General features: G+C 40.9%; 6 protein-coding genes and 2 long non-coding RNA genes across 15 annotated transcripts; 5 read left to right on the top strand and 3 right to left on the bottom strand.

Moving 5' to 3' along the window:
* Positions 1–2,067: 2,067 nt before the first annotated feature.
* Positions 2,068–5,158, top strand: LOC133479793 (uncharacterized). The gene is made up of 4 exons (XM_061777200.1): positions 2,068–2,418; positions 3,412–3,456; positions 3,608–3,667; positions 4,313–5,158. The coding sequence occupies exons 1-4, from the start codon at positions 2,172–2,174 to the stop codon at positions 4,567–4,569; spliced, it is 609 nt and encodes a 202-aa protein (XP_061633184.1). The 5' UTR covers positions 2,068–2,171; the 3' UTR covers positions 4,570–5,158.
* A 14,361-nt stretch (positions 5,159–19,519) lies between these two features.
* On the top strand, positions 19,520–24,151 carry dnajc28 (DnaJ (Hsp40) homolog, subfamily C, member 28). 3 transcript variants are annotated; one of them, XM_061775484.1, is made up of 2 exons: positions 19,520–19,840; positions 21,588–24,151. In XM_061775484.1, exon 2 carries the CDS (start codon positions 21,602–21,604, stop codon positions 22,733–22,735), a length of 1,134 nt encoding a protein of 377 aa, XP_061631468.1. In that variant the 5' UTR covers positions 19,520–19,840; positions 21,588–21,601; the 3' UTR covers positions 22,736–24,151. The 3 variants fall into 3 exon arrangements, with proteins under 3 accessions (XP_061631468.1, XP_061631467.1, XP_061631469.1); XM_061775483.1 differs by having other exon boundaries at positions 19,522–19,968; XM_061775485.1 differs by lacking the exon at positions 19,520–19,840 and adding an exon at positions 19,994–21,345.
* A 91-nt stretch (positions 24,152–24,242) lies between these two features.
* LOC133479050 (uncharacterized) lies at positions 24,243–82,512 on the bottom strand. The gene is made up of 7 exons (XR_009788818.1): positions 82,387–82,512; positions 76,132–76,200; positions 66,450–66,572; positions 66,281–66,356; positions 33,762–33,958; positions 29,717–29,941; positions 24,243–24,789 (listed from the first exon to the last, which is right to left on the bottom strand). It is a non-coding gene; the product is annotated as an uncharacterized LOC133479050 (long non-coding RNA).
* Positions 53,274–82,838, top strand: rspo1 (R-spondin 1). Of its 3 annotated transcripts, XM_061775491.1 has the most exons (7): positions 53,274–53,654; positions 66,173–66,387; positions 66,470–66,600; positions 70,642–70,842; positions 74,805–74,948; positions 76,167–76,379; positions 82,210–82,838. In XM_061775491.1, exons 3-7 carry the CDS (start codon positions 66,504–66,506, stop codon positions 82,353–82,355), a joined length of 801 nt encoding a protein of 266 aa, XP_061631475.1. In that variant the 5' UTR covers positions 53,274–53,654; positions 66,173–66,387; positions 66,470–66,503; the 3' UTR covers positions 82,356–82,838. The 3 variants fall into 3 exon arrangements, with proteins under 3 accessions (XP_061631475.1, XP_061631473.1, XP_061631474.1); XM_061775489.1 differs by having other exon boundaries at positions 53,275–53,654; positions 66,173–66,600; XM_061775490.1 differs by lacking the exon at positions 53,274–53,654 and adding an exon at positions 64,888–64,911 and having other exon boundaries at positions 66,173–66,600.
* Positions 82,839–90,016: 7,178 nt separating this feature from the next.
* fhl3a (four and a half LIM domains 3a) lies at positions 90,017–140,735 on the bottom strand. Of its 2 annotated transcripts, XM_061775487.1 has the most exons (7): positions 140,537–140,735; positions 115,923–116,043; positions 102,469–102,657; positions 99,879–100,053; positions 98,638–98,807; positions 97,967–98,153; positions 90,017–93,256 (listed from the first exon to the last, which is right to left on the bottom strand). In XM_061775487.1, the coding sequence occupies exons 3-7, from the start codon at positions 102,622–102,624 to the stop codon at positions 93,105–93,107; spliced, it is 840 nt and encodes a 279-aa protein (XP_061631471.1). In that variant the 5' UTR covers positions 102,625–102,657; positions 115,923–116,043; positions 140,537–140,735; the 3' UTR covers positions 90,017–93,104. The 2 variants fall into 2 exon arrangements, with proteins under 2 accessions (XP_061631471.1, XP_061631470.1); XM_061775486.1 differs by lacking the exon at positions 115,923–116,043 and having other exon boundaries at positions 140,537–140,732.
* On the top strand, positions 128,090–136,055 carry LOC133479051 (uncharacterized). 3 transcript variants are annotated; one of them, XR_009788821.1, is made up of 5 exons: positions 128,090–128,592; positions 133,803–133,923; positions 134,291–134,340; positions 134,664–134,723; positions 134,796–136,055. It is a non-coding gene; the product is annotated as an uncharacterized LOC133479051 (long non-coding RNA). The 3 variants fall into 3 exon arrangements; XR_009788819.1 differs by having other exon boundaries at positions 134,291–134,723; XR_009788820.1 differs by lacking the exons at positions 128,090–128,592; positions 133,803–133,923 and having other exon boundaries at positions 134,080–134,340.
* A 9,771-nt stretch (positions 140,736–150,506) lies between the features above and the next one.
* On the top strand, positions 150,507–155,519 carry utp11 (UTP11 small subunit processome component). The gene is made up of 8 exons (XM_061777766.1): positions 150,507–150,705; positions 151,738–151,799; positions 151,883–151,985; positions 152,062–152,184; positions 152,450–152,543; positions 154,039–154,169; positions 154,236–154,346; positions 155,302–155,519. The coding sequence occupies exons 1-8, from the start codon at positions 150,646–150,648 to the stop codon at positions 155,383–155,385; spliced, it is 768 nt and encodes a 255-aa protein (XP_061633750.1). The 5' UTR covers positions 150,507–150,645; the 3' UTR covers positions 155,386–155,519.
* Positions 155,520–189,391: 33,872 nt separating this feature from the next.
* pou3f1 (POU class 3 homeobox 1) lies at positions 189,392–192,292 on the bottom strand. Its single transcript, XM_061776592.1, has one exon. It carries the CDS (start codon positions 192,216–192,218, stop codon positions 191,022–191,024), a length of 1,197 nt encoding a protein of 398 aa, XP_061632576.1. The 5' UTR covers positions 192,219–192,292; the 3' UTR covers positions 189,392–191,021.
* Positions 192,293–241,510: the final 49,218 nt, after the last annotated feature.

Raw genomic sequence — 241,510 nt, 5'->3', positions numbered from 1 at the left:
CTGAGTTTCCGCGGAAACAAGGCGAGGTGGCCCGAGTTGGAAGGGATGAATGGGCAAAGAACAGCCGGGAGAAGCGTCTCTACAGTCACCATTCGACTTTGGGCAATAACGCTTGCAGAAGAAATGAAAATCGAACATTTTCAAGGAGGTCCGTCTTGGTGCTTTCGTTTTATGAAACGGCGCCATCTATCCATCCGGGCAAGGACTACCGTGGCGCAGCAACGTCCGGAGGATTACAAGGAAAAGCTGGCCATCTTCCGCTCCTACTGCAGTAAAAAGATTACAAACAAACACATCCAGCCCAACCACATCGCCAACATGGACGAGGTGCGGCTCACTTTCGCTCACTTTCGATATGCCGGTGAACCACACTGTAGAGAAGAAGGGGACCACCACGGTAGCGACACGAACAACGGGGCACGAGAAGTCGGCTTTTCCTGTTGTGCTTGGTTGCCATGGTAATGGACAGAAACTGCCACCTATGGTGATTTTTAAGAGGAAGACGCTGCCTAAAGAAAAGTTTCCAGCCGAAGTCATCGTTAAGGCCAATCAAAAGGGCTGGATGGAGGAGGAGAAAATGAGAGTGGCTGAGTGAGGTGTACGTAAAGAGACCAGTTGTTTTTTTCCACGCGTCACCATCCCTGTTTTGCTCTGTGACTCCATGCGCGCCCATCTCACAGCCGCTGTGAAAAACCAAGTGCAACTAAGACTGGGAGGCAACGCCGGGCGAGTTACGCCACCATATGTAAAATCATTGCCGAACACCCCCCCGGCAACGAGACAGACTCCGACAATGACGAGAGGGAACCTGGCGTGTTTGTTGGAGAACTTGCCCAGCTGTTCATTTCGGATACAGAACATGAGGATTTGTGGATGAGGATTGATAAAAAAATAACGTGAGTACATTATTATTAAGTACAACCGAACTCAGTTTTGCTCCAGCTGCCTTTTTAAAAACATTGTTTTAGCGTGCAAGCATGCTACCGTATGTTTTAAGCTAGCGTTTGTTTTACCATGCCCGCGTCCAATAATACGTTGCACCTTATGTATGTGTTAAATACAGAAATAGACCCCGTAACTGAGACTGCGCCTTTTAATACAGTGCGCCCAATGGTCGTGAAAATACGGTCTATTATCCTCTTTGAGCGTCTGTAATTTCCAGTGTTCAATAAAGTTTGGGACAAAGTAAGGAAAATCCTTTTCAACAACGTTTTTTAAAAAATTTTTTTTTAATGTATTTAAAAAAATACATTACAGTTACGGATGGATTTTCTGTTTGGATGGAACAGTCACACTTGTTTTAATCAAGTGAAATATATATATATAAATAAAAAATAAAATCAACTGTATTTGCTTGTGGTCAATGCAACCCTGAAGTACCGTCTTAAAAAATGTTTTCTTCTTCTGAAATGAAGGTTATGATGTATTATTGTTTGGATTAAAACTATCACACTTTTTAAAAATGTAAGGAATTATTATTATGATTATTTTTATTAATATCAATATGAAACAAATTGGCGGCACGGTGACCGACCGGTTTGAGCGTCTGCCTCACAGTTCTGAGGACCCGGGTTCAATCCCCGGCCCCGACTGTGTGGAGTTTGCATGTTCTCCCCGTGCCTGCGTGGGTTTTACAGAACCCGGAAAATGCAAAAAGCTAGGGAAATCTACTTTATGCCAGGAAACACAATGTATTTAACATAATCGCTTCAAATGAACAGGAGTCAATATTATATTACGTATACGGCAATATTTGTTATTCGACAATGTTATTAAATGACAGCCAATATTGTGGAGTATGTTGTTATTCAAACCGAGGACCCTATGACTTTCGTCATCGGTGCAGCGTTCACGATAGCTCGTAAATGTGTCAATCCGACCCCAACCCTCAAGTTAATCCTTTGCGCTTTGTTCAAAACTTCAGTATATTTGTACCCATAAATCAGATTATTAGGAATTTACTTTGTATTTCTCACTCAAAAAATATGTGTGTGTGTGTGTGTGAGTGAGAGAGAGACAGAGACAGAGACAGAGACTCGTGCTTACGTAACGCCTATTTCCGAGGGGTAAAAAACGCCCTTTGTTCGAAAGTGAAAGTACGACCGGACTGACTGCGGTTCATTCACAGACATCGCCCTCTCGTTTTTTCCTCACCAAATCCACGCTAGAAGATGCCCACCAAAAAGATGGTGATCGCGAACTTGCTGGAAAACTTGTCCAAGAAGAACTATGACAAGTTCTGCATGGCTCTGGTGGACCGCCGCGGGGAGCGAAAGGTGGCGCTCGGAAAGGTGGAAGACAAGAACTTCCTGGAGGTCACTAACGTGGTGGTGTCCACCTTCACCGAGGACGGAGCTCCGGCCGTGACATCCGAACTCCTGACCCTCATCGGGTGCTTGGAGGAGGCAAAAGAGCTCGGTAGGTGACCAGCGTACGTGTACCTGCTCACATCTGGCCCGATGCGTTTGAATACATCAGGCCACAGATGTGTACACGCACACACACGGTGTTTTAAAAAATGTTTATCAACATTTAAAAAAATAGATATTTGGTATTTTTTTTGTAATACATGTGTATTTGTCTAATAATATGTTGTACATTTTAATATCGTGTAGTAGTGGTGTAATTATTATTTAAAAAAACATGCTAAAACAATAAATTAAAACAAGATCATTTTATTATCCATCCTTCCATCCGTCCATTTTATTATTTTCTTCTAATATTTTTCATAGTTTTGGGTTCTCTTCTAATATTTTGCATTTTGTTGTATATTGTAACATATGTGTATTTTTCCTCTTATATATTATTTTTCTCAATATTTTATTAGTGATGCACATTTTTTTCCTGCAATGTTCATATTTTTACCATAATTAAATTTTTGTTTTTTGTTAATATTTTATTTACAAATAGGTCTGTATTATTTTGTAATATTATTATTTAATATTTGTTTATTTTCCCTTTCTTTTTTTCCCTAATATTCTTCATTTTGTTATAATTTAGTAGTGGTGTAAGATTTTAAAAATATCTTTTTAGTAAATATATGCAATATACATGTTTTTACGGTATAACTATATTTTCCCAAGTTTTTGTTTTTCGTCTAATACTTTAGTTATGTACGTCTATTATTTTATATTGTTTCTCTTTTTTTGTCGTAATATTTTGGATTTGTTTTTAGTAATATATGTGTGTTATTAGTCTCAAATGTTTTTCGATTATTTTTTTGAATAATTTTTATTCTGTTGATCCTGTTGATTTTTTTGGACATGAGTTTCTATTCGTCTAAAATGTGTGTATTTTTGTAATATTCAAAAATAACATTTTGTGATATTTTCCGCATTATTGCTTTTGCACTTTTGCCACTCCCATAGAAAATCATTGATGTGTTTTTTTCTTTTCATCTTGTTTTGGCAGATACCCTAATTGCCCAACTGCCCTCGAAGCCATCGTCTGGCAAAAGTGAGTCTTGGTTTACTTTTGTATTTAATTTCTTTTGTTTGCTCGACATTTTTTTTTGCTAGCGACAGTCTTCTTAAGAGTTAACAAAAGAATAACAACTGAAATTATACAATAGAAGCCTCTGAACTTGAACTGTTATTTTTTTTTACAGCGGCAGCCGCATCAGCAGGACGCCAAGCTGGAGGTGCAGATGACACTCCACATTCCAAAGGTAACTATCAGGATATCAATGGTTATTTTGTTTTATTTAACAATAGTCCTGTATTAATTTATTCGAATATTTACATAATGGTTTTCCTACTATTTTATTTTTATTTTTCAGTATTTTTTTTCCAAATAATCTGCCATTTTTTTTCCTTTCATTGTGTGTGTGTGTGTATGTGCACACTCACACACACACACACACACACACCTATATATCTATATATATATATATATATATATATATATATATATATATATATATTAGAAGATTTATATTACATTCTGATATATTGTATATTTTGTCTAAGTTATTTTATTATTTTTCTTCTATTTTATTTATCGAATACTTTAGTGTGTGTGTAGTTTATGCAAAAACTGGTAAAAACTAATACAGATACAACATGCATTTTCAAAAAAATCTTGCACCAAACAACTTTTATTATTGTTTTTTATATATTTATGTAGTATTTTTGTCATAATACTTTTCTCATATGTTTTGATATTAGTATTATTCTGTCTAATATTAGTGTCTTTTTTCTTTTATTTCTGTATTTCCCCCCCAATATTTCTATTACAATTGTTTATTGTTGTGTTTTTGACGTGCAAGTGTACCTATTGTTTTGACAGACGTTCCTAACGTTTTGTCTCTCAGAGGTGCATTTCGTGGATAAACACAGGCTGGAGCTGATCGTGCGCGTTGGCAACATTAATCGCATTCTGGACGTCCTGCTGGATAAGAAGGTTATCCAGGACGAGGTCTACGATGAAATCAGAGAAATGCCGGGCAACGAGAACAAGATGAGGAATATCTACAGGCTGGCTCTCAAGTCCGGCGTCGCCGCTAAAGACGTCTTCCTCGACACCCTCATAGAGTACGAGCCATACCTCGTAGCCGACCTCAAGCACTAGGAGCAAACATCCGATGGTGACATATTTCTCTCATCATATATTTGCTCTTTCTGGTGTACCCCTTCGGAATGAATTTATATAATCCCGCCCCCTCATTGAGTTTCTCCGCCCACGACTTGGCAGCTAGCCTGGGCTACGGCTCTGCCAGTTTCAAGCAAATTTGTTGTTGGGCACACGGCTTCTGCTAAGCGGGGCATCCTCGATTGCCTAGGGAAGTCGTCAATGTGGCTTGTTGATGAAGTGCTGCCTCCGCAAGTGAAAATACAAACAAGGCTTTTACAATCTTTTAGGGGTCTCACAGTTGGCACTCGCTTTTAATTAGACAAGGCTGTCCCATCAAAACAGACTCATTTCAGCAAGGCTCGAGAGATGGCACAAGCATTTTCACTTACGGAGGCAGCACTTTATACAGTCCAATGTGATTTTCAAATTACTTGAATTTTGTATCAGTTTTTCATCTATTTTAAAGTTTTGTGGGTCAAGATAATGTGGGAATGTGTTTTGTAAATTGTTCTTTAATTTCACTTGTTGGTTTCATTTGTATTGGAATTTTTAAAAACGATTTTATTAAACATTTTTAATTTCTGTCGTTTGGGCTGCTGTGTTGAATTAACCTTCCATTGAAAAGTGCGGCTGGACTGTGATGGCCACTTGGTGTCGCTGGTGCTCTTTTAAAAAAAAATCGTAAATACTGGCTATTTATGGAGTAGAAGTGTTTTTCCAATATTTACTGTAATGGTGCCTTTCCTTCTGCGTTAGTGTAGGTTAGTGATTGATTACTTTGCTATTTTGTTGTAAACCAATGACTCCCTGTGGTCACTTGGCTCATAATATTTGGAAAATAAAATTGTGATATTAGAAAAAAAAGGCTGAAATTTTATGAGAAACAAATCGAAAAAAAAAACCAGTTACAAAAACATTGTATTTTCTAAGAATAAGGTTGTATTTTTTTTTAAACACGCAAAAAAAGTTGTAATTTCCGAGAAATATTTAGAATTTTCCAATCATGAACCGGATGGAGGTCACCAACGAGCTGGGGTCCACCTTCACCCAGGCCGGCGAGCCGACGACCCTGGTCTCTGGATTAAAAAAATGTGTCGAAGGATCTGTAAACTGTCTTGTTTCCTGTCACGATATGTAATCGTACGGCATTTGACTGGACCCAAAAGCAGAATGGTTTATTTAGGAGTAGCTCAAGCTTTATATTTCCGATGCGAGAGGGTAAACCGAAGGAGCAAGGAACTGACAGGAGGCGAGAGCGTGGGCAGGTGGATGAGCTTGACGGCGTGGTCGGAGCGGGCAGCGAAGCAGGAGAAATGGGAGGAATACTGGAAGCGGAGAAGAACACAAGAGAGTAAGTACTAGTGCAGATAGCCAGGCAATCAATTTACAAACAGGAGGAGTGGTCTCGAGAGCCCGCCTGTGTACCACGAACAAGTGGGAATACTCTGGCGCTGGATCCCTGGATCAGGCAGGGTTAAATACAGGCAGTGATGAGTGCTGGTTGGGAACAGGTGCGTGGGCGAGCAGGAGAGAATTACTCGAGAGAGAGAGAGAGAGAGAGGCCCATCAGAAAGACAAGCATTTACCACATCAGGGATTTCAAAAAGCACCACAGTTCCCTCGATGACTAGTCCAGCTTTGACCGCAAACAGGCTCAGGACAAAGGTGCTCAGGGCCTCTTGGATGGCTGTAGGATCATCGTCATCATAAATCTGTAAAATATGTGCAAATTAAACCTTTTATGGATATTTCTGCAGGATGTGAACAACAGCATGTCAGTCAGACCATTACAGACATCACATTAAAAAGATATGGTTCACCCATTCGTGGCACAGTTTTGGTAACTTTTAAAAGATTGCTGCCTTTGTCTCAGTCACAACCTTTTGTGGATATAAAATGAGTGTGTGTATCTATATTAGGGCTGGGAAGGAAACAAGGAGAGAGAAGGGAAAAAAAATAGAATAACTCTGCTAGATCGACTTCAAAAATAGGTTGACAGAATATCTGCCTGGAAGCTCCACTGGAACCAAAAGAGTTGCAGCCACTGAAAATCAGACACTGCTTTTGAACTGTGGTTCAACAGAATTGTTTTTTAAAACTCACGAAACAGGCATGGAAAAAGATGATGGTACCCTTAGAAAAGATTGGAAAAAAAAGACCAAACGGACATGTTCAAACAAGGTGTGTCCTGTAATTAGCATTATGGGTGTCATTAAACTTGTTATCAGTCAGTCAGCCTATTTTCAGGTTGACAATCACTCGTGACAAGGTGTGTACCACACTAAACTTGGACCAGAGGACGTGAAGGGGAGCGTTGTTTTAGGAGATTAGAAAGAAAGTTCTAAACGAGAATGTTAAAGGTAAAGGCTATAAGACTATCCCCAAGTAGCTTGATGTTCCTGTGCCTCCCTGGATGTGGCCGCAGGAGGAAAATTTATGATAAACTGGAGAGACGGATAATATGAATGGTAACAAAAGAGCCAAGAACGACCTCCAAAGAAATTAAAGGTGAAGTCCAAGATCATGGTACATTAATGTCAGAACGCACCATCTGTCGTCGTTTGAGCCAAAGTGGACTTCATGGGAGACGGCCAAGGAGGACACCACTGTTGAAAGTAAATCATAAAAAAGCAAGACCGGAATTTGCTAAACTGCATGTTGACAAGCCACAAAGCTTCTGGAAGAACGTCCCATGGATAGATGAAACAAAACAAACTTTTTGCCAAGGCACATCACCAGCGCTATATGTTCACAGATGCATAAGAAAACAACACTGTCCCTACTGTAAAACATGGAGGAGGCTCTGTTATGTTCTGGGGCTGCTTTCCTGCCTCTCGCACAGGGTGTCTTCAATCGGTATTCAGGTATTCTAGAGAGAAGTTAAAGCTTGGTCTCATTTGCAGGTCATGGGTCTTGCAACAGGATAACAAGCCAAAAGCCACAGCTAAAAACACCCAAGAATGGCTAAGAGCAAAACAGTGGACTATTCTGAAGTGGCCTTCTTTGAGTCCTGATCTCAATCCTATTGAACATCTGTGGAAGGAGCTGGAACATGACGTCTGGAGAAAGCGCCCTTCAAACCTGAGACAACTGCAGCACTTTGCTCATGAAAAGTGGGCCAAAGTCCAAAGTTTAAAGTTACAAAAATCAGTTGACTGCAGTGATTGCAAGGTTGTGCAACAAAATATTAAGGGTACCATCATTTTTGTACAGGCCTGTTTCATGAGTTTTTTTTTTTTTTTTTCTAGTTTTTTATAAAAATAATAATTCTGTTGAGTCACAATTAAAAAGCAATTTCTGATTTTCATGGGTTCATTTTCATATTTTTTTTGTTTATCATCACTTTCATCTGCTCACTCTTGTGGCCAGAAGCAGTTCCCCTGTCCTCCACTGCCTCTCTGGACGTAGCCCGTGCGTCCCTGTCGACCTGGGTTGCACGTTTCGGCACGCCGTCTGATATCCCCTCAGATAGAGGACACCGGTTTGTGTCAGAACTCTGGACGGCCTCGGCGGAGTCCTTGGGTGTCCGGGTACACCGCACGACTGCTCACCGCTGATTTCACTTTTTGTTTGACTTTTCGTTGTTTTAGGAACGAATGAAACTTTTGAATCTTAAATTTGTGTCGTGTGTTGACCAATGAAATGCCGCGCCACCTTGTGGTACAATATTTTAGTTTGTCTAAGATTTTGACAAGGTTCAACTCAATTGTTACACTTAAAAGAACACTGACTTTGGTAAAGTTTCATCTTTTTCACAATTTTGGACCTTTTTATGCAAAATTCACTTATCTGGTTTATCATGAAGCAATTTTGTCTAAATGTGCACATTTGTCATTAGGTCAACATTGTATGATATGGTAGTTTTCCATATGCTGTACAAATATAATGCAACAAACATTTACATTTCATGTTTTGTTATCAGTTTATTATTTATGTAAAGAACAAATATGTATTTAATTCCAAAATAATAATCTCTGGTTTTAATCTACTTTTTTATTTTTTTATTTTAGAGGACACAAAATAAAGGGCTCCTGTTGATGCATTTATTCAAAATTAAGAAAAGTAATCAAATGTAGTTAGTTATATTCCTTTGAGAAAGTAACTGAAATAGTCACACTAGTACAGTAATACATTTTAAACAGGGAAACCTGTAATTGTAAACAACTACATTTCCCAAGTCATTTGTAAAGCAAAGCAAAGCAAATGTATTTATATAGCTCATTTCATACATAAGGTAACTCAATGTGCTTTACGTGATTAAAAGCATTTTAAAAACAAAGAAAAAAACATCTTATAAACATTTAAAACAAAGATAAAACAATACATAAAATAAAATAAAAATACAATTGAAACAGCATAGAGTGCAAGAAATATCATTTAAAAGTGGAAATGCTCTAAAAAGCAGGGGGAAAAAAGAAGAGTTTTTAACCTGCACTTAAAAACATGCACACTTGGGGCTGACGTCACTTCTTCCATTTGTGTGCAGCATACTAGCTAAATGCTGCTTCACCATGTTTGCTTTGGACTCTGTGCTCCACTATTACACCCGAGTCTGTCGATCTCAGAGCCCAACTGGATTTATATTCCATTTGCATTTCATGTATTCAGGACTTAAACCGTTTAGTGATTTATTGACCAGTAGCAGAACTTTAACATCTATTCTAAAGCTGACTGGAAGACTTGAGAATTGGAGTAATATGCTCTGACCTCTTTGTTTGGGTCTGCATTCAGAATGAGCTGCAGCTGTGTAATACTCTTATAGAGAGATAACAACAATAAGTAGATGGAGCTTGGATCTTTTCTACCCATGTACAATAAAAGCAACCTTTGCTCCCTTGTGGTTTGTGTTTTTATTAAGCCTCACACGTCAGTCTTCACTAGTCCAGCGATGCTCCAATATGGCAACCAAAAAGTTGTCGATCTTGGAAGCGCTGGAAAACCTGTCCAAGAAGAACTATGACAGGTTCTGCATGGTTCTGTTGGATCGGCGCGGTGAGCGTAAAGTGGCCTTCAGCAGGGTAGAGGACCAGAGCCGGGTGGAGGTCACCAACGTGCTGGTGTCCACCTTCACACAGGCCGGCGCTCCCACCATGGTCTCCCAGATCCTGCGGCTCATCGGGTGCTTTGACGAGGCGGAAAAGCTGGGTATGGACGTCAAATGTGTCGAGGGATCTGTAAACGGTCCTATTTACTTTCGCTTTGGAGTGCATGACCTCGTTGAACAGAGCGTGTTTACTCTTCTTTTTCCCGTTGCCAGTCTTAGTTTAAGTCCTCACTCAAATCGTTCATGTTTCATTCGACTTTGCTGAGATGGTCCATTAACCGAGGCATATAAATATATAAAGGCGCGCCCCCTGAAAAACAATGTCAATTTTTTAGAAATCATTTGAGTAGCAACATATTTACGCAAGAATTTTACTTAAGTAAACACATTTAGAGGGTAATGAAATCACACCAGGCTACAAGTTTGTTTTTTTATAAACCAAAATGTAAAATCTTGTAAATCCCAGGGCCAAGAGAAGGTGGCACCCTACTGGGGGAAGACGTACGCCCCTGCATTTTCATCCACATATACAAACTTTGTCGTTATGCATAATATTAAATGTTGTTGTTGCGCTTAACTTAAACTGAAACACAACTGTTACACAACACATTGGAATGGTTATTAGTTTTTTTTTTTAAAGAATCATTTGTTGCCAATTTCAGATTAATAGGCCTGTAAAAAAACAGATTTTCAATGATTTGTGGTGTAACTATTTAAAATCAAATAAACACTTCTCTCTCTCTCTCTCACACACACACACACACACACACACGTCATTAAAGAAAGTGAGATTATTCTCAGAATCAGAATCAGAATCATCTTTATTTGCCAGGTATGTCCAAAACACACAAGGAATTTGTCTCCGGTAGTTGGAGCCGCTCTAGTACAACAGACAGTCAATTTACAGAACACTTTGGAGACATAAAGACATTGACAAAAAACAACAACAAACAACAATTGTGCAAAAAGATGCAGAGTCCTCAGTTCGAATGGCTAATATCGCAATAGTCCGGTGCAATGACCATTGTGCAAAGGGCACTGAGACTTCAAGGAGTGTATGCGTTTTAAAGTGACGAGTAGTGCGATAATCTGGGACAATGGTTGTGCAAATGTTACAGATACTCCTCAATCAGTGTGCAAATGGAGCAGATGCTACTCTGGCATGAGTGGCCACTATATGCAAATAGTGCAGCATGGCGAGACAACTACAGCGAGTGCACGAGTAATACATAATTGGCCCCACAGAAATGTGACAACGAACTCAAGTCAAAAAATTGCCAGCTTGTTGTAATGGAATTATAGGTTAGCTGTTTAAGAAGTTGATTGCAAGAGGGAAGAAGCTGTTGGAATGTCTACTAGTTCTAGTTTGCATTGATCGGTAGCGCCTACCTGAGGGAAGGAGCTGGAAGAGCTGGTGACCGGGGTGGGGAGGGTCCGAGAGGATTTTGCATGCCCTTGTCTTAGTTCTGGCAGCGTGCAAGTCCTCAAGGGTGGGTAGGGGGGTACCGACCTGTGGCAGGCCATGCTTTCTCAGAACCCGCAGGAAATACATCCTCTGCTGGGCCTTTTTGAGGACGGAGTTGATGTTGGTCGCCCACTTCAGGTCCTGGGAGATTGTAATTCCCAGGAACTTGAAGGTCTCGACGGTTGACACAAGGCAGCTGGACAACGTGAGGGGCAGCTGTGGCGAAGGATGCCTCCTGAAGTCCACGATCATCTCTACAGTCTTGAGCGTGTTCAGCTCCAGGTTGTGTCGGCCGCACCACAGCTCCAGCCGCTCCGCTTCCTGTCGATATGCAGACTCGTCACCGTCCTTGATGAGGCCGATGACAGTGGTGTCATCTGCAAACTTCAGAAGTTTGACAGTCAGGTTCTCTGAGGTGAAGTCGTTCGTGTAGAGAGAGAAGAGCAGCGGAGAGAGGACACAACCTTGGGGCGCCCCGGTGCTGATGCTGCGTGTGGATGAGGTGGCCTCCCCCAGCCTGACCTGCTGTGTCCTGCCCGTCAGAAAGCTGTAAATCCACTGGCAGATGGCAGGTGAGACGCTGAGCTGGAGAAGCTTGGATGAAAGGAGTTCAGGGATGATGGTGTTGAACGCTGAGCTGAAGTCCACGAACAGGATCCTCGCGTAGGTCCCTGCACTGTCGAGGTGTTCTAGGATGAAGTGCAGTCCCATGTTGACTGCATCATCCGCAGATCTGTTCGCTTGGTAGGCAAACTGCAGGGGGTCCAGCAGGGGACCTGTGACACTCTTGAGGTGGTCCAGCACGAGACGTTCAAAGGACTTCATGACCACAGATGTCAAAGCGACAGGCCTGTAGTCATTCAGACCTGAGATTGCAGGTTTCTTGGGGACTGGGATGATGGTGGAGCGTTTGAAACAGGATGGAACTTCGCACATTTCCAGTGATCTGTTGAAGATCTGAGTGAAGACTGGCGCGAGCTGGTCCGCGCAGACTTTGAGGCAGGATGGGGACACGTGGTCCGGGCCTGCCTCTTTGTTAATCTTTTGTTGTTTGAAGATGCGTCTCACATCCTGAAGATGCGTCTCACATCCTAGCGAGCGATTATCGTGTGTTGTGGGCTGTGTTAAGAGTAACCTTTCCTCCTCTATCTGCTCCGACAATTGAAAAAAGACAATTGGGTCAGATTTGAGCATTTTCCCTTCATTCTGATCAAAGTCTGCATAGGCAGAATGATCAAATGTCGGTTAAAAAAAAAATGCAAATGTTTATCCTATGGTGTGAGGTGTGTTAAGAGTCATTATTCCTCCTGGTTTGTTCAGATGATGGTCAAGTGGATGATCGTGAATATTCACCTGCATACACACGTCCCAATGATAATTGGGGCTAATTTTTGCATTTTTCAATTTATCTTACCTTTCACTCAAAATCGGCAAATGACTGATTATCAGATGCCCCTAAAATATTATCCTTATCTTGCGGTGCGGGATGTGTCAAGAGTGATTGTTTTGTTCCAGATGGCTTGGAAAAACGGTCGGAGCCAAGCAGGATACACACTTGCCAATGATAATCGAGACTAATTTGTGCATTTTTCCGTTCCTTCAAGTCAGCAAAGGCACGATTATCGGATGTCTCTATATGACGATCCTGAGCGATTATCCTTTGGTGTGGAATGTGTTAATAGTGAGTTTTCCTCCCCGGTTTTGATCAGCAAAGGGTTATGGCTGACAATTGTAAATGTTCAACCTGTTCGGTATTAATGATCGCAAATCTATCGATCAAAGGTTTGATTGTCGGACGTCACTAAAAGATTGTCCTGAGCGATTATCCTATGGTGTTCGCTCAGGATCATCCTTTTGTTTTTTTGTTTTTTTAGTTTTTTTAAATACGCTTCACACACCTCACACCAAAAGAAAATCCCTCAGGATCATGTTTTTGAAATCACTCTTAACACATCCAACACCAAAGAACAATCGCTCAGAATTATATTGTAAAAAAACAAATAATAACTGTTAAGACAACTCAGACCACAGAACAATCGCTCATGATAATTTTTTATTTTAAATCACTCCCAACACAGCTCACATCAAAGGATAATTGCTCAGGATAATCTTTGAAAGAAAAAAAAAACACTCTTAACACATTCCAAACCACAAGCTCCTAATATATTTTTTAAGAAACACCCCCAACACACCCCACACAACAGGATAGTCGTTCAGGATAATCTTTTACGGACAAATAATCAGGTAATCCTTACCTTTGCTGATTTCGATCGCTAAGAAGAGAAAATGCTCACATTTGGCCCGATCGTTGGTATGTGCGTACCCCGCTTAAATGATCCTGTTTTTGCAGATTCCCAAATTGCCCACATTGACAGACAGTCCTCAAATGCAACGCCTGACCAACGTGAGTCTTAATGAATTAATTTCGTTTTTCTTTTTGTTTGCGATGTTGCTATGTATCCTCTTAAAATGATTGTGTTCAACTCAAATTCCACAACACACCATAGTTCGCTGAGATCATCCTGAATGGGAAAATACAAATGAAGTTGCATCGTTTTTGACTTTACACTTGTTTCCACAGTAGCAGCATGTCCATCTGAAGTTGTCGCTCTCACCAAAAATAGTCCAAATGTTCGCTTTCAGGGTCTCCAAGGTAAGAAAATCAAATGTTCGAGTAGTAGTGAGTTAGCAGTGAGTCTTGGGTGTTAAACTCCACACTGTGGTCACAGCCCCTTAAACAGAGGCGGCTTCCCTGCAACTAGTACAGGAAAACTACGATCACTGCATAGAGTTCTAGGCAGTACTCGAGCAGCAGAATTTTGGACCAGCAGGAAGGTCTTCAGAAGGATCAAATTGGTCTTCTACTGCAATAGCAGTACTTGTTGTCTGCAGCTACTATATGGGAGAATTATTTCTTGTCGGAGTTCTAGGCAGTACTCTCGCAGGAGCAATTTGCTCCAGTAAGGGGCCTTCAGAAGGATCGACTTGTAGCTGTCTGCAGCCAGTACAGAAGAACTAGGAGTCACATGTCATAGTTCCAATCAGTACTCGAGCAGCAGCATTTTGGACCAGCTGGAGGGTCTTTAGATTAAGGATGTCGTTGATCTTATTCTGTGCGGGGTTGTTGCCGATGTTGTAAATGCAGCTGCATTGTGTCCAATGCTAAACATGTGCCACTGCTAAATCTGCTCAATCTTCCTGTTTTCGCAGCTGTCCGAATCGACAGTCGTTGAATGCAACTCCTGACCAACGTGAGTCTTTTCTTTTTCTTTTTGTTTGCTATTTTGCTAAGTATCCGCTTCAAATGAAGCGGTCTTCAACTCGCATGTGTGTGAGTGAACGTCAATTGTATTTTTGACTTTGTTTCCACAGTATGCCCCGCGACTGACTGGCGACCAATCCGGGGTGTAGTCGGCCTTTCACCGGGGATGGAGGCTCCCATGGTAGCTGCACGTCCACCTGAAGTTGTTGTTCTCACCCAAGAGGGATCAAAGGTTTTTGACGGTAAATAAATCAAATGAACTAGTTGTCGCCCGAGGTGGCAAAAAGTGGTAATAAAAAAAAAAAGAAAAAAAATAGATACTTATTATTAGAATTAATATTGTACCTAAATTTCTCTATGTGTTCCAGAATGTTTCCCTACCATCTCCTCCTAAGCTTTTTATACAAATCAGGAAGCTGTTAATAGTTTATATCACAGGTGTCAAACTCAAGGCCTAGGTGCCAGATGTGGCCCGCCACATCATTTTATGTGGCCCGCGAAAGCAATCAATCGTGTGTCAACTTTGATGATTCTTGCAAAAATCTGAATTGTCATAATTAACAAATAATGTTGTGATAGTGCATGCATTTTATTTTACCAAAAACCTTTTTACAGTAACTTGAACAATGGCTGAACAAACTATTATCATTGACCTTTGATTTTTAAAACTGCTTATCCATCAATTTGTTGTGTATTTGTAAGGCGATGAAACATGTTTATGGTTTATAATGTGGCCTGTGACAAAAATGAGTTTGATGCCCCTGGTTTATATGTAGAAATAGCAAATCCAGACTTGGATTGTCCTTGTTGTACCTGACGTACCTGCCACTGTGGAGGTCTAAAAATGCCCAGATTTCCATTTGTTCTATTGGACTGTGGCGCTAAGATCCATGACATTTTACTACTCTGTAGCTGCAGACTCACCACTCAAGCTCAGGGACTGAAATTAACACTCCCTTCATACTTATATTCAAAGTCAACAACAAAAAACTAATTGCAGAACACACACAAAAAAAAATCTAATTCTTCAACATATGATAAGTATATGTGGAGATGCCTAGACAGAGACTTTTACATGACCCAAATAATTTATTTACTGTATATTCAGCCCAATTTGGGGCAATCAACAAAGTTCTCAACCAGCAGAGAAAAGGCTGCCTTTAAATTCTGACGAAATAGCGGAACAATCCACAATCTCTGTCTACCTGATTCAGAGGTGCTCATATGCTGCAAAATTAATTCCACCCGAATAAAAACATACATTTTAGATCCCTCCAAAAGAGAAACTTAATAAGAATGAGTCAAAATGATCAGTTGACGAAACATACCCAAACAGCATGAGAGAGCTCTTTGTCAGCTCTCTCATGCTGTTTGGGTAAGTTTAAACAACTGATTATTTTGACTCGGACAGAGGGTATAATTTGTGATTTCTATAACTTCATGGTATCTCAAAATTTTGAGCGTTCCAATGACAGACTTAAGGTCTGGACTTTTTTTTTTTTCCTGTCACAGGAAGATTGGCAGGAAGCATGCACTCTGGCTCATTCACACCAGGTCTATTAACACACATCTACCATTGATTCAGTTTGCATGGTTGATGGACAATGCTGATATTTGTGATTAGGGCTGTCATGATCAAATGTTTTTGGAATCGATTATCCAATAGATATTCCGTCCAGTACTTGAGTAATCGCACCCCCCCCCCCCCCCACCCCTCAATTTGTAAATGATTTATATATATATTTTAAAAAAAATTATATATATATATTTTTCTGCTGGACTAACATGGATTTTATTCTCATTTATGAGGGCTGGACTTCTATATGCATATGTTGGTACTGAGTCTATGGTATAAACTGAGTCCAAGATGTGGGATGACAAAATCAGCCTTTTCTAAACAGTTAGCATTCACGACTAGCATTAGTGCACTATTGATTACCATTTTAGGTTAAAAAAATGCTAACTACCATTCAGCTCACTCATACATCATGTTATATTTACATTACACATCTAATAGTCTCTTAAATGACTTACAGACGCTCCTCTGTAGTTTTTGGCACAGTTTATCAGTGGCTCAACACTGAATCCGTCTGCAATAAATGTCCGTGTGAAACATTGGTTCTGGCGGTGCAAACATGTTGCAGCTTTGTTTTATTTTATTAATTTATTGTTTTGTCCCAGTGGAGCTTCGAGGCAGAAATTCTGTGTCAACCTATTTTTGAAATCGCGTTTGCTAAGTTATTCGATTTTTTTCCCCCCAGCCCTATTGCTGAAGCCACAAAAAAAGAGATACTTTGCCATACAGCTATGGAGAAAGACTTCCACACGGCTTCGAGGAAATTCTGGTCCACCATCCGGTGTCTCAGGAGAGGGAAGCGGTGCACCATCAACACTGTCTATAGTGGGGAAGGGGCGCTGCTGACCTCGACTCGGGACGTTGTGAGTCGGTGGGGAGAATAGTTCGAAGACCTCCTCAATTCCACCGACATGCCTTCCCATGAGGAAGCAGAGTTTGGGTTCTCTGAGGCGGGCTCTCCTATCTCTGGGGTTGAGGTCACCGAGGTGGTTAAAAAGCTCCTTGGTGGCAAGGTCCCGGGGGCGGATGAGATTCGCCCGGAGTTCCTAAAGGCTCTGGATGTTGTGGGGCTGTCCTGGTTGACATGCCTCTGCAACATTGCGTGGACATCGGGGACAGTGCCTCTGGATTGGCAGACTGGGGTGGTGGTACCCCTTTTTAAGAAGGGGGACCGGAGGGTGTGTTCCAACTATAGGGGGATCACACTCCTCTGCTTCCCTGGTAAGGTCTATTCAGGGGTGCTGGAGAGGAGGGTTTGTCGGGAAGTCGAATCTCAGATTCAGGTAGGAGCAGTGTGGTTTTCGTCCTGGCCGTGGAACAGTGGACCAGCTCTACACCCTCGGCAGGGTCCTCGAGGGTGCATGGGAGTTCGCCCAACCAGTCTACATGTGTTTTGTGGACTTGGAGAAGGCGTTTGACCGTGTCCCTCGGGGAGTCCTGTGGGGGGTGCTTCGAGAGTATGTGGTACCGAACCCCCTGACATGGGCTGTTCGGTCCCTGTACGACCAGAGTCAGAGTTTGGTACGCATTGCCGGCAGTAAGTCGGACTCCTTTCCAGTGAGGGTTGGACTCCGCGAAAGCTGCCCTTTGTCACAGATTCTGATGATAACTTTTATGGACAGAATTTCTAGGCGCAGCCGAGGTGTAGAGGGGCGTCTCTGCTTTTTGTAGATGATGTGGTTCTGTTGGCTTCATCAAGCCGTGACCTCCAACTCTCACTAGAGCGGTTCGCAGCCGAGTGTGAGGCGGCTGGGATGAGAAGCAGGACCTCCCAATGTGAGACCATGGTCCTCAGTCGGAAAAGGGTGGCGTGTCCTCTCCAGGTCGCGGATGAGATCCTGCCCCAAGTGGAGGAGTTCAAGTATCCTGGGGTCTTGTTCACAAGTGAGGGAAGAATGAAACGGGAGAGCGACAGGCGGATTGGTGCAGCGTCTGCAGTGATGCGGACTTTGTATTGGAGCTAAGCCGAAAGGCGAAGCTCTTAATTTACCGGTCGATCTACATTCCTACCCTCACCTATGGTCACGAGCTGTGGGTTGTGACCGAAAGAACAAGATCCGGATACAAGCGGCCGAAATGAGTTTCCTCTGCAGGGTTTCTGGGCTCTCCCTTAGAGATAGGGTGAGAAGCTCGGTCATCCGGGAGGATCTCAGAGTAGAGCTGCTGCTCCTACACATCGAGAGGAGCCAGGTGAGGTGACCGGGGCACCTGATTTGGATGCCTCCCGGACGTCTCCACGGGGAGGTGTTCCGGGAACGTCCTTCTGGGAGGAGACCCCGGGGACGACCCAGGACACGCTGGAGAGACTACGTCTTTCGGCTGGCCTGAGAACGCCTCGGGATCCCCCCGGAAGAGCTGGATGAAGCGGTTGGGGAGAGGGAAGTCTGGGCGTCCCTGCTAAAGCTACTGCCCCCGCGACCCGACCTCGGATAAGCAGTAGAAAATGGATGGATGGATGGAAAATTCCATACAGGAAAATACATAGGACCTGTTTATACAGAAATCTCCAAATGAACTTGAATTGAACATAATATTTTTTGTTTGTTTTTGTTTTTCACAGCGGCATCACAGCCACCAGCAGTTAATGTTCTCACCACAGTTTCAGAGGAAGCAGCTGAAGATGACGACAATGATGAGGACAATGAGCATAACAGTGATAATGACAGCTATGATGACAGCTATGATGACAGCTATGATGACAGTGACGACACCATAGTTGAAAACGTCTTAATGTTCTGTGCAAAAGCGATGAGGAAAATATACATCCAGGCTTGCAAATTTGGCAAAGAAATTTTTTGACAGAAGAACGATCCTGACCTTGTCGATGCAAAACTGTACTGGAAGGGTAGAATAAATGGAAATGTGAATTTATGTGGGGGGCCATGCAAGGCGGTGCCAGGCCCACTGGGAGAGATTCAGTCCATCCATCCATCCATTCTCAACACCGCTTATCCTGTTCAGGGTCGCAGGGCGCTGGAGCCTATCCCAGCTGACTTTGGGCAAAAGGCGGACTGCACCCTGAACTGGTCGCCAGTCAGTCCCAGGGCACATATAGACACGGACAACCATTCACACTCACATTCACACCGTCACTGAGTGGAAACTGAACCCATGCTGCCCGTGCCAAAGTCAGGCGAGTGCCCATTTGAATAGTGTTTTTTGAATTTTTCAAATTGATGTTGTTTTACTGTAATTGTGATTTTGTATTCAATTAAATGTATATGTATTTTTTACATACAATGTTGTTTTTTGAATCAAAATTAAAATGTCTAAAATTTTTTATTTCACTTATAAAAAATAGTTTATTTCATTTTATTTGTTTTTTCCATTTAAGACAGTATTTGTTGAGTAATTAAACTTGAATATAATTTTTAATGTCTGTTTGAATTTTGTATTAAAATAAAAATGTACTTAAACTTTTGTTCTCTTTTATTAGATTTTTTTAACCATTTTAATTTAGTTCTATTTTACTTCTACATACATTTTCATTGTCCTTTTTTATTTTGAATTACATTTTGTTGTTTTTTTCATCTGACTTTTTTATTTAAAATTAAATGAATAATGTTATACACATTTTTATTGTCGTTTTTATAATAAATTACGTTTTGCGTTTTTTCCTATATATTGTGTTTTATTTTTATTCAAACTTAAATAATTGTTTACCTTTTATTTAGTTTTATTGTTAAACAGTATTCTGAATTGTTACTGCAATAAATGTATTGAAACTGTTTTATCTTCCTTAAATTTGTTTCGTTTGGGTGTTGTAAAAGTCATTCTGTTAAACCATGACGAAAAATTCGACTGGACTGCTGTATACGCTCCGGTCCACCAGATGTCCCCATTGTACTTTCCTCACCAACTACCATTGAAAAGCAAGCAAACGAAGAAGAAGTTTGCTGCAAATCAACCTCCACAGAAACGGTTGATGCCATTTTCGCCTCGTATTTGTCATTACATGTCTTTTTAAATTGTTTGCACGGAGTAAATTGACATGCCAGTGTGGGTTTTTACGTGTAGCCCTCGCTAGCATTACGACGGATTTACTGGAGGTAATTAGTTTGGCATACTTGATGACCCACCGGCTAGGTAGCTCCTAGCTAGCGGAAGTTTATCATCCGGGCATTTTTTGACGTCGATGATATAAAGGCCACATTATTTCTGTTATTTTTTACAAACAAAAAGAAAATAGTATTTAGTGGGGACATTATGAACACTTGACTTTATAAAGTTGTATGCTGTTTCTGGAGTCGATCCTTGTTTACATACCCATTTCTGAAAATGTGTGCGTGGTAGAACGAGTGGTTTTCATGCCTGCCTCACAGTTCTGGGGTTATGGGTTCGAGTCTCCAGCCTTTCTGTGCGGAGCGTGTACTTTCTTTTGCATCTGTATGCGCTTGTGTTACCTACGTATTCCAAAATCAAGCTAGCTAGCCTAATCGAAGACTGAATGCTTGTTTGTCGATATGTGTCCTGCGATTGAATGGCTGGGGACCAGTCCAGGGTGTCCTCTCTTGCTCTTGATCTTTGACACCAAGGCTGGATTTGCACCAAGGTCAAAGTTCCCAATTGCCATTAAATGTCTACACTGCATCTAATTTTGGGGACATTTGTAATCTATATCCATGTACAAGCATCACATCTCCTATGTCATACAGGCATTGCCAGAACATATAAAACAACCTGCATCCGCAGACACCCAAATTGCGTGTAAACTGCACTGGTTTCAACCTCGCACTACATGGACGTAAACAATCAGTTGACCTGGGCTTTGTCTTCCCCTCCATTTTTTTTTAAATTAGGGTAGCCTCTGCATTGCTCCACATTATGTTGCCTCTTATGTAGCGTATTAAGACAATACTGAATTGTCTATGCATCGCTGTCATTTAGATTTACAGATGTTTTTTTTTTTTTTTTTTAAATGTACTGTATTTGTCCTTCTAGAGCAGATGCGTGTGTTTTTGTCACAAATCATTGTGGCATTGACAGTGTATCCTATTGATGTGTTGATGCTCGATTTTTGATTAATTAATTTTTTTACTAATTTTGAAGAGGTCTGATTTAAATCTGAATATATTCTAATCCATGTATTTACACTGCCATGATGTATTTGACTCAACTGTACCACTTGAGCACAAAAAGATCTGGATTGTTTCATGTGTTGTGTCGGTGTGTAAACAGCCAAATGTGATGTGTGCCACAATTGTACATGGTAATAGACAGTCCCAAAAAATCAGAACTCGGCATTGAATTGGAATTGGGAACTTTGACCTGCAGTGTAACTCCAGCCTTAGTGTCACTTTCAGTTTAAATCCAGCCTTAAACCAGCCAGCCGCACACCGTACGATGTGGTTGAACAAGCCTGAACTGGACAATCGCGAACAAATTAAAGTTAGGACAGGAGACACTGAATAAAGCCCAACAATACAGTAAGCTCACCCCTCACAAGTCACCTTTTTTGTTTTTGTTTGTGTGTGTGATTAACCTATCTTCAATTATTACTCTTACTAATTAAAACTAATTACTATTCAAAGCTGGGTTTAGGGTAAACAAAAAATCTGATGTAGGCAATTAATCGAAATAGTGTCACTTGAACCATGCAGTTTAAAACCAGCCTGCTTCTTGTTCTTTGCTTGGGCCACATTATAATAGTTGCGTTTGCTCCTTCCAGGAGGGCGATGAGAAATGAATTCCCTTCTCCTGGTGCCCTGTAACTTCTCGCATCATGGCTCCTTCCTGCTGCTCCGTTCTGGCCGGTCCTGCTGGCTCAGAACCCTGAGTGCCAGACTACAGATCAGCAACAACCTTCGAGAGAGCTACCGGCTGCTGCAGCTGCCAGAAGGCGAGACCGTCAGCCCTGAACGGGCGAAGGAGTCATTCCTGCACCTGGCTAAGCTCTACCATCCGGACTCTGGCGCGCCCACTGCTGATGCGGCTCTCTTTGCCCGGGTGGAGGAGGCCTACCGCTCCGTGGTGGCACACCACAGCGAGGCTCGGCGGCAGGATGCTGCGCAGGACGAGGACAAGGACCTGTCTTCGGTTGTTGCCCCTCAACATAGACACTACCTCAGCTACCAGGGCGTGGGCTCGGGCACCCCCAGCCAACGCGAGCGCCAGTACTGCCACTTCCGTGCCGACAAGGCCGCCGAGCAAGTTCTGCACTACCGGCAGAGGGAGCACGAGAGGGCGGCGGCTGCCGACGGTGCGTTGGTAGAGCGGGACGTGCGGCAGCGCAGCAGGAGCATCAAACTCACCCAAGCGGTGGAGCGGTTGGTGGAGGACCTGATCCAGGAGTCCATGGCCCGGGGGGATTTCCGCAACTTGAGTGGCACTGGAAAGCCGCTCAACAGGTTCCAGCACAACCCCTATGCTGACCCAATGACACACAACCTCAATCGCATCCTCATGGACAACGGCTATCAACCACCCTGGGTGCTCAGGCAGCGTGACATCCGCGAGGCCGCCGCTCGTATCCGGGGCGAGTTGCTGGACGGGCGGGCCGGGCTGGGCGAGCCCCTCGGCCCGACAGAGCGTCTGCGCTGGGTTGAGCTGTGCGCCCGCGCCGAAGAAGCGCTAGCGAAGCTCAACAAGATGGTGGACAGCTACAACCTGATCGTGCCCATGCTCCAGATGCAAATGGTGCAATTCAGCCTGACGCGGGAGGTGCGGCGTGCAGAGGAGGCGGCCGGACAGCGCCGACTTGAGCAGCGACAGAGGAGGAAGGAGGAGAGGAAGAGGGTCAATGCTGCCAATGTCGCCGCCAATTCTGCAGGTGCAAGGCGAAGTCTGGTGTCATGGATACCAAGCTGGCTCAAATGAATGACACAAAACATCACTTTAATTTATTTATAAGGTTGAACTTTGATATCATGGACCAACATTCAAAACAATGTTTGACTTCCCTTTAAATGTTATTTCCAACCTGAAAAGACACTGAAACAGCCAGAATCCCAGCCTGGAAACTACAAGTACAACAATTAATGGATTAATTGACAACTATTTTGATAATTGATTAATCACTTAGAGACCTTGTTTACCTTAAAATTGTCCAAATCCCTGTAATTTTAGCCTCTCAACACTAATAGAGATGGGTACCTTTCTCTTTTGAATAGTAAAATTGATCAGATTTCTGTAATCCTCCAGGAGGGTAGATTTGATTATCTTTGTGTTGAACCAAAATAAGAGATTTGCAAAGATCTGCTTTTACTTTGGAAAACAATGATACATATTTTTGAGAATTTTCTGACATGTTACGGACAAAACCAGCAAACTGAATCATAATAAATTTGTGCATTTTCTGCACTGTCAATTTGAAATAATGTCCTGTTTTTTAACAAAGGGATGTAAATGAAAAAATGTTTTTTTAGACATTGCGCAATTGAAAAAAAATAATTGAAAGATTAATCAATTATTAACATAATTGTAAGTTGCAGCCCTACTTGAAACCAGCCCACATCGTAGAAGGACGCAGTGGTACCGTTAGAACGCTCACCCCTCCAAATCTTTATCGCATATGTTATTTCCAAAAGAGTCTAAATTCTGATGAGTATAATTATCAATTTATCAAACAATTTATCTCTCTCCCATTAAAAGTTATTTGCCACTCATGGCTTGGACACTTTCCTTACATTGTAGATGTGTTTGGTACTGTTGGAAAGCTCACCATGAAAATGTTTAATTCATGGTGATATGACTTTCCTTTCAAAAGTTTTTTTTTTTATCCACCAACCACCAAAACAGATCCATGGACTGTAAAAACAGCCTAAACCCAACTACGACACTTCCCTCAGGTCGTACCGTTGGAAAGCTCACCTTCTGAAATGTGGGGGTACAAGGTAAATTTATACCAGAATGACTTTTACTTTAGAAGTTAGTTTTACCTGTAACAGTACACCAACAACCAAAACAGATCCACAAAGTATGAAAACAGCCTAAACCCAATTTAATGATCTGCAGACAACCTAAACATCCCAGATCCCGGCCTGGACACTTCCCAACATTGTAGAAGGATGTGGTTGGTAATTTTGGAAATTCCACCTCTAAAAACAGGAGTGTAGAAGTTTAATTTATTCCGCTATGACTTTACTTTCAAAAGTTATTTCCAACCGTAACGATAGGCCCTAATCCCCAAAACAGATCCACCTTCCACTGAAACAGCCTAATTCCCAACTTGGACATTTCCCAATAACGTAGAAGGTCACAGGGGAGATTGTTGGAAAGCTCCCCCACTCAAAATTCACAACAATCTTTTAAAATTGTGTGTTTATTGTTGTTGTGTACATGCAACATTACGATGCAAATTACTACTGTGCAAATACAGACTCTCTGGGGTAACTAGACTTTAATGTCCGAGAACACAGGTGTCAAACTGGTGGCCCGGGGGCCAGATCCGGCCCGCCACATCATTTTACGTGGCCCGTGAAAGCAAATCAAAATCGCTAATTGTGTTCTGGTGTAATACCATTGAGATATTTACAAGCATTTTTTTGTTACCAATCCCCCTTTGAAAAGAAATGTAATAGTTGAAAAGCATGTTTTCATAGGCTTCTGATTTCAAAACTGGTTTTCATCAATGTGTTGTGTATACTGTAATTACACTGTATGAGGTAATGTTTCTTTAATATGGGTTCACAGTCGTAGCAGGTCTGGCTATGTACTGGTTGTTGGTATGGGCCCTGGAGTGGATGAAACTGAACATGACAGTGAAGGGAAAGATGCTGAACTTGCCGAGCACAAGGACGATGTAAAAGACGTGTTGGCGTGGTTCTTTGTAGACAGTGCAGTGGTTCTATTGAGGCAGGGATGCAGCAGGGAACTCATCTCAGTGCTGTGGATTTGAGACATTGCCACCCTCTGCTGGACACTCCCAACGACTGTAAGGTGAGCACAACATAGAATTGCCATTTTGTAACCTGGTGAAAATTTAGTTTATTTAAAATGTATAAATTTAGTATTCGAGGGCAAGATTTCTCAAATTTTTTCGGTCCAGGGACAGTGTAATCCTCACGGCTCTTAAACATGACTAACGTGTACCCTTAAATGCCATAGGAATTAAAAAGTTGCATATTATTACAATAACTGATATATTTAGATCAAATGAGTTGTAATGAGAATAAAGTTGTAGTTTTTCAAGAACAATTTTTCTATCTTTACAAGAAATATATCTTTCGAGATAAATAGTTGTAACCTTATGAGAATAAAGCTGAATTTTTCCAAGCTAAAATCTTTACATTATGAGAGGTAAAGTTTAACGAGGGAAGAAAGTCATATTTATGTGATTTAAAAAAATAAAACTTTCTAAAGTAAAAAGCAACTTTATTCATGCAGTGATGTCAGATTTATGTGACGATATGTCACAATCATATCAGAGGTTTTAATTGGGCCAAAGCTAAGGTAGGTAGGAGTAATTGGTTGCAATGGTGCGCCGGTCCCATATGTACCGTAAACATACCATTTTTTAAAAACAGGTTAAAAACTCACTCACTCACACCCACTGATTTTTTGTTTTATTTATTTTTGTTTTTAAAGGCCCTAGTTTCAGTGATCAATTTTTGCCTTACGTATCGGTGACTGGTATCCGCAGTCTTCACGAGTACCCAATACCTTGAAATAAGGCTGGTATTGGCTCGTTACTGATATCTGGTATTGGTATTCGCCCATGCGTGATTATTAAACACATGACAAATTCTGCGAAATATTCAATTCAATCAGTCAATATTACCGAATAAGAATATTGGAAAAATATGTACTCTGTTCCCTCCCACATTCCATAAACAGACATGTTATTTTCACTGAACACTCTAAATTGTCCTAAGGGGTGAATGTGAGTGAGTGTGAGTAAGTGTAAATGTTCTACTTATATGTTCCCTGTGATTGGCTGGCGACCAATCCACACTGTACCCTGCCTCTTGCCTGAAGTCAATTGGGATGGGCTCCAGGATGGACAGATGTCGGATGTTTTTGTTCTCGTGTAGTTGGTGGTGAACACGCAAGGACTACTGAACAATGTCTCATCCGAAACATGACATATATGATACGCTATTGTGCGGATAAGTGCATTCTTGCAACATTTCCAAAAGAATAATAGCATGATCCAGTGAACAGACACAAATTTACAGCGTGCTATAAAACCACATGAATACACAGTGCATCATAAATAACACAGTTTATCACATTTTCTCAGTGCCTCCTACTGAGGAGATTATTTTTCTGCAGCGGGAATTTGCTTGGAAAACATTTGAGGACACATGACAAACATATGATGTTCCAGATGTGTTTCATTGTGGCAGAGGTAGTAGAAATCCCCACACAGTTGAGGCCGGGGCTTAAGTTAAACAAGGTCAGCGTGACATGCAAATGTGCTTGTTTGCGGATAATATTTTAGCGCTTGCAGTCTCTGCTTTGAGTCAAAAAAACATGGAACACTGGTGGGCTCAGACAGGCTGGACTAAACAACGACTGACAGCTGTTGAAGGCCACTTAGTGGTGGAGGAGTTCGCAATAAAAAGAAAGCACACACTGATGGAAATAATGATTTGATCCCCTGCTGAATATGTAAGGTTGCTGACTTACTTTTTTTTTGTTTTTTGTTATGGTTATATATGAAAATATTGAAGAGATTTCAAAAGACATCAGGGACAAGATTGTAGACCTGCACACGCCTAGAACGGGTTACAAAACAATCAGCAAAAGGCCTTGTGAGAGGGTGACAACTGTTGGCGTGATTATTCCAAAGTGGAAGACATACAAAAAGTCTGTCTGGAGCTCTAAGCGAGATCTTGCCTCATGGATTGAGGATGATCATGAGAAAGTTAAGGGAGCCGCCTGAAAGTCCAAGGCAAGAACTTGTGAATGGTCTCAACGCAATTTGGACCTCAGTTACCAAGAAAACAGTTGGTAACACATGACTGTGCCGAAACAGACTTAACTGTACATCTTGCAGCATCCGCAAAGTTCCCCTGCTCAAGCAAGCACTAGTATAGGCCCACCTTAAGATTGCCAGTGAACATCTAAATTACTAAGCGAAAGCTTGGGGGAAAGTGCTGTGGTCAGATAAAAGCAAAGTTGAGCTATTCATTTCTTTTGCGCGTGAGTAAGCTGCAAAATTCAGCATGGGATCAAACAATTATTCCCTCTAATGTATCTGTTCCTAAGTAAAGAACCATCGTGGCCCAGAAAGACTGACAGCTCCCAATGTGTCCAAGTTAACTTTGCATACTACACTGCATCAAAACATTTGTGGATTACACAAGGAAAAAAACACCACAAATCAACTTTCACTATCTTAAAACTTAAAAGCGACTTTATAAAGCCATCTAAGTGTTATTTCTTTGACAGTGAAGGCGTAACTCACTGGAAAAGTATTTTTTTTCCTTTTTTCTCTCCCATCTATAAGCACTGGAAAGTGTAAAGACAGCCAGGAGCTCCTGTCTTTATTCATATCCCACACCTCATTTGTATACAGAAATACCACCACCTGTTTCAAGAAATCACTGGACAGGGAAAAAAAATATAGTGTGAGAAAAGAGTTGTGAATCATGACAAATATGACAAGATCATGTTGCAACAACCCAAATGGCGATTAATGATTGGAAGTGTGGTTTTTCTGGCAAATGTGTCAGTAATTTGTAACATACAAGTGAACCTCCAAAGTCAAATGGCAAATTTGGACTTCATGCGAAATGTCAGTAAATCTTGTGAAACTTCAGTTTATTGAGCAGCTAGTATTAATTTGTGACATTGGAAAACGTCTGGCTGTTCGACTTGTACTTATTTTTATAAGAGCAAAACCAGTTGAGGCGGCACGGTGGCCGACTGGTTAGCACATCTGCCTCACAGTTCTGAGGACCGGGGTTCAAATCCCGGCCCTGCCTTTTTGGAGTTTGCATGTTCTCGCCGTGCCTGCGTGGGTTTTCTCCCGGTACTCCGGTTTCCGACTACATCCCAAAAACATGCAGGGTAGGTTAATTGAAGACTCTAAATTGCCCCTTGGTATGAATGTGAGTGCGAATGGTTGGTTGTTTATATGTGCCCTGCGATTGGCTGGCGACCAGTTCAGGGTGTACCCTGCCCCTTGCCAAGAGATAGCTGGGATAGGCTCCAGCACGCTCTCAAACCTAGTGAAGATAAGCAGAACGGAAGATGAATGAATAATGAACATCCAATCTTTTTATCTAGTCGTTAATATTATAAAAACAGATGTGCCTATGAATATTTTCTTTCATCCTGGTCATTTAATTCTCAGGGCATTGAATCAATCACAACTGGAATGTTCGGTTCTCATCCAAACAGGCTTCGTCAGTTCATGGAACAAGGCTTAGTTAGGACACACTAGCCAGTGTTTGTGTGGAAGACTCAACTATTTATGCTCCAACTTAGAGGCATGCCCCACACCTTTGGAATGCAAAAAAGGGGGAGAGGCATTAAGCCGCCTGGCCGAGAGGCCATTGTCAGTCCACCTAAAGTTGTGAGGTGCATTCAGTTGTAAAGTGGTCGTGGAGACTATCTAACGCTCAAGGAGGCTGTGCTGGAGGCAGAATTCTTGAGTTTCTTTGGAATGGATGAAAGGACGCATTGTAAGTAGGAGATAGGTGATGTTGTAAACCCCCCCTCCTCTGTTAAGTAATGGTTTTTCCACCTTTGTGTATATGGCTTCTCACACCTCTTTTAAACCATCTGTCTTCCCTGAATATACACATTTTTGTCCTAAAAAAGTGCTGTTTCTCTTTGAGGTGCAGGTAGACAGCTGACCTAAGGAGTTTGAATGTCTGTGTTGTGCCATGCGTTTGCTCAGTGATTGCTTGGTTTCTCCAATGTATGTATCTGTGCATTCTTCGCTGCACTTGACCGCATGTGTCAGATTGCTTTTCTGCGTGTGTGGTGTCCGGTCTTTGGGGTGTACCACCCTTTGTTTCAGAGTTTTACCAGGTTTGAATTGTACGGGAATGTTGTGTTGGTTGAAAATCCTTCTGGGTTTCTCAGACAGATCTACTCCCCGGGCCCTTCAGCTACCCCTACTTCAGTGTGTGTGTTCACTGTGTTGGGTAAAATGTAGATAACAAATTTCGTGTGCATGCATGCATGTTCATGACAATAAAGGTGATTCTTATTTTTCTTCTTCTTCTTGAGGGGTTGAGGACTAAGACCAAAGTAGGTTGAGATCCTGTCAAAGGCAAGACTTTAAGGGGTCGAGACTAAGAATAAGACTAAGGTAGATTGAGACCAAGTCAAGGCAGGTCATACACTAGTCAACACCAAGACTTAGAGGAACCAAGACTTACCTACAAAATGTCCTTGTTGGCAGAAATAACACAATTAATTGTAAAACCAAGACCCACCTCTAGTACTACAACCTAATGTCACTGGTGATAAATGTGAGCATAGAGGTGTATCTAAACTTCGCTTTCTTCTGAACATTTGGAAGGTAGCTGTGTTTCTGTATAACTTCCCAACTGAACTTCCTCACCTCGTCTTTGTATACCAAGCTCCTTTGTAAGCACTTGGTTCTTCTTTTAAAGACAAAGCCTCTCTTCTCATTCCAGAGTCTACAGATGAGCTGCTGCTGTCTTTGCATGATGTTCGCTGCATCCCAATGAGCGAGCATTCGCGAGGGGTGTGGGAGTTGAATGTCAGTCACTAGCCGGTAGAGGAAGCAAGTACTCACATGCTGTACTTCCGTAGAAGTAGACTAGTAAAAGTGAAAGTATTGATTCAACTCATACTTAAGAAAAACTAAAAAAGAGCAGACTCTGACATGTAATGTAAACAGCAAGTTGAAGATCGGGTCGAGTGCAAGAGTACCTCTTTGCCAGCAATGTCGTCCGGCTGAATGGAACCAGTGTTCACCCTTTCCTCTATCTGGCAGCATCCCATCTTCAGCAACTATCTGCTGCCCTTTTGATTAGATCGGGACGACAGAGAGGCCTATTCGCATTGAGGTCTCCGTCACGGCGAGGCTGCGAACTGCCACCACTGAGGTCATGCCTCGTTAGGGGAAGCAAGGCGCTACTGTTTCCCCCGAGCGGCCTACAAAACATAAGCAGTTAACGTCGGCTGGTTTTTCCAAGGGATCCGGCCGGGCTAGTGAGGATCAAAAGCGAGACCACCTGGAACCTGTCTTGGCACCAATCGCTGCTCGCGGAGGGTCGAGGGCCTCTGGGAAAACCCACTTGTCCATTCTGTTCAGGCGACTGTTTTTGCCATCCAGACTCAGAATGTTATTTTATTTATGGATGGACAGACTGATACATCCATCGATACTTTATTCATGAAGACGGGTTAATTGACTGTTACAGTAGTCTCCACAATGAAACAACACAAGGCAAAGAAGACATGCCGAATTATTAATAAAATAATATGAGAAATATGCAAAATGTTAAACATAGCATCTATACAAATCTTTTCAAATAGAAATAAATTCTAGATCATAATTGCAGTGTGATCTACTCCGGAAAAAGATATGTAATGAGACTAACTGCAAATCCAAAGTATTGTAGCTGGTGTAGACTTCGAGGAGTTCAAACAAATGATGAAAACATTTTCAAAATGTGTGTATTTTTCATGATCGATAACATGTGCCAAACTAGTTTTCATTCACATGCTTAATAACACTTCAAAATGCTTAATCTATCATAATCGTTTTGACTTTCCTCCCTTTTCCTTCTCAATGGACTATTCCATCCTTTGACCGTGCAAGCGCTGACTTGATTCGGGAAGATCAAAACAAACTTCCTGGTGTTATTGTGAGGAAAATAAGGGGGAGTTACTCCAGTGGAACGGAGAAGAGGAGAAGGCGTGAGAAAAAGCAAAAATGTTTTAATCAAAAACTACCAAATGTTCCAACCTTTTTCACAGCGACAGAGAACAAAGAGCCAGACCCTCTTGCCAGTAGCAGTCGCGCTGCTTTCATTATCAGCTGAGGAGGATGCAGCCGAGATAAAGTGGAGAATGACACAAGTGACGTTTTTCATCACACACAAAGATGAAAGTACTTTCATCTTTGTGAATACTGTAACCTACATGCTCTCGCCCCATGGCACTGGCCCAAACGGCTGGAATTTGGGGTCACAGTGCCATCGGGAGAGAGCATGTCCGTTACAATAGTCACCGAGTATTAAAGCGGTCGGAATCGTAAACTATATTAAATGTTGATTCGTGTTCTTATCAAATACAATAAAAGAGTTCAGATGATTCACTTGTTAGGTATTAATCCTCAAGAATGATTTTCTTTTCAGTGTGTATACGTGCACTGCAATTTATGACTTTCGTCTTATTGTCTCTTTGTTATATTTTGTGTTTTACTCATTAATTTCTTTGTTGTTTTTTTTTTTGGAAACTGTTTTAAATTAGTTGTTTAAAGAAAAGTTTTAAGTACATTAGAATTTTTTATTTTATTTTATTTTATTATTTTTTTTAAGATCTCCCTGCAACATACAGTGGGTATGGAAAGTTTTCAGACACCCTTACATTTTTTACTCTTTGTTATATTGCAGCCATTTGCTAAAATCATTTAAGTTAATTTTTTTCCACATTAATGTACACACAGCACCCCATATTGACATAAAAAAAGGAATTGTTGAAACTTTTGCAGATTTATTAAAAAAGAAAAACGGAAATATCACACAGCCATAAGTATTCAGACCCTTTGCTCAGTATTTAGTAGAAGCACCCTTTTGAGCTAATACAGCCATGAGTCTTTTTGGGAAAGTTTTTCACACCTGGATTTGGGGATCATCTGCCATTACTCCTTGCAGATCCTCTCCAGTTCTGTCAGGCTTGATGATAAATGTTGGTGGGCAGCCATGTTCTAGTCTTTCCAGAGATGCTCAATTGGGTTTAAGTCAGGACTCTGGCTGGGCGATCCAAGAACAGTCACTGAGTTGTTCTGAAGCCACTCCTTCGTTATTTTAGCTGTGTGCTTAGGGTCATTGTCTTGTTGGAAGGTGAACCTTTGGCCCAGTCTGAGGTCCTGAGCACTCTGGAGAAGGTTTTCATCCAGCATATCCCTGTACTTGGCCGCATTCATCTTTCCTTTGATTGCAACCGGTCGTCCTGTCCCTGCAGCTGAAAAACACACCCACAGCATGATGTTGCCACCACCATGTTTCACTGTTGGGACTGTATTGGACAGGTGATGAGCAGTGCCAGGTTCTCTCCACACATGCCGCTTAGAATTAAGGGCAACAATTTATATTTTGGTCTCGTCAGACCAGATAATCTTATTTCTCACCATCTTGGAGTCCTTCAGGTGTTTTTTTTAGCAAGCTCCATGTGGGTTTTCATGCATCTTGCACTGAAGAGAGGCTTCCGTCGGGCTACTCTGCCATATATCCCCGACTGGTGGAGGGCTGCAGTGATGGTCGACTTTCTCGAACTTTCTCCCATCTCCCGACTGCATCGCTGGAGCTCAGCCACAGTGATCTTTGGGTTCATCTTTACCTCTCTCACTAAGGCTCTTCTCCCCCGATTGCTCAGTTTGGCCGGCTCTAGGAAGGGTTCTGATCGTCCCAAACGTCTTCCATTTCAGGATTATGGAGGCCACGGCGCTCTTAAGAACCTTAAGTGCAGGAGAATTTTTTTTTGTAACCTTGGCCAGATCTGTGCCTTGCCACAATTCTGTCTCTGAGCTCTTCAGGCAGTTCCTTCGACCTCATGATTTTCATTTGCTCTGACGTGCACTGTGAGCTGTAAGGTCTTATACAGACAGGCTTTCATAATCAAGTCCAATCAAACACAGCTGGACTCCAACGAAGGTATAGAACCATTTTAAGGATGATCAGAAGAAATGGACAGCACCCGAGTTAAATATATGAGTGTCACAGCAAAGGGTATGAATACTTATGGCTGTGTGATATTTCATTTTTTTTTTTTTTTTTTTTAATAAATCAGCAAAAATTTCAACAATTACGTTTTTTTATGTCAATATGGGGTTCTGTTTGTACATTAATGGGGCAAAAAATAAACTTAAATTATTTTAACAAATGGCTGCAACATAACAAAGAGTGAAAAATTTAAGCGTGTCTGAAAACTTTCCGTACCCACTGTATTTACAAATGCGCCAATGTTTTTGAAAGGAAACAGTCTAAAAATATTCTGCCAAGGGGTGTAACAAGAGCAAGTGAAAGTGTTGGAACATTTGGAGCCAGAATTCCTATTTCCTGGGCCAGTAGTGTATTTTGGCGCATATCAGAGTTTTGTGCAAGAGGAGGTCAATGTGGATGGAGAGAGAGTTCAACTTGTTTCTTTCTCTACTTGGCGAAACAAAAGAAGGAGATTCTATCTGAATCTGCTCTTTGTGGATAGAAAACACACCCAAAACACATGTATAAGTTACAATTGTGGTTTGGTGTTTGTTTAATGTGTTACATTGTACAAAGAGGAGTATTTCGAAAAAAGGAGACTGTTCATACTCTCTGGTTGGGAATAATGGTGATTCTTTGTTCCAAATTCACTGTAAAGCAGACCTATTATAACAATTTAAAACATTTCCCATGTGTTCTATTAACATGTCTGGGACATCCTTTCATCAAAATACCCCAAAGATCAAAACTTGGCACCCCTTATTTCTTGTCTCCAGAAAATTCCTCTAATGTGAAAACCCACCACCCACCCTATTACTATAGTTACCAGGTCCCTGAGTGGCAACCATTATCCCTGTACCGTGATCATGTGTGGTGGGGTGTAGTGCATTAAAATTGGGGAGACTGGTGGGAGTGAGGTGAGACAGTCACAGGGCAATAATGACCTGTAACCGTCACCCCCCACCCAGTGCCAGTCCCCCAGGGGGCCCTGAATGAGATGTAAATGTGTGAAGTATGTACAGTGTGTGAAGTAAGAGGCTTGACACCTGCAGGTCCGGACCGGCCCGACCGGCTGGCAGAACACGGTGAAAAGAGGGGCAGCACCACCCATGAGGGCAACACGGACACAACCAGACGCAAGAGGTGGAGGTGGAAACAGGCCCGGCATCCCCAGAAGCCCACATTGCAGATCCAGGTTAGGGGTTCAAGTGCATGCAAGTGACCCTATGGCGTGCAAAGGGGTCTAAAATGAAAAGATATGATTTGGTCAGATTGCATTACATTTACATTACAAATTACATTAAATTACATTTCTGGATAACATTCTTTCCCATCCAAACAGAATCAATCAATTATCAGACTTGCACTGACAGTAGTGAGGCAGCAGAACCAGTCAATGCAAGACCTAGTCTAAAAATCTCTGTTCTTCTAATAGCCAGCTAACTCATATTGTAGATAGAGATGAAACAGTATCATGATTAGCATTGCCATAATAGGCAGAATAATAGTTATTAAATTTTGTCTCAATTGAACCTCATTGTACTAAATACAGCCTAAGAAAATTTGATCAAATTTTCCAGTCAAACATCTTTGGAAGCATAAAGATGCTTATTCGTTTATTTTGTCATGATCACCTTGAGTGTGGTCGTTAAAACGTTGAAATCCTAGCTTGGGTGTCAATGTCAATCTAGATAATGTATATACTGTTTAAGATTATAGTGCCACCTGTTGCCTTCCAATTGATTATTTTTTTGGGTTTGTTTACCCTGGAGAAAGGAAAAGTATTATGTATTTTTTACTCACTCCTATGACAAGACAGCAGAATGTGGTTATTTTCCTACCATACTTTCTAACCTCAAGCATCTAACCAACGTGAAATCACAGAAGAAATGACTCTGTGCTTTTATGGCTTTCCATCTCAGAAATGCCGTTTCGGGCCAGCTCGCATATTTGTGTGGGAACTACCCCCGGCGGACTACTTTTCACAGCCATTTAATTTTCACGACCTATTCTAATGTAGGTGCTTTTGAGTGGTTGTGAGAAAGCTGCCAGAAGAGGAGGCAGAGGGACACGACTATGGCTGCTTTTCGGAGTGGACCAAAAGTTAGAAGACGAAGTGGTCCTGGCAAGAAGTCCTGGTTCCTGCAATTGAAAACTGGCTAATCATCGTAATTAGGCTATGTAGTGTCTATGAGGCTATGTAGACGTCAAAGTCAGTTAAAGTTATTTAACCACCACACTCATAATGATCGTGGCAAAATAAACACATCTTTATATGCTTCCAAAGAGTGAGTGACCTGATCCTCCATTTGTTTAAATGGAAAATCTGATACAATTATTTTAGGCTGTATTTACTACAATAGGGTTAAATTGACACACAATTGAATCAATATTGTTCTGCTTGTTAGGCCAGGAAAGCAAACGCATGAAATCAGACATGCTCAGATCCAAATCAGGACATGTGGATAAAAATCACATAGAATTCTAACAATGTGATGGCAGTGTAAGCAAACAGGTCAAATACAGTGGAACCTCGGGCTATGAATTTAATTTGTTCTGTGACGCCGTTCTCGAACTAAAATGTTCACAAACCGAGGTAATGGTTCCTATTGAAATGAATGCACATGTAATTTATCTGTTCCAGCCACAGAAAAACTTTATATTTACCTTATTTTGATCATTGTGTGGTTAAAAATAAAAACTGTAGTAGAGAAATAGGTGAAAATCATGTCTGATGATTAAATAACTGGGTTCGCTTGCAAGTTACAGTGCAGTGTTCGGAGCCTTCTATGGCCATGCCAAGACTGTTGGTAAACCAAATAACTATGTAACCCCAGCTATTGTTTTTTCATTGCTCATAAACCTAATTATATACGCTGTCCTTACCAGTCAGGCATCATCAAAATCAAGCACCAATTGTTATACAGGTACAGTATGTCCAATGTTTGTGCAATGGCTGATTGATTTTACATCACAATTGCTTGTTCTTCACCCTTAGACAGTTTGCATGTTGGTTACACCTGCAACTATTGTAAATGTGGTGAGACAAAACCCAAATCTGAAAGTGAGCGTAGACATTCAGTGATATTTATTGTTCCAATAATTAGTTTAATAGGACCCAAATGGTCAACAAAACACTTTCATGCTCACATGAAAAATTGGGTGACTTCAAACAAAAGGTGCTATGTATCGAAGTTGTGTATGACATCAAGATGTAAATATCTGGTACTAAAAGATGAAATGTTCAAATCTTTTGATCTCAAGCAAAAATGTTTTCACTCTACAGCATCCGACGATGGCTATCTGACTTTCTCATGATTTTTCTCTGCTTTTCTCTGTCGTTTTAAAATAGTTCAGATCAGAATCAGAATCAGAATCAGAATCATCTTTATTTGCCAAGTATGTCCAAAAAACACACAAGGAATTTGTCTCCGGTAGTTGGAGCCGCTCTAGTACGACAAGTAGTTCCTGTCCTTCGTCCACGTAGTGTTCACTTTTAAGCTGAACTGACCGCACAAGCCTTCGTTTGCAAATGAACCGAGACCACCTGTTTAAGCGATCTTGGTTCATATGTTTGGTGCATACCACGGTCCAAAGGGTTCACACTTGATGAATGATCGTGGAAATGGTACTGAAGTGTCTCGGTCCGTATGATTAATGCACACCAAAGTTCGAAGGGCTTAGAGCTTGATTTTTATCAGAGAAATCCCACCCATAGTTCACTTTCCAACGGATCAAGACCACCTCTTTTAGTGGTCTCTGACTGTATGGTTGGTGCACATAAGGGTACGAAGGATTGAAGTGGTCCTTCTCCATATGTTTGGTGCACACCAATATTTGAAGGGTCTTAAAGATGTCTTGGTTTGAAGGTTTTCTACACACCAGGATTTAAGGGTTCTCACTAGATTGTTATTCGAGAAACGGCACAAAAGAATGCGGCCTTGGTCCATGTGTTTGGTGCACACCAGGGTTTGAATTGTTGAAGTGGTATTGAAGTGGTCTCAGTCCATATGTATGGTAAACACCATCGGTTCTAGTTTTTTATTTTTATTTTTTTTTACACTTGATTTAACGATCGGAAAGTTACCATTATTGATTGATGGAGCAAAACCACCTCTTGAAGTGTCTTGGTTCATGTTCGGTGAACTCAGGGTTCGAAAGGTTGAAGTGGTCTTGGTCTGTAATGTTTGGTGCACATCACGGTTGGAAGAGTACCCACTTGATTGTTATGACAGGAATTGCACCAGAGATTGTTCGCAAATGGAGCAAGACCACCTCTCAAGCCGTCTCGGTCCATGTTTGGTGAGCCCTGGGGTTCAAAGAGTTCACACTTGTCTTGTGAACTCTTTTGATCCCTGGTTGTTTTACTGCTGCAAACCTTCCCCTCTATCAGCCTGACCTGGACCACGCCGAAGGGAACCGCGATTTGGCCAACTACAACACTCTCCATGGTGGGCCTGAGGACCTGTAAATTTCACTGGCTGCACTCAAACTCAAACCAAAGTGATCCAACGGTACTCCCTCAAACTGGGTGCAACAGAGGATTTGGCATACCCCACGACAGTCTCTGCAGGGTCCCATAAATTTGTTGGTGCTGCGGCTAGGGTAATGTTGCGTAAAACTTCGCCTAAAATCTCATCCCTGGTAGCCTATTTATGGGCTCTTTCACGCCTGAGCTACTCTCAAAAGCCTTTCATTATTTGTGCGCCATTTAGTTTGGTGTGTACAGACGTGAGATTCCTTAGGTCATACACTTTCCAGTCCTCTACAGTGTTAGGAGGCAAACAAGTGATCAACTAAACTATAGGGTGTCTAGACGTCTACTTTTGCTTTTTTTTTTTGGCTGGGATTCAAAAATGATCAATTATCTTAGTCTGTATTGTAAAAAAAAAAATCCCTATTTATTGTGGGATTACGTTCTGGATACAATATGGAGAGGCCAGATAAAACAACATTTGTTTTATAGTTTAAGCCGTAATATACCCCTCCCACTCACTGTAATCACATTGAAAAATATTTAAACACACTTTTTAAACACACTGTAAATGTTTCTATAGAATAACAAAAGAAAATTGCTGGGTGAAATAGAAAAATACACGATATAGCAGGACTACTAAAGGTAGAGGCGGATTACTGTATTCATTTAACTTTTGCTAAGCCACACCCCGAAATGGAGACCGACCAATCACAGCACAAGAAAGGACTTATACTTAAAATGGACAGCTGTGGCTCAGTTGGTAGAGCGAGTCGTCCAGTGACTGAAGGGTCCGCTGTCAAAAGTGTCCTTGGGCAAGACAATGTACCCTAAATTGCCCCAGTGGGCCTGCCATGAGCGCTATCCATGGCAGCAGCTCCTCATTGGTGTATGTATTGGTGAATGTAACTTTATAAAGCACTTTGGACAGATAAAGCGCTATATAAGTGCACTCCATTTAAATGACGTTCTCGGAGCACCTTGCAAATTGATATTCACTTACCTGCTCACATGCAGGCGGCACGGTGGCCGACTGGTTAGAGCGTCAGCCTCACAGTTCTGAGGACCCGGGTTCAATCCCCGGCCCCGCCTGTGTGGAGTTTGCATGTTCTCCCTGTGCCTGCGTGGGTTTTCTCCGGGCACTCCGGTTTCCTCCCACATCCCAAAAACATGCATTAATTGGTGACTCTAAATTGCCCGTAGGCATGACTGTGAGTGCGAATGGTTGTTTGGTTTGTATGTGCCCTGCGATTGGCTGGCAACCAGTTCAGGGTGGACCCCGCCTCCTGCCCGATGACAGCTGGGATAGGCTCCAGCACGCCCGCGACCCTAGTGAGGTGAAGCGGCTCCGAAAATGGATGGATGGATGCTCACATGCATGTAGTCAGTAGTCATGCAGTCATTTAAGCCTCCCGCAGCACTTTGGGCTCCTCCATTGTTGACCTGTGAGCAATCTGTAGACAGTTTAAGTGACTCATAAACTCTTTCTGGGAAATTCATCCAATCAAGACTTCAAAGAAGTACCTCATATTTAACAACTCACACACAAGTCAAATAAAGTCATTAATTCAATTACCATTATTTTCTATGGAGGAAAATGTTCTTACTGTACCATACTGTATATGCAAAAAATGTTGCGATTTCAAAACTTTAATTAATCTGTCCCCTGGGGCCAACTGTCGCCATCACAAAACTTTAATTAACTGTACAAGCAATGTTTCAAAGAAAATTTTTAACAGTCCTGTCATGCAAGTGTAAAGTCAAGTTGACTGCTGGTAATAAGGTTTACATTTAAAATTTTGTAATTTAAGAATTTAAATTTTGAATTTTCAGTGTTAAATTTTATTTTGTTTTTAGTTTATTTTTAAAACTCAGTATTACAAAGTTTATTTTTTTCTTAAAATCAATATGTAATTTTTTTGTTTAAAAAATGATTTATAGTATATATAATATATAATGTAGGTGAATATATGTGTATATATGTGTGTGTGTGTGTATATATATATATATATATATATATATATATATATGTGATTTGAAAATCAATTAATATGTTATTTTATAATTTTTACTTCATTTCAATATTAAGATATACTGCTACCAGTCAAAAGTTTTATTTTTATTTTTATTTTATTTTATTGAAAGTCAATTAGTTCAAGTCCAATGAATAGCCACACAGTTATGGGAACTTCCACAACAGTTGGGAAGTACTTTCTGAAGAATATTTTATTAAGATTTTAGCGATAATGCCACAAGTGTGTTCAGCTGTTGTTTCTGCCCAAGGTGGCTACGTTAATGATTCACAGGTTAACAATACATTTGTTTGTAGATTGATTCCATGATTTCTTTTGTAATTTTAATGGTTGTTCTGTGTTTTCATTTCAGATTAAGATGAGAAATTGAACTGCCTAAATTTCAATTTTAAAAAAGCTGGAAAAAATGGGGTGTTCTAAAAATGCTCACCAGTAGAGTATAAAATGTGTATATTAGATAATTTGACACTTTTTTTTAAATGTATTTTTAAAAATGTAAAAAGTTATACAGTATAAAATGTGTATTCAAAGTGTCCCTTCCGTCAGTTTTCTTAATTTTTCACTGTTGACCCAAGACAAAATTTTTGCGCAGGGGCCCCTCCATTAAGGTGCTGTAAAATGTTTAATTTTGCATTTTACGTTTAATTTGAAACATTAACAACATTAAGGTATGTACAATGTGTATTTTTCTTTTCTTTATATATATATATATATATATATATATATCCATCCATCCATCCATTTGCCGTACCGCTTATCCTCACTCGGGTCGCGGGCGGGCTGGAGCCTATCCCAGCTATCTTTGGGCGAGAGGTGGGGTACACCCTGAACTGGTCGCCAGCCAATCGCAGGGCACATAAACAAACAACCATTCACTGTCACACCTACGGGCAATTTAGAGTCTTCAATTAACCTACCACGCATGTTTTTGGGATGTGGGAGGAAACCGGAGTGCCCGGAGAAAACCCACGCAGGCACGGGGAGAACATGCAAACTCCACACACACGGGGCCGGGATTTGAACCCCGGTCCTCAGAACTGTGAGGCAGATGTGCTAACCAGTCATCCACCGTGTAGACACACACACACCATGTGTATTTTTTTATTTGTAATTTAACATTTTTTATTTATATAAAAAATGTAAATGCACATTTTTTTTTAGATCTCATAATGTCTTCATACCTTAACGCCAAGCGAATCACCATCAACCTCTCCGTGTCATAACTGATTCTTTTCTGTCTGGATCAATACTCCATGACAACGGTGCACTGGAAAAGGAAGAAATTAGGAGGGAAAGATTTTCCTGGCAATGGGACAGCTAACTGCTGGCTAATCTCTACACGCCAGCTTTAACTAACAAGAGAGGACCACGACACCACCCAGTTTTCATCCAACGTCCGTGACTCACTGGGCTGTTTATAGCCTTTTACTTCACTTCTGGCTAAGTACGTCCCTCTTCAGTTCCAAAGATACAAGACAAGAAAATACACAACAGGTGTAATCTGAGCTGGTTCTCTTGAGAATTTAGTAGGATTTTTACGAGAAAGACGTTCACAATCAAAGATGGCACTGCCCGTCCATTTGTATTTTTCTTACAGTATGTAAGTATGAGGGTAATTTTCATAGAATTTGATCAATAACGGTGAAGACATACCCCACTAAATTTTATTTTGAAAATCAGTTAATTTGACTGATATTAGTATTTGAATTATTGGCAGTAGTGATCATTGTAAATGAAATAATAGTTCCTCAGAAAAAAACGTTTTTTAAAAAATATTATTCCAAATTGTAATGCAAAAATGTCTTTACCGTTATGTGTCTTAAATGAATTTCATGATTTGCAACATGTTTTCTGACGATGCTAATTATATTTTCGGATATATCGAATTTTTATTCTATTGCTTAGTGTGCCTTTTGTGTGTAAACTAACGCAAATGCATCTGAGTGTCTTCAGAGTTCTTTTACAAACGGTCCTCTATGTCACTCAAGCTGTCTTTAGTGTTAAAGCCACTCATAGCGCCTCATTATGTTGTTGCAATACACCAGAAGGATCTGTAATCTGAAGTGCCAGCCATTTTGCATTCAAATAATCGCAGAGAGGAAAATAGATGGCGTTTTTTTTGTGTGAGCTATGTATGAATTTGTGAAACAATTACGTCTTTACCGTTAATAAAATTGTATAAAGACAAGAGTGTAATGGGTTTAATGAGTAGTTACAATCATTAATGCACTTGTATCCGCAGTGTTTGAAGGGCAATACATGAAAATTCTCCAACTCACCTGGTTGCTATGAAACTGTTTATGTCTGTGCCCTTATGCACTTTTGCCTTTGCCGTTAGGCAAGAAGTGTATTTCAGTGGTTCACCACCATTTGCTCTATCAACGGGTTGGTATGGGGTTTTTCCGCATACCACTTTAAGAAATCTTGTTGCTACCATGAAATTAGTGTATAATCTCTTGATTGTCTTTACGGCCAAAAATTTAAAATCATCAATATGTTTTTGAAAATAGGACTTCCAACATGGCTGTTTTAGCGTGGGAAACATTTACACATATAAAACCAAAGTGGAATTAGAAAAATAAATACATAAAATAAGTGCCTGTATAGTTAACATAGCTTTTGTGTTTTTAAACATGAAATCCCTTCACCTGGTGTGAGCTCAAATAGAACTTCTCTTTGTAAAAACCGTCATGAGCAAAACCGCAGATTAGTCAGTTAGTCATAAAATACAAAGTTTATTTCTGAAATACTGGATGTCGTGATGCCTTATGAATGTTTAAGCACGGGTTTGAGGTGCAAATGTATTTTAAAAAATTTGTATTTAAAGCTTCAGTGACTTTGACATGAGGTGCGAGTGGAGGACCTAACAATAAGTGCAACATTTAAAGGGCCAGCAACACGTCTTGCGGTAAGGTGATACAAAGCGTGAGCGCCAATATGGCAAACACATTGTCAGCATCCTGGGCACGTCATTTCAAAAGTGATAAATCTTGTCTTTGGAGGGGAAACGATTCCAAAGAAAAAGAAAAAATCTGCTATTCACTTGGCATTTTATGATTTTATAAGGTTGAATAATTGTGATAAAATGCTGTATGCCTGATGTTTATCACAGCGAAGCAGCTGGCTGCGAATGTAAAAATGATTGATTTTTCCTTTTGTTATTGTGCCATCAATCAGATGAACTCGCACGAAAATATTGCATACATAAGATGTACGTACATGCTAACACCCGATTTCAAAACTACCTTATCAGTAAGCACACAGGCCTACAGAATACAGAGGAGGACATAAGAACAAAACCCAATTCCAGTGAAGTTGTGACATTTTGTAGAATGGGAATCAAAACAGAATACAATGATTTGCAAATCATTTTCAACCTATTTTCATTTGAATACACGACAAAGACATGATATTGACTATGTTTGCCCCGCTGGAACCCCTGTTTCACTCATACATTTATTGCAGATGGTGTACGGGATAACGTGTAACCAATGCCATCGTTATGTTTTGCAACAATTCCATTGCGACGGTCTTGAGACAGCTCTCTGCTCTTACCCATCATGAGAAGTGTCTTGACTCACACTTTGGGAATGAGACCTTTTTGTAGGCCATCAATTAGGACTGAACCAGCTGATATTCATTTGGACTGAGAAGGGGCTGTATTGCTGTTTAATCATTGATAGATTTTTGGTGTTGTCTTGGCTTTCCATGCCTTTTTGCACCTCCCTTTTTCCCTGTGTCATTTCACATTTTTTAAAAACAACTTAATTTCTGATGTTATTTGTTCTACTGTCTTAGTATGTATGGATTACTTGGGTTGTTCCCAACATCTGGTGAAAACTTCATGTGAATAGCACCTTTGGAAATATAAAAAAAAAGAAAGAAAGAAAAATGGTGACGTGTCAAATACTTTTTTCAGCCGCTGTGTGTGTGTGTGTGTGTAAATATATATATATCCATCCATCCATCCATCCATCCATCCATCCATCCTGAGCCGCTTATCTTCACAAGGGTCGCGGGAGTGCTGGAGCCTATCCCAACTATCATCGGGCAGGAGGCGGGGTACACCCTGAACTGGTTGCCAGCCAATCGCAGGGCACACATAAACAAACAACCATTTGCACTCACGTTCACACCTGCAGATGTAGACCAGGGAAACAAAAGACTGGGAAAGTTGAGCAAGGCTCAAAAAACAGTGGCAATCCTTGAGTTAAACACTGTAATATCTGTAACTTTGAATGTGTGTGCTTCAAAAGGCAGGGCCTCGCCTGTTGAATGACATCAGAGTCAGTGAATGACGCTGTAGAGTTGGCCGCATTGACTCAGGATAGCGCTGGCTGTTAAGTGGCTAACCGTTAGCCAGTCTGCGTGTTGAATTACTCGGTGTAAATTGTGGCCACTGGCAGCTCTTCAATGAATGTGCTTATTCCGTGTTTGTTTTCTTATCGTTTGTTCAATAAAGCGATTGAAAGTGCAACTGGTAGCTGTGTTTATCCTTAACCACCTGTGGAGGAATTGGACAATCTGTTCTAACTAGCGGTGGTAGGCTATATTAAATTCGCTAACTGTTTTTACTTTTTGCTTAGGCCAGTTCTGCTTTCTAGAAGACACATTGGACTTTATCGTCTTTTTTAAGTGTGAAATGATCCTAAACTTTGGACATTCTCTGTCTTTTACGCACTCTTTCTTACTGGCTCGCGCTTATTGCTATGTGAGTTTGCAGAAATGGTCCTTGCTGAAAAATTCAGCAATATAAAAAAGTAAAAAATGTGCGATACAGTGAAACTGAAAAAAGTGAACCGTGATATGGCGAGGGATGATTGTACATTGTTGACCTCAGAGCAGTCAAAGGTGTATCTGTTGATTTGACCGTGTTATCCAGAGCCTGGATTAATCAGAGTTCATGTCAAGCATTTGTCTTCAACTGAGTGCTGGGTGATGTGAACTTGAAATAAAATCTCAATTTTTTTTTTTTTTTTTGGAGGACGCTCTCAATTCCATTTTCCCCCCACGTACCTCAGGTCAAAAGTTTCCATGATGTCGATAAATAACTTTTGCTACGTATAAATAGTCACTATGTCTGGAAATATTCAGTCAGTGATTGGCTCTTTTCTTGTCATATGGATAACTATATGAAAATGACTTTTCTGAAAAAAGTTCCTAAAAGGTTTGGAAAAGTGACTAACTTGGCAACGCTGACTGTTTTTTGTAAACTAGCTCTTCGCTGCCTGCAGCCATATCATTAGTATAAGCAGTGCACATCAGTGAGGAAGTACGAGCTTCGAATTTAGGAAGCTGCTAAAATAAATAAATAAATAAACAAATAAATAAAAAAGAAACAATGTAAAAAATGGAATTCACCAGAGATCAAGACACAGCACAGACCTAGCTACGGATCGGAACTAGGCCTCATGTTAGAATTTTAATGTTAGCATTAGGGTTAATGAGCTAACATTAACATTATTAGTACCATTATTTTACACATCATAGTGGGCCTACGCTTAACTTGGATTAAATTGACTATGGAGACAACCATCTTTATACAGAGCCTTCTCCAACACATAATTGATAATGAATCAACATGGTGATGTTGTCTTGATGTTTATAGTCATGTTTTGAGGAATGCTGAACCTCAGAATGCTAAAAGCATTCATTCTGTATCATTCTAATCAGATGTATGTATTTAGACAGTTGGACTGTGAGTTGAGTGCTGTTAAAGGCAAAGAGATAAGAGTATCCTGCATGATCGAGTTTCTGCCAGGGTTCTTTCTTGGCAGCACATTTTTGGCAGATTTGGTTTATTATGCATGCAAAATTGCTGTCTTATCCCACTTGTAGCAGATGCCTGGCCACCACATGGAGGTCTTGGCTCTCATATTGCATCGACTCAGGACATTTGATTCAGGACATTTGGTCCCAGAGGTGTATGGATGTTTAGGCGTTCAATGTTGGTACAAGACAGCTTTTTTTTTCTTCTGGAGATGAAAATGATCCAGGCACCCACTTTTGGGACAGGTGTACAACATCAGTCTTGATAGAACTGCATCGTCACTTTGCTTACTGCGCCAAGAAAACTGCTACATAAACTGTTTTCTTGGAATGTGTAGCGCACCATGTGGTCCAGATCAAATGCAGTGATGGATCATTCTTGGTACCTCACTTTAGTGGTTGTAACTGTCTGCTCTTTCGAAGAATCCTTTCTAGTTCTCAGAGGAGTTGTATCGATAGAAAAACTGTCAAGTTTTGGCTTATGTGGACTTGGTTCTATTAAGTTTATCGCCGTTAAAAGAAAAATGTTTCCTGGAGGGACAGTGTATATGATGAAAAAGGAGGGGACCCGGGACAGAGCCCTGCGGCATGCTCGTGGAAATGGGAGAGGGAACAGAAATTGATGGATCATTCTAGGTGCTTGAGATTGGTTTGAAGCCTGAAATTTTCTTGACATTTCTATTTGTCAGATTTAAAGAAAAAATGTCAGATTTAGCTTAATTGGACCTCTCTGGGTTGTCGTTGTTAAGATGAAAATGTTGCCAAGAGGGACAGTGTTGATGATGGCGCCTAACCGAGTGGTCGCCTCAGTAACATGCTCTCTAGTACCGTCTATGTTTTTGTGTTTTTAGTTAATCCTTGGAGACATCACGCGACTTACTTACGCAAGGGAAGACTTGCTAAGCATTGTAGAGTTTACTCCGGACTTTCTTTCACCAACTTTCACAAACCAGCTTAGTTTTCTTCTTTCTTTCTGCCTCAAAGTCTGCGTGGACCAGCTTCCTCAAGTCTTCACACAGATCTTCAATAGATCTCTGGAACTGTGCGAGGTACCATTTGGTTTCAAACGCTCCACCATCACCACCAACGTTGGAACCGGGAGAAGGAACAGATTTGTATGATTGAAGGCTCATGGTGCTTGAGATCTGTTTGGAGGCTGTCACTGTCTGCTCATCTCCAAATTGGAGTTGCCAGTTGTGATAGAATAATTATTGCCTTTGCCAATAAGAGGGAGAGCATTGATGACGAAGAAAAGGGGACGCAGGACAGAGCCCTGGGTGTTGGTGGGATCATTTCAGATGTTGAAACGGTCCACTCCTTCGAAGAAAGTAAAACGTCATTCCAATAACTGCAAGACTCGAGGTGGTCACTTTTTATTGTTTGTTCTTGCTGTTTTACATCCATTAATAGTTGGTATAGGGCCATTCTCCCTATGGTACATCTATGACACTACTTTATTGTTGTTTGGCTTGTTGTTGTTTTCCGTTTCATGCGTAAATAGTAAATGGGCTTTCACTTGTATAGTGCTTTTCTACCTTCAAGGTACTCAAAGTGCTGTAACACTGTCACTGGGGGTTCAGTGTCTTGCTCAAGGAAACATTGACATGGTCACAAGCGATATGGGTTGAACCTACAACATTTGGTTGGGAGCCGACCACTCTACCACCTGAGCCATATGACCCCTCATATGTGGACCTGTTGTTTCAGTACCGACCGTATCTCATGATCACACGCTCATTCACGTATTTAGATGTAGTTCAGATCACGACCACTGTAATGTTTCTTTCGCAGTACTTTATCAAATTAACTTCCATATAATGCGGGTTGTTGTCTGGTATTTGAAAAAAATACTGTTCTTCAGAATCCTTGTTCAGAATCTGGGCAGAATGCAGTGGATGGCTACGTTGTTGTTTTCATTCTGTCCCCAAAATTTTAACATTACCTCATCCATGTCGCACTATAGACGTTTTCATAACGTGCAAACAATAGGCGCAAGGGCACTTCCGAGTGGCAGAATGTGATTGACTATCGCTGACCTGAAATGAAAACGATTACAAAAACTTGTTGTGTTTAGTATAAGGGATCATATACTGTAAAACATTTCACATCTTTTCTATTTGGGAAAGTGCAACATAAATCGTTTTTCTTCTTTTTAGGAAATTAAATACGTAGACAAGTGCAACAAAACAGTGTGAATGATTATGCTATAAAAACCCAATGGCATTTGTTGTGATTACATTTGTAGTAGGCTTTTTTCGTGCTGCACTGATATTTGGCATTTCAAATGAGATAAGTTCGGCTAGAGGCTGAGCTGCACTGTGTTTGTTTACGGCAGTTACACTTCCTGTCCCTAACCTAATAGTTCCTAGTGGGAACTCAATACAGAACAGAGGCGTACAGTTTTGAACTCCTGGAACCTTCTTTCTTTGAGGTACTAACCACTGAATTACAGTGCTGCCCACAATAGTCAAAATGTCAGGGGCAGGCAATAACGTGAAAGTACAGGTTGTTCTCTGTGTCATCGCGTAACAGATTTCAATTGTGAAGGTGACGATAAAAGACCTTCCTGTGATAAGGATCAAGGAAGGTATAAACTGTACTTCCCTCACAGTTCATTATCAAAGACTTTGTATTGCATCCTGCTGGAACATAAGTCATCGTTTTACCTTGATACCTTGTCTGATTTGGCTCATTTCTCAGCACAGTTCAACTGTTGGACCGTTGATCTCATTAGTAAAGGTTTTTCTTCAAGCTCGATTTAACTTCAGGCATATTACCTTGCCTATAATTACATTCACCTTAGAGCCAAGAGCACAAATGATGACTTTAATAAAGTCCACTTTTTACACCATTTGCATGCATAAGCGGACTCGCAACTGACACGGAAAGATGCGCTTTGCCTTGGGTTTAGGGGTCCCCAGGAAGGCTTCTTGGCCTTTCTCCGTTCAGTTTGTTAACTTCACAAAAAAACAACAAATAAAAAAAACATACTGCCAAGTTCAGAACCACCACTTTGTCTTTGAATGTAATCTTTACGGTATCACATCTCTTGGTCTCTATCCATGCACTTTCTACAGCGCTGATCCAGATACAATCTTTTTGGTTGACTGTTACATCTGCGTTGATTCACCTGTGATTCAAATTTCAAATTGCAACACAAATTGTGGCCAATGGTTGTCTATTCATGAAAAGTAGTTGCAGATCCCTGTAGATTGTGTGACTGTTCAATCACGTTCGGCCGTGTCGCTTGGTGTGCGGCAGGTCTTCATTTTCAATGAAACTGTACACAGAGAAACCCACCCAAGCATAGGGAAACCCAAAACCTCACAACTGTGGATGTTAACTACTAATGTACTGTGCTGCCCTTGTCATAGTCTAATACTGACAAAGCTCTACAAATAACACATACAGCGGGATGGAAAAAGGACATATAAAGCATCCTCGTATTTCAATTGAGTGCGCTTGGCTGAGTTCACATGCGTGTCTATTTTTCTGTCAATGCACGCATCAAAATGCTTGACTGGCAGCCACAGAGATCAAGTGATATGTGCAGCCGTGCTTTAAAATGCAATTTCACTCCCCCCTCGCTTGGCAATGAGATGAGGAAAAACAAACAGGCTGTGGTGTAACTTAATTCTCAAGACAAATCAATCAGCGGGAGCGGTAGTCATTTCATGCTGCGGCCGGATAAATGTCACATTCTGAAATGGAGATGAGGTTTCAACAAAAGCTCCTCGATAATCAGTGCTGTAAATAATCCTGTTGTTGTTTTTTTGTAGTGTGGTACTTCAAGATTGTAACGCACCAAAGGTCGTAACACTTTTTAATTTAATATTTTGGGGAAAAATATACCTTTGGCATTTGAATTGTCGGCATACAGGATATCGCGTGAGATGTCAAATCTCGCGGAAGTTCATTGTAGGTCAGTGGAACTTAGGTCAGGATTAATTGCGCATGTGTTATACTTTTTCTTTGGCTTTTCGTAAGCTAACGATAGCTAAAGATTGCGTCTGTCTGTGTTTTGAAAATCATAATGAAAATCTGCATATTTTTACCAACAAAAGTTGGTTTAAACAGAAGTAAAAGTGTTCGAAGCAAGGCACACACGAACCGATTTTAATTGGGTTTCGAGACAATCAGGCCAAAGTCGAACATTTTCCCTCCGATTCCTGAATGTTTCTAAAAAATTATCCTACCCTAGTGATTTTTTGTTTTCTCCCTGATCTCCTCTGATAAGTTCATGGCTAGCTAAAATGCTTACATCAATTTTTATCATGACAGAGAATGCACATACATACATAAAAATAAATAAATACATAAAAAAAAATCACCCAATTTGTTCTTACTGCTCTTATGGTGTGCTGTATGGAGTTTGCATGTTCTCCCCGTGCCTGCGTGGGTTTTCTCCGGGCACCCCGGTTTCCTCCCACAACCCAAAAACATGCATGGTAGGTTAATTGAAGACTCTAAATTGCTCGTAGGTGTGAATGTGAGTGCGAATGGTTGTTTGCTTATATGTGCCCTGCAATTGGCTGGCAACCAGTTCAGGGTGTACCCCGCCTCCTGCCCGATGATAGCTGGGATTAGTCCATTACAACAAAACAACAAAAATGTTGTAATGTGTTTTAATGTAATGTGTTAAAATGGCACTCTATAATAATGTACTTTATAAAAACATCGAGTAATGAAATAATCAAATAGAATATAAGTCATGAAACAGTTTTGGCCACAGTTTTTGCTTCAATTCAGTGGAAATGATGCTGCTACTTCTGGTGTGTGTGAATTGGCCACCTGGGAGCAGTGTAATACAAACGGATATACACGGAGCCCATCAAAACTCCTGAGTAAGCCGCAGTAAAATTAGTTGCTCTTTGCAGAGGATAAAGTATATAGGCCATGAGTACAGGATTGTTATATTACATTGATTGTTGATTTTATATATATATATATATATATATATATTTATTTATATACACACACACAGTTTTATATATATATATATATATATACATATATATATATATAAAATCATTATCTTCAGCAGCCATTTTCTATCCATTGCAGGATGAATTCCAACTACTATGGCAGTTTGCAATTTGTTGCCAGTTTATTCCAATGTGTTTAATTATTTAATCTGTCCATCCATATCCAAAATCCATCTAAAACTTTTTGTACTTCCATGAGTATTTAATTATAAAATGAGTTTATTTCATTTTGCAAGCAGCATTGTTGTTGCATATTGACACTGTCCGATAGGGATTCATTTAAAAACTGTTTATTATTGTGGTTGTGGTCTGCACTGAATCATACTGAGAGGTGTTTCAAATAGTTTGACCTTTTTGTATAACTCACTTAAGCAGCCATACCTCTTTAAATTGTATGTCCAGGTTTATCTCATGTTTATTATTACATATGATATACTGTATATTATAGATGAAAAGCATATGACTGATTATTTTGTCTTTCTATAAATGCTGCAAATAGGGCTGTCACTTTCAAATATTTTGAGAATCAATTATTCTATCGTGCGCGTGCGAATGGTTGTTTGTTCATATGTGCCCTGCGATTGGCTGGCGACCAGTTCAGGGTGTACCCCGCCTCCAGCACGCCCGCGACCCTTGTGAGGATAAAGCGCTACAGAAAATGGTTGGTGGGATGGATGGTATTATTCTATCGATTATTTCAGCGATGAATCAAACAATGCAATAAAAAATAATTTTTTATGTATATGTACTGTAGTTAATGTTTAATAATTAAACAAAACCAAATAAACTATATATATATATATATATATATATATATATATATATCATCAAAAGGTTCAGAGAATCTGGAGAAATCCCTGCATGTAAGCGGCAAGGCCGAAAACCAACATTGAATGCCCGTGATCTTCGATCCCTCAGGAAGCACTGCATCAAAAAGCGACATCAATGTGTAAAGGATATCACCACATGGGCTCAGGAACACTTCAGAAAACCAATGTCCGTAAATACAGTGGGGCACTACATCCGTAAGTGCAACTTGAAACTCTACTATTCAAAGCAAAAGCCATTTATCAACAACACCCAGAAACGCCGCCGGCTTCTCTGGGCCCGAGCTCATCAAAGATGGACTGATGCAAAGTGGAAAAGTGTTTCGTGGTCCAACGGGTCCACATTTCAAATTGTTTTTGGAAATTGTGGACGTCGTGTCCTCCGGGCCAAAGAACCATCCTGACTGTTATGGACGCAAAGTTCAAAATCCAGCATCTGTGATGATATGGGGCTGTGTTAGTGCCAATGGCATGGGTAACTTACACCTCTGTGAAGGCACCATTAATGCTGAAAGGTACATACAGGTTTTGGAGAAAGATATGCTGCCATCCAAGCAAAGTCTTTTTCATGGACACCCCTGCTTATTTCAGCAAGACAATGCCAAACCACATTCTGCACGTTACAACAGCGTGGCTTCGTAGTAAAAGAGTGCGGGTACTAGAATGGCCTGCCTACAATCCAGAAGTGTCTCCTATTGAAAATGTGTGGCGCATTATGAAGCGTAAAATACAACAACGGAGACCCCGGACTGTTGAACAGCTGCAGCTGTACATCAAGCAAGAATGGGGAAGAATTCCACATACAAAGCTTCAACAATTAGTGTCCTCAGTTCCCAAACGTTTATTGAATGTTGTTAAAAGAAAAGGTGATGTAACACTATGGTAAACATGACCCACCTTTTCCCAATTAGCCTTTTCACCTTTGGGATGTTCCAAACAGGTGTTTGAGGAGCATTCGTCAACTTTCTCAGTCTTTTTTGCCACCTGTCCCAGCTTTTTTGGAATGTGTTGCAGCCATAAAATTCTAAATTAATGATTATTTGCTAAAAACAATAAAGTTTATCAGTTTGAACAATAAATATCTTGTATCTTTGTTATCTTTGTAGTGTTTTCAATTAAATATAGGTTGAAAATGATTTGCAAATCATTGTATTCTGTTTTTATTTATGTTTAACACAACGTCCCAACTTCATTGGAATTGGGGTTGTATAATAATGTACTTTATAAAAACGTTGAGTAATGAAATAATCAAATAGAATATAAGCAATGAGATAGTTTTGGCCACAGTTTTTGGTTCAATTCAATGGAAATTGTGCTGCTCCGTCTGGTGTCCGTGAATTGGCCACCTGGGAGCAGTATAATACAAACGGATATACACGGAGCCCGTCAAAATTCCTTAGTAAGCCGCAGTAAAATTACTTCTTTGCAGAGGATAAAGTATATAGGCCTGTGAGTACAGGATTGTTCTATTACTGTCTACCTGTGTTGCTCCACCTTTTGTGCTTAAAGGTTTCCAACACTGCGACACTGATGGCTATTTGTTAGCCTGTCTATGCCGTTTTGCATTGTTTGTTAGCATTCAGCTAAACAGACACAGCAAAGCTATGTGATCGTTTTAAATATACATGTAAGTCTCTTTGTTTTGTTTAATTTGACAGTAAACTTCAACTGGGAGTGGTATTAAACAGCTTGAAGCCTTTTTTTTTTAGAAGAAATAATCAATCGCTGCCAAACTCCTGCTTGTCGTGAAGTGAGTTGAGTTGACTTCAATGTCACCATACAGTGCTTATATTGCAGAGATTTTTGCTTGCAAGTAAAAAAAAACAAAAAAACTACGGTCACTCCAACCTCACGGCACGACTGTATTTTGAAAAGATTTGTAATATTGCATTCTTATTTAATTTTATTCATGGTAATGTGGTGAGTGGGAGGCCAGCCCCAAAGCACCCACTACCGGCTGGCTGCCAAATTATAAAGAAATTAATTCTGTGAGGGAGGATTACTCTAAATAACTTCTTTGTTTTTTATATATTTAAAAATAGATTTAACTGCAGTGCTATGGTATGCAAAATTGGATCAAATGTAATGTTTATATTAAAACAAAAATCCAAGAACCGGAGTCACATGCGGAGTCATCTGGGACGCGACTATTAAGCCTGAAATATATGTCATTAAATTAAAGAGAGTGTTTAAAGACTGTTTTGTTCAGGTTTAACAGTGGTTAGCATCTTTTTACATTTGTACAGCAGTTACAAACGTAAAATATTACTTGAATAATTGTTTTAAACCATGGATATAAATATTATTAGGCACTGTAATTCAACTTGATACACAAAGTGAAACTATTAGTAGTTAAATGACTGTGCAGGACAGTTTTTCTTTCATCTGACTGCAGAGTTTGTGGGCGAGGCTTCCACAGGTCCTGGCAGCTAGGAGAGTTGGATGCAAATATCACCTCTATCTCACGCTCTTTCACACACACTCCCTCACCCGAGTTGCAGCAGCAGTTGGAGGCAGCTGACGCTCCAACAACTTTGGATTTAAAACCCACGGGAAAGCTTCATTAAATCAACATTAAAAAATAACAAATTGAACTGAAGACGAAAGGAAAAACATCAGCCTGTCTCATTCCAATGGGAATACAATTATTTTTAATTCTCTTTTTTAATCTGACTTTTTTTTGGTCACATTTTGAAATCATTCAATTCAATTTCTATTGTGGGCAGAGTTGTATTAATTAATGGGAGTATTTTTGTCATTTTGTTTTGTTTGATTCTTTTTTGCCAAACAAGCTGTGGATTTTTAACAAAAGGAAAATTGAAAAGTGTGACGAGTGGACCCTGGTACGCAGGTGGGTTGGTCCTTATTTAATATTTAGACTTTTTGCACTTTCATGAGTATTTAATTAAGAAGTGAGTTTATTTCATTTTGCAAGCAGCATTGTTGTTGCATATTGGCACTGTCAGAGAGGGATTAATTTAACAACTATCTTAATTATTGTTGTTGTGGTGTGCACTTGATCATACTGAGAGCTGTTTCAAATAGTTTGAGCTTTTTGTATACTTCACGTAAGCAGCCATACCTCTCTCTTTTTTTTTTTTTTTTTACAGAGTTTACATTATATGTCCAGGTTTACCTAATGTTCATTATTACATGATATATTGTATATTATAGTTGAAAAGCATATGACTGATTATTTTGTCGTTCTATAAATGCTGCAAATAGGGCTGTCACTACCAAATATTTTGAGAATCAATTATTCTATTGATTATTTCATCGATTAATCAAATCCATCCATCCATCCATTTTCTGAGCCGCTTCTCCTCACCTATCCCAGCTGTCATTGGGCAGTAGGCGGGGTACACCTTGAACTGGTCGCCAGCCAATCGCAGGCCACATACAAACAAACAACCAGTCGCACTCACATTCACACCTACGGGCAATTTAGAGTTTTCAATCAACCTACCACGCATGTTTTTGGAATGTGGGAGGAAACCGGTGCAGGGACAGGGAGAACATGCAAACTCCACACAGGCGTGGCCGGGGATTGAACCCCGGTCCTCAGAACTGTGAGGCAGATGCTCTAACCAGCCCTTCACCGTGCCGCCGATTAATCAAATCATTTGAAAAACAATTATTTTGCATCAAAGTTTATTGTTTCATAATTAAACAAAACCAAATAAAGAATAATTCCGCAATATCACACGAGAAGGAGTGATATATTGATGTCAATCTTTTGAAACTGAGAGCTACTTCTTGTGTACTGATTAATAGGAAGGGCTACTAGTTTGATATACACTTGTGAGGCTGCTTCAGGTTCGACAACATGCCAATTACAGGTTATTCATACTACGGCTGCAGATAATTATTATTTCCGTAATAGATTAAACTGACTATTATTTCTTCCAGTAAATAGGCAAAAATGTTGACCATTGTTTTCCAAAGTTTGAAAATGTCTTATTTTGATTAACCACAAAGCTAATCAGTCTACCTTTATGGAGGACTACAGATATCAGAGAATAATTACTGTTGAGAGAGTGAAAACAGAGGTTTGGGACAATTGTAAGCTAAACAATGGCTGTAAACAATTCACTGATTTTCAAAATAGTTGTCCATTCAATCGATTAATGATCGATCAGTTGTCGATTAATTGATGAATTGTAACACACCTGGTTGCAAAGTCTGTGAGCAATAAACTTCATTCCCTCACAACTAAGCTTTCAAACGGAGATAAAAATGGGAGGAAAGCCGAGAGTAGCATGATAACAGTGAGCCAGAAGATTTGTTAGCTGAGTAGAAAGCTACCACGATAAGTGTACAAGACAATCTTGAGTGTCGCTGTGGTAGTTTATAGAGACGTACTGGTAAGACTCCGGAAGAGGGTTGACAGTAAGAAAAATTTATGGTGCATGTGGCTGGCATCTTAATGTGAAACGTTAAGCCGCCTCACAACAGTGGTCGTTTGGTTTGTGCATAAGCCGAGTCGGCTAGTTTGTTCCCATGTTTTCGCCCGTCCACTTGGCTCCCATTAAATTGCTAAAAGCGGTGCAAAACAGACTGAAGAGAACTGACAATAGTAGGATATCGGTTGCTAACCAAGTTAGTATACAGTACACCTTCTTGTGTCTTGTGGTCGAAACAGAGTGCAAATTTTTTAGAAGATATATTTACCTGTTATTGCTTTTTATGGGTTTTTACAGTATACATACTTACTGTCCTGCCCTCCCGTGTAGGAAAGGCGAGCCACAGTTGACTGCATTTTTCAGCTGTTTGAATGAATGCTGGGAGAACAAACACAATAGGCACATTCACGCAGAAGCTCCTGTTGGCTACAGCTCACGCTCAGACACTCACACGCAGACTTGAAGACATCACATGGCACACACCCAGGCCCCGCCTCTTAAAAGATATGGGCTGCCATTTGTAAAGCTGCTCACTCCAAAAATAGCTAATCATTTTGTCACATCTAGCTTCAAAACATGTTGAAAAAACTGGTGTGCATTTTCGAGAGTCACTTTTCTGCACATTTAGAACCATATTTGTCAACTTTTTAGTGAAATCCAAATATTAAATGTTACACCTAAATCTCAAATCTAAATGTTAAATATATATTTAAATGTTAAATATATATTTAACATATAGATATATCTAAATAAATATATATTTATATCTAAATATGATCTTAAATCTAAATGTTAAATATATATCTAAATGTTAAATATATATATATATATAAATGTAAAATATATATAAGTCTTAAATGTAAATCTAAATATACATGTTACTAAATGTTAAATATAAATATAAATGTTAAACCTATATCTAAATATAAATCTTAAATTTAAATATATATATTAAAACTAAATGTTAAATATATATTTCAATATAAAAATTAAATATAAATGTTAAATGCTAAATCTAAATGTTTTGGGTTGAACTTAATATTTTGTTAATATGGAAATCCACACTGCTAAGAAACGGAAGTACCAAAATAAAAGCTGTGTGTGTGTGTGTGTGTGTGTGTGTGTGTACTGTTAAATAACAACATAATTTTTTTTTAAGTAAAATAAAAAACATCTTATACATGGAAATTGACCGTTGGAAATATATTACTTCCTGAAATAACAAACCAGTTACGGAAACTTTATTTGAAGAATACTTTTGAGTGTTTAGTGTCACTTTTCTGAAGAAATGTCGCGTGGAAGTCGCCGGCGGGAGCCGGGGAAGCAGGGGGAAGAAAGGGAACCAACCAGAGACCGGTGCTTTCCACTGGTCTGCCCGCCTCAAAGTTCTTTCTCGCCGCCCGCTAGAGAGCGGACGTCAGCCCTGGAGGTAAATTTGGAAAAACAAGTGGCAAGGGGTGTGAGGGGAGAAAGAAAGAACTGTTGCTGCTGCTGCTGTGGTTCTTTTTTTAAAGCGCTAAGCGCCCCGCCCCCACTTCCCTCCTTGCGCCCCTGGCTCCCGCGACGTCCACGCGAATGGCTGCTTTCTTCTTCGGTTGTCCAGCGCTGAAGGTGGACGGCGGCCAATGGCAGAGGCACTGCTACCGATGCCGGTGGCTGTGTTAGCTAGCTTCCTTGCTTGAGAAAGGAGGCTGAGGTCCCAGCCAGTGAGGATTTCCAGAGGGAGAAGTGGCATCTTCCAGCTGCACCCAGCCATAACCCATTGCAGAGCTGTGGCGAAGAGGCACTTCATAAAAGTGGCACTAAACACTCAAAGTACGCGTCAAATAAAGTTTTCCTAGCTGTTTTTTTATTTCAGGTAGTGATCATCTACTGTATGTTCAAGGGTCCATTTCCCTGTATAAGATGTTTGAAGATTTATATTTAAATATACATTGAACATTTAGATATAGATTTAATATTTATATGTAGATTTAACATTTAGTGTTGAGATTTATATTTAAATCCACATTTGTGATATATATATATATAGTTAACATATATATATATATTTAACATTTATATTTAAGATTCATATTTAGATATATATTTAGCATTTAAATATATATTTAGCATTTAGATTTGAGATTTAGGTGTAACATTGAATATTTGGATTTAACTATAAATCTTGACAAATATTGTTCGAAATGTGCAGAAAAGGGACTTGAAAATTCACACCATTTTTTAAAAGACTGTTTGAAGCTAAATGTGACAAAATGTTGCTGTTATTTTCAGTGTGACCCGCTTTACCAACGGCACCCCATCCACAGACACTACGACTTGTACTACATTTAATGGTTGTGATTTTATTTAAAAAAAATGTTTTATTACGTCAAAATGTGTTTGCAACCTGTGGGAGGTGTACAAGAAATTTTTTTTTTCAATAAAAGAAAGTATATGGTCTCTATAATCATAGATTTTCATTTGTTGCTTTTCTGGTGCTCTCTGGAACATGTCCACCATGAAAAATAGGGGTTCACTCTACCCTGCTTTATCTTCTACTTACAGGTAGAGTCCAACAGACACTATAAAAGCAGTACGACATCTGTATGTGTGTACCCCATTTAAGGAGACTAGCAGTAGTCATGTTCTTGTGCTCTACGAGGTACCAGAAGGTTTCATTTGAACTCCAATGAAAGTCTCAGTCGAAAGGCCGAGGCTGTACAGTACATACAATACATGTTGAGAACATGGGAAGATGTTTCAAGCCATGCAGATGCCACATCTTCTTCCACAAGTTTTCTAAATCATGCTTCAGGTTGGCTTTCTTATGAAGTTTACAAATATCAAAATTTGATGGTACATAAACTGAAACATTGAAAACTTACCCCAGCTACACGACTTCACTTTTGTTGTACACGTTATTAGGATTCCCACATAGTTTCTAGGCAGGACACGCCGTGCTCTAGTATTACTGGCTCCAGGACATGTGCCGCTGCACTATGATTGGCTGTTATATCCCTGTAGAACACTCCCTACTGCTTCCAGATGGGAAAAGATGTGACCTAATTGTGGTGGCGTTAATACAGTATGTTTCCCATTAACCCTACACCACCCTAATCCTAACCTTAACCCATCCTAAACCATCTTAAGCCATAAACCTAGCCCTAAACCTAACCGCAGCATACATCTTTGCTTATATCTCGTACAAATGTGACACATGTTTGGAATGGTCATGTCGTTACATCTGCGTAGCCTATCGTTCCCGCGACGCAGGAGGCAATCATGTTGAAGTGGGGCGTGTCCTGGCCAGAAATTATGTGCGAATCCTAAAAATGCTTTGTGTCCACATGACAAACATCTGTGCCACAACAATTTCCTACTGAAGACGTGACAAACTTTGAAGGGAGTGTTTTGGTCGCAGAAGAACCAACATGGTTGTCTATAATAAAGATCAAAACTGATGAATGGAAGATTTGTGACTTTTGTATCTCAGGAATACAAAAAAAACAGCACACATGTCATTTTAGCAAAAACTATCACGCAAGTATAATGTGAATGTGAACTAATGTAAAACATAACACACACATCGGACACTACCTTTTGATCACAAATTATAACAAACAAATGACTCACTGGTGTAGAATGCGGCAGTCTCCAACTTAACTCAGAGCTCCTTCTTCTCCTTCTTTGAAAGACTATCTTTTAATCATAATTGACAAATCTCACACTCACACCTATGGTCAATTTAGACCAGAGTCTTCCTTTAACCCAAGAATGTTGTAGTATGGAATACCCAGAGAACAGGCAAACTCCACACAGGAGATTCGAATCCAAAAGCTCTCAACTGTGACTGTGACTACATGTACCACTGTGACTTGTGGAGTATTTACTCAGGGATAGGGTTCGTAAGTTGGAGTTAATGGGTTAGGACAGGGGTCCTCAGCCAAAGGGCCACGGACCGGTACCGGGCCACAGACTGTTTGGTACGGGCCGCACTGAGAGAGTAACCTAAACTTAACGTGAATTGGTTAGCGTTCTATAAATTCCGACTGTCTGCGAGGTAGTGAAGGTGTCTGAATGTGATTGGATGAGCGAGTCGGGGGGGGTGGGGCAAAGTGCAATGGGAAAGAAGAGCATGAAATGTGGAGGTGGAGAGCAGACGGTTGAATGAACAACTTCATTGTCTTCAAATGTTCATTGTCTCAACATAGAAGTTGTTGATAGACCAATGCTAGTCCTTTTTTCATTGTCTGAGAAGGTGCTACAATATTGTATTGATCGCCACTATCTGAAAGAGGTTTTAGTTTGAAATTCAATTACATCCACCTGTGCCTGTGTCAAAATGCTCATCTTGATCACGCGATAAGAGAACAATGTAAGCCCGCAAGCTAGAAAAATTGAATAAAAATAAATAAATAAATAAATAAATAAACACTTTTGGAGAGTTTCTTCAAACTGGGAAACAGGCCAAATAATGAGAAAGAAGAAGAACCGATAACTTCCATGATAGCGAAAGCTACATTTTAAAGACAATATCGGCAGTTCTAAATCTTACTGCTTTATTGCTAGTTGACTCCGTTCTGGGTAATCTCTCGCCACAGGCTCACAAATGAAGCCATCAAAATTGTTTGGCCACATGGAGCCAGGCATTAAAAGACCAGCCTTTGGAGTTTTTCGAAAAGCAAAAAAAAGATTACACAACTGGGACCGGAGACAAAGACAATGCAAATGTGCTCCCAGAAATTACAACAACTAAATTCAGCTCAATGGAGTAATTGTGAATTGTTTATTTAATCGACAATCTTAATCACACAGTGCCTAATATCATTTTACTGAATTTTTTTTTTTTTACTTCTTTTCGAAGAATTTTGATGGACCATCATAGGCTGGTCTGTCAAAATACAGTACAGTATGTCTTTAGGTGAAAATAGTATGCGTTACAAAACATGTTGCGGACTGCTGGATTAGTGGGTTAGGGTATAGGTGTTTAGTGGGTTAGCAGGGTGTTAGGATTAGGGGTAGTGGTTTAGGATTAGGGTGTGAGGGTTAATGTTAATGGTTTAGTATGTTAGGGTGAGGTTTCAGGTTAGGGTTAGGCTTTGGGGTTATGTTTAGGTTTAGCAGGTTAAGGTTACAATGTAGTCAAAAAGGGAAAAACAATCCCAACACAACACGACAATCCCCCTTAATTTGATACTGGCTAAAATGAGATCTAGTGAGTTTTGTGTTATTCTGCTTATTTCTGATCGAGACATTGGTCAAATTCCAAGTTTTACACATTTTGGGGCATTTGAATTTCAAGGTACTAATGTAGGGCAGCATGGTGTCCTTGTGTTTGGCATGTCTCCGTCACACTTCTAAGGTTGGGGTTTCAAATCTCAGCTCAGGCCTTCTTGAGTGCCGGTTGCAAGTTCTCGCTGTGCTGTGTGGGTTTTCCCCAGAAAACACAACTCTAAAACTCTGAGTGTGAATGCTTGTTTGTCTATATGTGCCCGGCGGTGGCTGGCTGGGGTGCACTCCGTCTTTTACCCAAAGTCAGCTGGGATAGGCTGGAATAAGGACAAGTGTTATAAAAAATGAATAGTACCACTGTGTTATTTCCTCCCCATGACATAATATACACATCAGCCACTAGGGTTCACCCACAGGTAGTCTTGGATTATTCAATAGATTCCTTTTCAGTGCTTGAATAAGGTCCCCTTCCATCCATTTTTTTTTCATTTTTCATAATCGTTGATGTTCTTTTATCGGGTTTGCAAGATAATTCGGGTTGGAAATGTCCAGAATGTCCTTTGTCAAGCTATTCTAGTTGGTCTTTTACGCCTCGCAGTTGAAACAGCCAGATTTCTCATGAATGTGCAATAGGTAAATAAGCTTTGCTCTGATTAAATCGCTCATCTTCTCCAATTTCTTCCATCCATCCATTTTCTGAGCCGCTTATCCTCACAAGGGTCGGGGGAGTGCTGCAGCCTATCCCAGCTATCATCGGGCAGGAGGCGGGGTACAACCTGAACTGGTCGCCAGCCAATCGTAGGGCACACATAAACAAACAGTCATTCGCACACACATTCACACCTACGGGCAATTCCGAGTCTTCAATTAACCTACCCTGCATGTTTTTGGGATGTGGGAGGAATCCGGACTGCCCAGAGAAAACCCATGCAGGCACGGGAAGAACATGCAATCTCCACACAGGCGGGGGCGGGGATGGAACCCGGTCCTCAGAACTGTGAGGCAGACTCTCTAACCAGTCGTTCACCGTGCCGCCTCTTCTCCAATTTAAATATGGAAAACAGCTTGGCACTGATTGGTCCCTATGGCGTCTAATAGGATCTAGAAGCTTCGGGCGGCCAAACATTCATAGGGATGTTACATCCTTCGATGTCTCACTATTATTGTGAAGCACATTTCACCAAGCGTTGCATTGTTGGCCCACTAATAGGGAACGTGCTCTGAAAGGGGACGTGGGTGAAAACTAAAAGAGAGGGGGATATTTTGAGGTTATGCTTGTCATCCGCTCCCATTAATTTGAATTGAACCTGCCACAACAATCATCGGTGGCGACAATGAATGCAAGCTTCGCTATTTTATCCCCCACAGTTACATAAAAAATTATAAATACAGTTAAGTATTGTTGTAAAACACAACAGATGTATACTATAGACTGTAATTTAGTGGCTGAGACTCGCTCACTTAAAACCCAGAAATGCCATGTTGCCGTTTAGCTGAGTGGGTGGGGACCAACCACGAAGTGGATAGGTACTTGAATATTAATTGATGAAACTACATCACAATGACGGTGATTTCAAATTAATCCGTTTTGCAAGCTTTATGGCAGTTATTGCCTTTTGCATTCAATCGACACACCCCATAGATGTCAAACTTAAACCATGTCACGACTCATTTTGACCTGCATGGTATGCATAAAACAGTAAAAAAATGAATAAGTAAAAATAAAAAAAAAAGATAAAAAGATTTTGATGGAAGGAGACCTTTAATGCATCTCACTAGGGTTTTACAAAAGAGGCAATTTAATCTCCTTTTTGATAGGCTTTAGCAAGTCCTAAAGGCTCGATGTTGGTGGGCTTTTAAGACTAAAATAAAGTTTCTTTTTCCCCCCTCTGTCACATAAATGTGCACATGAACCTCATGCATTGAAGTCATCCCAGTAATTATTAGCCATTAGCCAGAGCCCCTTCGGTTATAGCCGGCTTTCTTTATCACTCATTCCTGGCTGTACCTTTGCAGTTTGGGTAACATTGTGCAGGGTTATAAAAGAGGTTCTGGCACATATGTAGAGTTACTCAACTGTTTTTCTCTAGCCATGCGCTGGTCGCCAGTTATCGTCCTTTCAAGGAACAAATGAGTGCTGCATTATTATTTTTTTTGCCTCTGTCATGTAAATATGACTTGGAGCAGAAGGGTGACACTGATCCGCTTTCATTATTAAGACAGAGTAGCGTTTAGCAACAGCTCAAGATTATCTAGGGACATTCTGAAGTTAATAGTGAAAATAATGTATGATGAATTGCATGTGTCATCCAGACTAACTCTGCAACATGCATGTTACCATTACCATTTGTTAGTGGTGGTATAATAATAATACAAATATAAAACCCAATTCCAAGGAACTTGGGACGTTGTGTAAAATGTTAATAAAAGAGAATACAATGATTTGCAAATCCCTTTCAACCTATATTCAGCTAGAATACTAGATATTTAATATTCAGATTAATATGTTTCATTGTTGTTGTTTTCTTCAAATATTGACTCATTTGGAATTTGATGCCTGCAACATATTCCAAAGTATCTGGGACGGGCATGTTTACCACTGGGTTACATCACCTTTCCTTTTAACAACGCTCAATAAGTGTTTGGCAACTAAGGAATTCTTTCCCACTCTCGCTAACTTCAGTTGCTCAACAGTCCGGGGTCTCCGTTGTTGTATTTCACGGTTCATAATGCGCCACACAGTGGGAGACAGGTCTGGACTGCTGGCAGGCCAGTCTAGTACTCGTACTCGTTTACTATGAAGCCGTGCTGTTGTAACACATGCAGAATGTGTGCAGAAAAACAAACAAACAAAAAAGAACATGGCTTGGCATTGTCTTGCTGAAATAAACAGGGACATCCCTGAAAACGACCTTGTTTGGATGCCAGCATATGTTGCTCTATAATCTTTAAGTGCCTTTCAGCATTAATGGGGCCTTCACAGATGCCAGTGCCCAATGCCCTAGGCACTAACACACCCCCATACCATCACAGATGGTGGCTTTTGAACTTTGCACTGATAACAATCCTGATGGTCCTTTTCCTCTACCCTTACAACTACGACTTCCATGATTTCCCAAAAATAATTTGAAATGAGGACTCATCAGACCACAGCACACTTTTCCACTCTGAGTCTGTCCAATAATGAATAAACATTATTTCAATAAAACGATAATAATAATAATAATAATAATAATTAATTAATTATTATTGTAATGCCTTTCAACACACTCAAGGTGACCTTATAGAGATCTATATATAGATCATACATATATTATATCAGATGTATATGTATGCATCTGCATATACAGGTACGTGTGTGTACATGTGTGTGTGTGTATATATATATATATATATATATATATATAATATTTCGTCACTAGGGACGCGGGCGTGCTGGAGCCTATCCCAGCTATCTTTGGGCGAGAGGCGGGGTACACCCTGAACTGGTCGCCAGCCAATCGCAGGGCACAAAGAAACAAACAACCATTCACACTCGCATTCACACCAATTTAGAGTCTTCAATCAACTGAGCACGCATGTGGCATGTTTTTGGTTTATATATATACGTGTATCTTTAATCACACTTTAAGTGAGTGCACTTAGGAGAATCGCTCATTATCTTAACGATCACTTCAGTATTGTTGTTGTTTTGGAATGTTTTGATGCACCCAAAGGCATGATGCCATATGGCAACAAGCACAACAACCTAATATGGTCCTCATTTTCTTTCATTATCTTGCTAGTGAGGAAGGACCACCCATCATCAGGGTCTTCATGTCTTCTTGGTGTCCTCTTCATACCCGTGCTGTAAATACACATTGACCTTGCCACTAAAGATGTCCCGGGTGTGTTTTGACTACAATTAATATTCCAAAGATAAACACACTCTGGTCATCGTCATTATCAAGTCCAAATATAGTTGTGTATGGTGTCTGTTTGTGGTTTGTTTGCAACGACAGGAATGATACAGTCATTTGTTTGATATTTTGCTAATGTTGCTAAGGCTACATGTTATGTATGTGTTGATATGTTGTTGATAAGAGATGACAAGCTTATAGTTCATACCGACAATACAAAGTCCCGATTCCTTACAAAATTTCACACATGAAGTCTAATTTGAGCTCACTAGCAATGCAGGTCAACAGAATATAGTCCCCCCCCCGCGACCCCCTGACCACATCATTCATTTGATTGGCCACTTGCTGTCAGGCTGTACTCATTGGGGCTGATACAGTATGCCAATAGCCCAATTGAAAAATGGTAAACGCTATTCACGCCCACTGTAGGAACAAGTAAAACAGCCACATGCTTCCACACACGAATCTGAAAACAGAACGGCAAGGATTACTGGATACGCTTGTTCAGTGGTGTCAAACGTATGGCCCGCAGGCCTGAATCGGCCCGTCACGGGGTCCAATCTGGCCCATGAGGATAGAGAACACATTAACTGTAAGTTTTCAATAAAGGTAACTTGCTGCTAATTTTGTCCACTGGGGGTTGCAGTGACAACCATTTAAATGACGTAAATGTCATTCTGAAATTGGCTGGTGGAAATTGGATTTGACACCTGATATTGATGCACTTTTGAAGGCTAAAAAGATGCCAAGTATCAGGAGCAAAGTAAGCCTACTTCATAGAAAAGGCTGTGCACTGTGGAGAATACAGTTCTGTGAAAATGAATACCTTCTGTAGAAATATTTTCTCACGGTAAATATTGCAAAATATCAGTAAGGTCAAATTGGGGTCAATGTGGTCCCTGAACTTAAATAGGGTTGACACCCCTGCATTAATGCCTCAAATAGTAGCGTCCTCTCTAATTGACGCTCTGCCTTAAACTGACCTCCTGACTAAATCTTGTTGTAACTTCAATTAAGTGCTCTTGATTGTCTGCTTTGTGTCTCTAACCCGTTCTTACAAATAAAGGCCTCCTCTCAAATAGACGCCTCCTTCATTGAAAGGCCTCTTCCTGTCACTTGGGTAAATAAATGCCTCAAGTCATTGATTGAGGAAGTACATTATGCATCCATCCATTTTCTGTAGCGCTTATCCTGTTCAGTGTCACGGGTGAGCTGGGTTTACAATATTCCCTGAAAATCCACGAGTAATTGAGTGTCCACCCAAAAAGGTTCGTAATTACCTATAGAAGCCACAAAATCTTTAATTAGACAAGGTTATGGCCTGACTAAATGAAGCTCCTCACCTTGGCCCGAAGATGACACAAGATGGCACCAAAGCAGTATTTTTATATTAGACATGGCTTTAACCTCAGCACAAAAGCAGTGAATAGGTGAGACAATAGCAGAGGATAATTTCTGAATGCTGAAGCGCGAATATGCAGCTTGTTCACTGTAGAAACACTCAAATAGGGTTTGGAGTTAGGAGTTAGGACTTTGGGTAATATACAGTCTTCCATTAACATGGCTAGAGTGAGGTTAATTTAGAGACTTTAGTTAACCTGGTTAGGAGTTTGGGGTGAAGGGTAAGGTTAATATTGGAGTCTTCAATTAACCTAACATGCATGATTTGGGGATGTGGGAAGAACCAGAGACTATGCCAACTTCCTACATAAAGGGCTGATATTTGAACTCAGAACCTTTGACTGTGGGGCAGATGTGCTAACAACATACTTCACCATGCTGCCCAGACATATGGAATTAATGATTTTAGCTGCCAAAACCGTTTCTTAATTCTTTTCATTTTTCCTTCGCAGCTGTCATGAGGAGCATGCCTGCATCCTTCTATCAATATGTGAGCCGTCAATCAAGTTAATAAGACCTGTGAGCGCTGACCACCAACAAGGAAGAGGAAGTGTAACTACCCTTCAGCTTCATGGGTTGAAACGCCAGATGTTCGACAGCTTCCATCACCATTTTGCCTCAACAATGCATCAGCCACTAGATTGAAAGATACCGAAAAACAGAGGGGGTATAAAAACATCGTGATACACGACAAATCATCTATCCAACTCTGAGACGGGACGGGTTTACCTGCCCCACCTAATCCACAGGGGACCCCGCGTAGTCGGAAAACCAACAGGGACTATGCAGCTGGGATTGGTGGCGCTGGTGATGGTCTTCCTCAGCACCATGGGTGACAGTGATGTTGGAAACCTTTCCAAGACCAGAAAGCCCAGACGGGGTGAGTGACCAGAGGTGGCAAAAATAATCACACTCTTTGCTTAAGTAGAAGTACAAGTACTGGTGTACAAAAAGTACTCGTTCAAATCCTTTACCTAAAGCCTGGAACACACAAGGATTTTTGAAATCTTAAAAGATTGTTTATCTGTTACAGATGCCACACATGAAGATACCAAAAATTATTTTTTGCCATTTAACAGTTTTGGTTGTACGGTGTGCGGTGTCCTCTGATAATCTCAACACAGAACACCACACATATAAAGATTCTGCTCCACCACCGATCTGGAATAAAGTCCTTCAAGACAGAAATCTGGCATAATCAAACGTTATCTAAAAAAAAACAAAGAAATGACGATGAAACACTACTGGATATGTTGCGCCTATTGTCATGGTCTGTGTTTTGGTTTGGGTTGTGTTTAGTTTTGTTCCATGTTTTCCTGTGTTCCATGTTTGTCGTGTGCTCATTAGGTTGTTGTGTCCACCTGTTCTCGTCTACTTTGTGTCGACCAATCAGCTCTCTCCAGCCACTCGTGTCTTGTCCAGGTGTTCCTCGTTGTCTCGTCAATTTGTTTGTATTTAGTTCCCTGGTTTCTTTCAGTTCTTGTCGGTTCATTGTCGTTGTCACATGTCTTTGCCATGTCATAGTCGCCAGTTGTCTTTATCATTGTGGGATATCATTGTCAGGTGTCACTTTCCCTTTCTATTCCACGTCTTACTCACAGGTCATATTTTGTTTCCAGTTTTTGATATTCGAGTGTTTCTTTGTTACTTTCATTTGATTATCTGTTGTGGGACTTCGTTCAGTTTTCCCTTTTTGAAGATTAAATATTATTATTTTGAGACTCCCGCACTCCTGCCTTGCCTCCCTGCTTCCCTGCAATTGGGTCCATCATGTTCTTGCCTTGCGTTACTCGCCTTCGCCCTAACCACGTACGTGACACCTATATTTCCCGAGAGTTGCCCAAACGACTGGAGGTGGGTGTGTCGTAGAATTGTGACGTCAATAAAAAGGCCTGCATTGGAAAATACTTCTTGCTGTCTGGTGAACCCACTTATACAAAACACGACAATGAGTAGGACATGGTTATTTCTATTTATGGCCACTTCCTTCTTCATCAGTCACTTCTTGATTGGCTACATTCCGTTTCACGTCACAATTCACGGTGTCATGACTCGGCAGATGTCGGCTTTCTCGGCATGCGTCAAGATTTTTGGTCGTAAATATTAAACGTTTAATCTTTTTAAGATTTTTTTTTTAGACTATTTTGAGAAAGAAAATGACTTTATTCTGGAAAGATTACAACTTTTTTCCTCGAATACGACTTTGCATATTTTGTTTTCCATTTAAAAATACAACTGTATTCTTTTAATATAACTTCATTCACAATGTTTACAATATTCCTGTATGCCTAATAGCATAATTGCCCAAGTCATTTTTGAATGTTTTGGAAAACAAGACTAAAACAAACAAACAACAAATTCAACAAACAAGAACAGTCCAGTTGGCTCAAGTCTACTTTTACGGGTTAATATGACCTGGATGACTCAGAATCTACACAGGCATAAAGAAAAAACATTTATCAAGCACATGGGTATCTTTTATTGATATTGTGAGACAAAATTGACTTAAAGCAATTAGCAATTATGCTTTCAGGGTGAGAATCCTGTTTGTAAACTGAATTGTTCAATAACTAAGGTGTTCATGAACCAAGGTTACACTGTACTGTTTTTTTTAACAAGCGTTTTCAGTTAAATGCTGTTTCACATCTGACTTTATTTCGATGGTCGGTGTTGCCCGTCTGCCGCCGACCCTATGGCCAGAATGAGTCAACACTCGAGACAAAATGCAAGATTTGTTTGGCGCCATTTCAAGATGCTGCTGCTGCTCGCATTTTAGCTCAAACCTTATGCCGTGGGGGTTATTTATCTGGGAAGGAGTTCCTGACGTTCTCTCCTTTATGGGTTTGTCTCCGCGGGCCCATAATAATCCTGACATTAAAATATGATAGTTCAAAGGCGAATACTTTCTTCAAAGAATTTTCAGGAACTTACACCAGGCCACCAACGTGTGCATCCCAAGTACGGGAAACGCACGATGCGTTCCGAGGAAGTAGTAAAACTTCATCGCCGTGTTTCTTTCTGTTTGTCTTCTGTGAATGAATGAGCTGTTGACTACGAAGTTCCTGAGGTCAGAATCGCAGACTGGTATTTCTTTGTTGATGTAAGTGGACGGACAGATATGGGGTGCGACCGATTGACGTGGTTTCCTATCAACACAATGAGATTCCTTTTAGCATGCATCAATGTGACCGCGACCCATAGCCATTTATGATTTGTTTTAAACAGATGTTTACCATATTTGTGTGCGTCAATGGACAGACACTTGTGTGAATCCACAAACTACTGTCAGTAGCCAATTATGAAATTTTCTTCAGACAGATATTTCACAAACACATGCGAGATGCGACAAACTTGACACGGTGGTACAGATCAATGCAATAAAATTCCTGAGCGACCATGGCCGTAGCCGACAAAGACTTTTCTTTTCCAAAGATGTTTACCATATTTGTGTGTGTGAATGGAATGATTATTACATTTTATTCTGAAATTTGTTTTTATTTTCTTGAATAATATGCCATACAAAAGTTTCTCCAGAAAATATGACTTTATTCTTATAATATTAAGACATTTACTATTAGTTATTAAAGATATACCACTTTATTCTTGTAAAAATAAAAAAATAAAATGTATTCAGGAAGAAAAATAGATTTTTTCTTAATACCTGGTAATATTAAATTTTTTTCTTGATAAAATACATTTAAAAAATAATTCTGTAAAAACCTTTTTTTCATGATTGTTTTTTTGTTGTTGCTTTTTTTGCTTTTTTGGAAAATGTATGACTTGCAGCTTTGGAAAAAAATATGACACCAACAAAAAAAAATTACTGGACCTTTTTGGGTGTTTTTGCAATATTTGTATTTATTTATTATTATTTTTTATTTCTGCACATACATGTTCTAAATGACAGTATTTGCGTTATGAATTTGGATTATGATTATGCTTATTTTACTCAAATAAACAGAAACCTTGAGATACGAGCCGTCTTTTGGCTGCATTTTTGCTTTGATTTGCGAGCGCAAACTTGATTCAGTTCAACTCACTTTACAATGAACACCACTGTAACATTTCATCAAAAACGAGGTTTCAAGCTATTTAATGCCACTCCCATTTGAAGTTTATGGTCAAACTAAGCATAAAATAAAGTGAATTACAAGTTGTGTATGTAAAGCCTCAGGAAAGTCAGCTATCTTAATGATAACAAACAACAACCAAATAAATGGAAAACGCCGTTGACATGCTAACCGTTAGCATCGACAACCACTGTTTTAGAACCCTTAAAGAAACGGATGTTTGAATGCATTTGGTGGAGCAACACATTTAGACAGATAATATAACATTACTCGCAGGCATTTATTCTTCATCCTTGACAAAAAATGACAAATATTACAACAACTTCAAGTGCATCTCCAAAAGGCACACCCTTGCGCTTACACGAAAATAAAGAGGCAACAGCTTTTATGCTCGACTGCAGTTACGCCATCTAGGAAAATAGAACCCTAGATGATGGATGAAGGGGTGAAAAAAGTACAAATTCGGAGAATTTTAGCAGCGCTGTTGTTACTGGCTGCCACTTATAGGCGCTTCTTTCATCAAATCAGAGAAACAGATCATTTTGCTGTGGTCTCGTTACTTTTTCCGGAGCTGTATTTTATTTTTTTTCCTTGAAAAAGAAAGTTGTTGTCTTATCTTGTTTCTTTTCAGCATGGCCCTAATACTCCTTCGTAAATGTCTGTCTGTTGTTGCCCCTATGCGTGGGAATGCCGGTAAAATATGAAAGAATCACGATGTTATTTTAACAGGTCAACTGTGAGCAAATGTCCCTTGTTAAAGCACTACAAATATACCTGGAGACAATGTGATCATTTTCATGTGGTGCGAGTGGACTCTGTTCATCATATTTGTTTATTTATTTATTTTTCAGCATCAGTGGGTAATGAGGGCCTGCCATCTTGCCCCAAAGGCTGCGAGCGCTGCTCTGAGTACAATGGCTGCATCAAGTGCAAGGCCAAACTGTTCATTTACTTGGAGCGCAACGACATCCAGCAAGTGGGCGTGTGCCTGACCTCCTGCCCCATGGGATACTTTGGCATGAGGAACCCGGAAGGCAACAACAGATGCACCCGTGAGGCCTGCTCGCTCAATCCCAGTATTTTTCTCAAATGTCAATTTGTTATTGTGAAAAACAAACAAACAAACAACAAAAAAGCCTCAGTCTATTTATTTACAAAAAAATAAATAAAAACTTGCTTTGTGAGGGCGGCATTCCTGTATTTTGCAGCCGAGGGCAGCCAGCAGCTGAGTGTGCAGCTAATGTGCTTCTGCTTACCTCCTGGAACTATTAACTTTACACATCCATTGTTGTCTGCTTGTTTTTTATTTTTTTTTGTTTGTTTTATTTTTGGGAACCTCAGTGTTTTCGATTTGGCCTTCATTTGAACAGCAAATGCCAAAGAAAGCCACAATCCATGTTTTTTTCCCCCCATGTGGCTGCGTTTACAAATATTTTCTTTTCTGTTTTTTAGACAGATAGTGCTTATTATTATTATTATTATTATTATTATTATTATTATTATTATTATTATTATTATTATTATATTATTATTATTAATTATTCATAGTAGTTGTAGTAGTAGCAGCAGTAGTAGTAGTAGCAGTAGTGGCGGCACAGTGGTTAACTGGTTAGCACATCTACCTCACAGTTCTGAGGACAAGGGTTCAAATCCCAGCCCCGCCTGTGTGGAGTTTGCATATTCTCCCCGTTCTCCCCGTTTTCTCCGGGGACTCCAGTTTCCTCCCACATCCCAAAAACATGCATGGTAGGTTGATTGAAGACTCTAAATTGACTGTAGGTGTGAATGTGAGTGCGAGTGGTTGTTTTATTTCTATGTGCCCAGCGATTGGCTGGCAACCAGTTGACTGTGTACCCCGCCTCTCACCCGAAGATAGCTGGAATAGACTCCAGCACGCCCGTGACCCTAGTGAGGATAAGCAGTACAGAAAATGGATGGATGCTTGGATTAGCAGTAGTAGTATTCATCTATATATTTTTAATTAGTTTAATTTCTGTTTTCTACTTTTTCATGACTTAAAAAAATCTGACTTTATTCTTGGAAGATTATGAATTTTTATCTAAAAAAAAAAAGCATTGTCACACAATTCCATCTTTCATTCATTCATTCATCTAATCCTCACCAGGGTCACAGGCGTGCTGGAGCCCATCCCAGCCATCTACGGGCGAGAGGCAGGGTCCACCCTGAACTGGTTGCCAGCCAATCGCAGGGCACATAGAAACAAACAACCATTCACACTCACATTCATACCTACGGGCAATTTAGAGTCTTCAATTAACCTACCAGGCATGTTTTTGGGATGCAGGAGGAAACCGGAGTACCCGGAGAAAACGGGGAGAACATGCAATCTCCACACAGGCGGGGCCGGGATTTGAATCCTTGTCCTCAGAACTGTGAGGTAGATGTGCTAACCAGTTGTCCACCGTGCCGCCGCTACTGCTGCTGCTGCTACTGCTACTACTACTACTACTACTACTACTAATAATAATAATAATAATAATAATTATTATTATTATAAGCACTAACTGTCTAAAAAACAGAAAAGAAAATATGTGTAAATGCAGCCACATGGGGGAGTTATAAGTTTTTATCTTGAAAAATACTTGTCTGAAAATATGACTTTTTCACGAAAAATACATACCTTTTTTATTCAAAAAAAACTTTTTTAAGTACAACTTAATTCTAGTAATATTGTGACAATTCATCGTTAGATCAAAATCAACTTCTTTCAGAAAAAAAGTACAACTTTATTCTAATTATATAATGACAATTTATCGTGGAAAAAATATATAACTTTATTCCCGAAATATTAAGCAGTTTTCGGGTCAGGGGGGTGGAGTGTGACTTCTGGTAAGAACATGACTTTGTATCATGGAAAAGGTCTTCAGAACTAGTCTTGTACAATTCTGACTTTTTTTCCTTGAAAATATGACTTTTTGACACAAAAACAAAAACTTTTTTGAACAAAAACATGACTTTATAACTTTTAACTTTGCTCGACTTTTTTCTTGAAAAATACAACAAAAATTAAGATTTTATATTGATAAAATATGACTTCAATATCCTAATATTGTGTGTTTTTTGGCTTGAAAATTGTTACCGTAATTTAGTCTTGTCAGAACACAACGGTTTTCCCCCAAAGTATTATTAATATAGATTTTTTTTCTAAAAAAAACATTGACTTTCTAAATAATAAGACATTTTTAATTTAATAATAATGACAATAATAAAATCATTCCCCCCCCCCCAAAAAAAAATACAACTCCTGCCCTGCGAATAGTTGTCATATTTGACGCTGAATGCGAGATGACAGTGGGCGTTCACTTTCACATGGGAACGAGTTTATTATTCATTTAAACAAATGTTGTTCTTTCAAACACTGCGCTGTGTTTAGATCGTGTGTCCTCCTGGCAGTGAGCCACACGCAGCCTATCGAGTCAGTGCTCTTTAAGCTCATCACAGAAACACAAACATTCCATTGAAAAGTGCCAATTGGCATCATGGGCCAAAGCGTTGCAAGATTCCCAACTTTTTTGCTGCTCTTTTCCTGGAAGTCGGGGTTCCAAAGCCAACGCCGGCTTAGTGAGGAAGTTAGCGCTCGCTCGATCGTTTGCATCGTCTGCTGCTTTTAATTATATGCGTTTCAACACGTTGTTTGTTTGAGAAACAAAGCAAAAGCCACACCCTCACAAAACAACCTGTGTCCACTCTTGTATAAAGGTCCTGGAAGCGATATTTGAGTAAAATTTGGTAAATCTTAAAGTCACCTGGTAGAATATTATTAGCGAAAATCCGGGGATAATTGACATCCGTTATAATTGCATTAAAAAATTTTGAAACCCCCAAAATTCTTGAATAGGTGTTGATAAACCGCCAATAAGGGCATTCAAAGTTGTTTCTCCCTTAAAAAAGAAAACAACTAAGAAAAACAAACAAAAAAGAAAAAGAAAATCGAAAAACTAAATCCACTAATAGGTGAATCCGCGGGTGCCAAACCATGAGTATGCAGGCGCCCGCTGTATTTGACATTTGCTCTTCTTAATTCTATTCTTTGACAAATAGGTTTCAAGCTATTCAACGCCACTCTGAAAAAATAATTACACGTTGTGTATTTAAAACGACATTGTAGCTTTGCCTTAGAAAAGTCTGTCTTGCTTTATGCTGACAAACAATGCAAAACACCATAGATGGGCTAACTCATCGCATTGATGTCACAGTGGTATAACCATTTAACCAACAAATATTCTAACACAAACGGTGAAGCAACCTATTGACATATAATAACAGAATACTCCCAGGCATATATTCTCTATCCTCTGCGAAGAACGACTAATATTGCTGCGGCTTACTGCGGAGTGATGTCTCCATTTATAGCGCTTTGTCTGTATTATACTGTCTAACACACCAGAAGGAGCAGCACACACCAGAAGGAGCAACACAATGTCCATTGAATTGAAGCAAAACTGTGGCCAAAGCTGTTTACTTCTTCACATTCTATTTCATTATGTTATTACTGTATGTTTTTATAAAGTACATTATTTCTATTAATAAGGTATTTCCATTCATTTTAACAGGGAAAGATGATTTAAGATCTGAGTGTTTTAAGTTACGAGTGTTGTGACAGAACAAATTAAACTTGTATCTCAATGCATCACTGTATATGAATATCTTTTTTTAGGTGATCAGGATAAATCTGTGCCTACCGGTACGCCCATATAAAGATGTTAACGTCAACTAATCATTTCTTCAGTTTTTATTTTGTCGTAACGACTAATAAAGATGGTCAGGGGAAATGTCAATGAGTATAAAACAACGTATACATTTCATTGTAATGAATCAGTGTAAAAGTAGACATTCATTTAGGAAATATAGGGGAGTAAAAATTGCCAGAAATATAAGTCATGAAGTAAACTAGATATTTGAAAATTCTACTTGGTAAGAGTGCTGAAGTATTTGTTCTTTGTTAAATTACAAGGGTGCCTGGTGTCATTGAAATCGTTTTTCTGTCTTGCAGAATGTAAAATTGACAACTGCGACTCGTGTTTCAACCACCACTTTTGCACTAAATGCAAGGAGGGTTTGTATTCGCACAGCGGACGGTGTTATGTTAGCTGCCCTCCCGGCCAGCTCACCGCCAATGACACCATGGAGTGTGTGGGTGAGTCACCCAAAAATTCCCCAAAATAAAACTTCAAATCAATATTTAATGTTACAGATTACAAATAAGTCACGCTAACAACGTGACAGCCGTGTGCCCGTGAGAGCGCGGCAAATGATTGATACCTCGTCAGTCAGTAACGCCTTCTGATTGGTTGTTTTTCCTTGGGCGATGTGTTTTCTTGCAAATCAAGCAAAGGTACAAGATGGGACCAGAGAGGGACGATTTCTTTTTTTCACAGATCATTTTAATTGCGTATTACTGTCAAGTGGACAGTTTTAACAATTCTTTTTTTTTTTTTTTATTGAAAACTGGCCAAAGAAAAAGCATGGGGGGGAAAAAAACATTTTTTCTAAAAAAAATATAATAATATTAAGACAACTCATCTTGAAATAAAATACAGTATAACCTTACTGCTGGAATATTAAGAATTGTTAAATCAGAAAATAGAACTTTAGAGATTTAGAATTTTTAACAAATATAACTAGTCTCGTGGAATTCAGATTTTCTTTCACCCCCCCCCCAAAGAAATAACTTTTTCACAAAAATACACATCTTTTCGAAAATATTTTTTATCTAAAAAAGTAAACTTTATTTTAGTAATATTATAATAGTTTATCTTGAAAAATTTTTATAACCTTATTCTCAGAATTTTAAAATCAATTTAGCTTGAAAAATATGGTTTTATTTTTGTAAGATTATGAATTATTATCATGACAAAATAGGACTAGTCTCTTACAATTTTTTTTTAATAAAAACTCATTAAAATAAAACTATTTTAACCAAAAATAGGGCTTCATTCTCATAATATTCCAACTATTTTTCTTAAAAATATACAATGTTTTGCTTTTAATATTACAACTGTAACTCACAGTTGTTGTAACTCCTGCTTCAAAATGTATTGCACAAATGTTAAATTTTTTTTTTTTTTTTTTAAACAAACCATTTTTAAAGATTAAATGCAAAGTGTTGAACTTTAAAGTAAAATATAACTGAACTGTACTTCGGCAGTGATTCTTTTGCATACCAGCAGAGGGAGTCCACGTGCCACCACACTACGACAATCACTGGTATATGACATTTTTAAAATTTGTCATTGGAGCAAAAATAATCACAAATTCTGCCTAGCAATGAGTAATTACATATAATCTTTTTTAAAAATAAACTGTTGTTCCTCACTCACCTCAGGCCAGTGTTTCTCCTCTTCCTCTTTGCCAGAGTGCCAACTGTCCGAGTGGAGCCAGTGGGGTTCCTGCGTGAAGAGGAACAAGACGTGCGGCTTCAAAAAGGGTTCGCAGTCGCGGGTCCGCCTACCACTGCAGCACCCCCGCAAGCGGGACCTCCCCTCGGGTGCCTTGCAACCCTCTCAGCCGTGCACACCGCAGACCGAGAGGCGGAAGTGCGTCATGGCCAAGACGCCCTGCGTGAGCGGTAAACACACACATCCACATTACATCGCACAATACTCCATTTTCATTGATGGTTTTTAAATTTTACTTTAGTTTCTTCGTTGAGCCTTTGTGGATGGTCAAAATATTAGGAACTGCTCCGTATGATACAGTGGAGTTGTACTGTACATTGGTGGAACACAATAAGGAACATATTGTTATTGTTTTTCTTTGGCTTTTTGGACACAAAGGTACCATGCAAAAGTGTGATGAAAACAACAGAACAGAACAGGACATGGAATTGAATTTAGTAAACTATAACCCAGGTCAAACATATGGCCCATTGGCCAGAACTGGCGTGTCGGGGTGTCCAATGTGGCCCGTGGCCTGCATTTTTTCAATAAAAGTAACTGTTGTTACTGAAAACACTTAACATACACATAACAATTGCGTTTGACTTTTTCTTTGACTTTATTTTTGGTGTTTTCATGGTGACACCTGTACCATAGGTTAAAATGTCAATCAAGAGTGAGCATTATTATCTGTGTAAAAGCACCATTTTTGCATTTTTTTAAATTTGCAGTTGTTTTGCAATAAATGACATGTTTGCGCCTGATACGTCGTTGGAAGTTTAGTTCTATATATACAATTAATCTTCAGTTATAGTTGGAAACTTTAGAGAGGTGTAAACAAGTATATGACAGGGGTGAGTAAACGTCTGTGATCAAGGGCTAGATTTGATTTTCAAAATGGACAAACGGGCCAGATAATTTGTAGCTGAAATGAAAAACAAAAGTAGTTGAAATCTGTATGTAAAATATTGTCACTTTCATGAGATAATTTTTTATGACAAAAAAGGCTTTTTGTTTTTGCCTAAATCTTCCCATCATGATGCTGATCATCTCCGCTAAAATCGCCTACATCCTCAGTTTACCCAGCTAATGCAATTCTACTGAAATAAATAAATAAATAAATAAAAACTCCTAAATATATTGTATTCAGTATTTGGTTCAGTTTTTGTGTGTGTTGTCTGAAAAAGTAAAAATTTACTTCGGCCATTATTTTAGGAAGGTGAAGTTATGTAAAAAAAAAACTTTAACTAATGATGATTACTAACTAAACACATTTTTGTAATTTTAAAAATGTTGTAAATATATATATGTAAAATAAATATGTTTACAGATTTTTCCAAAAGTATTTACAATAAATCAATGAATGCATTATTTTATTGAGCTGAATGAAAACAGAAAATAAAAAATGTATTTGAATACAATAATAATTAATCCTAACTTTTCAAGTAGCGTATATTATTTACACTTAATGTTATGATCATTTATGAAGCAATTATTTAATAAAATAAAAGAGTTTAGTTGTAAATCAGGCCCTGGCAAAGTACAGCCCACGAACCACATCCAGCCCGTCGATAGTCTCTGACTGGCCCTCGCTGTCTTTGTGAAGTCAAAATAAAATGTAAAATCTGCAACGCTTATGTTTTGAAAGTGGTGTTTTTATGTTGATGTGCATGTGTCGGTAGAACAAGCAAGCAAAAGCAACGACTTGTCTTCAGTGTTGCCAACTTAACGACTTTGTCGGAAAAGCTAGTGACTATTTAAAAAAAAAAAAACGAGGAGCAACAATGCCAACAGTGCTCCTCATGTTAGCAACATTGTCATTTCGTGCTACATGGGAAAAAAAAAACCCTGAGGAAAGCGCAACATCAATAGTTTGTCTTTTTATTCAGGAAAAGAAGTGTACCTAATATCGTGGCCGTGTGTAAATGTATTCCGTCTGGAGGGAAGTCGGCTGTTCGGTGGACAGCTGCCGTTGAGAAATGAGTTGTGTGCAAATTCACCCGGGAAAGAATTTCATCTCGGGGCTTGAGAAAACAATTAGCGGTGAAATATTATAAACCTCATAAAAACTTCCCAGGTGTTGAATCTGCAGGAGGCTCTGAATGAAGCGTGAGCAGGTGTCATCTGATGAGCCATCGCAGATGTCGTCCTTGTGCCAACATGCACATATCAGCGTATTTCTTGTACGTTAGTTACAGTGGTTCGCGCCAAAGTAATAATTTGATTGCTTTGGTCTAAGCACAAAAAACAGTGAATAAACAAGATTTTCAGCTAATAACGGAAGATAGCTCGCTATCTTGTGAATGGCAAATCCCGAACATGCGCAGGTTCATTGTTATCTTATATTTTTAGAGAATAAATTTGTCTTTTCTAGAATAAAAAGTGTAATTCACAAGAATAAAGTTGCATTTTTGAAATTCACATTAAATTATGACTCTTCCCTCATTACAGTTGTCTTTAATATTGTAATATTACGACTTTTTCTTGGTAAAATACGATTTTATTCTCATAAGATTTAACATCTGTCAAAAAACTGTCTCTACTTGTAGTAAAGATTAGTATTCCCCCACATATTTGTGATTCGCTACTCACCTATTTACCAATTCGCTGAGTTTTTTTGTGAAACCTATTGTCATTATTCACTAAAAAACTCATTCTCTGTTTTTGTACTCAGGCCAAAGCCCTGTCAAAAATAAAGGTAGTGCTTTGGCACCATCTTGTGGCAACTTGGTGCCAAGGAACTATAGCGGTACCTCAACTTACGAATGATCCGACTTAGGAGATGTTCGAAACGAGAGCCGTCGCTCGGCTGAATTTTGCTTTAACTTGCGAGCAAAATTGATGGATGTAGCGAACTCGACTCAACTCATTTCACAGCAAGCGGCAGTTTGACAGAACAATTCTTAAAAAAAATAAAAATAAAAAAAGGCTTCAAGCTGTTTATTGCCACTCCCGATTGAAGTTTGCTGTCAAACTAAACAGAAAATAAAGACAATTACACCTTACTTATTTAAAACGACATAACTGCCCTACAAACGTCTGCTAGCTTAATGCTGAAACACAATTCCAAAAGCCACAGACAGGCTAAAGAATAGCATCAATGTCACGTTGTTGTAAACCTTTAAACAGTCGATATTTGAACACAATTTTCTATCCTGGACCCAAAAGTCTGAGAAGCCCCGCGTTACATAGTCAGACCACGATTGAGGTGACGCCCCAGGGAGCAGCTGTGGCTTGGTCTGAGGGAATGGAACACAGCGTGGGCAGAACTTGTATAACAGTGCGTGATGTAGTGCCATACACATCATCCTCTCTCCTTCATTCGGGGGCCTCAGGCGGGGGCAAAAATAAGCCCTTTCTCTGAAGGCGATATTCCATTTGTCAGCCATTTGTTGTTTGGACTGGATGGAGAAGGATGAGGTGCAATCAGGGCCGGCAGAAATTGATGGAGCACACCTCTCCGACTCAAAGCACCTCGACCACATCAGTTACTTGTTTGAGATGTCATTACATCTTTACACCATTAGTTAAAGTTGTCTTATGAGGCTTCAACCCCATGAGCTTCTACGCTACAGGATCAACTCCACTCCAAATGTGGTTGAACGTTGGAATTTCATGAATTTATTCGTCCTTACTTCCAGCAGTAGTGATAAAACACCGGTCCGTCCGTCTGTCCGGCCATCCATTTAAAATAAATGTATTTTTCCTAGATTTTTATATCCATCCATCCATTTTCTGAGCCGCTTATCCTCACAAGGGTCGCGGGATAGATTTTTATATTTAGATTTAATTTTTATTTTATTTTGATTTTTTAAAGAATTGATTATTTTTATGTTTTGTATTCAGATTTTATTTTCTGATTGTATCATTTGTTTATATTTTTTACATTATAATTTTCTTTTAAAAAAAATTTTCATTATTGAGATTTGATTTGTAAATTTAAAATGATATTGCTTCATCTTACTTTTTTTTTAGACTTTTACTATTACTTTTCCTTTAATTTTCTATATTCACTATGTATATCATATATTCAAGTTTCCTAAAAAAATAATTCCAGATTTTTATATTGATATTTGTTTTTATATTTTATATATTATTTTCATTTTTAGAATTTATTAATTAGATGTTTTGTATTCAGATCTTGTTTTCAGATGTCATCATTTGTTCAGATTTTTTAATTATTCAGATGAGTTGTATTTTTAAAATTATATTTTTTAATCCTATTGGTTTTAGACTTGTACTATCATCTATCCATACATTTTCTCTATGCAGTAAACTATATATACAATTTTCCCCACAGATTTTAAAAGTCAGATTATATTTTTACATTTACATTTACATTACAAAAGGAATGATTATTTTTGATGTTTTGCATTCAGATTTCATAATAGATTTTTTAGATTGGATTCTAATTTTCTATTTTAACAGTGCTTTATATTAATCTTTTATTTGTACATTTAAAAAAATATTTTATTTGATTAATTGCTGAAATAATCGATAGAACAATTTATTTTCAGAATATTTGATAGTGACAGCCCTTTTTGCAGAATTGATAGAAAGACAAAATAATCAGTCATATGTTTTTCAACTATAATATACAGTATATCATATGTAATAATAAACATTAGATAAACCTGGACATATAATTTTAACTCTGTAAAATAAAAGAGGTATGGCTGCTTAAGTGAGTTATACAAAAAGGTCAAACTATTTGAAGCACCATAAACAGTTTTTAAATGAATCCCTATCTGACAGTGCCAATATGCTACAACAATGCTGCTTGCAAATTGAAATAAACTCACTTTATAATTAAATACTCATGAAAGTACAAAAAGTCTGAGATGGATTTTGGATATGAATGGACAGATTAAATAATTCAACAAACTGGAATACAATGGCAACAAATTGCAAACTGCCGTAGTTGTTGGAAATGTGAAGAAGAGGCCTTCATCCTGCAATATATATATATATACGGTGCACGACTGGTTAGCACATCTGCCTCACAGGACTGGGGACCGTGGTTCAAATCCCGTTCCCGCCTGTGTGGAGCTTGCATGTTCTCTCCGTGCCTTGGTGGGTTTTCTCTGGGCACTCCGGTTTCCTCCCACATCGCAAAAACATGAGTGGTAGGTTGATTGAAGATTGAAGACTCCAAATTGCCCAAATGGTTGTTTGTTTGTATGTGCCCTGCGATTGGCTGGCGACCGGTTCAGGGTGTACCCTGCCTCCCGCCCGAAGATAGCTGGGATAGGTTCCAGCAGCCCACGACCCTACTGAGGAGAAGCGGTAAAGAAAATGGATGGATGGATGTTAATTTTTTATAGATTAGATTTTTATTTTTGTCATTCAGAGTTTACTTTTGAAAGTTCCATGTTTTTTAAAGATATTTGTTTACATTTTTTATATTGAAATTTTATCAATTGAGAGAATTTTTATTTCATATATATATATATTTTTTTTGCTTTTCAGTTCTTATTTGTAATTGTTAATTTAAAACCGTGTATATTTTGACCTTTCTGTTGTCACCAGCGTGCGAAACACTCTCCAGCGCTTGGCACGTGTGCGCTTGTTTTCCAGGAGGCGCACGGAACCATAACAAGTTCATAACAGACATTCGTCAGTGAAGTGAGCTCGCCCGCCTCGGCTAAACAAAACGAGTGCAGCCTGAGTAATTACCACAAGGCACTCGACATCGTGTTCGCTTTCACTTCCAGGACCCTTTGACGATGTTTACTCATTGTGTTTGTTGTGCATTTTAAAAATGCTTAGGGAGGCCAATGTGGTTAAATGAGCCAGCAGTGTTTTAATTCAAGACTGTTCAAAGTGTTTCTGCTTCACTTGTCTGCATAGTTTGTTTCCTAAAAAGAAGACAAACTATTGATGTTGCAATTTGCTAAAAAGAAAATATTTAAATTTTTCCTGCTAGCAGTTTATGTGTGAACAGATTTGGAACCTTAAAATCAAGGTATAAACCGTAGATTTGACACCTCTAATTAGTACCATTCTTGCTTGTCTCATCAGAGAAGACTCGGGGAGGCCGGCTCGAGAACGTGCCAAGAATCAAAGAGGGCGGCAGCAGTGGCGCCGGCGGCGGAGGTGGGAGGAGGCGAAAAGCCCAAAGCAGGACCACTGTCGTTCCCAACGTCACGAGCAGCTCCGTCACTTAAACTCGGAAGGATTGTGACGAGAAAAACCTACCGAGGTGACGCTGACGTCAAGCTGACATCTTGATGAGAAAACAATGCGTAGGGCCGCTTCTAGATGCTGACTCTGCAGGTTTTCCCAGTCACCGAAGAAGTCCGATCATGTGAAATCCGATCCTCGTTGGCTCTGGATTGATGAAAAGATAAACAATGTGTCTTTTTCGTGACTGGGAGCAAATGGAAAGCAAATACACAGTGCAAGCCACTGAATATGAACAATTATTATACTGCTTTGTTTGTAACAGGGTTCTGATGTTTTTGCACAGTTGTGACTTTTTTACGTAAACATTTATACGTGACAATATTCTCATACGTCTGTTGCTTTATGTGACCGTACATAAAATTACAAAGTATTTGTAAAGTTCTATCTATCTATCTATCTATCTATCTATCTGTCATAGTTCCAGTAGAAAGTCCAAATAAAAAGAGGAAGCTTGTTTAACTTTACTCGGATACCTCATTTAGCAGGATACGTTCGGTCAGTTCACACCCCATTTAAATACAAGTTTTCTCTTCGGCACTCGAGCAGTCAACATTTTAAAACGATGTCCACCTTCCCGGGACTGTTTTGTATCGTAAACAACTCTTATTATATTGAGGGCTACTTAAAATCAATGCGTGTGAGGTAGATGAGATAAAAAGTCATCAAGCCTGAGTATATGTTTCTATACAGCCCTCGAGAAGTCACAGAGTCAGCTCTCTTGCAGGCGTTTTGAAATTTTGAAATGATCTCCAAATTTCAGGGACTGTTTTGTCTCACAAAGATCACTTTTGATTTTTTTTTTTCGGCGTTGGAGCAGTCAAAAATTTGGAACTGATCTCATACTTCTGGGGACTGTTTTTCCTAAATGAGCTTATTTTGAAGACTACCTTCACCAAGGAGCCAAGATCAAAAGTTATGCAACCTTTCATTACATGTTTCTTTTCAACGCTTGAGCAGTCACAGTTTTCATCTGATCTCACACGCTCACGGATGTTTTGCTTCATAAAGATCTCTTATGATTTTGAGGGCGATTTAAACCAATGTGTTTGAGCAGCTAAGACACAAGGTCACACAACAGCATGAGTCAATTTTTTCTCTTCGGCGCTCAAGCAGCTACAATTTTCAACTACTAATCAAAAAATTTCAGGGACTTTTTTCTCTCAAAAAAATACATTTTGAAGAATACCTAAAACAAGGTGATTGAAGGAGTTGGGATCAAAGGTTAGAAAGAATGAGTGGTGCATTTCTCTTCAGTGCTCGAGCAGCCACACTTTTCAAACCATCTCACAATTTTTGGGGACTTTTTTTAAATCAACAAGAGCCCTGTTGATTTTGAAGTACGGGAAAAAAGTGGATAAACGAGTTGAGATCAAAGGCTCGTTTTGACGCTTGAGCAATCACAATTCTTAATTGATCCCCCCAAAAAACAACCTTGAACTTACAGTGAATAGTTTCTCTCCCAGAACCCTGTTTATCTTTGAAGGATATCCAAACCAAGGTGTTTAAGGGGGCTGCGTTCAAGGGTCATGCAGCATGACTATGTTTCTTGTCAGCGCTCAAGCATCTGCACATTTTAACCGAGTTTTAATCTTAAACTTTTTAGGGACCATTCCTTTTTTTTCTCATAGAAATTATGATATTGAGTTATATTTAGGCAGAGGTGGGTAGTAACGTGTTACATTTACTCCGTTACATTTACTCAAGTAACATTTGGGATATATTGTACTTGTCAGAGTGGTTTTTATGAAGCATACTTTTTACTTTTACTCGACTATTTATGCTAAGAAAAAACAGTACTTTTACTCTGTTACAATAATCTACATGCCGTTCGCTACTTGAATTTATCAATAATTGCGTGCGTGATCTATTTTTAGACTTCCGTTTTCAACTTCCGCGCCGTTGCTCCAATCCACCATGATTACCACAGTGAGGTTTGACTCAACTTCACCAATCAAACGACACAAGAAAGTTACGTCTGCACACAAAGTCTTCTATTGGGCTTCGCGGGCCAATCAAAGTGAGTTGTGACAGCCGCAACAGACTACGAAAAACAACAGCTTTAACATGCAGCGTAGTTTTGTCGCTACCCAAACCTGGATATTTCAGCCCCCTTCTAGCTTGAGAAAACACCTTGCTGTAAGTTGCAGATGTTTTTGCTGTTGTTTTGGCTGTGCGTATAGCAACATTAGCACTATTTTATGGTCACAAGTAACTGTTAAACATGCATCTTGTTCTCTCTCACGCTCTCTCTTTAACACACACTTTCTCAATAAGTCTGGTCAGCAAACAGCTTGTTCATTCAGTCATTTTAGTGGCTACAGCAAATAATGTTTCTGTAAGGCCCTGTGCATGTGTTGTTGTTGTTTTTTTTACTTGAAAATTTCAATGGTGGCATTTGTCCACGGACTCCCATTGAACATGAGCTCTGAACACAGCCACATGCCCGTTGTAAGAGGGTTTACATCCTTGTGCAACCAGATCTTTTTACAATTTTATTTTATTTCAACTTTATTTAACCAGGTAAAAGACCAGTAAAAACATAACATCTCTTTTGCAATGGTGACCTGACCAAGAAGGAAACAAGTTAAACCTCAAGTCCTAGTCCAAGTTTTTTTCACTTGTTTATTTTCTCCTACCCTCTCAAAAATATACAAAATTAAAGCAGTTAAGGCGGCACGGTGGACGACCGGTTAGCACATCTGCCTCACAGTTCTGACGACCGGGTTCAATCCCCGGCCCCGCCTGTCTGGAGTTTGCATGTTCTTCCCGTGCCTGTGTGGGTTTTCTCCATGTACTCCGGTCTCCTCCCACATCCCAAAAACATGCATGGTAGGTTAATTGAAGACTCTAAACTGCCCGTAGGTGTGAATGTGTGCGCGAATGGTTGTTTGTTTATATGTGCCCTGCGATTGGCTGGCAACCAGTTCAGGGTGTACCTCTCGCCCGAAGATAGCTGGGATAGGCTCCAGCACGCCCGTGACCCTTGTGAGGATAAAGCGGTACAGAAAATGCATGGATGGATAAATCAGTTAAGTTGTACCAATTCTAGGTCACATTAATTGTGGAAAAACTTTGAAAATGATTTATCTTGGTCAAAATTCTTTTACAACACAAAAACCTGGCATTTGAACAGGGGTGTGTAGACTTTTTATATACACTGCAGGCTTGTTCCAGGTTTGGTGAACCTACAGTATTGTGCTGTTTAACAAGTAGAAACAACATGGTATAAGACCATTTCTTGGAGCTAAATTTTCCTTAATTTGTTATTTTACAAAAATGTGATTTTATAAAATTTTATTTATTATGTGATTAAGTGATATTGTTCAGCAATGTCTGAATTTACAGATTCATATTTTAATTTTATTTGATGTTCATATTCTGATTTTAAAAATAAATTAGAAGTTACTAGTTACTCAGTACTTGAGTAGTTTTTTCACAAGAGTAACTTCTTATGCTTACTCTTACTCATGATTTGGAGGACTATTTTTTACTTTTACTCGAGTCATATTATTCAAAAGTAACAGTACTCTTACTTGAGTACAATATTTGGCTGGTCTACCCACCTCTGTATTTCGGGCTGTGGGGGACTTAAAAAATAGGTCGACGCCGAATTACTGCCTCAAAGCTCCACCCAGACCAAAAAAAAAAAAAAAAAAGGAAAAGATCCTTCCGGAAACACGGTTGTGCCGCCGGATCCAATGTTTCACACGGACATTTATTGCAGAAGGACGCAGTATTGGGCCACTGATAAACTTTGGCAAAAACGACAGAGGAGTGTCGGTAAGTACTTTTTTTAAAGACACTATTAGATGTCTAATGTGTATATAACATGATGTATGAGTGAGCTGAATGGTAGTTGGTGTTTTTTTGTAATTACCTAAAAAGGTAATAGCTTGTGCGCTAATGCTAATCGCTAATGCTAATCGCCAATGCTAACCGGTTAGGAAAGGCTGATTTTGTTGTCTCAAATTCTGTACAGAGTTCATACCATACACTCAGTACAAACAGATGCAGTTTAAGGATAGAAGTCCAGCCCTCATAAATGAAAAAAAAAAAAAAAACATTGCGGGGATTACTGGCGCACTCGACGAAATATCTATAGGATAATCAATTCTAATAAGATTCGATTGTGACAACCCTTGTGACATTTAAACCAAGGTGCTTGAGGTAATTGGCATAAAAGGGTTATGCAAGATGTGTCCATGTTTCTTTTCAGCACTCGAGCAATCCCAATTTTCAACCAATGTCACAATTTTGAGGGACCCCCCCCCCCCCCCCCCCCCCCCCCCATCCATAAGAGCCCTATTGATTTTAACGGATCAAAGGTTTTTTTCAGTTCTTAAGCAGCAGCAAACTTCAAGCGATCTTCAACTGATCTCAAACTTGGAGGTTTTGTCTAAGAAAAAAACCCTTGTTGATTTTAAATTACTTTTAATACACTGTATCATAACTTTGAGGCTAGGTCAAAACAGACATTGCTCGTTAGCAAATGAGGGGAGGACAGTTTATGCACAGTAAATAACACGTTAATCTTCTCCTGCTAGTTAATTTCAACCAGACAAATGGCTCCCTCTATTTCATGCTCTCCTTCCATACTCCCAAAGTGTTCCAAGACAAATGAATGGTCAAGGTCTTAGCACTAATACATTCAACTTGAACACCACCCTCTGGTTTAGTTGGAATGCGACATTAAAGATCTATGTTGTCTAAGTCCTGACACAAATGAGACAAAGCTTTGTTTGTGCTGCTCTCTTTGGTACAGATTCAGCACTGCAATTCCAGAAGTTCCTAAAGAATTAACAAGAACTGTCAAACACATAAAGGTAAACTAATGCGCATCAAGCAATTGTATTGTTTAAGATATGACAAAATCTGTGCCGCAATTAAGAGTCAATGTATATGTAGTTAAAGAATTTGACCACAAGTCGGCGCTATATGTGCATTAAATACAATCACCATTCTCAGAAACAAGCCATGACATGCTATAGGTCCTGGCTAAAGATTAAAGTGCCCATAGGTCCATGGCTAAAGATTAAGCTGCCCATAGTATTACTGTTATGCAATTTGTAGTCGGAAAGTGCTTTATAAGGCAACATAACATGGTAAGATGAAGGTATTAGAGGTGTTTTTGCAATAAATGGAAGACAGGGTGTCTAAATGCATGTTGACAGCAAGAATGTTCAACTTCATCACATGCATTAAAATCATTATACTTACCTTGAACTGGGAGGATTAACAGAGACAGGCAGGGAACATCTGGGAATGATCCGGATGAGATCATCCACCTTTCCTCACCTTCTTTAAGCCAGCAGGATCTGAAGTGGTTTTAACACAGCAGTTCTATTTTATCAACTGGTAGCACTAACTAACTTTATTACCTGAGAGTCAAAGCTAGCCCAGATAAATCACCTATTTGAGGGCTTTCCCACTCTCAAAAACTCAACAGATTTTCTTGATAGATTAAACAAAAATTCAGCCCAGATTCGGAGCCAGTTTCACTTGGCCCCATGAAATTTGGTAAACATGTCTATCATGAGTAGACGCACAAAAAAAGTCTCAAGAAGCCATGCTTGAAAAGACGCAGGAAGTCTGTCACTTTGTTGTGAAGCTGACATTTTAGTGTTATTCTGGCCTTTTTCGAGTGTCCGGGGGATTTTGTTTTAATTGCTACCTAATTTAAACTACGGATACTAGACAGATGGGTGACCCTAAATTATGAAGATTTTGAGTTGTGTCATTGCATGTAGGTGGAGCATTGTAGTGAAATTTGATGACTCGCCATAAAACATGAAAATCAACAAAATCAGCTGGAAAGAAAAAATTTGCCCACGATTTCACCAATTGACACGAAATTTGGTAGACGTATAAGGATTCTCGGAAAGAGAGTGCTTTCACCCATCAAAACGAAATTGGGTCGACAGGTCTATCATAACGGGACCCACAAAACACGTAGCTTGGTGCACATAACAGGACACACAAAAAAAAGTCTCAAAGACCCGTGCCTGAAGCTAAACAGGAAGTCGGACATTTCGGTGTGAAATAGACATCCATCCATCCATTTTCTGAGCCGCTTCTCCTCACTAGGGTCGCGGGCGTGCTGGAGCCTATCCCAGCTGTCATCGGGCAGGAGGCGGGGTACACCCTGAACTGGTTGCCAGCCAATTGCAGGGCACATACAAACAAACAATCATTCGCGCACACATTCACACCTAAGGGCAATTAAGTCCTCAATCAACCTACCATGCATGTTTTGGGGAAGTGGGAGGAAACCGGAGTACCCGGAGAAAACCCACGCAGGCATGGGGAGAACATGCAAACTCCACACAGGTGGGGCCAGGATTTGAACACGGTCCTCAGAAATGTAAGGCAGATGTGCTAACCAGTCGATCACCGTGCCACCCTGGTATACTAGACATGCTCAATTATAAAGCTTTTTGCCTATGACATCTAAAGCAGGTGGGGGATGTCGTCAAATTTTGATGATCATTTTGAGGTCTTTCAGTAAATTAAAAAAAAGAATCCCACAGGAGTTTCACCCATCAACATGAATTTGGGTGGACATGTCTATCATAACGGGAATAATGGGAAAAGCCTTAAGAACTCATGCCTGAAACTAGACAGGAAGTCAACCATTTTGGGTTGGAACAGCCATTTCAGGCATGGCGTCAACATTAGATGATCATTTCGAGGATTTTTGGGAAGTTCGAAAAAAATTAGCCCCCGACATCCATTTCTCCCATCATCACAAAGTTTAATGGGTATGTCGAGCATAGCAAGACACACGAAAAAGTCTCAAAGACCCATGCCCGAAACTAAACAGGAAGTCAGCTATTTAGGTTTCAAGCAGCCATTTCGGGTATGACATCAACAATTTATTAATCATTTCGAGGAGTCTTGGAAAGTTAAGATACATTAGCCCCCAGACACCCATTTCTCCCATCATTACAATTGGTGGGCATGTCTATCATAACAGGACACACGAAAAAGTCCCAAAGACCCATGCACGAAACAGAACAGGAACTCAGCCATTTTGGTTTGTAGCAGGCACTTCGGGGCTCACTCCAGGGCTCCTATTTTGACGAACTCCTCCGTTGAGTATTTCGAAGGCTCCCATTAATGGGTGCTTGGCATAGTTTTGTTGAGGTTCTATTCAAGGGGTCGCCAGCATATGTTAGCATGTTTAAAACATGCTGGCTTTTCTCACTGACCCTTCCTCCATTCATCTAGTCTCCACCTTCCTGCCAATAAATCCCACCCCCCCAAAAAAGAGATGACCCCCCGCTGAAAGTGTCGACTCCAGATGTGAACATCCTCCCTCTCTTCCTCGCTCCCACACTTCTACGCCCTCCTCCTCTTCCTCCCGAGCTGCTCCAAGTTTTCCATTTCCTTTTTTGGTGAAAATATCTCAAACTGCGGCAGGGAGTGTGCATCTGTTATTCCATGTGTACTTCATCGAGGTGGCGAAACAGTGAACTCAGCATAAATATTGCAGTGTGTGTTATATATTTAGACAAACTAATTTAAAGCTTGTTGTCGCTTTAAGAGCTAACACACAAATATGTCGAAAATTTGAGTGTTCCTCTAAAATCACAAAAAGTCTTATGACGTCATAAACCGCAAACAGCTATTTCAAGACAAAAAGCACACACATAATTCCATTTATTTTCCACTCAAACGTACACACAAGCGCTCCATCACCACCATTGCAGGATTGAGTCCCGTCTATTAACATCGGGATTTATATGAAACGATGGCTTATTTCCCCATCGTAAAGACAAGACAAACAAATGCACATTTGCCAACTCTGACTCACCAGCATCAAAGCTGAAATCGTGAAATATATTGATTTTTTTTTAATACTTTGTCACGTAGAATAAGAAAAAAAAAAAAAAAAACAGTAAGTGTTACAGAAAAAACAAGAATCTCAAAAGTTTGTTGGTTTAATTTTTTTCTCCAACATGATGGTTTCATTCGGTACTACTTAACAATAAGGGTACCCATAAGAAGTTTTTTTTTTTTTTTTTTTGTGGTTATTTATAGTTTTCAAATGCTTAAAAACTACTTGAGGCAAGAATCGATTGCTTGCCAAATAGTGAGCCCAGCTGCTTATGTTAGCCTCAAATGCTCATGGCAAGTTGCTTAATTATGAGATGTCTTATTATATATTATATATTTTTTTCCCTCTACAAAAACTATAATAAAAACTAAATATAAACACATAAAGTAAAGATAAATCTAAAATAAAACAACTACAAAATATGTAAAACAAATAAACTAATAAAAACTAAAATGAAAAACTAGAAGAAAAAACTAAATATAGAAACAAACGTGAAAAAAATAATAAAAACTAAAAGAAAAAAATAGTAAAATAAAAATTATTTTAAACTAAAAGAGAATGAACTAAAGAATATCAAACTAGAAAAAATAAAAAGGACTTTGACCTGGCCAAATAGTGAACTGCATGTTTATTAATGATTTAAAAGACTTTGAAATAATTCACAAAAGCCTTTATAGGGTACACTTATCGTAAAATGGTATCATCCATTACTGGTTATGAAAAATTTGTTTTATGCATGTTGTTTTTTGGATAGAAATGAAAAAAAAAAAAACCCACAGAATTCTGAGATCCAGCGACAATCAGACAAATACAACAAATGAAAAAAAGTAAGACATGCATACTCGGACATTACATAAAAATAACGCTGCACCTTTGAACTAAAATTGCCAGATGCTTGAAAAAGTACAATGTGAAGGAAAATAATTGGGAAATGCTCCAAACCAATAGAGGGCAGCAGAGTGCCAGAATATTTTTATTTCAGACACAACAATTCAGACTTTTTGGAATGGAAGCTAACCAAAAATGTCACTTGATGAGTGTCTTTTTTAAAAAAAAAAAAATTTTCCCCGGTCTTGAACAACACTTGGTCCCAAATGTAGAGGAAATATTTAAGTCGCTAGAATTCTTCTCACTCGCTAGCACCTCATGAGGAACAAACTAGTATTACAGGACAAGCTTGGTTAAAAAATGTCCACTTATAAAATTAGCAGAAAAATTCTAACTAAAAAACAAATAAGAAAATAGCTTCAGCAATTAGATAAAAAAGTGGTTTTGTGCCAAGTTTTGAATTGTGTGTGTGTGTTTTTTAATTTATGTGCACGCAACATGGTAGCAGGAGACTAGTCCAAAAAGTGCAAAGTATACCTTATTTTTTATAACAACAAACATGCCATGAAGTTCTTTTTTCCTCTAAAGTCGATTTAGTATTCATTTTTGTGTCATTATAATCAGCAAGTTAGTCAAGATGCATAGAGGTAATGCATAGTGATAATTGTGTGTGACATTCAAAATGCAGTTACAGCGTTAAAACAGGAAGCTTATTATTAGGGTGCCTCTTGGAATTGCTGTTTATTATTCTTCCGACAAATTAATTGCCTCTTGTGGGAATCAACATGCCAGAAAACTCACCAACTATTGCAAGATTATATTGTATTTAAGGGGTCCTGAGCACAACGCCCAAAAACTCAATCAGTAGCACCCCATGAAAACATATTCGTTTGACCGATTGACATGAAATTAGGTGGACATGTCTATCATAACAGGATGCATTAAAAAGTCTCAAGAACTCGTCCCCGAAATTGAACAGGAAGTTGGCCATTTTGGTTTAAAACAGCAATTTGGGGCGAATTCCAAGGGGTTGAAATTCGACTCAGATTTGGGAATTCATCCTAATTAGCCCCAATTGGAAACTGGCATACTAAACAGATACTTTTTATGCCTATGCCATCTAATGTGAGTGGAGCATAGCGTAAAAAATCAGCCCCTGACACCAATTTCACTGAGCAACAAGAAATCAGGTGGACATGTCTATCAGAACAGGATGCATGAAAAAGTCGCAATCATTTTTGCCTGAAACTAAACAGGAAGCCAGGCATTTTGGTTTAAAGAAGCTATTGTGGGCGAATTCCAGGGCTTGAGCTCCTACTTGAATTGTAGATAGATAGGCGATGCTAAATTGTGAAGATTTTTGCCTACACCATTTAATGTGGGCAGAGTATTGTGTCAAATTTGATGATTATTCAAGGATTAGCCATGAAAACTAAGTAAAATGAAGATGTTGAGGTTCTCTCTAGGAGTTTACAGGTTGGATAAAATCAGAAATTAGCTCATCAGAGGGACAGCCAAGGTTAGATGTTTTGTAGACAAAGTTAGAGAGAGCAGACTTCGATGGTTTGGACAGGTCCAGAGGAGAGAGAGTGAGTATATTGGTAGAAGGAGGATGAGGATGGAGCTGCCAGGCGAGAGAGATCGAGGAAGACCAAAGACACGTTGATAGATGTAGTGAGGGAAGACATGAGGATATTTGGTGTTAGAGAGGAGGTTGCAGGAGAAGGCTCACATGGAAAAGGATGACACGCTGTGTCGACCCCTACCGGGACAAGCCGAAAGGAAAAGAAGAAGAAGCCATGAAAAAGAAGTCCAAGGTCCCATTATTCTTAGTTAGTGAGGACTATAAACTGTACTGTTGTGTCTCTTGAAGAACATTATTGATATCAAATATTGTACAGTATCGCATAACGTCATGTTGTTTTAAGGAACTAACTATATAACGTAGCTTCAAGGTGGTCCATTTTGGAAAAACTGCATGAGTTTCCCTGTTACCTTGCTGGGTATAAAGACTTTGGCTATGACACGAGTCGAGAAGAATTCCGAGGGGGAGTCTGGGGGGTATTTATAGGCTGTTATGGCAGTCGCGGCACAGGATGCGCTCGCCGTCGGGGAAGAAGCCGGCACCCACCAGCGACACAGAGCACTGCGTGCAGGTGAAGCATGGCTGGTGCCACTGGCGCTCCTCAAACGATATGTACTTTCCTCCGCCGAACCCTGGAGAAAGAAAGAGTACATGGAGGTTATGAATGGTCGACAGCATCAAAATGAATTCTTACAATATTTTAGGTTGTGCAGGGTGAAAGGTAAATTGATGAAATCACGTTTTCCCTTGCCCGGGGTCACCCAGGCTCCCCTCTGGAGGCCAGGCCTGGAGGTGGGGCTCAAAGGTGAGCGCCTGGTGGCTGGGTCTGCACCCATGGGGCCTGGCCGGGCACAGCCTGAAAGGGTAACGTGGGTCCCATAGGGGTCGGGTGCAGTGTGAGCTGGGTGGTGGCTGAAGGCAGGGACCTTGGCGGTCCAATCCCTGGCTACACAAGCTGGCTCTAGGGATGTGGAATTTCGCCTCTCTGGCAGGGAAGAGCTGGTGTGTGAGGTCAACAAGTTCTGACTAAACGTAGGGCAGGGCTCGCCTCCACACACAGCTGGGGCTCTGGTACTAGTCCTCTCGAGAGGAGTTGGACTCTCTTCCACTCTGGAGTTTCCCACGTTGAGAGACGCCGAGCACGTGTGGGTATACATTTTGCCCCCCAGCTCGGTGCCTGTACATAGGGGTTCACCCCGGTGGACGAGAGACGGTAGCCTCCCTCCTCCTTCAGGTGGGGGGAACGGGTCCTGTCAGTTGTTTGTGCCTATGCACCAAACAGTAGTTCAGAGTACCCACCCTTTTTGGAGTCCTTGGAGGTGGTGCTGGAGAGCACTCCCAGTGGGGACTCTATCGTTCTGCTGGGGGACTTCAATGCTAACATGGGCAATGACAATGAGACCTTGGGAGGAACGCCCCGATCAGAACCCGAGCTGACTTCTGTTATTGGACTTCTATGCTCATCACGGATTGTCCAAAACGAACACCATGTTCAAGCATAAGGGTGTCCATATGTGCACTTGGCACAAGGACACACTAGGCCGCAGTTCAATGAGCGACTTTGTGGTCGTGTCATCGGACTTGCGGCCACATGTCTTGGACACTCGGGTGAAGAGAGGGTCAGAGCTGTCAACTGATCACCACCTGTGTTGGGTGCGACGGTGGGGGAAGATGCCGATCCAACCTGGCAGGTCCAAACGTATTGTGAGGGTCTGCTTGGAACGTCTGGCGGAATCCCCTGTCAGAGGGAGTTTCAACTCAGAACTTTGCTCATGTTCCGGGGGAAACAGTGGACATTAAGTTCGAGTGGACCATGTTCCGTGCCTCCATTGCTGAGGTGGCCGACCGGAGCTGTGGCCGTTAGGTAGTTTGTGCCTGTCGTGGCGGCAACCCCCGAACCCGTTCGTGGTCACCAGCGGTGAAGGATGCCCTCAAGCTGAAGGAGTCCTATCGGGAATTTTTGGCCTGTGAGACTCCTAAGGCAGCTGATGGGTACCGGCTGGCCAAGCGGAATGCAGCTTTGGTGGTTAATCCATCCATCCAATTTCTGAGCCGCTTCTCCTCACTAGGGTCGCGGGCGTGCTGGAGCCTATCCCAGCTGTCATCGGGCAGGAGGCGGGGTACACCCTGAACTGGTTGCCAGCTAATCGCAGGGCACATAGGAACAAACAACCATTTGCACTCACAGTCATGCCTACGGGCAATTTAGAGTCTCCAATTCATGCATGTTTTTGGGATGTGGGAGGAAACCGGAGTGCCCGGAGAAAACCCACGCAGGCACGGGGAGAACATGCAAACTCCACACAGGCGGGGCCGGGGATTGAATCCGGGTCCTCAGACCTGTGAGGCTGACGCTCTAACCAGTCGGCTTTGGTGGTTGCTGAGGCAAAAACTCTGGCGTGAGTGGAGTTCGGTGAGGCCATCGAGAACGACTTCCGGACGGCTTCAAGGAAATTCTGGTCCACCATCCGGCGTGTCAGGAGGGGGGAACAGTGCACCATAAACACTGTGTATAGTGAGGATGGGGCGCTGCTGACCTCGACTCGAGACGTTGTGAGCCGGTGGGGAGAATACTTCGAAGACCTCCTCTATTCCACCGACACGCCGTCCCATGAGGGAGCAGAGGCTGGGTTCTCTGAGGCAGGCTCTCTATCACTAGGGGTTGAGGTCACCGAGGTGGTTAAAAAGCTCCTCGGTGGCAATTGAGATGAGATTCGCCCGGAGTTACTAAAGGCTCTGGATGTTGTGGGGTTGTCCTGGCTGACCTTCACCTATGGTCACAAGTTGTGGGTCGCGACCAAAAGAACAAGATCCCGGATACAAGCTGCCGAAATGAGGTTCCTCCACAATATGTCTGGGCTCTCCCTTAGAGAGAGGGTGAGAAGCTAGGTCATCCAGGAGCGTAGAGCCACTGCTCCTCCACATTGAGAGGAGCCAGATGAGGTGGTTCGGGCGTCTGATTAGAGCTGAAGAGCTGGATGAAGTGGCTTTGGCAGTGGGAAGTCTGGGCTTCTCTTCTAAAGCTACTGCCCCTGCCACCCGACTTCGGAAAAAAATGGATGGATGGACAGAGAGTGAGAGGTGGTGCGCCAACTCTGTCAGAATGTTGAAGGAGGTGAAAGTTGGGAAGAGCTAACGTCAGCAATTGAAAAGACACCAGGCCGATAAGTGCCAGTCGGCAGCTCGTCAGCGAGCTAGCGGCGAGAGGCTAATATTAATTGTCGATAAAATACTAGACCGATGATTAAAAAGTCCTGTCATAGACACCCGTTAGTCAGCTGGCGGCTTGCTAGTGAGCTATTGGTAGAAGCTAATGTTAGTAGTCCCTAAACACTTGGCCGAGAATGACAAGTGATGACGACGGGAATAACAGTTAGCTAGTTCACCCCTGGTTAGCGAGCAAGAAGCTAACTTAAGCGGTCGATAAAAACACTTGGCTAATGATAACAAGTGACGACGCATATACCAGTTAGCCAGCTGGTGGGTAGTTTGCGAGCTAGCGGCTTATGTTTGCGGTTCATCAAAAACTGATGATGTTAACAAGTGACGACATGCACAGCAGTTCACTAGCCGGTAGCTGATGATTGAACTATTAACTAAGATTAGAAACTAGTAACTAAGATTCGAAGTCAGTCAAATACTCCGAAGATAAAAATTGACAACCAGTTAGTCACATTTTCCCCATTAAATTTTCAGCTGTTTTCCAAGCATGCCTGCACCCAAAATGAGTGTGACTCACTTTAAATTAAATTTCAAACATCACGTAATCATTTCCGCACAGTGTGGAAACTGAGCTCCAACTCTCTGTGAAAGATTCCACAGCAGCTCACCGCATTCCCGACTTAACACAAGTGGGAAAAGCCATCAGGGAACCTCCGGTCTTTCGGCGCGACATGTTTATTTCTGGATGACGCGCCCATGAAAGATCCGCATATAAATCCCAGAGAAGTTATTTTCAAAAGTTCAGAAGGCAATACAAAGAAACCTTAAAGCAGCCTTTTATTGCACCCAGGCTCCCCCTACAATTGAGAAGAGTAAATGCCAATGGGGAGGGAATAAATTGATATTGCGATGTATCATACAGTTGTCTGTTATGATACAGTGTTGATATGCCAGCATTAAATATCGATATCAGAAGATTATCTCCTTCAGTTTCATATTGACGGATCGTAAAGAATTTCCTTCTGATATATCGATAATTGGGCGGCACGGCATGGTTGCTGATGCTAATATCGCATTGTGAGTTAGTGTACTCTACGGTTCAAAATTTCTTCCATTAAGTATAGCTTAATTGTTATGTTATGCATGATATTATTATGTTTGTGACTATATCATAAAATTATCCAGTTAGTTTCCCTGTGATTCCAATTTTTTTCTGCTTCAGTGATTTTTGCTTTCTTGCTGTATCATAATACCATTAAAACATTGTGAAATCATGTTGGAAGCTACTTTGCGATTCCGATTTTCGTCAAATATAACTATCAATTATTGCTTAAACGCTGTATTGTGATATTGTGTGTTTTCTCTGCGAGTTTGAGTTTCTTCCAAGGTATAGATTATTGTAATTTCTTATCCATCCATCCATTTTCTGAGCCGCTTATCCTCACAAGGGTCACGGGAGTGCTGGAGCCTATCCCAGCTGTCATCGGGCAGGAGGCGGGGTACACCCTGAACTGGTTGCCAGCCAATCGCAGGGCAGACACATAAACAAACAACCATCCGCACTCACATTCACACCTAGGGGCAATTTAGAGACTTCAATTAACCTACCATGCATATTTTTGGGGGGGGATGTGGGAGGAAACCGGAGTGCCCGGAGAAAACCCATGTAGGCACGGGAAAAACATGCAAACACCACACAGGCAGGGCCGGGGATTGAACCCCGGTCCTCAGTACTGTGAGGTAGATGTGCTAACCAGTTGTCCACCATGCCACCGCTACTGCTGCTGAGGCAGACGCTCAAACTAGTCATCCACCGCTGATGAAATCGTGATATCGTATGATGAGGTGTTCTGGTTTTCTTCCATCAACTGGACGACTGCTTCATCGCTGTATCGTGATACTGTATATTGTTAAAATATCACTATAATTCCGATATTTAGGTAGGGCGATTACCAGCAACTACCCCCGCCAAGGGGTTGACGGAACTTGACGTGTTTCCATTTGGAAAACCAGGTATAACAAATTCGTAATATTTGTTCAATTGTTTGCATGTGGTCGAACATGATTATACGACTAAACCGAAGCTTGTGCTTTTGTAAACATCAAGTGTAAACTTCGGACTAGTCCACAAACATTATAGACCATCTAAGTGGTCCCACTGTTAATAACAAGAATCTTGCCTGTGATGGGTTTGCTGCAGGCCTCACACTTCTTGGCGTAGAGGCTTCCGAAGCACTTGAGGCAGTACGGGCTGTCGTCACGCGAGGTGAAGTGCTGGCCGGCCAGCTGTATTTTACAGCCGCTGCACACGAAACACTCCTTGTGCCACGGCTCGTCCCGGTAGGTCACACCGCCTTTAGCCAGGGTCTGAAAAGACGAGGATACGTCAGCGATCTCAACCCATGTGAATCATCAAGCGGCATACACGCATACCAACAATCTGGTGTAAATTGAGCAATCTCCCCACCCCCTTTCGATCAAAATCAGAAAAGATCTGACAATGGGATGTCCTGAAAGATGATCCTGAATGATGGTGTGGGGTCTGGTGACAGTGAGTGTTCCTCCTCGATCTGCTTTTAAATGCTCTTCAAAGCAATAAGCACACAAATACTGTTAATCTGGCAGAATTTGAGCATTTGATTTCAAATGAAAGTGGTCATAATGTCCATCTTGGCAGGCTACCGCCATGACAGATGGACTTTAAAATGTGTAAAGACCATTATTACGTTACTACTATGTTTTTCCCCCTTCATTTTTTCATAAAGTTAGCACCTCCCCTCAGTTTTTAAGTGTATTTTAACCCAACCAAAGGGGGAACACCTTCCCATTCAGGTTTTGGGCGTTCCCTCACCTTTTTACAGCGCGTGCAACGTGGTGCGAACTTGTCCTCGTAGCACGGCACACAGTAGTGCTCATCCTTCTCGGGGATGAACGACTTGGAGCCGATGGGCTGCTCACAGGCGTGGCAGACAAAGCAGCCCTCGTGCCATGTGGAGCCTGCATACTCCAGCTTCCTGGTACCTGAGGGACAATAGAAAACATGCAAAAATCAAACACAACAAAAAAAAAACACTGGTGTGTGGTAACTTTATTGGACTGCTTTGAATAATGTGCTAGAACTGCACAAATGCATGAAAAAGCTGGTTTGATTTATTGGAAATGAAAACACCGCAGGCCCCACACACTCTGTTGGAAACTGGCGGCTGGCCGTACAGGATGGATTAATGCAATTTTCCCCCCCATAGTTTGTCTCACTGAATAATCCATCTTCTCCCACTTTGGCTTTTGTTTTTTTATTTATTTGATTTTACGTGCTGGTTTGTCCTACGATGACGCTGCGGTTTTGGGGTCGGACCTACTTTTTCTTCTCCATCTGTGGAAAACTCACACGTGTTAGAGTATTACATGATTGGAAAATAACAAAACAGATCATTCGTCCGTTTGGCAAACCCAACACAAGGTACATGAGCAGGGTGGGCAAAGTATGGCCCACGAGCATTTACATTATGAAGATTGCTGTTCAGGATGCACCGATACAACATTTTGGAGACCGAGGGCTCTACTGTATTTTCGTGTACTGCGAAAGCAACTTTGCCGGAGTGCAAAAACTAGCCTATCTTGGTTTTCGTGCATGCACAAGGCTCGCTGCACACGTTTGCCAATTTGGCAGACAGGTCTGCGCCAAGCAAGGGTGGCACTGGTATCCCAAATTCTTGTATTTATTAAAGTTACTACTTGGGTGTTTTTTTGTTTTAAAGCTTTGCTATTCACATTCGTTGATTTATTATACACTTGCATGCACAACATGTTGGCTAAAATAATTTCTCTTACTTAAACCCTGTGTTGTTTTCACTGTTATCATATTTTTTGCTCATTCGCTGTGAGTCCATTTGTTAAAACCACCTCATAGTGTAACGTGTGCAGGGTCCATTATGAACGCTCAAGGTACCAAATAGGTTTGCTTAACCAATAAAGAGTTAATGTAAAAGAGGCTTTCATTTTGACCAATTTTGGTCAAAGCAGCCAATGACTTTACATGTTTGTCACCAAATCATAGCACCTGAATGAGAAAATAACCACTTCCCCACTCACCCGGCATGACGATCTTGTCGCAGGCGACACACTTGGATGAGAACTCGTTGCAGTAGCAGTCGTTGCAGAGCAGCGCGTCCTCCTGGTTGGTGAAGGGCTCGTCCGCCAGTGAGCGGTCGCAGCGGAAACAGCGGAAGCAGTGCTCGTGGTAGTGTCTGTCCTCGTAGAAGAGCTCCTGGAGCAGGGCGGCATGGAAACGGAATGCGAGGCGTTTATATTAAAAAAAATAAAAATAAAAATAAAAAAAAATAAAGAGAATTTAACAACCCTTATTCATGACTTGCACACTGTTTTCAGCAATAAGAGTGCGGGGTCACTATTGGTTAGATTAAATCTAGCGTTGCATATTACAGTCATATCCATTGTGCAGTCACTTTGAGCTGCTACCAATTAAAGCCGTGGAGCCGTATTGTAGAACTTAATATTTCCTGCTGCTATTTATAAGTCACACAGGGTTAAAGCAGTAGAGCTCAATGTGGGCTCACTATTTGGCAAGTAATAAGTCATGCTCTTCCTGTATTTAAAATGGCCATGAATACGTTTTCATGTGATGACTCGCCAATGAAAATAATGTGTCTCCAAATAAGGGTGTATGTTTGTACTTGATATTTGGGACAAAGATTACAGTCTACTTTTTGACCATAAGTGACGAGTCATGGGAGAAGCTAACGGAGGAGTCGATATCTTCACTTTGCACAAACATCCATCAATCCATCCATTTTCTACCGCTTATCCGAGGTCGGGTCGCGGGGGCAGTAGCTTTAGCAGGGACGCCCAGACTTCGCTCTCCCCAACCACTTCCTCCAGCTCTTCCGAGGGGATCCCGAGGCGTTGCCAGGCCAGCCGAGAGACATAGTCTCTCCAGCGTGTCCTGGGTCGTCCCCGGGGTCTCTTCCCGGTGGGACATGCCCGAAACACCTCACTAGGGAGGCGTCCGGGAGGCATCCGAATCAGATGCCCCAGCCACCTCATCCGGCTCCTCTCACTGTGGAGGAGCAGCGGCTCTACTCTGAGATCCTCCCGGATGACCAACCTTCTCACCCTATCTCTAAGGGACAGCCCGGACACCCTGCGGAGGAGACTCATTTTGGCCGCTTGTATCCGGGATCTTGTTCTTTCGGTCACAACCCACAGCTCGTGACCATAGGTGAGGATAGGAACGTAGATCGACCGGTAAATCTAGAGCTTTGCCTTTCGGCTTAGCTCCTTCTTTACCACAACGGACCAATACAAAGTCTGCATCACTGCAGACGCTGCACCGATCCGCCTGTCGATTTCCCGTTGCATTCTTCCCTCACTCGTGAACAAGAACCCAAGATACTTGAACTCCTCCACTTGCACAAACAGATGGACTCAAATACATGACACCAGTAACAGATGATCGGAATAAAGTGTTTTGTTCACAAAAAGTTAGTCAAAAGCGCTTTAGCTGAAAGGCTTATCGAGTCAATGAGATTGAGGATATAACTAGTAAAGAAACAAAACATGGCTTAACAGAAGCAACGATGGACGAAAGTTGAGCAGGAACTTTACTGAAAAAAAAAACTGTTGTTTTAATTCCTTGGTCACAGTTGGGTTCATATTCGGTACAATAAGGGAACAAAACGCTTAACATAAAACTCTTTTGTGCAAATGGATTTAATGACATGAAACGGGAAAAAAGAAAAGGCTTAAAATCTTTTCTTTTGATACCAATGAATGAGGGTACAAAAAAATTTATGTACTGCCAAAAGCATATCGCAATCCATGGCATCCGTTAGCCAGTGGCTAAGCTGCACTGAGTTTATTTACCGAGCCCTTTCCTAAAATATTCCATGTGTACCGAAGAATCAGAATACGAATACAGTAAACCTTCGATATTAGCGAGGGATAGGACAGATCCCTGCTATGAATAGCAAAAAACGTAATTGACGCCACCTCTAAAAATGTATACGATTGCCGATATCAATGATTCTCAAAGTGTGACACTGCGCATAATGTTTTAGTAGCTTACAATAATATTAAATATGCTTTTTAGGAATAAAACTTATTTTGTTTTTGATTAACAGTTCGGTCTACTACGCTACTATATTTTAATGTTGGTCATGATGGTGCTATTTAGAGAGTATTTTTTTGAAGTGCTACTGGGTGTAAAAAGAACCACTGGCCTATATTAATAGTTTAAACTGTAAATATACCCAAAACTATGATCCAAAAACAAATATCGTTTAAAACTCATCTTACAACATTACCCTTAAAAATGAAAGGCTTACAGAAGATTTTATTTTGAAAAATTGCACCGGAAGTGCACATCTACATGCACATGCGGCGAAGACTCTCCGTAACTTCCACTAACAACACAGGCTAAACTTAGCTCCTCGTGACATACAAAAATCTTAGTCGCTCTGTTGCTATACATCACTGCCACATACCTTGACACCAGTTACTACTTTCAGGACTTTGGCGCCATCTTGTAGCATATTAGAGGATTATACAAGGAATAGTAGAAGACACATTCCACAGAAAAACAAATGCAAATCGCGAACCGCTTACTGTTGTTTTTTTACTCAAAACAAATCAATCCCATCCCGTCGGAATGGCCCCGACTTACCCGGGCGTCGTGACCGATCAGCTCCTTGCACTCATCGCACGTGTTGGAGAACAGGCTGTCGTAGCAGGGGATGCAGTAGGGGCTCTCGTCCGACTGTATGTACTTGCGACCATACAGGGACTCCTTGCAGTTGTCGCAGTCGAAGCGGTCGGCCATTGCGCTAGTCGGTCGGTCGGTTTGTCAGCCTGCCTGCGAAAGAGAGGAGAGGGGAAATGTTGTTTGAAGGTACTGACAACTCATACAGGACATGACATAAAGAAAAGGGGCAGGGAAAATGATGAAGGCCTTTAATATTGAAAGTTGTAATTACTTAAAATGTGGCACTCTACAAATAAAAAAAATATCAGAAATGAAGACTAAGAAGATGCTTTTTTTTCACTAAAAGAAAGTTCCTGGTACTGTTTCAAGTAACTTAAAATGTCCCCTACAATATGTCTGAGAACAGCACTGCACCTCCAATACAGTAGGTGGCAGTAGAAAGAAAGCCAATGATATCCAGCAACGATTATACAACTTAAGGGACTTGGCAGTTATCATCAGGCTTGGATTCTTATGTACTATATCAAGCTTGGAGGAGCTGTGATTATCTGTGCTCTAATTAGTGCAGTACGATTATCAGTGGTGAATGCAAGTGTTTAATATACCCTGTCTGAATCTGGAGAAGATCCCGTACTTCCCTTATAAGTTGAAGGTTGAAGTGTAACCTGTTTAAATTTTGACCATTTCAGTGCTTGCAGTGCCGAGTAATAGGTTTGGTATTTGATCGCAAATCATCAAACTTCACCGCCAAGCTCCAATCACACCCTATGATGAAGAGTCACAGATTTTGCAATTGAGCATTAATTGAGAGCTAAAATAATATAACTTGGCTAAGTCAACTTCAAAAATAGGTTGATGCAAAATTTCTGTGTCGAACCTCCACCGGCCCAAAAAAACAAAAAACAAAACAAAAAAATGAGTTTCACACGGACATTTATTGCAGACGGATGTAGTGTGGGCCAAGTGATAAACTGAGGCCAAAAAAGACTGAGGACAGCCCGGAGAAAACCCACCCAGGAACGGGGAGAAGATGCAAACGCCACACAGGCGGGCCGGGATTTGAACCCCAGTCCCCAAAACTGTAAGGCCAATGTGCTAACCAGTCATCCACCGTGCCTATCCATCCATCCATCCATTTCCTTTACCACTTATCCTCACTAGGGTCGCGGGCTGCTGGATAGTCTAATCGATAGAAGAATCGATTCTAAAAAGATCTGATAGTGACAGCCCTAGCACATTGAGGATCTGGCATTGATGGGGTGAATTCCCTTGTGAGGTGTTTGTTTAAAAAGCCCATACAATGGCATCTTCAAACCAAAATAGCCAACTACCTGTACGTTTCACAGCATAGGTTCGTCATAGATTTTCATGTCTCCTGACATTGTGAACACGTGTGGTAGATTTCATGTCAATCGGACACACTTTTGTGGCGGACTCCACTATTTTCCAGCATGGACCACCCCCAAGTCCATCCTGTCAGCATGTAACACTGGAGCAGCATGTGGTATGTCTAACAACACAGCAACCGTTCATTTGGCATGGGACGGAGAAGCGGAACAACGGCTTAAAAGAGCGGCAACAGTATCAGGTTGCCTAAACGACTGCGCGACTGGAGGGGAGCCCGGCGATAAGTGATGCGGACCCTCCTGCGTTGCCACCGCACCACTGATGAGAACCGCTGCTTAATTTTAATGGTAATCAAGTGCTAGGAGGTTTCATCAAACAATGGTCTCACTTCTGTGTGAGGCTTTTTGTTGCCAGTCCTTGCATGTGCCTCGTGCACCTTGTGAAAATTAAAGTTTGTTATTACTTCTCCCTTGATGATCCTCATGTGAAAGTGGTTTGTTTGTGTTAAATCATTTAATTATTGAAAGCAGTCGTTTATGTAAAATAAGGTTCATAAATTGAATTAAATGATTAGGTGTTGATGCTTCATCATTTCAATTTTAAGAACTTTGTATCATCTTGTGACATCCATCCATCTATCCATTTTCATCCGCTTATCTGAGTTCGGATCGCAGGGACAGTAGCTTTAGCAGGGAAGTCCAGACTTCCCTCTCCCCAGCCACTTCATTAAGCTCTTCCGGGGGGATCCCAAGGTGTTCCCAGGCCAGTTGGGAGATATAGACTCTCCAGCGTGTCCTGGGTCGTCCCCGGGGTCCCCTCCTGGAGGGACATGGCCGGGACACCTCACCAGGGAGGCGTCCAGGAGGCATCCTAATCAGATGCCCGAGCCACCTCATCTGGCCCCTCTCAATGAGGAGGAGCAGCGGCTTTACTTGGAACCCTCACGGTTGACTGTGCTTCTAACCCTACCTCAAAGGGAGAGGTCGGACACCCTGCAGAGGAAACTCATTTCGGCTGCTTGTATGTATTGATCATGTGCTTTCAGTCACGACCCACAGCTCATGACCATAGGTGTGAGGGTAGGAACATAGATTGACCGATAAATTGAGAGTTTCGTCGTCTTTCTGCTTAGCTCCTTCTTCAATGAACCGATACAAAGTCCGATACTTGAACACCTCCATTTGGGAAAGGATGTCATCCCCAACCTGGAGAGGGTAATCCACCCTTTTCCTCCTGAGGACCATGGTTTCAGATTTGGAGTGGTGATTTTCATCCCAACCACTTCACACTTGGCTGTGAACCGCTCCAGTGAGAGTTGGAGCTCACGGCTTGAAGAAGCCAACAGAACCACATCATCTTCAAAATGCAGAGATGCAATACTGAGGCCACCAAACCGGACCCCCTCTACGCCTTGGCCTAGACATTCTGTCCATAAGTTATAAAAAGAATTTGTGACAAAGGGCAGCCTTGGCGGAGTCCAACCCTCACCAGAAACAAATCCGAATTACTGCCGGAAATTGGGACCAAACTCTGACATCGGTTGTACAGGGACCGAACAGTCTGTATCAGGGGGTTCGGTACCCTGTACTCCCGAAGGACACCCCAAAGGACTCCCCGAGGGACACAGTAGAACGCCTTCTCCAAGTCCACAAAACACATGTAGACTGGTTGGGTGAACTCCCATGCACCCTTGAGGACCCTGCTGAGGGTGTAGAGCTGGTCCACTGTTTCACGGCCCGGATGAAAATCGCACTGCTCCTCCTGGATCTGAGATTCGACTTCCCAATGGACACTCCTCTCCAGCACCCCTGAATAGACCTTACCAGGCAGGCTGAAGAGTGTGATCCTCCTGTAGTTGGAACACACCCTCCTGTCCCCTTTCTTAAAAAGGGGGACCACCACCCCAGTCTGCCAATCCAGAGGCACTGTCCCCAATGTCCGCGATATTGCTGAGGTGTGTCAACCAGGACCCACTACATCCAGAGCCTTTAGGATTTCTGGGTGAATGTTATCCATGTGAAGGGCATCTTGTGACATCCATATTTAATTACAAACCCCTTTCAGGGATTGCGTCAATTATTTGCAAGTTTTCGCTATTCGCGACAAGGCTTGTTAGCTTTCCCTTTAGGGTGTTCATTGTACAGAATAAAATTAAAAATCATCTCAAATCTTTTCAGGAAAGTGCATCAATAGGTTGTCTTCTTTTTTGGAAAGGAATACAGCAGACAAGGGCAACAGTAACAATTGATTAGTCTGAAAAAATATATATCTGCTAGCCAGAGCCTTATTTGTTTATGGAGTAGACGTGTGGCTAGCTAGCGTATACGAATCTGTACCAGAAAATTTTAATATATGGACCATTACACCCCCTCATATTATTGCCTTTTTACATTTTTTTTTACAGAACTGCCAAGTTATCAAAAGGGGTCTTGTTTAAAATTGACAGCAAAAATTAAGCTCAGTCTGTAATTTTCTTTTTTACACTTTTACTTAAGGAGTTGAATCAGTACTTCAACTTTTACCAGTCAAGTATCTGTACTTGTAAGTACAGAGTGTGAGAATTTTTGCCACTTGTGCCTGAGACATGACTCACATTAATTGTCTTTTTGCCAAATATGACTGAAAATTTGATCGTCTTTAAGTCTTAATTTCGGTGTTCACTTTTTTTACACCTGTGATAGTTTAAGCCAAAAACTGATTCCTTGTCTTAATGTTTTTTCCTATGGGAAACTACAAACAAATCAGAAGAATGGATTGTGTTTGACCTCAGTGGTTCCACTGTAGAGTAGGGATGTTTTCCTTGGCTTGACTCCTGTTATTGTTTGTAATTTGACTCCCGTCATGATGGCCAACATGACTGGACAGAACGTTCTGTATTTCACCACCGAATGGAGTCATCTGTAGTACATCATGTCTGAAAGGAATCTAAGCTCAGCCTGTGCCACGTTAGTCAAACTACTCTTGGTCTTGGAATACATTTGTTTTAACAATCAATTTAGACACATTTGACACTCCGTCTATCAGAGAACTCCAGTCGCGCTGTCATCGACCCGCAAGATTAAATCAACACTGTATTGGGTTGAAATTGGAACACTTTGCATGACCTCCGCATTGCCAGTACTGCCAGGTACGCAGCAGGGACATGCTCGCCAGATACGAAAACAAAAAAAGAAGCGTGACTCGCAGAGCTGGAAAGGTGCGCTGACAACTTACTGTCATTTTTAAAAAATATATATTTTTTTAAAGCAAATAAGGCTGCTGATAATACATAAAAACTAACATTTTAAGAAAGAGTGAATTACTGTGGCCATCATTAAAACCTCTATCAAACGTACTGGTAAGTGGCAATCTTTTAAGGTGACATATTATTATGGATACTAATATCTTCAGTCTTATATATAAATAATTGGGTCTCTGACGTGCCCGCCCACCCAGCAAGGGTGAAATTAAGCAACCATCTTTCTATATCTGCTTATTTCTAAAATTGTGTCTGTGAGCAAGCCATTCCGCACTTTCGCTCCACTGTGACATAACAGTGGGACTTTTTTACATATTAAAGGTCAAGTCCCCTTTCATCAAATTTTTTATTTTTATTTTTTATAATCTTTGAGGTCCTTTTATCGGGTTTGCAAGATAACTAGTTGGTCTTTTTCGCCTGGCAGTTAAGACGGTCGGATTTCTCATTTATATGCAACATGTAAATAAGCTTTGCGCTGATTGGATCGCTCATTAGAGGCTGATATTTTCTGGAGTTTCGACGTGTCCCATGAGCCGAACGTTAAGCAGAGTTGCACTGAGTTTTATAGAACGCACAGGTAAGAGTTAACTAATAGCGTTATCTTAGCAGCGAGAGATATTTGTACTTGGTGCAAAATATACACTGTGTATGAATCTGCTGCCTCCACGAGTTCAATCGCTTTTATTGTCTTTATGTACACTTGCTTCATTTTCTACACAGTCTGGATTCTTCTTACGCAAGTAAAAGCAAGAAGCCGGATGCAGCGCACACTCTCCGGTGAGATTCAGCTAGCTGTTTACAGTAAAGCCTCGTTCATCGTGGGGGTTACGTTCCAGACCAACTCCGCGATAGACGAAATCCACAAAGTAGCAACCATATAGTTTATGCATGGAAGGTTAATTGATGACTAAATTGCCCGTGGGTGTAAATGTGAGTGTAAATGGTTGTTTATGTGCCCTCCGACTGACTGCTGCAACTGACTGGCGACCAGTTCAGGGTGTGCCCCGCCTCTCGCCCAGAGTTAGCTGAGATAGGTGCCAGCACGTCCGCGACCCTACTGAGGATAAGCGTTACGGAAAATAGATGGATGGATTGATTTTAAAGCAAAACAATATAAATGTGATGTGCAGATATTATTTTTGTTCACTTGAGGTCGCCATCCTCACATTCTACAGTACTTTAGTCTCTTGACTATGACTGAATGGGTGACTGTAAAAGGTTGAACCTCCCTTGTTGAGGTTACATCGGAGTCAGCGAATGAGAGTGTAGAGTTGGCTGGCTGTTAAGTGGCTAAACTGTTAGCCACTCTGTGTTGAGTTGGCATCAGTTGTGGCAAACGGCAGGCCATGTGTGAATATGTGCTTGAGTTTATTTTGTTACCTTTGTTCAATAAAGCAATTGAAAGTGCACCGGCGGCTGTGTTTACCCTTGACCTCTGATAGAGGGATTTCAATTTGTTCTAACTAGCTGTTGGGGGCTATATTAAATTAGCTAACAATGTTTACTGTGCAGTTGCGTAACTTAAGCCAGTTGTGTTTTGCATTGCACTTTAGCTTCTTTTATTAAGTGTGAAATGATCCCAAACTTTGGACATTCTCTGTCTTTTATGCACAGTTTCTTCCTGGTGCACGCTTATTGCTCTGTAGTAACAGTCCATTTGGAAAAGTAATTACCGCAAAATCCTGCGATTCAGCAAAAAATCCACGATCTAAAATTAGATATGTACGTAAAATCCCCAATACAGTGAAGTCACAAAAAGTGAAGCACAATAAGTGAGGGATGACTAATTTCAGCAGGACAAGAAATATGATGTGTACCTTGGGATATTTTGACAACAGCATTTAGCAGACATGTTGTTAGAGTTTTCATGAAAATCATCAAATCATGAAAAAAGCATATGTTTACTTTACAACTTTGCCTAAACCATTCGTAAAGGTTTATGCCAGTGACAATTCATCACAAATACACACACACACACAGACACACACACACACACACACACACACACACAAAGCCAAAGAAAACCGAACACACACATTTTTCCAGAAATTTGTGATTGAACTCCAAATTTGAACGACTTTTGAATGGTACAAGTCAACAAGAAGTAAGTCATTAAGCTTTTTGTCCTAATTCCTGTGACAGGACTATTTCCACCTATGACACCCGGCGTACCTGTAAAGGCCCATCAAGGCCATTCCCAGGGCTAGCTTTTCTCACCAGAGTGCTTCCACAAAGCCTTGGCTTGTTTTTGTAGTTTTCCCAGAGAGCCGTGGCTCAGAGCAAGAATAACTAACAATCACATCCGATTAAGTATCCGTCAACCTCCTCGAGCAACAGCTGAGAACGTCTCAAAACCTGATACGTAAATATGTTACTTTAGAAAACAAAAGGTCTTGTTTTGACCTGTTTCCATTTTGAGTTGGAGTGGCCAATGTGGGGGTAAATGAACTCCGGATGGCACAAGCCCCCGACCCCCTTCCACCGTCCACCAAAAAAAAATAAAAACAATTTAAAAAGGCAGCGTGGGGGCTGGGCATGACTTCAGTGTGGTGACTCTTGAGACGCTGGATCTGGGTCACAGTGAACTCTGTATTCCAGGCCTCACAGGTCCTTTTGGATCTCCTACAACTACTGTATATGCGCAAACTTCCCGGCAAAGCTCCATCTTCCTTCGTGTCCAGCGGTGACTCAGAACCTCGGAGTGCGTCAGGAACGTTGCAGAGCTATGACCGATTTTCAAGGAAATAAGAGCTGAGGAATCCACGCAAATCGACGTACAGAGTTTAATTGCAGAATCGCAGCAGCAAAACGGGGCTCAAGATCAAGAATTCCTTTCTGCGCAGTGCTCCCCAAGGGAGTTCATCCAAGATGGAAAGTCAGATATTTAATGCAGCTATATGGGTCAGTGTGATTGACTCTGCTAGATGGTGATATGCTTTTCTTCTCCCTAAAGTGTTTGAACATTGAACATTAGTCTGCCTATTCACTACAAATGTGATTATATCAACTGGGAATTCACAGTCTCCAAAGAGTTAGGCTGGATTTACATAACGCGTCTCAGTGCGCAATTATGATTTAGGGTGAACTCAGAGTAGACCAGTGATTCCCAACAACTGTACAGTACCTACCTAATTGGTCTGAAAATGATTATTTACCCCAAATAATGTATCTTTGTTCGTCTATTCATGCCAGTGACATATAGGGCTCTATTTTCATGACCGCAGTAAATCCGGCGTGGCGGGTGGCATAAATCTGCTCGAAGCCGGGAGAGACCAGTTTTTAGTAATTTTCCAGACGTGCGCAAGTTTAAAAAAAAAAAAAGGATGTGTGCGACTTTGAATGCAGCCCTATGGCTGGCACAAGCCAGTGCAAACTGTAGGCCGGTACCAAGCCCGGATAAATGCAGAAGGTTGCATCAGGAAGGGCATCCGTCTTAAAACTTTGCCAAACAAATATGAGCGTTCATCCAAAGAATTCCGGCCGTGGCCCGGGTTAACAACATCCGGCACCGTCGGAAATTCAGCTACTGTGGGTCGAAGTCGAAGAAGAAGAGGTGGAAAGCGGGTTCTTCGGCAGAAAGAGAAGAGGAAAGCTCAGAGCCTAGAACTGAATGTGGGGACTTTGAATGTTGGGTCTATGACAGGAAAATCTCAGGAGTTGGTTGACATGATGATTAGGAGAAAGGTTAACATATTGTGTGTCCAGGAGACCAGGTAGAAAGGCAGTAAGGCTAGAAGTTTAGGGGCAGGGTTTAAATTATTTTACCATTGTGTAGATGGGAAGAGAAATGGAGTCGGGGTTATTTTGAAAGAAGAGTTGGCTAAGAATGTCTTGGAGGTGAAAAGAGTATCAGATCGAGCGATGAGGCTGAAACCTGAAATTGAGGATGTTATGTATAATGTGATTAGTGGCTATGCCCCACAGGTAGGATGTGACCTAAAGGTGAAAGAGAAATTCTGGAAGGAGCTAGACAAAGTAGTTCTGAGCATTCCAGACAGAGAGAGTCATGATTGGTGCAGATTGTAATGGACATGTTGGTGAAGGAAATAGGGGTGATGAAGAAGTGATGGGTAAGTACGGCATCCAGGAAAGGAACTTGGAGGGACAGATGGTGGAAGACTTTGCAAAAAGGATGCAAATGGCTGTAGTGAACACTTTTTTCCAGAAGAGGCAGCAACATAGGGTGACCTACAAGAGCGGAGGTAGAAGCACGCAGGTGGATTACATCTTGTGCAGACGATGTAATCCGAAGGAGGTTACCGACTGTAAGGTTGTGGTAGGGGAGAGTGTGGCTAGACAGCATAGGATGGTGGTGTGTAAGATGAATCTGGTGGTGGGGAGGAAGATTAGGAAGACAAAGGCAGAGCAGGGAACCATGTGGTGGAAGCTGAGACAGGACGAGTGTTGTGCAGAGAGCAGACTTCGATGGTTTGGACACGTCCAGAGGTGAAATAGTGAGTATATTGGTAGAAGGATGATGAGGATGGAGCTGCCAGGAAAGAGAGCTAGAGGAAGACCAAAGAGAAGGTTGATGGATGTCGTGAGGGAAGACATGAGGGCAGTTGGTGTTCGAGAGGTGGATGCAGGAGATACATGGAAAAGGATGACACGCTGTGGCGACCCCTAAAGGGACAAGCTGAAAGGAAAAGAAGAAGAAGAAGAGTGCGCCTTTGTGGGAGTGGACACTGCAGACTTCATTCCCTGCCAATCAAAGTGGCTTCTCTCATTCCCTTTAAATGCAGCGCAATGAGTCTCGCATGGAGACATCTCTGTGCCGAAGAGGACGCAGTGATCCATGCATGACTGGAGCATTGTCGCTGCTTTTGTCCCATGTGGCAACAGACAACATGAGCGGCTACCCTTATTAAATACAGAATGAGCTGGTGATAACCGCTGGTGACTTAAATATGTTCTATGTATCGATCCCCACCCACGATCGTCCGTATGCCCCCTGACCCATAGCTATGTTGCGGCCAGTGGGATGATGATGATAATGCGTTCAATTAATTGATATTGACAATTATTCAGAGGGTTTGATGCCCACTGTTAACATATGAAGTGCATCTTACATCTACCAGTCATGTCCGCGGAGCTCAGACTCTGTCTGCCTGTGCCCCGATCAAATTCAACAAAATCGTGTTAGACTAGCTGGGCCAAAATGTTAGATATGGTATTAGCAGGCCTCGGTGCAGATCGTCTTTTTGCCACCAAATTGTCTCATCCGCCGAGTGCATGTCGGTATGGCCAGCTTGTCGCAGACACGCGCTTGCAGAAAAATCAAAATACGCCAATTTTTGCGTTCCACTGCAGATCAAAATAGAGCCCACAATGACAGGCAAAACAAATAAATACTCTTAAACTGTAATTAAATATTGATTCAATTAAAATGTATTGTACATTAAAGTAAAATAGTAATTGTACTTGAAAAATGTTCAATGTCCCACCCAAAAAAAAAAAGATGAAATGCAAATGTACAGCACGGTACTAAAGAGTTAAATACAACTGAATTGTACTGGAATTAAGGTAAAACAATGTACTGTACATGAAAAGCAACATAGTGTATTGTACTGAATTTTAAGAAAAAAAGTTCAGACAGGCTGTATGCATAGCTACAAGGTTCACACTAAGATTTTATTATTATTTCATGTTTTAAATATGCATTTGATTAATAATTCAGTGATGTTGATGAATAATTCAGTGATGCTTTTGTGTATTTGTGTGTACCATAACACGATGCTGGGTAACTCCAACTTTCCTGACTATGTAGATTATTTCCATTTCTACAAATTGAACTGAACCTCTCGGTGGAAATGTGACAACGAACCAAATGTAACTCTGAAAGGAGACATATTAGGATATTTTTCCACCAATAAAAACTGTTCCCAGGGGTCTACATGTCTTTCTTTCGTCAAAATAACCAAGGTATAAAGAATTACAGTACGTTCCGTTGAAATGAACCCGTTTGGAGGGGGCGGTCCTATATGGCTTTGCGTCACCATGGCAACAAGGCTGAGAACTAGAGGCTCCCTGGCAGCTACTTGGGCTCAAGTGTCAGAAGAAAAAAACAAACTTGCATTAAAAAAAAAAAAAAAAGTGTAAAAGCATGGATTGTATTTCCACTTATGGAGGCAGCACTTTATCGCCCAGCTGCCGAATTATGCTTGTGTACAGATCTGTGTTTGTGTCACATGCACCAAAACAAAGAAACTCCCCAGCCCTTATAGAAAATCCTTCTGCTTTTCCTTTTTGTCAGTGAGAGAGTAGATACAGTATGTCTGCAGTCGCTGTGTTTTTGCAAGACTCAGTCACGCCTGTTGCGGTCAAGATGATCTCTCTGTTGATACAACAGGCTGTCAGATGCTTTGTCTACTCGTAAAAAACGTTTTGGTGGAGAGGGGGTTGACTATTTTTACTCAACAGTAGGGAATGAGGAATGAGCAGCCAGGCTTTTTCCCCCTTCCTGCAGGGAGTAAACACATTTGTAATCAAACAGAGTTTAAGAACAGTTTGGCTGCTGGGGATTAACAGGCTCGCTAGAGGCCCGGACCTGACCGGACGGGGCATATGTAGTTGCTATGCTGCTCAGTGACAGCATACATACAGTCTGCTTGCTGCTTTGTGGTTTCTTCCGATTGGCCCTGAACCTTTCCTTGTTTGCCAACTGGGAAGGGATTGTACTGACTCGTCTAATCCCTGAGCCTTGGCATTCCTCGTCTATTTTACGGACGGATATTTGAAAACAAATAAAACGTAGAAAAAGCCGGGAAGTCGCAAGGTTCATGGCTAAATTAAAGAGTTGCGAGGAAGGAATAACATGCTGAGGCTTTTTCGTTTTCCAGAAGCCGCAGTGGCAAGGCCAAAGTGCAACATGTGCTTGAGGGAAAAGGCCACAGACTCAAAACATGGAGCATGGGCGTGCCGGGTGAATTTCATTATGACAAATCTCTTGTAAACACAGCAAGTCCACTAAAAATCTCAACGCTATTATCTGTAGACATTTATACTATATACATATTTATTCATACAATTACTGTAGTGCGATCAGTATTCGCCAGTTATTGATAACCACCACCTTGCATAATATAAAAAAAATTGAAAAAAATAGAACGACCAGAAATACCCACAGTCAAAAAAAAAAACACGCTCAGTCACAAACGGTGACAATTTACCTGTCATATGATTAAATGGATCGCTTCTCTATCCAGTTACTAACGATAACCCCCACATTGCACAATAGAAATAAAAGAGAGAGAGCAAAACTCGAAAATAATCCAGTCAAAAAAAGAAGTCCAAGACACGCTTGGTCACAATGTACAAGACATATTATTAATGTAAAAGATTCTCCCTCCAGTTATTAACCCCCAACCTGCGCAATATAAATTTACAAATAATCCACAGTCAAAATAGTTTACGGCACATGCGTAGTAACAAACGATAAGAAAAGAAACACGTAATAAGAACATTAATACTTTAGCTGCCGACGGCCACGACTCAACATGCAACCAGGTTCGTGGGTTAGCCAACTACCAACCAACGCTACACTCTCATTTGCTGATGCCTATGTCACTCACCTGGACAGGGCTCACCTTTTAGAGCCAAACACACTCAAAGTCATGGATACCAAGGGGAACGCTGAGTAGGTCATCACAGCATGTGACTAAAACGGAGCAATCACGAGAGATGATCGGCGTGGTATTCTACGCGCAGCAACAATTTTTGCCGAGTCACGTGATGCAATGCGGGCGTTGTCGGCCGCGCGAGTGCGGGAACATAAAGAGGCCTTTACATGTGCACACAATGTTCATGTCATGATTAACACAATCGCTCCTCTCTCCAATTATTAATGCTAACCACCACTTTGCATAACATAAATAAAATGAAAGACTAGAAATAATCCACAGGCAAATAATTCAACGGCAGGCTAGAACATGTGTGCGCGTAATGGAGGCATGTCATACTATAATAACTGTAAGGCAATCATTCCTTGTCAGTTATTCATAATAGACAGCACCTTGCATAATCATCATAAAAACGGCTCGAGATAATCCGCAGTCAAATCAGTCAATGGCACGTTCAGTCATGTATTGGCACCTGCCCGTGTGCAATGTTGATGTGAAATTGTGCTTTACATTCCATTATCAACATGGAAGCGACAATTTCCAGGTGACCAATCAGTGGACAGTAGACCATATTGAAATACTGCAACCACAATACGATGATATAGGTTTTATTTTGGGATGCGTTACAATGGAAATAGTGTCTATATGTGCTCTGCCATTGGCTGGCAACCAGTCAGGGATTTAACCTGTCTCTCGCCCAAAGTCAGCTGTGATAGGCTCCAGCTCTTCTGGGACCCTCATTAGGGTCAAGCACAATAGAAAATGGATGGAGGGATACAATGAAAAACAAAGAACTGAATTGAACCCTACTGCATGCTGGAAACAAGGATTATTGATCCCGATGCATAAAGACGCCTAGACCATGCCCAGGACTTATCATAACGGTCTGTAAGCACCACAGCTTTTAGTGTTCTTGTGGTTAGGTTTGCCTTTTTATGATTGAGCTGCTTTAAAAGACTTTCAATCACTTTTAAGTGCCTGGATGTTTTGGCAGCGAACTGACTCACAAAAGCCCTCTTTAAAGAGCCAAACGTTATAAAGAGTCACGAAGAAAATCTCAGTGGGAGGAAACTGAATGCGAGGAAACTGAAGACGGGCACATTCAGAGGTAAATCAAGGCTGAAGCAGGAGCTTAAACCGGAAGGCCGGTCTTAAATCATATCTTAATGAAAAAGAACAGAGAAGAAGGCTACATTGGGATAAACACATACCATCACTTTGCGCTCTTGTCTGGTGCCTGGACATCTTCCAGAACACAGTCAAGCTCCTTTGGCTAACTTTTAGCTGGGTAAAAGGTTCAGAGCTGGACACTTGAGTATATCATTTGAGGGCCTTGATTGAGCACATAAAAAATGAAAGGATTATGTCAAGAAAACAACCACAAAAAAACACACACACATAAGAATGTTGACGTGTTGCTTTTTCGAAAAGAATGGAGATACTGTATTTATTTCTCCAAGAGCGTGGAAGACGTTCCATGCGGTGACGAATGGGAAAAGTCAAGTGCGCAAAGATCTTAATGGTTCAGAACGTGTGTTTATGACTCACTGTCCTAGGGATTACGTGTATATTCTTCTTCTTGGAGACCGAGGCCTGGTTCTCTGGGACAAATGAGCGCAGTCATTCTACTTAGCGTGACAAATGGCTCGCAGAAACGTACACTTAAAGCTTGTCAGGTCACATCGAATGTTCGGAAATTAGTCAGTTATAGTTTTGGCATAGGGGGTCTGGCCCCTTTATCCTCCCATTATTTGACAGAACCAACAGAGGTATCTCAAGACCAAGAGGAAATTAGAAATGAGGGGAGATCATTCATCAATGTGTTTTGAATTAAATGGTCATAATGGTCACTGGTCATTGCAATTGAACAAATACATGATCGTCCAAAACGTACCACAAAGGTAATCCTGCAATTGGCCATCAATGATACTTGATTCCTATTGGTCACTTGGGCAAATTCCCTAGTAGGAGTTGAAATATGAGCCATGGATTTCACCCAAAGAACAAAATGGCCGACTTTTGGTCTAACTTTGGCCCTGGGTCCTTGAGATTTTGACGTGAACTGTTATGGTAGACATGCTCACCCAATTTTGCATTGATAGGTGAAACTGGTGTTGGGGGCAAAATTTTTCCCAACTTTATAGGGGTAATACACAACCGTTCAGGACTCCGAAAGTACAGTACATAAATATATATTTTTTTAAAATGTAGTTTTCGGGCATGTTGAGGCTGCCTAAAGGCGCTCAATTTCTCGAAAGAACAATATAAACCACAAGGATTCCAAAAGGGGTCTTCACACCGCCTTGGTGCTGACCTGACTTGAACAGGCTCCGTAAATGTCTTCCTCTATGCTATTGGACACAGCAATGTACATCAGGAAGAAATCTTTCATTCAAGATGACAATACTGCCATCGAGTTGCCACTATCCTGATGCAAAACAATTATTATATTGAGAGCCAGCCCAAGCACAGACATGGCTTGTTTACTTGTTAGCAAGTTAGCTGTAAGTTAACTGCTATCCAGTCTTTTTTTTGTCAGTTGGGATAGGCTCTTGTCTCAACCCCTGAACGGAATAAATAAACAGGACCTGGGGTAGAGTGGGAGGCAACGGAGGTACGACATCGTAAACACACAGTAAGAAAATGACCGCCTGCGGCTGTAAAACACCACCGTGTCCTTTGTAATTTGCGCTAAATGAACCTGCAAGTGTCGTGGGACCTTGGTGCAACTGAAGGATGCTAAGGAAGCTCAGAAGAACTGAATTTAAAGGATTGATTTTAAGGATTTTATTGGTCATTCCAGAATTGGAGGTCATTTTCTGCCACCCCCTCACAAAACTGTATCGCGTTAATACAGTTGACCTGAGACAAAATGTAAATGTTGCTGTAGTAAAAGTGATTCCTAATTATTATTTAAAATATTGTAGCTCTTGAGCACCCTCTAAAATTGGTTTTTTTCCCCTATTGTCCCTTGCCATCATCCTTTTGATGATCAACTTAACAAATATAACAGAAAACTGACTTTTGACTCAGCTTTTCTTTGTTACGATTTTGTTGGTCATCCTTGTAAATGTGATCACATTTTGTTATCACAGATATTTTAAACAGTAGAAATTATGCTCTGAAGTTGTATCTTTCAACATACACGCAACCCTTTTACAAAATTATTTTTAGCCATCTAGAGAGAGAGGAAAAAAACTACATGACTCGGCAGAAATGACATCATTGAGCTAAATGCTCTGACCAAGGGTACACCTAAGGTAAGTCCTCACTTCTATTATTTATTACTTGCTTTTTTTGGCTATTCGTAAATAGTGGGGTTTAACTGTATTCTTATCAGAAGCTAACATTAAATGTACACCCAATAAAACTCAATGCAGCGCTGCTTACTTTTTGGCTTTGACATGATGTCACATCCATAGGGGATGTGGATATTTCAGACAATGTAGTCCGTGGCCATTGCTTGAAAGTGGCTCTGGATCTTCAGCTGGCCTATCTAATCATGTCAAGGGAAGAGAATATCAGTGTGGGGAAGGTTTTCATGTAAATTAGTATCACTCTTCTGTAAAAGCGGGGCAGAGTAGAAGGGTTTGATAACAGACACTTTTCAGAACAAAGCAAATAAAATGTGTTTAATTTCATACTCCAGAGAATTTCGTGCTCCAGAGACCCAATTGTTTGTCAAACAATTAAAAAGTGAATTTCCCATAATATGTCCTTTTTAAAAAGATTTAGAGTCCAGAAGAAAAATAGCATTACACTAATTTATTTATACTTGGAATAAGTACATTTGTCATAATCACACTTGACCCAAGACACTTGAGCATTAGCACAAAAAAGGCTGTTGTCTCAATGTCAAACAATAATAATCACAGCAGCTCTAAATCATACTTTTCCTGTCAAACCACCATGAATGAAGTTTGGGGATCTGTGGAATGAACGTGAATTTATTTTTACACTGACTGCATTTTTGGCCTACATTTGTCTTCCTTTGAGTAAAAAAAAAAAAAATGCTGCCATGCATTAGTGCCTGACATCTGGTTTGCGTTGGAGAAACTATGCAGCGGACTCCTGTGTGCCTTGCAGATTTTGAGAGCGTCACTGCCTGGAGAATTCAAGGTTTTCTTTTTTTCCCTATCTTTTATTTCCTGGTATAGTATGTTTAGAACCAACATAAGGACCGGAGAGGGACAGAAAAGACAGGAAATCTCAAAAGCAGACCAGAGGACTTTTTTAACAGGCCGCTAACTGGTCTACTGGATGTGCTTTGAGATGGTAAACGCACGAAGATGGTTCCTAACAGGTAGGATGGCGTAAAGCTGTCAGGCAAAAATATACTAGCACTGAGTTGAAATGGAAAAATTGGAGTAAAGGTAGTGAGAGTTAGATTTCTACAGTTCTCACTCACAGCTGGTTTTAGAATAAAAAGAGGAAATATTTTATGTTTATTTCTTTAAATCTGAGGATCCTCTTTTTTGCCTAAAACCTGCAATTGTTTAACGGGGACATAATTTATTATATTATTCCATGCCCATGACACAATCAGCTAGGCTGGGTGAAGATGCACAGCAGCTTTTAGGCAACGTCCGGAGTCTGAGGCTATTAGGTATTTGTGCTTGGTGATGTGTCCACATACACATATTGTAGTGTATTAACTGCTGCCTCCATGAGTTAAAAAGGTTGTATTGTCTTTACAGGTTTTTTTTTTACACCACACTCTGGGATCTGCTCTTGCAAATAAAAAAAATTAGGGTGTTTAAAATGTTGTATAAATTTTGATCTGCACTAATTACACTATAACAACCCCACCCAGAGTTTCTCAGACAATGACTTGGCAGCTAGAAGTCTCCAGTTCCAGATCGAAAGAGCCACTTTCAAGTTGCGGCCAAAGCGCTATCATGTCAACTTGAAATTTTCCAGAAATTTACCAGAAATCTTCCACCCCTTTGCAATCCTATGTATTTATGTTGGCTCCTAGAGGATCCACTGTACTATGTAATTAACATAAATGTTGTACTGATGGTTGGATGATTTACTGACACTGCTTTCAAAATGTGAGAAAAATTGAGTATAAAACAGTGCCGAGTGCAGGGTTTAGTTCCTCTGAAGATGATTCACCATCACGCTTCATGGTGATAAGCAACCCGCATGACATCAAGGCTAACTGCGAAACACAGACCAGTCATTCGCCGGTGGTCTCCTGTTGTTGCTGTTGCCGAGTCAGCACAAAGAGGCCTGGACGTAAAGGGGGTGCAGGGCTAAGGTCTCAAAGGCCCACCGACTCAGCAATCTGACCTGCATGCGGCACACACACTGACACAACTGCTTGCAATTACTTGTGGCTCGTGGCTTCAGTGATGGAAGCTGACCCTGAAGGTTAATGCCTCCACAAGAATTTATTTAGAAAGCATACATTACCACGTAGCCCCCATATGTATTAGCAGTAAGGCTCTCAAACCCTCTGATTTGGTCATTAAAAAAAATCCCTTGGGAAATACAGTGATCCCCTTTTCATTGCAGAAGTTGTGTTCCACTCTCACCCACAATTGGGAGTCTTGAATTAACATACAATGCCATCCTTTTGACCCTTCCAAAGAGACTTAATAATTCATCCATCCATCCATTTTCCATGCCGCTTATCCTCACTACAGTCGCGGGTATTTGGGAGCAAGCCGGAGTACCCTGAGAAAACCCACGCAAGCAAACTTTACTCAGGAAGGCCAGAGCCCGGATTCCAACCCTCCCTCCTCACTCCCATCTTGATGTTGTCCACATCTGCAAAACGGGTCACGTTAATGACACCCTTGAGTTTGGGAAAAAGGAGAAAAAAAATCACATGGAGCAAGGTAGGGTGAGTTGGGAGGTTGCTCCAGTGTGCCCATGTTCTTCTCAACTAGGAACTGTCAGATGCTCAGAGAGTTGTCCTGCAGGATCTTTTTGTATACATGCTGGTTAATTGTCTGGGCTACACTGTAGGGGAAGACTTAGAGTTTGTAGTTTGTGACACCAGTCCTGGAACATTTCTTACACCCCTTGTATTCTTCTTCTTCTCTTAACACACCTCATTGAGGCTGATCCACCTTTAAAATAAGCGCTCAAAGAAGCTACCAAAAGCCAAAGAAAATGACACACAGCGTTAAGCTGAAGAACTGAGATCAGTCTCTCCTTTTTCCCCGTTAACCTCAGAATAAGGGTTCATACCAAGAGACAAAGTCATTGTTGGCCCTGCAATCCACAAAGTCACCTGCCAAAATGCGCAACCAACAGGATGACTATCTTCAAAGTAATTTCCAGTACGCACGGACCATTCCTCCCCCTTCTCGCAGCCACATCACCGTGGTAACGTGCAAACACCGTCCTCACACCACACAGTCATAAAGTCCTTGGCCGGTGTCGTTCGCCGCTCGTTTCACAGCAAGGCGCTTGGCCCACCGTTTTATGCGGGATGGTGTGGCCATGCACAAACCGACGAGTCGTGCCAGAAAAAAACCACACACACAAGCACATTTATCAACACATCCTGAAACCTGCGATGTATATTCAGGGAAAACTGGAGACGCATAAATCTGTCACTTTAGCAAGGCGGGCTGTTAAACCTTATCCATTTTTGTGGAGTTAAAGTGTAAAATCTTTCAAGCTGAAACATCCCCGTGGAGCACTTCCAAATCATTAGGATACAATTCTGAGGATTTGCTTCGAGGGCTAAACCTGGGCCTCTAGTATACTGAACTCCTGCATCGTCAATTTCACTATTCACAAATTCACTTATTTGCGTTTTGTTCCGTGGAACCAATCCTTTGCCAACCATCGATCCATCCATCCATTTTCTGTGCCGCTTCTCCTCACTAGGGTCGCTGGCGTGCTGGAGCCTATCCCAACTGACTCTGGGCGAGAGGCAGGGTACACCCTGAACTGGTCGCCGGCTAATCGCAGGGCACATATAAACAAACAACCATTCGCATTCACATTCACACTCACACCTACAGCCAATTTAGAGTCTGGTTTTTAGGATATGGGAGGAAACCGGAGTACCCGGAGAAAACCCACGCAGGCACGGGGAGAACATGCAAACTCCACACAGGTGAGGCCGGATATGAACCTGGGTCCTCAGAACTGCGAGGCAGATGTGACAACCAGTCGACTACCGTGCCGCCAAATCCTTAACTATTCACTGAAAATCTCACCTAAGATGGCGCAAAGTGTTGAGGTAATACATCACCAGTGAGAGACTAAGATCTTTGTATGTCATAGAGAAGCTAAGTATAGCCTGGCTTGTTAGCAGAAGTTACGGAAAGCCTTTGAAATGAAATAATCTGTAAAGCATTTATTTTGAAGGGTAATGAGTTGAGTTTGAAAGCTAACCCACTGGCCAGTGCTACTATTAAGGCTTTCAAGGAGTAACTTTTGACTAACATGCTTTTGCACAGCGCAAACTAGCATCTGTTAAATTAGCACTTGTTTTCTTTTGTCATTTCTAGCTGTGGATCCTCAAAAATTAATGGCATGATTTTGACAACCAGTTAGGAACCAGAAGTGGTTTGCTTCACAACTTTACCAGCTAAGAACCCAGACTGACCAGGTATAGGGGGTCTTGGGTTTACAACATATGACGTTTTGAGGTTACGGATGGCACATAATGAACTAGTTTGCAAAGCGGTGTAGGAATACTTGGTCACATGGCACAAGAAGCCAAATTTAGTTACCGTGTAGAATAGTGATATACTACACTGCGTTCCGACTTACTTACAAATTTGGGTTTTGTGTTGGAGCCATAGAAGTGTAACTCTATTGTAAACCAGGACCCTCTCTACTACGAAAAGTACCTCGTCAATATCGAATTTTAGCTTGACAATCATAACAATTAAGGTTTAATTAAAGGATGTAAAGATATATGAGGTTGTGTCAGATGCCTAGGGGTCGCCAGGTCGACCTGGTTCTCTCATTCCGTTTTACCTGTTTTATGGTCTCTGGGCTTTAGCCATTGTTTTAATTTACCACAAATCTGCTTGTTTGTCTATACGCCTGCGATTGGCGCATTTCAATGATTGTCCGACTTGTCTGCTTATATCAGATTTCCCATTCATCTGTATTTTTATTTAGACTCGCACTGGAGAACATCCGATTCCATGTTTTGTCCATGACGCATAAGCGAGGAAGGCCACAGGGGAGAACAAAATAGGTTCAAATGAAAACCGTAAATGCAGGCTTTATTGAGTCAATCACCAGATTTTGTGGTGATAGGGTGGAATATGTAAACATAAAAAATGACCTCAAAGTGATTACTGCTATCAAAAAGCAAAACTCCCTTTGGTGTACAATAGAACACAGCAGATTTATCAGCGGTTTTGTTTTGGTCTCCAGAGGCGCGAGTACCGAGACTGACTTTGTCGACTTTGCCAAAGCGGAATTGCAATCCATCAGCTCCTTATCGCTCCATTGTCACATGCATTTTCTTTATCATGCAAGCATGCAAAGCACCATTCGTCTTCCTCACCTAATTCATTACTGGTGATAAAATGCAAAAGTCCCTGCGTCTTTAAAAAAAAAAAAAAAAAAAAAAAAAACAGGTGCTTGAGTGAACACTTATGGTGGCAGGGGTCTCTGTTTGGATATATTTACTACCACATTTGATTTTTAAAATGAAAGGACGGGCCAGGTCATTCATAAATTACGGGGAAAAGGTTGTGTATGGAAAATATGATAAATGATGATTAAGTAATTATTTTTACCTTTTATTATTTCCACATTGATCATAGTTAATGAACCAATTATTTAATACAAATAAATAAATACATAGTAAATATAGAGTAGAGAGTGGCTATACATAATAGCAAACGTTTGCAAGTAGTGTTTATAATTGCTTATATTAATACTTTAAACCCTAAATATTGTACACCCGAAATTATCCATCCATCCATCCATTTTCTGAGCCGCTTATCCTTACAAGGCTCGCGGGAGTGCTGGAGCCTATCCCAGCTATCATCGGGCAGGAGGCGGGGTACACCCTGAAATGGTTCCCAGCCAATCGCAGGGCACACATAAACAAACAACAACCAGAAAATGCTTGCAATCTCTCAATATTATAAATAGTGAAGACAGTTTGCAATTTTGGAACATATTTTAGCAAGAAAAATGAAGTAGACGCACATGATTTGTTTTCGCGGGCCACATGAAATTATGTGGTGGGTCGGATCTGGCCCCCTTGAGTTTTACACCTGTGCTTTAAATAGTGGCAGATGTGTGGTGACTCCATTCAACATGGGTTTGAATGTGATTGGTTAATTCTGAACAGAGCTGTAATCCCAGGTATAATTTGTGCAACCATCCACATTATTTTAGTTTATTTTTGCTCCCTCTCTTGAAAAGATTTCAAAAAAAACAATTGAGTTGTACAGGTTGCAGGTCACATAATGGTGGAAAAAGTTTGGAAATTATTTACTGTTTTTTTTTTTTTATATACATATATCACAGAAACCGGGCATATGAAGAGGGGTGTGCAGACTTAATTATGTCCACTGCATGTAAACTAGTTTATTTTACTGATAATTTTTATTTTAGTTGATTGAAGACTCTAAATTGCATGTACGTGTGAATGTGTGTGCGAATGGTTGTTTGTTTATATGTGCCCTGCAATTGGATGGCGACCAGTTCAGGGTGTACCCCGCCTCTCGCCCTAAGATAGGTGGGATAGGCTCCAGCATGCCCGCGACCCTAGTGAGGATGAGCGGTACAGAAAATGGATGGATGGATTTGTATTTTATTATTTACAATGAATCAATTGACACATTATCTAATGAGATAAATGAGTAGAAAAACAGAGGAAACTGAAGGGAAAACGGGACTTTGGATAATGTAAATGCCCGGTGGGCTGCGTTAAAGAACAGAATGGATTGCATGTAACCCACGAGCCATACCTTGCCCACCCCTGATTTACCTCATCTCTGTCCCGACCCTCACGCCTCTTTCCTCTAAAAGGGCTTTCTAGGCTCCAAGGGATTGTACGATCCTGTTGCACAAGAAGGTTCAAAAGAAACACTTTGGTTAACACTCCCCCTGACCAATCAACCCGCAGTCATTGATTATCATCATGCATGACTTGTCAATTCGGGTACTTGGCCTCCATTCTTTCAGCAGCGGTAATTAAACCCTAAACTGTTTCCACTCACCATGCAAAAAGGATGTGGGGCGGCTGACGTTGGTTGGGAGGAGGGGGGGTGGAATACTTCCACGGTGAAGTCATGCCGCTTGTGTCATAGACCCTCTCTCTCTTTGCTTTGCTCATCGTCTGGCCCTTATTTTACTCATTGATCTCATTTCCACGGCCGGCGTTGGAAGTGATTTTTTATTATTTTTTTTTCCTCCAAAGCTGGGATGTTTTGGCCAATTAAAGCGGGGGTGGGGGGCTGGAGCCAGAATTGCTAACGTCTGAAGCAAAGACATCGAGGTGAAAACAATTTCGTGATGTTTGCCAGACCCTTGAGAGGAATGCGGATCACAATGTTTTTCTTTTGCACACCATTGTTTAAGAAAAACCCACAAACCAAACATTTAACTAAAGACTCTTGCAATAAGATAACAACAAGAATGTGGCTAAAAGATTTGCCACTTGTTTCCAGTTTGGTTTCTTCTCCTTCTACTGCAGAAATGTGTTACATCTGTACTGTATTGACCTATCTTCGTCTCTGTTCTGGCCCACTGCCCAAAAGGTATTCACTCAAGTTGCCAGTCAGAATGGGAGTGTGTTGCTGTCACATGATTCCACTGAGACCAATTCATTTGGACTCCTGCACACAAAAGCTTCAAATTGATGACTGAATCTCATTTTTTTTTTTTTTTAAATTAAAAACATTTTTTAAAAAAAACTGTAAAGTGAATTTAGAGTGGTTTCTAAATACACTATGTATGTTTGAAGATAATTGAGCGCAAAGACTAAAATCTATGAAGTACTCACATGTGGGGATAATACGCTAAACTGTTTTTTACCATTTCAGTTTTCCTGAATTTTGTAAAGTTTTTTGGGTGTGACTAAAACAGGGCTCAGTGACGCACTTCAGCCCTCATATGAGTCGTCCCTCCCCCACTATATAAGAACTTGAGTGCCTTTGTTCGCACTTGCGACGTGCACTTACCTGCTGCTTCTATCCAAAAAAAAACGTTTTCCCTTTGGATAGTCTGCTGGCATGGCCACTTTAAAGCGCCTTATTGTTGGCCCTGAGTGTGCGTACGTCACAGAGAAAAGGCAGAAGAGCGACGTTAAAAGTAAGTAAAGTAAAAAGTACAATGCGACAGCCAATGTGCGGAAAGAGGCTTCCCTTTTAGAACGTCTCGTTGTTGCACCATGGAAAAACCCAGTGACAAATGTGTGAGATATAGTCCAGCACAAATGGTTCTAATGGTTCGTCAATTAAAACAATGAGCCAGAACGTTCATTCATCTTCCGTTCCGTTTATCCTCACTAGGGTTGCGGGCATGCTGGAACCTATCCCAGCTATCTTTGGGCAAGAGGCGGGGTACACCCTGAACTGGTCGCCAGCCAATCGCAGTGAGCCAGGACAATGACAATATTTTATCCTTGTCAAGTAACATTAACATTTTTAACAAAAAAAGCTTTTGACAGAGTTTAAAAAGAAAGAAAGAAATGCAGCACAAGAGTCATAACAGTAAGACCTGAAATGTCTGTGGCTGCGTTCACATAACCGGTACGACTTCCCACATTCAGATAATTAGATGCAAGGTTATGTCAATGCCAGCGTCTGGTGGGGGAAGGTCGGGAGAAATGAGTCTTGGGTGTTGAAACTTCACAACCAGGTTTCGAGCTTTCTGCTAGCTCCCCCTTAGGTAGCCCCCTTCACACTGCTTTTCTCACCAATTGGCACATCAGGCATAAAAATAAATTTAGGACTAGTTTGGCTCTCCCTTTCATACAAGCTTGTCTGAACAGGACAAGTGCACTTTCACACAGCCGCTGCATCTTTGCGCATTTCCATTTTTTTGTGAATTAAGCAAAAAAAAAAAAAAAAAGTATTTTTATTTATTCATGGTCTCCAGGATTAAAGCTAATAACTTGTATTTAGGGTTATTTTAGTTAATATGAATTTGGGGGAAAATCTTTTATTGAAACATCTTTTGTTGAAAAATATTTCAAAGAGGTCTTTGAAGTCATTTTATTGCAAAACTAGGCACCTCAAAGAAAACATATTTTCAGCTCTGATGGGCAGTGTGAAAGGAGCTGTGGTGATTGACTTTCTCTCCTTTCATAATGCAGCTCATCAAGCGTTCCAGTGTTTGCGCATCTGTGACTTTGTGGCTTTGACAAACAGAATTTAGCAACGAGCGGTTTGCGGCCCACCGGCCGGCCTGCGAAATACAATCTACGAGTGATTACTTTCAAGAAATGTGGTGACAGCTGCTAAGCGAGCAAGCCTCCTCCTGCGTCGTTTACTCAGCGAGCGCCGCCTTCTCCATTATTCAAAGATTTCACTTAGTCTGCAGAAATTCCAGGAACTTTTCCTCCTCCCCCCAACCGACACACATGAAAAAAAGCTACACCATACTATGTGAAGTGCGACACAAAGCTCGGGCAGATGGTTACGGTGAAATACGGCACTGTTTGACATGGTGTGTTCACAACCTGCAATTCATACTGAGCTTACACGTACTCCATGTAACCCACTCACAAGAGGTTTGTGAATGAAAAAAAGTTGGTTGAAACTTGGTTGCTCATGCAAAACTCCATGGTGCAGGACTTGCATTTGACGTATCTGTACTTCTACTTAAGAACAGAGTACTTTTGCCACCTCTGGTAGCAGATACAAGTGCTGGAAATAAGGATCCCTAGCTCAGTTCAAGACCTTCTTCGCCTCAAGTGTGCAAAGTTGTTGAAACCTCTCCAGTGTGAAGAGGTGGTACGCGCTGAGTAAACTCCATGGTGCAGGACTTGCATTTGACATCTATTAAGCTTATTTTTTTCCCCTGACACGGTGATGACAGACGCCGCTGCGGGCAACAACCATGTGCCCGGGCCACTCCTCTCTGAAAGTCATCCCTTCATTCTCCCCTATTAGCGCCCTCAGTGAAACCAAGAAAATCCCTGTTTAGCTTGTCCCGGTCGTAAATCTGAAAAGCATCCACTAGTAGAGGAGCTAAAGTCCTTTTATAGCCACGCCAAGGACACTTTCTGCCATTTATGGAGGCTAAGACCAAGATCGCATGAAGGTGGGGGAGACGGATAGAAGTGCGAGAACCCTGGTGTGTGCCCGATTTACAACCAAGCGAGCAACTTAATTGCGCATCTCGGCGTGCCGCACAGAGCTTGTCAAAGCATGCCCCTCACCGCGTACCGTATCTCAGACAAAAAGTGAGAGCACAAAACCAAGAGCTTGTAAATACTTGACTGAAAGTGCGGCGGCCCTGGAAGGGATGCCGCGAGAACACTTCTGGTTTAGAAGTCACATTCTGGATCTAGTTTCATCATGCCGAGCTGCTATTGTGCTGTCACTGAGAGGAACACTCGTGCTCCAGCAAACATCACACATCTCAGCGAATCAACCTAATATTTTTGTAGTTTTTTAAAAAATATTTGTTTATTTTTAAACATTTTCATCCATCCATTTTCTGTACCGCTTATCCTCACTAGGGTCGCGGGCGTGCTGGAGCCTATCCCAGCTATCTTCGGGCGAGAGGCGGGGTACACCCTGAACTGATCTCCATTCAATCGCAGGGCACATAGAAACAAACAACCATTCACACTCATAGTCACACCTATGGGCAATTTAGAGTCTACAATCAACCGACCACGTATGTTTTTGGGATGTGGGAGGAAACGGGAGTTCCCGGAGAAAACCTGCGCAGGCACGGAGGGAACATGCAAACTCCGCACAGGTGAGGCCGGGATTTTTCAAACATCTTAAATTTTTTATAAAATGTGTGTGTTTCTAATATGTCCAATAATGTTTTTTCCCCCAAAATATTTTGTCTAATTTTGTACTATTTTTCCATATTTTTCATATTTTCCATTTCCATGAGATATTTTCCCCAAAATAGTTTTTTCTAATTGTTCCAAACTTTATTTTTCCAATATTTTTCAAATTGTTCTGTTTTGATTTATTATTATTATTATTATAGGCGGCACGGTGAACGACTGGTTAGCATATCTGCCTCACAATATCTAGTCAGAATTTCTTAACCTCGCTCACCAGCTCTAGCGTTCCACATCGCTACAGTTGGTTTCTGTAGCCGGGAATCTGACCAGCAAGGTCCTCGCCTTCGGCTGTGCCCAGCTCACACCGCACCCGACCCCCTTGGCCCTTCCCACAGGTGGTGGGTCCATGGGAAGGGAGACCTACGTTGCCACTTTGGGCTGTGCCCGGCCGGGCCCCATGGGTGCTGACCCAGCCACCAGGGGGTGGCCTGGCTCCAGAGGGGGCCCATGTGACTCGCGTCCGGCCGAGGTAAAACATTAGCCACATATTTTTATCATCATAAGGGGTCTTTGAGCCATGCTTTGTCTGGTGCTGCACCTACGACCTGTTTGCCATGGGTGACCCTGCCACAGGCATAAAACCCAGACAATTTATCGCCTCGGATAATTTGCACACACAAACCCCTTCACCACGAAAAGGAGGGGCTAATATTTTTATATTTTTCCAAAGTTTTTCAAATTTTCATCTAACACATTTTTTGAAAGGTTTCCTTTAGTTATACCCTGTGTTTCCTTATCTGCAGTATTTCTGGCGGCTTAACGATTTCCCGCCTAGGCAAGAGTTGCACAACAAGGACGGAATTCTGACAAAAAAAACCCACAGATGCACGTTGAAACGTCTTGCTCGGCATTCTCGCAAGTGCCGCATGATTTCACAGTCTGACTTCTGGTCCTTTGCAGCTGTGCGCGCCAACACTCAATGTTGCTTGGGTAAGCAGTTAACACGACTCGTTACTCAAGTTACCATAAGGCCATATAACAGCAACATCCAGTAGGGGTGCAGTGGCATTTTGTAACAAACAAGATGTCTTAAAGCTATATTAAATTCCCACCGTCTTGTCACGTTTAAAAAGTGACTCATGGGCCTTAGTTGAAGGCTGCATAACACATGTTCTACCAGTATTGCAAAATTAAGTAAATAGGCAAGAACATCTCACGGGGGAAGGACAGTGACAACGCTACTCTCTCGGAATGAAACAGTTTACGGTCAACCAAGATAATATTTGGTTGGTTCGTACTTCAGATTAAAAATTGTTATCATCGTGACTAGGTTTGCAACTAACGATTATTTAACTAATCTGTTAATTATCTTTTTGCTTAAGCGATGAATCGGATTTTGTTTATTTTGTAAATAAATAGGTTTTACATAACCTATTTATTTAAAAACAAGACATTATTTCAAATTGACAGTGCAGAAAATGTACACAAAAATAAATAGGTTATGATTCAGTTCTTGTATGGTCTCCCCGTGCCTGCGTGGGTTTTCTCCGGGCACTCCGGTTTCCTCCCACACCCCAAAAACATGCATGGTAGGTTGATTGAAGACTCTAAATTGCCTTTAGGTGTGAATGTGTGCGTGAATGGTTGTTTGTTTATATGTGCCCTGCGATTGGCTGGCGACCAGTTCAGGGTGTACCCCGCCTCACGCCCGAAGATGGCTGGGATAGGCTCCAACACGCCCGCGACCCTTGTGAAGATAAAGCGGTACGGGAAATGGATGGATGCATGGATGATTCAGTTACTGGCTTGGTCCATAAAATGTCAGAAAATAAGCAAAAATGTTGATCATTTTTTGCCAAAGTAAAAGCAGGTATGTTCAAATGTCTTATTCTGATTAAACACAAAAATAATCATTTGGGTTTCATGAAGGACTACAGAAATTTACTGAGAGGTTGACATTCTGAGGATTTGGAAGAAGTTAAACAATTACTGATTAGCAAAACATTAATTGATTAGCAAACTGATTAATTGTTGATTAATTGATTTCTTGTTGCACCTCTCATCATGACTGCCATATCAGAATCATCTTTATTTGCCAAGTATGTCCAAAAAACACACAAGGAATTTGTCTCCGGGAGTTGGAGCCGCTCTCGTACGACAACAGACAGTCAATTGACAGAGAACACTTTTGGGACATAAAGACATTGACAAAAAACAGTCACTGAGCAATAAAGGGTTGCTAGTTATCTGGTAATGCCGGTACATTTAATTTTTTTTTCTGACAATTGTGCAAAAAGATATCCTCTAGCACTTAGAGCAGTTCGAAAGACTAATATTGCAATAGTCCGGTGCAATGACCATTGGTATTTAGTATCTCCAAGCGTAGTAGTAGAGTCTTTTGACTTCTCGCATTTGGACTGTCCTGCAACAGCAAATCAAAAGAGAAAGAAGACGCAAAGACAAGGGATATTTTAGGGATTTTTTTTTTTGTCTAGGATTTGTTTAATTTTTTCAATAGTCCAACATTTTTTCTAGCATTTTCTACTTTTTGTGCAACATTTTTTCCTTATACATATTTAGTATTGTCCATGTTTTTTTTCTAAACTTTGTGTATATTCTAATGCATTAATTCAGTAGATTGTATTTTTTGTCTATTTCTATATTTAATTGTAATATTTTCCACATTTAATACATTTCTGCATTTTATTTTTAGTCTAATATTTTGTAAGTTCTCCAATATTTTGAATTCTTTTCATTTTTGAAATATCTTTATTTTTTGTCCAATATTTATGCTTTATACTTGCCTATTTTTTCAAGTATTTTAGTTTTAGTTTTCATTCATTTTCCGTACCGCTTATCCTCACTAGGGTCGCAGGCGTGCGGGAGCCTATCCCAGCTATCTTTGGGCGAGAGGTGGGGTCCACCCTGAACTGGACGCCAGCCGATCGCAGTTTTTTTGTTCCACATTTGTTTTATTCTTATTCTTATTCTTAACTTTTCAGTTTTTCATGTAATATTTCTTTCTTACTATTCCTTATTTTTTATATGTAGTTCTTATATTCTATGTTCTTATTTTTCACAGACTTTTTTTATATTTTTGAATATATTTCATTTTTAATCCAATCATTTTGTATTTTTTTTCCTCAATCTGATTCCTTATTTTCTTTATCTCTGTTTTATGTAGTTTTGTTGTTGTTGTATGTTTAGATATATAGTATTTTTTTAATATTTTGAATAACCTTTTGGCTCTTATTAGACTGTGAAATTGTACCTAATACTTCGAATCCCTGACATATTTCTTTTTGCAGTATCGTGATAATAGTGCTCGCTGTTGCTAAACTGCTGAAATGAAATAATACTTATCATGATCATTTAGCTACGCTAATCGTGGAATGACATTTTCTTAGTGTTTCATCTCTCCTATGCTCATGCAAATAAAACAGCATTGACTCATACAATAATGTCATATACAGTAATAGCAGAGCAGACTGGGTAGTAAAATCCTTGAAAAACTAAGGTCAATAAACTCGTAATCCCCTCAATCCAGTATTAGCCAGCGGGGGGTTGCTTTCTTTGACTAGTTATAACAATGTGGTGTAACAATGTCACGCACAATTTGTCTCCTGGCAGGGACGGGGGGGCAAAAATTGCATCGTTTGACCTCCTTTATGCGAGGAATTCTCTGCACCCAGCAGTATTTTTCCTCCATTAGCTGTAGGTTGTGCTATGATTAGGCCATTAGCCGCGGTCCGTGGTGACTATTACGCGTCAAATTACAGGTTGAGTATGAAAACACTGCAAATTATTTGTAGACTTGCCTCAAGACAAGTTATTTGTAACAGCTATCCCAGCATGTTTTCATATGATAACATCATTTATACTGTGGTTGCAGACATACCTAAGCAGATCTCTGTACATACACATGCTAAATCAGAGCAGGAACCTTTTTTAGCCCCTTTCACACAAAGAATATTTGCTTTTTACACACAGAATGTGGCAAAGAGGGGGCATATATTGCCATAACTGCCTCCAAAGCTTGAGACATTGCCAGTTTGCCTTTGAACACCTCACTAGGGAGGCTCCCAGGAGGCATCCTCACCAGATGCCCTCGGCACTTCACCTTGCACCTTTCGGAGTTCTACTCTGAGGCCCTCCCAGATGTCTGAGATTCTCACCCTATCTCTAGTATAGACACCCCACGGAGTGAAATCATTTCGGCCGTCTGTATCCGCGATCTTTTTCTTTTGGTCACAACCCACAGCTCGTGACCCTAGGTGAGGCTGGGAATGTAGACAGACCGTCAAATAAAGAGCTTTGTCATTCGGCTCAGCTCCTTCTTTACCACGGCAGACCAATACAGACTCCACATCACTGCAGACGATGCACCAATCCACCAGTTGATCTCCCACTCCATTCTTCCCTCACTCGTGAACAAGACACCAAGATACTTGAACTCCTCCACTTGTGGCACGATCTCCTGTGATTCTACTTCCGGCGGACCATCCTCTCCTGAACTCCTGAATAGACCTTTCCAGGGAGGCTTAGAAGTGTTGACCCCTTTAGTTGAAACACCCTCCGGTCCCCCTTATACACCTGGTACTATCTCCGAAGCTGGGGAAATTTCCAGGTTGTCTTGGTGTCCACCCATTCCGTTTCGGTACCTTTCAGACAGAAGAGCATCACTGGAAAATCTGGCCTTGACGGGCAGTATGAAAAAGGCTTCCCTTTATATTGTCCATCCATCCATCCATTGTCTGAGCCGCTTCTCCTCACCAGGGTTGCGGGCGTGCTGGAGCCTATCCCAGCTATCATCGGGCAGGAGGCGGGCTGGTTGCCAGCCAATCGCAGGGCACATATAAACAAACAACCATTTGCACTCACATTCACACCTATGGGCAATTTAGAGTCGTCAATTAACCTACCATGCATGTTTTTGGGATGTGGGAGGAAACCGGAGTGCCTGGTGAAAACCCACCCAGGCACGGGGAGAACATGCAAACTCCACACAGGCAGGGCCGGGAATTGAACCCCGCTCCTCAAAACTGTGAGGCAGACGCTCTAACCAGTTACCACCGTGCCGCCCCTTTATATTGTGACCCAGAAAAAGGATTGATAAATCCTGGCTTGAAGGGGCTGCGTAGAAGTGGCAAAAATTCCCTCCTTCCTTCAGGCCAAGCTGCAGAGAAAACAGTCACCGCTGACTCATCGACAACACAGTGAATCAACAGACGATTCCCGCATCCAAACATCTGTTTTATGTGAGACAACTGATGGGGAAACACTGATTAAACGTAAGCCATTAATTAAGTGTCTTGCACGTGCGCCAATTTACTGACAGTATTCCTGGTGACAAACTGAAGCAAGGAATGAGCTACGTTCACTTGCAGTTTTCTTAAAATTGACACATCAGAACTGAATAAGTAAACCCACCTGTGGCTTTCACCCAGACCAGCGACATTGAAAAAAGATGGTTTTGAACTCATTTAGCGCCAGAGACGTATTCATACGTTTTCACAAATCCATCTATTTAGTGCCAAAGACGTGTTAATACGTATTCTGTGTTAAAAATAAATAAATAAATTATGAGGTTGTGGCCATATCACAGTCCACTTCCCCCGAAACGTGGTCTGCCAACGGATATTCGGACTCTGATTACAGTGATCCTGATCGGGATTCATCCCCTGAGCCCACAGAAAGTCACGGAAGAGGTAAGGACTTGCTTATGTTCATCGCCTGAGCGATTACTCGTTTTACCATTTTTATCTTGCAGCATGCACAAGTAAGCATGACAGTTGGTCCTACGATACTACACGTTTACAAATCATGCATCCTGTAGATGAAAAACATGGAGCATCTATAACTAGAGTAATTGAATAGATTGTTTTATTGTCTTTCTTTTGTTTATAGACAGTAGTGCACACATAAAATTTTCAGACGTCTGTAATGTATAATTTCTTTTACCTTTCCTCATCGCACTGTAGCAACATCATAAATATGTTATGTTAATTGTACATATTTCTACAAATTACAGTTGGTGCATGCAGCAGCAGATGGACATCCACACCTGTTGGCAAGAAAGCTGGAAAAAAAAGTATTTTTCTCCACACTGCAGCAATAATATGTTTCATTTTTATGCTAATTGTTTATTTGTTATCATTTACAGGAGCTGCATCAAGCAGTGGTGGGGCTGTTCATGCCTGGTCGTCTGCTGACTGGGAACCCACGAAAGTCCCTCTGGCACGCACCCACACATGCAACCACACATGTGCACGCGCAAACCCACACACACACACACACACACATACGCACGCACATGCACACACACGTACGCACGCACACACACCATTGACAGGCATGTAAAAGGGCTTTCATTACAGTTCTGAGACAATCTCGAAAGCTGGGACATTGCAGTGTGCCCTTAGTACTCTCATTCTGTGTCGGTACACAGTGACAGTACCTTCACACAAACAGGCTCCGATAACCTCTAAAGCCAAAACATTTGCTGGATTGTTGTTTTCTCTCATTCCTTCCACACAGAATATAATCAGTGGAAAAATGCCACCTTTTAACGTGTATGAAAGGGGTTTCTTTTAAATCTCTGAGACTACCTCCAAAACCCCATTTAGTCCTCCCATTCCATCTCAGTACCTTTAACAGAACAGCAAATTGGGGAAAAAACGGCTTTGGTGGGCAGCATGAAAGGGTCTTCTGTTACACCTCTGACACTGGGGAAATTGTCAAATCGTCTTTGTGCCCCAATTCCGTGTCGGTACATTTCACACAGTCCTGCGACTTTGAAAATTTTAAATTTGAAAATGACAAAACAGCGGCATGGTGGAAATAAAAACGAAAAAGGCAGCTTTGACAGTAACCGTGAAAGGGTCTTCTGTTACAGCTCTGATACCACCTCCAAAACCGTGAAATTTCCGGGTTGTTTTGGTTCCCTCATTCCATGTCGGTACCTGTTACACAGAACGGTGTAGTGGGAAATAGCTGGCTTTGAGGGACAGTGCGAAAGAAGCGTCAGATACAGCTCTCATACCACTTCCTCAAGCCAGAAAACTGTTGGTACCTTACACACACAACAGCGGCGTAGTACAAAAATGAATGCCAAAAAGCTGGCTTCAACGGGATCTGTGAAAGGCTCCACTGTTAGTACCTCAAAAGCCAGATTTCCATGTCGCCTTAGGTGGCCCAATCCATGTCAGTAACTTTCACATAGAATAGCAAGACAGAATGCTGTCAGGGAAAAACTGGACTTGATGGCAGTGTGACATTACCACCGAAGTCGGAAATTGCCAGGTCAACTTAATGCCCCCAATTCAATGTCGGTACCTTTCACACAGTACATCAAAATGGGAAAAAAAAAGCTTAAAGCTTTAAGAGGTGTGCAAAGTATCTTTCTTCTCAAATAAACATAAAATCTGCCCATATTAAACAAGTGTCTGTAATTATGATATACCCTACAGTTCCCATAATTTGTCATTTCCAGCAAAAACAGCGTTTCTTTTAAAATGAGCAGATAAGTGCTAGGTAAAGGCCTGTAATTACATCCCATGAGAAACCTAATTACAACACAAGCGCAGTCAATGACTTTGTAAACTATATAACGCTTATGCTCCTTTTAACTCCGAAGCGAGTGCTGGAAAGGATGAGAGGATTGTCGAGCGGGTCAGGGGGTGTTTTACCTCCCACGGGGGCGCCCCGGCTGGACGGATCATGTTACGTTCACCAACAACAGCTTCCACAAAGGAAGTCTCGCGCCCTTGTGGTAACACCCCACAGCACCTGGCCATGCTCACCCACACAGGAAGCCTGAGGTCACTTCCCCCACTTGCAGGGAATGCAGACGCACTCCTGCCGCCAGCCACGAGCCCCCGCACACAACTGAAGAAAAGGTGGAAAAGAATCTGCACTAGAATCAGTGATTCCTGAATGAAGTCGCCTTGAGCCTAGATTCTTAGGCTTAGTACAAGGCGTAGCAAGGCATGTAATCAAATGAAAGTAGCTGACAAGTAATGATTTTTTTTCATGAACATAACCGCGTTAGGGATACGGATATAGTTAGGAGTTAGGGTTGGGTTTAGGTTTAGGGAAGAGATAGGTTTGGGGGATAGTTTTAGGAGTTGGGAATAGGGATAAGGTTATGGTTAGGTGGCGTGGTTATGGATAGCGATAGAGTTACGGGTTAGTTTTAGAGTTGAGTGATTAGAGTAACATTAGGGTTAGGGATAGTGAGTGGTTAGTTTTAGCGGTCATGGTTAAATGTTGGGGATAATGTTCAGGGTTATGGATAGTTCTGGGTTCGGTTTAGTGGTCAGCGGTAGAGAAAAAGTTAGGTTAGGGTTAAGGGTTGGGGACAGAAGTAAAGGGTTAGGGATGGGGATAAGGGTTAGGTTTAGACGTTTCGGGGTTACTGATGGGGATAGGGATATAATTGGTATTAGGGGTTAGGGATATAATTGGTATTAGAGGTTAGGGTTAGCATGAGGGATAGATTTAGGAGTAGAGTTGAGGGTTATGGCTAGGTCTTAGGTTATGGATAGGTTTAGGTTCTGGGGTCAGAAGTAGGAAAAGTCGTTGGGGATTATGGTTAGGTGATTTAGGAATGGGCTATGGCAAATACTGCATCGAGCAGCCTCTTCAATAAACATCCCCCACATAGCCACTAACAGTTGAAGTCTCAACTTGGTCACACTGCTGTAGATCTGCAAGTGTGGATGTAGTTGAAACAGATGTTTTATGTAACATGTACTTCATGGTAGTCATTCATGTCATCTCCTTCGTTGAATATTCAGTTGTGGGAACTCCATTGTTGAATCCACGCCATCCATGATGGCCAACACTAAAGATTTTCGCCTTATGGAGTCAATAAAGACCAATTTCAACTCCCACTTTATAACCACCTGCAACCACTTGACGGCCTTTTGTCTTTTGGGGGCTGCTTTCAAATGATGCCAACCCATGACCCGGCCGCCTGCCAGCTATTCAGTGTCTGGCTCGCTTCCAACCACCATGCGGGGCTGACCCTTGGAAAACGCTGAAAGAATATGAGCAGCAGAGGAAGAGGAGACAGAAAAACACATTACAAAGCTTCCAAGATGCTAAAACGGGGACAGAATGACAGGCTTTTGGCAGCAAGGAGGTGATTTCGCATGGCCGGCAGTCCAGAGTGGTTAAAAAGCACTCAAAGTTCTTAAAATGTGCGCTTTCTTTTCTTCATAACAACAAACAGCAAGCTCACAACACCCAAACTGTTATACGTTATTTTGATGTCATAAGCAGCTAGCACTAATAGCTAGTAGGGGTTGGAATGACTAGTCGACCAGTAGATTATATACAGTAGCGAATACAGACCCTGCAATTGTGTTATTTTATTTTTTATTTATTTAACCTTTATTTAACCAGGCTGCTCTCGTTGACATTAAAGATCTCTTTTTCAAGAGGCCAAGACAAGTTACAGACATACAAGGAAAGACAAAGTACAGTTTATAAAGCTCAACAATTTGGATTCAACCATCAATGAGTCATACCTGCGAATCAATTGTTCAAGCAGCTGAGCTAAAACATCGGCATTCTATAGAAACTGCTTCCAATTCTTTCATTATATATTTAAAAACATTTAAGGACACCAGTTCCTTGAGCTTTAAGTCATTCTGTAACAGATTCCAGGCTGAGGGTGCAGAGTATCCAAAAGCCCTTCTCCCAATGTCTGTCCGAGCTTTTGGAACAGAGAGCATAAAGAGGTCCTGAGAACTGAAGTTGAATTTGAAGTTGTTAAAGTTTTACAAGTTCCGACTCTCTTTGAAGCCATGAAGGTATCTGAATGTGATAGGACAAATGAGTCGGTGGGTGTGGCCAGAGCAACTGAGGACAGGCGGGGAAAATGAGCGCATGATCGAGCTTATTTGGAGGCGAAAGCGCGCGCAGCAACTTGACAACTGAAAAAGAATATCAATGATGTCATTGATTAATCGTCAACTCTACTATCATCACCTTAGTGTCGTGCGTTGACCACAAAAAAATCTGGATTTGTTCACCCCCTTGTAGCTAGCCCTTCTGTAGTGTTTCACCAACCTTTTTGGTGCCACAGACCGCTTTCACATAAAGGGACAGGACAGACAATGAGATCCTATGTGTGTAACTTATGTACAGCCTACTCCGTAATTTTTGGGGGGTCAGCGCTTAACCAATATAGGACGTTGGAAATCGAAGCAAGGAATTCAGTGGTTTTTAGCAATTTAGCAATGTACTGGATTTTTTTTAAAAATTACTAGATTTAAAAAAAAAATACAAAAATAAGGTGAAAGCCACTGAAACATTATCTCCAGTTTGAACATTTAATTCAGTGATTGCACTATGCCATATCCCACTTCCTGCCTCAGGATGAAAGTAGTTCAGCCCAAGGGCCTTCTCCTGCACGCCTGTCTGGTAGCTCGTGTCACACTAAAGTGTGGCGCGCTATGAGGAGTTTTGTATTGTACGTGCACAAACATTGAGACATAATAGTAGAAAATAAAGAATTATTAAGAAAAAGAAAACACCAAGGCTGAGAAGATGTCCCCTGCACTCTTCACAGGAAGTGTTTTTTTTTTCCTGATGAGCCAGTGCAAATTTGATTAAGCTCTGACACATTATCAAGCCTTGGCGTGCCTGTGCCTGCGTTTATTGAGGCAAATGTTACCATGAGGAAGGAAACAATAATACCAAGTGGTTGTCGAATGAAAAGCATGTACAGTATCTCCAAATTTCTCCAAGCTTTTTTTCCCTTTCGATCAGAAGTTTTCATATTTTGGATAACATTGATTAAAAAAACATTATTTTAATTGTAAAATGTTCATTTTTTTGTAAAAGTGAAAAACAAAACAAAACAATTCAAGGATTCAAAAATTCAAGGATTTTTATTGTCAATGCTTCATACAGTATATCCAGGTCATAGTCTTTCACATAATCTTGGAATTTTTCACGCTGAACATTTTCTGTGATTTTAGAAAACAATAATGAAAAAAAACAACAATATTTAAGCTGAAAAAAAATATTTTGAAGTTTTTTTTACAACATGGAATGAAAAAATGGGTCTAAAAACTGTTTAAAAAATATATAATATAAATATAAAAGGTAACAATAGTTAATCCAAAATAATCTATAAAATATATATATATATAAAAAGAAAAGGAAATAAGAGAACATGTTTTTCTTTTAGCCCCAAAACATTCATCTTTTATTTTTTTTTCAACATTTATATAAATATAAATATTTTTCTTCTCTCAAAAGAGAGGAGGGAGTTTCTTTATCACTCAAAAATATTTTTTAAATAAAAAAAGGGCGTAAAAACATTCATGTTTCAAAGAAAAGGAATGAAGGACTTTATAATGTATTTTGTTTTCTTAAATTAGAAAATGTTCCTCTAGTAATAAGAAATAACGCTCCACATTTTTTATCTTAACATTCTCACTATCTTTAATAATGTCTATATGCATATTATTTGTAATAATATTTATCATATTAAATGAATGTATTTTATAGTCAAATTAACTCCCGATACCTTTAGTTTTTTCTTCCCCCAACCTTCTTCTTCTTTTTTTTTTATTTTTTATTTGTTTTAATAAAACAGGAAATAAGTCACAACATTTGGAGATACAGTACATGATTTCTGCGGTATGGAAAAAAATGTAATAAAATCAATCACAGTCATTGATCAATAACTTTGCAATCATGCCACAACAACTAAAACCAACACAATAAATCATGAGGATAATTACCATAATATTGTGCCTTTAAGGTCACCTCCATTGGGGAAGTCTAGTTTGAATGAAGTTTACTTATGATATGCATGTACTATTAACAATAAGTGTGTTACACATGAACCACGAAGAAACACAAGTAAAAATCGAACTTTCCTACCAGGTATGAAGCGGGAGCTGACAGCGTGCCGTCCGGGTGTCACGTAGCCGTCAGTCGAGCACTGCGGGGCGGGCTTCGGTGTGGAGGACGCTCCGGTCCGGTATCGCCCGCCGCCTGCTGCTGGTGTTGCAAGAAAAAAAAAAAAAAAAAAAAAAAAACTTTCTCCGAGTGAGTGAGCGAGTGTGTGCTGGACAAAAGTTGCCGGCTCCCTTTTTTTTTTTTTTTTTTTTTTTTTCTTTTTACTATTCAGGAAGTGACTCACAAGAGACCGCCCCCTGCACCCCTGTCACCCCCCCCACCACCCTTCTTCCTCCTCTTCCTCCTGTGTGGAGCAAATTGTTTGTTTGTTGCGAAATTCAAACTTGTATTGTCATATGCCCTGTATAAACACAACGGTAACACTGAGCAATGAAATTCTTAATTTGCTAGTCTCCCTCCACTTATACAAAGAATATAAAAGACATTCTAGAAGCTAGTTTAGCAAAGACTCAGGCCTTCGACTTCAAGTATTGCAGGTTGATGTGTATTGATGTGTAATTGGTGATGATATGAGAAACTAGAGGTTGGCTGTAAAAGTGTTTGCATGTGTGCAACTGCACACTCACAGTTCGTTATTGCATGTATTCATATGTATATTCCTTTTGAATTAAATAGCTATATTAGCGGTTTAAAAGGGAAGAGGAAAAAACGGTGAAGCGATTGACGTACAGTGCGAAATAAACTGCAAAAATTATCATTGTGTAGCATTTTTTTAACGTCTGGATAACCTTGATAATAATTTGTTGTGTAATATATATATATATATATATATATGTTGAATGTGTTGTTGAATTACATACACCTGGTATGCATTTAGCATGCAAAGAAACTGTTAATCATTATATGTCGGCAGTTATGAAGGTTATTTTGATGAGTCAAGCTCAAGTTCAAGTCTTGTGTATTTTGATATCATCATTTCTTCTCTTTGTACATAAAATACAGAATGTACGAGCAGGATTGTTTCAGACCACTGTTCTTTTTCACTTTTCTTTTATTTACCATGAAAGCGGGCGCTGTGTTTCACTTCTGTCATGACTCAATCAGGCAGGGCCGAGTGTGCTTGTGTGTCATCCGTGCGGAAGGAAAGGTACATTACGCTCATTTGACTCATTACGGTTAAACACAAGAACATGCTGGATGCAGTGGTGTTGACATATGCCCCACCCCGTTTGATAACATCGTTACAGAGTTAGTCATGATGACATGGAATCATTCTCGGATCCAGCACACCGTGCAACATCACTGGCTGCTGTTTGCAGTCAAGTAGCAAGTCACAGAGAATGGTTCACTATTTGGTTTTCAGGCAGGTGCTGCACTTCATCTGCAGATTGGTATCGTCAGACACCTTGTGCAGTCATCCAACACTGTGAAAACTAAGATCAGGAAAATATACAGTGAATCATAAACCTGTCTTTTTATAAACACAAGGAAAATGAGCTCGTCCAGTGTGCCAAATGAGCTAATATACTGTAAGGATCCAACATTTCAGCTCTGTTTGTTCTTTCTGGGGTTTTGGTTTGGTTTGTCTTGAGATTGAGGATTTATGTGTCTGTTATGTAAATGTGTCCGTTGCGTCCTGAAGCTCTTCTTCGCCTCATCACTCTGCTTTATTTGCATAACAGTTCGTTGATCGCTTTTACCACACGACTGGAGACTTTAAATTGCTTGAGATTCTCTGCATTATCATTATCACAATTGTCGTTATATCGGGATTGTCGCACTCCTGGTCAATTTACATCCCCAAATGATTCTTTGTACTTATGTGGAGAGGTAAACCGATATAGTGTTTTTCAGAGTCGATACCAATTATTAGTAGTCAAAGAGGCCGATACCGATTTGGAGCTGATGTTCATTTGCTGTAAAAGGGAAAATATTGGCCTCCAAATTTGGAATAATACAACCTTCAACACTAAACTTTGTTTGAATGGCTTTTAGCATGTTTATGAAACAGCTTTTTAGATTTGCCAAATGTTGTTTTTTTTTGTATCTTGGACAATAGACATCTTTGTTTTAAAATTACAACAAACAGCAGCATGTTCAATGAAAACTTAAATAAATAAATAACTCCCTAAAGTTTTCTAGAATAAGCAAAGTTTCATCCATCCATTTTCCGTACTGCTTATCCTCACTAGGGATGCGGGCGTGCTGGAGCCTATCCCAGCTATCTTCGGGTGAGAGGCCGGGTGTACAACCTGAACTGGTTGCCAGCCAATCACAGGGCATATACAAACAAACAACCATTCACACCTACGGGCAATTTAGAGTCTTCAATTGACCAACCATGCATGTTTTTGGGATGTGGGAGGAAACCGGAGTACCCGGTGAAAACCCACACAGCCACAGGGAAAACAAGCAAACTCCACACAGGTGAGGCCGGATTTGAACCCCGGTCCTCAGAACTGTGAGGCAGATGTGGTAAACAGTCGACACCGTGCCACCTAACTAAAAAATGTCAATACAACTAAAATGTTAATCTTTCACTTATATTTGTTTTCAAACAGGCAGTTTACTTCCCGTATGTGTTCATGTTAATATAATGGCTTGTTTGCTGGCAAGAGTGGCTTCAACTACCAGAGACAAATTCCGTGTGTTTTTTTAACCTATTTGGCCAATAAGGATGATTGTGATTCTGATTCTTTCCAAATTCTCAGGCTTGCCGCACACCGAGTGACACGCAGCTGAAAGCGACTGAACTGGACAACCGTGACAAAAATACAGTCGCTGACATTCAGATTTCACATATCTGGCGAGTGACACTCAAACATACTGTATAACCAACTCGCTGCCATGGAAAAACTGCGACACCCGATGTTCTGAGGCACCACATACACTGTACAAACAACATGGCGCAAGAAGAATTGGATTGGCCTGGCCACTGTAGCTATATTACAATACAAAGAAACTTAATTGTATCCAAAGTACAGATACCTGAAAAAAAAATCTACTTGAGAAGTGGAATAGAGTATTTCTGCTTTGTTACTTCCCACCACTGCTGTGATGTACAAACAAGCTTTTCTTTGGTTTTGTAGCATTGAGACGCAAAGGTTTGAGTGTCCATAATTTCTAGTTAGCCGAACACTAATTATTCTATTAACTAAAGATTCACTCCTAAAATATCACATAACATTATTAGCCTTGTCAGACATTTATAAATCAACATCATACCCACACACTACATAGAGTATATTTATAGTCGATCGATGAGGACTGAGGACTAAGCTGACAACTTTGAGTCCAAAGATTGTCTGAACTTAATACTTAAACATCAGTCTTTTTAGGCACGGTACATTTAAAATAAACCGTCTCTGTTCCAAACAGCGACATGTTGAAGATGAAGAATAAAGGAAAAGCCAGCCATCATCCGGAGTGGAAAAAGCAATAAAATGCTCTGTCCATTTGAAAGAAGAATATATATCTCCTGGTGAGCCTCAGAGAGCCTTCAGGCAAGAAGCTGCTGTGTGAAAACAGGAACTAGTATGCAACCTTGGCCAAAGTTTCGCCTTATTTCTCTTTGGTGGTGGCTCCAGCCTTGGAGGGACTCAAATTGATATTTTAGGAGAATGCAAAACAAGAGAGCTTGTCAAGCGCTTCCTCCTTGACCTTCACACTTGAAAGGAGGGGGCAAGATTTCTGGATGTTGGTGGTTGGTGTGCAGTCTGCTCGGACCATGAAGCATCAAAACAAAATGCACTTGTTTTTCTTAAAAGGAAAAACAAATACAATTTCAGAACATTGAGGCTCTTCCTCATTATATTTCAACTTCTTTGGCATATCCTTCCACCTTGATTGTCATAATATTGAAACTTTATTCTCCTAACATGACCTTTTTTTTCCTTGTAAAAAGTTTTTCTCGTAACATCCATCCATCCATTTTCTGAGCCGCTTCTCCTCACTGGGGTCGCGGGCGTGCTGGAGCCTATCCCAGCTGTCATCGGGCAGGAGGCGGGGTACACCCTGAACTGGTTGCCAGCCAATCGCAGGGCACATACAAACAAACAACCAGTCGCACTCAGAGTCACACCTACGGGCAATTTAGAGTCACCAATTAATGCATGTTTTTGGGATGTGGGAGGAAACCGGAGTGCCCGGAGAAAACCCACGCAGGCACGGGGAGAACATGCAAACTCCACACAGGGGCCGGGGATTGAACCCGGGTCCTCAGAACTGTGAGCCTGACGCTCTAACCAGTCGTACACCGTGCTGCCTTACTCGTAACATGAAGATTGTATTCTTGTACACTTACGTTTTTTTTCCTTCAAAATCACTTTTTTTCTCATAACAATTCGACTTTTATTCTTGTAACTTTACAATTTCATTTAAATTACAAACACCTGGTTTAACCCGCCTCCTCGCAGAGTTAGACCAAGTGCAGCACTGGATTTGCGCTAGTCACTAAAATAGAGCCCAAAGAGTGCATTCTCATTACAGTCTAACTTTCTTTCATTTTCGTACCTTTATAACTTTATTCTCATAACATTCCGACTTTATGTAATAATATCATTTCAATATAATAACAAATTGTTTTACTTCAAGCATTAAAATTGTATTCTCATAACATTATGGCTTTGCTTCTCGTAAATTACAACTTTATTCTTGTAACATTACAACATTTCTTCCGTTCTTAATGCTTTAGTTTTGTTACATTGTGACTATTCTCATACGACTTCCAACTTTATTCCCGTGACCTTGCAATTTTTTCCTCATAAATTGTACTTTTCTTGTAATACTATTACGTTGCAACTTTTTCTTCATTCAACTTCATTCTTGTAACCTTCTGACCTCAATCTTGCAACTTTACAACTTTATTCACGAAACATTGACTATTGTAATTGTACGCCATTCCCATAATATTCGGAATTCATCCTCATAACTTTGACTTTATTGTCACAGTATTACTTTCATCTCGAAACATTACTTTTTTCTTGTACTATTCTGACTTTTGTCTCGTACAATTACGACTTGTAACATTACGACTTCATTGTCTTCACACTACGGCTGTTTTTTTTAACCTTATGACTTTTTATATGTAAAATTACAACCTATTTCTCATAACATTATGATGTATTTGTTGTATTCGAACTTTATTCCTCTAATGCACGTTTTTGTTGAAAAAATACAACTTTATACTCATAACATTCGGACTAGCCTCATAACATTACAACTTATAGTACAATCTTATACTCCTATGTAAAATAAAATAAAAAAACATCTTTACAATGTTGCCATAAGTTTGCATTCAGGCTCCAAAAGGCTGTTGTCATGTAAATTAATGACAATTGTTTTGCCGTTTAAGTGGCAATTTTGACATTCACTTTTTAAGATTGAGACTTTATTTATTACATAGAGTATATGGTGTTTTTGGGTTTGGCCTCGTCGATACTGTTCTGAATTTATTTGTGCCGAAAGTGGTAAATGGAACATCTCATGTATTCCACCAAAAGAACATATTCCCGGCTGTGGATACTACTTGAATGTAATGAACTGTTATGAGCATCACGACCCCAGTCGACTAATGGACCAGACCGTTAAAAGCAGTAAATCAATAACGCAAAGATGCGACTTGTAACACCATGTGTCTCTAATGGCCATGAGGTATATTTGCTGTTGTACAACAAAACGTCCGTCATCAAAACACCAATGTGACTTTTAAATGCCAACTTTTCTCGCACTTGATCCCGATGCCACCCATTGCGTATCCACATCACAGTGCAATACACACGTTCAAAACTCAAGCCGGGAGAATCAGCACTACATTTGCACTTAATTGTAGACAATTTCTGCTTTACAAGATTCTGCGGTTTTAGAGGCTCTCTCTCGGTGAGAAAATCCCATCCAGGGAATGCGCCTACCGGAGCGGCCGGCAACCAGCGGGCATCGAACCAGTGGCTGGCAAAGGCCAACGAGCTGTGGAACAAGTGCGTGAGTAGGTATTAAATAACCACAATGTAAATATACTCCAAATGTCAGGGTCACACTATGATTCCGGATCGTATAGTTATGTCATCATTTATTATTTTTTTCCCATTAGGGCGTACCAGGTTGTGTGAAGGACTTAGTGTATTTGAATCACTGGCTATTACTCTTCAGGCGAATTAATCGCCTTTCGGGGGACCTCTACATGCCTGTAAACTCACCAATTTTTGCAAGTGTGTATCCTGGTGAAAATGTACTGTATGTATTTTAGCTTATAAACATTTAAAACTAAGAGAAAAAATATATAAATACAATTAAAACAGTGTACAGTGCAAGAAATATCATTTATAAGCGACTCCTGGAAAGATTTAAACAATCAGCCGGTCGGTGAACACCGGTTTCACCGATCGACACTAAATTGGGTGGACAGCTCTATCATAACAGGATGCATGAAAAAGCCTCAAAGAACCCATGTGTGAAATTGAACAGAAGTCAGCAGCAATTTTGGGCAAATTCCAGGACTCAAACTTTCACGAACTCCAACTAGGGAATTCAACCAAATGAGCCTCAGTGGGAAGCAGGTACATTAGTATACTAGATAGCTTGGCAACCTGCAATTGAAACTCCTTTTTACACATTTGCCATCTAATTGTAGCGGAGCAGGGCCTAAAAGTTTGATGAACTTTTTAAGGCTTCTCGGAAAGTTTCAAATTTTGTTGCCCCCATAACTGGAAAAAAAATTACCTTTTCAAAACAAGTAAAAAAAACATTAAAAACAAGACATTTTTCCCCCCTAGAATAAGTGAAAACAAATCTGCCAATGGAACTACATTTGTAGTATGAATTGACTTGAGATTTTTAAAATAAGATCTTGTATCTTAAAACAAGTCTTTTTGTCTTGCTTAAAATTTTGAAAAACAATTCAAAACTGTCTTAGAATAAATACAGTAAGATGTTTTCACTAGAAATAAGATTCACAAGGTAAGATTCTACATTTTTGCAGTGAACACCTGTTTCACCAATCGTCACAAATCTGAGTGCGAATTGTAGTGCTCAAACTCTGAATAAGTCCTATTAAGAAATTTGTCCAAATGTCATTTAATGTCAGCGAACCATGGTGTCAAATTTTGTTTGAAGGATTCTCTGAAAGTTTAGAAAAAAATATTAGCCCCCAACACCTGTTTCAGTGGTCAGCATGAAACTGGGTGAACATGTATCTATACCTGAAATTGAACAGGAAGCCAGTCATGTTAGTTTGAAGCAGCCATTTTGGATACATTTCTGGGCTCGAACTTTGGCAATCTCCTACTAGGGAATGAGCCCTAAACAGAAGCTGGTATCCTCGACACATAGGTAACACTAAATTGTAAGCATGGCATCAAAGTTCAATCCTTTTGAGGATTCGCCATGAAAAAAGGGGTGCGAGGGTCTGTGCATCGCTGCTCGCAGCTTTCATTCTTGTGTTCTTTTCGATGTGAGTTGGTCACTAGCGACGAGCCCTCCTGCTCATACAAGCGAGACATACCAAAGCCCTGAGCTCACAACACACTTGCTCTGATCCAACAAAAAGTCAACACTGATATTTCCTCGGCGCTCACTAAAGAAAACCGAACGTCTCTGCATTGGCTCCACATGCTCTTTTCCACCATTACGCCAGACATTTTTTTTTTCTATGTGTAAAGCCAGCAGCAGAGTGTTTTAGTGGCCAACTTCTTTTTACACTTGTGTGACTGACCACTGAGAAGAATTGTTAAAAATGGCATTACACCTTTGTCACTAGTTATTTTGGCAATTAAGACTGTTTTGTTTTGAATGACTGAATAGTGGGTTTGACTTCTTTTAACGCTACAAAATTTAAAATGTGACTTAAAACATGAATGCTTAAATCCTTCATAAAAGCTCATTTTGACAGAAAGCGGCAAGACTAAAGCGTCATTTTACGCGTCATCAATTGTTATTAAAGTTAAGGTTTTTCTTAATTACACTGGGTAACTTATTTTTTTTACACTTGCATGACCATTGAGAATGTTAAAAAATTATTTGACATAACTTGATGATTCACATTTCATCTTTCTCATCTGTCAGTTAAGAGTGAGGATTTTATTTTTTTGACGTCTTGATAGTGCGGTTGATAAGATTGAGGCACATCGGCATGGAGATGCAGAAGAGGCATAACAGCCCTGGCCTCACATTCAAGCTACAGTATATTCACCTTACACACTGCAAAATAGAACAACTTATGTCATGCGCTGCCATCTGGGTCTGCCTAAAAATGCTCGCATTTCAGCCTACAAGAGCCCCACTTTGAACTTGATTCTGTTTTTCTATTTGTTACTTGGTGAGCCTATTGTACTGCTTCACAAGTGTAAGAAAAAAAAGTTGATTCCAGACCATTTCTTGTGTCTTTAAAGTTACTCATTACTCAGTACTTTGCCCACCCCCTGCGTTAAACTGTTGGTATTCGCCCCCCTCTCAACATTTAACATGTAAACTCCTATGACTTCAAGAGCAAGGGCTCTGATTAAAGACATTATAAGTGGGTCTGAAACGTATGCGCAAGGTTTCGGGGGTCATTAGCCGGCAGCGCTGATGACAAACAAAGCATGTGACATCATGTGGAAACACTGATCCCATTCACTGGTCTCATCAACCGCAAACATTCTGCATGCTGGGCAAATTTCACACATGTAACAGACATTCCTCGCGGTTGTAGTGAGATGCCATTTAGGGAGGCTGGGGGGTGACTTTGCTGGGATATCACAGACTTGGGAGACAGGGTGAGATGAGCTCACTGGTGCCATTGCAGCTTGTCTCAAATATATTACGCCAAATAGTCCCCCCCATGCCCCAAGTCTTATCTCAGAGGATGCTGCATCTTATAAAAATGTCATACATATTTATGTTCGCTGCCTGCTAGGTCATACTCTTTTATTTCCTGTTGTTTATGAGAAACATCAGGGCTCATTTCACTATGAGTGGAACTACTTGAAACATTAGGGGGTGAAGACAGAATAAGAAGTAGTGAGTAGAAAGAGGCCTATACAAAGTTGGATTCTAAAATCCAAATATCTCTGGACATTTTAAAGTAATTTTACAGGAAGACTACAAATAATATTTTTTATGAATCATATAAACTTTTATTTATCTTCTTATTTCCAACAAAACGTAACTAAAATGTCAAATATATTGTAAAACTTTGTAAATATAATGACAGTAATGGTTAAATATTGTTTAATAATCATTTCCAGGCAAACTGATATATTACAAAATTGAAATCATGAAATGTTGGACCTGGTTTTAGTTCTGAATACTACCTTAATCATATTAGTAGCATTGAGGGTTATTTTGAAGAAAAACCACAGCTGAAAATTTTAATGGGCCTGCTACTTGTTTCAAATCTGTAAAGCGAAATTTGTAGATTCATAGAATATTGTGGCTTGCCCTGTAGAACTATTTTAACTTGGGGCCCCAACGAAACATCAATTCTTACAATGAAAAGGCAAGCTTTTTTTTTTTACAGTTAGATATTTTTTTCTTATATTTAAAGAATACCTTAAAATTGATTTTTAAAGTGAAACATTATAAAAAAAATAATATTGATGTTTAATTATTGTATTGTTTACATATTTTACAAAATGTCTAATATACTTTGCTTATGCCCACTTACCTTCTTCTTTAACCCAGATTTGCCTAAATGCAGTCTTTGAAAAGTATTTTTTGTCACATTTTATGGTCAATTGTAACCCTTACAATTGAAACCAAAGGGGTTGTTTCTTTTTTTCTTTTTTTTTTGCAAGACAAAACTGTGAAACAGGGACCTCTCTCGCCTTTCGTGCGCTACTACAGAATTAAACAAGTGACTTTAAACATTTCTATTATACTATAGCGCATAGAATGTTCATAAAATGTTAAAAAAAACATTATTTAGTGCGCTGAAACTCACAATTAACAATCAAATGGTTTTAGGAATGTTTTTTTTTTTTTTTTTGTGGCGAATCTGTGAACAGGAAATGAGGAAACAGGAAACTGCGTGTGCCAGTTTAAAAGAGAAACAACGTTTGTGGGGGGGCACTCGTGCTCGGCTTTAATAAAGACTCAAATTGAACAGTTGAAAGGGTTTGTCTTATTCAAGTAGCTGTTTGGGACACTTCTCAAACATGTCATCGTTCAGGAAAGCGCTGAAATCCCGACAAAGAAACCACCATGAAAGATCCCAGGTGAACTTTTCGTTCCGGTAGCTTGGGCTAGCGGCTAGCCGACCAAACTAAACCGTGTACACGCTTGACAACTTTCAACATCTTAACCGATTTTAAAAATGTGAGAGACACCATACATGAGCAGGAAAATAAATGCGTTTTGTACTTACTGCTCTGCTAGTGTGTCGTGCAGTGGAAATAACGTTAAAACGCTGTGTATGTGTTAATTTTCGAAGATTAATTGATTTACATGAGACCACCATTAAGACAGATCTTTTAAAGATGGTTCCAGTAATATAAGCATCATTTAACTGTGATAAATATTATTTAAAAAGTTATGAATCTGTAAAACCGGTCAGAATACACCAATTTGTCGCCAACTTCTTCATACTAGACTGACAATGGAGCTCAAGATTTTAGATGCCATCTTTATCTGAGTTTCAAACAATCATCACATTCTTAATCCTCATCCTATTTTCAAAAGTATCATTGGAAAGCTTGGTAAGCACAGAAACTGACAATATACACTAATGATAAACGTAAAGTACCTTTAAAAAAGTACAAGACATTTTGCAAAATAAAGGTCAGGAGTCAAACAGTTTGCACATGGTGGTCTCATTATGTGTGGTTTAATTTGTTATGCAAACATGCATTAGAAAAACAAATTAAGATTCAAGGACGAACAAACACTCCATAAATTAAAATACACAGTAAAGAATAAATATAGCACATTTAAGAATCATTTGCATTTGATAAAATTAATGAAATCAACATTGGAAGCGACATAAAATATGTGCCCTCAATGCAGATTGACAAAACATCACAAGCGACCTGGCCAGCAGGGGGTCCAAAAAATGTCACATTTGGCAGAAGCATAGAAAAATAGACAATCCAGATTATTTTATGGATTTGAAAAATTATCTTACCTGATGAATAATGGGAACATAGTGAAACATGGAGCGCAGCGGTTCCATTGCTACTCAAATTGAGCGATGAAGATTGTAAGTCATTGAGTGACACACATACCTATAGTAACGGTTTTTCTTTCATCAGCCTGAATTTAGGAAGCACTTGGGCTTACTGGAGAAGAAGAAAGACTACAAACAACGTGCAAAGTAAGTTAAATAAAGTCGAATAACGTTTCAAGCCAAATAACTCTTCAGGATGTATATTGATTGGTTGTGTTGGTCTGTAACAGTGACTACCATAAGAAGAAAAACACACTCCTCGCTTTTCGCAAGAAGGCTCTGGAGAAGAACCCGGATGAGTTTTACTACAACATGATCAATTCACAGCTGCAGGTAACATCGACCACAAACGTGTTCTTATCCTTTGACGGTTCCCTGAGGTTTAGCTGATGATGTGTGATGTTGACAGGACGGAGTCCACCTGTCCAAAAAGCAGAAAGATGATGAGCCGGAGGTGACGGAGGAGCAGAAGAGCGTGATGACGACACAGGATATTAAATATGTGGAGATGAAGAGGGTGGCAGAAGCGAGGGTAAGTTCCTCCATAAAATCAAATGAATGATAAAGTGTGATCACCATGGAGCTGAAAGTGGAACCAAGTATGATGCGGGGAGGCCACTGCTCTTTCCTGAAAACAAATAACAGCAAATCACCAATGTTCGTCTTTTTCATGTTCCATTCCGAAATGATCATTCTCTGTCAACTAATCAGCAGATTGCAATGGCTCTAGCCCCTTTATGTACTTGACCGCTATGGTCTAACGTGCCCTTGACCCTTGCATATCTTTCATTTTTCAGAAAATTGAGAGGCTGAAAGGAAGTCTCCATCTTCTGGATGCGGTCAGCAAACAGAAAAACAAGCACACCTTTTTTGTGGATTCCAAAAAAGAAGGTAAATATTCACAATTGTGTGCAGGGATGCTCCCATTAAGGGTTGCTAAGGTCCTGTAAGATGAGGACTATTCAGTTTGACCATGGAAGCTAATGAGAGTTGATTGGAAATTTGGAGTAAATATTCATAAACTATCATCTAAACCCAATAATGAACAAAGTGTTTACTTTTGGCCGTTAAAAATCTTAGCCTGAAGACAATTTTTTGATATTGGACCTATCGGTGTGATGTCATTTTTTCCCCACAGAGTCATAAGAGGTGATGCAGGCGAACTGCAATCTAATTCAGTGTTGTTGTTTTTTTACACCAAGGACAACCTGGAAAAAAAAAATGGCTCTCCATGTACCATAACTGATGACCAACAATAAAATACAGGCACCTAATAGGCCTAAATATTTATATATTTAAAAAAAGACATTGGTTGTTATCCTAAAGTTGTAATATTACAAGAAAAATAGAGGTAATAAAGTCATATGAGGTGGAAAAACTAATTGTATGACAAAGTTATGATATGGGAAAAACAACACCCTAAGGTTTAAAGAAATAGTCAAAATTTAATGAGGAAAAAGATAAAAATGATCAGAGACGAAAGACAGAATACTACAAGAAATATCAAAATATTTTACGACAAGTGGAAAAAAATCAAACAAAGTTGTTTGAAATGCAAATGTGTTGAACTTTAACTATAACTGAACTATAATTGGGCAGGGATTAATTCGCAGACCATTAGAGGTACCTTTAGTGGCACTGGCTAAATCATTTAACATAAGATGTTGGACCAAAGTGATACTGGTACCACACTGAGAATTACTGATCTAAATAATGAAACATGAGATGTTAGACCTGAATTTAGTGCAAAATGCTACCTTAAAACTGAAATTCTTCCAATACTAAATGCTAACAAATAGCTTGCTCACCTATAGCGCGACAGGGAACCCGGTCTCCTGTCTCAATACGAGTAAGATGGCATCTGGAATGTGAGAAAAGGCATTTTTCTGGAAATTTTTCATCATTCCCTGTAGTCGGGTAATATTTTGATTGGGAATTGATCAAGCGCCACGGTGCACAACTGGTTAGCACATCTGCCTCACAGTTCTGAGGACCCAGGTTAAAATGTAGACTTTACTGTGTGGAGTTTGCATGTCCTCCTTGTGCCTGCGTGGGTTTTCTCCGAGTACTCCTGTTTTCTCCTACATTCATAAAACATGCATGACAGGTTAATTGAAGACTCTAAATTGCCCATAGGTGTGAATGTGGTTGATTGAATTATTGTTTGTCTGTATGTGCCCTGCAATTGGCTGGCGACCAGTTCAGCTTCTCGCCCAGATAGGCGCCATCACACCTGCGACCCAGGTCAGGATAAGCGGTACAGAAAATGGATCAATGGATGGATGGGTGGGAATTGATCAAATTGATCATGCTTATGAGTTGGTATGCTACCAGATATCCACAGTCACCAACGGTCTCAGTGAACGTCGGCATATGTGTATTACAGTACAGTCGTTCGACTTGGCCAACCACCTGAACACCGTCCCCGAACTGCTGGATCGAGTGTACAACAGACCCACAGTGGCCACGCTGATGAACGAGCGCATCCTGGGAGCCGTGGAGCCTCGCAGTCAAAAGGTTTTTCACTCATAAAAAGCTTCCTGTGTTACGACGCCTTCACATTCTCCCACACGGGCGTTGCAGAAGCTGTCCAAGCTACGCAAGCACGAGTACAAGCTTCTCGCTCAAAGGATCGACCGGGAGAGGAAACTGTTTGTCATCAGCCAGAAGCTTCAGACGCGCAAGGACCTCCAGGTGAGGACTCGTAGCATCTAATGTCCGCATTATCAGCTTCACACTGTTTACCGACTGCGGCTACGCTATATCGCAGGTTATTTATTTATTTGTTTATTTATTTATTGGGGGACGGGGGGTGGAATGTATCTGTTTGTCTGTCAAGGAAATCTGTAGTTTATAACTAAAACAAATTTCTCCGAGAGCCACGTACAGAAAAACGGAAGGATGCTTGTGTCACTTTAACGGTCCCATATTTTGGCTATTTAGACCTCCTAGAGTGACTTTCGAACATGGGGTTAGTGTAAAAGTGTCAATTTCATTTTTAAAAACACCTTGGTTTTGTCATACTGGAGTTCAGAAAAAGCCCTGACAGCTACTTTAGTTTGACACAGTTTTGTATCCGCTTCGTCCATATTTGGCTCAGACTGCCCCCTTTTCTCTGATTGATTGTCTCCGTGTAGAAGAGCCAACCCTCACTACTTGCGAGAGCAAGGAGGGGCGGGGGCGGATCAGACTGACTAATGAATTGGGGGGAAAAAATGCATGGAATCGGAAACTTTACTTAAAACGAGTATTTCTGAAACTATGAATTTCAGGAGTGACCAAAGTTGGAGTTACATTACATACTTCAAGTGATACAATTCCAAGATTTTTTCCTCTCAAGTGGCACAATTCAAGATGTCAGCGATAACAGCAAAAAAACAAAACAACAACCTGGTATTGGCTATATTCAGAACGGAATTAGGCCTCTTCAAAATGTGGATTCAAAATAACTCATCTCAACGCCTAGTTGATGTTTACAGTTAAACTAAACATAAAACAACACTGAGTATTTAACCAAGCCACATAACTGCCTTACGGAAGTCTGTTAGCTTAATGGTAACGCAAAATGCATAACGATCATTAACGTATCCCCCGCCATAAACGGGGGTTCACTGTCATTGTAAAATGAATGTTTCCATGTTTCCCACAGGATAAAAGCAAGAAAATCAAAGTTAAGAAGGAGACGCCAAATGCTCCGGCCATCTACAAGTTCGAGACTAAGAGGAAGCGCTGAGTCGCCACTCAGTTGACGAATCGAGTCACCACAAAGTTGACCAATCATGGACATTATCCTTCAAAAAATGTCACAACACTTTTTGTACATACATTTTTGTTCCCAATTAAATATTAAACATTATAATGACTCAATTGTGATTGGTTTGTCAGAATTAGGAATTGAAAATGGGAAAACAAACCCCTGGCAATGTAGCTGTAGGTTGTCTTTTGTAGCGGTAGATGGCGACATTGGGCTTTGTGACAATTGGGTCATGTCGCCCAAAATGAACGCCGATTGGACACAATATTAGGTAGGCATTCTCAATCATGAGATGGAAAAGCCACAGAACAAAAGTTAACCTAAATATTAGCAACCGCTTTCAGTACTATGAGATACAGTTGTACACCACTGTAATAATAAGTATGTTATTTTAAAAAAAGACCATTATCTTCTAAAGGCAGATTTAGTGATATAACTCTTACATTGATCTCATTAGTTTAGAGTGCTGCTGTACTGGAACCATGTCCACAATTATTACATTTTTGACGGGTGTAATAGGATTTATTCATCATGATGAGCCGTACTAACATTGTGCGTGTGTGTCCACCTGCTGTACAGCTTTTATACAGTCCGAGGGTGAGCTCAAGTCCAACAGCATATCACGAGGATCGAGGTGTGATTGATCGCCGCGGTGGCAGCGGCTTCATAAACGCGGCCGATCCATCAAAGTCTCCCGGGAACCCCTGTAAGGGAAAGGAGAGAGAAAGAGTGAGGCAGAAATGTCAGCAGAGAGAGAGAGGAAGCAGAGGCCTCGGTCCAAACATTGATGATCAGACTAAAGGTGAGCTTATGATGGGACAGGGAAGGGAAAGAGTGATGTTGGGTATCTACAAAGACTTTAGACTGAAGAAAAAGCCTGGCATCTCTCCTACTTTATTAAATTTTACTTAAAAAATCACCAAAAGAAAGAATTGAGCCGTGCTGTACCATTTTTCAGACACCGTCCATCCTTTAAGACAGAATAAATGTTGTAAAAGAAAGCCAAAAAAGAAGCAAAACACCTGCATCCAGCTCTTCATATTCTCAGAGGTACATGACTCTCACGTGATATGTTGGTGTCTCGCGTAACATATATGACATTGGTTCATCTTTTGGAATAAATGTCACCAAAGAAAAGCCAAACGTGCAAGTGAATCCCTTGAGGTGTTTGAGCGGTCAATATAAATTCTCATTCAATATGGTGGTGTCTTGCATGATGTCATGCCAGGTGAAGCCAAAGGAAAATATAAACAAGCAAGTCCATCTTTTGGAATAAGTGTTGGGGGGGGGGAGAAGCTAAACACAAATGCAAGTCTGTGTTTTGGAATGAGTGTTGCTAAAAAAATAATTAAAAAAATGCTACAAAAAGACAGAAAAAAACTAAACAGTCAAGTCTTTTTTGAATGTGTTACAAAAAGAGCCATGAAAAGCCAGAGATGAAGCTTAACACATGAATAATAAATCACAGCAAAGCCAAACAAAAATCTTAATGCACAAGTCCAGCTCTTGGAATTAGTATTGCACCCCATAAAATATATATATATATGAAAAGCCAAAAGATAAATGTGTCAAGTATCACCCAAAAACATTTAAAATGACAAAGCTAAACAAGTACATCTCTTGGATTGTTTTGCAGGGGGGGGGAAAGCAAGGAAAAGCTAAATATGCAAGTCCATCTTTTGGAATAAGTGTCACAAAAAGGCTGTTTTCATAGATTTTCCTTTAAACATAACTAAACAAAGAACAGCCTTCTATTGTATCCTACTTAACCAGGCTTCCCTCTCAAAAAGCGACTATTCACTGGGGTCAGTGTCACTGACCCCCCTCCTTCAAGTCGCCCGTCTACTTTAAGCCCCCCCTCCCAAAATGTCAAAATGTTTAAAACTTTGTTAGCAAAAATTCAAAGTTATTAACCTTATGAATGGTGACAATGGCAACACTGGTGGAATGCTCGTTTATATCTTTAAAATCAGAAGGTCACCCACTGCCACCATTGCGTCCCAGCGTAAGAGTCCCATGGCTTGATGGTGGTGGTGGTGTGGGGGGCAATGCACAACAATGAAAGGACAGCCTGAGCAGGAACAGTAGCGTGTCTGTGCTGGGAGAGATAGCGGGGGTCCGGAACTGCGCACACAGTGTTTTGACCTCCACCCCCTCGGCTTATGGAGGCCTGGCCCGAGGGTCTCGATGCACGCACACTCTCTCAGAGTAGTGACGTGAGGAAAAGGAGTGGACGTCATTCACACTGGGGACATGTTGCATTCTAGTTCTATGGTCCTGACAACATAAATCATTTGCAATTCATTAGAAAAGTTCACAATTTAAATATAAATTATCTGGCTCAGTGGTTCACAAAGTTTTACACCAAATAACACCCCCACAAAATACTTTGCTCTCCAACTACCACGAACATGACCAATATTAAAATACAGTAGCATAGTAGGCCCAAGTGTTCATAAAAACAGTGACTTAAGGTTTTATTTCTAAAAACAGATATAATGTCAGAGGCCACTGTAACATGCGTTTAAACATTAAAGGGGAATGAAACACAAAAACAATTTGGGTAAGAATATGCTGTACAGTGAGTACGGAAAGTTTTCAGACCCCCTTAAAATTTTCACTCTTTATATTGCAGCCATTTGTTAAAATCATTTAAGTTCATTTTTATGTACACACAGCACCCCATATTGATGAAAAAAAAAAAACGGAATTGTTGAAATCTTTGTAGATTTATATATAAAAAAAAAAACAAATAACTGAAATATCACACAGCTAAAAGTATTCAGACCGTTTGCTGTGACTCATATTTAACTCGGGTGCTGTCCATTTCTTCTGATCATCCTTAAAATCTTTCTATACCTTCATTGGAGTCCATCTGTGTTTGATTATACTGATTGGACTTGATTAGGACAGCCACACACCTGTCTTTATAAGACCTTACAGCTCACAGTGCATGTCAGAGCAAATGAGGTCAAAGGAACTGCCTGAAGAGCTCAGAGACAGAATTGTGGCAAGGCACAGATCTGGTCACACAAAAAAATTCTGCTGCACTTAGGGTTCCTAAGAGCACAGTGGCCTCCATAATCCTGAAATGGAAGACATTTAGGACGATCAGAACCCTTCCTAGAGCTGGCTGTCCGGCCAGAGAGAGGTAAAGAAGAACCCAAAGATCACTGTGGCTGAGCTCCAGAGATGCAGTCGGAAGATGGGAGAAAGATCTAGAAAGTAAACTATCACTGCAGCCCTCCACCAGTCAGGGCTTTATGGCAGAGTGGCCCGACGGAAGCCTCTCCTCATTGCAAGACACATGAAAGCCTGCATGGAGTTTGCTAAAAAAAAAAAAAAAAACACCTGAAGGACTCCAAGATGGTGAGAAATACGATTCACTGGTCTGATGAGACCAAGATAGAAATTGTTGGCCTTAATTCTAAGTGACGTGTGGAGAAAACCAGGCACTGCTCATCACCTGTACAATACAGTCCCAACAGTGAAGCATGGTGGTGGCAGCATCATGCTGTTGGTGTGTTTTTCAGCTGCAGGGACAGGGAGACTGCTTGCAATCGAAGAAAAGATGAATGCGGCAAAGTACAGGTACAGATATCCAAAGTACAGATATCCTGGACAAAAACCTTCTCCAGAGTGCTCAGAACCTAAGACTGGGCCGAAGGTTCACCTTCCAACAAGACAATGACCCTAAGCACACAGCTAAAATAACGAAGGCGTGGCTTCAGAACAACTCCGTGACTGTTCTTGAATGGCCCAGCCAGAGCCCTGACTTAAACCCAATTGAGCATCTCTGAAAAGACCTGAAAATGGCTGCTCATCAATGTTCATCATCCAACCTGACAGAACTGGAGAGCATCTGCAAGGAGGAATGGCAGAGGAGCCCCAAATCCAGGTGTGAAAAACCTGTTGCATCATTCCCATTTTATGTTGCCACTTTTGTCTCCTTTTTTTTTACCAGCTCGCACAATCTACGAATCGATCCTCCACTTAATAGATTACATTGGTCCCTCGCTATATCGGGCTGGTGACCGGTTCAGGGTGTACCCCGCCTCCCGCTCGAAGATGGCTGGGATAGGCTCCAGCAGCCCGCGACCCTAGTGAGGATAAGCGGTAAAAAAAAATGGATGGATGGATGGATGGAACAGGTGGTTTGGATAGAAGTAGAATGGAGACATCCGCTGGTGCTATTTCAATCGCTATTTTGAGCAAAAGTTAGCAAAATACAGTAAAGACAAGTATATTCTTGGCGACGGCCTCAATTGACCCCGTCGCTCTGCACACACAGTGGCTAAAGCTAAAGCCAGTAACTAGCCAGCCAGCTGTAAGTCCTCATTTGCTGACTTTCACGTCACTCAACAGGCCACAGAACGTCACAGTTACTGTAGCGTATAATGTGTGGATGGAAACTCCAAGTGGACAAAATAATACCTGTGCCTCACATGCATATACAGGTACGATTGTCAGTAATACAGTGCAGGCCTACCCATTAAGCTTTAAAATCTATACAAATAATACAATAAGTAAGTGGTCGCTATAGTTAGATTTCATCTATTGCGCTGGTGGTCTCGAATGTGACCCTCACGATAAACGACGGATTACTGTATCAGGAGGAGCATGAGGAAGAGGGGCGATGTGTCTCTAAATGTGAGGGGTTGGGGCGGGGGGATAAGACGACGAGTCTTTATCCTGCAGGATCCCCCTCCCTCCCTTTAACTTGATGCTGCATGTCACGGGCCTTTTGAAGTAGTGGATAGAGAGGAGGGACGCAAGCGGAAGAGGAGGGGGAGGAGTACCGTGCCAGGGGGAAGACATGAAGGAAAATCTTGACGGTAGGCATTGACGTATGTTGTTGTTGTTTTTTTTTTTTTTTTTTTTAATTATATATATATTTTCGGGAACGTGTGTGTGTATAGCGGGACGTCTGGCGAGGTCGGGGATCACCAAACCTTCCTTTAAAAAAAAATAAAAATAAAAACTGGTTGCTAATGAGCCCTGGCTGGTGACAAGTGCGCCAATTGATTAAATTTGCATGGGAGCCTAAATCGTGACGGGGGCCCTCAGTACTCCCCCCGCCCTGAGGTGCACACACACGCATGCAGCACCCCGTGACTTGCCCCTGCACCTCCGCATCAGGGGGCAACTCTTTGCAGGAGTGTGGAAACTTTACGTGTGTGTGTGTGTGCGTGTGTGTGTGTGTTGGCAGGGCGTGGAGAGCCACTATTATTTTCAGGCCATCATTCAGGGAGATGCCAGGCGTGTGCCTTTGGGAGGTTTCATTAGGTTTTAACTAGCGGATGCATCGTTGTCTCGCAGCCGCCTCATGTCATTGTCTCCCTCTGATTGCGTGTGTGTGTTTTTGTGTTGTGTGTATGCCTGCAACACCATGTGATGAGGCACTGTGTGTGTATAAATAATCCTGACAATGTAAAATAGACTAAAGGGCAATGTTTTCTAATTTTCATAGTAAGTTCCGAGCCAACAGGTTACAATGGTAAACACTGACAGTAAATAAAATGGAGAAAAAAGTGTATTATACTAATACAGCTCTAGAATAATGAAAACAAGTTTTTCTCAGATTTTTCTGATTCAGTCATTCATTCATTTTTGTTTTATTCTATAAACATAACTCCCAAATTCTCAAATATTGTCATTTCGAGCGTGTTTTTCTTTTTTTTTTCTTTTTTTGTATTTTTTTTTTTACAGAATATGAAAAAAGTATGCCGGCTGACTGGTATGACTGGTAAGCACATCTCCCTCACAGTTCTGGGGACCGGGGTTCAAATCCCGGCCCCGCCTGTGTGGAGTTTGCATGTTCTCCCCGTGCCTGGGTGGGTTTTCTCCGGGCACTCCGGTTTCCTCCCACATCCAAAAAACCTGCGTGGTAGGTTGATTGGAGACTCTAAATTGCCCGTAGGTGTGAATGTGAATTTGAATGGTTGTTTCTTTCTATGTGCCCTGCGATTGGCTGGCGACCGGTTCAGGGTGTACCCCGCCTCCCGCCCAGAGATAGCTGGGAGAGGCTCCAGCAGCCCGCAACCCTAGTGAGGATAAGCGGTAAAGAAAATTAATGGATGAATGGATGTATTCAAGTCATTTTATGGTACTTTTGGAGTCCTTTTTATAATTTCCTTTCATGTATGTCCCTGTTCCTGCCTCCTCTCCCAGTCCTTTCTTAGCCTTGTGGGGCAGCTGGGCCCACAGCCCCACGTTGCCTCAGAAACAGCATAGCCAGCCGGTTATGGGGTTTGTGTGTGTGTTTTCATTTTAAAACATTTGTCAAATTTGGCTTTGGGGCCGGCTGCATGGTGACCGACTGGTTGTTTGTTTTTATGCCCCCTGCGATTGGCTGGCAACCGGTTCAGGGTGTACCCCGCCTCCTGCCCGATGATAGCTGGGTTAGGCTCCAGCACTCCCGCGACCCTTGTGAGGATAAGTGGCTCAGAAAATGGATGGATGGGTTTTGGGGCCAATTCTACCTAGCAACAAGTAACACAGCCAAGAAAAATGATCCAATTTTAAATTTCCATGTGTAATTTGAATGTTTTATCGTGAATGGTAGACTACTGTCTGTGGGGTTAAGACGATGGATTTTGTGTTTTGTCTTTAATCATAACTTGTGCGCGTGTGCTTCATATGTGCACAGCAAAGGTGTATTTCTTTTGAGTGTGTGTTTGACTAGATGTGTGGTGGTGAGGGGTAGGACTTTCAGTACAGTGCTTGCTTGGTTATCCCGGGTGATTGCAGTAATCATACAAGGGAGGGAGGGAGGGGTGTTAATCAGGGTTTGTTCGTCAGTGGCCTGATGAGGGCCGCTGATTGTAATGTGATGCTGACGACAGCGGAGACAAACTGCTAAGAGAATCATTAGTGTGCTGGTGTACTCTTTTTTTATTTTATTTTTTTCCTTTTCTTTTCTTAAATGTTGCCGGGCCTCATTGGGAACACCACTACGAGAGTATGTAAACAAACAAGCGCTTGTCCATGCTATGTGCATGCTTTCATCCCTGTGGACATGGTGAAGCGGGCTGATATACTGTAACACTAAGTAGATGTGGTTGCCACCCCTATTAAACCACAAAAGGCGCAGGGTGTGTGGGTGGAAAAAAAAAAAAGGTAGGAGGGGGAGAAAAATGTGTCCCATGGTTATCGTCTCATCTTAAGAGGGTTGCACCCCTTTTTTTTTTGCAAAGGAGGGAGGGAGACCATTCTGGCTGGCTCATCAGCCAAGTCCCTACAAGGGCTGATACAAATTAATTAACCTAATTAGACGCTGTGATTGCGGGTGTGATTATAGGGGCTGGAAGCGGAGGGAGGGATGGGGCTCGGTTTGGGGGGGGGGGGGGGGGGGGGGTTGCGCTGGCAGCCAGGGCCAGGGCCGTGATGGTGATGAGCCGTGGGTGTGGGAGAGGAGCCAAGATGCTGTGCATGGCTAATGAGGAGCACGAGCTCGCAGAAAACAGTGCCTCCCTCCTCTAGTTCTCTCTTGCACTCCCTCTCTCCCATTCACGTTCCCCACATTCTGTTTATTCCCATTTCTTTTTTTCTCTTTCATTATCACATTTAATATTTCCTTTCAACTCTGTCCTTGAACCAATTGTTTTATCACATTTGGCCTTTGCGCTCTTTCACAAATGCACCTGTTGGATTATACTGCCATACAGTATACATAATGCAGCATTCAACTCATCATGAATCAGTACTTATGTTATTTTATTGCCTTGGTTCAGTTCATATTGATTACGAGGGCAACAAAATGCTTGCAAAATTGCTTAGATTTTGTCGAAACAGAAAGAGATGTAATGACATCTATAATGAAACCTACACAACCTTCAAACTGCTATTGCAGTAAATTCTACAATAAATGAATGATTCTCAAATAAACCAAATAATGTATAGAATAAAATACAATTCTCATATATACGGCTTTAAACCTTTCCGCTTCAGAAAAATGCAACGTTGTATGCATATTTTCATTGTAGGCAAGTGCAACATTAATAGTTTGACTTCTTTTTAAGAAAGTACAGCAATAGTTTGTCTTCATTTTCAGAAAGTGCAACATCCATAGTTTGTCTTCACTTTTGGGAAGTGCAACATCAATCGATTGTCTTCTTTTTAGGAAAGTGAAACATGAATAGTTTGTCTTCTTTTAGGAAAATGCACCAATCTTTAGTGCTTCAGTGCAATATCAATATTTTGTCCTCATTTAAAAAAAAAATTACAACATTAATAGTGAGTCTTCTTTTTGTAATTGCAACATATAGTTTGTATTCCTTTTTGGGAAGTGCAACATCAGCTGTTTGCCTTCTTTTTGAAAAATCCAACATCAATAGTTTGCCTTCCTTGTAGTGAAGCACAGCATCAATTGTTTGTCTTCTTTTTAGGAAAATGTCATGTTAAAATTTTATTCTTTATAGGTAAGTGCAAAATCTAGATTGTCTTCATTTTTGTTCCTGTGTTGCACTGATTTGCTTTCAAATGATGTATTACACAAGTATGACAGTTAGGGATGTCAAAACAACATCTGGGCCACATTAATTAATTTGACATTTAGCAATTTTTCTTTTTTAAGTGTTATTTAACAATTATTAACTTATTTTTTACACATGGATCACAGTTAGAAATGCTAAATGTTACTTAAACCATTGCCTGATGTGTTAATAAAGGTTTAATGTCATCCGGGACAAATTAATTAACTTTACAGTGTTTTTCATAGAGATGTCGTTGGTTTTTGTTTTTGTTTTTTATTTTAAAAATAAAATAAAAAATAAAGGTCAACTTGGAACTCAACCAGTGTCCACTGTGGAACGTTCTATTGTGTTAAACTTTGCGGGACATTCAAACTCTTAACATTTCAGTTAGTAGTGCTAACATGTAGCCACTTAGCATCGTGACAGAACACAGATAAAGACAAAAATCTGTTTTATTTTAAAATGTTCAATTCACTTCACACACAGATTAGTCTCACATCATACACACATAACCACGTAGTATAAACACTCTCACATTCTAGAGGAGAAATATTTAAATCTTCATCTCTTTGTATTGGAAACACAACAAAGACATCCTTCAGGCCTGGGCCAAATGCGCATTTTTTTTTCTTGCCAGCATCAGCAACTCTGCCGCTCCTAATGAGTTTGACGAGCGACTCGAAGGGCTGTGCTATTGGTAAATAAAACAAAGTCAAAGAGGGAGAGAAAAGTTGCTCAGAAGTGCACTTTGAGGCGGCGTCTCCCCCTCGTGTACGGCGTCACCCCACCAATAGGATGCTGCCATTACATATCCAAGACACCCCCTCTCTTCCCCCTTAATCACAATCAGCATCCGTAACAGGGATGTGATCTGGAAGTCCCCCAATGCATTCAGCATTGGAAACAGCAAAATAATGGATACATTACATTTCATACAGCCCCTTTCTATGACAAATCCTTGAAATGTTCCTCGAACTGATACTCATTAGTTTTGGGATACCTGCTTCTGATCAGGGCTCATTTGGGGTGAATTCCCTTGTAGCAGTTTGGCGCTCAAAAGGGCTGATTCAAACCAACATGGTCGCCTGCCTGTTCATTTCCAGGCATGGGCCCTTGAGATGCTTTCGTTCATCCTGTTATGAAAGACGCATCCACCCAATTTTGTGTCGATCGATGAAACAGGTGTCTGGGCATAATTGTTTTTAACTTCCCCAGGGTGCTACTGAGTGAGTTTTGTTGGGGTGGGTTTGGGACCCTAAAATAGACACATTTTCACGAGGACATTGTTGCTGGTGCACATAGACAATGTAGCCAAACATTTTTTCTTCCAATAATTTCAGAAGCTAATGCTAGTAACACTGTTAGCTAATGCTAATCCGTGTTAACACTGCAGCTCTGCTTGCCCTTTACCTTTGCCCACCGGGTCAAAGTGGTTCTCTGGCTCTGGAACCTTTGCAAATCTAGCTGCCAAGACATTGGTGGAGAAACTCTGTGTTGGGGTAATTATTACTGCATGTTAATTACCCTCACTGTTTCTTAACAGTGAAAACAGATCTCGCACATCAGAGGCTGACACAGGAGTGGATTTTGACTCCCACTCCCAGAGAAATAATCCCCTTCCCTCCCAATCCCAAGTGAGTATTTTTAATAAAAAAATAAAAATAAAAAACCCCGCTCCCACAAGAGAAAATCAATTCATTTTTGTGAAAATAAAATAAATATAACTGCATCATGGTTTCCACTTTGGGTGACATTGTTTTCATCGGTCCGGCTCCCGTCCACTCTGGGTCTCGGTCAGTTTCAGTCTCGTTCCTGCCCAATCACGTGGTTAATAGTGAAATTTACTCCCATCCTGTGGAAATCCCATGGGACCCGTGGGAATCCTGAAAAAATATCAGCCCCAAGATCACATAGACATTTTCAGAAGTAAGCAGATAAACATTCACTTGGTTATTCAATTTCACACTTGATGGGTGGGCAGGTACTCCAGATACCCTATTTGTATACAAACATTTAATTTTCCATATGCATCCCCTTTAAATGTTAATGTTAGAGCACATTAGACTGTGCATGTGTACCTAATGTTGAGGCCAAAGCAATTAGTCAGGCCCTTTGCGAAGTCGCTGTCTCTCGACTCCGGTTATCTCGCCACAATAATAAGCGCGGGCCCTGTCAGAGCAGAAAACGGTAAATACTTAAAGCCACTTAAGGATTCTTCTCTCACTTTTTCAGTTACACTTTAATTAACACGGCAGATATCCTTGCAATGCGCCGATGCTATCGGGAGGTGTGGGGGTAGGACAATTCTGGGATGGGGGTCTCTGACCAGTTTTTAGTGCGAGAATGCTCGCACGCTCTCAGTGGAAGTGTTGTTTGTGCGCTCTCGAGCTAAACAGCTGTAGCGCACGTCGCTATCAGATATTTATAAGCGGCTCATGAATATGGATCGGTGGCGAGATGGGACTGATGTTTGTCCTCTAAGAACGGATGAAAGGGGAACGCGCTCCCTTTTACCAGGCCGGGGGAACGAGAATGCTGGTCGGGATTGCCAGCGAGACTGGGGAAAAAACGGGGCGCAGGGTTCAAGATGGTGCGGGACAGATGGCAGGATTTAATGACGTGCGATTTGCGTTGCATTTCCCCAGGTGGATGTTGAGATTAAAACCTTGTAAGTGGAGTGTTGGGCTGTCGTCACAAGAACTACGACTGCTATCTCGATACCTGCCTACCTCACTCCCCATTCCTTTTATAACTGTAGGGTAGGATTGCTGCTGGCAATGTTTTCATCACATTCATGAGGACCACAGTGGATAACAGAATGTGACAAGTACTGTCCGTCATGTTATATTGTCATGTAAACTATAGGGCTTCAATACCAAACCAGGTCAGCCTACAAAACCAAACTACTACTGTGACTGGTTTCCAGTGAACTGATGGACCGCTGAAGCTTGCTGGGTCCACCGGTGCCGTATTTAGCCTTTTTGTCCCTTGAGACCCATCGTAGTTATAGTATGGTAACCTGTACCTGACAACTGTTTCCCATAACGCTGAATATTCAAACAATAAATAGCGCTAACTGTCAGTGCTCTGTTTCAGATTGGGTTTTTTCAGCTCTCTGCCGGTGTGTACATAAATGGTAAGCCTACCGAATGGAAGTACACCATATTGGTGGAAATGAGGCTCCAGAGAAAGACAACACTTCGCATTCACAGACAATTTAGAATCAGTGGACTGATGTATTTGGACTGGGAGGGGAATCCAGAGTACCTATACAGAACCCACAAAAGCAAAACCTGAAACCAGCTTTCTGTGTGGCAACAGCGCTAAACACTCATCCAGCGCACTGCCTTAACAACAGCCTTTCAAGACAAATCTCTTTCATTGTCACGGTGAATTGCAAAGGTCGTTGTGCATAATAATCTTGCCAATGTTTGGTCAGGAATGAACATCACAGGCCTAAGTGACCAACGTAGAGGTCAACGCACCGAGCGACGGTAGCTGAACTGCGATGAACCTCTCTGTGCTCATCACGGAGTCATCAATCAGCGCTAATATGCAAGCACTAAGCAACCTGTACATGCATTAGACCTCCCCTATTACCATAATGGGCTGCTTTTTAATATGGCTAATCGGCTGGCACGACCTTGCCCGTTCGCTCTGCAGGTAAAAGGACCCAGACGATGTGGAATGGACATATTCAGAGGCTAACGGACCATTAGGGACTTTCATCAGTTCCGGGCCCCTGTTCTAGTTACGCATCATAAAAGGGAAGAAGAGATGGCCAAATGGGGGGATGACAAACAAATGAGAGAATTACAATAATTGTATGCAGAAATGGAGGATTCAAATGTTGGAGAACTCAATAAGTCAGCGTGGGAGCTCTGTGGTACTGGGTGGGCGGGATGGTTGGTGGGATGGTTGAGAGGGGGAGAGAAGGGGGCAGAATTTGAAAAATTTGCCTCCGCAAAACTGTAGTGGTTAACATTTTGCTTTTTGTCCGAGCCTTTGTAATTGTGGACAAATGATCCCAGGAGTGGGACAATAATGTTTTTATGGGACTCCAAATGTTGAGCTCAACAGGGTCATCGTGGGAGTGTAATGGCCAACACGTGGCCGAGCTTGAACTCCACCCGGCCTCGTCGTTGATCCGGGGCGGGGGAGTAGGGGGAATGGGAAGAAAGCGAGGACACGCCCCTCTGGGTCATGCCAACAAGTGTTCGCTTTGTTCTCATGGGAGACAACAGCCACTCAGAACACCAAGTACCTTAGTGGCTAAACAACAGCCAGACTGGATCTTGTAAATTGGAGGGATAATATTTCCCTGTTGCTGATCCGTGCCGTGGTTGCCCACGTCCTGGCATCCAATGAATAAGGCCTTCCGGCTTGGGGCAAGAAGCCTCCCTTTGTCTCTCTCGGGACATCTTAGACTTGTACTTGTCTGTGATGTGGGTCAGAACTGAGAGATTTTAGGATTTAAAAAAACTTCACTGCAAGATCAGTTCTTGCCAAGGGATGGGCCTAGATAGGATTTGGTAAAGTGCGCTACATCTGTGAATTTTGGGATTGTGCAAGACCTGGAAGATTTAAAGGAATATCATACCCAAGGGGGGCATTCCTTGTCACCGCTCTACCAGTCACAGTAGTCAACCAGTCTCTCATAATTTTTAGAGTGTCTTACGATGCTTTGTCAGCACAAGAACCCCATTGATGGTGATGTCAGATCCAAGATGTTTTTAAGTATCCTCATTGGCCGCCCGAACTGTCCTTCAAACACATAAAGGTACCTTTAAACACGTACTTCTGAAGACTGTTTTAGGCCCTAACATTCTTTTAAAGAACCAATGACCATCAACCCTGCCTTGTTTGAATAAACCAAATACCGACAACCTTGGATATTGAATGCACTGTTTTGTGCAGACGATTGATAGTCACAGTATACCTTTGATTGCTAATTAAGGGTGTAACGGTTCAGCTCAGTACCCTGTGACTGGCTGGCGACCAGTCCATCTCTCCTAAAGTCAGTTGGGATAAACTGCTGTTCATCTGCAACCCTAATGAGGACAAGTGCCATATAAAATGGATGGATCGACCATTTGTTGAGTTAAAAAAGTATCACGGTTCGTTCCCTAAATTGGTTTTAAAGTGAGGATTTGGTTTGCATTTAGTACAGTAAAAGAACAGAATGCAAAACCTCAGTGCTTTTCGTCTATGTAAACATTTAATTACATTTCAACTGAAACAAATCAAATATTCTAAGAAATTCAAAGCTTCTCAAATAAACAAAATAAAATGATAAATATATATTTTAATAATATAACATTAAATCAGGCAAGTGTACAACTACACATCTACTGACGACACGTGAACTTGATAGCCATCTGCTGCTCGTACTGACGGATATATTTCGGGCACACATGCGATCCATCCCCGCTGCCGTCTGTCGCTTGTCAGTGAGCATCAGTCATGTCAATGCATCCGATATGATGCTGGCAGAACTGAGAGCAGCCTTTGAGGCTCAAAACGACAACGTCCGCTTTCGTTCAACTGATGCCTCCGAAGACAAAATACGAAGAGGCAGCCTCATGTCGTCTCCTCTCCTCTCTGTCCAATACAGTTGGACCAATCATGTGCTCGTGTGTATGCGTGTGAGAACATGCCATTGGGTGCGAGAGTTTAAATGTAATAATCCATCCATCTATTCTCTATACCGCTGATCCTGACGAGGGTCGCGGGTGTCCAAGAGCCTATCCCAGCTTTGGGCAAGAGACGGGGTACACCTTGAACTGGTCGCCAGCCAATCGCAGGGCACAGATAGAATAACAATCATTTACAGTCACATTGACACCTCCAGACAATTTCGAGTCTCCATTCAACCTACTATGCCTGTTTTCGGAATGTGGGCAAAATCTGGAGTACCAGGAGAAAACCCACAGAGGCAGGGGGAGAACATGCAAACTCCACACAGGAAGGCTGCAGCCCGAATTTGAACCCAATACCTTTGAACTGTCAGGCGGATGTGCTAGCCAGTCGGCCACCATGCCGCTGTGTAATAATCTGTCATAATAATGACAAATTCCCAAATGTGATTGGGCTTGTGGTCGCTAATTTTTGGGTTGTTTCATCACGTGTTGAGCATGCTTGCATGATTATACATGATACCTTTAAACAGGTTTTACTGTTTTGTTTAAATTGACTTTTGGAGGCATGTTGAAGGGGGTTCATGACTTAAGAAGTTAGGGAAAGACTACTCTAGTTCACACAGTATTGTCTTATCATTTGTTTGTTTTGATATTTTTCAAGGTTGTGTACAGAGAAGAGGGGCGCGCTGCTTAAAGAATTTGACAAACACTGCTCTAGCTTATACAGTGGAGCATTGTTTTAGTTATTGTCGGGATATTGAACAGCATAACCTTGTCAATTCAATAATATTGTTCAACAAAATGTTGAAAAATTGACATCCATCCTGACTCCCTACCAACAGCGATTTTGAGCATCACACACCTGACAAAATGAAGCAGATATTATTGGCGAATCCTCACGTGATTGTACCACACAGTTCATTCACTTGTGTGAAATTGATACAGGCTGGCACAATGAAGCCACAAAGGAGGGTGCTCCTTAGGGTCAGAGGTCCCCGAGGGCCACCCACGTCACTGTGGTGCAACAAGCCAGCCTGGAATGCCAACGGGGTCGCTCTGCTGCAAAACCTCGGTGGCTCGTCACCCAACCATTGTCACACACCCAGGCAGACTCAGCTATGCACCACCCCCGCCGGCCAATCTGCAGATCAAAGGACCCGCTCCCTGCCCCCACCCCGCCCCAATCAATCCCACTCACGCCAAGCCGCACATGGGCGTACGCAGACAACGGCCATCTCTGATGCCCTTCTGATTCTCTGCTCTGGCATTTAGCACCAGAACTTTATCCCGTGAGTGTGTTTGTTTGTGTGGACGCTTGCGCAGCAGGGAAGGGTTGTGTGAAGGGTTGGAGGGGTGACAAACGCTGTGGTGCAGATGTCCTCTCAGCTAGAGAGCGCCTCATGAATGGAAACTGTTGTGATGGTCATGGGGAAATGCGCTGGAGGCCTGGCCTACGCACTCCAGTCATATGAATGGATGGAATTCAACGCGGTCAACAATGTGGCCTCTACTACGGTTTCACACCCACTCGTTCATCTTGAGCTTTTCGATCTCGCTCTATAAATTAGCTGGTTAATTGTCACACAAATATTTCGACAAGTACCTTAAAAATGGTTTACTGGCCCTTTCAAAAGTCTGACAGATTTGCTGCACCTCCAGTCAACCACACGCACACTAAAATAAGTCAAAACCAATTTAAAAGAAATATTTTAAAAAATATATACTATATATACAAACCCAATTCCAATGACGTTGGGACGTTGTGTTAAACAAATAAAAACAGAATACAATGATTTGCAAATCATGTTCAACCTATATTTAATTGAATACACTACAAAGACAAGCTATTTAATGTTCAAACTGATAAACTTGAGGAAGTTGGGGAATGCTCATCAAACACCTGTTTGGAACATCCCACAGGTGAACAGGCTAATTGGGAACAGGTGGGTGCCATGATTGGGTATAAAAGGAGCTTCCCTGAATTGCTCAGTCATTCACAAACAAAGATGGGGCGAGGTTAACCTCTTTGTGAACAAGTGCGTGAGAAAGCAGTCGAACAGTTTAAGGACAATGTTCCTCAACGTACAATTGCAAGGAATTTACAGTCTACGGTCCATAATATCATCAAAAGGTTCAGAGAATCTGGAGAAATCACTGCATGTAACTTACACATCTGTGAGGGCACCATTAATGCTGAAAGGTACATACAGGTTTTGGAGAAACATATGCTGCCATCCAAGCAACGTCTTTTTCATGGCGCCCCTGCTTATTTCAGCAAGACTTTGCCAAACCACATTCTGCACGTGTTACAACGCGTGGCTTCATAGTAAAAGAGTGCGGGTACTCGACTGGCCTGACTGCAGTCCAGACCTGTCTCCCATTGACAATGTGTGGTGCATTATGAAGCGTAAAATACGACAATGGAAACGCCAGACTGTTGAACAGCTGAAGCTGTACATCAAGCATGAATGGGAAATAATACCACCTACAAAGCTTCAACAATTAGTGTCCTCAGTTCCCAAACATTTATTGAATGTAGTTTAAAAAAGGTGATGTAACACAGTGGTAAACATGACCCTGTCCCAGCTTTTTTTGGAACGTGTTGCAGCCATCAAATTCTAAGTTAATGATTATTTGCTAAAAACAACAAAGTTGATCAGTTTGAACATTGAATATATTGTCTTTGTAGTGTATTCAATTAAATATAGGTTGAACATGATTTGCAAATTATTGTATTCTGTTTATATTTATGTTTAACACAACGTCCCAACTTCATTGGAATTGGGGTTGTACTAACTAGAACAGTTCTTAACAAATCGCACACCACCTTCAACATCCCGATAGAGTTGGCTCGCCCCCTCTTAAAAAGATGACACCCTTAAAAAAAGTAAAAGCAAATAAATATACAATAGTGTATTACTGTAGGTGTGTGCTGACTCCCATTTTAAAATGAGTTTGAATGAGATTGGTTAATTCTGAACACAGCCAATGCCCAGTGTTAAGAGGGTGTGCACACATGTGCAAACACATTTCAGTTATTATTATTTTTTTTTTTCCCCCACGCTTGAAAAGATTATTATTTTCTTTTCAAGTGGGTTGTAATGGTTCGAGGCCACATTAATAGTGGGAAACGTTTTGAAATTATTATTATTATTATTAAATTATATAGAACCTGGCACGAGAACTGACTTTTTATATACACTTTACCAGAGCAACTTTTTCCAAACTTTTGAAGTCACGCAACCCCTTCAAGATCCTGACAGATGTGGCGCACCCCCTCCCCCTTGGACATGCCCTAAAAAGTCAAAACAAACATAATCATAAGACATTACTGTATATAAGAGTAGAAGTCTTTCAGACATGGCACACCCCTCATGCACTCCCACCAATATGCCGACAGGGTTGGCGCACCCCCCTTCTCCTCCGCACAGACTGTAAAAAAAACCTCACAAATAATAACACAACACTGTATAAACTAGAGCAGTAGTGGTAGTCGCCATTCATGAAATTATCCAGCTGCCTCTTCTGCTGCAGTTTCACACTATTGGGCGTAAGCACAGAGGTTTGCTGGGTAAACATCCAAAGCTGAGTAGGAGCTGCAAGCATCACAGTTATTGTTGCAGCTTAATGCCATGCGCAGCCATCAACACATCCATATGTAATCAAGCTGAGAGGGCGACAAGACAATAGCAACCATTGTGGCACTCAGATCAAAACTCAAAACAAAGGACAACCCCCCCCATTCGCCTGCCCACAGGTTGAAGATGCTGGGATGCAAACCAACTGCTTCCTGGTTGATGCTGCGGAGTGACGTGATTGGTCCCTGCTGGGAGCTACCTGGCATTTGTCACGCTCGTATTGGTTTTGGAGCCATGTGTTGATCGCACTGGCATTTTTGTGAATGATGATGCTTGATGCATGCTGAGGAGGGTTCAGTGGCGGGAAGGACAAGGGGTGACGGGATATTTTAGAGTCACTGCAGAGGTGTGTGTGTGTAGGGGAGGGGCATGTGTGTGCGTTTCTTGGGCAAACGTCGATGGCCGTGTCAGGGGTGAGTGATAACCGTGGTCTTTTCAGCACTGCGAGGTGGGATGTGATGGATGGTTAGGACGCTGGGCTCCCTTCCCTATTGTTCCCCGTGCCTCTCTCCAGGCCAGAGTCTGTGAGGACCAGGCTGGGATGGCGCAAACTGCCGGGTGGGTGGAGGGAAATGTGGCTTGTTATGGACAGCAATATTGTGTAATTGTGTGTGTTATTTGTGGCCAATTGTGTTCACAAACTTGTACTGGACAATTGGAAATAAGAGTTACATTTATGCAAGGAGGAATTTTAGTTGTAGTCAAAAAGCAATGGCATGATAATGCAATGAAAGAATGCACCAATAGTTAATATACATGACATATTTTCAGGAATAAAATAAAAAAAAATAAAAGTATTATTATTATTACGTAAATTACATTATATTCATACATAGGTTATCTGATTAAAAGTAACCTACCACATTTGCAATTTATGAAAAAGTTAAAGTAAAGAAATGTAAACTGTAATGTAATGCATAAACTTAATTAGTCACTGATGGTGTAGCGGTACATTCACTTGATTTCGATGCGGCCACTGTGGGTTCAGTTGCCACTCGGTTACGGGGTAAATGTGAGTGCGAATGATTGTCTGTGTCTGTATGTGCCCTGGGACAGACTGGCGACCAGTTCAGGGCGGTGTCCGCCTTTCGCCCGAAGTCAGCTGGGGTAGGCTACAGCACCCCCTGACCCTCAACAGGATAAGCGGTGTTGCGAATGGATGGATGGATGGATATACTTTATTGATCTATCTATCATAATTTGATTGCTATAATTAAAAAAATATATATATATATACATATATATATATATATATATATATATATATACATATATATATATATATATATATATATATATATATATATATACACACACACACACACTTCAAATCCTGGCCCCCCCTGTGTGGAGTTTGCATGTTCTCCCCGTGCCTGCTTGGGTTTTCTCCGGGCACTCAGGTTTCCTCCCAGATCCCAAAAACATGCATGGTAGGTTCATTGAATACTCTCAATTGCCCTTAGGTGTGAAAGTGTGCGCGAATGGTTGTTTGTTTATATGTGCCCTGCGATTGGCTGGCGACCAGTTCAGGGTGTACTCTTGCCCGAAGATGGCTGGGATGGGCTCCAGCACGCCCGCGACCCTTATGAGGATAATGTGGTACGGAAAATGGATGGATGGATGGATATATACACACATACAGTGGGTATGGAAAGTATTCAGACCCTCTTAAATTTTTCACTCTTTGTTATATTGCAGTCATTTGCTAAAATCTTTTAAGTTCATCTTTTTCGTCATTAATGTACACACAGCACCCCATATTGACAGAAAAAAATGGAATTGTCAAAATTTTTGCAAATTTATTAAAAATGAAAAACTGAAATATCACACACCCATAAGTATTCACACCCTTTGCTCAGTATTTAGTAGAAGCAACCTTTTGACCTAATACAGCCATGAGTCCTTTTGGGAATGATACAACAAGTTTTTCACTCCTGGATTTGGGGCTCCTCTGCCATTCCTCCTTGCAGATCCTCTCCAGTTCTGTTAGGCTTGATGGTGAACGTTGGTGGGCAGCCATTTTCCGTCGGTCAACTCTGCCATAAAGCCCCGACTGGTGGAGGGCTGCAGTGATGGTTGACTTTCTCGAACTTTCTCCCATCTCCCGACTGCATCGCTGGTGCTCAGCCACAGTGATCTTTGGGTTCTTCTTTACCTCTCTCACTAAGGCTCTTCTCCCCCGATTGCTCAGTTTGGCCGGACGGCCAGCTCTAGGAAGGGTTCTGATCGTCCTAAATGTCTTCCATGTCAGGATTATGGAGGCCACTGTGCTTTTGGGAACCTTAAGTGCAGCAGATTTTTTTTTTTGTGACCTTGGCCAGATCTTTGCCTTGCCACAATTCTGTCTCTGAGCTCTTCAGGCAGTTGACCTCATGATTCTGATTTGCTCTGACATGCACTGTGTGCTGTAAGGTCTTATATAGACAGGTGTGTGGCTTTTCTCATCAAGTCCAATCAGTATAATCAAACATAGCTGGACTCCAATGAAGGTGTAGAACCATCTCAAGAAATGGACAGCACAGAGAGTTAAATATATGAGTGTCACAGTAAAGGGTCTGAATATTTATGGCTGTGTAATATTTCAGTTTTTCATTTTTAATAATTCTGCAAAAATTTCAACAATTATTTTTTTTCTGTCAATATGGGGTGCTGTGTGTACATTGAAGAAAAAAATTAACTTAAATCATTTTAACAAATGGCTACAATATAGCAGAGTGAAAAATGTAAGGGGTCTGAAAACTTTCCGTACCCACTGTGTATATATATATATATATATATATATACACACACACACAATAATATCCAGCTAGCTAATTATCGATCTACTGTATATGCATATATTTATTGCCCTATTATTATATTTATTATATTTTGCATGTTTTATTGTTGTTATTGTTATTTTATTTTTTCCTGTGTATTTATATCTCTTAATACAATACAAATGTAATCGGAAAGGAGTAGAAGTAATGTGCATTGGGCGTGAGGTCCATTTTGAAAACCTAGTTAAGTAAAACAAAATAATAATAATAACAATAACGTTTTAGAATGGGCCATAATTCTTCATATTTATTATTTAAAATAAAAGAATGATAATGATTTATTTAGGGGGAAAAAGGTTTAACCAAGGCAAAACAGAAAAATACGAAAACAGAAAATAAATAAACTCACTGTGAGCTAATTTTGTGGCGAGTGTATGCAGAACAGAGCAATTTTATCAGCATCATGTGACCCTGGAATATACATTTGCGTCATCGAGCGTTCAAATGTTGGAAATAGGAGGAAAACAATACCAAAGTGTGTACTGACGCTGTGTGTACACAACACGTTGCGTATGTGCTGCACTATAAGTGATGGGACCTGACTTTTCATGGCCACTGGTTTCCTGCTGTTTTCCGTCATGCATTTGAAGGCTTTGTGGGCTCTGTGGTTGCCCGCTTGGGGCGCAGGCACCCTCACAGCGAGGCAGCCGATGAGAAAGACCCCAGAGAGGGGTGAGTGCAACCTTCCTGGTGTCTTTTCTCAGTGTTCAAACGCATCTGAGAGTGCACGGATGGAGGCAACAAAGCCACTGTGAGGAGGCACTGAGACCTCCGTGGCACATCACATCGCTAATTGAGGCTTGAGTGAAAGGAGGGTGCTTTTGGGCCTTTTGCACATATACTGTGACATACAAGTGTTCATCTATTGGAGGTGCAGCATTTATTTATCTAAAAGAACGGCTGCTGTTTGAGACAATGCGTTAAAGAAAAGGCCAGTAATTTGAGGACATTTAGTCATTTCATGCATTTGTGGTGTGCCGTTGAATTATCCAAGTGGATGACACACCTCGCAATTAATTCAGGCACGGCGTCTATTTGAAAAAAGGCCAATATCTTGAGGAGCAATTTCAAGCATCTATTTGAGGTGACGAAGCCGAGTGGACAATGCTTTTACAGTTATGGCGATAGTTTCAGGGATCCTACTGTATTTGAGGTGAGTTTAATTATCTCAGTAACCAACGATTGTTTGGGACAGGGTGAGCGGATGCCACTATTTGAGGAAATACGGTAGTTTCAGATATTTATTCGAGGTGCTGCATTTATTTATCCAACTGGATGATGCAACCAAGTAGAAAGTAGTTTTAGGACTATTGGAGAGGAAGAATTTATTCATCTAAAGAGAGAACAAAGCTGATGATTAAATGGGATATGGCATCTACAGTATAAGAGTGGAGGCCACCTTTTAAGTACATCATTTTGGGCATGTATTTGAAGTAAGTAGTTTATTTATAAGTACAGAATCTTTTAGAGGGGATTCCACTATTTGAGGACACACGATTAATCGGGTTAGAGTGTCTATAAGAGCAGAGGCCACTAATTGAGGAATTGCGGTAGTTTCGGGCATCTATTTGGGCTGCTGCCGTAATCGAATGGGGTGACACGCGTGTAGATTAAAGGCCCAGTAAACTGAGCCAAAAAATGTCTTGGCGGCTGGCGGGCTGGCACGGGGCTGCCTGGGTGGTGGCGAAGCAGCCCGCTTCGCCGCAGCCTCACTACGTGCCGCGCTTGGGGGCACGTAGTGAGGCACACCACGGTAGAGAAACTGTAGCCCAAATAACACAAGACACATTACACTGCAGGAAAGATGCATTTTTTTCGGGTTGCGTGCAGTGTTGGATAGGTAACTGCAGCAACTACAATAAGTGGAAATTACACCGAATGGCCACTACATGGAATGAGGGTGCTTGGTAATTATATAGTGGGGGAGGGGCAACGCATGCTGTTCCCTGCTTGCGTCAGTGCAGCCCTGTTTTAGCCCTGCCCCCCAAATATCAGACAACTAAAATGGTGAATAAGAGTTTAAGACTATAGCTCAACAATCCAAATTGTTATCAGTCTTTGCTCATGTTTTCAGCACTTATTGTCAAAGATATTTATTATATTTAGAAATGGAAAACACGAAAATGACAATAGTGGGTCTTCAATTGTATTGTTATGGCATCTATTAAAGTAGAGGCCATTATTTGAGGAAATACGGTCTCTCACTAACAGTGTCGACCAAAAGTGTTTCTTAAAGGCAAGAGTTTGAATATCGCTGTCACTACATTGTGCAGGTGTACCTATTGTTGTGACCCATATGAGTGCGCAAACATGGGCTCCGCATATTATACTGTATGTTCATAAAGTGACCTTCCTTGCATCTCCTAGGCATCCTCATCTATGGCTTCTGTCCCTTTACTGTATGTCCACACCTCATAAAGTACGCATATTGGCAGAGTGCTGTCTTGTCCCTCAGTTAGTTTAGTAATGGCAACGTGAAGGGCCTGGGGCCACCATTTAATTGCTTTGGCCCCCATGCACACCAAAAGAGGTGCCACACCAATTAATCCCCTTTGTACAGCACTGTGTCCCGTTCCCCCTGGCAGAGGCGTCCCGCAGGGCTGAGAAGAGGCGTTGATAACCATGGGTACCACCAAAAGAACACCCCCCACCCCCAACACCGGTGCATCACCTTTCATGTGGATATGCAAGAGCCAGTTCCCTCATTGCATTGCTACATCAATTATATAGCAACGTAAATATTCGGTTGAGATCGACAACTGGCCCAATATAAAAAACGCCAAATTGTACTAAAATGTCTTTTTCATCTTTCATTAAAGGTTAGACGAGAGGAGGAAAAGGGAGTTTGAAGCCTTTGCTGCACTTACAGTGATTACTCAGACATCCTGGCTGAGCTGCATTTTGAAATTCTGAAGGGCATAATTACCTCGTTTGCATCAGGTAACAGGAAAGTAAAAAGGGGGATTAGAGAAATTGATTTTTGATGTCAGGAATTCACAAGAAATTCACAATTAGAACGCTGTGACTCAACACGAGACAAAAACACTTTCTACATTGGAGGAACGAGACAGAAATGTGGTGCGATTGGAAAGCAAATTGAAACCTTTGTTACATTTATATGCAAATCTGAAAATGTCCACAAAATGCATCCAGCCAATATAAAGATCTACATTAGGATATCTCATGCAGTATATTTGGGAAGGGGAGATCTGAAGATCTGGCTGACTAGCACTGACAATGTAGTTAGACATTGTACCCAAAGAAAAGGTAGAAATGGACTGTAGCCCTGCAACAATGACCAACTGCAAAAACAAATCCACCCCACAAACACACACACACACACACACACAGTAACACACTTGTAAAATGGATTTGAGGAAATGTGGTGGCATTCATTGAGATCCTGCCTTCATTTATCCAAGTGGACACCACTACAGCTGGTGATCGGGGCAGCACATTTAGTCTAATCTAACCTTTTAACCTTTATAAACACACTTATAATACAATTTCCCTAATATGTAGTTAAAATACATTTGAGAAAAAAAACATCCAACTAACGCATACAAAAGTCTCAGGAAATTTGACAAATATTCAAAACAATTGACAAATTCCTACAAAATTTCACATAATTCACAAATTTATGGCATTTTTGTTAAATTGACACATTTATTCTTATTTTCGCAAAAACAGACACATTTATAGTAATTATTTTTAAAACGACATGTAAAAAAAAAAAATTTTTTTAAATGACAAATTTACACAAAATTTCACCCTGAAAAAACAAAAACAAACAGTTGCTGCCATTATGAAAAAAAATAATAATAATCCTGATGTAAGGAAATCCTCTGAAATGTTACCATGGATGGATGGATGGATGTCACATTTTAAGGTCAGCTGAAGAAGAACAAAAGCACACCTTGAGTCAACGCAAGCTCAGTGGAGCTCCAGGCAGGCAAGGATGTCTACAAAAGACTTTCGTAATGAGTGCAGCCCAATTAAAAAGAGCCTTCCTCCTCCTGCTCCCGCTCATCCTCCTCCTTTTATCGTCCCGGCTGCACGTCCTGTCCGTTCTCCTCCAGCGCCTTGTTATTGATCACCTTTAACCCCCGTGTCAAAACTAGCATTTAGGCTCATCCCTGGGGCTGAGCGTGTGTCGATCGCACCATGCCCCAAAAATCATTACTGGGAGGGGCCAGACTGACTTTCACACACACACACACCCGCTCAACCCCACACCCGGCGGGGTCGAAGGTCATCGACAGTCCCATGGATTAACGCCCAGACGACCCCCGCTTAGCCCTTCGCCCTGCCGTTATTCCCCGTGGGCTCTGCCACTGGGGCCTTTTTGATTTTGAAATAAGACAAAAGGTCGATTTCCACTGTTCAAGCACGTGACTTCTTCTGTTCACCGCACATCCAAAATACTGTCCTGTCACCATGACATTAATATAATATAATTTGAATATCATGTACTTTTGTCCCTTTAGGCCTACCGTACCTTCCTTTATGTCCACCAACATGGAAGTGAGCAAAAAAACAAAAACATATGTCTTTAATAGACACATTTTTGTATTTGTTGGTCACATTGCGCATCACTTTACACATGAATAATGTAGAAAGATTTTTTTTTTTGTCCCTTTCGGGCCACCGTACCTTCCCTTATGACCGGCGATGCGAAAGTGGGTAAAAACAAAAACAAAAAAAAACCACAATAAAAACCAGACTGCGCATAATGTATCAGCAGCTACATTATCACTTCTGTGGGTCGCATCGTGTCGCACTTCATCAATTTGCACACGGTGTCGACAATATCTTTTATGTCTTCTCTGGCTTCCTTCATTCACAGGCCACGTTACAAGCCGCTCGCCCTCAGCTGCCAGTTTCTCTACAACAGAAGGGCATGTTTGTTACCAAGAAGGAGTAAACCTTGCGCTAGTCTGTGTAGCCTTCGTTCAAGACGCGCAGCAGCAGTCTTGCAGTATTTCTTGGCAGTGACTTGATTATTCCTAAGACTGGCTCTAATCACATTGTCGCATCCAAATCATCTTTGTACATTTCTAATTACACCCTGGTCTCCATTTCATCTCTGTGCTCTCTTAATTTGCCCTTTAATTCTCCCTCGCCTCCTGTTTCAGAATTAGTACCTCATCTCCTCGTGACTCTTCTCGTTAACTTGATCAAAGTGCCCCGGCTTCCAAAAACATGCATCGTTTTGACTGTAAATTGTCCATAGGTGTGAATGTGAGTGTGAACGCTTGTCTGTATGTGCCTTGCGATTGGCTGGCAATCAGTCCAGGGTGTACCCCGCTTCTCTCGCCCAAAGTCAGCTCGGACAGGCTCCAGCTCACCCCCAACCCTAATGAGGACGACGAGTCCTTGAGAAAATGGATAGATGGGTAGAAATGACAGACGCTGCTCCACAGTCTCCACTTTGCTGCAGCGTTCCGTTTTTCTTGCTGCCTTCTTGCCTACCTTTTTGTTGTGGAAAACTGACTGCTACTTTGCATTACTATATGCTTAAGAGTTAAAAAGGTGAAGACTATAGAAAGTGTTTCAAAGCGTATGGTAGTGGGTAATAGGACCATGGGGAAGATTAATAAAGAGACTGGGGAGGTTTACATAGCTTTAAAATATGTACAAATGATAAAAAAAATAAAATAAATGTGGTCGCTACTTCACAGATTTCACCTATTGCGGAGGTGGTCCAGAACCTAACCCCCGCGATAAACGAGGGATTACTGTAAACGAACAGACATGCTAAGCTTAGACCAGCCTGTGGCTGCGCTGTAGGTCTGGACTCTCCACAGTCTCCACTTTGCTGCAGCACTCCTGCTTCTTGGGAGCTTCTTGACTAACTAACTAACCAGTCGTCCGGTATCTTGTTGCCTTCAATCTCCTCTCCAATAAAATATGTCTTTTTACCAAGTAAATACATGTGATCTTGGTTCTCTTCAAACTTTTGAATTTAGCTTGCCTCATTTCGAGTGATGCATTCAATTTGATGTTGTTTTTTCCCCCCCCAATGTCCCGCAATACTAATTTATAGTGTAAACCTACCAAAAATAGTGGCCGAATTTGGGTATTTCCTTGATTTTGCATAAACCCTCATTAAAGAAAACAACAGGGTTGTGCAGGAAATTAATTTACATGACCCTCATTTCAACCGCCGTGTCTTTACATTTGATTTGTTCCCTTTGAATGTCCCTGAAGCTTGCGAGGCCCCCCAAACGCACCGTGGTGCACGCTCAATGCCGCGTCTTCATGCTGCAAGGCCTCCTATTTTATGATTTCTCTTCCCTCTCTCTCTCACTGGCCTCCTCTGTGTGGAAAAACCTTGTTATGAAAGACGGTAAGGTGCTTTTTGCTTTATAGCTGACAAAAGCCCAGTTCGCAGAGAAGGAGAAGAGAAAGGGAAGGGCGGTGGAGGGAGGGCAACCTTTAGCATGGGGGCCGCCATGTTCTTTTCTGCGCACCAATTAACTCTGCAACCTTGTGCAGGCAAGTTGAAAACGCTTTGTCAGCTGCGCCGTGGGGTTGTAAAGGTCTTAAAATGCCCTAATTCTACTACTGCCGCTCCTAATCATAAAGCCTTTATTGCTATATTACCCACTCAGCAAACATATGCACCACCGACGTCGGCCTTAGGAAGGCACGTCGGCCGGCAGTTGCTAACGTCTGACAAGCATCGGCTGGAAAAGGTGTATTTCCCAGCTTCATTAAACGTCGGCTCAGCTGGCCAATCCCGTATTGTGTGGGTGGGAATTTACCAGTCTTTTGTACACAGCTGTATTAATTACAGCACCAGCATGCATATATATGCATATATGCATATATATATATATATATATATATATATATAAACATGCATCTTACTGAGTCACTTAGCTGTGAAACTCTTCATTTATTGTGCAAGTCTGAAAACACTAGCCCCTGGTAGTGCCAAAAAGGTTGCACTGAAGCACAAAATCGTGATGCACAAATTCGATTTAATTATTTAATTATGGTTGAATTATTACTCAATTTTTATAAGCTACGATATTGAAGAGTGCTATTTTTCTTGTTAGAAACCAAGATAGAAAAGTTTTTCTTGGTGTCTTTTGTGGGGCTCTAACATATGGCATTCCCATTTGTTTCAAAGGGAACAGATGATTTGGTATATATGTGTTTTGAGTTAATAACTTGCAAGTCAAGGCACAATTGTATTTTTGTCAAAAGTCAAAATGGGCCAAATTTCACCGGACAGTGTTTGTACTTCTCTCAAATCATTATTATTACATTAGCGCTTTGTTTACAACATACTTCAGTGTATTTTCGTAATGCCCCATAATGGGAAAGGTGGTCAGCGCACCTGTTGAAGAGCCCCAAACTGCGGTTAATTCACCGCAATAGAATCCCCCGTAAAAGTGTGTGCAGCCGCCAGGAGGCAAGCCGCTAAGATAGAACTGTTAGTAACTCTTGACAGACACCCGAGGCGCTATAAAATGTCTGTCAAAGCCCCAGAAGAGGCAGACGAGAGCACCTCTCTTCTTCAAAGGGGGAGAGGGGGTGGTGGGGGTGGGTATTGGGGGGTAGCGGAGAGTAAGTTTGTGAAGATGCACTTCTGTGTACCCCCCGACCGCCGCCTCCTCCCTGCGCTCGTACAGGAGGCCCGAGCACATGAAGGAGAGAGAAGGGCGGGGCAGGCCCACATGGCTACAAGGCCTGCTATCATAAATAACACAAGAGCCATTCTCGCCGTCTCCTCCGGTTCACCGCTGGAGCGTTTCATATGGTAACGAAGTGTTTCTCCGTGTGGCCACATTGTTGCCCACCTTTTCAAGTGGTTCTGAGGAGGGAACCTTGAGGTAGGGGAAGAGAGGGAATTTTTGATGAAAAAACAGCATTATTCTGCGCTTTTTGGGACCAGACTCGCCCACCCACCCACCACCACTACCACCACCGATCCCCCCCCCCCCCCCCCCCCTCTTAGCTTCCTTGCAGAGCTATTTATTACATAAACAGTCAAAAGGAGAACTGTGGGAGGGAAAGACGGATGGATCGGAGATCGTGTCAGTCATGTTCCAGGTGATCAATCACGATCAATTCAGGACAATAGGAACATAATTGCTCCCACACTGAGCTAGTGGTTAGCACATATGCCCCGCAGTTCTGTGGTTCTGGGTCCAAATCCAAGTTCAGGCCTTCCTGTGTGGCGTTTGCATGTTCTCCCCGTGCTTGTCCGACTTCCTCCCACATTCCCAAAACATGCTTGTTAGGTTTATTGAATACTTTAAATTGAATGTCAGTCTGAATGGTTGTTTGTCTATACAGTGGACCCCCACATACTCTTGGTTCAGCACCTGTGGATTCACCTATTTGCGGATTGGTTTTCTTTTTTTTTCTTTCCAAATGTTTCCTATATTTTCCTTTTTTTCTTTTTCGAGGGGAACCGACCTCAAAAACGCTTATTGGCAGTTCAAAAAGTTCTTTTTTTCCCGCAATGGAATTGTTATGGGTGTCAATTACAGATGGATTTTTGCTATTCGTGCACTACAGGCTGCTTGCCCAGAGTCAGCTTGGATAGGCTCCAGCTCCTCTGTGACCCTAATGGGGACATGTGCTATAGAAGATGGATGGATGGATGGATGGATGGATGGATGGATGGACCATGACCATATTTCCTCAAATAGTGCCCCGTACTCTAATAGAATTCTGAGCCCATTTGGACTCTATTACTAACCAAAACAGCAGCACCTTAATAGTCTGTCAGATTAATTAAAGTGTTGAGTCTTATGCCTGGATCAAACTGCAAGACAAATGTGGTCTTTCCCGATTGCACTATGTCAGACTACTGCCATCAAATCTTGCCGTATCTCGGTCAGACAGTGGTAACACTACACCACATTTATTCCGATACCGCCGTATCCCGTCTTTTATGATCACTGGGCTTTATCTTGTCAATTCAAACACTGTCGACTGAGACGGAACCAGAAAACATGTCACTGGTCAACACGACCGGATACACCCGTTACCATGGCGACAGCAACAACAATGGATTGCACCAATGTATTGTGTGTGTGTGGGGGGGGGGGACAAAATGAGTAAAAACGTGTGGTGGTCGTCGCCAGTGCTCGGGAGAGGACGTTCATTCATGGACTGCTCGAGGTATTTTCGCATACTTTTAATGCGACGCGGCTTGCAAGCAGGCAACAAAATGTAACATAGCTTGTGTGCATGAATAAATGTTGACAGTGGCGACCAAGTATGTTGACGGCGGCAAGCATGGGAGGCAAGGCCCCAGTCACAATACACAATCCTGCTGGTCGACGTCAAGGTGCGCTGTTGTTGGTGTCATTGTCACACTACACGGAAAATATCCCAAAAATCGAACATGCTAGATTTTTCATTTTGGCATCGTAGGGCTATCGTAGGGCCAAATTGTCAGTCGTGGATTATGTCACACTTCAAGAAGTATTATCGGGCCCGATGGGAAATCGCCCGCGATAGCTAATCGGGCCATTACAGGGGCTAAAATCCTGTAGTCTGATCAAGGGATTACTGCGTGTTGTAAATGAGTCCCCTGCGATGATCTTACGATGTGTGAAGAAGGCGTCGATTAACTGCTCAGCTCATGCCAACTATCTTTGCTAACCAAAACAACAGCACCTAAACAAGTCTCTCAAATTAAAGTGTGCAGTCTTAGCACGTTGTAAACAAGTTCTTTTCACATTATGAGATGGTCGCACGTTACGTGGAGAAGGCATCTTTGCCGAGAATTAAAGAGAGTACTGACGTGATCGCTCTGCAATGTTGTCTGCGTATTTATGGGTCATTTTCAAATAATTTGATCAATAACAGAAAAGGCACAGAGTAAAAGACATTCTAATTTTGCATTTTTTTAAATGCTGCCTTGGTTTTATATGGGTAAATGTCTCAGATGCTCAAACAACAACACTTAAAGGCCTAATTTCAAAATGTTATTGATTATTTAAAATTTTAGGGAATCATATTAAAAGCAATCCTTATTGACAGAGAAAATGGTGGTGGCCCATTGAAATGAACTTCTTTTTATAATGGTAAAGACAAACAGCTTCATAAAAATCATGTGAGTTGCACAATTTATGTGTTGCCCTTCAAACCCTGCTGATGCAAGTGCATAAATCATCCCAACTACTCGTTAAACCCATTACACTCTTGTCTTTATATGTTCGTAATAACAGTAAACAGTACGGTACAGTTTTTTATTGAACCACAAAAACATGGCGAGACTGTCAAGTAAGAAGTGGATTGCCACAAAGAGAGGAAACAGACGAACATAAAGGCGAGTGCAGATATTTTGAGAAGCTGTCGGAAATGATCACTTGCCCCGTTGGGCGACAGAGACTCTCTGCACTTCACTTTCTAGCTACAAGTACATGTGAAATTAAGAATATACTTGACTAATATTGTAAAAGACAATACAGTATATACACTGCACCGGTACATCTTGGCGGCCGCTAGCCGGCTGGTTCTCGTTTACGGTTTTCAGGTCCCTCAAAAGCTGATATAAATACACGATTTAAGCGATTATAAGCCATAAATTATGAAGTATAAAGCTCATACAGCATGCCTTGACAAAACGTGAATAAATAAATACATAAAGACCTACTACACGAGGATGATTTGGAATCCCCGGAATCCTAAGCAGGTAGCAGCGCTCCCCATTATTCTACATATTTCCATAATTGCCGGCATTGTAGTGTCATTAATAGGAGGCAATGGCGCGTAATACGCTTAATGTTATTTATCTGTCGGCGGATAGCTGGATGCCGCTAATCCTCGTTCATTTGCTGTGGATCAATGCAAATCCGTCAGTGTGAGGGAAATACCCCCCCCCCACTCCTCCACCACCCACCTTTGCACAGCCAATGGTTCCTGATGTATTTTCTCACCATTAACCAGCCATAATCCCTGCTAATCATCACTAATCCACATCTGCTCTGCATGCGCGTGTGAGAAATGACGATACTTCCCCTGGCCCAAGGGGGGCGCTCACAAGCGGTTCGACTGTGAGGACACCCACAACGTGTAGGGGGAGCGGTGTCGGTCAACAAGCAGTTTTCTTTTCAGTTTTGGGATGAGTTGTACTCATGCATAATTGATTTTGTTGTTAATCTATCTATCTATCTATCTATCTATCTATCTATCCAAATCTTATTTTGGTCCTCATGTAGCTAAATTAAGCAACTCTGGCAAAATAAATAAATAAACAAATACATAAATACATAAATAAATAAATAAATAAATGAATAAAGCTATATTTTCTAATGTCTAATATTGTATTAGTAAAATATGTATAATTTATACATGACTGGCTGTGACGACCTTGGATGGGACATGCCAAAAGTCGCAATAACATATGTAGAAAATATTGAAAAAATATGTTTAGTAGAATGAAACAGAAACAGAGAGCCATATTTGATATTTTGACCTTCTCACATATTGCTGAAATTAGACAACTGCCATGTTTTTTTTCCAATGTATTGATGAAATTTGTAAGTAAACAAACACAGTAGTGTTAAATATTTTTGCCCTCTTGTGTCACTAAATTAGGCAATTTAAGAAATATTTTTAGATTCTATACATTAACTCTGTGTCCGTGTGTATTTAAACAACTAAGAATAATAAATAGTTATAAAATACAAATAAAACAAAATATGTTTAGTGAAGATATTTTAATGAATAAAATACAATTATTGAAATATGATACAAGTACAAAACAAAACATAAATACAAGGTTTAGTAAAAGCAAATATTAGTATCTAATATATATATATGTTGTATTTATTTTGTCCCTAATAAATGTATGCATGAAGCATTTCATGAAAGGTAAAATATTTTTGGGTAAATGATGCCAATTATGGTGACGAATTTAACTTTATTTGTATTTGTTTTAATAATACATTAATAACATTTAAATTTAAAACTATAAGAAACATGGATCACCGTCATACTTTGGCCCTTGTATGTATTCATGTGTGTGTGTGTGTATGTATATATATATATATATATATATATATATATATATATATATATATATATATATATATATATATAAGAATAATAGAATAGAATACATGGAAAATAAAAAGTAGTCTTTAGATGTTGTAGGTGTACCTAATGAAGTGTCCCGCGAGTGCACATTCAACCAAGGTTACCAAGGTTCCACTTTTCTCAAACTTTGCTGTTATTTCGTCGCATCAAACAAAATGCACGCCCAGCATTTGTCATGCTTCCAAACCACAGTGGAGCTCCAAGGGTGCAGTAGCATGGATATACCAGCTGGGGGCGCCTGCGGTACACTTGTGAGTTTGGCCTTCTGCTCCCAGTTGGAGTTTGGACCACTTCAGCTTCTGCAAACACACGAACCCCCCCCCCCCCCCACACACACACACACTTTCTTTTTAACCCTCTTCAATCACAACAACACAACAGTGCAATGAAGACATTTCACCCGGCACGTATTCCGCTATATTTCTTCCACATTTGCGAACAGAAACGACGCAGGGGAAGAAAAAATGACCCAAAGGAGCTTCTCGTAGATTTAATAAAAATCCTTTAAAAGCTATTGGCTGATCGCGATGAACATTGCGAATGTCAGGAAGGGAAAACACGTGTTTTTACTTCATCATCTGCTTTTTATAAGAAACGGCTGGAAACAACCTTCGTTCGATACACATTACTTTTATTTGCAACCCAGAGGAAACTAGTCAAATTGTATGCATTATGTCAAGGATCGGTTTTGTGCAATATGTGAATATAAAGTCAAATATGCAGTCACAAAGGATAATGTATTATTATTTGAGGTGTATTGCAACGTACGGACGTTTTATTGAAAGTCTCCTTTGCTCAAATAATTCAGTCCACATTTATGGAAGTCGCGGGGGGCGTTTAAGATGTCTTTTGAGCAACGATTGAAATGTGAATAATTTAGACGTTTAACAGCCAAAAATTGCAAGAAAATGACTTATGGCCGAGATTTACTTCAACTGTAAGGCCTCTTTCGAGGCATTTTTATTTTAAAAATGTTTTTTTTAAATAATCTTTATATTGATTTTCCTGTCCTTTAAAACAAATCGCCTGCAGTCAGTGTTACGTCAGATTAGAAAACACAAATGAACACGTTCAAATAGGAAATCTTAATTTCTTTTTTTTTAAATGCACGATTTAAAAACGTCTAATTGTTCTACTCGATATTATGGTCATTATCAGTCAAGAACACATCAACTCGATATCAATACTGCGCAATTTAATGCTGGTTGCCTGACGTCAAATAATAGTTATAATAACAATAATAAATGATCATAAAGTGTTGAACTCAAATGTGTCGTTGAAATGCGGCCTGTAGCGGTGCAACCCAAACAAAAGAAAGGACAGCAACATCAGAGCACTTTTCTTGTATATACGTTTTTATGTAAGTAATAAAATATTACTATAACATAAATAGAAATGTGACTTTGCAGTCTACATTTAGAGAGCAATCAACGTACAGTCAATGACGAAAGAGAGAGTGAAATCATCCACTGCAACAAATATATATAAAAAAGAAAACAACAACAGAGCTAAACAAAACAAACAAACAAACAAACAAACAAACAAAAAACACTTAAAGAAATAATAAATATATATTTATAAATGAGTCATCAATAAATCAAAAAATCATATTAAAATATCTTTTGGGATATTATTAGTAAGTGTACAAAACTGCCCGGAAAAAGAAAGAAACAAAAAAAAAACATGTTTCAGAACAAATACAGGTTTTACATATTGGACATATTTACACATTTTCTCTAAAATTACCTCCTTTTTTTTAAAACTTTTTTTTATTTTTTAATAATTATCCTGTTTTTTTTCTTGGAAAAAAATCCCTTATCTGTCTGGTGAATAGCACTGCTCGTTTTTTTTTTTTTTTTTTTTTTTTTTGTTTTGGACTGCTTCAGGACACACAAAGACGTCAAATAAATACGATTTGAAAAGTATAACATACAGACAAAAAAAAAAAAAAAAAAAATCCTCGGCCGCGTTGCTTTCACGGCCCCGCGAGTTTGTCAGTATCGGAGAAAGTGTGATGTTTTGACATTGGGAGTTGCTGCAGGGGGGGCACTGAAAGTTACCTGAGTTGCTCCAACTTCGTGGTGGTGGTGGAGGTAGAGGGGCAATCTGTTTGGAAATGTTGTAATAAAAAAAACTAACAAAAAAGTAAGTAAGTGCTCCATGCAAAGAAGTAAAAAAAGAAAAAAAAAAGAGAGGAAAACATCCACAATAAAAGGAAACGAAATGCAGTTTTTTTGGTGTTTTTTTTAGCGTCTGCTGTTGCAAATTTCGACGTTTGGTCAGGTGTGATTTAAAAAAAAAACAAAAAAAAAACGAACAAACAAAGAAATATTATTAAGGCGTGCAATCAGAGCATGTTCGTCCTGACGCGTTTGGAATATTCGTTAATTTCTCATCGTTTTCCTCCCAAATTTTCACCCTGATAAACTGCAAATTTCCAAAGTCTCCCCCCCCCCCCAAAAAAAACAACAAGATCACGACAGTACACACTCGGGTTAAAATGTTTGGAAATTAAAAAAACAACAATAATAATAATAAAAGAACAAGCAAAGGAAAAACAAGTTCATTCAGTGCTGACTTTTCATCTCCAGTGTTTTTTGTTGTTGTTGTTTTGTTTTTTTTTGCAGGCGTGTGGTGCGTTCACGGTCCCAAAAAAAGGGGAAGGAGATGATGATTCTCCTTACATCTCCTCCGTTATAATTTTGGTAAATAAATCTTTGTCTTGCTTTAAATGGAATATTTGTCACTAGATGTGATTTTTTTTTCTCAACATTTATTCCCAATGCTAAGTTTAAAAAAAAACTGCACACAACTCCCCCCCCCCCCCCCCCCCCCCCCCCCCAAAAAAAAAAAGTCTCGTCGAGGAAACTTAAATAGTGTAAACTCCACGAAGTCCCTTTTATTTGTCTACAAAGGAGCCTGGTGGTGGTGGGTAAGGGGGCGGCGGGGGGCGTTCAGGGCTGTCAAGTCAAGTCACTGCACGGGGCTGTGCAGCGAGCGGTGCAGCGGGGGGGTCTCCGCTTGGGAATATACGTCGTCCATGTTGGGGTGCGGGACCCCCACGGGCGTCATGCGCTTCTCCTTCTGTCTCCGGTTGCAAAACCAAACGCGCACCACCTCCTTCTCCAGCTGCAGCGTGCCCGCTAAAGTGCTGATCTCGTGCGCCGACGGCTTGGGGCACTTGAGGAAGTGGTTCTCCAGCGCCCCCTTGACGCCCACCTCGATGGACGTGCGCTTCTTGCGCTTGCGGCCCTGCGCGGCGATCTTGTCCAGGTTGGTGGGGCTGCCCGTGTTGGAGTCGGTCTCCTCCAGCCACTTGTTCAGCAGCGGCTTCAGCTTGCACATGTTCTTGAAGCTCAGCTGCAGCGCCTCGAAGCGGCAGATGGTGGTCTGCGAGAAGACGTTGCCGTACAGGGTCCCCAGGGCCAGGCCCACGTCCGCCTGCGTGAAGCCCAGCTTGATCCGCCGCTGCTTGAACTGCTTGGCGAACTGCTCCAGGTCGTCGGAGCTGGGCGCGTCCTCGTCCGAGTGGTCCTGGTGGTGGCCGAACGCCTGCTGTGGGGACTCCATGTGGCCGTCGTGCACCGCCGCCGCCGCGTCGTCGTGGAGCGGCTCGCGCAAGCCGTGGTGCAGGGCGCCCGGCTGGGGGCTGCCCAGCATGGCGTTCAGGTTCGTGTATCCGGGCTGCGAGTAGACCAGAGCCTGGTGGCCGCCGCCGCCACCGCCGCCGCCGCCGCCCGACGCCGGCGACAGCGGGGACAGGTGGTGCGCGCTGGCTGGAGCCCACGCGCCGTGGTGCGCCGCCTGCGTCTGCTGGTGCACCAAGTGGGACCTGTGGTGGAAGCCGGCGGCCAGGTCCTCGCGGCTCCCTGCTCCTCCTCCACCGCCGCCGCCGCCGCCGCCTCCGCCGCCGCCTTTGTGCTCCTGCTGGCCGAGGTGCGTGCCGGTGGTCCAGTCGCTGTTGGACGTGGGCTGCAGCCACTGGTGGTGCGTCAGGCTCATCGGGTGTCCCGTGTTGGTAGCCGCCAGCCCCTGCAGGTACTCGTGGTGCATCATTTTCTGCACCTCCCGGTAGGTGGTCCCCTGGTGCATGCGGTCCGAGTCCGGGTGCATGAGCGGGTTGGACGGCAAGGAGTTATTCCGCGGGATGTACTGAGCTGTTGTCGCCATGGCTCCGACTCGGAGAAGTGACGGCCGCCTCGGAGGTCTGCGGGCTTTAGAGCCCCGGACGGCGTCGGCGGATGCTCTGGGAGGTCTTGGGCCGGCGCGAAGACACGCCTCCGCCGAGCGAGCATTGGCTCCGCTCCGACGGAGGCCCGCGGGGACGCGCGCGCGGAGGAGAGGAGGGGGACGGGCGCGCGCGCGCTTTTCTCTAATATCCGTGCTTGTGTGTGTGCACGCGCACGCTGCTTCACCTTAAACGTCCAAACGTGTGGGGACTCACCTTTTTCAGTACATTCATTTTCATAATAATAACAGTACACGAAGCACCATTCATGCTTTATGTACACAACTATAACATTACATGCACCGTAGTGAGTAGTATGTTGATTATAATGCCACTTTGCACATTTTCCTTTTTTTTTTTTAACAATATGTGTACATTCTTACCACAGACTGGTACTGCACTCACCACTAGTTTGACAAGCCTTGAGCCTTGAGATTTTAATAAATTCTCTCTCCCTCTCTCTCTCTCTCTCTCTCACAATATTTTCAAAATATTATACTAGTTCAAGTAAAATATGACTGTCTTGTAGCTAAATTATAAAGCCATAAAGAAATTTAAAAAGTACATCATTTTTATACACCCTCAAAATGTTTATTATACTGTATATTGTCAATAACATGCACAGGTTTAAAAACAAAACAAAACAAAAAATACAATTTCTTTATTGAATTTATACATTAGAAACAGAGAGCAGTGTTTCATATTTTGACTCTCGTGTAGCTCAATTAGCTAATACACCAACTGAAAATCTATAACTGCAATATATGTTTCCCCAACCAATATACTTAGGTATGATATATGAATAGGTAAAAATATATTTAAAAAAAAATTAAATATATCAAATCTAAGCATATCTAATCCGCCAAGGATGTCGTGCAAAGTGTTCGACGTCCAGAAAAACACAACAGAAGCAAAAATGACTCCATTTAAATTTAAATAAATTTTAAAAAATGCTTATTGAGCAGAAGACATATTATTATTAGATACACCCTCACAGTGTTACGAAGGGGATTATACTCAGGTCTGAGTGACTCTGCCAATTGAACAAGTTTAATGTGTGTGCGTGTCTGTAACACGGCCGCTCTGCATCACACAGAGAACTGTCCCTAATAATCTGACTCTCATGTGTTTCTGGAATAGATTACTCCGAGCCTTCATTTTTAATATCTCGCTCATGTTTGCAGTGCTACGCTCAACATCTGCATTCATTGAACATACATGAGCAGCCATACTAAAGTGACCCATTCTACGCTGCCCATTTGCACTATATCATTTTTTTCTTCTTCCCAGGGTGGTTGTTGTATTCGCCTTCCTGCGTCAATAAACACAAGCACGCACACACACACACACACACACACACGTGCATCACGCACACACATGGCCATTTCATACACACACGCAGCCATCACACACATGCACAGACACACGCACACACGCGTTTCATACACACGGAGCCATCACGCACACACACACACACACACACACACACACACACACACACACACACACACACACACACCTCTCCTTTCCTTTCCTTCCCCTGCTTGATCTGATTATTTTTCCCTTCACGTTTTGTCCCAATAGCAAATTACCAATTCTATGAATTGCAAAGCAGCCTCGGAGACGCTGAGAGGGTACACACACGCACATGCACACACACACACACACACACACACACGCAGACACACGCAGACACACGCACACACAAGGAGAGAGAGAGAGAGAGAGAGAGAGAGAGAGAGAGAGAGAGAGAGAGACTGAGTGAGGGGGCTGGGGGTGTGCAAAGATTGAAAGGGATCTTTTGCAAACACAATCACGTTCTTAAATGGAAATGCGGGGCTTTAAACAAATCTTACATCTCTGGCGTTGCATTCGCCTTAAAAGTCGGCAATGGGCCGCATGTTCCCCTCTTTCCGCTCCGCCTTCTGGACCCCTAAGTGCTGCCATTTTGACCCCCACCCCACTTCTTCTTTACACGCGTCAACCTTCTCTTGTTGTTTGTTTACTTCCAGGAGCGTTAGGGCTTCATTTTTTTTTTTTTTTTGGGGGGGGGGGGGGGGGGGGCACGACTTTCAAAGGTAAGGCTGACTGCTCATCTCGTGTGTCCACGTGTAGTAGAAAGGGGGTGGGAGGCGGCAAGTGGGGTTTATGGCCACAAGTGCTCGTCATCATCTGGCGAAAGGCGTGGTTTATGGCCACCCCGTCCTTACGACTGTCATTTGATGCCATTTGCGTGGACTTGCCGTGGAGTTTGTAATATTACAATATGCAGCTTTAGTATACATTTTAGTATCAATTTGTAAACCGTAGTGAATTACAACTGTTTACTATGTATTTTATTGATCGTTTTCTGCCATTTGCATGGGCTTGTTTATGTTCTGAGGTACTCGCATCATCAACTGGAGAAAGGCGGGATTTATGGCCCCCACCCTTCTTGACTCTAGGGTCATTGTGTGCCATTTGCGTGGGCTTGCAGTGAAGTTTTTAATGTTCAAATTTGCAGCTTTAATATGTAAAGGAACATCTATTTTAAAAACTATAAAGAATTACAATTATTTTTAGGACTTTTTAAAGTTATTTTTTTAACTTCTCTATTCAATTTATTCTTTACGCCATTTTCCTGGTTGATGCAAAGCTGGGTTGATGCTCATAGGTGCTTGTCAACATCATCTGGCGAAGGGCGAGGTTTATGGCCCCTCCTGTTGTGAGGGTCAGTCGAATAGCATTTGCACAGTTAATTACAATTTTTTTTTTTTGAAAAAAGTAACACGTTTTAAGGACATACACACGCACGCACACCCACACCCACACATATATATATATATAAATATATATATATATATTCACTGAATTACAATTTTTTTGTGACTGTGTATTTAGTCATTAATCTCAATAAAAACACAATGAATTATATTTAATTAAGAATATTTTTACAAATATATATATATATTTTAGGACTTTTTTGCTTCTAGGTATCTAATTTCTCCTTAAGGGAGTACAATGGTGAAGCTCTTAGCATGAGCTAGTAGTGGAGTTTCTGGTCTGGTGAAAGGCGTGATTTATGGCCACCTCAGTCTTTTTGACAGTGCCTTATGCCGTTTGCATGGTCTTGTAGGGCAGTCCATTCGTTTGTGATGTTAAAGTTTGTAAGGTAAAATCAATTTGTAAAACCAGAAAAAAATTAATTAATTAATTAATTTTATTTAATTAATTTTTTTGTGTTTTGTCGTAGTTCTTGTTTTTTTTGCCTGCAGTCACTCCGCAGTGTTATGGGTGTGTGTCCATGTTTAGTTGTGTGCATCTTGTTTCAGTGCCTTTTCTCGGTAATAATAGTCCTTTACTTTTGTTTCAACTCTAATTTGACTTAACATACATATACTGTAATTATATATACTGTAGCTTTAATGGGTTAGGAAACTCAAAAGAAACAGTGACTCTTTTTAAAGTTTACCTTTTTTTTTTTTTTTACTCAATAACATTGAAAAAAAACCTATTTATTTTTTTGTGACTGTGTGTGTGTCCTGTGAGGACTATTTAATATTATTATTATTATTTTTTTTTTTTACAAATTGATTCCCCTTCTTGCGTGCCGTGTCTATACTGTCCTCCGCAGTATTGTGGGTCCCATTTTCTTTAATGTTCTGTGGACTTTGTGAAGTCCTTTTTACTTTTACGTTTTAAACTGCATTTTGACTTATGCCGCTTTTAACAGGTGAGGTAAAAACAATTTCTAAACCACAACGATTGACAATGACAGGTCGCTCCACAATATTGTGTGTGTCCTGCAGATAAGTTGCACCAATATTTCTGTGCATTTTCGCTATAAATTAGTCATTTCATTTATGTTTAAACACCCGTTTGAATCGACATATATTATATGCAGCTTTCACAGTTTTTTTTAGGACAATTTTATTATTTTACGTATTAATTTTTTTGTGCCAATGTGGTTTTCCTTGGAGGGGGGTGGGGTCATTTATTCCCCCCCGTGTCTATAAAAAGCACGCCACACAGTCACTCTTGTACGTGGAAGGAAAAAAACGCATCCAGATGCTCGGCAGAGAGGGGGGGAGGGGGGTGATGAGGTGGGGGTGTTTTTGTGGAGGAATCGTTCACCCGCACACCCGAGACCCCTGCCCCCCCCCCCCCCCCCCCGGTGCATTTTTGCCGTCGCTTGCCACGTCTCCATGGTGCGCGCCGTGAAAGGGAGCCCACAGAAGTGAATGACAGGCCGTGTGCGCCGTGGATGAGGATGAATCTGGGAGATGATGGGCAGGAGAAGTGAGGCGGGGTGGGGGTCTGTCTCGGGGAATGACGAGTCGACCCCCGCCCCACCCCCCCCCACACACACACACAATATGAAGCTCTTCTTTGTTGAGCCAAATTCTCCATAGTGTCAATTTATAGTTTCTTGCCTGACATGACTTGACATCAGGTCAACATGCAGGATGTGAGCAAAAGAGAGGGGAGGGAAATGATGCGTTCACTGACCACACTCTGTGGAAGTCATACAGTGGCACCTCCACTTACGCATGACCCGATATACTTTTTCGAGATAAAAGATGTCACTTGGCTAATCTTTTTTTGTCTTAAGTTGCGAGCAAAGATTTGATTTAAGAGCGCTAGATGATGGCAGCAAACTACATAACATACAGCAGATAGTGAATAAGATATAAAATTAGGCCAGGTGCTTGCATAAAACTGTTTATTTCCATTCCCAGTTGATCCTTACACATAAAACAAAGAGAATAACACATTGTGTATATAACCAAACCATAACTTATGAACGTCCGCTATCTTAATGCTAACACACAATATAAAATGCCATTAATGAGCTAAAGAAACTAGCATTGATGTTGCAGTAGTTACAAACCTTTAAGCAATATATATTTGAACTAATGGTGCAGCAACACATGTAGACAAACAACATAACAACACTCGCCGGCATATATTCTTTATCCTCTGTGAAGACCGACTAATATTACTGCAGCTTACTGAGTCCTTTAGTTGTGAAACAGTTCTTTGTTTATTATGTAAGTCTGTATTATATTGCCCCCTGGTGGCCAAGGCACACACACCAGTTGGAGCACAATGTCAGTGGCATTCGAAGCATGAAATCATGATGCACAAAAGTTATTATTGTATAGTTTTATGAAGTACGGTACTCTACAGTACTATTTTTTTTTATTTAAAAAAAACATTTTTTTGGTTGGTGTTTTGAGATAGAAGTGCTTTGCGTTATGAGCATGGTCATGGAACAGAATAAACTCTTAGGTCAAGGCACCACTGTGTATTAACTTGGCACATTCGAAATAACACAAACACTTTAAAGAGTTTGGGATTCTACACAAATATTGCAATAAAAACATATTGAATGCCAAAATAATAATTAAAAAAAAACCCAAAACATTTACAGCTTTCATCCTCTTCTCAAGGACAAAAACAGGCAATTTAAACATTTATTAAAAAATAAATAAATAAATAAATAAAAACTTTCCACAGGTAAGCCCAAAGTAACACTTTTGTTCAAAAAGGGTCTCATTACATATTTAATGTGAGCACCCCCCTTCCAAACCACTCAATTCCACAGGGGACATTTCCTTTCGATGTTTACATTTTTAAAATTCTCCAATAGATAATTGTGTGTGCCCGTTCTTTGACAGACATGCATAATGGGCACCCAAATATGCAAAAAAGAAAAAAAAAGTCTGTTTGCGCGTCCATTTTTTTTGAAGACCAAATATGCACTGTTCAGGTAACTTTCCTTCCCTTTTTTTTTGTACATTTTTTATTTTTTTTTGACTAATGAACTCGGGTTACTCTGCCAGCATTCCCCCCGAGAGCTGGATGGTGGGAGAAGGGGGAGCATGGTGGGCGGTGTGGGGTGGAGGGAGGTGCTTCCCTAGTGGTGGCTACGCAAGGTGCGAGTTTCTCCTTCTTCTTCTTCCTCTAACTCTCCACTAATTAGACGGGGTCTGAGCACACCACCATGAATATTCATGCCAGGCACCGGCGCGCAATTAGTCGCCAGAGTTCTCAACTTCAAGCTCCAAACAAGGAGGCGGCCGGCACGCACAGGAACAGGCACCCGCGACAACCAAACCCGCCCCCCACCATCAAGCACTTCTTGAGCTGCCCCCGACTTCCACTCTGAATGCTTATGTCTGCGACTCCCCTTCGCCACGCTGCCTCCCACACAAGTCCACTTCATGTAAACCAGCACATTGGGAACCGGGCTAATCCAATTAACTGCCTCCTCTAAATGGGGCCACAACTAAATTCAGGGTTCCCTTTTTGAGAATGTCTCGTATTTATCTTTGTATTTAATAGAACTCACTTCCATAAGAAAGCATAATTAAGGACTATATCGTGGTAATTAATGCAGTATTTACAAGTACTCAAATAGTGGAGTCCATTACGAGCCAAGTGTATATCCCTATTAAATAGTTACCTGCTCAGTCCAGTAGAACACTGTTGCTAACCAAAACAGCAGCACCTGCAGGAAACACGTAAGAGTGAAGTTTGACCACATTGCAAACTACGCCCCCCCCCCCCCAAACTACAAACACGTACAGTCAAGAGTTAAATGCTGAGGTCACTGCGCGCTGAACTCAGTTCCTAACCAAAACAGCAGCATCTACCAAAGTACAGTCGATATAAAAATTCAAAACACCCTGGGTCAAATGTCAGGTTTTTGTGATTTAAAAAAAAGAAAGAAGATATGTATCATTTTAAACTTCTTCCTGTGCCATAAATGCTACATATAATCTGGACAACTCGATTGAAAAAAAAATATATATTTTTGAGAGGGGAAGTAAACATAAACAACTGAGATGATGTAGTTGCACAAGTTTGCACACCCTCTTATAACTGTGAATGTGGCTGTGTTCAAAATCAACCAATCACATTCAAACACGTTAATTGGGAGTCAGCAGACACCTGCCACCATTTAAAATGCCTCAGATTAACCCAAAATAAAGTTCAGATGTTCTAGTGGCGGTTGTGCACACTTGTACAATTTCATTATCACTGTTGTTTATTTTTACTTCCCCTCTCGAAAAGATTCTTTCTTCTCAGTTGAGTTGTACAGGTTTTAAGTCACATTAATATTGGAGAAAGTTTTGAAATGATCCATGTTAATCAATTTGTTTTTTTAATATAACAAAAACCTGGCATTTGAATAGGGGTTTCTAGACTTTTTATATCCACTGCACGTGTGTGCGTGGAGTTACGTGTTATGCTGCGTTATTCCGGCGTTCCAGTAGCGTTCCAGTGGATTTATATGGTCGCTCCACAATGTCGTGTTCCCGCACAGCCAGACACAAAAGAGTTAACAACTCATCAGAACTCTATTGGTAACCAAAACAGCAGCACTGCCGCAGTCTCTTTAATGAAATTAGCATTCCACAATGATGTGTCCTGGATAATTACCCCACCTAGGATTAACTGATTAGCCTATTAGAACTGTTGCTAACAAAAACAGCAAAACCTACCAAGGCAGGTCAAAGTTCGGAATCTTACAGAAAAGAGTCAAAATGACTCTGTTACTAACCAAAACAGCAGCACACATAAAAAAATGAGCATTCCATGATTTAATCAAGTATCGCGTATTTTGTGGAAAAAAATAAAAGGTCATTTTTAAAAAATATTCATATTTTTTTTTTCGTTTTTATTTTACTTTTTATTTTTTTCACATTTCAATTGAAACTGTAACTTTAAAAATATATGTGTTCAATGTTTTTTTTTTCCGGAACTACATTATTATTCGTACAAAATCCTACTAAATTCCCTTTTATAATGCAAGGCGATAAATTCTTACAAAGCATCACTCCACACTCTCTAAATCTAGCGCCTGTGTCCCCTCAAAGCACACCGGCGCCCCCCCTGGAGCCTTCCTTGGTCCACCGGCGTCGCGGCTTGGATGTCCATCCTCTCTGTGCCGACGAGACGCAATCCTCTACTTTGAATTCAAGGTGAGTCTTATCCCTGAACCCCTCCTGGCCTGACGTGCTCGCCTCTTGCCTCCATAAAGGCATGTTTATGTATGTGTTTGTGTGTGCGCGCGCAGAGGGTAACATTTTTTTTTTAAGGGTCGGGCGGAAGATAAGCAGAGGAATTTCAGGCCGGTGAATATGGATTGGTCTCTACTTATAGAGAACAGCACCGATAGAGAGGTAAACAGCTCCTGGCCAAGGAAGTGGAAAGCCGAGTGTGTGTGTGTGCGCGTGTGTGTGTGTTTGTGTGTGTGTGCGTGCGTGTTACACTTTGAGGCCTAACTTAACATCCGTCTTTTTCTTTCTCGTCCATTTTAGTGCTTTATTTATTCACTAAAGCACTGAAGGCAAGGGGTATTGTTTTGATCATTGTTTGTTGGTTAGTTTGTTTGGGAGCAGAACTGTGGGGGGAAAAAAAAACCATTTAATCTACTACCCAGATGGGCTGCTGTAAAGGTAAAACAGGTAAAGTAAACAGGACAAGAGAAAAGTTTGGTGTGGGACGATTCTGAACTAAAAAAAACAAAAAAACAAAACAACAACAACAGAACTTGTAAATATTGGAACAATCTCTTTTGGCAGCGACCTGCAGAAGCCCCCACCCCAATTTCAACAAATTGTTTGTTGCCCAGACAGGCTACTGTACAAATTGAAAAACAAAGTAAAAAAGATAAGTTTGAATCTGCTTTATTCTGAACAAAACTACAAGGCAGTGACTAGTAACCCTCCTCCCCAACTAATTTAGCCCCAAATTGTTTGCTGCCTAAATGGGCCGCTGGATGACATTAAAATAAACAATACAAGAAGTAGGTTCGTCAAGGGACTATTCTAAAGAAAGAAAAAGAAAATTGAACCAAATATTAAATTAGTTTCTACTTGACCGTGACTAGGAAAGAATACTTGTCTTGGCCCAAATTTTATGCAGTTTAAATGTGTTGCTGTATAAATTGAAAGTCTATGTAGACAACACGTGAGAAAAGACACTTATTGTGTTAGAAAAAATAAAAAAATCACCAAAACTCTTCTGTATTGCAATAGTGTGTACTTGGTAGTGACTAGAAGAGGCCCCACATCTAATTAAGCCCCACATTGTGCACTGCCTTGATAGGCTGCAATAGAAATGGAAATGGGAAGTAAAAAGGACAAGAGGAAAATTTGCCGTGGGACTAACTCAAACAACAAAATTTGCTAAAAATATTGCAATAGTCTCAATTTGGCAGCAGCCAGGGAGGCTGAGTAATATAAAAAAAACATTTTCTGTACATTGCAGTGACCATGAGAGACAGTCCGACTAATTAATCCCCAAATCGTCTGCTACATAGATGGGCTGCTGTATAAAGTAAAGGGAGAGTTCAGATTTTTCTTAACTAAAAAAAACAAAACTGAAAAAAACTCACAGATATTGCAACATTCTCTACTTGGGGAAGCCTCACCAACAAACTAAGCTGGAGGGTACCTAGACGGGTTGCAGAAGAAATTGAAATCCGAAGGGGTCAAAAGACATGTTTGGTGCGGGATCATTTTGAACCAAGCTTGTCGTAGAGATTGCAATATTGTCCTTGTACATACCTCAAACTCAGAGTAGCGAATGGAGTTTCCCAAAAAGATTTGGTCCTGCTTGGGGAGGTTCCGTGTTGTCTAGCATGTACACATTGGCCTTTAGATAGCATATAATAACGATGTTTTTTTTTTGTCTTCTTCATTCAGCAAACTCCCTCCACTGATGTAACATGGTGTCTGTTTCTCGCTCTCTCCCGCTGACAGATCCCGCCAGGCAGATCCACTGAGAAGTTTAAAACCCCCGACAGGACACAGCAGGAGTGAGTCGTCGCCCATCACGTATCTTGTCAAAATATGCGTGCCAGCGCTCCGTCCGCAGCTCAATCGAAAACATATTCACCCATTTATTTTTTCGTGTGAGAGCAATATGTGTGCGTTCGGACGGTGTCCTCTCATGTTGCAAAGTAGTTACTTATTCAAGTTTTTTTCTTAAAGCAGGCCAGACAAGCATTTTTTTTTTTTTTAAATGTATTACAGATGTTCTCGAAACAGAAGTAAACAACACATGAAAAACATTTACTAATGGACTACTTTAAAGAACAAAAACAAAGCTACTGCTAAATATTAAAATAATCTCCACTCGGCAGCAACCATAAAAAAAGAAAGAAAAAAAAACATTCATTCAACTGCGTGGATGGGCTACTATAGAAATTGAAACAGGAAGTAGACAGAACAATTGAAATGAATATTGTGAACTAAAACAAACTAACACGACTAAAATAATACTGCAATATTCTTGGACCCTCCAGGCAGTGACCACGAGAGGGCTCCCATTGAATTAAACCCTAAATTGTTTGCCGCCTAAACAGGCTGCTGTAGAAACAGAAAGTAAACAAGGAAATTCATTCATCCATCCAACCATTTTTCATATCGCTTATCCACATTAGGGTTGCGGGCGTGCTGGGCGAGAGGCGGGGTAAACCCTGAACTGGTTGACAGTCAATTGCAGTCAACGGGTAACAAGTATGTCAATTCTGAACTAAAATAATAACACAAACTACTGTAAATGTTGCAATAGTCTTCACTCGGCAGCAAGCTGCGAATGCCTCAGATGTGTATGCCCCAATTTGCTTGCACTGCCTAAACGGGCTGCCGTAGAAATTGGAATGGTAAGTAAAAAGGAATTGGCTAAAGTTTGGTAAGAAACTACTTTATTCTAAAAAACAGAAAACAAAAACTAAGCTACCTGTAAATATTGAGGCACCCAATTAATCAAGCGGCAAATTGTTTGCTGCATAGATGGGCTGTTGTTCAAATGGAAACAGGTAGCAAAAACAACAAGAGAAATTTTATAGAGGGACTGTTTTAAAAAAATTTTTTTTAAATAAATAAGAGCCAGTCGTAAATATTGTAGTAGTCTGTCCTCGGCAACAATCAATCAAGCCCCAAATTGCTTCCTGCTTAGACAGGCTGCTGTTGAAATTGAAACAGGAAGCAAACAGGACAAAGGAAACATTTGTTGAAGGACTACTTTTTAAACTTTACTTACCAGCAACCAGGGGAGGCCCCCGGACTAATCAAGACCCACATTGTTTACTGCCTTAAACGAGCTGCCGTACGCATAGAATCGAGACGCAAACATTTGGGCTCGTTTTTTTTTTAAAGTTGTTTGTGGCGGAAGAAGTTAGCCCAGCGACATGTTTGTGGTTTTTGGCTGCCCCACTCTCCTCTCCAAAGACCCTCAGACCCTACCGTGCAGAAGCCGCTCGCTGTTATCCAATTGATTGCTCTCTTGGCCCGCCACACAACATAACATAACACACACACACTCACACACACTCCAGAGGACTTCCACACTTAGGCCCCTGCTGCAAAGTTATTAATGAGCTGTTTAATTTTAATTAGATAGTAATTCATGTTAATGCCTGCTTAATGGAGCCAAATAATTCCCCTCGGTCACTCGGGGTCTTTATGCTTCGTTTAGCAGCCCCTGCAGTTATCTGCTGGCTTTTGTTTTTTAGATTTTTTTTTTTTTAATTGAATATCTACTCCGGCTTAAAACATATGAGTGATGAAACGGTAACAATGGGAAACATAGGCGTTTTCCGCGTGCATACTGTACGTTCTAATCGCCTTTTCTCATCGAGTCGTTTTCCGTCATCCATGGCGAGCGTGCGGACTGTAAATCCTCAAAATAAAAGGTCAAACGCGGGACCGAATGCTCATAGGCGTGGTGAAAGCCGTCAGTTCTGAAGTGCGGGCAACAAGGCTGAGGTTAAGACCTTTTAGTTCAAGTGAGCCTCACCTCACCTCGTTCACCTTGGGTCGGACCCCCATGCGTGTTTGTGTGTGCGGGTCGTCCGTGTGGTGGCCCCAGTTAGTGGCTCCAGACGGGCTTCTCGTTGAGGACTGACCGGTCTGAGTGCTTCCCGAGCTGGGGAGGGCGGCGGGCTGGCGGCGAGGTCCCACGCCCTCCTGTCGAGGTCACAAAGTAGAGATGAACACAATGGTGCTAGTGATGGCCATGATAAATACATTTATACGTTTGTATAGTTGTTGAATAAGAATGAATGAAGGCTAAGATTGATTGCACTACTTGCTCGGGCCCTAAACAAATTAACGCCTAAATGTTTTGCTGCCTGGACGGGCTGCTGTCGCAGTGGACACGGGATACAAACAGGACAAGAGAAAAGTTTGTCACTGTTATATATATATATATATATATATATATATATATATATATATATATATATTTGCATCAAAGTCACTGTTCTGCTCGACGTTTCCTTTCACAAAAGCTCTTTTCCTCCACTTTTTAGTAAGAGACAATTAATTTTGGTGAAACCAAACAATGTTCTACTGCTGATTACGAAATAACAGAAAACGATAGAAAAAAATATTTTCTGGTTAAAGAAGAGAGTCTGTAGTCTTTTGGTTCAGTGCTTATATTGTCACACAACACTATTCTGTGGGTCTTAAATTATAAGTCCAAAGTTTCTAAAATGGCCAGCAATATGGAGAACACTGCTTTGAAAACAGCTGCTAGTTAATGATTGAAAAATGTAACAAAAAAGGTTTTTTTTTTTCACAGATTAATGACATTTCAATTCATTTCAATGAGGAAAATGTAATCAATATACTGTACATCAAGGTACCACTGTGCTGAATGCGTGTTAATTTTCCCCCAACCATCGATCAAGTAAATTTCCTCAAATACACATCGCAGATAAAGTTAAACAAACAAACAAAAAGGCTTTTTAGTGCGCCTTGGCGTCATTTTAGCGACTTGGCTGAGGATTCCTGCAATCTCACAAAACATTAATTTTTTTGCATCATCTACTTCTTCCATCTACTTTTTCTTTGTCCATCCCTTGAGTCACTACTCCCTTATTCTGCTGTTTTAACAGGCCAGCTCTCTTCCTCCCTCCATCCTCCTCCTCAGGCTCACAGCAGGTGCTCGTTCCTGGCTAACATTTGTTATCTCTAATCCTGCAGGTTGGGCGCACAAAAAGAGCGTAGTAAACTGTCTCTCAGACCTAATCCCACCACTTTTTTCATATTATTTGATGGCACACCCCCGTCACTCTCCCGCCACTATCTGTCTTTTTTTTTTTTTTTGGGAGGGGGGAAGGAGGCTCAGGGTGGAGAGGCACTTTACTTGTGATTGCCACCTTTTTTTTTAAATCATTTTTTGGGGGGCCGGGGGGGTGTCATCCTTTTTTTTCCTCCATTGTTCTTTATACCTTACATTTCCCCCCTCTTCTTTATCCTCCTCAGCCTTCTCTCCGTATCATTTACAGTCATTTTCTGGCAATTAAAACGGGAGCGCCCGACGCTGCAGGATTTTCGCCCGCAGTGCCAACGCGCGCCAAGCGCTGATGAATAATTCCCCGCGCCATCTTAAAAAAAAAAAAAAAACTGGAGAGAGCTAGCCTTTCTTTCATGTAGGCCCTTTGTTGATTTACCATTAAAAAGCGCAATGTGTGAGTTGGGGGTGGGGGCATATGGGGGGGATATGGATGGGGAGGGTCGGCCAAAAAGCACAAAATGAGGATGGGGCAGATAAAGTGTAAGTACATGCACTCACACACACACGCATACACACACACACACACGCTTCAGGGTCAAAAAATATTTCAGTCTGTTGTCATGTCATACATTTTGACTGGTTTAGATTCATGCTGCTCAGTATCTACTGTTAATAGTTATTTTTATGATGGGAGGATATATGCATATTTGCCATTTATCTCGTGTCCTCGTGTGATTTTAAACGATAAAGAATCTAGAAGGCTACAGCAAATGCTTTCTTGTCTTTGGCTTCTTTAAAAAAAAAAAAAAAAAAAAAAAAAAAAAAAAAAAGCGCAGGCCACAACATTAAGACACTGCACACAAAATGTCCAATTCTTAGCCCAGAATGAACAATATCATATTTGTAAAGTGAAATTTTAGTGATGGATGTCATGAGATCATACAGGTCATTTAAAGTGAAGTAATTACATTGTAATTACAACCATGCGTACATTTTAGTCTTCTTATATGATACGTATCCCTATTCACATCACTGCATAGACATGCTATTTAATTAAGATGCGATGAACCAAAAAAAATAAAAATAAAATTCACCTTGTAGTATACAGTTTTGCTTTTGTACTATACAGTTTATAGAGTTTGCTGATATAGCTAGTGAGTTGTACATTGCGGTAGTGGTGGGCACTTCTGCCTCACATTCAAAAGGTTCTGGGTTAGAATCTCCATTTTTATCAGGGTAAACTAGCTTCCTTCCAAATTCCAACAACATCCATGTTAGCTTCATTGAAGACTACAAATTGTCCATAGGTGTGATTGTGAGGGTAAATGCTTGTTTGTCTGTATTTGCCATGTGATTGGCTGGTGACCTGCCAAGCGTGGGCCCCCGCTTCGCTCGCCGAGTTGTCCCTTGAAGTTGCGAGCTATGACTCACAGGCCTCTTCCAGGCGGTGTGCACTGACGCGCCTTTTACCTCGCCAACTTATGTATGCGTCGCTCACTTGTATGAGCGTGAGCATATTGACGAGTGTACTGGCAGACACACACACACACACACGAACAAACAAACACACACACTTGTGAGTAAACACTAGTTTGTCACAGTGCCACAGTCGCACGCACATACAGTCACGCACCGAGGAGATAATGGTGGCCGGAGGCGGTCTTTAGGGTTCACTGTTGACCAAACAACCCCCCCCCCCCCAACGTACCCATCTCCCCCCTCGCCGATGTCTCTAAGGCAGAAAGTGCGCTCGGGTCCTCGATGTCTGTTATATTTGATCACCGTCACCCAGCTGAGACGGACAGTGCAAGGCTCAGCTGACAGCTAACACACACGTTCAGCTACTGCGCCAGAGGATATTACACGCGGCGTCTGACACCTCTAAATAAGTGTTTACTCTGTGTAGGTCAGAGTGTGTTTGCCTTTGCAGCTTAGTCATAACTCTATGTGGGTTTGTGTGTGTGTGCGTGTGTGTGCAGCCGTATGAAACACATCCAAAATCATCAGCCTCCATCCCACCGAGCGTTCATGCTTGTCTTCCTCATTAACTTGTAAGTAAAACTAGTGCTCCTTTTAAATCCATGTCGTCACTGTTTGTTGACATAAAGTGATTATTTTTTTATTGATTTTTTATTTTTTTTTGTGTGTTACAGAGGTGGAAAATTTTAAATGAAAAAAACGTGAATGGACTCCTGGACGTCTGATTTGAGTTCTTATTCTTCTAAATACATTTGAAACATAAGAATTAGTTTGTCTCACAAATATTTTACATACACATTTTTACTTTTTGTTGTTGTTGTTGAAGTCAAATGTGGCCCTTGAGCACAAATGTTTGCACAGCACTGTTTTAGATCAATGATATAAATATCAATCAGGTTTGATAATTAGTTTCCTAGATGAGCCTAATGAAAGGGAATCACTTAAGGAGTTAGTTCCACATAATTTCTGCTGCCAAAAAGCATAGAAGAGTCCAATAAATGAAAACACTGGACATTAGTTGAAAATCACTGTACTGTTTAATAATTTGTGTGTGACTTAGAGAGCATACAGTTTAGTTCTGATAAAGGCGGATGAAGCAACGTTTCAAGAAAATCATCATGCTGTCTAATAATTTGTCAACTGGTTCATCCTGATGAAGGCATAGTAAGGAAAGTTTCAAGAAAGTCAAATTATTAAAATATTTGTTTGTGACTGAAGGCAGACGGCTTCGAGGAAATTCTGCTCTTCCGGCGTCTCAGGATGGGGAAGCAGTGTACCATCAACATTGTGTACAGTGGGGATGGGGCTCTGCTGACCTCAACCTGGCATGTTGTAAGTCGATGGGTTGAAAACTTTGCCTCAATTCAACCGACACGCCTTCCTTTAAAGAAGCACAGTCTGGGGACTCAGGGGCGGGCTCTCCTATCTCTGGGGTTGAAGTTGTCAAGGTAGTTAAAAATCTCCTCGGTGGCAGGGCTCTTCCACCCAGAGTTCCTAAAGGCTCTGGATGTTATGGGGATGTCCTTTTCAACAAGCTGGGATCAGCCTCCCTGGTAAGGTGTATTGAGGGGCTCTGGAGAGGAGGGTCAATCAGGAAGTCGAATCTTGGATTCAGGAGGAGCAGTGAGGTTTTCGTCCTGGTCGTGGAACGGTGGGCCAGCTCTACACCCTGAGCAGGGTTCTGGATGGTGCATACCAGTCTACTTGTCACCCAACCAGTCTCCTGCTTTGTGGACTTCAACCGTTCAACCGTGTCCCTCAGGGAATCCTGTGGTGGGTGCTCCGGGAGGATGGGATAACGGCCCTCTTAATACGGGCTGTTCGATGCCTGTTTCACCAGTGTCAGAGTTTGGTTGGTATTGCCGGCCGTAAGTCAGAGTTGTTTTCAGTGAGGGTTAGACTAAGTTGATAGTCTTTCTTTTGGTAGGTTCGATGACTGTCTTACTTAATTTTGGCCTTTGTTGCCGATTCTGTTCATAACTTTCATGGACAGAATTTCTAGACGTGATCGAGGGATTGAAGGGGTTGGATTTGGTGGCTTAAGCAGGGCGTCTCTGCTTTTTGCAGATGATGTGCTTCTGTTGGCTTCATCAAGCCGTGATCTTGGAGCCGTGGAGCGGCTCGGAGCTGAGTGTGAAGTGTAATCTGAGGCTATGGTACTCTGTCAGAAAAAGGAGGAGTGCCCTCTCCAGGTCAGGAATGAAATCTTGCCCCAAGTGGAGGAGTTGAAGTATCTCGGGGTCTTGTTCACGAGTAAGGGAAGAATGCAACGGGAGCTCGACAGGCAGATTGGTGCAGCGTCTGCAGTCATGCAAACTCTCTATCGTGTGTCATGGTAACGAACGAGCTGACCCAAAAGGCAATGCTCCCAACTGACCGGTTGATCTACATTCCTACCCTCACCTATGGTCATGAGCGGTGGGTCATGACCAAAAGAACAAGATCACCGATATAGGCGGCTGAAAAGTAATTTCTTTCGCAGGGTGTCCGGGCTCTTGCTTAGAGATAGTGTAAGAAGCTCGGTCATCTGGGAGGGTTCAGTGTAGAGAGAGGAGCCAGATGAGGTGGCTCTTGCATCTGATTAGGATGCCTCCTGGACGCCTCCCTGGTGAGGAGTTCCGGGCATGTTTCACCAGGAGGAGGGCTCCAGGGACGACCAGAGACACGTGGGAGAGACAATGTCTTCTGGATGGTTTGGGAACGCCTCAGGATCTCCTTGGAAGAGCTGGATGAAATGGCTGTGGAGAGGGAAGTCTGGGCTTCCCTGCTAAAGCTGCAGCCCCTGCGACCTGACCTCGGACAAGCGGAAATAAATGGATAGATGCATGGATGATAACGGTGTATTAAGGAAAGTTTGAAGAAAATCAACCCACTATTAAATAATTTGTGTACGACTCAGAGAGCAAATGTTTTACTTCCAATAAAGGCGAATTAAGGAATGTTTCAAGAAAATCATCTGTTAAATAATTTATGTGTGAGTCAGAGCCAACCGGTTCATTCTGATTAAGGCATATTAAGGAAAGCTGCAAGAAAATCATGATATAGTAGAGTTAAAATATTTGTGTGTGACTCAGGGATCAAACGGTTTAGTATTGATAAAGGCATATTAATGAAACTTTCAAGAAAATTATCATACTGTCAAATAATTTGTGGGGTTTGTTTCCGTCAGGCAAACATATTGAGAGGGATTAGGGTTACAGTAGACTCAGAAACACATGAAAACTGATTTCCAAACAGTTTTGTTCACTGATAACTAAATATTGATGATTACAAATTTACTTAGTGTAACTCGTGTAGATCATTAGAGAATAAAAAGAAAAAACTGCATATGCATTATTTGGATCACAGTGTACATGTTGGATATTTGTCCCCAACACGCAGACGACATGCATGTTATATGTCGGGGTGCGTGCTGTCTCTCAGTGGTGTCTACAAGGAGCTTTTTAATAAGCTGGGGCAAAAAAAAAAAAAAAAGGGGGTACAGTAAATCCTCAAATCTGAGCACGTCCATCTCAGGGACCCGAGGGTGCCACGCTATGATTGACAGGCCCCCTTTCACCGGCGCAGTAGGACGGATGGGCGGGGGATGGGGGGACGGATTAGGACCGTCTCGCCCTAAAGGGCCATTGTGGCTGCACGTCTCTCAGCTGCTTCGCCATGCAGGAGGGGCCTCGTGGATGCGTGTGTGTGCGTGCGTGTGTGTGTGTGAGAGACGTTTTGTCCTAATTCTGAATTCTCATGAAAAAACCCACAATTTCACTCTAAATAAAACACAAAATACGTAAAATTATGGATGCACTGACTTCTTTTTGAAACGAGTACGATTACAAGTATTTACATTTGAGTACTAGACGATCCCAAGTACCGATACTTGGTAACGCCATAATGTCTTCTAATTTTGGATGAAATGGTTTTATTTTAATCAAATATTGTTCCTAAAACACAAAACCTGAACAATAACACTTTTTAGGTATTGTTGCATCCCTACTTAGAATAATACAAACAAATAGAATTTCCACAAAACTTAGCAAAGGGGTAGTGTAAGCGTGAAGGAAGAAGCCATTCAATTTTGGTGAGGATGTCGATGAAGGTGCTCAATTTTGCGTCACTATGGCATCAATGGAACAGTCAGACATGGCAAAACAACACACCGAAGACTAAAATTTCATTTCAATTCATTTTGCATTGTTTGTTAGTATTAAGCCAAGCGGACTTATCTAAGGCAAATTTATGTGGCTTTTTAAAATAAACAACAGGTAATTCTCATTGTTTTATGTTTAGTTTGACCATAAACTTAAACTGGGAGTGGTATTCAAGCTTGAAGCCTCTTTTTTGAAGAACTGTTTACTATCTACCAAACCGCTGTTGTTGTGAAGGGAGTTGAACTTTGTTCACTGATGCCATAAAGCAAAAAAAAAAAAAAAAATGACGGCTCGTATCTAAAAAAACAACAAAAAAAACCCCAAAACACTTAAGTCGGGTCATTTGTTCCTCAAGGCACCGCTGTGTGTCTGAATTTCTACCACGTCTATTTTGGAATCAGATGAAACGTAAATTACTGCCAGTGTTCCGTCTCCCTTGGAAGCAATTTACCTCACTCTTCGACTGACACGTCACACATTCAAAGTACGGCGGTAGGAAGGTTCAAATCATCATTTAAGCCATTTAGCCCGTTTCCTCAATAGCTCTTCCTCAGTCAAATGACATTGTCAGGGTTTGTTTACTAGTGGTGCAATCAGAGATTTTGCCACCCGAAAGTATGTGCGACGTCATAGCGAAAATGTCAATTAGTGCTAATTAAAATGTCTGGTTGCTAGGCGACTCGTGCGAGGGCGTCACCTCGTCACGAGGTACATGCCGCTCGTATGACCTTTCCACGCTTTCCGCTCGCTTCTCCCCCGGAGTTTAGCATCCGCTTCCAAAAGGGCCTTCGGAGCGAGTGCCCCCGCGGGCGGGGGGGGGGACTTTGGGGTTGGGAGACCCCTGGCTGGCCTCGCGGCACTGCGGGCACCGAGCGTTGCCAGGAGGAGAGGCCTTGCCAGAGGGCTCGCAGGCAATTAGACGTCTGCGGCGAGGAGTAGCAAAAAGCAGAAAGGGGATTTGAAAGGCGGCATTTGTGTTGACACGCTGTGTAAACATGTTGTTTCGGATTAAAGCCGCAGCCCTGGAACTCACCATACCATATTTATATGGATCATATTGCTTGCAGATTTATCTAAAACAGAGGAATTGTCGTCAGGGGGGGTACGGCTTGACAGCCAGCCAGTGTGTGGCTGGGGACTTCAGGCTGACGTGGCCCCTTTACAGCGCCTCGTTGTCCGTCTCGATTGCGCCCTCGCCACGGAGAGATTCAGTACAGTACCTAGTACAGCAGCTAGTATGTGGACCGAAGCTTTGGGTTTGCGTGGCTACATTAGAGCGCCTCGTTGTCGGCTGTGAGTGTACCCACGTCATGTAGAGACTGACAGAAGAGCGAGGAGTGGGGAATTTTTATTTTTTTTAAGTCCGATTTGAGAGCCACCGGAGACTTTAAACAGATATATTTTTGCAGCTGTAACATGTAGGAATGTGTAAGCAAAAAAAAAAAAAAGAAAAGAAAAAAAAAAAAAGATGCTGCACAAAATAAGTATCGATAATGTCTGGTCAGAGATAACGACACAACCCCTACGAGTCCTTGGAAGAAGCGGCTGCCCTCCTGTGTCACTGTTGCGGCTGTCTGCTTGTCTGGCTTTCTTTTCCTCCTCTGCATCTCGGCGCGCGTGATGAAAGGCGCTCTGATCGCTTCGACAACAAAGAGCGCGGCCGCCGCTGTTTGGATGATACTCTCCTTTCTTCTCTCCTCCTCCATCTTTTCTCCTCCAACCCCCTGTCTGATCTCACATCCTCTCTCTCTCTCTTTCTGCCCCATTCCTCCTCCTCCCTTTTTTTTCTTCCCTCGCCGCTCTATCTCTGTCTGCCGGACGCCACTCGCTGCTGTCGGGGGCTCGACGGTTCTTAGTTAAGGGCCCCGGCGATACAATCAGAGGACGGAATTAAAAATCAGAAAGTGTCCTTGTCGGAGAGACACCCCGCACGGCGCACTTTGATGTTGCCTAAGAAATTTGAAATTCATATGTTGTCACACTTCATTTTATTTCCTCTCTCTCTCTCTCTTTCTCGCTCTCTTTTTTTCCAACTCCTCTGTTGAGCGCTATCATGCACAATTCAGTTAAAGAGGGAGCGAGGAGGGCAAATGGGTAAAATGCATTGTACAAGTGTTTCTGAAAGCCCTTTCTTGTCTTTCATTTTTCATGTTTTGACTTTGCGGCGCAGGCGAGAAAGATATAATAAATCATTTAATTTCCTTTTGATTGTAGGTACTGCACAGGGCGCTGCGTGGGAGATCGGAGGAACGGGGGGGGATCAGCAGCGCTGAGGGAATGCAGGGTGGGAAATGTGGGGCCACTTTGATGCCATCTCAGAATCAGACTGAAAGTCATTTGACAGCGTGATATTCAAAAGTACATGACTTTAACCCCTATTAAATCTGGTACATAAGGGCAAAAAAAAAACAAACAAACAAAGAAAAACAATTGCATGGTTTTCACCGTTGCTTCTTCCGAGAGATCCACAAAGATAATCGGTGGGACAGTTTTTGGGAGGAGAAGATTGTGAAAAAAGTTGCACTAGTAGAATGATAAGTTGTATGACATACCATTGATATAAAAAGTCTACACACCCCTGTTCAAATGCCATATTTTTGTGATGTAAAGAATGAGATGAAGATATATCATTTTGTGACCTATAACCTATACACCTCAGCAAAAAAATTGCATCTTTTCAAGAAGGGAAGTAAAAATAAACAGATATTAAGGTTGCACAAGTATGCACACCCTAATAACTGGGATGTAGCTGTGTTCAGAATGTACCAGTCACATTTAAGGTCAAGTTAAATGTGAGTCAGCACACACATGCCACCTTTGAAACTGCCTCAGATTAAGCCTAAATAAATGTTAGCTGTTCTAGTAGGCTTTTCCTACTCAAATCTGATGACTTTTCCTAAAGTGAATGGTTAAAATTTTTTATTCTTTTCCACTTGTAAAATGTATTTTATGTTAATCATAACCTCCTATTATTTCTTGTTTTAGTGCAAGGATAAAAAGGTACACCTTGTTACCCCCCTCTCTCTAAAACTGGGTGATCACATTACTTTAAGACAAAGCAAGATAAATGATAACTTCCAGTTCATGTGTTATGACCTCGCCTAAGGAGAAATAGGCAAACACATCTTGGAGCAGCAATTAGGTTGTAGTTGAACTGAATAAATCGTATCTCTCATCAAGTGCTTGTTCTTTCTCTTTTCTATTAAGGCGGTTAATATTTTTCCCTTGACAGACCCAAAGCAAACAAAATTGAAAAGAGGTTTTAAAATGTTGTTCTTTTGTACAAATGATACAAAGTTTGGGTACACTGAGTCTGTCTATGAAAATGGATTTTAGATTTATCAGTGTGTATTAAATCAAGGAAATGGTGGTAAAGGTGGGAATCTCGGAACTGTCCATGCCATAAATGTATTTTTTTAAATGGGACAGTGATCTTGAAAGGTTCCGAGAACTGTATGTGTACACGTGCTCCTGCAGGAACATGGACCTGCTGGTCTTTGAATGGTCATGGGGGAATCTGGAAACAGTGAGGCTAATAAAATCATTACCGCTATATTGACATACAATGTTTTTATCCCGAAATGAGTAGGGGAAAAAACAAACAAAAAAACATTTTCCCTTTTCTCGGTAAAGTTGATTCATGATTAATTATCCGTTTATTAATTTTAGACAGGCTATTGATACATTTTGAAAGGGTGTATCAGAGTTAAACAAACAAACAAAAGAAATTCAGGATCTCAAACAATTTAACAATGATTATCAGATCTGTCACTGTGTGAGCTGGAAGGCATCCTCCAATCATTTTTATGATTATCACCATCATTAGAATACATTTTTGGATTTGACACATTTTCCATCTCATGCTACCCTTCAGGAAAATGAGGGGGCACGTCGGCGGATCACTCATGGCCCCTCCCAAGACAGTTACAAATGGGCATGAAGGTGGGCTGGCTCCAGTACAGTCGGCGGAAGGGATGGGGATGGTGAAGGGGTGTAGGGGGTCCCTCCGGTCCCCTCTACCCCCAGATTCCTCATTTATCACTCCTGCTGAGCCTCCCTCCGACACCCCCACTCTCATCTTCAACCTAAAAGACTCCCCAAGGTGATGGCAAAGCACCCCCCCCCCCCAACCCCCCCCCACGAGCGCCACCTGCCCCCCTCCGAAAATATGACAATGGCGTTATCTGTCCCAAGAAAGTCATTCTTCTTTGTCTTTGGCGCATTTGTACGCCAACATCTCTCTCACTTGTGTCTTTTCCGTTCCTCTCACGATTTTCCTTCTCAATTCCTCCGCCCTCCCTCCCTGCTCGTGACAAATGGGTTTTAATAAACGCTGACAGAGCAATGAAATTAGAGGAGCGCACACGCCATGCCCGGCTATAGCTCCACGCTCGACACTGACATATTTAAAAGAGGGGCTTAATTCAGGAGGCTTTACATCAGCGCGGTCCTTGGCTGTTATTGGACTCATTATTACTGCCTGACACTGTGTTGTTTGCTGTGGTGTAAAACATGATAAAAATCGTAAAAGAAGCGAGCGGCGATGAATGGACACGGAACACCCTCACGACGGTGGGGTGCACGGAATTTGGGAGATGTGTTTGATGGAGGAAAAATAGAACTTTTCGCCATGATGTTACTTCCAGGTGGGAAAAGCTCAAGCATTTACATGCAGTAGTAAACAAACTCGTCCATGTCGTTTAACCAAGGCAGGGTTCAAATGAATAATTACTCCAAATTTGGTAGCAATTAGACAGAACCTCAGGGAAGAATTTTTAAAGGAACCAAATGGTCAAAATGACCCTAAAAAGGCTGCTTCAGATCAAAATGGTTGACTTCCTGTGTTTTTTAGGGAATGGCTCCTTGAGAATTTTTTTGGTGTGTGGGTCTTCTCATGATAGACATGCCTACCAAATTTCATGTTGCTGAGTGAGACTGAATTTGGGGGTTGAACTTTATAAAAACGGCGGGTAAATTTTGGGTGCCGTACCTGCGTTCTGGCTTGAGTTTCTGAGTCTGTGAAAGCCCTCAAAATGGCAACTAATTTGCCCCCCCCCCCCCCCCCCCAATAAATGGTACAATTCCAAGAGGGCCTTCACAGCGCTAAACTCGCGCCCTAAAAACCAGACTTGGACCAGACGAGACCAACGTTTAGCCGCCAACTTCGTGCCAACGCTGACCACCCCTTTGCCCCCCTTCCACGTAAACAGTTTATTCCATTGACCCTATTAGCGGATATTTGTCCCCCCGCCCCATCTCCCACGTTGCCTCATTACAGCGCTTAAAGAAAAAGGGCGTGTTGGGGTACAGCGAGGAAAGGAGGTGGCGGGCGCGTCTTTTTTTCTCCAAGAGAACCCTTCCATAAGGAATAACTGACACGGAGGACTTAGCCACGCCTCGGGAGCCGCCACTCGGTGTCGGGGAGCATTGTTTGCTCGGATTACAGGCCGAGCAGGGGAACCTAATCCCCTAATTTTTAATCTCTGCTGATTCCACCGGGATGCAGAGGAGACTTGGAGGGAGAGGGAGGGGGGTATTCCCTGACATGGCGTGGGTAGGTGGGTTATGGAGCGGGGGATGTCTGGGGGGGAGGGGTCAGCATGGTAACAAAGGGCATTTGATTTTTGAGGGTGTGGTATCGCCTCGCCATTTTGGGAAGAGGGTGAGTAGGCTGAAAACAAATAAACACTGCATAGTTAATCTGTTAGATTTAATATTTTAGCTTTGATTAAATGAAAATGATTCATTTAATGAATCCTGAAGATTTAACCTGAAAGTTTTGGTTTCATTTAAACCATATTTGAATGTTGGAACAAATATGACCAGTGATAGCCAAAACGTTAGCTCTTGCTAATTTAAATTTTGTTTTTCACATACTCATACAAGCTTCACACAAGCCACATGCTCTTATCGTCATTATATTATATGTTTTATGGCTTCTTTTTGGTTTATCTAAGAGAAATATAAACATTTAAGCAGCATCTCCTCCTGTCCCCAGTCGGCTACCGTCTACTGTAGCTGGCCTGCATTCTCTGGACAATACTGCATCAGATTCGCGGGCTGAATATTACGTCCAGTCGTGTGTTTGAAAACATAAATGACTTTAAACTAACTGTAATCTTACCAAAAGGAGACTCTACATTCACCTCGCCAAAAAAATTGTTTTCTAGCATTTTCCATTCTTGAGTAAATAGAACAAAATTGGTTTGTTTCACCCAAAACACAGGTTTCTGACCAAAAAGTGGAGAAAAAAAGCTTTTTGTGAAAAGAAATATGTCAAGCAGAGCAGTGACTCTGACGCTAATATTTTTTGCTTTTGTTATAGCTCAAACTATAAGAGAACATAAACAAGACTGAGAAAGTGCGTTTGATGGCATAATAATCATTAAACAATATCCGATTATGAAATGCATTGCGAGCGACACTGACTCACTACGTGGCTTGAGTTGACTGTCAGTGGCTTCTTCTTTTTTTTTCTTTTTTTTTACATGCCGTTCGTTATTCACTCCACGAATTGCCTCATCCTTTCTCACGATCACAACACACACTTTCTACTAACTACCGCAACACATTGTCAGTTTATACCCTCCCCATATTGTACAGAATATGTTTGAGTGTCAGGTGCCTAAATTTGCCCAATTTCCAACCTTTTGACATTTCTGATAAGACTAATCTTTATCTTCAACGCAAAAGCTGAGCTGATCTTAAATCCAAAATGATGCAACACCGCCATCTACTGGGATCTGTTAGCCATTCCAGTGGTTTACAAACCTGAAATTCACAGACAAGACCCTCTTCCACGCCCAGCCGTTGAAAAATCTACTTGATCAATATGTTCGATGGTGCCAGGAAACCTTTGTATTGCAATTGACTAATATAAACGTCCGAGGCAGTGAATGCGTTGAGTAAGAAGAGGACGCTCCTTCAGCGTAACACTTTACCACGTTTTGCCATTTTGCTATCCATTGTTCCCAAAGATCAGAGAAAATATACACCTTTGAGAATTGTTGTAAGCTTTGTTTGTACGTCTTGCTGCTCCACGTGTGTTCAAGTAGAAGTTGTTTGAAGGTTTGTAATTACCCCAACATCTATGCCATAGATATAATTAGCATAGGACAATTAGCATAGATTTTATGCTAATTTATATCAGCCCATCTGTGGCTTTTCACACTGTAAATTAAGATTAAGCTAGCAGACTTTTGTTCGATGAAATTACATGGTTTGGTTGAACATTTTTGTGTTTAAATATTAAATGTTTTATTCTTTAATTAATTTTGTTTTACTATATGCCAGTTTTACAGTGAACTTCAACTGACAAATAAACAGCTGGAAGCAAGTACGCTTTTCCTCGTATTTAGAGACTTATTTCTTACATTGTACGCTGTTTTAATTGCACTTTTATTTTTGTTCCTCTTGGTTTTAAATGTTTATAAGCTGTTTTTTTCCTTTGGTTTTAAATGCTTTTAATCATGTAAAGCACATTGAGTTACATTGTGTATGAAATGCGCTATATAAATAAATTTGCTTTGCTTTGTTTTGAGCGAGTGAGAGAATGAGAAGAGGCACTAAGGAGTACTTTGAAAAGTGTATTTTGATATGTTTACAGCGTGTGCGAGGGGTAAAACTATAAAACACAGTTCTAGACTAACTCTTTTTCCAAAGGAGCACAGTGATCTGTAGTTTGAAATTTTAGGTGCGCAAGTAGAACATTTAGGGCGGCACATTGCAAAATGGTCACATTTCCTTTCATTTCCACTATATTATTGAGAAACATTTTGAAAATAAATGCATAAATTACAATGTTTTAAAATCATTGTGAACATTTTGACACAACATAGATCATCATGCACAAGTTATACAGCTTAAATACTAAAAATGTCAAGTCACCAGCAACAAATATTTAATAATAATTAAACAAATTTGCAAATTTACTGGTCGCACATGAGCGAGTAGATGAAAAATTTACTCACACTCTCAAATTTTTGGGGGCAAAACGTGACCATTTAGGGGCAGTCAAGAGCCCTTTTTTCAATGGTCTGTCTATATCGCAGATTTTCACCTCTTGCTTGGGGGTCTGGAACGTATCCCCTGTAATAAACGGATGTTACTTGCAAACTAAGAAAATGTAAATAAAAGTGACAAAAATGCTTAAAAGGGAATTTAACAAGTATAGATTGCAAATGCCAGTACTAGTTGAAACACGGTACTCTGATTAAGTTTGTGTTTGTGCAATAAGAATTAAACAGCAAAATTAGTCAACATAAGGGGGCGTCATCTTAGCCAAAATTGTTATCAGCTGCAGACCGGAAGTGATGTCGAAGCGCCAGTAGAAAGTTACCTGCTACCAGGGCACTCCATAGATGTGACATGTGTCAGCTGACAGACTACAGATAGTGATGGGATTTGCAGGTGCGATACTATTAGTCTTTGCCCTCTTCGGCTGTTATTTGTACACATTATTAATAATTTTAAAGTGTTGAAAATAGTTTGAGAACAAATCTTTTAACTCTCTCGAAACACTTCACGTTCTGAGAAGTGAAGTAAAACTGCTTTCCTCACTCTGCGGAGTATTAAGACATAATTGTTGCCTTAAGATGGAGTCTGGATGTTTTTTCGACAATACTGAGTGAAAATAGTGAGGTTAGATTCATTTGAGTAAGCTTGTTTTGTTAAAAATGGATAACTGTAATACTTCGGTGCACTGAACTGCGTTAGTCACAAAGGTAAGTGCGTGCAAATTCATGCTATTGAACTGCTTTGTCAGCTCATTGTTTTAGTTCCTGCATCACTATTAGCTCTAAGACCATTGAAAAAAAGTTTGGGAAGATGATGTAAATACAGTCGCTTGCTTGCTTATTGGAATCGTGAAAAGATCTAAAAATGGTGCCCCCATAAGGACAGATGCAAAACTTGAAACTTTCTTTCTTATATAACTACTTCATTTTTCATTTTTAAGCAAACAACAGCTGACAAAGACAATATTCAGATTTAAAATCTAAAGTTTTTACATCTTGGGTTTAGTTCCCCTTTAAATGTTAAGTGTATACCCACCCCTGTTCACACCAAAATTTGTGGACTCTCATGTACAAATCGCAGCACAAACACTTGTGATGGTCAGCCACTTTCAGACAAACTTTCATGTTGCGTGACAATTCAGTCACCTTAGTCCAGGTCGTTCCGTGTGCGGCGGGTTTAACAATCAGAGAAAGCCCGGCAGGCTGTTTACCTGCAGCATTAAACCAAATGAGATTAGGACACGCAAGCACACTCACACCTAGCACATTCACTGCCATTGACGGCTTTAGAAGTCAAATATCCACGTTAACTGGGAAGGCGTGTAGTGAATGAATTAATAACGCAAAAGCATGAATGAAGCACACAAGAGGTTGAGCTTGTTCGAACTATCTAAGCTGGAAATAGGAATTCAAACAGTGGAGGAGCCCCAGAAAAAATATTTAAAAAAAATAAAAAATAAAAAAGCGTGAAGGGGAAGAAAGCATCTAGAATCTAAGAACGAGTTCAACCAGAGGCCCGCTTCCATGTCGACCTCAGCTGTGACAGGATGGAAACAGGCGAGTTGGGAATGAGTGCGACCATTGACAAAGTCACCATGGGCGGCTTCCAGCGTGCCTGCCAGCCAGCGAGGAAGCGACGGACCCCTTGGAGGCTGGCCAAGACCGGGGGGCCCTTTTGTGCACATTCCAATCAGCCGCGGATATTTATACTTGGAGGCCTAATTGAAAGGTTGGCTTGTGAAGCATCTGCGCACACACGCTCACACCGCCCCTTTTGCCGCGTGTGCACACACACAGACACACACGCGCACACACTCCGTCTAGTGTTGACCCGGGGGCGGAAGGAGGCCAGACGTGCTTCGTGTGTGACGGCCAGAGTCCCCGAGGGGGGACCCGGTTGCAAAGTGCCAAGCCTCTGCCAAAAGGTTAAATTCGCGATTTATTGCTTATCGCTTCCTTGATATTTACTCATCCTTGCTCGAGGAGGCTGCACAGTGCCCTGAGCCACAGCCGCAACATTAATAATAATAATAATCACAATAATAATAATTAGTATGGTTATTATAGTAGTAATAATAGAACAGCAGAGCTGAAATTACATTTATCACAAGTCTACTTTCCCCATTGAAATGAATGGAAATGCCATTAATATGTTCCAGCACCCCAATACAGTGGAGCCCCTTTTAGCTGATTTTTCATTTTTAAAAAATCTTTAGAGTTTTTTTTAAATTTCATGGGAACAATAAAAATTATTAGCATTTTTTTTTTTTTTTTTTTTTTACATTCATGGTCAGGCTCGGTTCACAAAACCCCATGACTAGTGGGTGTCCACTGCAACTGTTTAAAAATGTATATTTGAACAAAAAAGGTGAAGCAACTCACTTAGACAGATAACCTAACCATACTCAGAGATATGCATGCTTTATATGCCTCATCGGTGGCCATGGTGCACACACCAGAAGGAGCAGCCCAATGTCCATTGACTTGAAACAAAGTGTGACAAAAGTGTACAATTAATTAATTTCTATTTACTGTAATAATGTCATTACTGAATATTTTTATAAAGTACAATATTACAGAGTGTTATTTTTTTTGTGTCATTTAAAAACACATTCCAAAAATGTTTGTTGTTTTTTGGGAGGCTGGAACAGATTAATGGCCTTTCCATTTATTTCAATGGGAAAAGATGATCTGCGATAGGAATGTTTTGAGGTACGAACATGGTCACAGAACCAATAAAACTCGTATCTCAAGGCACCACCACTATAATACCAATATTTTTTCTTTACAGAATAACGTGAATATTTATCTGCATTTTACACAATTCTAGAAGCGCAATATGAGTGAAAGCGGCAACGTACACGCCAAAGCGGAAGCCAAAACGCAGACTCCTGGGAGCGCCACACAAATGGCTGCAATGCAAGAATGTGCGCAGTGAAGGCGCTGATTAATGCACAATTAGTCTTGTGTTGTGTCACTTGTAACGGGACGGCCCCTGTGTGGAGTTGGTTAAAGCTCTCGGCGGCGTTCCAGCTGGCCCTTCGCTCATCTCGGGGACGTGCGGGCGGGCTTCCCGTGCCAGCTGGCAGTGGAACACACTCGCCACCACCCGCTTTCCTTCATGACAGGCATCTCTGAGAAAAAAAAACTAACTTGAGAAAAACCTGGTGGTCCTTGAATGCTCCTTTTCACGGGTGACAAAAAAAAAGAAAACACCTTTTCATGTGTTCCCCGCCAAGGACGTTTGGGGCAAGTCGGAAAAATTGATTCCGAATGTTGCCCAAAAACATTATGACTTCCTCCCACATTAACGACAACATGGCCGTGTCCTTCCTATGGATCTGTTCTTTCCATAGTCAGACTATTTTACTCCCAAAAATGTTTTCTACACACTGTAAAGGCGAAAGATTACACAAGAAGGCGGAAACAGTTGTCGCCAGCAAAATCTTTAGCAACAAAATGTTTGCATTTTAGTCATCAGATCCTTCAATAAATTGAATGAATGGCAACTACTACTATCACTGTTTTATTTATGTTTCATGGGATTTTCCACAAAGATTTGGATCAGATCGGGATTAAATGTTCGTTGAAATTAGATGAAATTTGCAAGATCTTTTGCAATCTTTGTTTGTATGACATCCGTGCATAGCATCTCAAGGAGGTGTATGGCCACATAGAGAGAGAGAGAGAGAGAACAAGTCCTGTCCACTACATAGTTTTTGTCCATTTCTAAGGAAACAGATTTTTTGTATTTATGACATCATCAATGCATGGCATTTTAAGGAATGGCGACAAGGGTCGCGGGCGTGGTGGAGCCTATCCCAGCTATCATCGGGCAGGAGGCGGGGTACACCCTGAACTGGTTGCCAGCCAATCGCAGGGCACAAACAAACAAACAACCATTCGCACTCACAGTCACGCCTACGGGCAATTTAGAGTCTCCAATTAATGCATGTTTTTGGGATGTGGGAGGAAACCGGAGTGCCCGGAGAAAACCCACGCAGGCACGGGGAGAACATGCAAACTCCACACAGGCGGGACCGGGGATTGAACCCCACTCCTCAGAACTGCGAGGCTGACGCTCTAACCAGTCGGTCACCGTGCTGCCAAAAATCTAAACATTATTGATAATTAAAACTAATAGCTAAACATTTTATTTACAGTACAAGGAGAATATGCAACATCTAAAATTAATCAATTTACAAGAATGACAGTGAAATATTAGCAATAAAGTGGGAATCTTATTCTTGTAAAATTAGTTTGACTGTAATGTTACAATCCTTCTAGTATAATTTGTTTGTATTTTGTAGTATTAAAACTTAGCACATAATAGCTATTTCATTTGATAAAAAATCAACTTCATTATCATAAAATTAAAACCTTTTTTCTTTATTTAACTATTTATTTATTTAATTAAAATTAAATAAAATTAATAAAATGCAAAAATAGTATTACGACTTTATATTTTTTTACAATATTGCAACGTTATTCTCCCACTCTTTCAGTTTTACTGTCCTTAAATTATTAAAATATTATTTTTTAAATTAATTAAAATACATTTAAAGAAATGTATTCTTTTAGTTTTACAATTTTATTCCTGCATATTTTCTATTTATTTTCATATCAACTTTACTTTCCGACTATTTCAGCTTTACTGTCCTAAAATTACTAAAATGAATATATATATAAAGACATTAATTAATTTATTAAAAAATATATTTTATTCTTTTAATATTCCGACTTAATTCTCAAAATATTCTGACTTGTTTCTCCTCATATTCCCTCTTTATTATTTTACAATTTCATCCATCCATCCATCTTCTGTACTGCTTATCCTTACTCTGGTTGCGGGCATGCTGGAGCCTATCCCAGCTATCTTTGAAAATTAAAATATATTTTATTCTAAATTAAATAAACGGTATTTTTGAAAAATCATATTTTATTCTTTTAAAATTATACTTTTATTCTTGAAAAAATACAACTTTTTTTGTAATATTGCAGCTTTATTCTACTACTGTTTCAGCTTTGTTGTCCTAAAATTACAAAATAATTAGTCAATTGAACATTGTATATATATATATATATATATATATATATATATATATATATATATATATTTATTTATTTTTTTCATTGGAATGTAATTTAATACATTTTTTATTTTAGTAAGTTTAGGATAGTACAACTAACTGCAATAGTAGTAGAATAAAGTTGAAATATACAGTATATAATATACAGTATATAATATATAAAATTCAATTTATAAATATAAAAAAATCCAAATATTTCAACTTGATTCTTGTAAAAATCACAACCAGTGGAGGCTGCAGATTGTACTTGTGTTGAGTTAAAATACCATCATTCTTCTTGTTTTATTCAAGTATTTTTTTCCCCGCTGCGTCTCCACCGCCAGTCGAGCAGAAATGAGTCGTGATTACAAGACAGGCCTGATGAAATTGGATCAAAGGGCAGATTTGAATATGTGCTGTCTCTGCCCCTTTCCAGATTTCTGGTGGGCGAGAGCCGACTGTACGTACTCAGCACAACGCCCAAAGAGAAATCAAAGCAAGCAATCATTGAAAATTAAAACTCCAGTCAAAGGTTTACCACGTGTGGGAAAAACAACAATATGAGCGTGAATGGATGTTCTCTCCATATCCAAGTTGACGTACTGAACACAACAACGAGCCTAATTAGAAAAAATCTGAAAATAAAAAGAATAAAGTTTTACTGAAATAAAATATAACATTTTATGACTCAACACAGGTGGAAATATTGTACAGAAATAAAATGTTCATTTTATGAAAATAAAGTCTTCATATTGAGACCTGATCAATTTGAATACATTAGATATGTTACGAGAAAAAACTGTTTTAATTAGATGAAAATTCAATGTTATTTTTTAAATTAATTGTCACAACACTGTGAGGAAAATAATCTTATTTTAGGAAAATGCAATTGAACTTTTTAAAAAACACAGTTTTTACATCCATCCATCCATTTTCTGAGCCGCTTCTCCTCAGTAGGGTCGCGGGCGCGCTGGAGCCTATCCCAGCTATCATCGGGCAGGAGGCGGGGTACACCCTGAACTGGTTGCCAGCCCATCGCAGCAGTTTTAATATGATTTTAGAAAAAAATAAAATAAAATTATGAGTGGAATTTTACACAAACTATACAATTTTCTGAGAATAGAGTACCAACATTACCTGGAAAAAGTGGTAATGTTAAGACAAAGTTGATAGAAAGTATCGTTAAAATGTTTGTTGTTTAAGTCATTTAATATACAATGAGAAATGTAAATCTTAATTTTACAAAAATAAAAAAAATGACTTAAAATATAAAGTTGTAATATTATGACAAAAAAAGTCGCAATTTGACCAAAAAAAAAAAATACAATTACAAATAATAATAAAATGTTAGGAGAATGGAAGTGACATTTTGGGAGAGTAAAGCCAACAATACGCACGTGTACGGATGTTCTCTTCGTATCTAGGTTGACATGTTGAAGACAATAACGGGCCCCGGTTACGTACAGATCAGTACAAAGGCAAATTAATATTTCAAGATCATTACTGATGCCCCCCAGTCAAACATGCACTAGGTAATTAATTGATCCAGCCTGGTGGTCCGCAGAGAGATTAGACCGGATGACTTGTTGTTTATCTCGTGTTTGATTGCTCTGAGCAAATGATTTCCTATTGAATGGAAACAAGGTTGGTGTATATATTTGACCTGAGAGGCATGTATACAGTCGAAGAATTCCTCGGGGTGGGGGGAGGGGGGGGAATTACGGCTCGTCCCCCGAGTTCCTTTTTCCTCCCAGTTCATACGTAGTGTCGATTGTATTGTATTTATTTCACAGGGCGGATGCAAATGGCTCCATGCGTTTTGGCAAAGACGACGTGTCGTCTTGGCTGGCGTCCTCCGTCATCAACTGTTGGATGCGAATGGAGTGTCAACAGAGTGCTAATTGTCGCTGGGCGTTTTTTGATTTATGGCGGGCGCGCACGCCAAGATGGAACGCGGGATGATTTTTGCATTTTGGCAGACGATGGGCAAACACCGCAGAGCCGTGCCAAAAGTTCAATTTGCGGCTCAAAAGACCGAATTCAGCGATTCACGAGAGGGCCTCGTTGGGCTATACGACGTTGCTACATGCTACTTGTTCCTAATTAAGCATCATGTACTCTTATTGTACCGATTATTCCAATTCCACATTTTTATAAAAGGTAAAACTGCACCAATTGTACTTTTGCACAATTGCATGACAGTGTTCAGTTCATTATTTCTAAAATTGTAGTTTTTGTTCTCGTGGTATTACAGCGTTATTTTTAAGTATTATAATTTTATTTTCGTGAAATTAAGACTTAATAACGAAGAAAATTATGACTTTCTTGTCATCTAGCTACATTTTTTCCTCAATGTATCATTTTTTTCCACGTTTTTCAGAAAAAAAAATTTCTCTTAATACTGTAATATGACTGACGACAAACATTTTCTTGACACTTTCACTTTCAACTTTATTTTATTAAAATTAAGACTTTGTCCTCGTAACTTTAGTCTCATAAACATAAAATGTTGTCTTGCAAAATGTCACAACAAATCTAAATTTTTTATTTTTGTAAAATCAAGACTCCTTTTCTCATAATATTATGACTATATTTTTTAAGAATCACTATTTTATTTTCAAAAAAATTTACTTCTGTAAAATTAAAATTATGAATTTGTTGTGTATGTACTGTATAACATTTCTTCATAGACTTTCTTGTAATACTGTAGTATGAATTTATTCTTATCTTTATTCTTATTCTTTTCCTTGTAATATTGTGACTTTGCCCTCGTAATATTAGACTTTTAGTCTCATGAAATATGTCCATTCTTGTAAAATGTTATTCTTATTTTTGTATAATTAACACTTGTTTCCCGTAATATTACAACTTCATTTTTAAACATTACAGTACAATTTTAGTTTTGCAAAATTAAGACCTATTAAAAAATGAAGCATATCAATCATATCAGATTTATTCATATTTTTGAGTCTCTTAAATATCAAGATTTCATTTTTCAACCTTTTAGTAGTCTAATTACAAACATTTCTCTCCTAAAATATTACATTTCTTGTTTTTAAATGACAATTGTTTTTCTTGTGGTTTTACAACTGTATTCACAGAGATTTTTCCCCCCGTAAGACTTCTTTCCTCTTTTAAATTTCAGAAATGTCAACTTTTTTTTTTAAACATAATTGTATGAATTTACAACTTATTGCAGTTGTACCTTTTATGTAATAGTATGCCTTTACTCTTGTAAAATATTACTATTATTTGTGTAAAATACTTTATTACTTTTATTTCCATTTATACTTCTTTTTTATTATTTTGACTTTTTCAAACAATAGTATGATTTTATTCTCGTCTCATAACATTTCACCCCCCCCCCCCCCCCCCCCCCCATGTAATATATTCGATGTATTCTTGTAAAATGACAAATAAATAACCCGTTTGGTGGAGGAAACAGTAATCCAAATAACATCCAATTTCCAAACAATCAATGTGGACGAACATGCATATATTAAAGCTATAGTAGGACCAACAACGACAACATGCTAGTCAAGGGGAAGCCTTGAGCGGACAGCATCTCTCTTCGTTTAGGCTGTCTTTAATAATTAAGCCGATACATTTATTTATCAGGCTCAGGCCCAGGTGTGTTGCACTCCTCTCAAGAACGATGCTCAGGAGACCGAGCGGAAGATTCATCTTCCCTTTCATACTCGACATCAATGTTTGTAGCCTCAGGCACAGCATGCCGAGAAAAAAGAAAGTAATGAAAACATAGATTTGGTCTCTGTCCAACTTACCTGCAAAATAATCCGCATCAGCATTTTTGTCATGTGACAATATGCTCTAATTGTACATTTTGTTTTCACACGGGTTTGCATTAGAATTCCCAGTGATGAGTCTCAAATGTGTACATTGGGCAGAAAATGGAGAGCGGCTCCTGAAACTGACACTCACTTCCAATGTGTGTAGTATGTATCACGCTGTGATGAAAGACTGCTTTCATCTTCATCACATCTCCAAAACTATTTCATGTGCAAACACATCTTTGTCGTTTTCAGAGGTGAGAAGATCTGGGTCAAAAGATGATACTCATTGCCTTCTTGTTTGTATCCGTCTTGTGTTAAAGGCGACTTTTTATGATTTTTTTCCCCCCACATTTAAAACAGTTCCCAGGTGTCTTCATGTCTATGACATTCTTTTGTTAAAATACCCCAAGGATCAAGATTACAGTACACTTTACACACCATTTCCTGTGTTGCTGAAATGAACCCATGGCGAAGGCAGTGCTGCGGAACCACAGTGGAGTACAACTTTTGTTACGGCTTGCTTCACGTGCCCGGTGTGTGGGGGGGAAAAAAGCCGGTGCCCAGAAAGACAACAGAATCATTTTCATTCATGGAGGCAGCACTTCGCACACCACATTGTGTGTATGTGGCGCAACGACGCATCACCGAAAATAAATACTCCCCACCATGTCGATAATTTCACCAAGCAATTATGTGCATCCGATAGAACTAAACTGTTGATTTCACAGTTTAGTCCATCTACTTAATGGCAAAATTCAGCCTTTACGTGGAAACAAAATGGTGTCAATTTGAAACACGTCTAATCTATCCAAAACTGACGTTTGAATACTGCTTGTGGTCATAAGTTTGGATTCGAAATTGAATGCACGTAAAACATTGCCACTGTAGCAGTCGGATGAATGATGAAATCGCCTAAGTCACAGGTGTCAAACTCAAGGCCGGGGGGCTAGATCTGCCCCGCCACAACATTTTTTGTGGCCCACGAAAGCAAGTGGGTCTACTTCATGTTTCTTAGATGGGTGGATTTGTTCTTTTTATTTTTCCAGAAAATTTCTTTCAAAATTACATTTTTTTCTTCACTTTATACAGACATTTTCTTTCACCAAATCATTTCTTAACATACATTGAGCAATAATTATATACTTCAATACTTTGTTGTCATTATTTTCCATGACTTCTGACTTCAAAAAGAATGTGTTGTTAAAAATACAGAATACTGAATTGAATAAATAATATGATGAGGTGATTATACATACTGTATGATTTTCACAGTCATAACAACACTCTGAGGGGATGTGGCCAGCAATGAAAATGAGTTTGACACCCCTGGTTAAGTCATTTTTAACTTACTGTCAAAATATCAATTACAAAAACACCATTCTGATTGCTAAAAATTGTGTTTTTTTTTTTCTTTATGTTTGTGTAGATTGTCAGTCATCCAGGGTCTTGGTAATCCGCAATGTTCGAATCGAGGGAACTCTTCTTGTTTGTTGAATTTGTTGTTTTTTCTTTTTTTCCGAAGATTATAAAAAATGAGTGAGGCAATTATGCTATTAGGCTAACTGAATGCTCCAACACCAATGTGGTCCTTCATTACTGTTTAGGTTGTGAAATATGCGCATGTTCTTCATTTTCAACGAATGTATCGAAACTGTAACAGTGGAGTTTTCAAAACATTGAGCACTTTCTTTCAAATATTGGCGTTATCAGCCTTAGTTTCTGATAATCGGCACAAACTCAAATGTTCAGCCAAGTTGTCAATGTGGAAGAGAAGTATTTGCATTTGGCGACTCGACCGTTGCATGCGCCACATGCATGGATCTGCTACAAAAACTGACAAGTGTAATTCAGCGGCTTGGTGATGAAATGCTTTCTCCATCAGTGATAATGCAATCGAATATATACGGTGCAGAATCCATTGTCTACTACGACAAGATCTGAGGTGGACCACTTCCCAAGTGGCGTTGATATGGAGGATTCTGCATCGACCGACCGGGTCACGTCCTGAGGAAGAACCACTTTCCCGAAGACCTTTCTGTAGGAGGCCAAAGAAACTGCATGCAGTCATGTGACTTCCTGGCTCCATCTGATTGGTGAAATGGAGTCTGACGTCACTAGCGGTTACGTTGGATTGGTGGAACAGAGTCATGTGACAACGCTAAAGCCAAAGGTCTTTCTGAGCAACTAAAAGAAAATAGATCACGCAAGCAATAATACTTAGCTCAATGTAATGGAGTAAAAGCAGCGTTCCTTCTTAATAAAAATACTCAAGTAAACGTAAAAAGTGTGTCTCATTAAAAATACTCTGACAAGTAGAATTTAAGTAATTGTAGCGAAGTAGTTCATTAAAACCCACCTCTGGCGACCGAAGGCGGCTTAATGAAAGAACCCGAAGCGCCGCCACAGAGACGGAGAAGGCCCAGAGGGTGAGGGGGAGGAGGGAGGAAGAAAGCCGAGCGAAGGTGGGTGAAGAAGGCACACACCAAGGGAGGAAACGTCGGGTGAAGAATGAAAGCGATAAAGCGGTAGGCGAAGAAGACGGAAAGAGTACGGGGCTTGATATGATTTCAATGGAATGTTTGTTGACAGGGCTCCGTGGCCCCGGGGCCTCGGGATAAATGATTGAACGGCGCGCCTGTCAAAACCCCAATGTTTCTGTGGGTTTGTGTTTCTCTACTGCTCCCTTTCGCTAGAGGGAAGGTAACGGGCCCGCTAATTGACACGGAATTAAGCATGAAACGCACTGCGAGCGCAGCCGCCTTCTGCCTTGGATGGCCTCTCTGCCAAAAGGGAGAGGACGGGGTGAGGGGGGATATCCAAGCCGGTTAAAGACACACACATTTCCAAACACATATTGAATTGACATCAGACACGTACAAACAGACAAGCGTGAACGCATCTTCACACAGGCGCGCACAAAAACAAGAGGATAAACATCCTAGCAGATGGCCTACAATTCACTTACACCACATCAGGCGTTTAACAGTTTTTTAACACCCACACACATACAGTATGTGCAAAAAAGCAAAAACAGCAGGAACGAAAAATAAATCTTCACACAACGCTCCACTAAAAAGTCATCCTTTTAGAATTAAAAGTGGTCACACCAGGAAGCCCTCTAAAGTTGACGTGTGGGCTTGTCGCTGGAATAAAAAATAACTTAAAACAAAGGCAAGAGGATTACAGGGCGAACGAGAGTGAGTCGCAAAGATGCAAGATATATCTGCCACTGTTTTTAACTGGGTTCAGTCATATCATAGCAGCAGCTATGATAGCAGCTGCGGTATCCCCCAAGGCTCAATATTAGGCCCATTTCTTTTTAAGCTCAACATGCTGCCACTGGGTGATCGTGTCATCGGGAGACACTGCATAAATTTCCATAGTTATGCTGATGTTACACAGCTGTACATCGCCGTGTCTCACGAGGCCAGTCAATGTAATTTTAAATTGTAGTTTCGATATTTAGTCATGGATGGCAGAAAATCTTTTGCAGCTCAACCCAGTCAAGACTGAAGTACTGGTTACCAGTCCTGAGGCACCGAGTGAAATGCTACACATTATACTAAAAGCATTGGCTCTTAAATCATCAGAAAAAGTGAAGAATCTTGGTGTTTTATTGGACTCTAATTTAAGTTATAATGAAGAGTAATTATTATAGTTAAAATTCAAATAAAGTTTTGATTGATTGAAAGACAGAAATACTGACGAAAAAATCCTCAAGAGGGAATGTAAAGAGAAGAACCATAGAAATGCATGGTGGTAGGTGACCAAATTGCATCCAATGGGGAATCCTCAAGTTGTTTATCAGAAGCACTGACTTTTGTTGTAATATTGTTTCATGACATTGCATTAATCTGCTCCCAACAGTCTATTCTCTTCATTTCATAGCATTTCTCTTGGCTGCACTGCTTCCAGTATGTGTATTTTATATATATATATATTTTTTTTTTCCCCGTCCAATCAGATTTCATCCTCTATGTGTTGCCATGTCAATGTAATCTGCCCAGGGCCTTCAGAATTAGTAGTGCTGGCCGATGTAATTTTATCTATAGTAGCAATGGGACTGTTTCTTTAACCAGTTAGATTTTAAATTTCACTTCACAACAACATCTGTATTTTTGCATCCTCTGATCGGTTGGTCTGAGCCAAACTTTCATCCAGTGCAAACAAATGGGAGGTTACAGGTAGAGCCCAATAAGAAGCATTACAGCTTGAGGAAGTTGAGCTATTTCTCAGTGTGAACTAGAAAGAAAAGCTGCCAGGTCAGAGGTCGGATTCCATCCTGCTGACTCGTAACCAATCAGAGGCAGAGGGATGGGAGGAGCGGCGGAGGCGAGCAAGGGAAAGAAGGCGGATCCCCAGGGTCAATTATCCATGGAAAAGGAGGTTCTGCAGCCGGCGTTCTGCACCTCATTTGCAAGGGGCGGCCAAAAGGTGCATCTGAGCTTGGCTACCACTGCATTCGCACGCACACACACACACACACACACACACACACAGAGGCAATTAACGTCTTTTGCGCACCTCCACACATGTGACAGTGGCTGGGCAGGAGTGGGTGGGGCCAGGCGGCTCAAAGAGAGAGTGCCTCATGCCTTCCCACTGAGACTAATTTCATGTAAGGGGGCTTTGCCTTACACTTGGAGGGCTTTGGGTTGTGCTGGAATGTCACATGCGCTCTCCTTGAAAACACCTCAATACAGTAGAGGTGCAACAATTGATCGATTAATCAACAACTATTCCAGTGTCAAATTAATCCTGAACTATTTTGACAATGGATTAATCGTTTAGAGACATTAACTAAAAATTGTCTAAATCTTCAGAATTTCAGCCTTTTAACAATAAATATTATCTGATTTCTGTAGTCCTCCATGAAAGCAGCCTGATTACCTTTGTGTTGAATCAAAGTAAGACACTTGCAAACATCTACTTTTACTTTGGGAAACAACATTTTTGCCTTTTTTTCGTGTAGTAACAAAGCCTTAAGTTGGGCCGCTGCTGGAACAGCGCTGTTAAATTTAACATCTGACACTCACTTCTGTAAGCAAACAGCACATCAGATGCTCAATCAGCTATTTTGCAGGTTTTCTAAAGCCTCTTTCACACAGCAATCTCCCCATATAGCTGCCACAATTAGCTGTCTTTGCTTTTTACATATCATTGCAACGATGTGGGCTTTCTCCCGGAGACACAGTATCCTTGGAGCAGATGATTAGAACGACAGAGCAGCAAACTCAATTTTCACACATAAATCCCCACCAAAAAAGCTGCATCAGAGCCGTAAAAGAAGGTCCTGCAATGAGTCGCTTCTGCTTTTCACACAGAACCCAGCAAAGTTGGGATATTTCAACAACTGTGTTCTTTCACGCAGCATCCCAGGAGTAGACAATCAGAAAAACGGGTCAGGCAAAGTGAGTTTCACATAGAATTTCTTTCAAGAAAAAAGGGAAAAAAAGCCTTATCAGAACCGTGACAAAAAGGTTTTTTGTGTGAATTTTAAAATTAAAAAATTAAATATAAAATTAACATTTAACTGCAGTCTGGCTGAGCTTTGTTGCACAATACTTCAGTTTGAACTGAAATTCAACATTTGTACGATTCAGAAGTACTTTGTAGGTCAAATCTGTACCTAATTTTTAACCTAAAAATTACGCTTCATCACTCAAAATTGCAGCGTTTGAAATCAAGTTCAAAATGAATTTCTGGGGAAAGGTGTCAAGAAAATGTCTTAACGCTTTGTCGCACAAATTTCAGAGCGTTCTGCAATTAAGGCAAACGCTGATGCCGCAATTTTGTGGGATGTCTGCGTGAAGGAGAATACTGACTACTAAAACGTATCCAAGTAGCAGGACACGGATATTATAATACTACAAATGCCACTTTAAGAGCTCACTGGTGACCTCAAGTGTTTTTTCCACATAGCGAAACAAATACCACCCCAACAATTTGCGCTCCTTGGACAATTGGTTATCAGTATATTGCCAGAAATTGTGAACCTGACCCCTCAGGTGATCCTTAGAGGTAAACGCTGGAAATTGTCCAGTGTGGAAATTGCACAGAAGATGAATGCATGCAATTCATATGCAATTTTCTTATCTGTGAACTGGAGCCTGATGACTGTGCGCCATATACATCAATGGAAAACCCAATGACAATCTGAAGTACTACAACACAGCTGACAGATTGTATATTCAAAGCATAACTAATAAAACAAACACGTTAAAGTATGCGCCATGCGGCTGCGCTCTTAATTAACAACGAGCACATTCGCTAATAAAAGCAGACTAACATTATTTAATGGCTGATCATGTGAGATGAGCTATAGAGTTATAGAACAAAAAAAACTTTAGCTAGTTAATCAGTGTCGATGACAGAAAACACAACAAACCCTCAGGCTTTTTGTCACCTTCATGTGGACATCTTTCAACACAAAAGACTAACTTGTTTGAAGCAGTTGCGTGTAATATTTATCCCTTTTCCTCCCAGGCTCCCCCTATAGGCAAGAAGTGTCAATTTTTAAAAGACACTTTCATAAATGCAAATGGGAAGTAGTAAGTGAAAATGTTTAGTGATGGCCCTTGAGGTTGTATGATTTGGAAATTGACGTAGATTTGCCGGAAAATTACGCCTAGAGTCACACAAAACTGCTAGTTTAAATTAAAGTTCCAGTATAAGTTGTATAAGTCAGAATTTTGTGTCAATTTTGAGAGCATTTCATTTACACCTAGTCACACAAAACAGGTTTTAACACATTTTCTAAAGTCAGATAGTTCAAATCTTTTTGCAGCTTTTTTTGAGGAAATTTCATTTAAAATTACACTTCATCGCAAAAACATAAAGGAGTAGTCGTTTAAAGTGACGTTAAATTGAAAACGTATGCTTCATTGCACAAAAACGTCAGAGATTAAACTGAAGATCAGAGGTTGTTTGACTGAAGAATTTTGTAAGGTTCTCAAGAAAATTATCTCAAGAATTACGCTTCCTCGCACAAAACTGTTTAGATTTGTTTTATTTTCTGTAAAGTTCAAACTGAAGTACCAAGATTGCACAATTCAGATTTTTTTTTTGGGTAAAATCATCAAGAAAATTCAATCTTAAAATGATGCTTCATCACACAAAACAAACTCAGCAATTGTAAGATTTAGATTTGTTTAATACAATAATTGTAAAAATTACTCTTAATTTACTCTAACCAACTTACAACAGAATTTGGGTTACGGTTAGTATGTTGTGATATGTAAACCACTTTTAAAATAATGTCACATTTAGGCGAAGAGCTCCTCATGCAAAACTAGTTCTCTCTGAGACTTTGGAGAAAGGAGCTTCAGGAGACAAAGTGAGGAAACATGTCCTGAAACTAAAGACAAAGACAGACCAACGGTAAATGTTCTTCGCTTTCACCTTTGCAACTGTATTTATGGTCATCGCGTCCTTGTTTATGTTTCAATCTTTGAAAGTGAGCTGAAGAAAGAAGAAACAAAGGCTGGGATCTTGAATCTTAGATAAGCACCCTTAGCAAGTGGAACAAGGTCGTTTTCTGTGCCTCGCCTGTTCATTGAGCTGAGGTACAGCTAAAATGACTTTCTGGTGGTCAACCTATTTTTATTCATTTTATTGTATGATTGATAGCAAAATGGTACAGACACCGTAAAGAAAAAAAAGTTTCTAAATTTGCATAAAAGTTACAGAAATGTTAGCACAGAGGCTGATCCATAAATATTATAGGATGCTAAAATAAGTGCTATGGGGTCACCATCGCAACAGTATTAGATACGATTGCTTCAAAAGCATGATCACAATATTTTTTTTTCAGTCAACTTATGCAATAATATGATACAATAATAAAAGGCATCTTTGGAGGAAAATTGTCTGCACGTGCGTGTGTTGCTTACACTCACATCAACACATCATTGCATTAGCATAATCAAGTCGCGACCTTGGAGATGACCTCATTGCCATGGGGCATTTTGCACCTAGCAAGGCTAACACGAGGCTAATGAGCGCCATTCATTGCGTCTGGCTGCTCGGAAGACACACACAAGCACAAAGAGGGGTGCGGACGCACACACATGCACGTACACACAAACACATTTAATGGATCCGTCCTTGCGATCAGTGCACTTTGCAGCCCGAAGCCCCACAATGCAAGCCAGTGTCTCCCTCAGTGGGCAGCCCCTTCCCTTTTTCCCTGAGCCGCCCTCAGTCATCCGAGGCGATGGAAATAGACGCGCTTCCTCGCTCATTCCCGCCGAAATCGACTTGTGGTTGGCGCACACGCACGCACACACAAACACACACACGTAGCAACAAACGTACGGGACGAACGGCAACTTCCTCCCGCTGAGGTACTGCTCAGAGTTGTCGCCACTGCGAAGGAAGAGAACGAGTGATGAAAAGGAGGAGGGAAGTGTGTGTGTGTGTGTGTAGTTCCAGCGCATACACACATGCTGTATACACACGTACACACTTAGAGCAAAGCTGGCTGGCTTTTGACAGAGGCAGAATTATTATGGTGAGGTGAATATTACACCCCTGGGACTTCATTTACCTCCAGCATATTCAGTGAGTTTCTCAGTGTTTTACTGCGCCTCATAATCCCAGACACACATGCTCACACACATTTCCGCACTATTTTTTATGTCCGCGTGTGTTGTCGGGGGTTATTATTGGGATCATTATGTGATGTGGGTCGTGTTCAGCTCCCCCCCCCCCCCCCCCCCCCCCTTCCTCAAATATGACCCTCCTCTGTTTTTGACATGTGGCAGCCCACCCGGAATCTTTTCAAAATTCAGCCCCTGAAGCCAGTTTAACTGAGCAACATGAAATTTCACACACAAAACAAAAGTCTCATGTAGTCAGGCCTGAAAAGTCGCGGGAAGTCTGCCATTTCCGTTTGAAACTGACCTTGAAGCTTTTTGTTCTTTTGGCATTTTGGGCATTTCTTCGGACTGGTGCTTGAAATGTTGTCTGATTGATGACAAATTTAACTGAATTATACTAGACAGATGGGCGCCACTAAATTGTGAAGCTTTTGAGTTTTCGTCATTGTGTGTTGGCGCAGCATGACAGCAAAGTTGGACGACTTGCCATGAACAACACAATTCTAATAACTCAGCTCCGAAAGATCAGAGCCAGTTTCACTTAACAACATGAAATTTGTTTGGCATGCCTATTATGAGTCGACCCACAGGACACAGGAAGGCTGCCGTTCACATTTGCATCGCTATTTTTGGGTCAGTTTGACAGTTTGACATTTGCAAGTTTCTTCAAAGACAAATTTGTACAAGTCAGTTTGTCTGACTGCTGCCAAATTTGAAGTGATAGTCAATGTTAAATTGCAAAGATTGTGAATTTTCATCTATGTATGTGGGCAGAGAATTGTGGCAAATTTTGCTGACTCGCCATAAACCACAAAACTCTAATAGCTCAGCTCCAGAAGTCAGATCTTGACCAAACATCTTGTGTGTGGTGCAGGTTATTACTCTTATTATTGGCATTATTCTTGTTAATATTTACCATTGTCATATTTTCCTCTTTCCTCTTGATACAAGTGGATTTCTTTTGTTGTGCTGTTTTTTTTTTTTTTTCAAGGTCTTTGTGTTAACACATCATTAAAAATTGAGACAAGTAGACAGGTCAGGAGACATTGCATATGTTTGGGAGCGTTATTATTATTAAATAATCATGTTTGTCTCCTGAATACGGAGTGGCTCATGCCACTATATCAGTAATTAGATCAATTATTGATGGGACGGCGTGGGTGCGGGTGAGAGGATGTTGTGCCACTGAAAATGGAATTGCCAAAGCCAATTATCGTCTTTTTCTCCAAGAGTGGCCCCATTTGGGTAGTCACTTAAAGAAAGCCAAATGGTGGCACTAATAAAACCATAACGAGCACTCGAGCATCTTAATTAATAGTCAGCTGATTAATATTTTAATTACCGGGGATTAAATACTACCGACGCTCTCAAGGAGAGCTGCGAAGGAAGCGTGCCATGTTTCATAACAAGACTATGCTCAAGTTCCACGCTTCACTTGATATGAAGCACTTACATTCGCAACAATTATCAATTTGACTGTATTTTGACAATATCTGTGTCCAAAATGAAATAATTACGACTGTTACTCTTGTATGAAAATGTAACTTAAAACTAGAAGTCGAATAACCTGACATTTTTTGTAGTTGAATATAACGTGCTGAAAGTCGAGTCAAAGTGGATTATAATGGTCATTGATATTTTGACCGGTTTCATGTGATATATTTTGACAGACTGGCATAGAAAGGAATACAAACAAATAATTCAAACTCCAACTGACCGTTAAGATGAAACCAGTTGTTGTAATTAGTGGAAGTCTGCATGTTTCTCATCAACGAGCAAAAAAAAAAAAAAAAAAAGCACTTCTTGGTTTCACTGTTTTTATTTTAGTTGTGCTTTTATTGTATTTGAGGATAGACTTGCAAATTTTGTGAGCGACAGCACTTAATTTTTTCGTAAAATATTTATAAATATGTCGGTGGTTGTTGTATCATACAACCTTCTATGCTGAGTGAGAGCTCTCGTTAGCACACAGTTGTTGTCCACATATTATGGGACATTGGATTTTGGTGATGAAGATAGAGCTTCACTGCTCACACTCGTTCCTCGCCACTAGTCCCATAGTCCCATTGCCCCTGGTAAGAATATTTTAAGATTAGCAGCAGTCGGAATAGCCGAAGCCCACGCGGACGTATGAGGACTGTGTCGCCTGGTTGGTCGAACATTTCGCCGGTCCACAGAGCATTATAGTCCGACGATGGAGAAAAAAGGAGTAAATTGGCCAATTGGAAAACAAGATGCCAAAATGTTATGATTAGCGATAGTCGACTTCAAACTTTAAACACAATACAGAATTCTAAAGTCTACTCCTCAACTCGTCAACTAATCAGGTACTTAAAACATGACTTAAAGTTTGAATACATATTTATTGATGACACTTACCCAGGAAACGATAATATCTACCCATCTTCAGTGTTCTTGCTGAGGAAAGGAGGTTTTCAGTCAAGACCTGTTCATTCTCTTTGAAATGAAGTTACAGTAGGACCCAAAACTAAAAATGTTTCAACCTCACTGCTTTACTGTGGGGATGGTGTTCTTTGGGTCGTACTCACATTTTGTCATCCTCCAAACACGGAGGGTCGAGTTGATGCCAAATAGCTCAACTTTGGTTTCATCTGACCACAGCACATTCGTCCAAGCCTTCTGAGTCATTTACAGTAGAAGACTTAAAGCGGGCCTGTACATTTACCTTTAGAGCAGGGGCAAGACTTCAGCAAATTTTAGCGCAGTGATACCAACTGTTCCAATTGCCGTCAGATCATAAACAGGTTCCTGCCATGTAATTTGAGGTGGCTCCCTTACCTTTTTTTCAATGAGCATCCTCACCACAAAAGCCAAGACCTTGCATCAACTCCACACCGATGGCAACTGAGAACATTTTGTCTTCTACGTTGTAATAATGGTGCCGACAGCTGTCCCCTTCCCACCAAGCCTTTTGCTTGTAACCCATTCCAGACTTGTACAAATCTACAGTCTCGTCCCTGACATTTTTTGACAGTTAAGTCTTGCCCATCCTGGTATAGAGATTGAAGGTAAGAATTGTATTCCTAGTGTGCTTTCCACCCATGATCAGTTGCGATCCGGAGTATTGGCAATTGGTTGATTGTGCATGGCTGCTTGCCACACGGGGATGGAATAATTATTTCCCCTACTATACACGATAATTGGCTGATATGGTGCAATTTTTAAAACGCCTTTGGAATATTCATCAAAAAGGACAACAAAATAGTGGCAGAAGTCACCACTAGACTCAATGCTTGAGGCTTTTACGCACCATACATGCACATACACTCGAGTTCCGCAATAAAAAAGCAACCCCGCTCCATCCCCAAATCCCCATCAACCCTCTCTCTCTCTCTCTCTCTCTCTCTCTCTCTCTCTCTCTCTCTCTCTCTCAGGAGGCCACGGCGCCTTCCAACGCCGACATGAATAAAACAAGTTATTCTTTTCTAGATAAACACCCTCCACGTGCCAGCAAACAAGAGGGGGAAACGGCGCCGAGCTTTGGTTTTCCTCCAGCAATTGCGCTGAAGACGGGGGGTGGGGGCTCCCCTGACGCTCGCTGGGGCCTCCCCGTGCGCTGGTCCTGCACGGAACAAAGTGTCTTCTTTGCCCGAGGCGCCGGATGGAAGTTCTAAGCACAAACAAAAGCTCCTAAATACCTTAGCAGAGCTCGCTAGGCGATTTGAACAAAAGCGTATTATTCATTCGCTTTGTCAATTCCTTATGTACATGATAATAATCACCCAATTCCCCTGCCGAGGCTCGGGTTTGTTCATTAGAATCGGCACGCCGAGTGCTAAGTGAATCATTAGGGAGGCTTCACTTTGGCCCCACGTTTGACAAAGGTGCACATTAGCGCACGGAAAAGGTTAAGCGTGCTAAAAACGAGAGAGTAAATGTGGCGGACAAATTGAGAAATTAGCAATAGGCGGGTGGAGAAGGTCTCCGAGGAGCCGGCGCTGAGGCGAGACCCATTATGCGATGTGGCACCAGGCAGCTGGTTGGCTAATTAGCATCGTGTGCTTAGCATGACGCTCCTTATGCAGGGCGATGTATATGACTTTAACCGCCCACTTGGCCCCCTTAGCGGCAGTACATGTGTGTAAAGTATTGCAGTCATGTTGGTCACGTGGGAATTTGGTGCCAGTGTGTGTCGCCGTGTGTATCTCGGCGTCCTTGGGGAGAGCGGGTGACCCAATCGAGATGCCACTTGGCGAGCAGGAAGCCCAGATGTGTGTGTTGACATGGTGAATGTGTGGGTGAGAGCGTTTTAGTGAAACAGCTGGCTGCCGCCATCTGCTGCTGCTCTACATCGGCAGCCTGATGCTGCATGCACATCTGTGTGCTTCCATGTGTTACGCATCTTTGTAAGTACAAACCAGAATTAAAGCTGCAAACATTGCTACCCGCGCACCCCCATTTTTTTTCAGGGAGAATCCTAGAAATGAGAAAAGGTTTGACACCATGTTCCGCCCATATTAGATAGCCTAGGCAGAAAAGCTTCGCAATTTAGGAAACTTCCTTCCGATTGGGACTCATTTGAACAAATTCCCTCGTGGAGCTCATCAAAGTAAGAGCCCTTGAATTCACCCAAAATGGCTGACTTCTTTTTTTCCCCTTTCAGGCATGGGTCTTGGAGAATTTTCCGTGCGTCCTGTTACGATGGCCATGTCTACCCAATTTTGTGCCGATCGGTGAAACTGGTGTCCTGAGCTACTTTTTAAAAACTTTTCAAAGGATGCACAAAATGATGATCAAACTTTGACGCCATTCTTTACCCACATTAGATAGCGTAAGCAAAACAAGTTTACAAGCCTCGCCCAAAATGGCCACTTGAAATCAAAATGGCCAACTTCCTGATCAATTTTGGGTATCTGTCCTTGAGACTTTTTTCGTTGGTACTGTTTTGATAGGCATGTTCGCCGAATTTCACGTTGATTGGCTAAACTGGTGGGCTAATTTTTTCAAGCGTTCAGAGGATCCAGGGGCCTCATGTACAAAGACTTGCGTGGATTTCCTACTAAAACATGGCGTACGCTCAAATCCAGAAAACGTTGTACGCACAAAAATATTCAGTTGTATGAAACTCTCCGTACTCATGAATCCAAGCGCATT

Source organism: Phyllopteryx taeniolatus, chromosome 6 (genome assembly GCF_024500385.1).
Source record: "Phyllopteryx taeniolatus isolate TA_2022b chromosome 6, UOR_Ptae_1.2, whole genome shotgun sequence".
Taxonomy (NCBI): domain Eukaryota; kingdom Metazoa; phylum Chordata; class Actinopteri; order Syngnathiformes; family Syngnathidae; genus Phyllopteryx; species Phyllopteryx taeniolatus.
Note: the sequence above shows the minus strand (reverse complement) of the source record. Positions and strands in the feature narration are given on the sequence as shown.

Bases quoted from the DNA above. Each gene is read 5' to 3' on its own strand.
- LOC133479793 (XM_061777200.1), top strand. From the start codon at position 2,172: ATGCCCACCAAAAAGATGGTGATCGCGAACTTGCTGGAAAACTTGTCC. The intron at 2,419-3,411 runs GTAGGTGACCAG...TTGTTTTGGCAG, and splicing joins GGAGGAGGCAAAAGAGCTCG to ATACCCTAATTGCCCAACTG. The intron at 3,668-4,312 runs GTAACTATCAGG...TTTGTCTCTCAG, and splicing joins TGACACTCCACATTCCAAAG to AGGTGCATTTCGTGGATAAA.
- dnajc28 (XM_061775484.1), top strand. From the start codon at position 21,602: ATGAATTCCCTTCTCCTGGTGCCCTGTAACTTCTCGCATCATGGCTCC.
- rspo1 (XM_061775491.1), top strand. From the start codon at position 66,504: ATGCAGCTGGGATTGGTGGCGCTGGTGATGGTCTTCCTCAGCACCATG. The intron at 74,949-76,166 runs GTGAGTCACCCA...CCTCTTTGCCAG, and splicing joins TGACACCATGGAGTGTGTGG to AGTGCCAACTGTCCGAGTGG. The intron at 76,380-82,209 runs GTAAACACACAC...TTGTCTCATCAG, and splicing joins CAAGACGCCCTGCGTGAGCG to AGAAGACTCGGGGAGGCCGG.
- fhl3a (XM_061775487.1), bottom strand. From the start codon at position 102,624: ATGGCCGACCGCTTCGACTGCGACAACTGCAAGGAGTCCCTGTATGGT. The intron at 100,054-102,468 runs GTAAGTCGGGGC...GCCCTGCTCCAG, and splicing joins TGATCGGTCACGACGCCCGG to GAGCTCTTCTACGAGGACAG. The intron at 93,257-97,966 runs GCAAGATTCTTG...TTCTTTCTCCAG, and splicing joins CTGCAGCAAACCCATCACAG to GGTTCGGCGGAGGAAAGTAC.
- utp11 (XM_061777766.1), top strand. From the start codon at position 150,646: ATGTCATCGTTCAGGAAAGCGCTGAAATCCCGACAAAGAAACCACCAT. The intron at 150,706-151,737 runs GTGAACTTTTCG...TTCTTTCATCAG, and splicing joins ACCACCATGAAAGATCCCAG to CCTGAATTTAGGAAGCACTT. The intron at 152,544-154,038 runs GTAAATATTCAC...TGTGTATTACAG, and splicing joins TGTGGATTCCAAAAAAGAAG to TACAGTCGTTCGACTTGGCC.
- pou3f1 (XM_061776592.1), bottom strand. From the start codon at position 192,218: ATGGCGACAACAGCTCAGTACATCCCGCGGAATAACTCCTTGCCGTCC.